At 49.8% G+C, this 253,596-nt stretch overlaps 8 protein-coding genes and 3 pseudogenes across 21 annotated transcripts; 6 read left to right on the forward strand and 5 right to left on the reverse strand.

The window, feature by feature from the left end:
* Positions 1-1,256: 1,256 nt before the first annotated feature.
* Positions 1,257-21,110, reverse strand: TP53 (tumor protein p53). The gene is made up of 11 exons (XM_075560867.1): positions 20,959-21,110; positions 6,763-6,864; positions 6,553-6,574; positions 6,229-6,462; positions 5,648-5,834; positions 5,455-5,567; positions 5,130-5,239; positions 4,735-4,871; positions 4,562-4,635; positions 2,632-2,738; positions 1,257-2,218 (listed from the first exon to the last, which is right to left on the reverse strand). Exons 2-11 carry the CDS (start codon positions 6,834-6,836, stop codon positions 2,137-2,139), a joined length of 1,140 nt encoding a protein of 379 aa, XP_075416982.1. The 5' UTR covers positions 6,837-6,864; positions 20,959-21,110; the 3' UTR covers positions 1,257-2,136.
* Positions 21,111-23,011: 1,901 nt separating this feature from the next.
* On the forward strand, positions 23,012-40,110 carry WRAP53 (WD repeat containing antisense to TP53). The gene is made up of 11 exons (XM_075560868.1): positions 23,012-23,124; positions 23,247-23,621; positions 23,755-23,853; positions 24,086-24,197; positions 37,841-37,929; positions 38,114-38,204; positions 38,338-38,470; positions 38,975-39,183; positions 39,368-39,471; positions 39,624-39,761; positions 39,860-40,110. Exons 2-11 carry the CDS (start codon positions 23,248-23,250, stop codon positions 40,101-40,103), a joined length of 1,593 nt encoding a protein of 530 aa, XP_075416983.1. The 5' UTR covers positions 23,012-23,124; position 23,247; the 3' UTR covers positions 40,104-40,110.
* LOC142459372 (sorcin pseudogene) lies at positions 29,792-30,457 on the reverse strand (annotated as a pseudogene).
* Positions 40,111-42,246: 2,136 nt separating the features above from the next.
* EFNB3 (ephrin B3) lies at positions 42,247-46,165 on the forward strand. Its single transcript, XM_075559117.1, has 5 exons — positions 42,247-42,368; positions 44,555-44,847; positions 45,049-45,141; positions 45,242-45,346; positions 45,756-46,165. The coding sequence occupies exons 1-5, from the start codon at positions 42,247-42,249 to the stop codon at positions 46,163-46,165; spliced, it is 1,023 nt and encodes a 340-aa protein (XP_075415232.1).
* Positions 46,166-63,733: 17,568 nt separating this feature from the next.
* On the forward strand, positions 63,734-204,066 carry DNAH2 (dynein axonemal heavy chain 2). Its single transcript, XM_075559566.1, has 84 exons — positions 63,734-63,745; positions 68,284-68,454; positions 82,025-82,253; positions 84,375-84,485; positions 84,636-84,874; positions 88,822-89,013; positions 90,810-91,015; positions 92,601-92,730; positions 92,994-93,176; positions 97,350-97,564; positions 122,706-122,852; positions 123,899-124,055; positions 124,260-124,499; positions 124,756-124,944; positions 125,136-125,283; positions 125,746-125,938; positions 127,415-127,615; positions 127,719-127,875; positions 128,214-128,388; positions 129,853-130,016; positions 131,062-131,223; positions 131,327-131,430; positions 132,594-132,750; positions 133,143-133,225; positions 133,337-133,517; positions 134,470-134,608; positions 141,542-141,759; positions 142,021-142,122; positions 142,427-142,552; positions 142,820-142,930; positions 143,584-143,772; positions 144,143-144,246; positions 144,343-144,532; positions 145,278-145,458; positions 146,632-146,759; positions 148,915-149,067; positions 149,325-149,450; positions 155,079-155,297; positions 155,650-155,767; positions 155,969-156,105; positions 156,644-156,781; positions 156,873-157,031; positions 159,533-159,685; positions 159,891-159,982; positions 160,274-160,472; positions 160,623-160,847; positions 162,098-162,202; positions 166,703-166,891; positions 167,428-167,513; positions 167,726-167,856; positions 168,011-168,160; positions 168,451-168,618; positions 169,067-169,227; positions 170,045-170,184; positions 170,775-170,907; positions 171,008-171,147; positions 174,307-174,517; positions 174,956-175,072; positions 175,244-175,385; positions 177,343-177,512; positions 177,674-177,790; positions 182,113-182,277; positions 182,871-182,996; positions 183,090-183,238; positions 183,311-183,377; positions 183,600-183,750; positions 183,957-184,105; positions 184,274-184,407; positions 184,499-184,643; positions 184,754-184,953; positions 186,989-187,115; positions 189,115-189,301; positions 189,508-189,656; positions 189,775-189,958; positions 190,142-190,332; positions 200,869-201,060; positions 201,196-201,380; positions 201,618-201,846; positions 201,917-202,068; positions 202,186-202,300; positions 202,990-203,166; positions 203,264-203,338; positions 203,432-203,582; positions 203,723-204,066. The coding sequence occupies exons 1-84, from the start codon at positions 63,734-63,736 to the stop codon at positions 203,875-203,877; spliced, it is 13,068 nt and encodes a 4,355-aa protein (XP_075415681.1). The 3' UTR covers positions 203,878-204,066.
* LOC142459373 (small ribosomal subunit protein uS2 pseudogene) lies at positions 146,985-148,011 on the reverse strand (annotated as a pseudogene).
* On the reverse strand, positions 149,913-150,002 carry LOC142460347 (small nucleolar RNA U3; annotated as a pseudogene).
* Positions 204,067-204,845: 779 nt separating the features above from the next.
* KDM6B (lysine demethylase 6B) lies at positions 204,846-225,680 on the forward strand. 13 transcript variants are annotated; one of them, XM_075560871.1, is made up of 24 exons: positions 204,846-204,967; positions 207,683-207,837; positions 211,396-211,511; positions 216,170-216,289; positions 216,490-216,632; positions 216,723-216,864; positions 217,054-217,152; positions 217,247-217,466; positions 217,553-217,645; positions 217,732-217,893; positions 217,999-218,172; positions 218,264-218,605; positions 218,694-220,849; positions 220,949-221,075; positions 221,199-221,304; positions 222,048-222,253; positions 222,362-222,426; positions 222,509-222,580; positions 222,674-222,822; positions 222,974-223,088; positions 223,173-223,360; positions 223,533-223,674; positions 224,026-224,152; positions 224,236-224,466. In XM_075560871.1, the coding sequence occupies exons 6-24, from the start codon at positions 216,728-216,730 to the stop codon at positions 224,464-224,466; spliced, it is 4,911 nt and encodes a 1,636-aa protein (XP_075416986.1). In that variant the 5' UTR covers positions 204,846-204,967; positions 207,683-207,837; positions 211,396-211,511; positions 216,170-216,289; positions 216,490-216,632; positions 216,723-216,727. The 13 variants fall into 13 exon arrangements, with proteins under 13 accessions (XP_075416986.1, XP_075416988.1, XP_075416998.1 ...); XM_075560883.1 differs by lacking the exons at positions 204,846-204,967; positions 207,683-207,837 and adding exons at positions 208,784-208,950; positions 224,492-225,680 and having other exon boundaries at positions 222,512-222,580; positions 224,236-224,406; XM_075560872.1 differs by lacking the exons at positions 204,846-204,967; positions 207,683-207,837 and adding exons at positions 208,784-208,950; positions 209,339-209,396.
* A 242-nt stretch (positions 225,681-225,922) lies between these two features.
* Positions 225,923-226,924, forward strand: TMEM88 (transmembrane protein 88). Its single transcript, XM_075559118.1, has 2 exons — positions 225,923-226,168; positions 226,309-226,924. The coding sequence occupies exons 1-2, from the start codon at positions 225,962-225,964 to the stop codon at positions 226,576-226,578; spliced, it is 477 nt and encodes a 158-aa protein (XP_075415233.1). The 5' UTR covers positions 225,923-225,961; the 3' UTR covers positions 226,579-226,924.
* A 685-nt stretch (positions 226,925-227,609) lies between these two features.
* NAA38 (N-alpha-acetyltransferase 38, NatC auxiliary subunit) lies at positions 227,610-228,773 on the reverse strand. The gene is made up of 3 exons (XM_075560885.1): positions 228,278-228,773; positions 227,890-228,073; positions 227,610-227,760 (listed from the first exon to the last, which is right to left on the reverse strand). Exons 1-3 carry the CDS (start codon positions 228,356-228,358, stop codon positions 227,648-227,650), a joined length of 378 nt encoding a protein of 125 aa, XP_075417000.1. The 5' UTR covers positions 228,359-228,773; the 3' UTR covers positions 227,610-227,647.
* CYB5D1 (cytochrome b5 domain containing 1) lies at positions 228,207-232,681 on the forward strand. Of its 2 annotated transcripts, none has more exons than XR_012786464.1 (4): positions 228,207-229,180; positions 229,266-229,342; positions 229,465-229,961; positions 230,140-230,271. XR_012786464.1 is itself a non-coding variant. In XM_075560884.1 (4 exons), exons 1-4 carry the CDS (start codon positions 229,021-229,023, stop codon positions 230,368-230,370), a joined length of 687 nt encoding a protein of 228 aa, XP_075416999.1. In that variant the 5' UTR covers positions 228,216-229,020; the 3' UTR covers positions 230,371-232,681. The 2 variants fall into 2 exon arrangements, 1 of the variants encoding a protein (XP_075416999.1); XM_075560884.1 differs by having other exon boundaries at positions 228,216-229,180; positions 229,465-229,683; positions 230,140-232,681.
* The last annotated feature ends 20,915 nt before the right edge of the window (positions 232,682-253,596 follow it).

Genomic DNA, 253,596 nt, shown 5'->3' on the forward strand with positions numbered 1-253,596 from the left:
AGGCTGAGTGCACTCTGAAGATGACACCGCTCACAGCAGAGCTGGGACTAAACCTAGCTTTGTCATTTTCAGTCCACAAAGAAGTACACCAGAATGCATCCTTCTGGGGTACAGTAGGAATGAAGAGCATGGGGCTCGATCTAGGGCAATGTGAGGGTGGGTACCAGCCAGGAAGGGAACTCCAAGGGGGTCCATCCCCAAAAGCCCCAGGGAGGGACTATTGGAAGAGCTTTGGTTGGCGGAGATGTTGGGTGTGTAGGGAGATGGCTTAATTAACGGTCCCTGAAGGAAGCGATGCTAGGTCTCTCGGGGCAGAATGTACAAGAGACCAAAAAGGTAGTGCTGAGGCCAGGGAGGATGGTGGCTTCCCAGTCCTCTGAGATCGCTAGGCCGGACAGGGAGCTTTCACTGGTGTTTCATCTTGGCGGATGGACTGATGGACAGGACAGTGACCTCAGAATCCCCACCTGGACCTTCACCTTCCCTCCTCCCATCTAGGGGAGGAGGCAGGACAGGCCTTGTCCCCACTGTCGGGCCATTCCACCAAGCACTGGCTGGCTCAGACAGCTGCGGGTGATGGGGAGAACTTGCCCCAGCCCCCCTCCCTGGGAGCTGGCAGCTCTGAAGAGGAAGATTGGGTGGGGGTGTGCTTTGGTCCCCAACTCCAACTCTCCTCCCTACCCTAAGAAGCCCTTTGAAAGGTTTTTCTGGCAGTGTTTAAAGCTTCAATTCATTCAACCACCTGGCACAAGGCCCAGGATGAGAGGGTGCTGGGAAGGCCCCAGTCCCACCTCCCAACCCTCACCTTAGCTGCCCCCACGTCCCTGGAGCCCTCCCTCCCTGGCAAGCCTCCCTTTCACCCAATAGCACCCACCCCCTTTCCTTTTGGGAACCCAGGTACCCTGGCCCTCTCCTATGGAGCAGATGGCCACCCCAGAAGCTCAGGCTTGCTAAATCACTTAAATCCCATAATCCGTGGAGGGAGGGGGCAGCAGGGGCGGGGGAGAACCTCATGCCAGCCCTGGCAAGGGGGAGACACTTGGTTCCTGAGTTATGAATGGAGTCACCCCCCTCCCTGGTTGTCACGCAGCCCGAAAACTGTCCCGCTCTCCAGCCTTTGTTCCCCTCCCGGAACCCCAGCGTTGGGCCCCCCAGCCCACACTCCCTGGGGGGGAGGCTCAGGGGCGGCCTCCCAACTTCATCTCCTCACTCACTCCTGTACCTGCGGGCCACCCTTGGTTCCCATCCCTCAGGCATGCAAGTAGCAAAGGTTTTATTGTAAAATAAGAATTGGATATAAAAATGGGGTATACAAAGGGGGTGAGGGGACGGGGGCACAGGGGAAGAACAGGCAGATGTGCCCTTGCACAGTGCGGAGACCCTGAGTGTCAGGGGGCAGTGACACAGATGGTGTTGGACACAGATCCAGTGTTGGAGTTGGATTCCTCCAGGGCATGGGAAGGGGTGAGATGGGTTTCCTGCTGGTGCCGAGCTTACCAAGAGTCCAGACAGGGCTTGGTTAGGCTAGCAGAAAAGGGGCACAACAAGGCCCTTCCCTTAACCAGCTGCCCAATCGGCCTGTCCACCAGCGGGGATAAGGGTCCAGCACCCCTAAAGAAAAGACCCAGATGCCACGTAACCATAACCCACGAGGATTTGAAGGCCAGGCAGCTGGGGCCCTTTCGGTTATTCGTTCAGCCTTCTGTTCCCGTCGAACACGGGCAAGCCCAGGAGGTAGGGATCGGTGTGAGGTAGGGATCAGCATTCACAGAGAAAGCGCATGCCACATCCCTCACGAGTCTGCTGGTGATGTGGGTCTTCCGATGAAGGGAAAGCTGGTTGGAAATTGTAACTCTCCCAAGTACGACCGTATTCCTATCTCCCAAGGGTTCTTTAGAAGAGCTGAACTCAGGAGTGTGCCAGCGGCCCTCCCCCTCAAAATGCAAGCAAGCAAACAAAAACCCCGCCCGTGCAGTCCCACTTCTTAGGAGAGGGTACAGAGAGTTCCTGGGTGTTTGGGAGGCACACTGGTGCCAAGCAGGGTTCAAGCACCCCAGTTTCAAAAGTCTAGGAGGAGGAGGGCAGGGGTATGGGGGGCGGGGGTTGTATACGTGGGGGACCGACATGGAGGCGGCGTCAGTCTGAGTCAGGCCCCTCTTTCTTGAAGGTGGTCTTTTTATGGCGGGCGGTAGATTGCCCCTTCTTAGCCTTCAGGGGGCTGCAGAGGAGACACAAAGGGAAGAGGGGTGGGCATCACACATGCGGGAGGGTCCCAGGCCTGAGCCTGGGGCAAGAGGAACTTTGGCTGAAGTTGTAACCGCACCCACAAGCCAGGTTGACTGAGAACCTGAGGGTACTTGTGCCTACTAAACTCTTAATCTTCATTCAGCTCATTTTACCAATGAGAGGCCTAGGAATCTGGCACAGATAGGACTCCCCCATCGTCCTTGTGCTTGGGGCAGGGAGGCGACTGTACAAGGCGAAGTGGTGGGAGATAATAAAGGACGTGTCTGAGGACGGCGTGTGGACCCCCTGGAGAGGATCCGTTGCTTTAACCATAGAAGTAGAATTGGAAATAGAATTCCGTGGCTTTCTATGTGTCCGGGAGGGAGCCCAGCCCAGGCCACTCACCTGGAATGAGCCCGGCTCCCCTCTGGCTCCTTCCCAGCCTGGGCATCTTTCAGCTCCAACGCCTCATTCAGCTCCCAGAACATCTTGAAGCGTTCACGACCACGAATCTGCAGTGGGCGGGGGGAAAGAGAAACACTGGCCGTGGGATAAAGAACCCAAATTTGGCCTTTTGTCTCTGGTTTCTGAAAATAGACCCTGGAATTCCCCGTCAATTGAGGTACCTTTTGTTTTCTAAAATCACCAGGCAACACTTTATAAAAAAATGTGCACATAACTGGGGAGTCCCCAACCCTACCCTGGCAACAGGCCTCAGAAAAGGGTGCAGAGTCAGTCATGCATATTCATAGCATCATGCATATGCATTAGGCCCCAGTGAGGAAGGGATTCTGAACCTGGGGGCTTCCAGAAACTGCAAAGGACTTTTCAGCACAGGAGAGCCTGGCACGTTCCTAGGGACAGATGGGAGTCTTGTGCAGGGAATTCTTCCTTTATCCCTTCTGGTTACCAACTATGGGTAACTGTGAGTTGAGGCAATAACCAAGCCCAAGCCCGCTGCCAGGGAGCCGATTCCAAGGCCAGGGAGACAGTATAGGAGTGCTGGGATTGTAAGTTCTTACAGGGACAGCGGCCTCACCTCTCTTTTCAGAGTGACTGGTGGTTTTGAACCAGGGACCTCAAGGCGAGCAGCCTAACCCACAAGGCCACCAGGGCTCCCTGACTGAGCTCAGAGGGGCCCGATTCAGAGCAAGGCTATGAAGGCAAACGATGAAGGACAAAGGTCCGTTAGCGTCTCAAGTTTGAAGGGCTAGGAATTGTACAGACTCCTGAATTTAGAGTGCCTAACGCCCAGATGCCTGGGTGGCTGCTGCTGAAGTCTAACTGAACTTCAGGTGGTTGAGGTCAGGGAGGAAGTGCTTCAAGGAAGTGATCAGTGGGGCGGAGGGTGCTGCAGTCGGAATCACCTACTGCTCTCTCTTAAACCATCTGTACTACGGTCTAAAGTCGTGGCACACGTCATGGCCTCTGAGCCACTCCTGCCTGGACGCTGAGTGTCCTGATTTCTAGCAAAACAGCCAACAAGGAAAGGCTCGAAGCTTCAATCTTTTCAACCTGATATACGAGGGCAAGTTAAACGCATTGCTAAAAAGTCGTGGAAGCCTTTATTACACAAAACCAAAAATCCCAAGCTGTTTCTGGATGCACCTTCTATCTAGTGTATAGACTTCTAAAGGAGGTGTTTCCAGCTCTTTCTCCAAAGAACTATCTGCTGTGACTTACCTACATCCTCGAGGGGCTAAAATCGCGTTCCTTCCCACTGTTCTTTGACAAAGGGATGAGGTCAGGGCTGGAGGGCAGATAGAGGAAAGTCCCTAACAAAATTCTCAGGGACAGCTTTTGCTCCCCTCGAAAACGAGAGGGTGAGTAGCTGTGATGGGAAAAAACAAAACAAAACACCATCCTTTGGTGTAGACTTCCTGGCCTTTCCAATACGGTTTTCCATTTTCTCCAACTTCTCCATGAGAAGCCCTCGGGATGGCCTCACGTCCTTCAGGAAAACCTCTCAAGATCTCCTTTTGCAGCCTTTCCAACCCCCGAGGACAGCTACCTGAGCTGACCTCTCTATACCTTTGGACCGGACATCTTTATTTCAGAGGTACTGCGTTGAGCCTAAGACAAGTGAACTCCGGAGAGAATTGATGGACAGCCGTCCACCGTTGCACGGTCTGGGGGACGCACATTTTGTCTGGAATAAGCCTATGCACGGGTTGACTTGAACCACAGTCAATAGAAGAAAGGGAGAGAAATCGGGTCTTAAGAAGAAAAGAAAAAGGCAAACCTCACAGCCCCTGTGCCTACACCTGGCCTTGGCTTATCCAATCCCACTGAGAGCGGGGAAGAGACGCGTATCCACCTCCCCTGAACGTGGTACCTGGAGGGTGTAATATTCTTCATCCAGTGGCTTCTTCTTCGGTTGGGTGGAGGAGCCGGTGCTGGTGGGCAGGGCTGTGGAGAGGCAGGGGCAGGTGAGGAGGGGACTGGGCAGACTGTGGGCAGAACTCCACCCTCTGTGCCTCTGCCACGCACTCCTGTCTGGCTGCTTACCGTGCTTAGTGCTCCCCCGAGGTGGCTTGGGGCAAGGCTCCTCATTCTTGTGGAAGTTTTCTTCCTCAGTGCGCCTGTCTCTCCCAGGACACGCACAAACCCGCACCTCAAAGCTGTTACGGCCCAGCAGATTACCACTATCCAGGGAGAGAGGAGGGAAGGAGGAGGCAGTGTGGAAGCCAGACTCCATCGGCCCTGCTCTTTCCTGTCCCAGACATTCTGAGACCCCAGGGAAAAGACACGTGGGGGGCGCTGTAGTGGCGTTCCCTGGGATGGGATGGGCGGCAGGGAGCAGTTGGGGCGGGAGCAGTGAGGGACGGGCTTAGGGGACAGAACCAGGCAGGTGAAAGGTGGGAAGCGTGTGCCAGTGGGAAGGCTGGCCTGTGGGTCCCTACCTGGAGTCTTCCAGGGAGATGATGGTGAGGATGGGCCGCCGGTTCATGCCCCCCATGCAGGAGCTGTTACACATGAAGTTGTAGTGGATGGTGGTGCAGTCGGCGCCAACCTGGAAGGGAGGCAGGTTCAAGGTGAGGCTACCCCAGCCCCGGGGAGCTCTTTCGCTTCTGTAAGCCTCCGTGCCCTCAACTGCAGAATGGGGACAACCCGCCTCGTCGGTGTACCTCTTAAGGTGGTGGGGGCGGGACACCTAACAGGCAGGAGAACGCCCCCCCCCATGGCCAGTGACGCCCCCTTCCCCGAGAGCCCCCCACCACAGCAGACCTCGGGTGGATCGTAGGGCACCACGACGCTGTGCCGCAGGGTCACGTTGTCTTCCAGGTACTCAGCGCGCTGGTTTCCTTCCACGCGGATGAGGTGCTGAGGAGGGGCCAGGGCTAAGGAGCAAAGGGGAGACATTAGGGGCTTAGGGACCCGGGGCAGCCGCCCCGTCCCGTCTCCAGCCCTGGCCCCTCACCATCGACATAGTCAGGGCAGCGCTCGTGGTGGGGACAGCGCTTCACAACCTCCGTCATGTGCTCGGACTTCTTGTAGATGGCCATGGTGCGCACACGGGTGCCAGGCGGGGGCGGGGTGGCGACCCACAGCTGCACCGGGCAGGTCTTTGCCAGCTGGCAGAACAGCTTGTTCAGGTCGGGGGAGTACTGCGGGGAAGGGAGGGGCTGCAGGTTAGGGGCACCGTCCAGGGCCCAAATGGACCAGCACCCTGCAGAAACGCCTTCTGAAAACCAGGCACCGAGTTGGGCGGATGGCTCCTGACAGGGTGAGGGGTCTACATCCTGGCAGCTGCTAGTCCCGAGGGAAGAAAAAGGGGGTCTCATGTCCCCCTGAGACCAACCCACAGACATTGAGAGTAGGCAGAGCAGGAGCAAGGTGGGGTGGAGAAGCTCAACTTGGGGAGAAGTCAGGGGGTCACAGACTAAATGGGTGAAATCTAGACCAACTGGCAGGAAGTGAGGGCTGCAGAGGAGCCAAGCCCAGGGGACCCCAGCCGGTCGTCAACAGGCCAGGCCAAGGTAGGTCCTCAGAGCCACTCACCGTGCAGGTGACAGACTTGGCTGTCCCAGAATGCAGGAAGCCCAGAGTGAAACCATAGACACCTGGGTAGGTCTTCTGAGACGGCACGGAAGATGACAGGGCCCAGGAGGTGGCTGGGGTGGGGGGCGCCGACGTCCCTTGAGTGCCTCCTTGGTTTTCTAACCAGTCTGAAGAGACGTCCGGCAGTGGCAGATTGTCCACCACCTCCGTTTCGGGAAGCATCGAGGCAGACTGCTGTTGGCAGAAAGGAGGGCTGGTTTGCAGTGGGGCCAGGCTGCCTGTCCCCCACCCCTGAGGCCCCAGTGCCCCCTGCCCTGTCCTTACCAGCACGGGGTCCCCGGGAAGGCTGTAAGACAAAAGCAGAAAGTGACTCCTGGTTTCTGACCCATGATGACGCCTTGCCCGTCCACAGCCCTCTGCTAGCACGCAGGGAAGCAGGGAAGGAGGGGAGGGGGCGGGAATGGAGTTAGGGGAAGGGGGCAGCACTTGGAGACTGGGCAGTGAATCCAGTCTGCCCACCAGGCCTTTACTTACAGTTCCCACAGGTATGAAAATGTCTCTTGACTCAACGGGAGGTCGGTGCTGAGATCTGACTGGGGCTCCTCCATGGCTCCTCCCAGGAGAACAGTCTGGCCACTGTGTGGGGGAAGGGAAGCCGGCATCACACGCCAAATTCAAGTCCCCTTGCAGGGCAGGACCCCCCTCCACCCCAACAATGTCCAGGTTTGATGCACAGCTCGAGAATCTGCCATGACTGGGTCCCCTCCCAACTTCCTGGGAGCAAGACTGCGCACTCAAAACACCTCCTGTCCTCAAATCCTCAACTCAGGCTGCTCCTGCCCACCCAACTCCCCAACCCGTGCCGCCAGCACCCTGCTTTGCGGGAAACCAAGAGGGACTGCCAATCTCCCGACTGCCAAACTCATTAGCCTTCCAGAATGCATCCTCTTTCCAGCCGCCTTCCTGTGAAAAGATGAGGTAGCTGCTGCCCAGGAGTGCCTGGGTGGTCTAGACGGTTCAGGAAGGTTATAGTTCTGAGCCCACCAGGGGGACCGCAGAAGAAAGGCCTGGTTATCTACTTCTATAAAAGAAAACACCCCACCACCCCAGCCAGGATGAACAGTTCTACTCTGACACAACTGAAATCTATTCAGTGGCCACTGGGGACAGTGGCATGTTGGCCTGCAGCTTTCTCTTATGTACTGAAAGGAGCTTGTAAAATCCTCTCCCAAAGATTAGCTTATTTGTCCCGATAACCACACTTGTCACCAGGTGAAAAGCTAAGTCTTTGGAGAGGATTAAGTAACTTACCAAAGGTAGACTGGGGAGGGGACGGAATGACTTGTTTGCTTGTGTTTGTTTTTGGTTTTAAGGAAAAGCAGGATCTGTCAAACATCTCAGTAAGGTGTTCATGGCTTCTGTCTACTCTTTGGGGTTCTCTCTTCTGTAATCTATTAAGGCCTGAGGTTTGGGCCTTAGAAAGGTTTTCCGGAAAGGGCCACCTGTCATAGCCCTCCAACTGCTGCTGAGAAGGGCAGGGAGGGGGAATGGACCTGACACGTGCACGGAGGGGGAGCTGGGAGAAGCAAGAAGAGCAACCTCAAACATTGATCTTGGTAAGAACATCCAGGGTCCCTCTAGATCAGAGTTTCCCAAAGTGGATGACATTGCCCCTGAACAGTGGGGTGGAGTGGCTGGAATGACCCAGGGGTGGGTGTGCAAAAGCTGATACCTCTACTTTATCCTGGATTGTATTTTTAATTGCCAGGGGGCGCTGAGTAGTTCCACCCCTCTGAAAAGGGGGTGGTAGGTCAAATAAGTTTGGGAGCCTGTGCTCTTGATGGATGACACCCCTCACCGAAAAGGGCAGCCTTCCTGGGAGGGAGCATGTGAGAGCGGAGGGAGAGACGGAAGGCCAGAGACCTTTTGCCCTTGTGCCATCATTTCAATTTGTGGTAATGGCCTTGGATGATCCACTTTCTATCTCTGTAAATGGGAACAAACACAATAGCCTCATAGAGGAATAACTTTCTTGCTTCCTCATGCACAGAACTTCAATTTGTCCCGGTGGCGTACTGAGCCGCTAACGACAAGATGAGCAGTTTGAAACCTCTAGCTGCTCCTTGGGAGAAAGATGAGGCTTTCTGCTCCCATAAAGACTTACCAAGGGGCCTTACACCATCTGTAGATTATCTAATCAGAATAAGCTATTGGCAGATCCCCACTGGCCACAGGCAAGGGTCTCACTATCAGATAGGGACCATTGTCACTGTGATTATACTGGATCAAACTTGATCCTTGGTCAGTTGATCTCCCTCTTGACCCAACCTGAAATTCTTCTAGGTGCAAATATTTCTTGTTAGTTCCATGGCAAAATTCTTCCCCGGCCTTTAAAATATCCACAGCGGTCGTTTCTCTCTCCCTCTCTCTCTATATGGATAGGTTTATACAGCCAGAAAGAGTACAATAGCTAATTAGTTCACACAGCAGTATAGAGGGCTTAGTCCAACTCACTTTTTAAATTTGTTTTTTCTTTCTTACTATTTGTACTTAATTTTTTTACTATTTGTATTTTTATCTTTGTGTTATTATTATTATTCCACCCGTACCTTTATCTTGTTGCCGTGGGTTTTCCAGCTTGTGAAGCACAGGAGTAGACACATGGGCTGATGACTGATGCGAGCATTTATAGGGGAGATTGGGGAGTGGGGAGCAGCAAACAATGTATCTGGGAGGAGGCACCCGAACTAAAGGTGATCACACAACTCATGTCAAAAGGGATTTAATCACGGGGGAAAACTTGCTCTGAAATTGGTTGTGGTAATGATTGTACAACTCTTCTTGATACGACTGAGCTATTGAATTGTATATGTGGATTGTGTGTCAATAACAGTTAAAAAACAAAACCCCACAGAGCAGCTCTGCCTTGTCCTATGGGGCTGTTACGCGGCGGAATCAACTTGAAGGCAGCGAGTTTTAGTGGAAACACCAGGACCAGGTGCACAGGCAGCCCCGGTACATGGGCTCTGAGGCCGGCAACTTTAGGAGGTTCTCTAGCCTCTCTGTGCACCAGTGTTCTCTGAGGATAAGCCCGACTTCATCTGCTTATCCTGAGAACCTGAGGAATTGAGAAAGTGTCTGGCACCAAGTTAGAGATCAGTCGCTGTTTCATCACCATCGAATACCACCGGGTTGACTCATAATGACATCTGTCATAGTAGACCTGTGCTCTGTAGGGGTTTCTTCCCCCTCCCTAACAGTTTCACTGGCATCGAATTCACATACCATTCAACAGTTCAACCACACCAAGAAGAGTTGTACAGTCAAAAGTTTTACAATCCACAGGGTTTCCAATGGCTCATTTTGGGGGAAGCGGATTGACAGGCTTTCTTCCAACGTGCGTTAAGTGGCTCTCAACCTTCCTAATGCCGTGACCCTTTCACACAGCTCCTCATGTTGTGGTGACACCCCCCCAACCATAAAATTATTTTTGTTGCTACTTCATCACTGTCATTTTGCTACAGTTATGAATCAGGTGACCCCTGTGAAAGGCTTGACCCACAAAGGGGTCTCGACCCACAGATTGAGAACCGCTGGTAACATGATATTAATAATTATTTCTTTAGAGTGAGGTTTGTGATTATGGGCCAGCGGCTTGTGGCTCCTAACTGCAAGGCTAGAAGTTTGAAACCCGCTAGCTACTTCTTAGGAGGAAAATGAGACTTTCTAGATCTGTGAAGATTTACATCCTTAGAAATTCAAAGGGGGCAGTTCTACTCCATCCTGCAGACCTGCTGACTGGAGGGCAGTGAGTTTGGTTTTTGTCTGTTTGCTCCCAGCGCCCTCCTGCATGCAAATTCACCTCTTTCAAGGGGCTGTTCAGCAAACCTCTGGTCTCAGTGCCACTCAGGCCATCCCACTCACTCATAATTCACCACCACTGAGTGGATTCTGACTACAGAGGGTTTCTGAGATGGTACATCCCTGTAAGAGCGGACGGCCCCATCTTGTTCTCAGGAATCGGCCGAGGGACTTTGAACTGCCTGACTCACAGGACTCCTTACGCACAGGTCTAGACTCACTACTCTCATGCCAATTCTGACTCACAGCGATCCCAGAGCAAAGAATGGTCCATGTGGGTTTCTGAGGCTATACATCCCCCGCCCCCCATCATTTCAATGGGCCTCGTATAGCTCTTATCGCAATCCATACGTACGTACATTCTGCCATGTGAGAAGCACATTTGTACATATGCTGCCATCATCATTTTCAAAGCATTTTCTTTCTACTTGAGCCCTTGATATCGGCTCCTCATGTCCTCTTCTCCCGCTGTCTCACTTCACCCACTTTTCTGTTGTTCATGCCCCTGGGGAGGGGTTCTATGTAAATCATTGTGACCAGTTCCCTTTTCTTCCTCCACCTTCCCCTTCTGGTTTCGCTACTCTCATTATTGGTCCTGAGGGGTTTATCTGTTAAGAACTTGAAGTTATTATCTGTACCAGTGTACATGCTCTGGTCTAGCCGGTTTGTATGGTAGAATTGGGGTCATGATAGCGAGCAATAAAGACCTAGAAGATGTATGTTTTGCTGGTCCTGTACTGTACCCTGACTGGCTCGTCTCTTCCCTGTGACTCTTCCGTAAGGGGATGTCCAATTGTCTACAGATGGGCTTTGGGTCTCCACTCCGCGCTCCCCCTCACTCACGTTGTTCATTGTTTGGAGGTGGGGGGTGCTGTCAGTCTTTATGCTAGCAGAAAGCCTCCTCTTTCTCTCACAGAGTGGCTGGTGGATTCCCACCAGGGCTCTTCCTCAGAGGTGCACAACCCCATCACCCTAGGGGCACTCTCTGTCACTTTAGTCCTCACAACCGGACAAGGTTGAAGTTGCCAGGGATTTTGTATTGCTGGGATCCACAACCAGCGCTCACGGAAGCAGCACGAGATCTTTTTAGCGTGCCGAAGAGCAAGGCTGTCACTATGTGGACTAGGTGCGCCTGACCCAGGTCATGGTGTTTTCCAATCACCGCCTGTGCATGTGGAAGCTGGGCACGGAATATGGGTGCCTGACGAAGAACTCATGCCTTTGGATTACGGCGCTAGCACTGTCGGTGCCGTGGTGGCGGCCCGTGTGTTGCCACGAGGCTGGAAGCTGCATCACTGGTGTTTTTATATTTTATTATTATTTTTATCATTTTATTAGGGGCTCATACACCTCTTTTCACAATCCGTACATACATCATTTGTGTCCAGCACATTCATACCTATGACGCCATCATCATTCTCAAAACACCTACTTTCTACTTGAGCCCTTGGTATCAGCTCATTTTCCCCCTCCCTCCCCGCTCCCCTGAACCCTTGATAATTTATAGTTATTATTTTATCATATCTTACACCTTCCGACGTCTCCCACACTCAGTTCTCCGCTGTCCGTCCTCCAGGGAGGAGGTTACATGTAGACCTTGTCATCTGTTCCCCCTTTCTCCCTCACCCTCCCTCCACCTTCCTGATATTGCCGCTCTCACCACTGTTCCCGAGGGGCTCATCTGTCCTGGAGTCCCTGTATTTCAAGTTCCCATCCGTGCCAATGAACATCTTCTGGTTCAGCCGATTATGTAAGGTAGAATTGGGATCATGATAGTGGCGGGGAGGAAGCATTCAAGAACTAGAGGAAAATTGTATGTTTCATCGTTGCTACACTGCACCCTGACTGGTTTGTTACCTCCCCATGGCTCTTCTGCAAGGCGATGTCCAATTTCCCCCAGATGGGCCCTGGGTCCCCACTCCGCACTCCCCCTCATTCACAATGCTATGGTGTTTTTTATTGTCTTTGATGTCTGATACCGGATCCCTTCGACACCTTGTCATCTCACAGGCTGGTGTGCTTCTTCCATGTGGGTTTTGTTATCTCTCAGCTAGATGGCTGTTTATTTATCTTCATTTTTTTTTCCAAGAAAGAAAAGTTTGTAGTTAGTTCAAGGATCATTTGTTGGCCTTTAGGAGTGTTTTCCAGTCCAATCTGTTGGGGTACCACGCCCTGGCCCCAAAGTCCACTTTCAGCATTCCCTGGGAACCTTGCCGTTCCATTCCCTTGCTGTTCCACTGCACTCCCCCAGTGCTTTGCCTTGGTGTTATCTTCAGGTCTTTAAGACTTCAGATGCTATATCTTTTGGTAGCTGGACACCATCAGCTTTCTTCAGCGCATTTGCTTGTGCACCCATTGTCGTCAGCGATCGTGCCAAGCAGGTGAGCATCTCAGACTGTCACTGGTGTTTTTAAATACCAACAGGGTCACTCAAGATGAACAGGTTTCAAAGCCTCTAAGCAAAGAACAGACTATGAAGAAGGAAAAAGAAGAGGCCGTCCACTTCTGAGGAATCGGCCACACCAAGCCTGAGGAATGGCAGAGATGTCGGCAGGTACTGAAGCATCACGACTAGTGGTGGCGCCCTGCCAGACAGGTGAGCCCCTCTGGTTGGCAAGCACTCAAACTATGACTCAAAATGAAAACAAACAGTTCTAAATGTCTAGACACGGTGGCTTTGAAAGTACAAAATATGAATCTAGGAAAAGTTGGAAATGGTCAAGAAATGAAATGGTCTGTAAAAATATCGATATCTTAGCCATCAGTGAGCTTCAGTGGACTGGTCCTGATCATTGAGAATCAAACAATCCTATAGTTTACTATGCTGGGAATGAAAAATTCAACGGGAATGGTTGTATTCTTCATCAACAAGGACATTACAAGATACATTGCCGCCTGTGATGGGAAACTCTCCATCCCTATACCATGAAATCCAGTCAGTACAACTATTCTTCAAACTTACACACCAACCACTAAAGCTAGTGATGAAGAAATCAGAGACTATGACCAACTGCACTGATCAGTAACGGCAATCAGAATGCAAAGGTTGGAAGCAAAGAGGAAGGAACAGCAGTTGGAAAATATGACCTTGGTGACAGAAGTTAGAGAGCCAATGATAGAGTTCTTGTCAGATCAACAATTTCTTCATTGTCAATATCTTTTTCAGTAGAATGACTACAGACATCGACTTCTCCCGATCAAATATACAGAAATCACATTGACTGGATTTGTGGGAAGACATGATAGAGCAGCTCAATATCAGCAGCCAGAACAAGACTGTGGAATAGACCACCAATTGCTCATCTGCAATCTGAAGCTAAAGAAAATTAAATCAAGTTCACGAGAGCCTAAATATGACCTTGAGTATATTCTACCTGAAACTTGAGAACAACTCCAGCATAGACTTGATTTGCTGAAACCAATAACTGAAAACGTGTCAAGCTGTGGGATGACGTCAAGATCATGCAAACACGAAAACATCAAATAAAAGGTCATTAAAAGACAGGAAAGATAGATCAACGTGCATGTCAGAAGAGACTGTAAAACTTGCTCTTGACTGTAGAGTAAAAGGAAAAGCAAATGCAACCAAGCCAAACCAACGCATTGCCATTCGGTTGGTGCTAATTCAAGATGGAAGGAATACAGAGTCACTATACCCAAAAGAACTAGTCGAATGTAATAATAAAAAAGTAGTGTAGGATCAAGACTCAATGGTACTGAAGGAAGAAACCCAAGCTATGCTGCAGGCATTAGCCAAAAAACAAAGCCTGTGACTTAATGGAAAATCAGCGGAAGTGTTTCAACATGTCGAGGAAGCACTGGAAGCCTGCGTTTGTCTTTGCCAAGAAATTGGGAAGACCTGGCCGACCGATCAGAAGAGATCCGTCTTTGTACTCATCCCAAAGGTGACGCCATACAATGCAGAAGTGATCGAGCAAGATCATCAAGATCATAAGCAAGTCACATTTTGCAGATTATTGAACAGGTGCAGCTGCCAGAAATTCAAGCCAGATTCGGAGGATGTGCAACAAGGGGTTTCACGACTGATGGCAGCTAGGTCTTGGCTCATGTGAATACCACGCCCGCCTCCCTCCGAAAAAAGGTTGTGTCTTATCGACTTTGCAAAGGCATTTGACTGCGTGGCTCATGGCTGGGGACTCCAGAACGCTTCACTGGGCTCCCGTGGACCGTGTACACAGAGCTGGGGGCTTTTGTTCAAATTGAACACAGAAATACTGTGTGCTTCAAAATCAGGAAAGGTCGGGGGAACTGATTACAAGTATCTACATATCACCTCCTCCCTGGGGGACGAACAACAGAAAAGTGAGTGAAAAGAAGATATGACAAAATAATAATTGATAAATTATCAAGGGTTCATGAGGAAGGTGGGAGCGGGGAGGGGGAGGAAAAATGAGGAGCTGATGCCAGGGGCTTAAGTGGAGAGCAGATATTTTGAGACTGATGAGGGCAATGAATGTTCAAATGTGCTTTACACAATTGATGTATGTATGGATTATGATAATAAAACGATTTTTTTAATCAGGAAAGGTGTACTCTGAGGTTGTATCCTTCCACCCTTAGTCATTCAATCTGCACGAGGAGCAAAGGAAGAAAAATGTGACATCAAGCCTGGAGGAAGGCTTATCAATAGCCCGTGACGTGATATGCAGATGACACAACCTTGCCTGCTGCAGGACTGCAGTCAGTCTTCACTATGGACTGCAACTCAATATCAAGAAAAACAAAACCTTCACAACTGGTCCAGTAGGTAAGTAACATCATGATAGAGAAAAAGATTGAGGTTGATAAGGATTTATTATCTTGCTGGGATTCACAATCAATGCTCGTGGACACAGCAGTCAAGAGCTCAAAGGATGCATTGTATTAAAGTGCAGAAGAGCGAAGATGTTACCTTGAGGACTAAGGTGCACCTGACTCAAGCCATGAACCCAAGCCATGGTATTTTCCATGGCCTCATATGCATGTGAAAGTTGAGCACTGACTAACGACTGAGGAAGAATCCATGCATTTGAATGATGGTGTTGGCCAATATAAATCTGTCTTGGAAAAAGTACAAGTATAAGCCCACACGGAAAAAGCACACCAGCCTATGTGATAACGAGGTGCCGATGGGATCAGGTAGCAGGCATCAAAGACCCAAAACAAAACAAACAAGAAGCATAGCAATGGGAATGAGAGAGAAGAGTGGAGCCCCAAAGCCCATCAGTAGTGAACTGGACACCCTCCGTCAGAGCAGCCTCAAGGAAGAGAAGAGCCAGGCAGGGTGCAGCATAGCACCGACGAAACACACAAGCGTCCTCTAGTTCAGCGGTTCTCAACCTGTGGGTCGCGGCCCCTTTGGGAGTTGAACAACCCTTTCACAGGGGTCGCCCGATTCATAACAGTAGCAAAATTACAATGATGAAGTAGCAACGAAGATAATTTTATGGTTGGGGGGTCACCACCATGAGGAACTGTATTAAAGGGTCACAGTATTAGGAAGGCCGAGAACCACTGCTCTAGTTCTCTAATGCAACCCCCACTCCACTACCATGACCCCAATTCTATCTTACCAATCTGACTAGACCAGAACATGTATACTGGTACAGATAAGAGCCCAAAACATAGGGAATCCAGAGCATATAAACCCCTAAGGACCAATAAGGGGAACAGTGATACTAGGAGGGGAAAGGGGGGTGTGGGAGTAGTAAGGGGGAACCTATCATAATGATCGACTTATGGCCCCCATCCCAGGGAGATGGACAGCAGAAAAGTGGGTGAAATGAGACAGCCGTCGATCTAAAACTTGGAGAAAAAAAAAAGAGAATTTATAAATTATCAAGGGGGTAGGGGAGGGAGGGAGGAAAATGAGGAGCTGATGCCAGGGGCTCAAGTAGAAAGAAAATGTTTTGAAAAAGATGATGACAGCATATGTAAGGATGTGTTTGACACAATGGATATATGTATGAATTATGATAAGAGCCGTAAGAGCCCCAAATAAAAACAGAAGTGTCTCATGTAACTTTGGACAATGACTGAGATCAGTGCCTGGAATAGGCTATAGTGCTTGAAACAGCAGGAAGAGTGAAAACGAGGAAGGCCCTCCATGAGACGGCCAAGAGTGGCTGCAACAATGGGGTCAAACGAACAACTGAGGACGGAGCAGAGCTGGGAGGTGTTTCATTCAATGAGTCTGAACTCGATGGCGCCTAACAAGTGCTAAAATCTCAATGTTTCTAAGAGTAGGCTATCACTAGCAATATATGTATTTTTTTTTTTCAGAGAAGGTACCAGCCAGCCAAGTAGCCAAGGTACAATAATTGCCAGAGGTTCACCCCAGGATCTTCCAAAGGGCCTTCCACCAGGAGGAGTCAACAATGCTGGGACTCAGAACAGGGCAGGCCCTGCTGAGAACACACTGGAGATTGTTGATGGGTGTGTCCCAGGGCTCAATGCTTTCACTGGTTTGGCTCCTTTAATCCTCTCTGAAAGCCAGGAAGGTCAGTATTATCTCCAGATGAGGGGCCTGGGGCTTGTTAAAGGAACAGTCACTTCCCCAGATTCATAAAGGAGCAAGGAGCAGGTGCAAGGATTTGAACCTGGGCTCTCTGAAGTCATATCCAAGATCAAATAATTATGTTCCTAAGGTCCCAAAGGTTTATGGACCCACCCAGAAACTGACACAAAATTGTTGTTGAAAAACTATTTGATTATATGTATGGATTGTGATAAGAGTTGTATGAGTCCCTAATAAAATGTAAAAGAAAAGAGGAGAAAAAAAATGATTAGGGCAAAGAATGTACAGATGTGCTTTATACAATTGATGTATGTATATGTATGGACTGTGATAAGAGTTAAAAAAAACAAAAACTATTTGATTAGCAAAACAAAGAGGGATTCTGGGAAGTGGCTGATAAGATGTAAGATAACCACATTAAGGAACTGTCAATGCATCACATCAATACTGACACCTAGTGACCCTATAGGACGGCGGTCCTCAACCTGTGGGTCGCGACCCCTTGGGGGGGAGGGGTCAAACGACCCTTTCACAAGGATCGCCTAGGACCATGGGAAAACACATTTCTGATGGTCTTAAGAACCGAGATCTCTATCCAGTCTCCAGGCTGGTCTGCCCAAACACTAGTACCCCGGCGTGAAGACTGTTACCCAGGACACACCATGCTTCAAGACAAAATTTCATTGATTTGTCATTAGAAATAAGTATTTCACAATCTATAATTACATATTGTTTTTAGGATGAATCACTAATGCTTTAATGATGTTCAATTTGTAACAATGAAGATACACTGGATATTTACACGATGATTCATCACAGTAGCAAAATGACAGTGATGAAGTAGCAATGAAGAGAATATTGTGGTTGGTGGGGGGGGGTGTCACCACCATATGAGGAACTGCACGAAGGGTTGTGGCGTGAGGAAGGTGGAGAACCACTGCAGTAGGACAAGGAGAACTGCCCGTGCAGGTTTTTGAGATTGTGACTCTACGGGAGTAGAAAGTCTGCCTCACCTTTCCAGAAAGGCAGCTGTTTTCAACGGCTGACCTTGTGATCTGCAGCCCAATGCACAACCTACTTAGACATACCTTACAACGCAGCAAAACCAATTCTAGGCCTCCCTGCCATCGAGTTGATTCCCACTCATGAACCTACAGGAAAGAGACCTGTAACCCTCTACCCCGCCAGGGCTCCAGAACGCTAGGCAGATGCAGGCAGCAGTTCACGTCACTGTTGTTCTGAATGGCAAGGGGTGGGGGATGGTGTAACCATCAGTCCAGGGATGGCTCAACAGTGGCATAGTCACAAGAAATGTTTACTAAAGTAGTTTAAAAACACAGATGAGCCCTGGTGGCGAAGTGGGTTCTGTTGGGCTCCTAAGTGTTAAGTCAGCAGCAGTTCAAGACGACCAGCTGCTCTTTAGGAGAAAGAAGAGGCTTTCTACTGTCCTAAAGACTTACTGTCTCGGAAACCCACAGGGCAACCCTACCTGTTTTATAAGGGCCCCATGAGTTGGAATTGATTTGATGGCAGTGAGTTTGGTCTGGGTTCATTTGTAAACAAAACAAGTTGGGTGAAAAAGAAAATCTGTAGAAAAAATAAAACACAGGAGTGTCAGAATCCACGTGTGCAAGAGCAGGTGTGTGGTCCATAAGGGTTCAGTGGTGGATTTTGGGGAAGGCGATTGCCAGGCTTTTCTTCTTAGGTGCCTCTGATAGGTCTGAACTTCCAACATATTGGTTAGCAGCTGAACTTTTAGCCACCTAGGGATGCCATGTGTACAAACTGCTCTGTGAAATATCTGTAGTTCCTGATCGTACAAGAAAAAAAAAAAAGCTAGTTGTCCACTAAGATGTTATTGACGGCAAACTGACCGTGAATGCATTTACCAGATTCGAGTACCTGGTTTTTGTGTGACATTTTTCTTGTGGCACATAACATAAACTCTTTCATTTTGACCATTACACTGATCAATTTAAAAACAAACAAACATGCCTCGAATTTTGAATGTTAAACCAATATTGCAACCCATCTGGTCAAGGTGTGAGTGTACAATTATCCCTTCCATGCTACCACTGTTGGATTTGGGGGCAAAAGATGTTGACAGAAGCTTTGGTCTGACATTTTCTTTTCTTGTAATATTTTTAACTGGTTTGGGTCCCAGGTTTATGCTGGCCTCATCAAGTGTGTTGGGGAAAGGTCCTTTCTTCTATTTTCTGAGAGTCTACATAAGATTGGTATCGATTCTTCATCAAATGTTTGAAGAGAAGATTAAAGAGCACTGGAGATAAACAGAAAACAGCACTAAGATGATAGAATCAAACCCAAACAATATATATTTTTCATTTAAATACAAATAAACTACACCCCCCAGTCTAAAACAACACAGTAGGAAAAAGAGTTATTTCAACAAATGAAGTCATACAGGGAGGAAACAAAAGAACCTTGACTCCCCCATATCATATGCAAATTGTCTTTTAAAAAATTAATAGCACATTAGCTTAAATGTAAAACATGAAACTATAGCGGTCTTAGAAGAGAATAAACATGGGGTTAGCAAAAATTTCCTAAAGAGGATACTGCAAATACTTAATACAAATAATCAAATATGATAAAATGAGGTTTTATTAAAATCAGTCTTTTGCTCTTCACAAACACTAGTATACATACAAATAGGCAAAAACAAACAAAAAACCACCAGGTCATGAGATAATATGTACCTGACCCAGGATATATCCAGAATTTGTAAAGAACCTTTATAATTTGACAAAAAGTCAAACCATTTTTTTCTTAAATCAAGACTTGAAGAGACACTTCACATATGACTTAATGGCCAAAGAGCACACAAAAACAGAGAAATGCAAATCACCACTAAGAAGAAACACCACTACAATGAGACTGAGGGCATTACGGGTTGGGAAGGATACTGATCAAGTAGACCCTTGGAAAACGTTGTCTCTTTGCTGATGTAGCAGTTCTAAGTACCTCTCTACGAAACAGGAAAACTTGAGTAATAAAGAAAACTGTACAAGACTGTTTCATTGCAGCTTTATTAATAAAAATAAGGTGCTTCCAATAGCAAAGGCCATCAGAAAGACAATGGATAAACAATCGCCGGCGAGTCTAAACAGTGCAACAGAATTCACTAGAAGTGTTATGTGTGATGGAAGAATTTCAAATACTGGGAAGAAGCCGAATACAAAGGGAAAAAAGGACACATCTGTAGGATTCAATTTATGTGGAGTCCTTGAACAGGCACGATTTATTTGATGCGGCAGAAACAGAAGCCTAAGGTCCGGGGCTGAAGAGGAAGAGGCACGCGAAAACTTTGCTAGGGCAATGAAAGTACTTTGATTTCTGTAGGTGTGTGGCCAGCTGAGTGGGGTCCAGGTGCCCACGGTGCACGGCCGCCCTCAGAGCAACGAGCCGGCGGGGGAGGCACTGTCCGCGGCCTGGCCCCTGCCTCCCCGCCACGAACCGTGCTGCGCCCCGGGCTGGACCGGGACCCCCGGGCGGCCCTCCTCCCGGGCCGCCCCTTCCGCTTCCCGACGTTCAGGCTGCGTCCGAATCGGGGAGCCGGATGTAACCCTGCTCCTAAGCCGCGCGCCGGCCGCGCCGTCGCCCCATCCAGCCCGGCCGACGCTCCGGCGTCCCGCTGCGCTTTCACCTCTCACCTCTCGCGCGGCCTCGCACCTTGCCCCCAGCAGGGCGCCCGGGGGTGGGGCGCACCCTTAAAGGGGGAGGGGCTGCAGGCTTTGCATCAAAACAAAACACCCTTAATTTTCCAAAGGGAATCCCAAGACGTCCTGGGAAGTCACGAAAGGGCGCGGGACAGAAGTTCCCCTCCGCAAGGAATGGGGGGAAGAGCGATTTCTGAGCGCCCCCTCCTTCGGGTGAACAGTGGGCCGCCCCGGGCGGAGGAAGCCGGAAATGCTCGTGCGAGCGGGCAGGCGAACAATAACAGCGCCCGCACGCGCGCCCGCGCCGCACCGGGGGTCGGGCTCCCCGCCAGCAGCGCGGGGAGCCGGCGGCGGAGCCCGCGCAGGAAGCGCGACTGCCCGCACAGCTGCGGCTGGCCCGGTCCCCTCGCCCGGTCCTTTCGGGGTCCGCCCGGGACCCCTGGCAAGCTCGAGCCGAGAGCCCCCGCATTCCCAAGTTCGCAACGTGCCCGACCCCGGCCCCGGAGTGTCCGTGTCTGAGCCTGGCCGCTCCCGCATTCTGACCATCTGTGTCAGATCCTCCAAATCCCGATGCCACCCGCCCCCCCAAACCCCCACGATCCCCGGGCTCCAAACGCCCGGTGCACAAAACCCAGGACGCAAAGCGGACTCTTCAGGCTGTGAAAAGCTTACCTGAACCTCAGGGGGGGTGGAGCCGTCCTGGGAGCACAGACCCTAGGTCCCCGTCCCCAGAGCCCTGCAGCCAGGTATGCCCAGGACGGTGGCTTTGGGCTTTTGAAGAGCAGAGAACTTTTAGCGCCAATGTGAGCACGTGGGCAGGGAAACTCCCCGTCCCATCAGCCACCGCGAGGCTCCTGGCAAAAGGCTCGCAGGCACCATGACAAGTAAGGGCAAGCCAGTGCCCGCAGGCTGGGGGGGGGAGCAGGGGGGGGAGGAGAACAGGATTTGGTCGCGCGTGCAGCAGGCAGAAGTTACAGAAGAGGCCTCCACCCATATTCCATATCATTAAAACGCAGGAATAAAGGGCCCAGCAGTAAAGAACAAAACACCCGAACGGCGCAAGCAGAATGGGTGGAAACCATTTAGGAAGATACCTGCCATTGTGAGAAATCCAAAAACAAGAAAGCCTTTGCATTTGCTTTTCCCTCTGCCTGGAACATTTCTTCCTCAACGTGGCTTGAAGGCGTTCCTTCTCATAACTAACTTGGCACCTGTTAGGGAGGCTGTCTGACATACCGACCTACTGTATCCTCCCGGATAACCTTCACCGCCTTATTATTACCTGAAAAGGTTCCCTCGTTCATCAGCTTCAGTACACAGCAACATAAGCCTTTCAATGACAGCAAGAGACCTTGTCTATTATTTTATTCATTGTGGTGCTCCTCGATGTCTAGTACCATTTGGAGTAAACTAAAAACACAAAGAAACACTGCCACTCTGATTCACAGGGATCTTATAGAAGATGTAGAACTGTCCCTGTGGCTTCTCGAGACTGTAAATCTTCATGAGAGTAAAAAGCCTCATCTTTCTCCCTGGGGGCAGTCAGTGGTTTGGAACTGCTTGTCTCCTGGTTAGCATTCCAATGCGGAACTCACCAGCCACCAGGGGGTTCTTTTTTTTTTGGGAGGTGGGGGGCAACAAGTGAAAAAGGAACAAGAGTTAAAACCAACCAACCACTCAAACCTGCGGCTGTCAAGTCAGTTATGACTCAGGGCCACCATGTGTTGTGGAGGAGAATTGTAATCTGTGTCCAGGTCTTCCTGGTGGCACGGTAGTTGAAACGTTGGGTAGCTAACTGCCAAGTTGGCGATTCAAACCCACCATCTGCTCCCTGAGGATGCAGCAGTCTGCTTCCTGGAGAGGAAATGTTTTGAGACCGATGAGGGCAATGAATGTGCAAATGTGCTTTACACAATTGATGTGTGTATGGTGACAACAGTTGTATGAACCCATAATAAAATGATTTAAAAAAAGGTTTGTCTCGAAAACCCCAGGGAGTAAGTTCTACTCTGCCCTAGGGGGTCACTATGCAGTTGAAATGGACCGGGGGCTGTGAATGCATCCGCAGCTGCTGGGTAGATTTCAACTGCCCGGGAATGCACATTTGCACCACCAGGGGCCTGCGAAGCAAGCTGTGCAACACTCTCAGAGCCAAAGACAGGATAGGACAGAGCAGGTCTGTTCTTTAGGGTTTCTGAGGCCGTACAAACTTTACGGGAGCAGAGTCCCTGGTGGGTTCGACATTGCATAACTCACTACGCCCCAGGCCTCTAGGAGTTCAATAACAAATGTTTATTGAATTAATTACAGAGAAAGAACAGAGGAATCTAACCAATGAGAGGCAAAAGTCCAAGGACTATAAAATCAAGCGCAGTCCTGGCGCCCACTGCAGGTGAGGTGGGGTAGGTGCTTTAGGCTTGCAGACGAACGCCGGAGGCGGCCCGGGGAGCGCGGGCGCTCAGGCCCAGGACGAGGGGTTTAGACTACAACTCCCAGCAGCCATTGAGGCCAGCGTTCAATGGCTTTAGACTACAACTCCCAGCAGCCATTGAGGGCCCGAGTTGCCGGGAACTGTACGCCAGACCTGTGGTCTCCTGTTCTCGCCCCACCCCTCCAGCGTAGCTCCCGCGAAATCTGAGCTGGGCGGCCGAGGCCCAATCGAATGGTGGGTCTCTGCTGGACGCCCAATAGGAAGCCGAGTCTAACCCCCGCGAGAGCAAGTGGTGTGTAGAGCCCGGCGGAGCTGAGCGGCGCGGTGCTTTCTACTCGGTAGGTCGCGTCGGCTGGCTCCCCGGCTGGAGTCGTCTGCCCCCTCCCGGAAGAGGAAGGCAAGCACAGGTGGGTGTCTCCAGTCGCAGCCTGGCTCCCTGCGGGTCCCGAGGCTGCCCAGGTCGCAGCCTGTAGCCGAGCGAACAAGGTTGTCGGCTGGAGGGCCCATGTCTGCCGCGCTTTCTCTGCAGCATGAAGACCCTGGAGGCGCAGCCGTTAACCCCGGACTGCCTACCTGCAGTTCAGGCCCCAGCTTCCCCGGAGGACAGGAATGCGGACCCTGAACTACTGCCACCGGGACCCGACGGGGACAATCCCCTCAGGACATCCCCGGACCCCATAACTATCTCATCTGGGGCCCTGGAACCGGGTGAGGAAGTGTCTCCCGCCACTCTCTTGGAAACGGGGGTTACTGGCACTCCTAGTGAGTTGAGCCCCCGAACCGAGCAGCAAGACCCGGAAAATGCCAGCCTTCCTGTGGAAGAAACGAACGGGTCAGAGTTGGAGCCTGGAGAAGCCATGGAAGGTGTGTCTGAGGAACCAGCAGTAGAGGATGAGGGAAGCATGTAAGTAAGCGAGCGTCGAGTTGTCCCTAGAGTCTAGGCTGCGAGTGAGAGAGAAGCGCTATGCTCGTCTCACCCAAGGCCCCAGGCCCACTTCCTCTTTGCTCTGGCGACCCTGTGTGGTTGTCTCTTGCAGCTCTTGGACCTACAGCTTCTCAAAGCCACCTCGATTTCTCAGTGGTTCCTGGTCAGAGTTTAGCACCCAACCAGAGAACTTTTTGAAAGGCTGTAAGTGGTAAGTGAGGGTATTGGGATAGGGAGGTAATCACCCCAGGATTGTCACCTGGAGACACCCCCAGCTCTCTGGGTGAAGGACCTGGTTAAGGTAGGTGAGGGGCAGACGAAGAATCCCCTTCCAGACTGGGCTGCAATTTCATAGAGACTTTGTGCCATCCACCTCCCTCAAGAGCTGGGGGGGGGGTTCTAATGATGTGCTACCCAGTCTCCTGACCCCCTTCTCCTTCTAGGGCCCCCGATGGTTCTTGCATCCTGACCAATAGTGCTGATAACATCTTACGAATTTATAACCTGCCTTCCCAGCTCTATAGTGAGGATGAGCAGCCGGACTGTACAGAAATGGTAAGGGCCCTGGCTCACTTGGCCTCTTCGTCAGATACCTTGTCTTCTTCAGAAACCTTGACATTGAATGATTTCCATTTAGGTGGACAGGTCTCCTGTTCACAAATGGAATTCTTCTGTACTGTGAACTTTATGTTGCATGTTCTGCCCTCAATTCTGAAGTATTTAAAGAGATGTATACATCTATACATATACACACATACGTACTTATCACAAGCCCTGGGGGTGCATTAGTTACACATAGGGCTGCCACCCGTATAGTTGGCAGTTCAAGACCACCAGGAACTCCCAGGGAGAAAGATGGGGCTTTCTACTCCCAGAAACACTTCACAGTTTTGGAAACCCACTGGGTTTCATATCGAATTCCCTGTGAGTTTCTAAGACTGGTAACAGTTTTGGGGTTTTTTAGCCACAAAAAATGAGTGGATTTCTCATGGCTGTCTTTAATTTATGCACAGATATTTATTGAATATCTGTAATGGTTGCTATGCGTCAGAATCCACTTGACGGCAGTGAAGCCAGTGTGCCCATCAACGTGTTTGGTACTGGGAGGAAGTGAACAAGGCAGATGAAGAACTGGTTTGCCTTCTTGGGTGGGAGATTGACCCAAACCAATCCGTAATCGGGATCTCTACGGGTTATATACATGCTATGAAGGAAGTCAATAGATCGAAGAGCGATTCACTGGAGGTGGCAGTTGAATTAATGTTGTTGGAGAGAGGCCTGTGGGGACACCTGAGCCAGGGCTGAGACTAAACCAAACTCACTGCCACTGAATCCGTTCTGACTCATAGCAACCCTATCAAATTCCAAAAAACTCACTGCTGATTCCAGTTCATGGCGAGCCTGTAGGACAGGGTTGAACGACCTCTGTGAGCTTCTGAGACAGTAACTGTGTAGGAGAGCAGAAAACCTCCTTTTTGTCTGGCAAGCCCAGACCAGTAGGATGATAGGGACCAGCTTGGTGAAGAGCGATGAAAGTGCCTTCTCAAAGGATCGTGATAGACTTAGCACGGGAACGAGTTTGGGGTGCTTAACAGAAAAAAGCTGGGTGGCTGGACTGGGCCAGTGGAGGAGGAAAGTAGTGTAGGATAAGTGAGGACAGGTTAGAAGCCATGAAATGTAGGGTTTTAACTGTCTTTTAGAAAGATGCCACTCATAAGTGAATTAGGACCCACCCCTCTCATGCTAACGGATACCAATAGGGTCTTCTAAATTTTATTGGCATATAATTCACACATACAATTCAATATAGTTGAGTCATATCAAGAAGAGTTGTACAGTCATCACACAATCAGTTTTAGAACATCGTCATCATTCTTGTACTCCCTATTTCCCCCCAGCCTTACCTGCCATACCCCCAAGGAACCATCAATCCCGTTACTGACTCAAGAGATTTGTGAAAGACCCTATTTTCAAGCAAAGTCAAAAGCACTTAGGGGGTAGGGTTTCAGCCTTTTTTGGGATGGGCTTGGGGAGGTGGGCGGGGCTGGGACTCAATTTGGGCTGTAACACCATCCGGTTCAAGTGAGGCCAGTTAGCTTGGTTGCACACTTTGCCTAGCAGTTTGGTTTCTCTATGTGTAGAAGAATAGCACCTGACTCTCAGACAGCTGTTGTGAGAATTGAAAAGAGTTGATGTATAGGACTTGAAACAGTCCTGGGCATATAGTGTCTTGAGTTATTGTGTGTGTTTTTTGCATAAGGTTCAGTACTCAGTAAGCACTAGTGTAAAGGAGCCCTGGTGGCATCGTGGGTTACTAGATAGACTACTAACTGCAAGGTTGACAGTTCGAAATCACCTGCCACAGTGAGGCTTTCTACTCCCATAGGAAACCCCCAGGGAAAGGTTGACTCTGCCCTTTAGGTCTGCTGGGAGTTGGAATTGATTCAATGGCAGTGAGAGGTCTCTGTGTTAGTTGAATAAGGGCAGGAAAAAGAAAGAATAGTTGGAGTTTGTTGAGAAAAATACAAGGTTGCTTATACATGCTCATATTGACGAGCCAGAATCCAAATGGCACAAGGATATGAATTGTAAATGTAGTGTGTTTGGTTAGTTTGTGCGTGTGTCTTGTGAAAATATACACCACAAAATGTCCATCAATTCGACAGTCTCCACATATACAATTCAATGGCACCAGTGGCATTTTTTCATGTTATGTAACCATTGATGCTACACTTTTCAAATTGTTCTACCATCATCAACAAACTCAGTCCGTCTAAATAATAGCCCCTCCCCCTTCCTCTCTTGGTAACCACTTCTAATCTTTGGTTTCTGTGTATTTGCTTCTTCGTCAGTATGTTTTCAATGGAGCTGAGTATTTATAGGGAATGACTGAGCCCGGGAACTAGCTGGGTCAGAGATAATGGTGTGAAATTGAAGTTGAAATGTACCATGGCTGGTGATGCCTCAGCCCAGGACGTGACCCTGGCAGTGGTGACTGAGGGAGTGTGAGGGCCCTGAGAGGGGCCAGGGTACTGGATGACTCCGTTTTTTTAAAAATCATATTATTGGGGGCTCATACAACTCATCATAATCCATCCATCCATTGTGTCGAGCACATTTGTACATTTGTTGCCCTCATCATTCTCAAAACAGGTTCCTTTGTTCTTTCGTTATGTCATTCATTCCACAGAATTCTGTCAAGCACATTCTTACCCAGTAGGCACTGTTTTGAGATCCTGGGAATTAGTTGAGGAAGGAAATGTACAGTAGTCCCTGTCCTCAAGAAGCTTCTATGGGAGCAGACGATAGAGAAAGAGCCAAGTATATATATCTAATATCTCCAAATATATATCTGCCAAATGCCTTGGAGAATAACAGCAGAGAAGAGAATGGGGGCAGGGAGAACTGCAGGTTTAAAAAGGCTGACCAGGGATTGACCTCAATATTGAGATGACCTCTGAACAGAGACCTGAAGACACCGGGGGAAGGAGCGATGTAAATGTCTGAGGAAGAACGCGAGGGGCTGCAGAGCAGCCTGTGCAAAGGCTCCGTGGGGGTGGGCGACAGGTGGTGAAAGGAAGCAGGACTTTAGCCAGCAGTCTGTGGGGAGAGAGGTGGAACCAGGGGCAGCGTCTCAGTGAATGAGGGAGGATGACAAAAAGAGGACAGACAGGCAGTCCGAGGGACAGAGCTTCAGGAAACTGTAGCTTGGGGAGGTGAAAGGTTTGAAAATAACCTTGGAGAACAAGGTTGGTACTTACCCACCTCCTGACCTTGGGGTCTACTGAGGAAGGAGGGTGAGAAGTAGGCGTGAGAGACTGCCAGGAGACAGTCAGTGTCAGGCCCACGTGGGTGAATGGACAGAAGGGGATGAGAACCAAGGAAGTTGATGGAACCCAGAGGAGGAATCATTCAGGGAGGTGGAGGGCAAAGGGGTATGTGTAGGATTAGGGCAGATGAAGGGGAGTATAGAATGACACAAGACATGATCAGGGATGACCCAGAAGACTAGGTCTTCTCTAGTGTTTGAGGTCAATGGCGACGAGTCTTGGTGGCTTCCAAAGAATAAGGGTGTCCAGTTCCCAGGGTTGCCCTGTCCATGGACCAGACCCGTAGTTCCATTTGATCAGAAGCCTGGCGAGCTGCAGATATGAGTTCTCTGCAAGAAATGTCTGGGTCCTGGGTCCTGGAACCAGACATCAGTGGGCATCAGGACCGGGTGGGCATGGTGCAACCATTTTGAAAGCATTCGGGAGCAGAGAAATGGCTTCAGGCCCGGGCACTGTGGGAGACTTGCTATCTATCGCATCAATGGCGGGGAAGAGACCTGGGAATGTTAAAAGAGGAAAAACCAGTCCCTGCTGCCAACTGCGTTTGAAAAATCAGCCTTTTGAGTTTTTCTCAACTTCTTACCACCTCTGGCCCAGTTCCGGCAGCTTTTTGGGTGGTTGTAATCATGTACACAGAGCCCTGCTCACACTGTCAGGCATACACGTTGGACTGCTGAGCTCCACGTTGGCGGTTCAAGTGCACCAGCTGCCCTTTGGGAGCAAGGTGAGCGAGTCTCCCGCTCCCTATGAATGGGAATTGACTTGACGGCCGTGGGTCTGGGTCTTTGGGGCTGAATCATGGACTAGGCAGCTTTGTACATTGCGTTATTCCCTGGAGTTGTACTCTAAATGGTTTGGGTTTTGGGGGATGCTCAGTCTTCGTCGTCACCATTTCATGGTGTCTGATCATTGCACTGTGCGCCGATGGTACTTCTCTTAACTACATCCCTGATTTGGACATTTTGCTTGTTTCCAGGAGTTTTACATTGTGAGTTAATCTTCAGCAAGCGCTTTCATGTGTTTATTTTGCAGGGTTGGGCCTTTTTTTTTGACTGACAACCAGTTGATCATTTATTTCATTGATAATGCTCATATATTTTTACTTTTAAAATACATTGGATACACTCTGGGCAAGGAGACTGTATGTAGACCAACTTCATTTTCATCTGTTCAACTTTCTTGGAAAAGAAAGCTGCCCAATCAGTTTTAGTTAAACAGATATTGTTGGCACGTGTTCATGCCAACGCTGTGTTACAGTTCACAGCTACCCTGTTCACAGTGGAGAAGACCGGGACCCAAGACCACCTGCCACGAGCAGGGAATACCCTTAACGGGAGGCACAGCCTGGACAGGAATCCAGGTCCAACTCCAAAGTCTGTGGTTAAAGTTCCTTTTTCCTTCTATTATGAAAGTAATACCTCTTATCAGAGAAAAGTTGGAAACATAGTAAGAGGAAAGAAAAAAAACAAACCATGATCCTAACTCCCAGCAATAACCACCTCAAATTTTGGGTACACTCTTTCCAGTCCTCCTGCATTGTATTTTTAAGAGATAAGTGTGAGCAAAGTGCACATTACAAATGGATGTACTGATATTTTAAAAATTAGTTATCTTCTGATTTTAAAAGGAAATCATTGTAGAGAAGTAAGAAATATTGAAATGGACAAAGTCAAGTCACTTAAATTCCAGTTAACCACAAAACAGGTTTCAAATATTCCTTTAGTCTTTTTCTATCAATTTTCTAAGTAGGTAAACTCATACTGTACTGAGAATTCAAAGTATATTAAAAATCTACCTGGAAGATGCCCAAGAGGGACTCATTGACAGGCAGTATTTACCATTCAAGTTATTCAATAGGCTTTAAAGAGGCAGAAAATAATCACTCTGGTTCCTTGTCCACTCACTCACCTGTGAAGACACCTGTACGCCTTCCGACTTAACTCAGCGTCCACTCAAGTACACGCTCCGGTGACCCCCGAGGAACGGGAGTGAGCACAGACAGGGATTCTCCACACAGCATGACTTGCAAAAGCCCCTCTGGGAGCTGACAACAGCAGTCATCTAGGTTTTTAAAATATTACAGTAAAAATATATATAATACTCCTTAAACATCTGCATACTTAGGTCTACAAGAAAGTGCATTAGCAAGAAAATAAGGCGTGGCTGGCTGACATGACTGACGGTGGCTCCAGGAAGTTCAAAATGGTATGATAGTCATGGTTGTGGATTACTTAAATTCCAAAGAATTTATTATCAAAACTACACACAAAACTGAAGCAGTACATAAACTTTTACAAGCTGTTGCTGATACATGGCGACCTAAGTGTACACACGGCTGAGGAGGACGACAGGAGAGCCCAGGAGGAATGTCGAGTGGCCACGCAGCTCCTCTTGATTTAGACACTCATGACACACTGAATGAAGTCATCGTATGGGAAGTTCACAACACCTTGCTGGCCTTGTCCCGTCTTCGAGAGCTGTCTGTGAGCGCCCTGAGTTTGACACAGCAGGCGATGCAGTCATCAAAGGTGATCTTCCCATTGGTGCTGTACCTTTTTGCAATTGAGTTCACAGCCTAGGGACTCAACCGGAATCCCATCATCGTCAGAGCCTTCTGCAATTCCTGAGGTGCCACTTCGATCGCTGTCGAAGCTGATGAAGTGCTGTCTCCAGCCGTTCAGTACAGCCCAGAGTTCTTTAAATTCAGTGAAACCCATTGTGCCAGACATGTCTCTATGCAGCATAGAAACCATCAGCTGACATGTCTCCAGGTTAAAAGGTTTGTAGCCACCGGCAATGGGTGAGACATCTCTGCAACTCGTCTGCATCGATTTGCCCATCCTGTCCGGCGACGGAAGCAAAGTAGCCATAGAGCGGGTCCTGAGTTTGTCCGGGAAACGCAGGCCCTCTGGGCGCCCCTCCGTACTCGCCTGGGTAGAAGCTGCCGCCTGCTCCTCCGCCGCCTGGGTGTCCGGGGTACGACATGGTGCCTATGCTCAGGGTTGGGCCTTTTTTTAGGAGCGATTTTACAAGAAGTACCCCGGGGTATTGTATGAGCCGGCCTGTGTGAAATAGGCAAACTTAACAGAGAGCAACGCTGATTAATGATTAGCAAGGGCGAGCAGGAGGGGTTGGGGGGAGTCGTTGCTTTGGGGACATTTAGGTCCTATTCAAGGTTGTAGGACCATTTGGAGAGGAATAGGGGTGATGGTTGTATAACATGATGAATATCAAGTCACTTGATTGACCGGGTAGAAATTGCTGAGTTGGCAGGGGTTTTGCCACATATATTTTTACCCCAATAAAAAAGATTAGTATCTTGGGTCAGACATTATTTCTCAGTCGTTCTTATATCTGGCGACTTTGAACCGGCGACTTTGTAATTTGCAGCCCAACCTATAGCCCACCGCTCGACCAGGGCATCTTAACATTTATAGAGGTGGGGACATGACATGGGGGAGTTAGTTTTGAAATATACTTTTGTTCTTCCCATTATAATTTCTCAGCTTCTGTTTTCCTTCTTTCCAGAGCTTTCTGGAACCTGTTTCTTATTGTCAAAACAAACATTTTAATAAACATAGTGGTTAAAACAAACTTAAAAAGGGGGTGGAGGCGATTACAAGGATCTACATGTGACCTCCTCCCTGGGGGACGGACAACAGAAAAGTGGGTGAAGGCAGACATCAGACGTGGAAAGATATGACAAAATATTTATAAATTATCCAAGGTTCATGAGGGAGGGGGGAGCAAGGAGGGTAGGGAAAAAATGAGAACCTGATGCCAGGGGCTTAAGTGGAGAGCAACTGTTTTGAGAATGATGAGGGCAATGAATGTACAAATGTGCTTTACACCATTGATGCATGTATGGATTGTGATAAGAGTTGTAGGAGCCCCTAATAAAATGATTAAAAAAAAAAAGATGTGGTGAAGTGCCATCAAGTGAGTCGACTCTGAATCCGCAACCCTGTGACGAGCAGAGGGAAGCCCTGCCCGGCTGTGCCATCCTCACAAGCAGTGGGACGCTTGGGCCTGTTGCTGCCACTGTGTGCCAACCCATGCCATCGAGGATCTCCTACCTTGCCAAGCGTGATGTCCTTTTCCAGGGACTCATCAAAGTCCGAGAGACCAAGTCCGCCATCCTCGCCTCTGAGGAGCATCCTGGCTGTGCTTCTCCCAGACAGACAGACAGACAGACGTGTCCCCCTTGTGGCTGTCCACAGTCCTTGCAGTCATCTTCACCGGGGGCTGAAGTCAGGTGCATCGGTCCCTCTCTGGTCTTTCTTCTCGCCCATTGTGCGAATCGTATCTTTTTGATTATATACCGTGAGCATTTACCCATTCAGCTTCTTTCACTTGCACGATTCAGTGACGTTGCTTCTGTTTGTGATGCCGTACAGCTATCACCCCTCTGTCTTCCCGAGTGATGCCATCACCCTTAAGGAATGCTTGGTGCCCTCCAGGCTGAGGCACTCTGGCTCTCCCTCCCTCCCACCTCTGGGAACCATGAGTAAGCCTCGATCCTGTGTGTGAGAACTCCTCCTTCCAGCTCCTTAGCTCCTTCCCCGACCCTCTGGCCACTGAGGGCTTTTCTTCCCTCTGTTCCTTGGCTGTGGAGGTGGAGCCCTTGTCCTCTGTGGGCTCTTCCGGTCTCATGCTGGGAGGGAGGGTTGTCCCCCTAATGAAATGCTAAGTCCGACCATTGTCCTTTCAGGTGTGTGAAACCGCTCCCCGGTGAGTCCATGCCATCGGTTCCCTTCACTCAAACACTTTGGCCCCTGGTAGCCAGCCTCCCTCTGGACCCCAGTCCTTCCCTATTGGTAACCTCATCATTTAATCTTTTCCCTGACCCTCCACACCCAATTAACCTCTTTATCCCAGCCGGAGCCTCCAAATCTTTCTAATCGCCCACGCTTCTCTGTTCCACTCTCTCTACTTCAGTGGAAGGTACTCTATTTGGGGCCTTATGCACCTTAAACAGTCTCCTATCGCCATTTCTTCATTAAAACACATAGTCATTGGCTGTGCAGTAAACACTGGGTGGTGAGTGGAATGGAGGGCGGCAGGAGGACCCGGCAGGGCACCTTGCTCAAGAGGTCTGGAAGGCTTCGCTGGTGCAGAGGCATGTCAGAGACCTGCGGGATGGTTAGGATGTAACCAGGAGTTGCTGGGGGAACCAAAGGAAAGGTATTCCCGATTTGGGGACTAGTGCATGTGAGAAGCTGTGGTTGAGTTGGCATGGGGCGTGGGGTGGTGAGAGTAGGGGTTTCCAGGAAGCGAGTGAGCCTCAGGAGGTTGGTAGAGAGTGGGGACTGAGAGTTCTGAGGAGTCACTGGGCTGACGTCAGCAGGAGAGCCCGCCACACAGACTTCCCCATCAACCAGGTCTCTAGGGCCTTCCTGTGGGGAACACGGGCAGATTGGAGCGTTGAGGAGCAGGGAAGCCCCCACATGTGTGGACTTGTAGAAATGTGTACAGGAAGGCAATGGCCCGTAACAGGATCTTAATCTGAGCAGTGGGAAAGAAGGGGCACAAGCAGAGTCCTAAGACACTTGTAAGGTGGAGTTGCGAGACTTGGCATTGAGTCGGACCCGGGAGGTGAAGAGCATTAAGTCCAAGCAGGGACTCGGGTCCCAGGTTGGAACACTGGACCTGAAGCCCGAGAGTAGCAGCGTGTTGGAGTTGTCAAAGGACAGGCAGAGGTTGAGTGGCTTGGGGGACACCCAAGTGGAGCCACCCCAGGCCAGGGGGAGAAGGTAAGGAACACAGACGCCACCTTTGGGCTCCCAGGCATAACTGAACAAGCACCGATATCCAGATTACTTTAACATCTTTGTGAGCAAAAGACCAACAATCCAGTGGAGAACCAGGCGGAGATTATAAAAAGGTGTACCTGAGTGGCTCGGAACTCAGCTCAGCAGCCCCCGTGCGTGTCCCACACTGTCCTTGTTTACGGGAGGAGACCACCCAGTCTTTCTCCCTGGGAGCTGGTCATGGTTTCTAATGGCCAACCCCAAGGAACGGCCTGACGTGTCACCACGCCACCCCCTCCCCCACCAAGGCTCCTACAGAGACATCCAGAAAAATGTTTACTCTCACTAGTAATGTGGGAAAAACAAATGATATCCTAATGAAATACCATTGTAGACCCTTCAGTTTGAGACAGATGAAAAAATCCAGCGACGCCCAGAGTGGACAGAGCAGCCAGCACACTCAACCCCCTGCTGGTGGAAGGTCACCTTGAGTTAAGGACTTTTGAGAAAGGTCTGGCATTATCTAGTAAAGTGTGTACTGTGCACAAAGCCCGGGCATTTGACTCTAGCAGAAACTAGGGGTTCATCTGGTCTCCGTGGTTCCAGGTCTGGATTCTAAGAGAATTTGAAAATCTGTTCCGCATTTTCTCACTTTTGACTAGGATTCTTCTATAGACACTTTGGTCTTAATCAGTGGTTCTCAACCTTCCTGATACCGCGACCCTTTCATACAGGTCCTCACGTTGTGGTGACCCCCAACCATTACATTATTTTCGTTGGTACTTCATAACTGTCATTTTGCTACTGTTATGAATCGTCATGTAAATATCTGATATGCAGGATGTCTTTTCATCGTTACCAATTGAACATAATTGAAGCATAGTGATTAATCACAAAGCAATATGTAATTATATATTGTGAAATATTTATTTCTAATGACAAATCAATGTTTTGTCGTGTAGCATGGGTAAGTGTTCGTGCCATGTGGGCATATCTGTATGTGGGCAGACCTGCCTGGAGACGGATAGAGGAGCCGTGTCTCAGTTCCTAAGACCATCTCGGAAATATGTGTTTTCTGATGGTCTTAAGCGACCCCTGTGAAAGGGTTGTTTGGGGTTCATGACCCCAGGTTGAGAACGGCTGATGTAAATGTTAGGTAACTAGGCCGGCCAGGCTTCCAGTTCTAGTCTTCAGACAAAGGAGTTGTTCCCAGAGGCAATTAGCCACACCTTCACATCCCTGACTCCTCCTCTTCCTCTCTTCAGGCAAATTCATCGAAACCAATTGGTAGGCTTGGAATGGCCACGGCAAGCTTTAAAACCCCAGGCACTGCACTGAACCAGAGGTAGAAAGTAGGGCCAAACACAGATTCACCAGGTGACTAGGGTGTTCTGTACAACTCTGTGGTTCCTTTTTAAATTTTTTTCATACTGTGGTTCTTATTCTCCAAACCAAGAAACCGAATCCCACGAGCAGCTGCTCAGCTTTTGTTGCTATTGTTGTAACTCTATCCGTCACAACTTTTGGTTACTTCGTATTTTTACAGGTGTATAACCTTTTGACAGCAGTTAGGTCAACTGCCTGGACTTCACAGGGTTTCCAGGGCTATGACCTTTGAGAAGCAGATCCCCAGCCGTGTCTCCCAGGGACTCCTGGGGGCCTGTTAGGACTTCCAGTCTTTCATCTAGAAATTGCTTTTCTCACAATTCTGGGAACTGAATGTCCAAATCACAGTCTCAGGCACAGCAGTCCCTTCCTCCTTGGTGACCCTGGGCATTCCTTGGAGTTTGGGCTTTGTTTTTTTTTTCTTTCTTCTTTTTTATAAAAGTTTATTATTCTTAAATGTACAGCAGCCTCCAAGACAACACTTCATTCTAACTATAAGTGGCAACAAAAGTTCTAGCAGGGAATCCAGATGTTTACACAGGAACAGAATCGAGGGCCATCATTGCCTCAGCCACCAAGAACAGCTCACTTTTTGCCTGATTTCTTAATTCTACCTGTGGCCAGGGGCCCCTTTCCCGAGGCCTTCGCCTTTAGCTCCTCCAGTTTCTTTTGTTCTTCCTTCTGTTTCTGCCTGAAAGCCTTCTCTTCCTTGTCCATCGCCTTGTTCTGCTTCTGGGGTTGTTTCGGGGGCTGCTTCTTGCCACCTTTGAGGCCCGACATGGCGCCTGCAGCCCCTTCCCCAGACCTGCCACCAAAAGCCTGGGCTTTTGTTTTCCGCTATCTATTTGTCCCCATGTCTGTTTTGGTCTTTTTATCTCTCAAAAGTGATTGGGTTTAGGACCCAGAGTGATGGATTACACAGTAGATTGCATATCTGGAGGCAGTTACAGTATGTTACATTCTCGAGGGCAATTTCATCACACATAGTTCATGTGACATAATGGAAGGTAGTCTGCGCTGCTCAAGGCCAGGAGATTTAATCATCTGTAACTGCCCCATGAGACAATGACACAAGTGTTTGATCAAAAAATCTTCCTAAAGCCATAACCCCATCAAGGGGACACTGAAGAGCAACCCTCGCAGATGGTGGGGAGAAGAAGGGGAATCAGTCTCTCCAGTAGTGAAGTGCATGGGTGAGAGGCAAACGCATCAGCAAAAGAGAGCGGAGCCCCGGGAACAACTGTTGAGGAGGACATCAAGTGTGATGCGATTCGAGAGAGTTTGAGGACCTGCAGCATAAGAAGTACACTTCTTCCCTCCAAAGATACTCTTAAGGAGATGCAATGTTCATCTCTGATGGGAGATTTCTATAGGAAAAGAGAGTCTCATGATTGAAATTAATACTTTAAGGATCCCTGGTAGTTTAAACAGTTAATCGACCAACCGCCAATCCTTTGGAGCCAAGGACAGATCTAGTGTCAGACTTCTATTAAGATTAAAAAAAAACAACCCAGAAATCTAAACTCTGCCATGAGTTGATGCTGACTGATAGCAACCCTATAGGACAGGTTAGAACTGGCCCTGTGAGTTTCCAATAGTGTAAACCTTTACGGGAGTAGAAAGCCCACCTTTCTCCTAAGGAGCTCCTGGTGGGTTTGAACTTTGTAGTTTGCAGCTCAACTTATAACCAGCTATTACCACCAAGGCTCTACAGCAGGGGTCCTCAAACTACGGCCCACATGCCACATGTGGCCCACCGAGGACATTTATCTGGCCTGCCGGGTGTTTTTGCCCCGTTTTGGTTTTTTACTGCAAAATAAGATATGTGCTGTGTGCATAGGAATTTGTTCATAGTTTTTTTTAAAGCGGGTCTGAGGGACAGTGAACTGGCTCCCTGTTTAAGAAGTTTGAGGGTCCCTGCTCTACAGGGCAGTTCTAGTCTGCACTGTGGATTTGCTGTACAACAAAACCAACTTAATGGCACTTAACAGCAACAACAATAAAATAGGAAGGGGAACCCTCCAAAAAAGGAATTGTGCTGGACGAAGCGGAGCTTTCTTAGTGTGCATTTTTCCTGCTAGGCGAGCATCCAACAACTCCCTCTGAGTTAGTGCACTCAGTGGCATCCCCTGAGAAGGTTCTTTCTGGTCACAGTGAATTTTTTAGTAAAAGCAATTTTGCTCAAACCTCGTTTTAGTGATGGCCAGTTTAAGAGAACAGCGTGTGGCTTGAGAAATTGTTTCCTGTTTGGAAAAAATGCCACAGAAACTGTTGTGACGTTGAACACAGCTTACAAGGACAGCACTATGGGAAAAACTCAAGTGTATGAGTGGTTTTCTCCTTTCAAAGAAGGTGAAATGTCGACTGATGACAAACCTCGTTCTGGATGTCTATCAACTTCCCCAAGGGACGAAATGTCATCTCTGACTTAGTGCACCTTGGAGTTCATTCCACCAGGTCAGACTATTAATCAAGCTTTCTATTTAGAGGTTCTGAGGAGATTGCATAACAGTGTGCCACAAAAAAAGCCTGCTTTGTGGCAGGCAGAGGACTGGTTTTACCACGTTCACAATGCGTCTGCTCACGCAGTCATCTCAGTGTGCCAAATTTTGCCAAAGAACAGCACGCCTCTTGCCCCACGCACCTTACTCAGCTGACCTTGATCTGTGTGACTTTTCCATGAAGGAAGAGGGACATGAAAGGACAGCGATTCAGTGACATAGAAGAGGTGAAGAAAAAACCCAACAGATGAGTTTGAAAAATGTTTCCAAGAATGGAAATCACGATTTGACAAATGTATGAAGTGTCACGGAGAGTACTTTGAAGGTGATAGGGTTGTTTTACCAAACAAACTTAAATGCATAGCTTTGGAAAAAATTCTGATTTTTTTTGGTACCCCCTTGTATTTTATTTCCCAAGCTATATGGAAGGGTTGTGGGTGTGTTTGTTTAAAAAAAAAAACTCCATTTGTTTTAACTGTTGAATGAGGATTAAGTAGTACCTACTTAGGTGCTTGGTGACTAATGGTGAATCTGTGTGGCTTTTGATGGCCTACCTGTGAGTTGGCGTGTCAACAATTCAATACAGTTTCTGTTCTTTGTACTTACCCCACCTGCCGTCTCCTTACTGGTTAGATGCCTGTGGTGCCCCCTCTGTCATAACACCTCTGGGGACTGCAGCTCTCAATCCTTTTCCCTCGGAGTGACGTAAGCATCCCCCCATCGTTGTCTAGGCTCCCGTCCTTCGAATGGAGGAAGGCGACACCATCTATGATTACTGCTGGTATTCTCTCATGTCTTCAGCCCAGCCAGACACCTCCTAGTAAGTGGTGCCCTTTGGGCACCTTGTAGTTCCAAAGGGATAGTCAGGACCAGCCAGGGGATGCACATGAGGGGAGGGAGGCTGGTGTACCCTTCGGATGGAAGCTGAGAGGGCTGGTCAGTTGGCTTCCTCCCCTCCCCTTCCTTTAACAGCACTGAGGCCTCAGTATCCGTGTCTCCCTCAGCGTAGCCAGCAGCAGCCGAGAGAACCCAGTTCACATCTGGGATGCCTTCACTGGAGAACTCCGGGCTTCTTTTCGAGCCTACAACCACTTGGTAGGGACCTGCCAGCCTGTTGTGCACGGACCCAGCTCCCCTACTGGCCCAGTTTTCCTTCCTTGAGCACAGGGTGGGGGGAAGGAGTGAGGGGGCTGGAGTTTTCAACCCTTTCCTGCCCCTCCCCTCCTAGGATGAACTGACAGCAGCTCATTCACTCTGCTTCTCCCTGGATGGCTCCCAGCTCTTCTGTGGCTTCAACCGGACTGTGCGTGTCTTCTGTACCACCCGGCCCGGCCGAGACTGCGAGGTTCGACCAACGTTCGGTAATCATCTGTGCTTCCAAGGGAGGGAAGGGAACCGCCACCGGCCGAGGGGTCTTCTGGGCACTGGGTGGCAATTTGATGTACAGCGGGCAGAGCAGAAAACCATCGCAGAGAAGGGAAGACACTGAACCTGGGCCCACCAACTGGGAGCAGAGCTGGGCCACTGCTTCCGCTGTGCCCTTATGGCCTCCAACATCTTAGCATCTCTGGAAACCCTGCAGGGAAGTGGGATTCATTTTCCAGTAGTCCTCAGCTTCCCGCCAGTGCTTAGAGGGAAAACTGGGATTAGAAAGGGAGTAAGCGGGGTGTGGGCATTGGGGTCTCCAAAGGGGACAGGGTGGGGGATCTGGGGATTATCAGCGGTCTCTGTCCTACTGGTGGTGACTGGGGTAAGGGGACTTTGAGACTGGTCTCATTGTCTCAGGGGACAAGACAGAGGCACCTCTCACTGGCCTGGGTAACGCCCCTGCCTTCTCTGTGTCCCTCTTGTTCCCGCCCTTGCAGTGAAGAAGCAGGGCCAGAGTGGCATCATCTCTTGCATTGCCTTCAGCCCCGCACAGCCCCTCTACGCCTGTGGCTCCTACGGCCGCACCCTGGGTCTGTACGCTTGGGATGACGGCTCCCCTCTCGCCTTGCTTGGGGGACACCAGGGGGGCATCACCCACCTCTGCTTTCACCCTGATGGCAACTTGCTCTTCTCAGGAGCTCGGAAGGTAGGAGGGATCGTCCTGAGATCTGTGGGCAGTTTGTCAAGAGTGGAGCTGTAGTTGGCGAGATGCTGGGGGACCAGGGCTGGGGGAAGTCGACCTCAACCACCAAAGTGGCTATCAGCCAGGAAGGGAAGCAAGGCTGTCTGGCAGAAGGGGAGGACTCCAGGCCCTCATTCTGTGTCGTCAGAGTGCTGAGCTCCTGACCTGGGATCTCCGGCAGCCAAGTCACCCACTGTGGTCTCTGAGACGGGAGGTGGCCACCAATCAGCGCATCTACTTTGACCTGGACCCGTGAGTGGCTTTGATTCAACCCTACCCAGGGCCAGTGCCCGGAAGGAATGCCCGAGCCCAGCTGTAGGGTCCCAGGCACAGGGGTGCAGGGTTCCTGCCCCACCAGTGATGCCTCCAGGCCCAAGCCCTGGACCAGGTCTCGTCTCTCCCAGGACCGGGCAGTACCTCGTGAGTGGCACTACCAGCGGGGCTGTCTCCGTGTGGGACCTCCCTGCGGCTGCAGAGGACGATGGGTCGCTGGAGCCAGTACTGAGCTTTCTGCCGCAAAGGGACTGCACCAATGGCGTGAGGTCCTGAGCTTCCTTCTGCAGATCTGAGGGTGTGGGTTGAGAAGGGAGTGAGCCGGGCCCTCCAGGTGCTGACACGCCCCACCTGCCTTTCTCTTCAGCCTGCACCCCAGCCTGCCTCTGCTGGCCACTGCCTCCGGTCAGCGTGTGTTTCCAGAACCCACGGAGAGCGGAGATGAAGGGGAGCAAGAGGTGGACCGTCCCCTGCTCTCCCTGCGCCATGCCCACCTGGAAAGCCAACTTCAGCTCTGGTGGTGTGGCGAGAACCCAGAAGCCGGCACTCCTGAGGGTCACCAGGACAAGGGACAGGGAGGGCCTGAGGGAAGTGGGGTTGAGTTTATATAAAACAGATTTGCTATGATACTAGACTCTGTGTATCTCTGGGGGGTGGGGCGGATGATGGAAGTGGGGCCAGGGAGGGGGTGGCTAGTGGGTTCCCTTGCCCAGCAGCAGTGGGCATTGGCATATTGTGTCTGAACAGGGTTGGAGAGGTAGGGCTGTGGGGAAGTCAGTGGGGGAAACCAATAGGGCCGCTCAGCTTGGTGTGAAGTCAAGTGAGTGGGGGTGGGGCTTCATGCCATTGACTGGCTGGTTGCTAGGCAACTTGGTAAACTGAAGGGGAAACCTGTTTGAAGTCTCGCTCCCTAGGTGGGGGCGGCAGGGGTCAGGGTGAGCAGGGCTGAACCTGAGCGGAGGGGCAGGAGCGCCGTGTCAGACTGTTGGGTGTGACTGTGCGAGACTGCAGACAGCGATAGACAAGACACCCGCTCCCTCCTCGCTCAACACTGTTTACCATCACCCAGAGGCAGAGGGACCATTACTCAGCTCGGGGAGGGGGGTGCGCCACTGGACCTCCTCCTCCCTGGACGGACTCCCCCAGGGGACAGGCGGCCCAGCGGTCGCCCGAGTCAAGGACACATGAAAGTAAAGGTGCGGAGAACCACACGTCACAGTCAGCGTCCCCGTGGGGCGGTGCAGGCCAGGGGCGAGGGCCCTACTCAATTCAGCAGCTGTCGCGCGTTTTCTGGTTTCTCCATTTCTGTTCTTTGTGGAGGGTGGGGGCCGAGTGTGTTGTTCAGAACAATGATTCCTTCCCCCAGCACCTTGCCAAACACAGAAGGGGGGGTTGAAGAGAGACAGCCTTGAAGTTGGGGGGGGCATAGTTTGGCCCCTCACAGAGGGAGGGATGGAAGGGCTGTGGAGGCACGGGAGCAAAGGGGAGGAATGTCACCTCTGCCCAGAGGTGCTGAAAGCCGGGGTTCTTACACCCAAGGAGGCAAGTCCTCCCTTCCCCCAGGATAATTGGAAACAGCCCTTCCGGCCGACGAGTGAGCACTGGGACTTCGCTCTCCCAGTCCTGCATCTCCCCGCAGCCATCCGAGAGCGCCTGCGTGTACCCCCAGTCTGGTCTCCACTGGACCCGCAGAGATCAGAGAGGGCGGGGCTGTGACCAAAGAGGCGGGGAGGGGAGGGGGCGTCCAGCCCCCTGGGGTTGACTGCAGGTCTGGTCCCGTGCAGGACCCTGCGTGACCTTGGGCAAGTCACTGGGCCTCCCTGGCACTTAGTCTGCACCCCCGCCCTGGGGATCTGGGCCTCGGCCTCTGACCTCTCACAGGTAGTGGGACCCGTCAACTCTTTGCAAAGTGCCCAGCTTCCAAGGGGTATGGACGTTCTCCCCAGGCCTCCCGGGAGCAGCCCTGTTGTTTGGGGGGGAAGGAGCAGCAGGAGGAGGTAGCTGCAGGAGGGAAAGGGGCTTGGTTCCGCCGGGCGGGCCGGGCGAGCGAGCGAGCGCCCTTCGAGATCTGCCAGCAAGATCGCAGCCGCCCGGGCGATCCCAGGGCCGCAGGGGGACGGGTGGACGCGGGGCCGAGCGGCGACTGGGGAGACAAAGGGGCGTGAGAGCCGGCGCGGCAGGGCTGCGGGCAGGCGCGGCGGGCGGAGGTGCGGAGGTGAGGGAGGTGTGGGGGGCGTGGGCTGGGGACGCAGCCGCCCGCTCCCGCTCGGCTCCAGCTCCGGCTTTTCCCTCCACCAGCCTCCCCCTCCCCGCCTCTCCTTTAACTCCCCCTCCCCGGGTTGGGGACTGGTTTCCTCCCGGAGCCCGCTGCCCTCAATCCCGGCGAGGCTGGGGCTCCGGCGCGGCGCCCCCTTCCTCCTCCCCTGGTCCCGCGCCCCATGCCGCCCCCGCCCGGCCCCCGGCTTCTCCATTCCCTCACCTAGGCCCCCTCCCAAATCCCGGGGTGCTGGAGCGTGGGCCGGAGGTGCAGGGCGCCTGCCGGCAGCCCCTGCAAGGGCTCTTCAGGGGCTGAGCACCTCTCCAAAAGCGGGGCGCAGGCAGAGCAGGAAGGGATCCGCGTGGGAGCGGGGGTTGGGGGCGTCAGCCGCTGGGTGATTGGGGGGAATAACCAGAGAGGCCAAGGCAGTCAGTCCCCCCCGGGGGTGAGAGACTTTGGGGGAGTTGGTGCCCCGCCCCCTAGGCCTTGGCGGGGTCATGGGGGCCCCCCATTCTGGGCTGGGGGACGTGCGAGTCGGGGCCCTGCTGCTGCTCGGCTTTTTGGAGCTGGTGTGTGGGCTCAGCCTGGAGCCCGTCTACTGGAACTCGGCGAATAAGAGGTGAGTGGCCTTGGGTAGACCCCACGCCCCAGGGAAGCTTTGGGGGCTTAGGGCTAGGTTCTCTGGGCGGGGAGGAGGCGGGAGGGAGAGCGCTGGCTCCCCGCTGAAGGGAGTTAAGGATTGCCAGACTGAGGTGGTTGGGGACTGGGTCGTCCGGCTCCTGGGTCCCACACACGTGGGTGGTGATATTGAGATGTCAGGAGTTTGAGAAGACCCTACCACCCCCCACCAACCCCCCCGCAAAGGGACAAGGGTAAGAAAGTTCACGGGTAGCTCAGGAGGACGTTGGCGTGGCTATCTGGCTTTGCGGGAGATTTGTATGGGGGCTGGGCTTGGAGGGAGCCTGGTTAATGTCAGCCCTCAGGAGAGCCTTTGAGTAGGTGCTGCTGAGGCGCTGAGGGGCAGGCTAGGTGCCTCCCTCCTGAGAAAGGACTCTGTGTTGGAGATGGGAGAGAAGGGGGCTCCGCTTGGGGGCCCTGAGGCTGCTGGGTCCCCCTTACAGTCTCCTCTCTCAACTCTTGCCCACATCCAGAGGGGCAAAGCACCCTTGGCTGAACCATTCATTGCCTTCCCCAGAAAATAGAGAGATACTCCTCGCTTCCTGTCTCCCTGGCTGGGGACTTCTTTGGGGGGAGGGAACCTTGAACCCCACCTAAGCCTCCCACCCTCCTTACATCTGGAATCCTGAGAACCCTTGCTCCCCACCCCATCCCCTTTGCTGCCAGCTTGCCCCCTGGGTTCTCTGTTCCATACTATGCTTGCTTCGCTCTGAAAAGAGGCCAGAGGTCAGATGAAACTTCAAGCCATATAGGGTAGGCCAGATCCTTTGAGAAGTCACCTGGGTCCCTTGGCACCACCTAGATCCCTCACAATACACACACACACACACACACACTCTCCACCTAGATCCCTCACAATACACACACACACACACACACACCACCTAGATCCCTCACAATACACACACACACCACCACCCCTCCCCTCCCCCAGCAAAAGAGTTCTGTGATTTGAAAACTTCCTATGTCCTGGGAGGCATGGGAAGAGGGTGGGTTTGGGACCTCATCACATTCAAAATCTAATCCCAGCCCTGCTTCTTTCTGCTGTGTGTGGTCTTGGGCCAGTCACTTAACCTTTCTGAGCTGGCAGCCACAATCCTCTGCCTTCCGGGGAGGGGATTAGCCGTAAGGTGCCTGGCCTGGCTGTATCATATGCTCTTCAGGGAGAGCTAGGAGGGTGATTCTTCCTTGCAACTTCACAGCTGCCATTCCTTCCTCGTTGGGCATCGTCTCAGTGTGTTCTCTAGACTCATCCACCAGTGCCCAGTGGCTGTTTGAGTTTCCAGTGTAGTGGGAGTATGTAAGCTAGGCTAATTCTGATCGAGTGGAGAACATCGAGTCACGGTGTTCTGGGGGCTTTTTGCATGCTGCCTGAGAGGGTCTGGACGTCTGAGGAGACACCAAGCAGCAGTATCCTGGGGTCCAGTTCAGAGACTGTCTTAGCCATCAATGCAGAGGAAGGGACTGCAAAGTGTGGGGTGAGGGAGATGGGGGTAGTCCTTATGGTCATAAAAGTCAACACCTTTTACAGGAAGTGTGAGGAATGGCCTGGACCTGTGGCATGAAAACCCTGGTCCCCAGTAGCCCCATTTGAGGACATGTCTAGGACTGTCAGAGGGTTTGGGTAACATCAGACACTGGCCTGCATCACCCTTCACCTGTACCCCCTGCTATGCCTGGCTTGGGGCACTCCCTCTCAACCCAAACCTCAGTGGTGGCTTCGGAGGGGGGTGGATTGGGTCCCATGGTCGGCTGCCATGAAACAGTGAAATCACCTGGGAGGGGTGGGCTGTGTGGTTCCAGAGAGGCCAGCTCCTTGGTAACTGGCATCCTGTCGCCATGACAACAGGGCTGGTGATGGAGCCAGAGATGGCAGTGTGCATGTGGTGAGGGCGGGCTGAGGAGTGCATTTGGGCACACCAAGGGGCAAGAGACCTCTGAGCCTGGCTTCCCGCTGTTTCTGATGTGAGCTCACGGAGTCCTTGGTGCCAGACTCTCCAGACAAAGGCGGGCACCGGGAGCTGAGCATTCTTATCTTGGAGGGAGGTGAGGGCGAGGGAGGGAAAGCTCGGGGATCAGAACTCTGACACCAGCTCCTCCCTGTCCACCTTACTCTCCTCCCCATAGGTTCCAGGCAGAGGGTGGTTACGTCTTATACCCTCAGATTGGAGACCGGCTAGACCTGCTTTGTCCCCGGGCCCGGCCACCTGGTCCCCACTCCTCTCCCAATTATGAGTTCTACAAGCTGTACCTGGTAGGCGGGGCCCAGGGCCGGCGCTGTGAGGCACCCCCAGCTCCAAACCTTCTGCTCACTTGTGACCGGCCAGACCTGGACCTCCGATTCACCATTAAGTTCCAGGAGTACAGCCCTAACCTCTGGGGTCATGAGTTCCGCTCCCACCACGATTACTACATCATTGGTACTACATCGTTGGCAGAGGGCAGGGAGGGCAGAGTCGGGAGGTGCTCCTGGATAGAGGGAGGGCAGATGGAAGAGGGAACATGGGGGGGCGGGCAGAGGGAGACCTTTCTGCTCTCAGGTAGAGGTCATCAGGCCTGGGGATAGGACCAGGGCAGGGGTACACTGAAGTGCTGACATTCCCCTCTGGCTTGTCTCCCAGCCACATCGGATGGGACCCGGGAAGGCCTGGAGAGCTTGCAGGGAGGTGTGTGCCTAACCAGAGGCATGAAGGTGCTTCTCCGAGTGGGACAGAGTGAGTGGGGCTGGGGGACACACCTCCAGGTTGGGGCAGTACCATCATGATCAGTGAATCAGTTGTCTCAGCCTCTCTTGTGGGTCACCCCCATCAACAGGTCCCCGAGGAGGGGCTGCTCCCCGAAAACCTGTCTCCGAAATGCCTGTGGAAAGAGATGGAGGCGCCGCTCACAGCCTGGAGCCTGGGAAGGAGAACACACCAGGTAGGTGCAGCCTGCCAACACCTTCAGCCTCCTCTGCTCTAGGACCTCAGCTGCCCTACCCTCTCCCTCTCTCCTCCCTCTTGAGTTTTGGGGGCAGCCAAACAGGAAAGAGAAGAAGAGTGGATGGGAGGGTGGGAGGGGAATGGAAGCCAGATGAGGAAAAGCCTCAATTAGAACTAATTAGCCAAGTCAGTGCTTCGATCAGCACTGTCAGAGAAGTGGGCGGACTCTGTGGCAGGAAGCTGGCAGGCTGGACACCTGGATTAGGCATGGGGCTTGGTGGGAAAGGGAGGTAGGGTCCCCAGAGGACCTGGGCATTGGTGGGGAGACCCCACGGCTGGGTGTCCGGATGCCCAGGTGGCTCCTTCAGCCCCTCCCCTTCTTTCCTCCTTCACCCCTTCCCTGCCAGGTGACCCCACCAGCAATGCAACCTCCCGGGGTGCTGAAGGCCCCCTGCCCCCTCCCAGCATGCCCGCAGTGGCTGGGGCAGCAGGGGGGCTGGCGCTGCTCTTGCTGGGCGTGGCAGGGGCTGGGGGTGCCATGTGTTGGCGGAGACGGCGGGCCAAACCTTCGGAGAGTCGCCACCCTGGTCCTGGCTCCTTTGGGAGGGGAGGGCCTCTGGGCCTGGGGGGTGGGGGAGGGATGGGGCCTCGGGAGGCTGAGCCTGGGGAGCTAGGGATAGCTCTTCGGGGCAGTGGGGCCGCAGACCCCCCCTTCTGTCCCCACTATGAGAAGGTGAGTGGCGACTATGGGCATCCTGTGTACATCGTGCAGGATGGGCCCCCCCAGAGTCCTCCAAACATCTACTACAAGGTATGAGGGCTCCTCTCACCGACTCTCCTGGCTTCAGCCCTTCATGGGGGTGCTCCCTCCAGTTTAATCCTTGGCTTGAGGGCTACCATGAGCATCTCCTTGGCCCCCTTTGCCCCGCCACCTCCATCGTCCCTCCTGGTTATACCTGTTCTCCACTTTTAGGATTTCTAAAAATCCCACTGAACCACTGCCTACCCTATTTGGCCATGTGTGCCCTCTCTGTCTCTGTATCCGTGGGTCCTGTTCCCTGGGGTTGGGGCTGAGCAGGGGCTCGGCCTCTACTGTTGACCGTGACCCAGATGTCCTGGTCCTTCTCACCCACTGAGTATCGGGGCGGGGCCAAGTCTGTCTGTTGGTTGGCATCTCTTTCTGCCTCTCACTATTTTTCTCTTCTCTTTTCTCTCTCTCTTTCTCTCTTTCTCTGTCTCTTCTGTCTAGGTCTGTCCTCTTCCCTAGCAGTCTCCTTCCTCCATCTCCTTTTACCCTTTCGGCTTCTTATCCTGTGTCTCTCCCATTTCTGGGGTGGGGGCATCAAGGCATGTCTCCCCCCAACTCTTCTGACCTCTTTCACCAACCACTCCCCGCAGTCCACCAAAACATGGAGGACCTTACAGGGAAGGCTCTGGCTTCTTCCCAGTGCAGGCAGGGCATGGGCAGCAGGGCCTGTCTCTTTGCTCTGCCCCTCCGCTTCCCCTCCTCCACCCCCAGGCCTCTACATACTTGCTTCATCCATTTGGGGTGGTTGGGCCACAATGGCTACCATGAGAAGTGTCCCGTTTTGTCCAGGAGTTGCCAGTGACAAGATATGAACGGTCAGGACGTGTATGGACTTGGTTTGATCCTGAATGGACCACTTGGGACAGGAAGTGACTTGATCCAGACAGGAAGTGATCGGGCCAGGACAGAAATGGCCCGGGAAGTGGCAGCAGCTGAGCAGCAGGAACTGGAAGTGCCTTCATCCAGGACAGGAAGTAGCACTTCTGAAATAGGAGTGGTCTGGCTGGAACTCTGAAGTGGCTTAGTCTGGGTGGGTGGGTGGGTTGGGTGGGAGGTGGATGGTTCTGACTGTGGAGAAGGGGGCAGGAAGAACTTCCTGTTTCAGGAGGAAGCTGGGACTTGACTCACTGGACGAAGACGGGGCGGGCCCAGGAGGGTTTTCCTAGTTTCTCAGTGGCACGTCCTAAGCGCTCCCTTTCCTTGTGCTTTTGTGCCGCTTTTAGAACAGGTACGATGACGGACATCTACTGTGGCAGGCCCATTTGTCTTGTGTTTCTTCCCTTCCCATATCCCAGTATAATCTCTGTGAATCAACCGGACGACCCAAGAACCCATGCGTTCTTCCCCAGGAGCCTAGATGGCTGGCTTGTTCGTCGCCTCCTCCATTCCCTGCTCCCTTCAAACTCAACACAAGTCCCTTCTTAGTGACCAAAATGGTGGCCTACTGACTGGTCCAGTCGACAGTGGTACTTACCAGCTCCCACTGCTTCCACAGCGACCAGCTTATACCTCTCTTCCTACCCTCTAGTGCACACTTGGGTGTCCCTCAGTTCCAGCTCAGTGTCATTAAATCAGAGCTGCCCTCGGGCACCAAGGTGGCCACTTGATCACCAGCCAAGATGGTTGTTTGGTCCACCAGAGGCTAAATCTTCTCTCCGGTGATGTAGTTCCCAGCTCCTTCCTGAGTTTTTAAAAGCCGTCTCTCAAGGGTACAGGAAGCTGATATTGCCATGGGGAAGATGGCGGGGTATGGCCGTCACCTCAATAGTTTTACTGTAAAAGGGAAATTTGAACAACAAAAACAAAAAAGAATAAAAAACTTCAAAAGTTGTCAAGAAGGTTGGAGATTGAATGGGTGTGAACCGGGAGAGGATGAAGTCAATGGAGGGTTGGCTGGGCTGATGAAACCACGGGGGAATGGGAAGGGAAGGGTTGGCTTGGAATGAGGAGGGGATGAGGGGCTGGCTGGGCAGGAAGTTGCTGAAGGTGCAAGTCTCACCAGGGTGCCCCGAGGGGAAGAAACCCCAGGCAGAACTGGAGGATATCTGCTAATACATTCAAGTGAAGAGAACACAGGAGGAAAGTTGGAAAGAGGAGGCTCATAGAAGTCAGAAATGAAGTGGTGAGAACAGGTGTGTGAGCAGTTTATTTATTCCCTGGCACTGGTACCTGTTTGGAGACTCAAGTGGGGTAAGGGGACGAGACTGACCAGAAGGACTGAGGGACCCAGGTATCAGGCTCCCCCTGCACCTGCTCCCTATAAAGCCACAACCCGGGCTTGTCTCCCCTCAAAAGCTCAGGTGCCCAGCCCCAGCCCAGCCCCCTTCTCCATCCAAAAAGGCAGCTGGCAGGAGCATCACTGGAGCGAGTCAGCAGGGGTCACAACCTCTGCCCTGCCTGCCCCTCCCCTGACTTTAGGTCCCCTCCTGCTGTCTCCCATCTGCCTAGAGGTCAAGGGGTCCCCCCCTTTTGCAGCCTCTGTCCATTGGAACCCCTCCCCCAGCCTAAGCAAGATTCCCGAATCCTGAGAGAGCAAGATTCTTGAATCCTGAGAGGTGCAGGCTTTGTAGGAGTGGGGCTGAACATTGGAAAGCCAGGTGCTGGGCTGTCATCTCTCTTGGAATTTGCTGGTGCCTTCTGAACAGGCACCGCAGCTGCCCAAGGGGGGGTTGGGGGTGGTGGAAGGGCTGGTCCTTGCCCCTTAGTGGGGGTTGGTTGACATGGTAACATCCCCTTCTCCACACAATAGGAAGCCCCCCTCAGCCTCCCGCGTGGATGGAGCCGACAGCCCCAGCGCTGGCTATCAGCCTCAGGGACTTGGCAACCGTCACTATGGTAACTCAGAGCCCAGCAACAGGGCCCACCGAGAAAGGGAGGGGTCCAAGAGGAGGGCAGGGCTGTCTGCATGAAGGGGGCAAAGGAGCGGAGGGAGACTCCCCACCGCCACACACATCTAGAGGCACAGGTGGGAAGACAAGAGGGAAAAGAAGTGGGGATAAATACCGTGTGACAGACAAACACCTCGCCAAAGCTGCCAAGACGTTCCATGCTGAGAGACAGGAAGACACCTGGGGACAGATGCACAGCTGGGGAGGCAAACTGCGCACCCTGCACAGAACCCGGGGACACACCCCCTCGGAGCACTGACATCTCCAGACGCCCACCAACCTCCAGTAGGAACAGCAAGCCCTGCAGCCTTCCTCAAGTGTCTTAGAGGTTTGTGTGTCTATTCGGAAGCACCCATGACTTTCCCACACAACGCATGCCGTTTGGTACACTCCCAGGGTAACAACTGCAACAGAACTTGCAGAGGGGCAAGAAGATATCTATTTGTATGTTCGTTTAGTCACTTAACTTTGTACCGGGCACCACTGCAGGCACGTTATTAGGGGCATATGGTAAAATCAGACCAAGTCCTTTCTCGTGAAATCTATAACATCCTAACGTTTCAGGTAGTGACCCGTGACAAGCACCAAACAGAAGGTGGAAAAGAACAGGGCGAGGCCAGAAGGCCCCTCGGGAGAGACATTTGAGTAGAACCTTGAATGACAAGGCGTCACCTGCATAAGGTGGGGAAGGGCATGCCGGATGGAGGAAACAGTGCAAAGGTTTACAGGTGAAGACTGGTCATGTTTAGAACTAGCGGGAAGCTTCACAGCCACACATACGTTCCAGCTGTGTCCTGGCTGTCCCCAGCCAGTAGGAGGACAAGCACTTAGGGCCTGTGATTGTTGTTACCCTGTTTCCCTGAAAATAAGACAGTGTCTTATATTAATTTTTGCTCCCAAAGATGTGCTAGGTCTTATTTTCAGGGGATGTCTCATTTTTTCCATGAAGAATACGGTACACCTTTATTTATTGTTTTATTAAAAGAGACCTCGCACATCCTGCCTGCTCTGGCTGCAGTGTGGCCAACAGTGAACTGCTCAGTAATGCCCACCGCTGCGGTCCAGAGTCCAGACTTACGGTAGCTCTGAGGGGCTCTATTTTGGGAGAAGTCTTATTTTCAGGGAAATGCCTTATATTTCAGCGAGAGGCAAAACTGTAAGCAGGTCTTATTTTCTGGGGATGTCTTACTTTCAGGGAAACAGGGTAGATGCCATCAAGTCAGTTCCGACCCAGAGGGACCCTGTGCACAGCGTAAGGAAACATGGCCCTGCGCCCTCATCAATCATTCCCTCGCCGGAGCCCATTGTGGTACTCACTGTGCCAACCCATCCTGTCCAGATGCACATTTGGGAAGGTGATCGAGTGCTTGGCCCCTGTCTGCATTTCCTGTGTGTATGGACGCATGTGTCTCCCACTACATTTTAAGCTCTGGGGAAATGAGGGTGAGGCTGGGAGTTCTTTGGGGCTGTAGCACAGCTGCCAGCTGAGCGGAAGTAAATGGTTTCAGAGGACTGGGGACCACAGACGTGAGTGAAGCGGCCTCCGATGTTGCGCAGCAAAGGACTGAGGCTGCCTTGGGCCTGTGCTGCAGCCAGAAGTTCAGACATTCTTATCCAGAAGCAGCTGAGTGTGTGTGTGCGCGCGCGCGCGCACGTGTGTGTGTGCATGATTGTTTTGTGTGTGTGTGTGTGTGGGGGGATTTCTGAGGAAAGGGGGGAAGTGGGGCAAGGGTTCGAAGTGGGGATCTCGGATAGGGAAATGGTGGATGTCACAGCTGGAATTTCAGTTGGAAAAAAAGCTGGAGTTGCCAAGGGGGCAACAGGAGGAGCCACAGAGATGGGGTCCCACTATTCCGGGGGAGAGTTTCCAGATCTCTAGGTAGGCTGGGAGGAATGTTACCATATGGTTTGGAGGCAGGGGACTGGCTGGAATGAATGGCTTCGTGACTTGGGTGAGGGTAGGAAACAGGATGCAGGATAAATAGGAGTGGCAATTAGAGAGCAGGAGAGAGGCTGGAAAGATAACAGAGGAGATGGAGTCCTGAGGGGAGTTCTGTTGAGCCAGAGGTACCCCTAAGGAACACATGTGTTGGGCTGTTAACTATGAGGTCAACAGTTCAAACCCACAGAGGCAGTCCTACTGTGTCCTAGATGGATGATATGCATCAAAATCAACTCTATGGCGGTGAGGTTTTTTGTTTGTCATTTTATTAGGGCCTCATACAACTCTTATCACAATCTATACATACATCGATTGTGTAAAGCACATTTGTACATTCATTGCCCTCATCATTCTCAAAACATCTGCTCTCTATTTTAGCCCCTGGCATCAGCTCCTTATTTTCTCCCCTCCCTCCCTGCTCCCCCTTCCCTCATGAACCCTTGATAATTTATAAATTATTATTTTGTCATATCTTGCCCGGTCCAAACATCACCCCCCTCACCCACTCTTCTGTTGTCCGTCTCCCCCAGGAAGGAGGTCACATGTAGATTCTTGTGATCGGTTCCCGCTATCCAGCCCACCCACCCTCCCAGTATCGCCACTGGTTCCTGAAGGGATCATCAGTCCTGGATTCCCTGTGTTTCCAGTGCCTATCTTACCAGTGTACATCCTCTAGTCTAGCCAGATTTGTAAGGTAACACTGGGATCATGATGGGGGAGGAGGAAGCATTTAGGAACCAGAGGAATGATACATTTCATCATTGTTACTTTGCACCCTGACTGGCTCCTCTCCTCGCCGAGACCCTTCTGTAAGGGGATGTCCAGTGTGGCCTACAAATGGCCTTTGGGTCTCTACTCAGCACTCCCTGCCTCATTTACTATAAGACCTTTGGTTCTGATGATGCCTGATACCTATCCCCTTGAGACCTCGTGATTGTACCGGCTGGTGTGCTTCTTCCATGTGGACTTTGTTGCTTCTAAGCTAGATGGCAGCTTGTTTACCTTCAAGCCTTTAAGCCCCCAGATGCTATATCTTTTGTTAGCTGGGCACCATCAGTTTTCTTCACATTTACCTATTCACCCACTTTTTCTTCAGCGGTTGGGTCAGGAAGGTAAGCATCATAGAATGCCAATTTAATAGAAGAAAGTATTCTTGCATTGAGGGAGTACTTGAGTGGAGGCCCAATGTCCTTCTGCTACCTTAATACTAAACCTATAAATATATGCACATAGATCTATTTCCCCATCCTCATATATAAATATATTTACATATGTACATGTCTTTATCTAGACCTTTATAAACGCCCTTTGCCTCCCAGCTCTTTCCTCTATTTCCTTTGACTTCCCTCCTGTCCCACTATCATGCTCAGTCCCCACCAGGGTTTCAGCAATTCCTCTTGGTTACATTACCCTTGATCATGCCCTACCAGGCCTCCCACACCCTCCTCACCACTGATTTGGATCACTTGTTGCTCCCTTGTCCCTGGGTTTGTTAACACCACTACCTTTACCCCCACCTCTCCCTCGCCCATGTCCCCCCGGAATTGTCGATCCTCTTGTTTTCTCCTCCAGATTGTTCATCCAGCCTATCTTATTTAGACAGACCTGCGGAGAAAATAACATGCAAAAAAACCAGACAGAGCAAAACCAAGCAACAATATACAACAAAACAATAACAAACTAATGACAAAAAAAAAACCCCAAAACACAACAAGAAAGGAAAGCTTGTAGTCAGTTCAAGGACTGTTTGTTGGCCTTTAGGAGTATTTTCCAGTCCAGTCTGTTGGGGCACCATGCCCTGGCCCCAAGGTCCACCTTCAGCATTCCCTGGGGACCTCGCCACTCCATTCCCTTGCTGTTCTGTTGCACCCCTGAGTGCCTTGCCTCAGTGTGGCGGGGTCAGACCGGGCGAAATTCACACACCGTGTCTCTGGTGGTGAGGTTTTTGAGTTTATGGGATACCCTCTAATTCCACAGCAGGTTGAAGCATTTGGCTCCCTATTGGTCCCTCCTCTCTGTTACTATCAGAAGCCCAGGCATCAGCTTCCCCACCTCAGAGGCTTGGGGGGGGGGGATAGGAAGCCTCAGGGGGCAGCAGCTGGTGAGTGGGGAGGAATCTGTGTGCTCAGCAAACAGCAGCCTCAGTGCCCAGTGGCTGCCTCCTCCCTCATCAATCAGCCCCAGCCAAATGTCCTTGCATTCCCACCACCCCAAGGGGACTGGGGCTGGGCCAGGGTCCCCAGCAGAGTGAGATGCGGATGGATGGGGGGGAGGGGAATGGTACTTGGCTCCCCATCCCTTGGCCTCTGTTCACTCCCTTCCTGGCTTTCAGCTCTTGGAGTCATGGGATGACTCTATCGTGGCCCCTGCTATCACTGGGCAGTGGCTACAAATCACCTGTGGGGGTCTGTGGGAGGATAAGGGGGAAGAGGGATGAGTCAGGGCTAGTTCTCATGGATCTCTCCCAGGCCATGGCCAGCAGGGTGCCAGGCTGCTGGCACAAAGGACCACCTCTCCTGTCCCTGATGGATGCTCTGGGCAACAGACTGACCTTGAACCCCCTAAATGTCTCTTTCTATCTTCCCCTGGGCCCTCACTAGCTTCAACTCTGCTTCCTGTCATCACCCTAAGAGGTCTGGTTCCCAGATCACCCCAAATCTGCTCCCCATTGGGGACCGAGGCCTCTAGCCCTTAGCCACTGGCTCACTCCCCCCCTCCTCAGCCCCTGCTCCCCTCAGGGACCCAGGCGTCCTGCCCACTCCTTTCACCATAACAACCATTCTTTCTGAGTCACTTAAGACTTTAATATCATTTCATTAAGTGAGCAAGTTCAGAGAAGGTTGGGGGCACAAAAGAAACTGAGGGTGGGCAAAGGAGGACCAAGGTGGGGGGCGAGAAGCAAGGGAAGAGCCCCCTGCCCTCTCTCCGTGGAGATGGCTCTGAGAAATCAAACATTGACAGTGAGAAAGCAGAACTTATTAAAATCCAGGACAGGGGTGTGTGTGGGGGGAGCTGTGGGAATGTCCCGGTGCCTGGGTTCTGTGGATAAAGACGGTTCTGGGGGAGGATCCAGTAAGGCTCCAGGGTAGAACTCCTCTTCCTTCCTTTGAGATGTGCTGAGCCTCCTCACTACCCTGGCTGTTTCTCAGCTGTCCCCTAGAGCCCCTGGGGACAAGACCTCCCATCACAGCTGTGCTTGCCCCCCTCTCTCATCCCTTCCCCCTTACCACCACCTCTGTTGATGAGCTTCAGCATCTTTTAATCGGATTGAGCAGTAATTAGCAAAGCGAGAGAGTTTTGATTACCTATTTAGCATAATGTGTGTGGGGGTGGGGGGGTGGCAGGGGGCGCTGGGATCCCCAGGCACAGTCAAGGTGTGTGTGTGTGTGTGTGTGTGTGTGTGTGTGTGTGTGTGTGTGTATAAAAAGAATCCTAGGAATCCTTCCTGTCCCGGAGGGGTGCTAGGAGCACTGCCTATGAGGCTCCCAGGCTTGCCTTCAATTTTTTACTGCTTGCTGTTTTGCCCTGGGGGTTCTGACCAATCACATCACCTCTCTTTGCCACCCACCAGTTTCTTTGATTAACAAGAATTACCCACTTGTTCCACCTTAGCCCTCCCTGAGAGACAGCTAGTTTTGGGGTGTGCCAGGACTCCCTTTCTTTCAGTCCCTGCCCTTTGCATGGGAGAGGGGCGACTGGGCCCGGGGAGCAGGCTCTATGGGTCGGAGCCCAGAAACCCAGTTTAAGGATTACACACACAGGAGGAGGGAAAGGTGGGGTGGTAAGGGCCAGGTTGTGTGGTGAGGGTGTGGATGAATTCACAGTTCTTCCGGGTGCCAGGGACCGCACAGTGCCAGGGACTCCTCACAGAGCCAGACTGGCATAAAATGAGACCTGCCAGGTGTGAACATCAACTGGAAAGGGGAGAACTGAGGGGCCAGCTTCGCCCCTCCCATCCAGCAAAGAAAATGTCATCAATTTAGCTCCTCATGGAAATGCAATCAGTTGGCTCACTGCTGGCTTTGTCTTAATTAGGCACTATTGATGAAAGCAGGGGAGGGCGTCTCCCCATCCCCCTTCTAGCTGCGTCCTAGCATTTCCTAGGCACCCCAAAGCCTCTCCGTGTTGGTCCCCTCTTCCAGGCCCCCTGTCCGGGCCGCCCCGCCGGTGGCACCCCCAGGCACCCTCTCCTGCCAGAACACAATCTTTGTTTCTTTGGAGAACGACGCCCCTCCCTGCCCGGTCACCTTCCCCAGGGAGTCCCCGTGTTAGCCCCCTTTCCCCCCCCCCCAAATAAAACAAAAACCCCGCGCGACCCTCTCTCAAGCCAATCCCCAGATTCCCCCCAAATCCAGTTCCGTTCTTCCCTCCCTTCCCCCGCCCCGCGCGGCCGGCCGTCCCGGACCCCAGTCCGAACTGGCGAAGGGGAAGGCGCGGGAGGGCAGGGGTGCTCCAGCCCCGGTTTTCCCCCGCCCCAGCCGCAGCCCGGCTGCCTCGAAATCCTGGAGCGCCTCTGACGTCGCCGAGCCGCGCGCGCGGGACGCCGGGCGCCCCCTGCCGGGCCCGCTCGGGATGACCCCGGCCGGGGAGCGGGGTCCTTTTCGGGGTCCCGGGGCCTTTTCCTCACGACTACGGACGTTGGAGCGAATTGTTTCCCGCGCCCACCCCGGCCGCCCCGGCCGCCCGCTTCGAGCCCGGACCCCGCACCCGCCTTCCGCTCGCGAGCCTCGCCAGCTCTCGCCGGCCCCCCGCCCCGTCGCGCCCCGGCCCTGCTGAGGTGAAGGCGCAGGAGGGGCGGCCGAGCTGGGAGCCCGCGCCGGGCAGGTGCACCGGTCGGCGGGCTCGCGCCGCGGCCCGCGCGGCCCCCGAGTCCCTGCCCGGGTTGCCAGGGCGACGCGCGCGGCGTGGGCCGCTCTGGCAACTTCTTCCCTGGAGTGGCCGGTCGGCCGGCCGGCGGGGGAGGAGAGGGTCGGCGTGTGTGAGGTGGGTGCCCGGCTGAGGAAGGGGCAGCGGGGACGTGGAGGGGGCGCGGGGAGCGGGACGGGGGTTGTGGGAGACGGCCGGGCGGGGGGGGGGGCGCCGTGGGGGGAGGGGTCAGTCAGGGCCGTTGCTGCGGGGGGAGGGGCACCGTCAGGGTGGGCGCGGGAAGGGAGCGGACGGGGCAGTTGCGGGTGAGACGGAGAAGAGGGAACAGGGGAAAACAAAGTAAGGAGAGGGACCGGTCACAGGGCAAGGCGGTGGGCAGGGGAACCTTGCCCCCACCCCCGCCCCGTTTGAAGAGCGAGCGGCCCCTCCGCTGTTTCCCGAGTCCAAGAGCCGGCAGAAGTTGGTTCTATGGACGCGTTGGTCTGCCAGAATGCTTTTCCTTGGACTAAAGTACAAACCCCTCGCGTTGGAAACCCATAACCTATGATCAATGCCTGTGGCAGCCCCTGGGAATGAGGAAGGAGAGGCACCCGCCGGTGCCAGGCGGTGGCCGGCCCGCTGCCTCCCTTCACATGGCTTTTCTGGGAAAGGCACCACCCCGACTTAGGATCGCCCTCATTTTCTTCTCTCCAAACTCAGCTATGGGATCACTTTTGTCCTTCCTGCTTTGGGACCCTCTCAGGCCACGTGGAGTAGAGTGGGGCCGACCTTCGCCATCGCTTGGCTGAGAGTCCAATGAAAAGCTGGAGAATCAAGGCACAGCGAAGTCACAAATGCAGTGTTTCTTCCCTTTGTTTAAGACAGTTTCAGAATTTAATATGGGTAGGAGAATGATTCCCCACCCCATAACTCCTCTTTCAGGGAGCAAGTTGCGAAGTAAAGAGGACTATAGACTGTCAGCAACTTGACAGTGACAAAGGGTGGGGTACCTGGGAACAGTCATCCTTGAGCAGAGTCTTCCCTCCCATGTGCAGTAGAGTGATTTAGGGTTTGGGCAGCCCCTCATGACTTTAGGTTCGAATACCCATGGACAGAAATGGGGAAACAAAACAAAGCAAAATAACAAACAGTTGCCATCGAGTCAAATCCCAACTCAATCAGATCCCACGTTTGTGTGCAGAACTGTGTTCTATGGTCTCAGACTTCAACTGGTCTTCGGAGGCACCTCCAACCTTGGAGGATCCATTAGCAGCCAAGCAAGTTTGCCCCACCCAGGGCAGAGATAAAAGCAAAACCCCACCCACTGCCTTCAAGTCGATTCTGAGCCTTGACTAAGGTATCTCGGGGACATTAAGGCCTTCAAGGCCCCTACTGGCCCCTGGTTCCTCCCAATTGCTGGAGCAGGCTGTGGGTACTCCCAGATAAGTTTGTGGTATCTGGGGTCTTGGACAATTTGTGAATTTCAGAGTTCACATGTATCAGGAAGCTGGGCTGGGCATGTGATCTTGTGGTGGACTCTCGACTTCCAGTGTCTCTTCAGGATTTACCTGCACCATGTCCAGCAAACCTGAGAAGAAGCGGAGATTGGGCGCCCGGCAAGGCCCTCGGGGAGGCAAGGCTGGTCGAGCTGCTCAGGCTGCTCAGGCCAGGGTGGTGCCACCGACTCCTGTGGAGAGCATCCTTCCGCCCTTGGAGCAGGAGCCTGAACCGGAGCCTCTGAAGGAGCAGCCTGGTGGGTACACACAGCCAGGATGGGATGCTTAGAAATGGAGAGTGGGATATTTGCAGTTCAGGAGGGAGGGTTTCTGGCCTGAGGAGCAGGCTCTGTTGGACGTGGGTAGGAAGCAGGCATTAAGTCCAGCCTTTCTCTTGATCAGCCTCATTGCTCATTCTTTCTGTCTTAAAATTTCCCACCAATGCACCCAGGGTTCATCAGCCAATCTTTCGCTAGCCTCTTTCTCCCTATTTCAAGTGTTCTGGTTGCTTCTCTCCCACTGAAGAGGGTCTGATCTCTTCCTTTTTCCTGTTTTCACCCTGGGTGGCAAAACAAATAGTTCCCCCCCCCCTTCTATTAAGCCCATCACCATGGAGACCCAGCCTGCTTTGCCACTATGAATCCTAAGCTCAACTGATGCTTTCTACCATCTGTGTAAGGTTCTTGTATCTCCGCCCTCGTTTGGCAGAGACTTGGTAGACTAAGGAGGTTCAGGTTCAGGGTGACAGGAAAAGAAGCCTGCCATCTTAGATTAAGGAGAAAAGAGTCTAAGGAGGCTGCCTCGTGTGGCTTTGTTCTGAGGGATTCCTTTCATGGGGGTGAGTGGGAGCCAAGAGGACTGGGAGGTTTTTGGTCCTGGGTTCTGTCACAGGGGCAGGGGGCAATGCAGCAGTTCTCAACCTGTGTGTTGCAACTCCTTTGTTGCAACTCCTTTCACAGGGGTCGCCCGATTCATAGCAGTAGCAAAATTACAGTTATGAAGTAGCAATGAAAATAATTTTATGGTTGGGGGGTCACCACACATGAGGAAGGGTATTAAAGGGTGGCGGCATTAGGAAGGTGGAGAACCACTGCCTTAGACCATAGACCAAGGACGGACAGCACTGAATTAAAGGTAGAGTGCTTCTTTTATCTGGAGCTTCATTGTGAGCACTCAAGATGGAGGGAAATAAAATCTTCTTTTAATATGAACAGCAGCTTTGATGGCACAGCGGTTAAGTGCTTGGCTGCTAGCCAGAAGGTCGGTGGTTCGAACCTTGCAGGAGAAAGATGTGACAGTGTGCTTCCGTAAAGATGACGTCCCGGGAAACCCCATGGGGCAGTCCTACACTGCCCTTTAGGGTTGGCTGTGAATTGAAATGGATTCATGGGTAATAGGCTTGAGTGTTTGTTTTTTTTAAATAAGGTTGGAAGATTAAGTATAGCTATGGGAGAAAGATCCAAGGTACTAAGGATCGAGGACGTAAGCCATGTGCAAAATATTTTTCTATTAAAGGGATTAACTCATTGCTTAGGAGACACTGAGATACCTTCTGTTACCTGTTACAGGCGATGGAAAGATTTGGAAACAGATAATGGGGAATGTTGTCGAACCCGATGAACACAATTTTATTAAATTGTACATGTGAAAACTAAATGGCAATAAGCGCATGTTAAACGTCCCCCACCTCAGTTCAAAAATGCACAGTTGGAAGCATTTTAAAATGGGACTGGTTCCTAGAAGTTGGAAGAAGGGAAGGAGAGGGGAGCCTCGAAGTATGGCTTACAGAAGCCTCTGGGAAGAAAGGGAGAGGGCTTCAAAAGGAACTCATTGGCCTCCACATCCCAGGTATCTCTGATTCCCCCAGCTTGATGCCTTGTTGTTTGACAAGGCATCCTCCAGTTGACCTGTAGCTTATGTAGAGGCTCTGCAAGCATCTGGGCCTCCAGCACAGCCCGCAAACTAGTAATCGCTGTAATCTTTGGAATTGGGCAAGGACTGTCCCATTGAAGCAAACACAAACAAATAAACCCATTGCCATAGAGCTGATGCCAATTCAGGAAAAAAAAATCAAACCCATTGTCATAGAGTTGACAATTCATAGTGACCCTAGTCAGGTTTCTGGGGGAAGCAGATAGCCTCAACTTTTCCAGAGTGGTTAGTCGGTTTGAACCACTGACCTTGCAGTTAGCAGTTCAATGTTTGCCTAATATTATTACCAGGGCTCTTAAAATCAGAGGAGCCTAAAACACCTGTTGTGAAGGATGGTAGGTTAGAGAGAAAACCCGCTTTGAGTTCCTGTATTGACATCTCAATTTTCATTAACAAGAACAAAAAAGAAAAGAAAAGGGTAGTACTTGTTCGCCTTATCTGTAATTTTAAAAACCTCTAACAACTATAAGTTTTCCCCCGAGTTTGGCATCCAGGCTTATTTGGTGGTAAAACCTAACCTAAATTGATATAAAGGTATTTATAGGCCATTAAAGCCACTTACTATAAATATCCATATGCATTATTGCAGAAATGCTAAAAATATCAAGCGTTTGATGTGGAATATGTTCTAGAGCCCACAGGATGTGGGTGGGGGTAGGGATGAGGGAGGAACAGAGCAAGGGAAGGTACTACATTCCCTGTGCATCAGTTGCTAGCAATAATTCTGACTCATGGCAACCTCGTATGATTTTAGAGTAGACTTGTGCTCCACAGGATCTTTTTGTTCATTGGTTTATTTTAAAATTTTATTGTGAATTGAGTGGAGATTTACAGAGTAGATCAGTTTTCCATCCACCAATCCATACCCAATTTGTTTCATATCATTGATTGCAATCCCCACAATATAACTCCCTGTGTTTACTGTTTCAATTTCTCCATCTTTCCTAACTCTTCTGAACATTGTCATCAAGTAAATGCTGCCATTTTGATTTCAAATTCTTGATTCATTTAAGATATGCATATCACCTTAGTGTTAATTGTTTCCTTTGTAGCTCACTGTGGAGTCAATTCCACCTTACTGAGACCCTATCTAGGATCTTTTGGACTGTGAATCTTTACAGGAGCAGACAGCCACATCCTTTCCCCTGGAGCAGCTGGAGGGTTTACACCACCGGCTTGTGGTTAGCAGCCTCCTGTCTGATCCGCAGTGCCACCAGGGCTCCTTTTGTCTGACTTAAAATTGAGCCATGGGGACGGTTTATTTTCAGGCCTGAAGGGTGACTAGAGGCCATATTCTGGAGGGTCTTACCGGTCATTATGGGGCCAATAAAAAAATAAAACAAAGCCCACTACCATTCAGTTTATTCCAACTCCCAGTGACCCCAAATAGGGTTTTTGAGACTGTAAATCTTTATGGGAGCAGATAGCCTCAACTGTCGCCCATGGAGGGGCTGTGGGGCTTGAACCTTGGGTAACAGTCCAACAACACCAGCAGGGTTCCTTATCTGACTCTGGTCTCTTTGATGGCTTTGAGTGTGTTTCACATAGTGGTTGCCAGGCACCATCAAGTTCTGGTCTCAGGATTGTGTTGACCGATGTTTAGGTGGGTTGTTACTTTGTTGGACTTAATGTTTCCAATTTTCATTCCTGTGGATAGTGAGAGACTAATATTTATCCCTTAGCTGGCCACCTGTGAGCTTTGAAGACCCCAGCCAATATTCATCACAGTAGGATGTAGAACACAGTTGTTGCTAATTACCCTATGCCAATTGACCTTGGTGTCCTTGAGGCCAGGGTCCTGAGTCGCCAGGCTCAGTAGCTCAAGGTGTTTGGTTATGTTCAAGTTTTCCTGATTTTGCCTCCTGTGTGTCCCATCATATTCATGGATATATTTGCAGAAAAGGCAAACATACATGTACATGCACCTTCTGTCAAGCTGATGTATATTCATAGCTTCCACTCTCCCTCCCACACCTTTCAGCCTGAGTGTCTAGCCATGCATCACTTGTAGCTCACTCTTACTGCAGGATTGTGGATTTAACAACATTGACCTCTGTTGCTTTTAACTTTTACACTGCCACTACCTTTTTTTTTGGCTGACCTTCATCTCATATTGTGTATTGCCTTCCCCTTAACCAAAGTAAACACAAGTCTACACCTGCCCAGTGGTTTCTCCTTCTCCCCCCTCTCACCCTGGGTAACCATCAACTAATGTTTCTCTTAGTGTGAAAACCTTTTCTAGACCTTCTCATTCCAGATTTGTCCTCTCACGATTGACTAATTTCACTTAGCAGAATGCTTTTAAAAAAATCATTTTATTGGGGGCTTATAGAACTCTTATTACAGTCCATACATACATCAATTATGTAGAGCACATTTGTACATTTGTTAGCCTCATCATTCTCAAAACATTTGCTCTCCACGTAAGCCCCTGGCATCAGGTCCTCATTTTTCCTCTCCCTCTCTGCTCCCCCTCCCTCATGAACCCTTGAGAATTTATAAATTCTTATTTTGTCATATCTTGCCCTGTCCGACATCTCCCTTCACCCCCTTTTCTGTTGTCCAAGCAGAATGTTCTTCAAGCCACCACTTATCTGTTAGTTTGTCATACTGTGGTGGCTTGTGTGTTTGTATAACATTTAATGATGTCAAGGAGTCCGTGCCGAGAAAGAATGGAAACTGATTGTGGTAGCAAATGTACAATTCTGCTTGACTTTACTGAGCTGTGGAATGATAAAATATATGTATTTAATCCCATTTAATAATAAAAATAAGATAATATAGATATAATAATGAAATGTACACAGCCTTAGAGTTAGAAAACCAAAAAGGAAGAACATACTCAGCATATCTTAAACTGAAAGAACTAAAAAAATTCATAGCTTGAGTTGCAATATTGAAAGATTCTAAGGATAAAATATTGAACGATGCAGGAAGCATCAAAAGAAGATGGAACAGATACACAGAGTCATTGTACCAAAGAGAACTAGTCAACATTCAACTATTTCAGAAGGTAGCATATGAGCAAGAAACAATGACACTGAAGGAAGACGTTCAAGCTACACTGAAAGCCTTAGCCAAAAACAAGGCTCCAGGAATGGATGGACTACCCATTGAAATGTTTCAACAAGCTGATGTAGCACTGGAAGCACTTACTAGACTGTGTTAATCTGGGTAGACTAGAGAAGCACATTAATGAACACTCATATATGTGTAAGAACTTCATATCAAAGAGCAATTGTACATTAAGAAGACATCCCAGCCCACTTCAGATCAAGTCCATAAGTCCAATATTAGCCCATATGTCAATACTAGTCCATAAATTCTTCTTTAGACTCACGCAGCTATGCAATGATGCTGAATGCAGGACCATCACAGGCCAGTGGGTGGAAAGTCTGGTGGATCCAGTGATGGTAGAAGCCTCTCAGTGCTAGTGTGGGTCTCCACATGGCTCTTCCAGCTCCAGGGCTTCACAAGTTGACAGGAGATTATGAAACTGTCACATAGTCTATGACAGGAAATTTGGAAGACAGTTTTTTGCTAAAGATCATCTGCAATGATTGCAGCAGTACTTTGACAGGACGCTGCTAGGGGTTCAGGCTGGGTTCAGAAAAGGGCTTGGAGAAAGGGATTTTTGCCGATGTTAGATGGATTTTGGCTGAAAGCAGAGAATAACAGAAAATAACAGAAAGATGTTTATGTGTGTTTTATTGATGATGCCAAGGTATTCTGTGTGTGGCCCACACAAACTATGTATATCCTTGAGAAGAATGGGAATTCTAGAACACTTAATTTTAAGGGTTCATGCATAACTTGTACATGGATCTGTGTGAAAAGAACAAGGGAATACTGCATGATTTAAAATCAGGAAAAGTGTGTGTCAGGATGGTATCCACTCACCATGATTATTTAATCTGTATGCTGAGAAAAAAACAAGCTGGAGTATATAAAGAAGAATTTGGCATTAGGATCAGAGGAAGGCTTCTTAGCAAATGGAGATATGTAGATGACACAACCTTGCTAACTGAAAGTGAGGGGAACATGAAACGCTTGCTGATGAAGATCAAGGATTGCAGCCTTCAGCATGGATTGTGAAAACCTCAATGTAAAGAAGACCAAAGAGAAAACCTCATGGGCAAGCAGACGAAGTCTGGGCTACTACTTAACTCTAGCCCCCAATTCAAGAACAATTGATTCTGATAACATGGCCCTGCTCGATACCTTTATGAAATGGTCACTGAAGATAAGGGTGCTACAGCAAAGTGTGGTGAAGAAAGTAGATGGTGCCCAGCAAGCAATCAGAATAGTGTCTTGTGGGGGACCAATCTCCACAACTGAATGGGTCTAAGGTGGGCGGTTGTATAATTCAGGGGTAAACTGAAGAGACATGAATCAAGGCATGCAAGGACTCACCTCTTCAAGATCCATGCAGAGAGAGAGTAATTTATTCTCAGGAGGTTATATATTTTCAGGCATGCAAGCCATGGTAAGCACATAAACATAATGGGAAAGGGTTGTATTAGAGATATACATGTAACAGGAGGATGAGCTAGGGGTATACATGCAATAGGGTGTGGGGGTGACACTAGAGGCATACCTGTGACAGGAAGGTACATACATAAACAAGATGGGCAGGCTCGAGTCAAGATGGCAGCCTAACCTTGGTCATCCCTGAGTTGGCTTGACTTTAGGTGTCCTTGAACTCTTCTCCAGGGGAATGATCAATGATCCTTATCAGAAGGCTGTACTTAGATGATGTGAGTACTTTTGATGGTAGATAGCTTTCCAGGAGTTGATCTTTGAGAATAAGCGACCATGCATTTGCAACCAGCACCTTAACTTTGGCATTATCATGGGGGACCTTGAAGGGGAATGACTTTTACTTAGAGGAGAATGTGACTGGAACACATCTCCAACTTACGATCGTGAAGGTTTCCTCCCATAGGAGCCTTGGCTTTCCAGACTCCTTAATGCATTAGCGTTGAGTTTGTCTGCATACACTCTCTTCCCAGTTCTGTTTCCCACAGTGTCTGGGGTCTTAAAGGCTGGTATTCAAACAAGCAGCCATCTAAGCAAGGAGCCAACTAAGTCCACACAGAAGTACACCAGCTCGTGTGATCCAAAGATGATGATAATAAAATTTGAATGTGGTGAAGAGGAAAGTATGAGAGCTAAAATTATGAACATCCAATTTTTAGAAGGCTATGGAAGACAGTGGGAGCCCAAAACCCATCTGCAGAGCCTAGTCAGACTGAGCCACTGGCAGATCCCCTCTAGCCACCGGCAAGAGTCTCAAACAGCCTTAATATCCGGCAGAGACCATTGTAATCTTGATTGTGCTGGATCAAACTGGATATTTGGCCAGTTGACTTCCCTATAGACCCAGCCTGAATTTGTTCTGGGTACAAGTATCTCTTACTTATTCCACGACAGAAATATCTCCCTGACTTTTTGAAGACTGATTGGGGGTCTTTTCTTTCATACTAATTATTTGAATTTTTGTCTTTGTGTTATTATCTTATCCTTCCCATCTTATTTTGATTTTGTTATTGTTTCTGTTTAGTTTCCCGTTTTGTGAAGCACAGGAGGATTGGAAGCATAGTGATAATAACTGATACAAGGCTTTATAGGGGATGTAGAGGCATGGGATGGGTGATAGGGAGGGAAAGGAGATTTAGGGAGTAAATAATGAAGGCAGGAGGGGAGGAAGGTACACTAGCATGGATTGCGATTATACAACTCATCGTAAAGGCAATTTAACCATGTGTGTGGGGAGATGTTCTAAAATTGATGTGGTAATGATTGTAAAATTCTTGATAAAATGGAATGATCGAACTATTGAATTGTATGATATGTAAATTGTGCCAATAAAACTGTTGGGGGGTTATGCAAAAAAAGACCAAGGAGGAGCCTTGGTGGCACAGTGGGTAGGAGTTGGGCTACTAACCTCAAGGTCAACAGTTTAAAACCACCAGTCATTCCTCGGGAGAAAGAGGAGCCTTTATACTCATGTAAGAGTTACAGACTTGGAAACCCACGGGAGCAGTTCTACCCTGTCCTTTAGGGTTGCTATGAGTCAGGACTGACTTGATAGAAGTGAGTTTGGTTTTTGGAAAGAAGGCTCAAATCCTCACACTAGACCAATAGGTAAGATCATGATGAATGGAGAAAAGCGTTCTTCTTTTCAAGGATGTTGTTTTGGATCTACAATCACTACTCATGGAAGCAGCAGTCGAGAGAGCACATGATAAAACCATGAAGGATCTCTGAGTGGTGCAAAAAAAAAAAGAAATCACATGACGTGTTGCATTGGGTCAATCTGCTGCACAAGACATCTTCAGAGTGTTGAAAAGCAGGGAAGTTCCTTTGAGGACTAAGGTGTGCCTGCCCCAAGCCTTGGTATTTTCAATTGCCTCCTATGTATTTGAAAATTGGACACTGAATAAGGAAGCCTGAAGAAGAATCGATGCAGCTGAATTTTGGTTCTGGTGAAGAATATTGAAAGCACCATGAACTGTCAAAAGAACAAGCAAATCTGTCTTGGAAGAAGTCCAACCAGCGTGCTGCTTGGAGGCTAGAGTGGTGAGGCTTCGAGTCTCTAGAGAAGGTTGCCATGCGTAGTAGAGGAGCAGCGAGAAAGAGGGAGGCCCTCCACGAGTTGGACGGACACCGTGGCTGCAGCGTGGGCTCAAGCGTAGGACCAATTGTGAGGATGGACTCACACCAGGCCGGGGCGGTGTTTTGTTCATTGTGCACAGGGATGTTACGGGTTGGGACCTACGCCATGGGCACTCCGCAGCAATCAGGGGTCACAGCCTTCGCCAGCTATTAGGATGCAACACCATCAATTACACCACAGTGTAATTGTAAGAGGAGTGTTCCTGGGATGTGGTCTGTGGCACCTTTTATCTTACAAGAGAGAAAAGGAGAAAGAAAACAGCAGCCAGAGAGGGACCTACTTACCACCAAGAAAAAACAGCTGGAAGCCACAGGGATGCTGCTCAGCGTGGCTCAACGAGAGCCCTGTGCTTTGGGGCAGGAGACTTCTTGGCAGAGTTGGGTGCCTACTGCAGGCACCTGTCTGCAAAGGTAAAGAGCTTTTGAACACCTGCCCAAGAAGGGCAGAGGCTGGCTAGGCCTAAGAGGTCTGAAGAGCTGAGAGCTCAAGGAACTAGGAAGCAGAGCAGTGGAAGAGGCAAGGTGCACGGGAAACAGAGCCGACCTGGAGTTTCTCAAAGGGGGAGGGCCACAGCCTGCTAGGTTTCAAAAAGTCAGATTTTATTTTTTTTATCATTTCCTTCCGTGACCTTTGTGCTCCACTCTCCTTTTATTCTTCTAGCTGTTCCACTTGGTCTCTTAATTCTATCTTGTTTGTTCATTCCTCTCTGCAGGTCATGGGGAATAGAAAACCTAGTAGTTTTACTCCAGTTTCTCATGTGAGCAATAGATCAGGAAGGAAAAAAACAGACCCTCTGGGTTTTAGAGTCCATATTGGGGGTAGCAGAAATGAACTCCCAGCAGCCTGCTTCTTCAGAGAAGGACCATTTCCTGTGTGCCCCAGCGTCTCCATGTGCTAAGAAGATTGGAGGAAGAATAAACCAATCTTAATGTTCAGAATAATCTTAATACTAACTGCCTTCGGTTTTCCCCTGTAATCTTCTTTGCTCCCTTGAGATGCAATTCACTTAAAAGTTTCAACTCTTTAAAAGTGAGCAATTCCATATTTTCCAATATATTCACAATTTGTAAATCCATCAGCACTCCTAGGACATTTTCTTAGAAAACAAGCTACATGTGCATTAGCAATTACTCCCTTTCCCTACATCTTATCTCTGTCTCCATGGATTTGCTTATTCTGGATATTTCATATACATGGAATCATACACTATATGGCCTTTTGTAAATAGTAAGGTTGGAAGTTCAAACCACTCAGTTCCTCCTTGGTAGAAAGATAAGACTGTCTCTTCCTGAAACATTCACAGTGTTGGAAGCCCTACACTGTTCGAAAGGTTCTACTCAGTTCTAAAAGGTCACTATCAGTCAGAACCAACACAATGGCAGTGGAGGAGTCTTTTATTTAGTAAACTGTTTTAAAGGTTCATCAATGTGGTAGCATTTATCAGTATTCACTCTTTTTTATGACTGACTAATATTCCATTGGATGGGTATTTGTATGGCTTTTTGTTTATCCGTCCATCAGTTGATGGGTATGTGGGTTGCTTCTACTTTGGGGCTATTATGAACAATGTTATGAACATTCATATATACATTTTTCTATTTTTCTTTGAACACCTATTGTTAATTCTCTTGGGTGTATACCTAAGAGTGGAATTGCTGGGTTATATGGTAACTCTGTTTAATTTTATAAGGAACGCTTTCAATTTTGTTTCTGAATTCTCCCCAGAATTATTACCCAAGGAAGTTGAAGAACCAATACCAGTGGAGGCTGTTGAAGGGGATGTGGTAGGTCTGGCTACTCACTGAGAAATATTACTTCTCCATAGTTTCCCTTTAGGATCCATTCTTTTAGTGTCAGGAGAATCTTACTATGTTGTTCCTTTAAAACGTTTTTACAAATTATTTATTGGGGGTGCCTCTTACAGCTCTTACAACAACTTATACATCAATTGTATCAAGCACATTTGTACATATGTTGCCATCATTTTCAAGACATTTTCTTTCTACTTAAGCCCTTGGTATCAGCTCCTCTCTTTTCCCTCCCTCCCCTACCTTCCACCTTTCATCAATGATAAAATATTATTTTCATATCTGACACCACCATCCTCTGTCTCGCTTCACCCATGCTTCTGTTGTTTGTCCCCCTGGGTGGCAGGGGGCCTGATTTATTTGGTCCTTCAAAAGCTTTCAGCCTCTCAGTCAGTTCATCTTCAACTTTCTTTTCACCATCCTGAACTTGTCTGGCTCCTCTTTCTGTTTGCCATGTTCTCACATGCAATTGTGGGTGGGGCAGTGACTCATTCCAACCGCCCTAACTGCTTTGGCTCTGTCTGTTCTCCTCTGTAGAAGCCCCTTTTCATCTCTCGAGCTGCACTGACAGGACTGGCGGATGCCACGTGGACAGAAGAGCATGATGCCATTCTGGAGCGCTTTGCCCAGGACCCTTCCGAGCCCATGCTCACCATCTATATTGACCCTTACGCGGGGCTGAAGTTAGATATGGGCATGCCTATACAGGTGGGTACTCCACTTTCCCAGACGCAAAGGTGCTCTCTCAGGGAACTGAAGGTTGCCTGTATTTTCGTCATTCTCAAGACTTGTTATCTCTTGCTCCCAACGCCTGGTAAATGTGTCATGCACCCTACTTGGCAGTAAAGATACAGAAAGTGATGCGATAGGGTTTTGTTTTGGATGATCTCATGGTCTGCTAGTGACTAGACATATAAACAAATATAATATACTGTGATGCATGGGCAGAGCTTTATGGGAGCAACTAATTTAGCAGCAGAATTCTGGGAAGGTTTGGTAGTGGAATTCTGGGAAGGTTTGGTTAGCCCAGATAAAGGGGAAGTAGTATTTAACCAAGTCTGGGTAAGAATTCTTCAGGTAATGAATACTTAGACACAAAGAAAAGAGGAATAATGAGAAACAGTGGTGAAAAGACAAGCTGTGGTAAGCTTGTAAAGGGCCTTAGAGGTTACAGTAAAGCACTTGGCCTCTGTCCCAGACATGTCTATTGCAGAGTTTCATGGTTTAGATGTGTGCATATTTCAACAACATGGAGGACCCCTTGCTGCTACCACCGTTGCCATTGAGTTGATTGCAGCTCACAGTGAACTCCACGTGTGAGACCAGGCCTCCTTCTGAGGGGCCTCTGCGTGGGCTCCTACTGAGCTTCTTACCTCTTGCCCCCCACCCCCTCCAGGAGTCAGGAGGACACATCTGAGACGGGTATAAGCCAAGGGTCGGGAGAGCGTGTACTGCCCAATCTGGATGATGGGTTTACCTGTGGTGACTGCGAACCTCTTAACTTCTCCGTTTGAACCTTTTGAAATAAAATGTTCGAAAAGAAAGGCTATTGCTTTGCTCTCGTTGGCAGCACAGCTACTGACATGGGAATATTAAGGAAGGTTCATGTGACCCTGTGCAAAAGTGTTTGTGAGGCATCCCATATGAAGCAAAAGTGAAAACAGAGATATTGGCCATAAGCATCTATCAAGCATAGCAAAAGATTTTGTACATAAAAGAAACCAAAAGTTGCACACAGCAATTGTGTCAGATTTATATGAAGGGAAACAAATTTCAGATCATGAGAAAAGATGTGAATAAATAATGAACCAATTTCCTGGCAGGAATCTGAACATTTATAAAGATAAGTTCTCCTGGGGGTGGGGGTGGGGTGGTGGTGAGGGCGGGGGTGGGGGAAGCAGCATTGTTTTAATGAAACTTGAATCAAAGTGACAAGATGTCACAGACCCTTAAATCCTTTTTGTAAAGAATTAAAAATATATCCAGGAAAATGCCTGGAAAAGGCAAAGATGACAACGAGAAAGGAAAATAATAGAGGAGATTTGTCGATCTGAAAATAATTTTACTACCCTACAGATTAGAACAATGGCATTGGGACAGGAATATACATTATAAGGAACCAAATAGAAAGTATAAAAACATACATGTAAGCATTTTCTTTAAAAAATGACATTAAAAATCTGTGGGGAACAATTATTATTCAATGAGTAGAATTAAGAAGCATATGGAAAACAAAATTTCCCTTAGAGAAAAACCTAGTTAGCATGCTGGAATACATTCTGAACAGATTACAGACTTAATTACATCCCTCCATGCTAAGATGGCCAGTTGAATCTTTCTAAAAGTATTATTACCCTTGAATACCTTGATAAAGTGCGCAAAACAAATAAATAGTAAAACAAGGAAAGAAGCGTAATTTAATTTAATAAACTTTCAGTGTGGATGATCAATGAAAGGAAATCATCCCCCCCACCCAACATACACACACACACACCCATCAAAGGACTAGTGAACCCTCTGCTAGATGAAGTGAATTTTTTTTTTACATTTTATTAGGGGCTCATACAACTCTTATCACAATCTATACATATACATACATCAATTTTATAAAGCACATCTGTACATTCTTTGCCTTAATCACTTTCAAAGCATTTGCTCTCCACTTAAGCCCTTTGCATCAGGTCCTCTTTTTTTTCCCCTCACTCCCCTCTCCCTCATAAGCCCTTGATAATTTATAGATTTTTATTTTGTTTGTCATATTTTGCCCTATCCGGTGTCTCCCTTCACCCCCTTCTCTGTTGTCCATTCCCCAGGGAGGAGGTCACATGTGGATCCTTGTAATCGGTTCCCCCTTTCCAACCCACTCACGATGAAGTGAATCTTATAGAGAGCATTTAACACAATCTCAGATGAGATGACAGCCTGGGGACTGTTACAAAGGTTTTATACTGCTTCAATGTCGTCTTGCCTATCCCTCATTCTTCTCTTAGCCTAGAGAAAAGTGAATAAAACATAAAATACTCAATCTTTTCACTTTGACTTTGAGGGGAAAATAAACTGGTCTCTCTCAGTGGGATGTCGAGGAGTCCCCCACACTGCATTGGAGCAAAAAGAATGAATTCACAAAGCCACAAAGCAAGAACAAAAAAGAAATTGCAGAACTGCAAGCATATTACATCAAGAAAAAAGGAACAAAGCATACAAAAGAGAAAACCATAGCTGAACCCAAAGGAATTTCTCACAAGAGCATCATGCATCTGGGCGGCTGGCCCCAATCCCAACTACTAAGTGGACACCTGCCCCTCCCCGCAGAAGAATTTATTTCAAAGGACGGCATTGAATCTGCAGCTCCCTGAGAGGGACATATCTGATCGGAGCACATGGGAGCAGATAAAGAGGGAGGAGGACAGAGTGAAGCACATCCTGACCCACCAGGCCATGAGGATGATTTTCCCAATTAGAGGAGCCAGTTGACAGGACCACATGGCCGGTCCCACTAGGAAACATGACGTCTCTCACTGATCCATAGCCCTAAAGGGGACAACACCAGAGACATTGTGGGAATTGCACCCGATCTGATCCCGCTATACTGAGGCAAAGCACTAAGGCGGTGCAACAACAGCAAGGGCCAGGTCCCCAGGGAATGCTGAAGGTGGATTTTGGGACCAGGGCTTAGTGCCCCAACAGACTGGACTGGAAAACACTCCCAAAGGCCAACAGTGCTTGAACTAAAAGCTTTTCTTTCTTGTGTTTTGTTTTGTCATTGGTATGTTGTTATTTTGTTTTATATTGTTGCTTGATTTTGCTCTGTCTTGTTTTTGTGCATGTTATTATATCCACAGTTCTGTCTAAATAAGATAGGCTGGATGAACAATCTGGAGAAAAAACAACAGGACCAACAGTTTCAGCGGGACATGGGAGAGGGGGATGTGGGGGTAAAGGTAGTGGTGTTAACAAACCCAGGGACAAGGGAACAACAAGTGACCCAAATCAGTGGTGAGGAGGGTGTGGGAGGCCTGGTAGGGCATAATCAAGGGTAATGTAACCAAGAGGAATTGCTGAAACCCTGGTGGGGACTGAGCATGATAGTGGGACAGGAGGAAAGTCAAAGGAAATAGAGGAAAGAGCTGGGAGGCAAAGGGCATTTATAGAGGTCTCGGTAAGACATATACATATGTAAATATATTTATATATGAGGATGGGGAAATAGATCTATGTGCCGATATTTATAGGTTTAGTATTAAGGTAGCAGAAGGACATTGGGCCTCCACTCAAGTACTCCCTCAATGCAAGAATACTTCTATTAAATTGGCATTCTATGATGCTTACCTTACCCAACCGCTGAAAATAAAGCAGGTGCATAGCAAATGTGAAGAAAGCTGATGGTGCCCAGCTATCAAAAGATAACAGCGTCTGAGGTCTTAAAGGCTTGAAGGTAAACAAGTGGCCATCTAGCTCAGAAGCAACAAAGCCCACATGGAAGAAGCACACTAACCTGTGTAATCACGAGGTGTCGAAGGGATCAGGTATCAGGCCTCATCAGAACAAAAAATCTTATAGTGAATGAGAGGGGAAGTGCGTAGTGGAGACCCAAAGCCCATTTGTGGGCCATTGGACACCCTCTTACAGAAGGGTCTCAGGGAGGAGATGAGCCAGTCAGGGTGCAATGTAACAACGATGAAAAATACAACTTTCCTCTAGTTCCTAAATGCTTTCTCCCCCCCTGCCCCATCATGATCCCACTTTTGCCTTGCAAGTCTGGCTAGACCAGAGGATGTACACTGGTACGGATAGGAAGTGGAAACAGGGAATCCAGAATCTAGGGCGGATAATCCCTTCAGGACCAGTGGTGTGAGTGACGATACTCGGAGGGTGGACGGAGGGTGGGATGGAAAGGGGAAACCGATTACAAGATCTACATGTGGCCTCCTCCTTAGGGGATGGACAACAGAAAATTGGGTGAAGGGAGACGTTGGACAGGGCAAGATATGACTAAATAATAATTTATAAATTATCAAGTGTTCATGAGGGAGAGGGGAGTGGGGAGAGAGGGAAAAAAATGAGGACCTGATGCCAGGGGCTTAAGTGGAGAGCAAATGTTTTGAGAATGAGGGAAATGAATATACAAATGTGCTTTATACAACTGATGTATGTATGGACTGTGATAAGAGTTGGATGAGTCCTTAATTAAAAAAAAGCATCATGCAATGGTAAAACTTAATAAAACAAATTTAATTTTTACAAAAAATTGAATGATGAAATAAGATTTGAGAATGAGATAAAAGAGAGATTGCTGACTTAAGGACACAAAGCAGCATGTTTCAAAACTAGTAGATCTGAAATCACAAGGAACCCAATAATTATCATTGAAAATCTGGTCATCAACATAGAGGAAAAACTTTAGATAGTCACAATACATGCAGAAGGAAATATAAAGGATATTAACACGATTAGAAGCTAATGCATAGGAAAGACACATATGTAAATTTTATGTTTTAAAATAACACAGATTTCCCTGAAATGTAGAAGAAACTGAATTTGGGAATGGAAGGGCATACCATATTCCAGCAAAATTTGTTATACCATGTTTAACATTCAATCGCATTTTAAACTGAAATTTAAGGAAATTATTTTAAAACATTGTAAGAATATTTACTCGAATCTAATAATGAAACAACAAATTCAAAACTGAAGCATAGTTTGGAAAATAGCTGTCCTAGATTATGTAGGAATATCAATGCTGTGTGTGAGAGAGAGAACGCTAGAGATCTCCCTACACTAAAGGAGACCAAGGGGACACTCCCATGTGTGATCTTGAATTGACTTCTGGCTGGGAGAAAAAGCTCTAAAGGACATTGTGAATAAAGTCTTGTGTCAGCTGAGCTGGGCCAGCATTCTCAGTGGTTTGGCAGTTATAAAAAAACTCACTGCCATCTAGTCAACTCATAGTAACCCCGTAGGACAGGATAGAACAGCCTCTGTGCATTTCCAGCTCCTTCTGGGAGTAGAAACCCTCATCTTTCTCCTGAAGACTGGCTGATGGTTTTGAACTGCTGACTGTATGGTGAGCAAACCCAATGCATAACCCATACTCCACCAGGGGTCCTGGTTTGGCAGTGAAGACCTAGTAATCCCACCCCCCTTGTAATCTCCCAGTCTGAGCTATCCTTGAGAGTGTGGCCTGTTTCCCACTATAGAAAAGTTTGCTTTTTGCTGGATCTGGTTCCTGGATCTCCCGAGTTTGGGACTTGAGTTAACAGCCTGCTACATTGTCTGCAGGTCTTAGACAGAGTTAGTGGCCTGCCATTTTCCCCATGGACCCTAGACTCGATCACTTTTGTAGCCACAATTTTGCCCTACTGGACATGAACTCATTTATCTCTGCAGCCAGAAGCTTGTCATCTTCCTACTGATGATCAGTGTATCAGTCCCTGTATTTTAATGAATCAAGAGAAGCCTGTACCCTAGCATCTTGCCTACTTCTACAACTGTGAAAAGATTGAAGTTATCAAAGATTTTGTTTTACTTAGATCCACAATCAATACTCATGGAAACAACAGAAAAGAAATCAGATGGTGTACTGAATTAGGCGAATCTACTATTCAAGACCTCTTTAACATATTAAAGATCAAGTATGTCACTTTGAAGATTAAGGTGCACTTGACCCAAACCATGGAATTTTCGATTGCCTCAAATGCATGTGAAAGTTGGCCAATGTATAAAAAAGACTGCAGAAGAACTTAAGCACTTGAATTATGGTGTTGGTGAAGAATATTGGAAGTACTATAGACTGCCAGAAGAATAAATTTGTCTTGGAATAAGTACTGCCAAAATATTCCTTGGAAGCAAGAATGACGAGACTTCATCTCACATTACTTTAGACATGTTACCAGTAGAGACTAATCCTTGGAAAAGGACATCATGCTTAGTAAAGTAGGTCAATGAAAAAGAGGAGATAGGTTGACAGGGTGGCTGCAACAATGGGGTTAAACATAACAATGGTGAGGATGGTGTAGGAATGAGCAGTGTTTGCTTCTAGTGCATGTAAAGTACTATGTTATGAAAATCATCTCCCCCCCCCCCCATGACTTGCTGGCATCTAACAACAATATAATGCCTGCAGCAAAGTCTCCAAGAGCTCAGCCTGTGAATAGATACAGATTAAAGTAAATAGGACAAAATGTTAACAATTAGTGAGTCTAGATAAAAGGTATGTAATTTTCATCATGCTTTTATTGCAATTATCTATGGATTTGAATTTTTCCCCCAAAATAAAAAATTGGGAAAAAATACATTAGTCCTGTCATCAGAAAAAGCTGGTCTCATACTTCTCTGGCCTCTCAGTGAAGCTATACTTCTATTGGAAACCATACTAGCAGGAATGACAGTGTAACCATGGGAATTATCCCCAGCCCTGATGTTCAAGTATAAAAACAACAAACAAGCAGTCATTTACATGTTAGAAGAACCCTACTTTGAAAACACAAAACCAAAAATAAAAACATCAACTGAAACCCACCAATTAAACTAATCAGACTCCAAGGTATAATTCATCTGTATTTGCCTATAGCAACAGAAGAGGCAAAATCAGGGCGAGGAGGCAATGTGTAGCTAATTGCCTCCAAGAACAATCTCTCCCTTTGCCCTGGGGTCCAAACTACTGGCCTGAACTGGCTACTAAGCATTTTGCTCAGAGTCTATTGAAAAATCCTGATCAAAATGAGCAAACTACAGAGCATAAATTTAAAATTCTCATGGACTCTACACTTTCTGGAACCATGAAGGGTGGATAAACCCCTGAAAGGATTCCCTGAGGTAAACCCAAAAATATCTCCGGAAGACTTCTTAAATCAAACAACAGTTTAACTTAATTAGTCAAGAATATTTGCCTTAAGCATCGTGTTCTAAGATCAATCTATATAGTATCATATTTTCATATATAACATATACTTTTCCCTTCAGCAATTAATCACTAACTGGACTGTAGCTACATATTATTTTGGATGAAGGGAAACAGTACACAGGAGAGGGTAGAACAACATGATCAGGTACAAAGGAAATCACTGGGAGGTGGACAAGAGTAAAAGACAAAGGTAAATACACAGCCCTGCAATAATAGTATTAACAAATCACATGCATGAATCGGTAGGTACATAGGTAGGCATGCAAGCTGAACATGTGGGAAGGTGAATGCGAGTATACTTATGAGTAATATAAGTTTGGCAAAGGATATTATTTCTACACTTGAATATTTGCTGAAAAAATATATAAGGATATAGTAGAGCAGACTGAGGCGAAATTCTGACAACTTCCTAGCTATCACCTAACACTTTGAGGCCATGAGTCACTGGGCTTGGGGACTTAGGCTACAGTCTCAGAGTACATCTGGGTCAATCGGTACAATATAGTCTACAAAGAAACGTTCTATATTCTACTCTGGGGAGTAGCAACTGGGGTCTTAATGATTACAAATCACCATCTAGGAAGCAACTATTGATCCTGGATCAGAGCAAAGGAGAGTGAAGAAAATCAAAGACTCAAGGAAGCAATTAGGCCAAAGGGCTAATGGCCTGTGTCACCAGTCACCATTCTGAGACCAGAATTAGATAGTGCCCGGCTGCCACTACAGACTGCTCTGCTCAGGATCATGAGAAGGCCCTGGATAGTGGTAGTGGAGGAAACAAACTTATGAACCGTAAAGCTAAGACTTGGTGGTCTGCTAGGAACTATTGGCAATCGAAAGACTGGTTCTTATACCCACTTCAAGCCTGGAACTGAACCCACGTCCAGGGATCAACTCTTAGACAAGCAATAGGCCTATAATATGACGAACACCAAAGAGGAGTGTACGTGTCAACCACAGAAGAACAAACGAGCAGTTTTCTCTCTAAAATCAGCTCAGAAGGTAAGAAGGGGCTGGAAAGAAGGAAGCCTGGAAACGGAGAACCAAGGGAAGAAGGGAGAAGAGTGTTATGCCCTTGCAAACAATGATACGAAATAAGATGTATGGAAACTGCTGAACGGAAAACTAATTTGTTCTGTAAATTTCCACCACACTATTGTTTGAAGTGCCATCTTGTTATTAAGTGCTGTTGAGATGGCCAGACTCAATGCAAACTTACCTACAGCAGAATGAACCACCCCGTTTTGTGTCACCTCTAGCAATCCTTAAGTTGGAGTCTTTTATTGCAGCCATTGTGTTAGTCCATCTTGTCGAGGATCTTTTTTTTTTGCTGCCCCTCAACTTTACCAAGCATGGTGTCCTGTTCCAGGGACTGGTATTGCCTGGTAGCGTGTCCAGAATATGTGAGATGAAGTCTGGCTATGTCTAAGGAGCATTCTGACTTTACTTCCTCCAAGACAGGTTTATTTGTTCTTTTATTTCTTTCACCCAAACTACAATGAAAAAAAAATCTTTCAATATGATAGCATGTTATATGTTATCTATATGTTATGGATCATAACGATGGATAGCCTTGAGAAGAATAGGAGTTCCAGAACACTTCATTATTCTCATGCAGACGTTGTACATGTATCAAGAGGCAATTGTGCGACTGGAACAAGGGAATACTGCATGGTTTAAAATCAGGGAAGTGTGTCAGGGTTGTAGCCTCTCGCCATACAAATGCTGAGAAAATAACCAAGAAGATGACTTATATGGAGAAGAATGTGGTATCAGGATTGGAGGAAGACTTTTGAACAACCTGGATATGTAGATGACACATATGAAAGTAAGGAGGACCTGAAGCATTTGCTGATGAAGATCAAGGATTACAGTCTTCAGTGTGGATTACAACTCAGTGTAAAGAAAACCAAAGTACAACTGGACCAATAGGTAATAATAGCATGATAAGTGAAGAAGAGGGTCGACAATCAGTAGTGATGAAAGCAGCAGTCGAGAGATCAATCGAAGAGTTGCATTAGGTAAATCTGCACAAGACCTCTTTAAAGTATTGAAAAGCAAGGAAGTCGCTTTGAGGACTAAGGTGTGCCTGATCCAAGCCATGTTCTTTTCAATGACCTCATAAGCATGTGGAAGTGGAACATTGACTGAAGAAGAGGGAAGAACAGAAACATGGGGATAGTGGTGCTGGAGAAAAATGTTGAAAGTGTCATGGACTGTCAAAAGGACAAACTTCCATTTGTCTTGGAAGAAGTATGGCAGAGTGCTTGCTCCTTAGAATCAAGGATGGCGAAACTTCATTTTACATCCTTTGGACATGTTGTCCCTGGAGAAGGGCATCATGGTTGGTCAGTGAAAAAGAGGAAGGAAAAAAATAAAAATTAAAAAATTAAAAAAAAAAAGAAAAAGAGGAAGGAGATAGATTGACACTTAGGCTGTAACGATGGGCTCAGGCCTAGGAACAGCTGTGAGGATGGCGCACGACATGCCCCCATGCTTCCTTCTGTTGCGTATGGGGTTGCTGTGGGTCAGAACTGACTCAGTGGCACCTAACAACAACAACAACAACAGTATGATCTCAGTGACAACATTAGACAGGAACCTGAGGGCACATTGAGTTCCTTTACATGAATGGAAGAACAATTTGGAAACAGAGGGTGAGACTGTACATCTGACAGAAGGTAACCAAGGTCACTGAATCGTACATAAAGAAATTGTGCAATCAGTGTCTTTCTACTGTGTCTATTCCCAACGCCCAGCTGAAAATATAAATTTTTATATATTTAAAAATGAAACTGATATAACAGCAATAAGACACAGGGAAAGAAGGTCGTGAAAGCAAGCGCTGGTGTCGCATAACCTCCAGCAGCACCATGTTTAGAGCATCGAGAAGCTCACCACAGCTGTGGAAGAATTTGTCATTTTCATTATTTATTTATTAATCATGCTTTTGGGGGACTCGTACAAATCTTATGACAATCCATCATTCAATTGTATTATGCACACGTACATATGTTACCATCGGCATTTCTAAAATGTTTTCTACTTAAGCTCTTGATATCAGCTCCTCTTTTCACCCTCCCTCACCCTCACACCCTCGTGATGAATTCTTGATCAATGAAATGTTATTTCGTGTCTTACGCTGTCTGTGAATTTGTCATTTTTAGTGGAAAACAAGTGGTGGTTAGTCACTGTTGACTGCACTTTGGATCTGAATTTGGGGCACCTTTCTTTGTAAGACATCAACTGCTTAAAAAATAAGTTGTTGAAGTGTGGGGAAACAGCCTCCCACAACTGATCGTGGGTTCGGTAGGCGCAATTGTATGGTTAAAAAAAAAATATATATATATATATATATATATAAAGATTGTAGTAAAGTCATAGGGAACAATAGAGATAGGAGAGAGGGTAAAATAAAGAAGTCAGACACATTTCATGGTAGTATGCGCACCTCAGCCTTTCTTGGTGATCCACATGTGATGCGGGAGGACAGGAGAGAGCGATTTATTTCTAACCAAGGTTTATATATCTTTGGGGGTGTGCAAGCCCCTTAATTGTAGGTAAAGACATACATCACAGGAAGGGGTTGTACTATAGGTAATACAGTAATGGGAAGGGGATGATCTAGGGGTGTACCTGCTACAGGAAGGAGGGATTAGGGGTAAACGTGACAAGATGGGCAAGACCCTAGATCCATGATGGCAGCCTAACCTTGGTTGCCCTTGGAGTTAGCTTGACCTTCCTGGGCTCTCCTTCAGGGAAACAATCTACTACTTACTATCCTTATCAGAAGGGAGTGGGCCAGACCATACAGTCTGATCAGTCTGATAGCGCCAAATGGCTGTTAACCCCCAGGGTGAATAACATCTGACTTACTTTTGTTGACCTCCCAAGTGTTTACCATATGTAGCAAGCAGCTAACTTTGGCATATACTTGAGGGAGACAACTTGGGAGCACTCTTTCTGTATCCCATAATTCCCTCTTTTGTTTTATGTATTAAATTCAAAAGAGCTACCAGGGCTACATGGTTATTTTCTATGCATTAAAATTGGTGCCAATATTAAATTAGCCATGCCAAAAATTCAGGCTTATGGCAAGCATTTTGAATCCAGGCATAGGGGATAAGCCCCTCTATGCCCAACTACTACTGGAGGAAGGTGTGAGAGGGATTGGATATTGCAGCGGAAAGAAATAGAGCCCATAGGAAGGTCTGGCTCTATAGGAAGACAGAATCAACCATGTGCTCACTTTAAGGCAGCACAGCTTTAAGGACGGTTTGTGGAAAAGATAGCTAATGCAGGAAAATGTACTTGGACTATATCTCTAACTTTCCAAAGTGGCGCCTTTTCTACCGTGGAATTCTAGCTTTCCAGATTCCCTCGGACCAGTCAGGGAATAAGTCCCAGTCATAGTTCCCTCAGAGTTAGTTCCCATGTTGAAGTTCGTCCATGAGGCAGATAAGTGTTTTCTTTTTTTTAATTAAAAATTTTTTTATTAAGGGTTCATACAACTCTGATCATAGTCCATACATACATCAATTGTGTAAAGCACAATTGTACATTCATTGCCCTCATCATTCTCAAAACATTTGCTCTCCACTTAAGTCCCTGGCATCAGGTCCTCATTTTTCCCCATCCCTCCTCACTACCCCCTCCTTCATGAACCCTTGATGATTTATAAATTATTATTTTGTCATATCTTGCACTGTCCGACGACGTCTCCCTTCACCCACTTTTCTGTTGTCCGTCCCCCAGGGAGGAGGTCACATGCAGATCCTTGTAATTGGTTCCCCCTTTCCAACCCACCCTCAGTCCACCCTCCCAGTATTGTCACTCTCACCACTGCTCCTGAAGGGATCATCCACCCTGGATTCCCTGTGTTTCCAGTTCCTATCTGTACCAGTGTACATCCTCTGGTCTAGCCAGACTTGCAAGGCAGAATTGGGATCATGATAGTGTGTGTGTATGAGCATTTAGGAACTAGAGGAAAGTTGCATTTTTCATTGTTGCTACATCACACCCCGACTGGCTCATCTCCTCTTTGAGACCCTTCTGTAAGGGGGTGTCCAGTGGTCCACAAATGGGTTTTGGGCCTCTACTCTGCACTCTCCCCTCTCATTCACTATGGTAAGATTTTTTGTTCTGATGATACCTGATACTTGATCCCTTTGACACCTTGTGATCACACAAGCTGGTGTGCTTCTTCCATGTGTGCTTTGTTGCTTATGAGCTAGAGGGCCGCTTATTTATCTTCAAGCCTTTAAGGCCCCCATGCTATATCTTTTGATAGCCGGGCATGAGGCAGATAAGATTTTTTAAAGTTTTAAGAAATTAAACCTGAAAAAATGGATAAAACGCTGTTGAATTAGTACAGCATACTGGATATCTTTATAAATAAACTTATTACATGTACCCCCCACCTCCCAAACAAACAACTCAGGAATAGAAAACTTATAAACATTTAACTAATTTAAATAGACAACCCTGAGAATTATAGTTGTGAGCCAGAATGTGAATGTTGTAAACCTGAACAATGGGAAAACACTAGACATTGGACAGTGTAAGATATGAAATAATAATAATTTATAAATTATCAAGGGTTCATGAGGGAGGGGGAAGGGGGGAGGGAGGAGAAAAATGAGGAACGGATACCAAGGGCTCAAGTAGAAAGCAAATGTTGATGGCAACAAATGTACAAATGTGCTTGGCACAATGGATGGATGTATGGATTGTGATAACAGTTGTACAAGCCCCCAATAAAGTGATTAAATTAAAAAAATAAAAATAAACTTTTAAGGGTAGTTATACCAGTGCTATAGGTGAAAAAACAATGGAATTTTCCATCTGAGATTGGGAATGGCCTTTCTAAGCATGTAGGAGTCAGAAACAAATTTTAAAATATTTTAGATTTAACTACTGGAAGTTACAGGTTTCTGAATGTAAACACCAACCAAAATCTCCCCAGCAAACGAATGAGAATGTGCAACTCCAATGAGGAGCCGTGAACAACTGAGCACGACTGCCTGCCAGAACGAGAGGGGTCCGTCCATCTAGTCCACACATGCGTCCTATCTATCGTGCGCCAGGCGCTCTGCTAGACTGCGCAAAGTTGAACAAAATACACAGGCCCTACCCTCGAGGTGTACTTTCTGCATTTCCTCCTCACCTCTCTACATATGGAATCTATTTATGTTCCTGAAAGCAACAGGAAGAACCTTATGGCACTTAGCTTTGTAGACCGATCAGGATCAGGTAAGGGGATATGGCAAAGAACTCAGCTCCCACTTAAGCCGGTCTTTGGTATTGGTGACTTCTCTGGGTCTCATGACGGGCTGGAGACCGAATTCCCGGGCTCATCTACTGTTTTTCCTGCAGACCCAGAACCAGATTGTCTACTTCATCCGCCATGCCCCAGTCCCCATCACGCCGGAGAACTTCCAGACCACTGTACAGTTTGGGACGGTGCGAGGGGCCTACATCCCAGCCCTACTTCGCCTGCTCAGTGGTGTCTTTGCGCCTCAGATCTTTTCAAACACCGCTTGGCCTGAGAGCATTCGAAACCACTTTGCTTCCCATCTGCACCGGTTCTTGGCATGTCTGACAGGTGAGTGGGAAGTCTCAGGGCCTCTTTTCCCTTCTGTGCTCCACCCACACTAGTGGGGCAGTGGGGGGTTCTCCTCCGTGCCCGCCTTGCCCAATCCTTAGTAGGCACCAGGGTTATCACTCGGTCTGGTGTTGCCTAGTGCTGTCAATCACGTTGTCCATTCAGCTCCCTCATGGGACTGCTTCTATAGCAGACCGTTCAGGATCCTTAGTAATGTTTATCATCGCATTTGATCAAGGAATAATATTCGGGTGGAAAAAAATCCCATTATCATTTTAATTCCATTTTCCCATGAACTTTTGGAAGCCCCCTCAGATATGATGAATAGAGCCATATGTTTTTTAAATGTAATATTTCTTAGATTAGAGGAATACTAGCAATAAAACTGTTTTTACAAAATGTTTCTATGCTAAATTATAACTTGATTAGTGCCAGGGGTTTAGGAGGAGAGCAAATGTTTTGAGTATGATGAGGGCAATGGATGTACAAATGTGCTTTACACAATTGATGTATGTATGGATTGTGATGAAAGTTGTATGAGTCCCTAATAAAATGATTTTTAAAAAAAGAAAAAAATAACTTCATTAGGTAGAACATTATTAGCAACTGTAGGGAATTTAAAAAATTTGTTCTCTATCTTTTCCTTTAATTACTACTTCTCACAAAGAAGTAACGGATATAGGTTCACAAATACTGATCATCACAGTATTGTAGCTCAAACACCAAAAACTTTGACAAAACCAGCGGCTCTTTAAAAGCACAGCAGCATGTTGCCAGCCCTGGCAGGGGAAGTCCCGCACTTCGCAGCATCATTGTCATTGGGTGATGAGGGCAGCTTCCACTGGAGCGCGTTAGGAGGCTCAAAACATAAACTAGCTCAGAGTTTCAGTCACGTAGGTGTATTGATACATGTAAGCTGGGCTTATGACAAATGCTTTTGTTGTTTAAACAAACTACAGACATATTTTTAATAAAAATGTACCAACACTGCACACACACACACAATTTTAGTTAGTTGGTTTGAAACTAGCTTCTGTGTCACAAAAGAACTTCAGATAGTTTCAATTTTATTTTTCCTCTTTTTATAACCACTCAGACCAGTGTTTAGATCAGCACAATACTTTTTTCCCCCAATCATTTTATTGAGAGCTCATACAACTCTTATCACAATCCATACATAAATCCATTGTGTCAAGCACATTGGTGCATTTGTTGCCATCATCATTCTTAAAATATTTGCTTTCTACTTGAGCCCTTGGTATCAGCTCCTCATTTTTTCCCATCCCTTCCTGCTCCCCTCTCCGTTATGAACCCTTGATAATTTATAAATTATTATTATTATTTTGTCATATCTTACACTGTCTGATGCCTCCCTTCACCTGCTTTTCTGTTGTCTACCCCCCAGGGAGGAGGTTATATGTATTACAAGGTTAGATCCTTGTAATTGGTTCCCCCTTTCTACTCGACCTTCTGTCCACCCTCCAGGCATCGCCACTCTCACCACTAGTCCTGAAGGAGTCATCTGTCCTGTATACCCCGTGTTTCCAGTTCCTATCTCTACCCGTGTACATCCTCTGAACACAACACTTTTATAGACAGTCATTTTGGGTTCACCCCCTCTGGCAGCATCACCAGTGTGGTCCACACTCCCCCTGTGGTACCCAACCCACCTTGTAATGTCACTGGTCGGTACTCACTATGTGTTTGCTGACTGAGAGGAACAAGAAACAGAATCTGCTTTCCAAGGTAGATACAGTTCTCTGCTGTAGAATTGATTGGGCCGACATGATCAAGGTACAGGTTTCTAAGATTACAGGTAGCCTAAGGAGATGTATAAGTGACTGGAGGCCCCTAGAAGGATTTGCATGCATTGTGGTAGAGAGCGTCTGGTGGAGAGCATGGTACAGATCATTGTTCTTATTCTATGTCAAAGAATTTCTCGTTCTACCTCCATGCAGTTTCTCTTGCCTTGTTTTCCCTCTTGACAACAGCAAAAAGAATTGGAGTCATATCTTCTCCCTCCGGAAGCGCCGGCACTTCCGGAGCCCTGACACTGTTGGGACTGGGCTGGCAAACAATTCACCCCACTTCTGTGAACTTTCTGACTTTTCTTTTCCTTAGATACACGGTACAAACTGGAAGGTCACACGGTTCTCTACATCCCCTCGGAAGCCGTGAATATGAAACCGGAGGTGGTGGTGAAGGACAAGGAGCTGGTGCAGCGCCTAGAGAGTGAGGGCTTGGCACTACTGGCATCTAGCGAGTCAAGGGGCGCCCTGGAGGCTGAGAAAGGAGTGGGGTAGGGGGGCTGTGTGGAGCAGGGAAGGGCAGAGCGGGGAGCAGTGTAAAGACATGGAAGATGTGTTGCACTCTTCCCTGCAGCCTCCATGATCCACTGGACCCGGCAGATAAAGGAGGTGCTCAGTGCCCAGGAGACGGTGGAGACGGGAGAAAGCTTGGGTCCTCTGGAGGAGATTGAGTTCTGGCGCAACCGCTGTATGGACCTGTCTGGCATCAGTAAGCAGCTGGTGAAGCAAGGAGTGAAACACATTGAGGACATTCTGCACCTTGCCAAGTCGTCCTACTTGACACCTTTCATGAAGTTGGCTCAGCAAATCCAGGTCTGGGAGTGGAGCCGCGGATGGAGGGGTAGCAGAAAGTGGGCGATGACCGGGATGCTGGACGGGGCTAGGAAGAAAGAATGTCACCACCCACAGCGCAGATGGGGCCACTGTCATATATGGATTTGGGTTGATGGGAAAAGGTGAAAAAATTTATAGGAGAAAAGAGATTTCCCAAGGGACTCATGAGCCCCGAGTGTGAAGCGGGTTCCTTCAAACATCAGTCAGCTATTTGAACAGACCAGTCCCTAGGGAGGAAGAGGAGGCTGCCTCTTCCTACAAAGATTCAGCCTCAGAAACTCTAGAGCAGCGGTTCTCAACCCTGTGGTTCGCGACCCCTGTGGGGGTCAAACGACCCTTTCACAGGGGCCGGCCGATTCGTCACAGTGGAAAAATGACAGCGATGAAGTAGCAAAGACAATAATGTTATGGTTGGGGGGTCACCACAACATGAGGCATTGTATTAAAGGGTTGCAACATTAGGAAGGTTGAGAACCACTGCTCTAGAGGGTAGCTCTAGTCTGCCTATAGGATCACTGTGATTCAGAATGTATTTGATAGCAATTGGTTGGGTTTTTTGGTAAGGAGCTTGTAATTTGATTAGGAAGAAATATATCCAATTAGTCAATAAATGTATGTTAAACACCCTGTTTGACCCCAACTCCTATCATCCAGCTGAGAAAGCAAGACTTTACACGGAATGGAAATACTGGGTAGCAAGAGATGAAACAGAAACTCAATGTAGTTCAGGCAAGAAAATGACAAAATGAACATGTATATGTATATATATATATATAAATTTAAGGTAGTATGGCATGCTGATTAGGTTAGTTCCTGGACACAAAGAAGCTAAGAGAGTAGGACAGAGAAACGGGAGACTTCTCTTCCTGAAGAAGGTGACCACTGAAGCTCCATCACTCAGGGCCTGGAGCACAGTGGAGAAGTCTTAAAAAGCTGGGTGAAATGGGGCCATGAAGAGGATTGGATGGAAGCTAGGGGCATGAGAGTGAGTAATGTCTAGTCCTGTGATCCACAACTTATTTATGTATTTTTTAATTGTTTTATTAGGGGCTCATATAACTCTTCTCACAATCCATACATACATCAATTGTGTAAAGCACATTTGTACATTCATTGCCCTCATCATTCTCAAAACATTTGCTCTCCACTTAAGCCCCTGGCATCAGCTCCTCATTTTGTCCCCTCTCTTCCCTGCTGCCCCTTCCCTCATGAACCCTTGATAATTTATAAATTATTATTTTGTCATATCTTGCCCTGTCAGACATCTCCCTTGACCCACTTTTCTGTTGTCAGTCCCCCAGGGAGGAGGTCACACGTAGATCCTTGTAATCGGTTCCCCCTTTCCAACCCACCCTCCGTCCACCCTCCCAGTATCGCCACTCTCACCACTGGTCCTGAAGGGATCATCTGCCCTGGATTCCCTGTGTACCAGTGTACATCCTCTGGTCTAGCCAGACTTGCAAGGTAGAATTGGGATCATGATAGTGGGGGGAGAGGGGAGAAGAAGCATTTAGGAACTAGAGAAAAGTTGTATTTTTCATTGTTGCTACATTGCACCCTGACTGCCTTGTTTCCTCCCCAAGACCCTTCTGTAAGGGGATGTCCTGTGTCCTACAAATGGGCTTTGGGTCTCCACTCCGCACTGCCCCCCCCCATTCACTATGATAAGATTTTTTGTTCCAGTGATGCCTGATCCCTGATTCCTTCGGCACCTCGTGATTGCACAGGCTGGTGTGCTTCTTCCATGTGGGGTTTGTTACTTCTGAGCTAGATGACAGCTTGTTTACCTTCAAGCCTTTAAGACCCCAGATGCTATATCTTTTGATAGTCAGGCACCATCAGCTTTCTTTGCCACATTTACTTATGCACCCATTTGTCTTCAGCAATTGTATCATGGAGGTGGGCACATAATAATATGATTTTTTGTTCTTTGATGCCTGATATCTGATCCCATCAACACCTCGTGATCACACGGGCTGGTGTGCTTCTTCCATGTGGGCTTTGTTGCTTCTGAGCTAGATGGCCGCTTGTTCACCTTCAAGCCTTTAAGACCCCAGATGCTATATCTTTTGATAGCCATCTGCTTTCTTCACCACATTTGCTTATTCACTTGCTTTTTCTTCAGCAGTTGTGTCGGGAAGGTGAGCATCATAGAATGCCAATTTATTTCATTTTTTTCCCTCCCTCCCTCCCTTTTTTTTTTTCATAGAATGCCAATTTAATAGAATAAAAAGTATTCTTGAATTGAGGGAGTACTTGAGTGGAGGCCCAATGTCCTTCTGCTACCTTAATACTAAACCTATAAATATATGCACATAGATCTAGTTCCCCATCCTCATATATAAATATGTTTGCATATGTACATACCTTTATTTAGACCTTTATAAATGCCCTTTGCCTCCCAGCTCTTTCCTGTATTTCCTTTGACTTTCCTCCTGTCCCATTATCATGCTCAGTCCCCACCAGGGTTTCAGCAATTCCTCTTGGTTACATTACCCTTGATCATGCCCTAGCAGGCCTCCCACACCCTCCTCACCACTGATTTGGATCACTTGTTGTCCTTGTCCCTGGGTTTGTTAACATTACTTCCTTTCCCCCCACCTCCCCCTCTCCCATGTCCCCCCAGAACTGTTAGTCCTGTTGTTTTCTCCTCCAGATTGTTCATCCATCCTATTGTATTTAGACAGACCTGCAGAGATAATAACATGCACAAAAACAAGACAGAGCAAAACCAAGCAACAATATACAACAGAACAACAACAATAACAAACCAATGACAACAAAACAAAACACACAAGAAAGAAAAGCTTGTAGTTCAAGCACTGTTTGTTGGCCTTTAGGAGTGTTTTCCAGTCCAGTCTGTTGGGGCACCACACCCTGACCCCAAAGTCCACCTTCAGCATTCCCTGGGGACCTCACCACTCCATTCCCTTGCTGTTCCATTGTACCCCCTTAATGTTTTGCCTCGGTGTGGCGGGATCCGATCAGGTGCAATTCCCACACTGTGTCTCTGGGGTTGTCCCCTATAGGGCTATGGCTCAGTGAGGGATGTCATGTGTCATAGTGGGGCCTGCCATGTGGTCCTTTCTGTCAACTCACTGCTCTAATTGGGAGCATCGTCCTCACGGCCTGGTGGACCTGGATGGGCTCCACTCTTTCCTCCTCCCCCTTCATCTGCTCCCGTGTGCTCTGATCAGATATGTCCCTCTCCCGGTACTGCAGATTCAATGCTGACCTTTGAAATAAATTCTTCTGGGGTTATTTATTTGTTCAAGCAAGAACTTTCTATTGTGAAGTGTCTAAGGTCACAGAGCAGATGGTCAGCTTTCCATTCCACAGTTCATACACCTGCTGTCCCATTCCATTCAGTGCAATCCCATCCCTGCAACAGCGCGCATCCCGCTTCCTCCCTGTGTTCTCTGTGTCCCTCCCTCCTCCTTTCCTAACCCTGCTGAACTTTGTCCTGGGGTGAATGCTGGCCTCTTGACCTCATGTGGTTGATGGTTCTGAGGCGTGGGTGCCTGACTGGTGCAATCGCGCCCCTTACAGATCGGTCTCTTGTTTGGTTGAAAACTGAGCCATGGGGTGCGTTTAGTTCCAGACTGGAATTGTGACTAAGGGACATGGCCTCGGAGGCTTCCCAGTCTTCATCAATCAGCACTCTGTGCAGAGAGGTCAAGTGTCTCATGAGGGAGATGCAACTCACGCATGAGAAGCTGTACAAACACTTCCATCGAACCTAGTAAAGGAACACAGCTGCGAAGCACACTCAGTCTGAGATCTGCAAGAACCGGAAGGAAATGAGTTGCATTGGGGCAGCTTCTCAGTGGAGAGATACTGGATTCAGGCTGTAGATAAAAAGCCCTCGCTGTGAATCAGCTCTTTCCAGTGGATTAAAGTCTATTCCGGGCTCCCTCTCTTGCCAGGACGGCTCTCGTCAAGCACAGTCCAATCTGACCTTTTTGTCAATCCTGAAAGAACCTTACCAGGAATTGGCTTTCATGCGGCCTAAAGACATCTCCAGTAAGCTCCCTAAATTGATCAGTCTCATCCGCATCATCTGGGTCAACTCTCCCCATTACAACACGCGGGAGCGACTGACCTCCCTCTTCCGCAAGGTGCGTGTGGGCAGAGGGTTGGAGAGGATGGCCAATTTGACCTCAGATTTCTTTCTTTCTTTTTATAGCAGAGGTTAGAATTTGTTTAGCAGAATATCTGTAAGAAGGGAGAGAGGCCCCTGCCTCACAGGAGGCGGGGCGGGGCTGGGCTTTGTTTCCAGAGGGCAAGAGCTCAGGTGGGAAGACAGATTTTGAGAAGGGTTGATAAGAGTATCAAGAGGGAGGCAGGGAGATGGACACCCAGTCTGAACTGTCCAGAGGAGGACACTTTTTCTCATTTCTAAAAATGAATGTTGAAATGAGGCAGTGAGTGTGGAGAGGGAGAGGTTGATTTAGGCAGGGAAACTGGATCTTGTGGGTCGAGGGCTGGTGCATTTTATCTGGGGTCTCCAGGGCAGAGGGGGAGAGGGCAGAGCTGAACTGTTGCATGCAGAATCAAGGGCTACCTCATTGTCCAAATCGTTGGAGACCTGGTGGAGGGTGGGCTATTACATTGGGCTGCTAACCGCAAGTTTGGCAGGCCAAGCCCCCAGCCACTCTGTGGGACGGGAAAGTGAGGCTTTCTAATCCCGTGCATATTTAAAGCCTCAGACACACATGGCAGGGGAGGTGGGTGGGGTGGGGGGGAGTACTGTTCTGGGCTGTAGGGTCCCTGTGGGTCAGAATCATAGCAGTGAGTTTGGTTTTGAATAGGACGAGGAGGTCAGAGTTAATGGAGATGGTGACAGGAGTCGAGCAGCGTCCCAGCAGGCAGAGTACTGGCTGTTTCACGGAGATTCTGAGACTGGGCTGGGTAGAAATAACACATGGTTTGCATCCACAGATGAGCAATGAGATCATCCGCTTATGCTGCCATGCCATCTCCCTGGACCGAATCTTTGAGGGCTACGTCACTTCCAGCAAGGAGGATCTCCTAGGCTGCATTTCCTGTTGTCATGCCTGGAAAGATCACTACCTGCGGGCGGTGCAGATGCATACTCAGTAAGCCATGGGGCCAGAGAGCCTTCCCATTCCTGACGGGGGAGAGGCTTCTTGACGCCTTTCTTTTTTCCCTTTTACACTTGCAGATGATACTTTCCTAGCTCTAGACATCCCCACATTGGGCCCAGTCCTCTCTCTGGACGCATGGTCTAACTCTAGAACCTTCTACTGATACCAGGAGCCCGTCCTGCTCTTTGCCTCCTACTTGGCCCCAAGTGCAAAGTTGTATTACGTTCAAACCTAGAACTTAAATGTTGATGCCTCCTCCCTGGCTCTCCTCCCCTTGTGTGTCTTTCCCCAGCGCTCAGGGAAACCTCCTCGGGCTTCATTTTCTAAGACCCCTAAACCCTGGGCGCCCAGATCTGCTTTGCACAATCAGCGGATACCCAGTGTTCCGTGTTCTGATTGAGTTCATCTTGCTCATCATGCAGGTTCTCCAGCCGGGGCTGGGTCCTAGACCAGTCCAGCATATTCGCTCAAGTGGACGCCTTTGTGCAGCGCTGCAAGGACCTCATTGAGGTGGGAAGACTGGCAGGGACAGGGAAGAAAAGCCAACAGCAGGCCTCCCCTGCCTCGAGTCCCCATCTAGGAACTAAACATAGACCTTACCCCTTTGCCACTCGGGGTTTTTTCCTTTTAGATTTTTGCCTGTTGTCACTGCCCTCCTATCTCATTTGTCACCCAAGTTCATCCCAGTAACCTCCCGCATCTGGTTGGCCCTCTCTAGGTTTTAGACATCTTAGGCTAAACCAGTGAGCTCAGGACTTTCAAGTTCCGAAGGGCAAGCGAGAGTCCTCATGCAGAGTTCTTTTTAGGTATGTGACTGTCAGTACCACTTTGCCCGATGGGAGGATGGCAAGCAAGGCCCCCTCCCTTGCTTCTTCGGTGCCCAGGGCCCACAGATAACACGGAACTTGCTGGAGATCGAGGACATCTTTCACAGAAATCTGCACATGCTTCGAGCAGTTCGAGGGGGCATCCTGGATGTCAAGAACACGTCTTGGCATGAAGATTACAACAAGTAAGAGAAGTGGCGGGGGGAAGGAGGGAGGACCGGGGAGGGAGGAGGAAAATGAGGAGCTGATGCCAGGGGCTTACGTGGAGACCAAATGTTTTGAGAATGGTGCGGGTAACAAATGTGCAAATGTGCTTTATACAATTAATGTATGTATGGATTGTAGTAAGAGTTGTATGAGCCCCCAGTAAAATGATTTTTAAAAATTGCAAGAGAAGCAGGGGGTCGGGTGGGAGGCAGAAAGGCACAGGGTGGAGTGCCATGGACACTATCAGGTATGGGATGGGGCAGGGGCAGGGGAGAGTGAAAGACAGGGAAGTGGCTGGTCTTATGAAGACTTACTACGGCAGATTCTCAACGTTCAAATTCTCGTCACATACCAGCCTGTGCCTCAGTTTTTCCTCCTTTATAAAATGAGGCGAGGAGATTGGCTCCTTAACACTTGTATCTCCGAAGATGCCAATGGAGTAATAGAATGCCTAAAAGAAAACAAAAAGAGACGCGATTTTGAATTAGTAATGCATGTTAGTTTAAAAAGATAACCCAAACCTCCATAAATAAAGTGAGGTTCGTAATAGAATCCACCACATTGCATTGCTCTGAGGATTACATGAACCAACACGTGGGAAACCCTCCAAGTGTCTGTCTCCTGGGAAGCCCGTGGAGAAGAGCGGCACAATCTGTGAAGAAATAACTTGTGATTTGATCGGGGTTTACTTATCAGATCATCATTTTTGCTTTAGACAACTTAATCTATCAAACCTCCCAAGACGTGCCTGGTTTCCTCCCCTCCCTTTTATTCCCGCATCTCTCTTCCCTTCCCCTTCCTCCAAAGTAAGACTTGTGTGCCTTTGAGCTTGTCTCTTCCCTTTCCCAGCCTTCCCACCCCACCCTTTGTAGCCTTCACATTCTGTTTCTTTCGGCATGGAAACCTCTTCCTGATTTTTTAGAACAGTGGTCTCATGCAAGATTTGTCCTTTTGTATTGGACCCACCTCGTCAGCATAACTGAAAAACTCACTGCCATGCAGCCAATTCTGACTCATTGCAGCCCGGCAGGACAGAGTTAGAACTGTCCCCGTGAGTTTCCAAGACCGTCACTTATTACAGGAGTAGAGAGCTGCGTCTTTCTCCCCTGGAGGAACTGGTGGTTTCTGACCGCTGACCTTGCACTTAGCATAAGGTGACCAGACATCCCGCTTTTGGTGGGACAGTCCTGATTTTTAGCAATGTGTCCCGCGGCCTGCGGCGTTTTAACAAAGCCCCGATTTTTGCAAAGAATGCACAACAAGCTAGGGTATGCGGTTTTTGGCTGCCATGTGGCTATTTCGCCAGGATGAGTTTTATCAATGGTGTCCCGTGTTACCAATGTTAAAATGTGGTCACCTTAATTAGCAGCCGGCCCTGTGACCCACCACACCGTCATCTTTCACTCGCTGTCATGTCCTCCCCATGCATCGGTGTCATGGAATGTTTCAGTTTTGTCATGATCCTTTAGTGAGGAGGAGTGTCCCCCTGAACACACATGTATCTTATGTTCTCAGGGGGTGGTGAAGGCACTCCCACTTTAATAGACTTCTCTATTGGCACAGATTCCGCTCTGGGATCAAGGACCTGGAGGTGATGACCCAGAATTTGATCACGTCAGCCTTCGAGCTAGTGCGAGACGTGGAGCACGGACTGCTGCTGCTGGACACTTTCCACAGACTGGCAACCCGGGAGGTGCCACTTGCCCAGCTGCTCCTTCACCCCTTGGGTCTCTTATGTTCCCTTTATTCCACCCCCGGCCCCCCAGTGCTTCCAGACACCATCTGACCTCCACCTATGCTTCTGCAGATGGTCTCTGTCGCCAAGGCCTCTTCTCTTCCTGTTTCCCCAGTCTCGTGACCCCTCTTGGATGTTGGTTCCCATAGCTTTCTTCTGGGACGAGGTAGTGCAGGGAATTGGCGGGAGCAGCATCCTCAGGCCTTGCGCCTCTCCCACAGGCTATAAATCGAACGTATGACAAGAAGGCGGTGGACCTCTACATGCTGTTCAACAGTGAGCTGGCTCTTGTGAACCGCGAGGTGAACAAGAAGTGGCCCTTTGTGGAGTCCTACATGGCCCAGTACTCGGGGCAAGCATACTGGCTCCGGATCCTTCGCCGTCGCCTCGACAGGGTCATGAATGTAAGTGTCCAGGCACTACCAGAGCGAGTCCTCCCTGGTTTGCAGGCTGCGCCCTGTGCTGGGGCGATGACAAGCCACCGAGGACTCCCCTACAAGTGTGGCCAACACACAGTTTGGCGCCTCAGATGTTAAACTTGTGTCTGGCTCTAATCGACTTGCTGATTCCAAAAAGGGCTCTGGTGTTCTCCTATCAGCCCTGGTGTTCTCCTATCAGCCCTGCTGTTTTCCTATCAGCCCTGGTGTTCTCCTATCAGCCCTGCTGTTCTCCTATCAGCCCTGCTGTTCTCCTATCAACCCTGCTGTTCTCCTATCAGCCCTGCTGTTCTCCTATCAGCCCTGCTGTTCTCCTATCAGCCCTGCTGTTCTCCTATCAGCCCTGGTGTTCTCCTATCAGCCCTGGTGTTCTCCTATCAGCCCTGGTGTTTCTCCTATCAGCCCTGGTGTTCTCCTATCAGCCCTGGTGTTCTCCTATCAGCCCTGCTGTTCTCCTATCAGCCCTGCTGTTCTCCTATCAGCCCTGCTGTTCTCCTATCAGCCCTGCTGTTCTATCAACCCTGCTGTTCTCCTATCAGCCCTGGTGTTCTCCTATCAGCCCTGGTGTTCTCCTATCAGCCCTGCTGTTCTCCTATCAGCCCTGGTGTTCTCCTATCAGCCCTGCTGTTCTCCTATCAGCCCTGCTGTTCTCCTATCAACCCTGCTGTTCTCCTTTCAGCCCTGCTCTTCTCCTATCAGCCCTGGTGTTCTCCTATCAGCCCTGCTGTTCTCCTATCAACCCTGGTGTTCTCCTACCAGCCCTGCTGTTCTCCTATCAACCCTGCTGTTCTCCTATCAGCCCTGCTGTTCTCCTATCAGCCTTGGTGTTCTCCTATCAGCCCTGGTGTTCTCCTATCAGCCCTGCTGTTCTCCTATCAGCCCTGGTGTTCTCCTATCAGCCCTGCTGTTCTCCTATCAGCCCTGCTGTTCTCCTATCAACCCTGCTGTTCTCCTTTCAGCCCTGCTCTTCTCCTATCAACCCTGCTGTTCTCCTATCAGCCCTGGTGTTCTCCTATCAGCCCTGCTGTTCTCCTATCAGCCCTGCTGTTCTCCTATCAGCCCTGGTGTTCTCTTATCAGCCCTGCTGTTCTCCTATCAACCCTGGTGTTCTCCTATCAGCCCTGCTGTTCTCCTATCAACCCTGGTGTTCTCCTACCAGCCCTGCTGTTCTCCTATCAACCCTGCTGTTCTCCTATCAGCCCTGCTGTTCTCCTATCAGCCTTGGTGTTCTCCTATCAGCCCTGGTGTTCTCCTATCAGCCCTGCTGTTCTCCTATCAGCCCTGGTGTTCTCCTATCAGCCCTGCTGTTCTCCTATCAGCCCTGCTGTTCTCCTATCAACCCTGCTGTTCTCCTTTCAGCCCTGCTCTTCTCCTATCAACCCTGCTGTTCTCCTATCAGCCCTGGTGTTCTCCTATCAGCCCTGCTGTTCTCCTATCAGCCCTGCTGTTCTCCTATCAGCCCTGGTGTTCTCTTATCAGCCCTGCTGTTCTCCTATCAACCCTGGTGTTCTCCTATCAGCCCTGCTGTTCTCCTATCAGCCCTGCTGTTCTCCTATCAACTCTGCTGTTCTCCTATCAGCCCTGCTGTTCTCCTATCAGCCCTGGTGTTCTCTTATCAGCCCTGCTGTTCTCCTATCAACCCTGGTGTTCTCCTATCAGCCCTGCTGTTCTCCTATCAACCCTGGTGTTCTCCTACCAGCCCTGCTGTTCTCCTATCAACCCTGCTGTTCTCCTATCAGCCCTGCTGTTCTCCTATCAGCCTTGGTGTTCTCCTATCAGCCCTGGTGTTCTCCTATCAGCCCTGCTGTTCTCCTATCAGCCCTGGTGTTCTCCTATCAGCCCTGCTGTTCTCCTATCAGCCCTGCTGTTCTCCTATCAACCCTGCTGTTCTCCTTTCAGCCCTGCTCTTCTCCTATCAACCCTGCTGTTCTCCTATCAGCCCTGGTGTTCTCCTATCAGCCCTGCTGTTCTCCTATCAGCCCTGCTGTTCTCCTATCAGCCCTGGTGTTCTCTTATCAGCCCTGCTGTTCTCCTATCAACCCTGGTGTTCTCCTATCAGCCCTGCTGTTCTCCTATCAGCCCTGCTGTTCTCCTATCAACTCTGCTGTTCTCCTATCAGCCCTGCTGTTCTCCTATCAACCCTGCTGTTCTCCTATCAGCCCTGCTGTTCTCCTATCAGCCCTGGTGTTCTCCTATCAACCCTGCTGTTCTCCTATCAGCCCTGCTGTTCTCCTATCAGCCCTGCTGTTCTCCTATCAGCCCTGCTGTTCTCCTATCAACTCTGCTGTTCTCCTATCAGCCCTGCTGTTCTCCTATCAACCCTGCTGTTCTCCTATCAGCCCTGCTGTTCTCCTATCAGCCCTGGTGTTCTCCTATCAACCCTGCTGTTCTCCTATCAGCCCTGGTGTTCTCCTATCAGCCCTGCTGTTCTCCTATCAGCCCTGCTGTTCTCCTATCAACCCTGGTGTTCTCCTATCAGCCCTGCTGTTCTCCTATCCACCCTGCTGTTCTCCTATCAGCCCTGCTGTTCTCCTATCAGCCCTGGTGTTCTCCTATCAGCCCTGCTGTTCTCCTATCCACCCTGGTGTTCTCCTATCAACCCTGCTGTTCTCCTATCAGCCCTGCTGTTCTCCTATCAGCCCTGGTGTTCTCCTATCAGCCCTGCTGTTCTCCTATCCACCCTGGTGTTCTCCTATCAGCCCTGCTGTTCTCCTATCAGCCCTGCTGTTCTCCTATCAGCCCTGGTGTTCTCCTATCAGCCCTGCTGTTCTCCTATCAGCCCTGCTGTTCTCCTATCAGCCCTGGTGTTCTCCTATCAGCCCTGGTGTTTCTCCTATCAGCCCTGGTGTTCTCCTATCAGCCCTGCTGTTCTCCTATCAGCCCTGCTGTTCTCCTATCAGCCCTGCTGTTCTCCTATCAGCCCTGCTGTTCTCCTATCAGCCCTGCTGTTCTCCTATCAGCCCTGGTGTTCTCCTATCAGCCCTGCTGTTCTCCTATCAACCCTGGTGTTCTCCTATCAGCCCTGCTGTTCTCCTATCAGCCCTGCTGTTCTCCTATCAGCCCTGGTGTTCTCCTATCAGCCCTGGTGTTCTCCTATCAGCCCTGCTGTTCTCCTATCAGCCCTGGTGTTTTAGATGCAGAACATATGTCTTACACCACTCTGCTCCCTCATAAAAAATCAGGCTATTGCGATGCACTATTAGCTGGCCTGAGACAGAGGAAGTGCACACTGGCTTTATTTAGTTTGTGTTGTACTAAATGTCTAGGTCAAGTTATACTCCATATCAATGATCGCTCCTAATCCAAAGACAGATCTGACCAGTGCAAAGTACACGAACTTGGAATTTCCCCCAATATCACTTTGCCTTTATGAGGACCCCACTATCAGACAGTTCCCTTTGCTAGCTCACAAAAGGGCCTCTATGGGGGACAAGGACCAAGATGGAATCTTGCTTTTAATAGTGACCCTCTTGCACCCGTCACCTCCTGTTACTTACTTTGCACGGCAATCCTCTGACCCCATCTTGAGCTGAATTTTTGTGCTTCTCTCTCTTCTTCTTTTTCTTTCTTTCTTTAAAAAAAATCATTTTATTGGGGGCTCCTACAGATCTCATCGCAACTCATACACCATCCATTTTGCCTTTGTACATGCGTTGCCGTCATCGTTTTCAAAATATTTTCTTTCTTTTTTTTAAAGATCATTTTATTGGGACCCTTACAACTCTCTTTTTTAATTAAATACTTTTATTGGGGGTTCTTACATCTCTTATCACAATCCATACATTCATCCAGGGTGTCAAGCACATTTGCACATATGCCGCCATCATCATTTTCAAAGCATTCTGTTCCCACTTGAGCCCCTGATGTCAGCTCCTCATTTCTTTCCTCTCCCTCCCTCCCTCACGAACCCTTGATACCTTATATATTATTGTTTCCATATTTCACATCGTCCTCCGTCAGCCCTCACGTTCTTTTCTGTTGTTCGTCCCCCTGGGAGGGGGTTCTAGTGACTTGTTCCTCAGTGTGCCTGTGTGTGTGTGTGTGTGTGTGTGTGTGTGTGTGTGTGTGTGTTTCCAGGAGAGGGCAGCTGGAGGGGATGTGGCAAGCAAGCTCTGCCCATCTTCGGTTCTTTCCCCCCAGTGTCTCTCTAGTGCTCACTTCCTGCCCCATATTGGCACCGGAGAGGAGAGCATACACACCTATCAGCAGCTGGTTCAGGCCATTGATGAACTGGTTAGAAAAACCTTCCAAGACTGGACATCAACGCTGGACAAGGACAGCATTCACCGACTGGATACTCCGTTGTTACGCATCAGCCAGGAGAAGCCCGGCATGCTGGATGTCAACTTTGACAAGTACAAGCCCTAACCCTGCTCCTGTCTCCTTCCTTGTGCTGCCTCTCGTCCACAGTGCTCCCAGGAGCCTGATTCCCATATCTTGGTCCCTCTCTCCATTCTTTTCCCTGATTCATTCTTTCTCATTCACTCTTTTTTTTTTTACAAAACAAAACAAAAAGAACATCATTTTAATCCAATCTAATTCATTATGTATTTGAAAATGTTTTCATATTTAAATTTGTTTCCAGGAATTCACCAAAAATGGAAATCAGGTACCTAAGGAGGTTTGCTTTTGTTTTAAAACCGTTTTATTGGTACCCCCTTATTCTTCCTTATGCTTTAATATATTTGCGATCACTCCTCAATTTGAATGACACGAGAGAAAGTGAGAACAATTGCTGCTAAAGTCCCAGTTCGTGCACAGATTCATTCTGAGCAAAATGTGGTCAAACCTGTCCCCACAGTCAGCGATGGCTGCAGACAAGTTTTGTTAGTAACACACTGATGTTAGATGTCTTCCCAGAAAAGCCCAACTCGAGTGGCTTCCAAGGAGCTCTTGTGGGCCAGTTCAGTTCAAGGCAGAGCCGTCAGCTCAGAGTATAGCAGCTGTCTGCTGGGATTCCAACAGGGCAGTCTTCGTAGATTCTCTTGAAAGACACAGGGTGATCTGGGGCATATCTTAAGAAGAAGGTTTTAGAAAAGTGAAAGCTGCATTGGTGAGAAAAAGGCCACAGAAGTTGTTCAGAAGAATGCTTTGTGTTTCCCATCACGACAGTGTACCTACTCATTCTGTGGGGGTGGCCAGGGCTGGCCTGCGAGAAGCTCAATGGGAAACGGTCCTCCATTCACCCTGTGACCCTGATCTTGCTCCTGCAGATTTCTCTTTGTTTCCAAAGCTCCAAGAATATTTTGAAGGAACACAGTTTAAGTCTCTCAAAGATGTCAAGCTGCCGCTTTGATGTGATATAAATTGAGGAGTGCAGAATTCTTTGTGTGTGGGCGTGGATGGGTCAGAGAGACAGAAACACCACCTTCAGAAGTGTATAGATCTAGAGGGAGGAGATGGTGAGCGATGTAGCACTACGGTTTTGATAGTTTAATAAAGGTTTCCATGATATTTGGTAGCAATACTTTTTGACTAAGCCTAAACAAACAAACGAAAAATTGATGAAAAGACCCTGCTAACTAACTGGGATCTCCTGGATGGTGCTGCTGATGGAAAGGCTTGAGTCCACCCAGAGGTGCCTTGGAAGAAAGGTCTGGTGACCTACTTCTAACACATCAGCAACGGACACCTCTGTGGAGTACAATTACACTCCTGCACACTTGACATTGCTTGGATGGTGTGTTAGTTCGGGTAGACTAGAGAAACAAATTCATAGACACTCATATGTGTGTAAGAGAGAACTTTATATCAAAGAGCAAGTGTACATTAAGAAAACATTCCGTGGGTGGTTGGGCGGGGTGTGGGTGTGTGTGTGTGTGCAAATGAGCTGACACCAAAGGCTCAAGTAGAAAGAAAAGTTTTGAAAATGATTTTGGTAACATATGTACAAGTGTGCTGACACAATGGAAGTATGTGTGGGTTGTGATAAGAGCTCCCAGATTTAATGATTAAATAAATAAAGATAAAATTAGTTAAAAAAATAAAATAAAAGACAACATCCCAGCCTAGTCCAGATCAAGCCCCTAAGTTGGATATTACCCCATATGTTGCTACTAGTCCATAAATTCCTCTTTAGACTCATGCAGCCATGGAATGACGCCGAGTAGAGCAGATCACAGGCCAATGGGTAGAAAGTCTTGTGGATCTAGTGGCGGTGGAAGCATTTCAGCACTGGCAGGGGTCTCCATGTGGATCCTGCAACTCCAGGGCTCTGGCTGCCCTCAGCATAGCTCCGTGTGGCTTGTCAACAGGAACGTTTCATAGGTAGTGAGTGTATCTGGCCTCTAATGAGCTATTTACCTCCTTAGCACCTCCAAATGAGGTCATCAAGCTGTGACTTGATTGACAGGCAAGACTCTACCCCTTCATAAGTTGACAGGTGATTGTGTGACTACCACAGATGGCAACTGGTGCTGGTGATAGCCCACGAAACCAATGACGGTTAGGCATTCTGCCACTAATGCCATGAAACTGCCATCTGGTCAGTCCGACTCAGTGACCCTTTAGGACAGGCTGGAACTGCCCTGTGAGTTTCTGAGCTTGTAACTGCTTACAGAATAGAAAGCCTCGTCTTTCTACCATGGAGCAGCGGGTTTTGAACTGCCAACCCTGTGGTTAACAGCCCAATGTATAACCACTGCACCACCAGGGCTCCTTAGATAGCTATGGTCCACGGCGGGAGTCTTCTTGAGATTTGATGAGGCTGTGAGTCACACCCTCCCCTACAGCTTTTTAATGGTGACGTTCCCATATCGAATGAGCTGAAATATAACGAATTCTTAATTCACTTATTCCGCAAATGTACAGTGAGCACCTCCCATCCAAGGAACCGAGACAGGCACAGGGGATGATGGAATGGCGAGGCTGTCCTTTGTCAGGATCGGCTGCTTCTGGAGCAGCCCCTCCTTTCTCCTTGGGATGTGGAAGAGGAAACACAAAGCCTCAACTACTTAAAGGGCTCTGTTTGCAGAGACAGTTTTCTCCTAACCAGAAGGAAATCACTTCCATTTGGTTGGGTTTGATTCCTGATTTCAGCTAGGCCCTGCCACGAGAGTTACTCCCCAAACTCCGAGACTATGACTGCTAGTGATGGCTGCAACTCGTCAAAAGTGGACGGGCTGGGCCACAAAAGACCTATGTGGCCACTGGTTTATCTTCAGGCCTGAGAAACAACAAAATCCACATGGAAGAAGCACACCAGCTTGTCCCGACTCGATCACTGAAGACAAAGCGGGTGCATAAGCAAATGTGGTGAAGAAAGCTGATGGTGCCCGGCTATCAAAAGATACAGCATCTGGGGTCTTAAAGACTTGAAGATAAACAAGCAGCCTCCTAGCTGAGAAATAACAAAGCCCACATAGAAAAAGCACACCAGCCTTTAAGATCACAAGGCATCAAAGGGATCAGGTATCAGGCATCAAAGACAAAAAAAAAAAAATACAGCATTGTGAATGAGAGGGAGAGCGAAGTGAATGAGGAGACCCAGGGCCCACCTGTGGGAAATTGGACATCCCTTGCAGATATTAGCTCCTCATTTCTTTCCTCCCCCCTACTATCATGATCCCAATTCTACCTTACAAATCCAGCTGCACTGGAGGATGCACATTGGTACAGAGAGGAACTGGAAACACAGGTAATCCAGGGCAGATGACCCCTTCAGGACCAGTGGTGAGAGTGGCCATACCGGGAGGGTGGAGGGAAGGTGAGGTAGAAGGGGGAACAGATTACAAGGATCTACATATAACCTACTCCCTGCGGGATGGACCATAGGAAAGTGGGTGAAGGAAGACGTCGGACAGTGTAAGATAAGACAAAATAATAATAATTTATAAGTTATCAAGGGTTCATGGGGGAGGTTGGGAGCTGGGAGGGAGGGGGAAAATGAGCTGATACCAAGGGTTCGAGTAGAAAGCAAATGTTTTGAGAATGATGATGGCAACAAATACACCAATGTGCTTGACACAATGGATGGATGTATGGAATGTGATAAGAGTTGTACGAGCCCCCAATAAAATGATTTAAAAAAAGAAAAAGAAAAGACCTATGTGAAGGCGTGGGGCTTCGAGGACAGAAGAGACTGCGTGTGCCCTGGGCAGCTGAAGGTGACCTCATTAAGGGAGGTGACAAATTATGGTTGAGGAAGGAAACAAAAGAGCCCAGGGGTGAAGGCATGAGTGAGAGGACAGGCATGTTAGAAACCACACAGATCAGGAAGCAGTGGAGGAGCCATGTCCAGATAGTGAGGGAAGAGGCTGAAAGTAAGGCTTTAGTCATTAGAGGTGCTGGTGACCAGTTTTTGTAGGCCTCATGGTTTTGTGACGTTTTGCTTAAAGGAGCCAAGCAGGACCATTCTAAAGTGTCCTCATGTAGCTTGGTGAACCCAGGATTTTATTTTAATTTTTAAAATAAATAATCTTATTGGGGCTTGTACAACTCTTACCACAATCCATGCATCCATCCATTGTGTCAAGCACACTTGTGCATTTGTTACCATCATCATTCTCAAAACATTTGCTTTCTACTTGAGCCCTTGGTATCAGCTCATTTTCCCCCTCCCTCCTTGTTTCCCCCTCCCTCGTGAACCCTTGATAATTTATAAATTATTTTGTCCTATCTTACATTGTCCGACGTCTTCCTTCACCCATTTTTCTGTTGTCCATCCTCCAGGGATGAGGTTATATGTAGATCCTTGTAATCGTTTCCCCTTTCCACCCACCCTCCCGGTATCACCACTCTCAGAACTGGTCCTGAAGGGATCATCCATCCTGGATTCTCTGTGTTTGCAGTTTCTATCTGTCCCAGTGTACATCCTGTGGTCTAGCCACATTTGTAAGGTAGAATTGGGATCATGATAGTGTGTGTGTGTGTGTGTGTGTGTGTGTGTGTAAGTATTTGGAAAATTGTAAGTTTCATCGTTACTACACTACACCCTGACTGACTAATTTCCTCCCTGCGACCCTTCTGTAAGGGGATGTAAGGGGATAGGTTTGGGTCCCCAATCTGCACCCCCTCTCATTCACAATGATTTGATTATTTGTTCTTTGATGCCTGATACCTGATTCCCTTGACACCTTGTGATCACACAGGCTGGTGTGCTTCTTCCATGTGGGCTTTGTTGCTTCAGAGTTATATGGCCGCTTATTTACTGATTTGAAATATTTTTTGTAAACTTTTTCCCCCCTGTTCCATTGAGTTGGTGAGTTATTTATTTATTTAATAAAAGATCATTTTATTGGGGCCTCTTATAACAACAATGCATACATCAATTGTATCAAGCATATTTTGTTCATATGTTGTCATCATTTTCTAAACATTTACTTTCTGTTTGAACCCTTGGTATCAGCTCCTCTTTTTCCCTCCCTTCCCCCTCCCACCCTTATGACCCCTCGATAAATTATAAATTATTATTTTCATATCTTACACCGACCGCTATTTCCCTTCCCCCAGGGTTTCTGTTGTTTGTCCCCCTGGGAAGGTATGTAGTTATATGTCAATCATTGCCATTGGTTGGTTCCCCCTTCCTTCTTTCCTCTCCCCTCCTTCCTTTTCCCCTCCTGGTATTTGGTATCACTATTCCCATTCCTGTTCCTGGATTCGTGTTTTGTGAGCTCTTATCTCTTCTCTGTACCTGTGTACATGCTCTGGTCTAGGCGCAGTGAAAGGCAGGACTAAGATCATGATAGTGGGAGGTGGTGATGAGGAATCCTCAAGGAACCAGAGGAATATGGTGTGTTTCATCAGTGCTGTACTGTGCCCGGGTGACTCATCCTTTTCTTGTGACCCTCCTGTGAGGGATTGTCCCATTGTCTACAGATGGGTTTGGGGTCTCTGCTCCAACACCCCTCGTTCTCAACAATATGAGTCTTCTCAGGTCTGTTACCTGATCCTGTGGACACCTCATGATCATACAGGCTGGCGTGCTTCTTCCATGTGGGCTTATTGCTTCTTTGCTAGATGGCTGCTCATTTAATTTCAAGCCCTTAAGACCCCAGATCCTATATCTTTTGATAGCTGGACACCATCAGCTTTCTTTATCACATTTGCTTATGCACTATATTGTCTTCAGCGATTGTGTCAGAGGGTGAGCATCACAGAATGCCAAGTTGTTTGAACAAAGTGTTCTTGTGTTGATAGTGGAATTCTGTCGACTATCAGTGTATTGCCATATAAATATATGTACATAGGACATACCTCTTTTTATGAATTAATATAGTTACATAAGTGCATACTTATGTTTATACCTCTATCCATGACTTTGCTTCCTAGATCTTTCCTCTGTTTCCTTTTACCTTCCTGCCCCATCATCATGGTCGCCCTTCCAGTTCTGCTTGCCTTTTAAATGCCACTTTAATCTTTACTGAGTATTTTTAAATCACAAAAGTAGTGAATGCTTATTTTTTAAAGGATACAGAATTCCATAAAGCAAAAAATGAAGATCCCACTGTAGCTCAGTTCCTTAGAGATAACCATGATTATCAGGTAATCAAAACTATACCATGGACACATAAAACTGTAAATGGTGTTTTGTAACTTCCTTTTTTAAAGGTTAACAACGTGTGTGGGCGATTTCCCACTCTGTACAGAATTAATTATTTTTTAGCGCTCATACTATTCCATTGTATAGCTGTCCTATGGTTAAATTAAACCGGTATCCACCGGTATTCACGTTTCTGAATACTGCATTCTGGAGAATTTACACTAGACTTCGTGCATCTTGCTCCTTTCCTTCTCCTGGTTGACCAGTTGCCTCTAAGTTGGCTCTGCCGCTTAGAGACCCAGTGTGGGTCCAAGGAGCTGTGGCTCCGTCTGGTTTTCAATAGCTGATTGTTCACAAGTCCACCTCCCAGGCTTCCTCCGGAGGCAAATTGGAGCCTCCAGTCATTTGGTTCACAGCCAAGTGGGTTAATCGTTTGGAGCGCCCAAGGATTCCCCTCTCACTACCCCAGGTGCGCAGGGCAGAACTGCGCGGGCCGCAGAGTTGTCAAGGCTGTGACCTTTGGGATCTAGGTTGCCCTCCATCCCGCTGCTGAGGCTGCTCCGTCGTTTGGCGCCCCCTCGCGGCCAGGAGGCGCCCGCGTCTCGAGAGGCGGCGAGGTTGCGCGCGTCCCCGTGGCTCAGTGCTTACGCACGGGGCGTGGCCCAAAGTTTTCCAGTGGTACGGCCTCGTTCCAGCTGCTCTGTGAGCGGCAGGCTTGATGCTTGTTAAGGTCACTTTGAGCCAAATATTTGTGGCCCGAGTTTATCAGAACCGCAAATACCTATGAAAATCGGTTTCCTTTTGTGGTTTGTGATAAAACGTCCTCCATGAAGTCAATAATTATTTATTGACTTACTAATGGATTACTTAATAATAGACGGGGGTGGGGAAAACACGGTCCCAGTGAAGGGTTTTGAAGTTTGGGCTCATCAAGTCACTAAAGCTTCAGCTGCTCCAGAATTTGTAAACACCCTCAGCAGGGGCCTGGTTAGTATTGTGAAGAAGCATCCCTGTGGAATGTCCTGATTGTCCTTGGAATTGCCGGCCTCTCTGAGTTCTGAGAGCCTTCCAGCGCCTAATAGCATCCCACATGGGGCTTTGGTGTCCGTATCCACCCTGTCCCCCAGATATTTGAACTCTGAAATCCAAATGGACTTTTATCACGTTTACCCCCAGACCAGCTTCACAGAGAACACTTAACTGCCAACACATTCCAGATGTTGTCTGCACCTTGGCTGACCGGTTGCGTTATCAGTCTGGTTAGAGTAAATTCTTCTGTGTAGTGAAATTTCCCCGGAGCAGAATGGGGACGCTGATGAGTGTTTGTTTTCTTAGCTTCTAGGGCTTTCTCTGCCCTCCTTACTCCCCAGCAGTCATATAGCACTCTCTCCACTGGATTCTTTCTCATGGGACTTTTAGCACTTGCCTACTTTCACTGTCCTACCTCTCCGGCTGGACCGCTTGTTTGAGGCAAACCCACTGCCCTCAAGTCTGTTCCAGCTCCTGACCCTTCAGGACTGCTCCATAGGGAACCCAACGCTGCAGATCTTTCCGGAAGCAGATGTGCCCCGATGGTGATCCAACTGCTGAGCAGCCCAATGTTTCAACCGCGGCAGCACCAGGATCTATAAACCTTTGTGAGATACCGGTTTTTTTTTTTTGAGATACCGTTTTTTAAATAGTGTTATTGACATATAATTCATGTATCACACAATTCAGCAGTTCCATCATTGAGCTGTGCTTTTAAATTTTTACAAAACTAATTTGTTTTATAAAAATCCTGTTTGTCAATACAGTAAAATTTGCATTCTAAAAATGTATTGGTAAACTTCTGGCCAAAACATTGTTCCTCAGAGGATTTTTTTTTTTAAGCTCACTATGAGGAAAGTATTATCTGAGCAACAATTTAAATTTGATCTTTTGCCTACACATTATTTTGAAAATCTTGTCAGGCTGAGAAAATGAAATCTTTTGATGCAATGTGGGGATACCGAGTGGGCTGGCTGGCCCCCAGTGTTTTTATAAGCAGGGACAAAGTGGAGGCCTCCAGTCTGAAGAACATGTGTGTTTATCCTACTAGAAATGTCGCCATCTTCGCACTCTTCCACCCTCCCAGGATATCTCAAACACAGTTTTGATTAGAACAATATCCAGTGTTTATCTTATTACAATTCTGGTAGTATTGTTTACTGCTTATGTGAGGTTTTGTTCTTTTGGGAATCAATTGTCTGGCGGTTTTTGTTAGCACACTGTTCACTGTCATGAATTCTTCCCAACCAGCCAACCCCACTTCCCTCACTATCGGACACACCAGATATATTCTCAGTTTTATGTCTTTCTTTATTAAAAAATGTTTTATTGGCATATAATTTATAAGTCATGCAATTCAGTAGCTCAACCATCTTAAGAGGAGCTGTGCGATCATCAGCCCAATCAATGTTAGAGTTTCGTGTTTTCTGAGAAGCTCTTCCAGGAGCTCCTGTTTGGTCAGGGAGAGGACCTCCCACACAGATGTGCTTTACAGAATTGATGTATGTAATACTAAAGTTCACACTAAAAACAGAAAGAAAATGTACCCCACGGGAGAGGGAGAGGCGGGGGTAAGGAGGTGATGCTGACCAACCCAGGGACAGGGGAGCAATAAGTGATCCTAAATCAGTGGCAAGGAGGGTGTGAGAGGCCTGGTAGGGTTTCAGCAAGGGCAGTGTAACCAAGAGAAATTACTGAAACCCAAATGAAGGCTGAGCATGATACTGGGACAAGAGGAAAGTAAACGGAAATAGAGGAGCGAACTAGGTGACAAAGGATATTTTGTTTTAATCATTTTATTAGGGGCTCATACAACTTATCACAATCCATACATACATCAATTGTGTAAATCTCATTTGTACATTCATTGCCCTCATCATTCTCAAAACATTTGCGCTCCACCTAAGCCCCTGGTATCAGCTCATTTTTTCCCCTCCCTTTCCGCTCCCCCTTCCCTCATGAACCCTTGATAATTTATAAATTATTACTTAGTCATATCTTGCCCTGTCTGACATCTCCCTTCACCCACTTTTCTGTTGTCAGTCCCCCATGGAGGAGGTCACAGGTAGATCCTTGTAATCGGTTCCCCCTTTCCAACACACCCTCCCTCTACCCTCCCAGTATCGCCACTCTCACCACTGGTCCTGAAGGGATCATCCGCTCTGGATTCCTTGTGTTTCTGGTTCCTATCTGTACCAGTGTACATCCTCTGATCTAGCCAGACTTGCAAGGTAGAATTGGGATCATGATAGTGGGGGGTGGGGGGGAGAGCATTTAGGAAGTAGAGGAAAGTTGCATTTTTCATTGTTGATACATCGCACCCTGACCGGCTCATCTCTTCCCCAAGACACCTCTGCAAGGGGATCTCCTACAAATGGGCTTTGAGTCTCCACTCTGTACTCCCTTCCTTCATTCACTATGGTAAGAGTTTTTGTTCTGATGATGCCTGATACCCGATCCCTTCAACACCTCGTGATCGCACAGACTGATGTGCTTCTTCCATGTGGGGTTTGTTGCTTCTGAGCTAGATGGCCTCTTGTTTATCTTCAAGCCTTTATGATCCCAGACACTGTTATTTTTTGATAGCCGGGCACCATCAGCATTCGTTGCTACATTTTGCTTATGTACTCATTTGTCTTCAGCGATCGTATCAGGGAGGTAAGCACACAGTGATATGATTTATTGTTTTTTGATGCCTGATAACTGATCCCTTCAGCATCTCATGATCACACAGGCTGATTTGCTTCTTCCATGTGGGCTTTGTTGCTTTTGAGCTAGATGGCCGCTTGTTTACCTTCAAGCCTTTAAGACCCCAGGCGCTATGTCTTTTGATAGTCGGGGCACCATCAGCTTTCTTCACCACATTTGCTTATTCACCTGCTTTGTCTTCAGTGGTTGGGTCAGGAAGGTGAGCATCATAGAAAGCCAATTTAATAGAAGAAAGTATTCTTGCATTGAGGGAGTACTTGAGTGGAGGCCCAATGTCCTTCTGCTACCTTAATACTAAACCTATAAATGTATGCACATAGATCTATTTCCCCATCCTCAGATATAAATATATTTGCATATGTAAATGTATTTATCTAGACCTCTGTAAATGCCTTTTGCTTCCCAGCTCTTTCCTCTATCTCCCTTGACTTTCCTCCTGTCCCACTATCATGCTCAGTCCCCACCAGGGTTTCAGCAATTCCTCTTGGTTACATTACCCTTGATCATGCCCTACTGGGCCTCCCACACCCTTCTCACCACCGATTTGGATCACTTGTTGTTTCCTTGTCCCTGGGGTTGTTAACACCACTTCCTTTCCCACCACCTCTCCCTATCCTAAGTCCCCCCGAAATTGTTGGTCCTGTTGTTTTCTCCTCCAGATTGTTCATCCAGCCTATCTTACTTAGACGGACCTGCAGAGATAATAACATGCACAAAAACAAGACGGAGTGAAACCAAGCAACAATATGCAACAAAACGACAACAACAAACCAATGGAAAAGCAACAAAACAAAACACAACAAGAAAGAAAAGCTTGTAGTTAGCTCAAGGATCGTTTGTTGGCCTTTAGGAGTGTTTTCCAGTCCAGTCTGTTAGAGCACCACGCCCTGGCCCCAAAGTCCACCTTCAGCATTCCCTGTGACAAAGGGTATTTTTAGAGCTCTAAATACTGGCATGTACATATGTAAATACTTTTATATAGGAGGGTGGGGAAATAGATCTATGTGCATATATTTAAAGGTTTAGTATTAAGGTAGCAGTGGACATTGGGCCTCCAAGTACTTACATACAAGAACATGTTGTTCTATTAAATTGGCATTTCATGATGCACACCTTCCCGACACAATTGCTTAAGAAAAATGTGTGCATAAGTAAATGTGAAGAAAGCTGATGGTGCCCGGCTATCAAAAGATATAGCATCTGGGGTCTTAAAGACTTGGAGATAAACAAGTGGCCATGTAGCTGAGAAGCCTTAAAGCCCACATGGAAGAAGCACACCAGCCTGTCTTACCACAATGTGAAGAAGGGACCAGTTATCAGACATCAAAGAACTAAAAATCATATCACTTGGTGCCCACCTTCCTGATATGATCACTGAAGACAAACATGTGCATAAGCAAATGTGGTGAAGAAAGCTGATGGTGCCCGGCTATCAAAAGATATAGCGTCTGGGGTCTTAAAGGCTTGAAGATAAACAAGCAGCCATCTAGCTCAAAAGCAACAAAGCCCACATGGAAGAAGCACACCAGCCTGTGTGACCACGAGCTGTTGAAGGGATCAGATATCAAGTATCAAAGAACAAAAAAAATCATATCATTGTGAATGTGGGTGAGTGCAGAGTGGAGAGTCAAAGTCCATCTGTAGGTAACTGGACACCCCCTTCCTGAAGGGTTGTGGGGAGTTGGTAAGCCAGGCAGGGTGCAGGGTAGCAGTGGTGAAACATATAACTTTCCTCTAGTTCTTACCTGCTTCCGCCCTACCCCCCACTATCATGATCCCAATTCTACCTTACAAATCTGGCTAGACCAGAGGATGTACACTGGTACAGATAGGAACTGGAAACACAGGGAATCCAGGACAGATGACGCCTTCAGGACCAGTGGTGAGAGTGGCGATGCCTGGAGGGTGGAGGGAATGTCGGGTGGAAAGGGGGAACAGATTACAGGAATCTATGGATGGCCTCCTCCCTGGGGGATGGACAACAGAGAAGAGGGCGGGGTGGGGGGAGACATCTGACAGTGTAACATATGACAAAATAATAATAATTTATGAATTATGAAGGGTTCATGAAGGAGGGGTGAGTGGGGAGGGAGGGGGGGGGAAATGAGGGGCCGATATTAAGGGCTCAAGTAAAAGGCAAATGTTTTGAGAATGATGATGGCAACAAATATTCATGTGTGCTTGACATAATGGATGTATGTATGGATTGTCAATAAAATGATTTTTAAAAAAGAAAATGTACCCCAAATACACACGAATACATGTATAATTCAGTGATGTTGATTACAGTCAAGTCATGCAACCTTTTCCAAATTGTTACACCACCATTAACGTGAACTCAATGCACTTTAAGCAATAATTTCCTCTCCCTCCGTCCCCTAGTAACCACTAATAATTATTGGTGTCTGTATAGTTTATTTCATGCAAATGAGATCATAGATTATTTGACCTATTGTGAGTGACTTCTTTGCTCAGCATAATGTTGTATAGGTTCATCCTTGTTATGGGACTTTCATTCTTTCAGATTAAAGACTATAGTTTCATAAAAACTATCTTATCTTTTAGTTCTTAAGAACCATTTATTGGCAAATTACCCACATATTATACAATTCTGTAGTCCAGTCATATCAAGAAGGGCTGTGCAAGTCTCTTACAGTTTTGTTAATATGTTGTAGCTTCATTCCATTTCATGTTGTGCAGAAAATCACGCTTTCCTGGAAGGGAAGAGCCAAAACCCAATAAATAACCCAGAAAAGTCACAGATGAAAAAAAAGGAGTTGAAAGATTTTTTTTAAAGTTTTTTTTAAAATAATTTTATTGGGAGCTCGTACAATTCTTATCACAATCCATACATACATCCAGAGTTTGGGAGACAGGGAAATACAACTTGAATTTTTTCCCAGATGGTTAGTCGGTTGACCTGATGCTATCTTTATCATCTAACAAACTCCCAAGTGTGTGTGCGTCTATTTTGGATACAGTGTTCCCTTCTGGTGTGTCTGCGCCTTCATGTACAGGAACCATGCTGTTTCATTATTGTCCTCCTTACTTTCCTGTTTTAAGAATTTTCCTGGCTATTCTTAACATTTATTTCCCATAAGAACTTTAGAATCAATTCGTTCAGTTCCAAAAATAGTCCTGATCTTATTTTTATAGGAATAAGGACGGACGGAGTAACATTTATAGGCTAATTTAAGAAGAACGAACATCTGTGTGATTTAGAGTCTTTCCTCCCAAGAATAATGTTTTTCTTTAAGTTTATTTAAATCTTGTTCTGTGTCCATGTAAAAATGGCGTGACTTCACAAGGAGGGCGGGAGGGAAGCTCTATCAGCCTCAGCACTGGGTTGGTCAGACAGCTATCCCACCAGGGTGCTTTCTCCTTTGCTGCTGGGTTCAGAAATTCATGGCCACGGCCCGTGGGACTCACGGGCAATACTTACCATTAATTGTGGGCGTTATGAGGAAAGTAACTGGTTACAATTCAGTGCAGGAGCATTCAGGACAGCTTTTCCCAGGGGTGTCTTTAGGCACACCTCTCTCTGGCCCTCAGCCTGTCAGCCATGTGCTCCCCTGGCCTCTGCCCTGCTTGGCCAAGGCTCACAAAGCTCTATGAGCTTTCTTTTTTTTTTTTCTTTCAGTTTTTAAAAATCATTTTATTGGGGGCTCCTACAGCTCTTATCACAATCCATACATCCATCCATTGTGTCAAGCACATTTGTACATTTGTTGCCATCATCATTCTCAAAACATTTTCTTTCTACTTGAGCCCTTGGTATCAGCTCATTTCCCCCTCTCCCCTACCCTCCATCCCTCATGAACCCTTGATAATTTATGTATATATTTTCATATCTTACACTGATCTTTGTCTCCCTTCACCTATTTATCTGTTCTCCATCTCCCTGAGAGGGGGTTATTTGTAGATCATTGTGATCAGTTTTCCCTTTCTCCCCCCCAGTTTCCCCTTGCCCTCTTGGTCTCACTACTCTCATTATTGGTCTTGAGGGGTTCTATGAGCTTTCTTGATACAGATGGATAAGGCACTCCACTCTACCAGTGAACTTCTGCTGACAGGGGGTTAGCACTAGCTCCCTGGGTCGGCCATTCTAGCTGCCCATACAAATGCCCGGGAGGTAACCCACTCCTCCTGCAAACTCAAGGGCACTCAGCGTTCTCTCTCCAGGTGCCAGGAAGCCCGCCATGCCATCGCATGCCTGTTCTGCTGCCTCTGCGGTTGCCACTTTGCCTCGGCATCTCGCCAGACCTCTGTCTCCTGGACTAGGAGGGTCTGCCCAGGACATGCTCTGCTCCTGGACTGTCTGTCTTTCACAAGGGTACCAAGGCCTGCCTTTCCGCCATGGTGGCTTATTATAAACCTAATGGGATGATAAAACGGGCCAATCCTCTTGTTAGTTTCCATACATTTTATTTACTTAGTCCCACCCCATAAAGATGCTTTTTTACTCTTTATTTACCTTATTAGCAAACTATCCAACCTCTTGGTATGCCCACAGCACCTTACGTTTACGTAGTCCGAGCCACGCACTTAGTGGACTCACAAAGACTGTAGGCAGAAGAACCATAGGAAATAATTCATAGCAACGGAGTCCGTAAGTCGTTTCCCCCTAAGTGTGCGTGTTGTGTACACGTAAAGATATATGTACGCATAGGCTTTTTGTTACTGTTGGTATTTTATTTGTATTGTTTTAATTTTCACTGAGCCCTTCCACTACAATGTCTACTGGTTTCAGATTTTCTATTGGAAAGTTTCATTTTTTGTTAGCTAATCTTGTACACAGCTATTTTGACAAAATTTTAATTGTCTAAAATAGTCTTTCCTTTAAAAAGTTTTTATTGTGAAACATATCTACAGAGAAATACACTTACAGCTTATATGTTCAGTTTAACAAGTTGTTATACAATAAACATCTTTTAAATTACTGCATAGGTCAAGAAATAGAACATTGTCAGCAATCCAGAAACCCTTTTATAATTATTTTTCACTTAAATTAGCTTCCAATATTTAAAATTCAGGAGATCTATTAAAAATCCACTTTCTGGATTTTCTGGAAAAAGAAACACTTTGGGTGACATTGAGCCTCCTTGCCTCATGACAGTATTATCTGGAGTCTGTAACAGTTGCCCTTCGCTATGGGCCATGCACTCTGTAGGACAATTGTCAGCTGCCATCTACCACCACACTTGAACTACACTTGTCTTGGAGAAACGTCTGAATTTATTGACTTTGATTTTGAATATAAAAGCACAGGAGTTGGGGGTTGGTTAGATTTGAGAAAGTGAGACCAAGGTAGAATAAACAGTCTGGTTTAGGAAATCAAAACCAAAGATTCCGACTCATTGCCATGGAGTCAATTCCGACTGATAATTGACTCTGTTGGACAGGGGAGAACTGCCCCTGTGGATGTCCAAGACTGTACTTCTTTATAGGAGTAGAAAGCTTTGTCTTTCTCCTGCTGAATGACTGGTAGTTTTGAGCTACTGACCTTGTATTTAGCACCCCAACACGTACCTATGACACCACCAGTGTTCCTGGTTTAGGTTAGGAGATGGTACTTTTAACTGAGGTAGGACTCCCAAGTTTGTAGAGAAGATGAGGACTCTGTTTTGGACCAATTCTTTGTGTTTGAGGAACGGTGGGACAAGCAAGTTGGCAGTGGAGCATACACATCGAGAGCTCAGGTTAGTAAAGTAGATTTTGGAGGTATCAGCATCTAGAGCAGTGGTTCTCAACCTTCCTAATGCTGCCACCCTCTAATATAGGTCCTCATGTGGTGGTGACCCCCAACCATGACATTATTGTCATTGGTTCTTCATCACTGTCCTTTTGCTACTGCTATGGATCCGGCGACCCCTTTGAAAAGGTCATTTGACCCCCAAAGGGGTCACGACCCACAGGTTGAGAATGAACCGCTGCTCTAGAAGCTAACTGAAGGAAGCCAGGGGAGTGAGTGGGACCACTAAGTAGCGTGGTCCTGGGTGAGAAGGACTGGAGGACCCCGCCTTTGAAAGAACCAAGGAGCAAGCTGGCCGTTCACTGTGCCTTCCCGAGACAATGGAGAGAGATGGGAAGGGCAGAGAGGAGAACCGTGGCTCAGAATCCAGGGGACAGAGCATGTTGTAAGGTTGGGAGGGGGGAGAGTAGCCCACCATGTCGAACTCTAGAGAGAGCAAGGAGGAGGCCAGAGCAGAGTCTCTTGCATTTACTGTTTTTGAGCTGGGCGGTGCTGGGTGAGAACTGGCCTTCAGGGGATGAGGAATGAAGAGGAAGAGAGAAAGTGATGGGAATGTCCTTGAAAGAGGATAGATAGTCTGAAAGGAGGAGGGGTGGGACTACTGTAGCTATGCCTTCATGAGCTGGAACCGAAAAAGGTCTCCCAAATTGTCTCCCCCAAATAGATGTTACACTTAGGACACTGCTTGCAGCTAATGGTAAATGATTGTCAAGTTATTTCCCTGTAGGCAGTCAGCTGCCAGACTACTGTCTAGTCCCACTGGGGTTCGGCCTGCTCCCTGCTGCTAAGAACAATGGGCTACTTCACCCTAAAGGCTTGCCTTCCTGGTGGTTTGGTTCCTGTAGGTGGAGTTCACACCCTACTGATAAGGGTCTCTATAGTTGAGCCAGAGAACAGGTCAAAGGGGCTCTGTGACATCCAAAGTCAGGCTGCCATCCTGAATCTAGGATCCGCCCATCTTGTCAAATGTGTACCCCCAAACCCTCCTCTTCCTATTGCATGGATCCCCCTAGATCACCCCTCCCATTTCTGTATTCCCTATAGCACAACTGTTTCCAGTGACTGATGTCTTTACCTGTAATTAGGGGGCTTGCATGTCCCCAGAGAATATAAAAGCCTTGGTGAGCATTAAATATCTCTCTCTTCACGTGGACCACCAAGTGAGGCTGAGGTGAGCATGCTACTATGAAATGTGTCTGACTCCATTATTTCAATCTCTTCTATCTCTCATGCTGTCTATGACTACTATAATCTTCACTTATTATCACTGTACAATTGCGCCTACCAGACCCGTGATGGTATGTTAGGGGCTGGATTACCCTGACAACTTCCTTTCTTTTAAACTGTCGAGACCGGGCCATATTTATATGTCAATGAGATGGCACCAGCTTCAGGTACAGGCAAGCATGAGAGATGTTATCTGAGACAGCAGGAGAAAACAGTCCCAGAACACAGCCTGGGAAGGAGGTAGACTGTACTATCATCAACGAAAAGAAGCACAGGCGTGGTGACAGATAAAGTGTCTAGGTTTTGTAGCAGGACAGAGGGAACGTTATCTGATGGCCTTTTCATTTTTGTGATGTGAGAGGGGAGACTTCATGCTGAGATCAGGGAGACCACCTTGGAGAAGAGTAGAGAAGATGGACAGGAGTCCTGGTGGTGTAGTGCGACAAAGACTGGGCTTTCTACTCCCGTCAGCAAGTACAGTCTTGGAAACCTACAGTGGGTGGTGATGGGTCAGCATGGACTCAATGGCAGTGAGTCTGGCTTGTTTGGGAGTCACTGCGGACAGGATCAAGGAGAGAGCAGCGAACCCCTAGGAGTCTGGCAGCGGGCCCTTTGGCTTTCTAGCAGTGCCAACTTGAGTGGTCGGTGATTGTCTCCAGTGCGGCTCCGCTGCTTTCCCATGGGCTCCACCAGGAGGGGAGCTAGACTTAGCCAGGGCTGGGGCTTGCCAGGTGCCTTAGACAAAGGAAGGAGAGAGTGGTTGAAGTGATCCGCAGGGATTGTTAGGCCAGAATAAAGACCAGGGATCAGGGCCTGCATGTCATCCTGAAGGCCAAGAACAGCCCTGTCGGGAGAAGATAACCTGAGGATAGTGCTGGAATAGTGGGGAGGACGCTGGACGCTGGGGGTGGACTGTCTGAAGGTGTTGCTCAGATGTGGAGGGTTGGGTTGGCCACAGGTTCCAGAGCCTGCGTGGCAGCAGCTGTTGAAATGGGAAGAGATCACTGGCACACTTAACATGAGAGTAAGATAAGTAACTTTAAAAATTTCGGGTTGCCACATTTTTTAAAAAAAGAAAAAGAAACAAATGGAAGTAATCTTAGCATTTTACCCAATATCCCCCAAATATCATTTCCACTTCATCAGTATGGACTAATTAACGAGATTATTTTCTATTCCTTTTTTTCATACAAAATTCTCTCCACCTTCCATCTTCGCTTTCTGAGAGATTTCCTTCAACTTTATCTCATATATTTCTTTTGATTTATCTTCTGCTGTAATTTTAACTTCCAAGAGCTCTTTAGTGTTCCTCAGTGAAGCATCTTGTGCTTGATTCGTGGATACTCCCCTGCCCACCCCGAGTTAACATCCTTTAACGTCATCTGCTATAAAAGTGGATGTGGACTTTTGTGTGTGGTGCCTTTGGCTTTACAGATGGCAGTGGCCAATTACTGCTCAGGTTCTGGGTTGGACAGCTCAGCTTTCACAACACGGGTTCATACCAACATGAGAATCATGACACTTCTACTCAGCACCTACAATCCACAGCAACCGTAAATACTAACCTCCCTGATCTAATGGGTCAGTCGGATCATGGGTATTCTTTGGCCTCTCTCCTATTTCAGGGGATATTTATGAGCAATTGGCTTGCTCATTATTTTTATTTATTTTTAAGATTTCAGTTTATTGGGGGCTCTTACAGCTCTTATAACAATCCATACAGTAATTGTATCAAGCATATTTGTACAGATGTTGCCATCATTATTTTCTAAACATTTACATTTTATTTGAGCCCTTGGTATCAGCTCTTTTTACCCTCCCTCCCCCCTTCCACAGTTGTGACCTCTTGGTAAATTATAAATTATTATTTTCATACACTGACCACTGCCTCCCTTTCTCTGTGGTTTCTTCCCCCTTCCTCACCCCCCTCTTCCCCTTCCCCTCCTGGTATTGCTACTCCCATTTCTGTTCCTGATGGGTTTATCTAACCTGGATTTCATGTGTCCTGAGCTTTTATCTGTACCTGTGCACATGCTCTGGCCTAGCCTGCAGTGAAAGGTAGGACTGGGGGTCATGAAAGTGGGGGGTGAAGAAGCCTCAAGGAACCATCAGAATAGTATGTGTTTCATCAGTGCTATACTGCGCTTTGGTTGACTCATCCCTTCCGTGTAACCCCTCTGTGAGGGGATGTCCTATTGTCTACAGATGGACTTGGGGTTTCTACTCTGACACTACTCGTTCTTAACAATATGTTTTGCTTGTTTGTTTTGGGTCTTCTGATGCCTGTTACCTGATCCCGTCGACACCTCATGATCGCACAGGCTGGTGTGCTTCTTCCATGTGGGTTTGTTGCTTCTCAGCTAGATGGCCACCTGTTTACCTTGAAGCCTTTCAGACCCACCCCGGACATTGTATCTTTTGGAAGTGTTCTTGCATTAAGGGAGGGCTTGAGCAGAGGCCGAAAGTCTGTCCACTGCCTCAATATATTGCCATATAAATATATTTACATAGGCAATTCCTCTATTTTTATGAATTAAAATATTTATATAAACACACACCTATGCTTCTACCTCTATTCATAGCTTTGCTTCCTAGCTCATTCCTGTTTCCTTTTACCTTCCTCCTTTCCCACCATCACACTCGCCCTCCTTCTGCCTCAGTAATTCCTCTCAGCCAGATTACTGTTGCTCCAACACCCTCAGGTTCTCTACATCCTCTTCGTTATTGTTCATACCGGTGGGCAATCTTCCTGTTTTTTCTGCATGGCACGGTTGCCCTTGTTCCTGTGGAGTTGCTTTCTTCTCTTTGCGTTGGGTTGCTGTCTTCTGCGTTAGGAAAGAGAGAGACCAATGTCGTGTGCTCATTGGATTTCTCTTTGGAGGGAAGAGAAGGAACCTGGAAAAAGGACTGAAAGCTGTGGTGAGCAGGGTGATGGGTCGAACCATGGCGAGCCTCACTGTAGGATGATGATCTGGTGGGCAGGTTTTTTGGGGGGAGAATGCCTGATGTCATTATCATTAGGAGGACTCAGGCTAGTCAGAGCCCACAGAACAGAATCTTTCAAATTTCCGCTTGGTGCAAGTCCAGTGCCTGGGGTTCTGGTTTTTGGGTGAGACACGCAGACTGAGGTCTTAACATCCATTCTGTAGTTGGCCACTTCATCCACTGGTTTTTGGTACATTGCTGTCTCCTGCAACTGGGCCAGAGAGCCCCTGTTTAAATACCCTGTTCATATCACATTCTCCAGACAATCATCCTGAAGGAAGGGGTCTTAGTTACCTCCAAACCCCCAATCAAATTCACTGCCATCCAGTCAATTCTGACTCCTAGTGATGCCATAGGCCAGGGTAGAACTACCCTGTGGGTTTCTGGGACTGCTTCTACTCCCAGAGGTAGTAAACCTCATCTTCAGCTGTGTGGATGGTGATTTTGAACTGCTGACCTTGCGGTTAGCAGTCAAATGTGTAACCTGCTATGCCACCAAAGTTCCTCCTTAGTTACCTAGGAGTACCACAGTACAAACGCCACCAAGCAGGGAGGGGGGGGGGCGCTTTCAAGAATAAGAATTTATTTTCTCATGTTTCAGGAGGTTAGAAGTCCCAATTCAGGGAGGTCCTTTCTTATCTCTTTAGGCTTCTAGCAGTTGCCAGCAGGCCTGGCAGATGCATCTGTCTCCATTGTCTGTGCCCTTTTGTACCCTGTGTGTGTCTCTGTGCTCCTGCTGTTCTTTTTTGTACTTAGGTATGACCTAATTAACACAGAAAGCCAGTCATCAGTTGAGTCAGTTCTCACTCAGGGAGACCCCTTTGTGTCACAGGGAGGGGAACTATGTTCAGTTTTGAGGCCTTTCAAGAACCTTCCATCTTTCCCTCAGTAGCTGAGTGTATTAACCATTCGCACCACCCAGGGACAACATAGCAAATAAAATCTTATTTCCAAATGGGATCACATTTCCAGGTACATATAGGGGCCAGGACTTCAACACAGGTTGGGGGACACAATTTAATCTGTAATACAAGGGTACTTATTTAATTATGCAAATTAGGAGAGGGGATAAGAGGAGCCCGTTGCCATTGAGTCAGCTTCAGCTCATGACACCCCTGGGGGTTCGAAGGAGAATGGCTCCCTGGGCCTTCTGAGGCTGTCAAGCTTTGTGGAAGTAGGACTGCCTCTTCTTTCTCCCATAGACTTGCTAGTGAGTTTGAACCACTGACCTTTGGGGAGCAACCCAACTCTTCATCCTCTGTGTCACCAGGCTCCTTGGGATATGAGATACCTGCTTCTTGAACTTTCAGCCCATAATCCTGGTTTAGTCCACCTTCACTCTGACTTCCAGACACTTCATGCCGGCTCTGGGCCTTCCACTTAGGCTCTATCTCGGCTTCTCATTCACCATTGTTTCAGCTTCTCAAATTGTTTTGTTGTCTTCTCAAACTTAAGGGTTTATGCCTTAAACAAGAAAAATTCTTTACTATTATGTTAGTGGTCTAGGGGGGGCACAAAAGTGACTGTTTTGACAATGTCATGGAAGTGTACGTGTAAAAAATGTCGAACTGGCAAATGTTTTGTCACACACACACACACACACATACACACATTTTATCACCATGAAGAACTTTTATCAATTCTTGAACTCCTTTGTTATGGTCTGAATTGTGTCCCCTCCAAAATATGTGCTGTAAAGTTTAGCCTCTGCCTGTGGTTATTGCACCCTGTGAGAGTGGGTTGTCTTTGTTACATAAGCAAGACAGGGTTAATGTAGGCTTTTTCTGGAATCAGTATCTTTTGAGCTAGAACAGAGATTAAACAGACCTGGGAGGGGAGCCGGGGAGCAGAAAGCGAGGTGCCAAGGAAGCCTGCCCAGGAGCAGCCGCTCAGAGAGACAAGGACCTTCCTGCAGCAGCAACAGAGAGAAAGCTTCCTTCAGAGCCGGCCTGGAGTCTTTGATCTCCCAGCCTCCTGACCCGCCAGAAAACAAATAAAAACCATAGAAAGTTGCCAAGTCATTTATTCCATGGGTACTTCTGGCAGGAGGGTCATGTTAAATCTTACTTTAATAAACTGAGCTCTCTTCTCTCAGATGCCTCCATTGAAGCCAGGAACCGTAAAAGCCACTTATATCTGTAATCCTTTGTGGCTTCACATTGTTGATTTCAGGTGTCATTATGGAGAGAGTAACTGCTTGACAGATAGTAACTGGTTGACTGGGGCTGGTCAAATGCCACATTGCTATGAACGAGAGGGAGGGGTCGTGGGTCAAACCCAGTGTTTCTTTTGTGCTGCTTGATAGTTATTGCCTCGTGGGACTTCAATCTTAGCTTTTTTTGGTGAGAAAGATTTTTAGAGAGGTCATTAGTATGGTACCAGAGGTTATTTGCATAAACTAATGGAATTGTAGGAGCCCTGGTGGCTTAGTGGTTACACATTAGGCTGCAGGGCACCAGGTCAGCAGTTCAAAGCCACCAGCCCCTCTGTAGGAGGAAGACAGGACTCTCTTCTCCCATCAAGAGTCCCAGTCTCAGGAACTCACAGGGACAGGCCTGTCCTATACTTCGGCATGGACGCGATGGCCGTGGAAGAGAGAGAGAGGAATTACATACGGTTTCATTTGTATACACTGGAAGGACTTGAGAAATTCAAGTAGGCGAGACTTCTTTACTCTTCTGTCTGTGCTTTGTCACGCCCACCTAGAAATGGGGCGGGAACACATTAAATAAGATGCGGCTGGACAGAGGATGCACACTGGTACAGATAGGAACCGGAAACAAACACAGAGGATCCAGCACAGATGAACCCCTCAGGACCAGTGCTGACAGTGGCGATACCGGGAGGGTGGAGGGAGGGTTGAGTAGAAAGGAGGGAACCAATCACAGGGGACGGACAACAGAAAAGTGGGTGAAGAGAGACGTCAGACAGTGTAAGACACGATAAAATAATAATTTATGAATTATCAAGGGTTTGTGAGGGAGGGGTGTCAGGGTACCTGCCCTAACACATCATCATGGGTCTGGTATGTGCAAATATACAGCGATAATAAGTAAAGATTATACAGTAAAGTCATAAAGAGCATGAGAGATAGGAGAGAGAGTGAAATAATGGAGTCAGATGCACTTCATGGTAGCATGCTCATCTCAGCCCCACTTGGTGGTCCACGTGGAGAGAGAGAGGCTGGAGGACAGGAGAGAGGGGGAGGGGAAGGAGGACAAGGGGAAAGGGAACAAGGGAGCAAGGACGGGAGAGGCCAAGGGGGGAGCCCGAGAGAGCTCTTTATTGCTAACCCAAGCCCATATACCTTTTTTGAGGAGTGTGCAAGCCCCCTAATTACAGGTAAAGACATACATCACAGGAAGGGGTTGCACTATAGGTTATACAGCAAATGAGAGGGGGACAATCTAGGGACATACATGCAATAGGTAGAGGAGGGATTGGGGGCACACATGTGACAAGAAAGGCGGATCCTAGATTCAGGATGGCAGCCTAACTTTGGTTGTCACAGAGCAGGTTTGACCTGTTCTCTGGCCCACCATAGAAACCAAATGGTCGCAAGCCTTTAGGGAGAAGCAGACCATTGTCCTTAACAGCAGGGAGTGGAGCCTACCTGTGGTGGGACCAGACAGTAGCCTGGCAACTGACTGCCTTCAGGGAGGATGTCTCTAAGCAGTTGACCTCCCACCATTGCTGGCAAACAGCCTCTAATGTTTGTCTTATCTTGGTGGGGAGACAAAGCTGGGGAAAAGTTTCTTTATAATCCCACAGAGGGGAGGTGGGGAGGGAGGGGAAAATGAGGAGCTGATACCAAGGACTCAAGCAGAAAGCAAATGTTTTGAGAATGATGATGGCAACAAATGTACAAATGTGCTTGACATAATGGATGGATGGATGTGTGGATTGTGATAAGAGTTGTACGATCCCCCAATAAAATAATTTTTTTTTAAAAGATGGAGAGGACTTTAACCTGGAGGCTGTTTTTGCCATTCTGCTGGGTCTAAGTGTGAGTCATCTCAGAAACAAGAAGAGAGGATCCGTGACCATCACAACACAAGAGCCCCCAGAGTGAGATCCCTATCCGAGGTGGTGGGAGGAGCAAAGGCACCAGAGGCTGCAGCTCGTGATAATGAGGCAGAGCCGAGGAGCTGCATCACGGCTTAGAGTCTGAAAGAGAGAGAGAGAGAGAGAGAGAGAGAGAGAGAGAGAGAGAGAGAGAGAGAGCTGCCCACCAGCACAGTTCAGCTGAAAGAAGCATTCCAGACAGAAGAATGTTATCCTTAACCTTTTGTAGCTCTCTAGGTCCCCTGCTAAGCCCATATACTTGTGAGCACTGCCTGTGCGCTCTGTGTGGGCGCTGTAGCACAAACCCAACCAGGAAGCCTAGCGCCATGGGAGGGGTGGTTCCGGAGGCTAGAGGCCTGTGGGATCGCTGCCTTGTGGCAATGGGCTGTGCGCTGGTGTGGAACTAGTTGTATAGGCAGAGGACGCCAGCCTCGACACCCCCCCCATGCCATTTCCTCACCGTGAAACGGTAAGAAAGGCATTTCTGAACTGTAGTAAGGTTGTAAAGGCCCTGCAGCTTAAATTGGTACCTCGCCCCCTGCCCTGTCTGTGTTGCCATTTGATGCGCACACAGTATGAACACGGCAGCGTGGCATCATCAGAACGCCTCATCTAACGTCACCAGGTGCGAGGGAGAAGTAAGCTCAGTCCTATGCGGTGGAGGGGCAGAAACACCTCCTTTCTCCAACCTTTTTTTTTTTTTTAATCAATTCCAAGCCTCCCATAGCATTCTGTACTTCTTTGCTGGGCTCCTGAAATTGTTGCGATGGCCACATGGAACTCAAGACAGTTGTCACAGTGATGAGGTTTATTAGAGAAGTAACAGGTTACAACTCAGCATCAGGACCGTCAGGCTGCAGTTTGGGATCAGGAGGCGGAAGCAGGCAGGCAATCTCCGTCAGTTCAGGACAGCTCTTTCTTTTGGGGTCCCCTCAGCAGCTGCTCCCTGAGGACAGCTCCCCAACACCCTTCGGCCTGACCTCTGCCCTGCTAGGGCAAGTATCCCAAAGGGCCTAACACATGTACTTTTGTTGAAAATAATGTCCTGGTAGGATGGAGTCATAAAGCTATCATTTGTTTTCAACACCACCACCAGCAAGCTGGTCTGTCTCCCTTCTTTGGCTGGAAGTCTCCATGTCCTGTCTCCACTTTCTTCTTGCTTTCCCGCATCTCACCTCTTCCCGTTTGGGGTTTTAGCTTATCCCCCTGAGCAGTCTCTCTAACTGCTTCAATCTTCTTGTTTCCCAAGATCCCTGCTGATTCTCTTTGTGGAGATCGACTACTGGGAGCGGCTGCTGTTTGAGATACCCCATTATGTGGTGAACGTGGCCGAACGGGCCGAGGACCTGCGCATTCTGCGGGAAAACCTGCTCCTGGTTGCTCGAGACTACAATAGGTAGGGACTGTGTCCGCCCGGCAGCCCTGCCACATGTGGTGTCCTTCCCCTGCTTTGCCTCCTCTGCCCCAAGGCATTGTCCATTTCTACACTCTTCTTATACGCGAGTCGTCCGCAGCAGCGGTTTTACAGTGGTTCCTCGTGGACTCAATGGCAGAGAGTTGTTGTCTGAGCCTGCGCTTGAACGTCGAGAGCAAGAACAGCCCAACCTCTGGACTCCATAGGACACCTGCACCGTATGGGTTACAGCGCTGGCCTCTGGGCTGGGAACGACACTGGGTGGGGCTCAGGTTCTGAGCATTGAACCAGAACCACGGTGGCCTCCTGTTCTGAGCGCTCTTAGAACTCTTCTCTGGAGGAAAACTTGATGCTGTTTCTCAGCCCAGTTAAAGTCCCTGGAGGGTACAGCCAGCAGTCTCATGTGGGTGGGCGGAACTGTACCGTGAAATGCAGCAGCTACTAGCTACGTCCACTTGTAGAAAGCATCCGCAGCCACGGGAGGGCGGGAGCTCCCCCTGGAGAGTGGTGTTGGGTTAGAAGAGCCTGAGGAACTCTGGCAGCAAAGGGACAGCAGAAAGGCAGATTCTTTCTCACATCTCTGATGCCTCCTTGAATGAGGCTTCCAAGAAGCCAATGGAGAGGAGCTACTTCTACTAACAGGGAGGGTCGAGAGGAGGAGACTATGGTCCAGCATCTAGGGACAGAGCCTGTCCTAAGGAGGGGGCGTCCACCCTGACTGCATCTGCAGTCAGCAAGGTGGGGAAGGCCTGAGACGCGTTCATTGTGTTTGGCTCAAGGCAGGACTGGCTGAGAGCAGTTTTTGAGGTGATCCACTATAGCTGCCTGCGGGATTTCGTTTAAAGGATGTAAAATTAAGCCAGTTGCTCTGTAGCCACAGGTGTCTGGTGAGTGCATGTTGGACAACACAAATGGTAGGGCATTTCCATCACGGCGGGAAATTGGACTGGTCAGCACTAGTTTTTTTGGTGGGGAGGAAAGGTCTTCGGAGCTTGTGCCACCAGTGGCCCGTCCTTTCTCACCCACAGGATTATTGCCATGCTGTCCCCAGACGAGCAGGCTCTCTTTAAAGAGCGCATCCGGTTCTTAGATAAGAAGATCCACCCTGGGCTCAAGAAGCTGCACTGGGCCCTGAAGGGTGCCAGTGCCTTCTTCATCACGGAGTGCCGCATCCATGCCAGCAAGGTGGGTTGCAGACCCACCCGAGACGCAGAAGGCCAACCAACAAGCTGATGTGTGGCAATTAATATCCGAGTCTTGGTGTGTATGGAAGGGCTTCCTTTATGGTGGAACAGTCGCTGGAAAGACAAGGTGGGAGGGTAGAATTAGGCCCAGGGGATTTCTTCCTAAACTGAAACTTTCCAATGGGGGGGCGGGGCCTGACCCCAGGTGCAGACGATCGTGAATGAGTTCAAGGCGTCCACTCTGACCATTGGCTGGCGCGCTCAAGCCATGTCAGAGACCCTGCTGGTACGAATTAGCGGCAAGCGGGTCTACCAGGACCTGGAATTTGAGGACGATCAAACGGAGCATCGAGCAACCGTGCAGCAGAAATTGATGAGTCTGTACCAAGATGTGATTGGCATCATGACCAACTCTTATGAGGTCTTCAAGAATGATGGTTCTGAGGTAGGGGGTCCTGGGCCCGGAGCTCTGCGACTAGATTAGCCCCCAGCCCCTGGTAGATGCCGTCAGATTATTCATTTCCCCTTTTCTCCAGCGTGTGCATCCCAGATAGCCTTCCTCCTCTCCAGAGCAGTCTTCCTCCGGCCTTTCAGACCACCCACAGGACCCAAGCCCTGCCTCCCCGGGGAACCGCGCTGCTCCTGTCCCTGTCGGCTGGTTTTCCATTCCCAGGACCTGTTGGTCTCCCCCTTCTCGCCAGATTCAGCAGCAGTGGATGCTGTACACCATCAGGTTGGATCACATGATAGAGGATGCCCTGCGCCTGAACGTGAAGTGGTCGCTGTTGGAGCTGTCCAAGGCCATCAACGGAGATGGGAAAACGACCCCAAACCCGCTCTTCCGAGTGCTCGTCATTTTACAGAACGACCTGCGGGGAGGGGTGGCCCAGGTCAGGACCGCTTTGTGCCCAACATTCTAATTTGTCAGTTTCCCTCTATCCCTGACCTTGACTTCATCATCAGGCCTCTAGGGCTTGTCTCAGAGCTCTGATCCTATTCTAAAGCGTCCTGCCTGGCCCATTTCTGAGGCGCAGCTCCTTCCGGGCCTGCTCGAAGGCCTGCCCCGCTGTGTTCTCCGCAGGTGGAATTCTCACCCACTCTGAAGACTTTGGCGGGTGTAGTCAATGATATTGGCAGCCATTTGATCTCCACCATCTCTGTCTTCCGGCATCTCCCTGAAATTCTCATCAAGCGCAAATATAATCGCGATCCCATCCATACGCTTGTGGGTGAGTGGACGTTATTAGAGGAGACCATGCTAGCAGGAGAGACTGGAATGTGCTGAGCTCTTCTCGGCCAATCATCTCCCTGACGGGTGGAAACACAAGCTCAGGGCCAGCTTGAAGGACAAGGCAGGGCCCAAGTGGACGGTTTGAAATCAGGTGACTGTGGCTGAAGGGATTGGGGCCTCAGAGCGGAGCGGGAGTCTAAGGTTAGGAAAGGAATGTGGGACTGGGGCTCTGGTTTATCAAAGGGCGTCGGTAACAGAAGGCGAGATGTCGGAGTCGATGGAAGAGGCCTGGAGTGTTCTGCTCTTACCTCCTGCCGCCTTTATTTTGAAACTCCGTGTCTGAGCTGCATTCTTGGGGGACCTGGTGTTTTGTTGGAGGGCTCGGAGCGACACCCCAGGGCTAGAGTGAGGTTGGGTGGGTCTGGGAGTAAACGGGTCTCATCTTGCTGTGTCCTTGCAGAGCGAGATGAGGACATCCGGAAAATCCAGGCTCAGATCAGCAGTGGTATGACCGCCAATGCCAGCCTGCTGCAGAATTACCTCAAGACCTGGGATATGTACCGGGAGATCTGGGAGATCAACAAGGACTCTTTTATTCGCCGCTACCAGCGCCTCAATCCTCCCGTCTCTTCCTTTGACGCCGACATTGCCCGGTAAGTGGTGAAAGCGCAGGCTACTCGACTGACTCGCTCTCTCCAAGAGGCGGAGCAGTGAGGAGATGTGGGGCTAGGGAATTGGCAAGGAGGAGGGGTGCACAGAATGGAGGTCCTAGGCTCAAAGGAAAGGATGGGAGCTGCGTAGGGAGCCTTTGTTTGGGATAAAAAGCGACACTGGGTATCGGGAAGATGTAAGAAATGAATGCTTTAGTTTTAAGAAGGCAGCTTCGTGTTAAATTATCAAATACTCCTAAATCCAAATCCTAACGTCTATCTTTTTGTCCTTTGTTCACTCTTCCACGCATCCATTCACCATCGGGCATTGAGCATTAGTTCTATGGGCCACGGGGAATAGGACGTAGCCATGGACAAGTTCTTTCTTGTAGAGAGTGGTCAGAGAGATTCAAGTGTCACTGGATAAGTAGTGACCTTGATGCCTAGAGAAAGGCTGGGATCCTAGCTCTCTCACCGACTAGTTGTGTGACCTATATTCTCTGGGCCTCTGTTTCCTGGGAGATTGAAATTATAACACACAAGGTTGTGATGTTATGAAATGTATGTGAAACAACTATGCAAAGCATGGCAGTACGGAGCTAATGAGCGCACTTGCTATACAAACGTCGATGTGCTAAGTACTATGATCAAGCTATACAAGATGCCAGGGGAGGTCAGAGGGAGAGGGACTGTCTAGCTAAGGACATTAGGAATGGCTTCATGAAGTCACTTGGGGCAGGACTTTACAGAACGGGTAGACATTCAACAGCTGAGATGAGGAGTTGGGAAGGCGATCAGTCCACATGGAGAGAACAGCATGGCAAAGGCTTGGAGAGGCGAGAACACAGCCACGTTCCCTAGGTGGAGAGGAGTCTAGAACGTGAGTCCCGGAAAGGAAGTGTGCAGGCAAGTTTAGTTCTCGCAACAACCTGCCAAGGTAAGTTCCATTATTGTTATTATGCTACAGGTGAGGAGGCTGAGGCTCAGGACATTTAAGTAATTTGCTCAAGGTCACAGGGCTAGTAAGTAACCAGGCTGATGTTGACTCTAAATCCTAAGAGGTTTGACTGACACCTTGTGCACAGGTAGTGGCTGGCACAATGATACAGTCCACGCTGTAGTGCTTGTGATGGGCAGAAATGAAAGGTACCTGAGACTAGAAGACGCACTGAGAGCTGCTGCTCAGGAATGGGCCGAGGAAACGAGGACTTGGAACTGAGTTGCTGGGTAGATGTGGGCATGTCTAAGGGAAAAAATATCTATCCTGTGTGTGGATGTGAAGTGCCTGCTTGGTGACAAGGTTTAATGCTCTTGACTGCTAATCTAAGGGTTGGAGGTCCAAGTCTCCCCACAGGCCTGTGGGAGAAAGACCAAGGGAGCTACTTCCCCAAACCCAGCTTTGAGAATAATTGTACTCTGACTACAGTAGGGTCACCATGAATCAGAACCCACTCAATAGCAGATGTGGGTCCCTTACAGCTACACGGAGGTCGCCAATAATGTGCAGAAGGAGGAGACAGTCCTCAACATCCAGTTTGTGCTGCTCGACTGCACGCACCTCAAATTCGCACTGGTGCAGCACTGCAGCGAGTGGCAGAACAAGTTCACCACACTGCTCAGGGAGATGGCGGCTGGGCGCCTGCTGGAGCTGCACACCTATCTGAAGGAGAACGCAGAGAAGTACGGGGCATCTGGTGGCCGGGATAGTAGGGGCGGCCAGGACACCTGGGGAGGGGGGTGTGTGCGTCCTTTTCGCTGACTCAGCATCTCTACCCATCTTCAGTATCAGCCATCCACCCCAGACGCTGGAGGAACTCGGAGTCAGTTTGCAACTCATGGACACTCTGCAACATGACCTGCCCAATCTGGAGACCCAGATCCCCCCCATTCACGAACAATTCACCATCCTGGAAAAGTATGAGGTCCCAGTTCAAGAAAGTGTGAGTCCCAGGGTGTCGGACACACCTAAATCGAGCCAGTGGTAGCATCCGATTCTGGGGGAAGCTGATTTTCCACGTGGTACATCCTTAAGCAGTTTGGGAGAGAGATGGGGAAAGGGCTTAAGACTCAAAAGACCCCACTTTCTAGGTCCCTCTGGGAGCCAGAGCTAATTTAGATGATATTTCAAGCTAGCTCATGGATGTGCATTTCTTAACCCACTGTTTGGCTTCCTTGGGTCTCATTGCATGTAAAACTCTCCAGTGGACTCACCTGAAGGACCAGAAAGAGGCATTGAAACTCCTGCTCATGGTGGTTCGTCTGGCTTTTCTGTCCCCAGGTACTAGAGATGCTCGACAGTTTAAACGGGGAGTGGGTCATTTTCCAACAAGTCCTGGCAGACAGTGAACAAATGCTGAAGAGACACAAGGAGAAATTCAAGACAGGGCTTATTCATTCAGCTGATGATTTCAAGAAGAAAGCACATAATCTTCTGGAAGACTTTGAATCCAAAGGTACCCTGTTCTTAATCTCTTTTTCCCTTATTCCATTTTGTGTGGGTGGTAAAAATAACGAATATATATATAATAAAATTTACCATTCTAATAATTTTAAGTATGCAATTTAGCGGTATTTATTATATTCCATTTTTGGCAACTTTCAACACTATTTGTTTCCAAAAACCTTTCATTACCCCAAACAGAAACCCTACCCATCAAGCACTGTGTTAGTCTGGGTACTTTAGAGAAACAAATCCACAGAAACTCATATGCATAAGAGAGAATTTTATATAAAGGGTAAGTACACATCAAGAAAACACCCCAACCCAGTGCTGCCCAAGCCCACAAGTCCAACATTAACCCATATGTCCAACACTAATCTATAAAGTCCTCCTCCATCTCACAAAACACACACTATGATGCCAACTGCAGGCGGAAAGCTAAATCGGTGAAAGGGTAAACATCTCAGTGCTCGAAGTGGTTTCCACACAGCTGCTCCAGCACCCAGGGCTGCATCGGGGTGGGTCCATGTGGCTTCTTCTCAGGGATGTCTTGCAGGAAGTGAACCTTGCCAGCTGAATCAGGGAACTGGCTAAGGCAGTTGCACCCTGGTCCGACCATCACAAAGCAAGAGACCTGAGAATTAGAAAGGCGAGGCTCACCGAGCCATTTATCTCCCCGCCCTTCAATTAACCCCACATGTGTTTGTTAGCCAGGTTGGCACAATCAACTAACTACCTCAAGCATTAACTCCCCAATACCTCCTCCCTCTCGCCCCAAGTAACCACTAATTTTTCTGATTAGCATTTGCCTATTCTAGGTATTTCATGTAAGTGAGGTTATATAATATTTGCCCTTTTGTGCCTATTTCACTTAGCATAATGTTTTAAGATTCAGCCCTGGCATAGCACGTAGTAGAACCCCATTTTTCTTTCTGTCTCAACAACACTCCAGTGTTTGGCTAGACCACATTTAGTTCACGCACTCCTCCATTGGTGGACACGATGTTTTCCCATGTGACTGCTGCGAACAATGCTCCAGCACACACTAGTGTGTTTCTTTTAACCTAGCCCTTCCCGCACTGGAGCAAGCTCCAAAGGTATGGGTTCTGGGAAGGTGAGGACAAGGACGGACAGCGGAAGGATGGGGAGTGGGGAGGGAGCAAGCTGTGGCAACTTGGGGTTTCTGTCAGAAGCAGGAGAAGATGAGCATACAGTGATAGCCTATTTCCAGAGGAGAGGCAGCAACCCTGATTGCCATTCCCATTTTTTTCCTATCAACTTCCCATATCCCAGCTATTTCTGATCCTTGAGCCACATTTGCTAAAATTAAACATTTCTTCCAGGGGATCCCATGTGAGGGGAGAAGTGACATTTACCCACAGAGAAGTCGGGGCGCCATCATAGTCCTTTCTGCAGCCACTGGCCATGGCTGGGAATCTGAGCTTTGCTTCGTCTTGAATTCCCCCTTCCCTCCCAGGTCCCTTTACTAGCCAAGTGGGGCACATGTCTGCCCTCGAACAGATCACACAAGTGCGGGCCCTGCTGACGACCATGCGGGATGAAGAAAGCTCCCTCCGAAACAACTTGGGCATCTTCAAGATTGAGCAGCCAACCTCCAAAGACCTCCAGAATTTGGAGAAGGTGATCTACTGAACCAAGCTCCCCTGGTAGCCAAGGCTAAGGGGTCAGGAGACAGGAGCGCGGGTTCGGAGGGTGGGAAAATAATGGGGGCCAGGGAGATGGACTCTTGTGAGTAAGAGCAATTCCTCTTCTTTTTTAACTGAGGTAAAATTCACCTAAGATGAACCATTTTTGAAATGTCCCACTTAATGCCCTTATTCAAAATATTGTGCAGCTGTTACCACAGTCTATTTCCAGAAGACCCCCATGCTCATTAAATTCTGCCCTCCGCTCAGCCTTGGCACCACCAGTCTACTTTCCGTCGCTATGGACTTGCCTCTTGTGGACATTTCAGATACGTGAGATCCTTTCCTGTCAGTGGTCTCCTGTGTCCGACGCTTATTTCTCACTCAGCATGGTTTTCAAGGTTCATCCATGCTATAGCACGTAGCCGGACTTCATTTTTAGGCTTGAATAATGTTCCCAGTATAAGGGTGTGTACCACAGTTAGCTGATCCATTCTCAACCTATGGACATTTGGGTTGTTTCCACCTGTTGGCTATTTTGAATGGTGCTTCTAAGAATATTCCTGTGTGATTACCTGTTTGAATCCTTGCTGTCAAGTCTTTTGGGTGTATACCCAGAAGCACAATCTCTGGGCCACATAGTAGTTCCGTATTTTACTTTCGGAGAACTGCCCAACTCTTTTCTATTCTCACACTCATTGTCCATGTGTGTAGCTTGCTTCACCTACTTGCCAACGCTTGTTACCTTTTGTTTTTATATGTATTGCGGCCATCCTACCGAATATAAAATGGTATCTCATTATGATTCTGATTGACGTTTCCCGAATGGCTACTGATGTCGGCTATTTTTCAGACTGCTTTGGCTTCAGGAGTTTTTAAGGGAAAGGAGTAGAGAAACTTAAGAACAAAGGAGATAGCTTTGTTAGCTGGAGGAGAAAACTTCTCCAAATGAGAGGGACCAAGAGCCAGAGCCTTCATCAGGGAGGAAGAGGGGACAAGCCCAGAACTCGTGCCTCCCCCTTTCCCTCCTGGCCATACAGGAGCTCGATGCTCTCCAGCAAGTCTGGGAAATCACACGGGACTGGGAGGAGAGCTGGAACCAGTGGAAGACAGGCCGGTTCCTGACCCTGCAGACGGAGACCATGGAGGCCACGGCCCATGGGCTGTTCCGCAGGCTCACAAGACTCGCTAAAGAGTACAAGGTACATGGGGAGAGGAGAGGATCAGCAGGAGGTAACCCTCTCGAGGGAGGGACGCGATAGGCAGAGATTGTTGGGTCTTCTGATGCTGCCCATGTTCTCTCAGGACCGGAACTGGGAAATTATTGAGACCACTCGATCGAAGATAGAGCAGTTTAAGAGGACGATGCCCCTCATAGCAGACCTGCGGAATCCCGCCCTCCGGGAGAGGTGAGGCTGTGCCGGGCTCCCTGAAGGCCACGGCGAGGCTGTTCACAGCTCTCTCTTCTCCTCTGCCCACAGCTGGGCTGCAAGAAGCCTCCTCGGATCGGCTGCTGTCCGGTTCCTCTTTCACACTGTCATAGGCTAACCTGCTGTTCTCCATGCCCTCCACCGCCCCCCAGCCCCCTCTGCTCTACTTTCCTCTTGTCTGTGATTAAGAAGGTATCCTTATGCTCAACCACTAACCCAGTGGGGAGTAGTTCATACTCACCTAATGGTGGCACTGAGGAAAGTCCGGGCCAAGAAAAGCCGATAGGGCTCAGTTCTCCTCTGTCATGTGTGGGGTCACCGTGGGTCAGAACTGGCTTTACAAGCTTATATGCTTTTGGTTGTCTAGAAATTTTTATCTCGATAGAGTCAACAATATAACTTTCCTCTCTCATGAGTTTTGCTTTTATCCCTTGTTTAAGAAGGCTCTCCCTATTCCAAAGCTATCATATTCTCTCAATACCCTCTTCTAGTCCTTTATAATTTTCTTGTTAAAGTTTAATTCTTTCAATGCACCTGAAATTTATTACTTGATGGAAGAGGCATTCCCAACCACCGGGAAATATCAAATAGAATTAACTTTTGTATCAGTGGCGTGTTAATCATTCATTATCTACCATTTAGGATAAAACAGTGATTTTTCTTGCATTACATCTGATATGTTTTTCAGAATGCTTTTAATGTTTTACTTATAACTATCACATAATTAAGTATACTACTTTGCATAAGTTACTTAACCTCTCTAAGCCTCAGTTACCTCATCTGTAAATGGAAGAATAATTGCTAATTTATAGTTGTCCTAAGGATTCAATTAGCTATTTCATGTAGAGCACCCAGCTGAGGGCATGATATATAGGAACCTGCAGTTCATTTAACTACTATGCGCCTTTTGGCCTTAACGCCATCCCCAGAGAATCGCCTCAAGTCAACTCAATTTTTGTATTCCCCGTCGTGTCTAAAATTGCATCTTAGAGCCTACTTAGCGACAGTCTGTTGAATCATGAATTAATAAGTACATGACATTAGAGTAACCCAGTGGGAGGAAGCTTGGGGAGTGATGTGACTATCTCCAAGTAGACCGTAGTGTCTGGCCTCCCGCACCGACATTCTGTTCCTGACTGCAGGCACTGGGATCAGATCAGGGATGAGATCCAACGGGAGTTTGATCAGGAATCTGAAAGCTTCACCTTGGAGAAGATCGTGGAGCTGGGGATGGATCAGCATGTGGAGAAAATTGGAGAGATATCTGCTGCAGCAACCAAAGAGCTGGCTATAGAATTGGTATGACAGGATGCACTCCCACTTCCTTCCTTCCCAAGCCTTCGGAACAAAGGCTTCCAGTGTTCCTTGTCTATGAGCCCCTCCATAGGAGCCCTGGTGGTGTAGTGGTTACATGTTGGGCTGCAATCCACTAGGTCAGCAGTTTGAAACCACCAGCCGCTCCTTGAAAGAAAGACAGGGCTTTCTACTCTTTTTTTGCTTTCTACTCTTGTAAAGAGTCACATGCTTAGAAACCCACAGTTTTACCTGGTCCTACAGGGTCGCTATGAGTTAGCAACAATTCAATGGCAGTGTGAGGGTTTTTTTGTTTTTTTTTTAATGAGCCTCTCTGGGCCCCTATTCACCACAGGCCTCAATACTTAATTGCTCTTTCTACCAATTTCTCCCCACAGGCATTAGAGAACATTGCCAAGACCTGGGACGCGATCCAGCTAGACATTGTGCCCTACAAGGACAAGGGCCATCACCGACTCAGGTAGAGCGTAGCTCAGGGCTGCAGGAGAGGGAGCAATTAACCTGGGCTGTAGTGTGGGGCCCATACTATGTAACTGGGGGTGGACTGTGATTTCTACTCTTCCCGCTTCAGAGGTACTGAGGAAGTGTTCCAGGCGCTGGAGGATAACCAAGTGTCTCTGTCCACCATGAAGGCATCTCGTTTCGTCAAGGCCTTTGAGAAGGATGTGGATCACTGGGAGCGCTGCCTCTCCCTTATTTTGGAAGTCATTGAGATGGTGCTTACAGTGCAGCGTCAGTGGATGTACCTGGAGGTCAGGGTGCTGGGTCGAGCTCTTCCCACGTCCTGTTCTCAGCCCTTTATTCGCTCAGGATCTAGGTTTCTGCCCTGCTTTCCACTACCATGTCTCCCCTCTGAAATCATGCTTTTGGGACCCAGGCATCCTACTCTCACTTATGAGCTCTAACCTTAACTGCCCTCCTTAGCAAGCCTTTGTTGTTCTTTTTTATAAAAAAATTTAAAAAATCATTTTATTAGGGGCTCATACAATTCTTACCACAATCAATACATACATCAATTGTGTCAAGCACATTTGTACATTCATTGCCCATATCATTCTCAAAATATTTTCTCTCCACCTAAGCTCCTCATTTTTCCTCTCCTTCCCTGCTACCCTCTCCCTCATGAATCCTTGATAATTTATAATTATTATTTTGTCATATCTTGCCCTGTCTGACATTTCCCTTCACCCACTTTTCTGTTGTCCGTCCCCCAGGGAGGAGGTTATATGTAGATCCTATAATCGATTCCCCCTTCCCAACCCACCCTCCCTCCACCCTCTTGGTATCATCACTCTCACCACTGGTCTTGAAGGGATCATCCACCCTGGATTCCCTGTGTTTCCAGTTCCTATGTGTACCAGTGTCCATCCTCTGGTCTAGTCAGATTTGTAAAGTAGAATTGGGATCATGATAGTGGGGGGGTGGAAGGAAGCATTTAGGAACGAGAGGAAAGTTGTATGTTTCATCGTTGCTGTGCTGCACCCTGACTGGCTCGTCTCCACCCTCGACCTTTCTGTCTTCTCAGATTTTCATTCCACTCTTCTTGGACCCAGATACAGGGCTGGCCTCTCATGCTCAGCTTTCCTCCCAGTGCTTCTAGTTCTCAGCATGTTTTAATGAACTGTTAGCCTCAGTCTGGGACCAGGGAGCAGAGAATGGAGAATGTGTGAAATTAAGCTTGTGCTCCAATTCTTGTCCCCTCAGAATATCTTCATGGGAGAGGACATCCGCAAGCAGCTGCCAAATGAATCAGCCTTATTTGATGAGGTCAATGCCACCTGGAAATCTATCATGGACCGGATGAGCAAGGACAACAATGCTCTCCGGAGTACCCACCATCCAGGTCTGGGCTCCACGGCCTCTTGTCCTAACATAACCTCATTTGGTATTAGGGATGGGGGATGGTATCGCCACATGTTTCACTTATTGAAAGCATGGCTATTATACCTGGCTCTCGTGACAGCTCCCATCACCATTACCACCTATAAGCATTAAGTAATACTAATGCAGCAGATTGATTTAGCCAATCTATTTGAGTGAGGTATATGACACAGCGGCTAAGAGCCTGGGATAAGGAATCAGATAGACGTGAGTTCAAAATTTAACTCATGGCTCACTGCTTGTATGGTCTTGGACATTTTGATAAAATATGAGTGTTAGGATATGCAAACTTGAGTGACAACATGTATTTGATCAAATTTGCTTCCACTAAGCGATAGTTTCCTTATCTGTAGTAGGGGGAACAATGATGATTATTTCATAGGGTTTTTTATACGAAGAGTAAAGGAGTACGCGGCACTTACAGTACAATGCCAAGCAACACTTACATGCGCAACTGATAGAACTATTCCCTAGCAAGCCCTGTTTGAGAAATCACTCTTCTGCCCCAGTTGTTATCACTACATTAAATGAGAAAGTGCCAGTAAATGAAATAATGCAGATTAAGGACTTATCACATTAGCTAGCATCTATGGAATATTCATCTACTCTTAATTACTGTCAATATTACATTGGCCTTAACTGTTTATTAGACTAACTAGCTTTGTTGTAGATGGTTTGGAGACACAGGAATGGGGTGGAGAGAGGCACACAGAGCAAGGCTTCACTGACTGCAGTGGGGAGCAAGGAGTCAGGTTCGGCAATGGGTAGCTAGAAGACGTATCCTGGGGAGAAAGTTCTGGCAGCAGGTATGGGGGGAGGATTTTTAAATCTTGCTTAGGCACAGCCTAACAATTCTTAGTTTCTAAGAACCTTGAGTATATACATTAACAAGAAAACCGTTTATCTTTAAGCCTTTTGATAAAATATAAGTGTTAGGATATGCAAAATTGAGTGACAACATGTATTTGATCAAATTTGGGATAACTGAAAAAAATACATGACTTAAGCAAAGCCATAAAAAATCTATCTCTTGTTAACCGTGCAAAATAAATACATCCCTTTCACTGCTACTGAGCCTCCTGGTGGTCTCCAAGGTCACTCAGGTGGACACTCAAAGGCCTGGTGACTCTACTTGAAGGCATGAGTCACCTCAGAGTGCAGAATCAAGGGCAGCCAGACTTTCTTCAGAATGCTAGAAACTGTGAGGACCAGGGAATGGACAGGGCAAAATTTAGGTATGGGAGGAAACTCAGATTATCGGGAATTGAAAAAGAAACATTGTATTTTGTATCTTGAATTGTTCTTTGAGGTGGATGCTCTCGCCATGTAAAGACAGAGAGATAAAAGCTCAAGGAGGTTCAGGGTAGGCTAGCAAATGACAGAAGTGCAGTCGGAATGGTCTTTTAGCTCCTGGGCTAGCATTCTTTGCTAGGTCATGTGGGATGTTGGATGCGTATCTCCATCTGTGATTTAGCTTGGCTTGTGATAGAACAATTCCTAATTTTCAGAAGCTCTTGCATGACCATCACAGCACCAAGTTCTTATATGTCACATATCATATGATTTAATCGCTCAGTCATATTAAGATGAATGTGCAGTTGTCACCACAATCAATTTCAGGACATTTTCTCCTCAAACTCATTGTTGTTAGCACTCTGTTTCCTCCCAGCCTCCCCTGTCCTGCCCCTAGGTAATTATTAATCCAGTTACTGTCTCTGTAGGGTACCCATCCTGGATTGCGTACACAGAAAATCATACAAAGCATCGACTAGTAGCAAGCAAACAAATGAAAAGACCCAACAACAATGACAAAACAAAACAAGTTTCCCAATAGAAAAGAAGGCAGAAAACATTAAAAACGGAAACGACTTTAAAATGGGTCAAAGGGAGATCCGATGATAAGACATGATATCTTAACCGCATTACATCTGCCATCGTCGACTTTACAGTGCTCTCTGTCTGACAGCATGGCCACTAGCACCCATGCGAGATGGTCATCCATGTGGGGGCCCTGCAAATGGATTTTGGCCTTCCATGGTCAGCCGCAGCCTTCTGCAAACGAGCTCAGAACTCAGACTCTGATAGCATTACCTCCTTTGCATTTGGATCCTGTCATTTATAACCACAGCTGGGTGTGCTTCTTCCATGTGAACTTAGTCAACATCTCACGTAGATAACTGTTTGTTTAAAGACAAGCCTTTAGGAACAGAGGAAAGAGCTAGGTGGCAAAGGACATTGACAGAGGTCTAAATACAGGCATGTACATATGTAAATATATTTCTATATAATGATAGGGAAATAGATCTATGTACATATATTTATATGTCAAGCATTAAGGTAGCAGGTGGACACTGGGCCTCCACTCAAGTACTCTCTTAATGCAAGAACACTTTGTTGTAATATTCTGGTAGTCTGTGATGCCCACCTGCTCAACATGATCACCGAAGACAAAATGGGTTCAGAAGCAAATGTGAAGAAAGCAGATCATGCCTGGCTATCAAAAGATAAAGCGTCTGGGGTCTTAAAGGCTTGAAAGTAAACAAGCAGCTATCTAGCTCAAATGCAACAAAGTCCACTTGGAAGAAGCACTCCAGCCTGTGTGATCATGAGGTGTTGATGGGAACAGTTATCAGGCATCAAAGACCCAGAACAACAAATCATATTGATGTGACTGAGGGGGGCGGGGGAGAGCCAGAATGCAGACCCAAAGCCCATCTGTAGACAATTGGACATCTCCTTACAGAAGGGTCACAAGGAAGAGATGAATTGTCAGGGTGCATGGTATAGCACCAATGAAACACACAACTTTCCTCTAGTTCCTTAATGCTTCCTCCTCTCCCACTATCATGACCCCAATTCTACCTTACAAATCCAGCGCTTGTACACTGATACAGATAGGAGCTGGAAACACAGGGAATCCAGGACAGATAAACCCTTCAGGACCAACAATGAGAGTAGCCATACCAGAAAGGTAAGGGGAAGGTGGGTGGAGAAAGGGGAATTGCTCACAATGATTAACCTATAACCCCCTCCCAGGGGGATGAACAACAGAAAAGTGGATAAAAGGAGACAGTGGTTGGTGTAAGACATGAAAAAAGTAATAATTTATAAATTATCAAGGATACATGAGGGAGGGTGGGGGGAAATGTGCTGATACCAAGGGCTCGAATAGAAAGAAAATGTTTTGAAAATGATGATGGCAACCTATGTACAAATGTGCTTGACACCATGGGTGGGTGGTTAGTGATAAGAGCCGTAAGAGCCCCCAGTAAAATGCTTTTTAAAAAAGAAAAAAATTCAATGTAATAGATAAATGTATAAATAAAACAAAGGAAAAGATTACGAAAAAAGACAAGCCTTTAAGATCCCAGACATTATTTTTTCTGGTAACCATCTGATCTCTTCATCAAACTTTGCTATAGCACCTATATCTTATTTTTAAATAGTTTTATTAGGGGCTCATACAACTCATCACAATCCATGCATACATCAGTTGTGTAAAGCACATTTGTACATTCATTGCCCTCATTCCTTCTCAAAACATTTGCTCTCTACCTCAGCCCCTGGTATCAGCAACTCATTTTTCCCCTCCATCCCCGCTCCCCCTCCCTCATGAACCCTTGATAATTTATAAATTATTTTTTGTCATATCTTGCCCTGTCCTATGTCTCCCTTCACCCATTTTTCTGTTGTCCGTCCCCAGGGAGGAGGTCACATGTAGATCCTCGTAATTGGTTCCTCTTTTCCAACCCACCCTCCCTCCGCCCTCCCAGCACTATATCTTTAGTGATCTTGTCATGAATGTGAGTATCAAGTAGTGCCATGTCATAAGAACTAATTATTTCTAGATTGGGGCTAGAATTAAGTGCAAGCCCAAAATCCATTCATATATCTATGGTTTAAATCTATCTCTGGATCAATTTAGAGACATCATTAGAATTTCATGATAGAGAACATTATAAATCATCTCCCTGAAATATATGGTAATTCCATTGATTGTGTCATCAATTTAGTCAATGGTATAGAATTTAAAACACGGTTGGGAAAAGGAAAAGACACATGTATAGGATGGCTTTTCAGACCGAAGTGCACTAATTGTTGACTTGTGCAGATTAAACACTTAAGTGACGGGGCACTGTTTACGCGAAGAATGGGGGTTGGTGAAAGGGCGAAGCTGACAATGATACACATTCACAAAGGCAGAACTATGTCTGCCAGACTAATACTTGTCATAAGAAAGCAAGGAGAGATCCCAAGGAGAGTGCCATGACCACCAACTCCATCATCTCAGGATAGCAGTTGTCTGCTGCTTCTCACACTAGGGTGTTTCAGCCTTAAGGGCGTGTGTCAGTTCCTTAAATCTGAGGTAGAGCCCAGTTTCTTAGCGGGGTTTCCGCATGGAATCCTTCTGGTGTGGTCTGTGGAGGATGCTGTGTGCCTTTACACAGAGTCTAAAGTCCCAGTTGTCTGTAGCACATGGCCTGGGTCACTGTATTAGTCTGGGTATTTCAGAGAAACAAATCCACAGAAACTCATGTAGAGAGAGAGAGAGTTTTATATAAAGGCTAACTGTGCATCAAGAAAATACCCCGCCTTCCGCCGTGGCACCCATTGAAGTGTCGCAGCCATGGCTGTGCGCGGTGACCAAGAAACGTGAGCAAGCCGAGGCACAGCCGCCGCGGGCGCCTCACCAAGCACACCAAGTTCGTGCGGGACATGATCCGGGAGGTGTGCGGCTTCGCACCCTACGAGCGGAAGGCCATGGAGCTGCTCAAGGTCTCCAAGGACAAGCGGGCACTGAAGTTCATCAAGAAGCGGGTGGGCACACATCTCCGGGCCAAGAGGAAGAGAGAGGAGCTGAGCAACGTGCTGGCCGCCATGAGGAAGGCTGCTGCCAAGAAGGACTGAGTGCCGTGCCCCCATCTCCCCACCCACAAAATAAAGTCTTTCCAGAAACTGAAAAAAAAAAAAAAGAAAATATCCCAACCCAGTGCTGCCCAAGCCCACAAGTCCAACATTAACCCATTGGCCCATATGTCCAACACTAGTCCACAAAGTCCTCCTCCATCTCACAAAACAGATGCAGTGATACTGACTGCGGGAGGAAAGCTGAGTCAGGGGTCTCCACATGGGTGCTCCAGCACCCAGGGCTGCATCGAGGTAGGTCCATGTGGCTTCTGCTTGGGGATGTCTTGCAGGAAGTCAGCCTTGCCAGCTGAAGCAGGGAACTGCTAAGGGAGCTGTACCCTGGTGCGACCAGCACAAAACAAGAGACCCGAGAACTCGAAAGGCGAGGCTCACCGAGCCATTTAGCCTTCCGCCCTTCAATTAATCCCACCTGTGTTTACCGGCCAGGTTGGCACAATCAACTAACTCAGTCACCAAGGACTGGATAGAAGCTAGGTCAAAAGTGTAATTAGGCATATAATACCAGAGTATTCTCCTTGGGTTCTCTATAAGTTTGGTTACGTGGCCATCCCCCCACCCCCCAGGAGATTTCTCCAACCAGTTTCCCCACCAACAGAAATGGCATTGCCTTCCCCGAGGCCGGCAGGTCCGCGCCCCCATCTTGACTTGAACGTCCAGTAAGGCTTGCTTTTTGCTCTTAAAGGAACGTCTGTGGTTTTGCGGCAAGCTTAGCACGATGTTATATGGCAGCAACAGAGGATGGTGTTCTCTTTCTCCCCACATCTTGAGAAACTGACCCCAGCTGAGAGGTCCGTGTCAAGGGGTGATCTAGGGTCCCCTAGCCCATTGTTTGGGAGATCACATTAAAAGAGTACCCGACCTGAGAGCGGAAGCCACCTTTGTCTTGGTGTTGCTCCTGATAGGAGTGCACTGACACAATATTTGTCCTTTTGTGATTGACTCACTTCACTGGGCATAAAGATTTCCAGGTCCCTCCATGTCTTGAGGGGTTTCATGATGTCACCTTTTTAAGGGATGTATAGTATTCCATTGTGTGTATGTACCATTATTGCTTTATCCATTCTTCTACTGATGGGTATTTGGGCTGTTTCCAGTTTCTTCCTATTGTGAATTGTGCTGCACTGAACATAGGAGAACATGCATGCGTCTGTTCATGTTCCGTTCTGCCTCTTAATTCTTTGAGGTATATGCCCTGCAAAAGTATTACTGGGTCATATGGTATTTCAATTCCCAGTTGTTTTAGGTAATATATTGGTGTCCATAGTGGCTGTACAGCACCAAGTTCTTTGGCAGAATGATACCATTGTTCCAAAGACTGATGGAAAGTGTAAAGTAAAAGAAACCATGAGTATTGTATAATGATATATGAAATATGTAATTAGTGATTAACTAAAGAAGAGAGTGGTATATACATGATGAAATATGGGGGTACTTCTCTGATTCCACAAAAAAATTTTAAACAATTTTATTGGGGGCTCTTACAGCTCTTATAACAATCCAACAATCCATGGTATCAAGCACATTTGTACATATGTTGCCATCATCATTTTTGAAATATTTTCTTTCTATTTGAGCCCTTGGTATCAGCTCCTCATTTTTTCCTCCCTCCCTCCTGAACCCTTGATAGTTTATCCTTTTTTTCATGTCTACCTTCACCCACTTTTCGGTTGTTTGTCTCCCCGGGAGGGTGGTGGCTATACGTCTACCCTCCTGGTATGAGGGGTTTCTCTGTCCGGCTTCCCTGTGTTTCAAGCTCTTATCTGTACCCGTGTACATGCTGTGGTCTAGCTGGACTTGTGAGGTAGAATTGGGGCCATGATAGTGGAGGGGTGCTTCCATAAACTTTGATGGCATCCCTACCCCCAAATTCAAGAGCAGGAAAAGTAGATCTAGTGGAAAATTCTAGTTGTACCCAGAGCAAAGGTGACAAGAGTCACCAAATGCCGTTCAATGCTGCTTTTCCCAGGCCTCCTGGAAAGACTGATAGAAATGAACACAATCCTGGAAGATATGCAGAAGTCTCTGGACATGTTTTTGGAGACCAAGCGCCATATTTTCCCTCGCTTTTATTTCTTGTCCAATGACGACCTCTTGGAGATCTTGGGCCAGTCACGTAACCCAGAAGCGGTGCAGCCACACCTCAAGAAGTGCTTTGACAACATCAAGTTGCTCAGGATTCAGAAGGTCAGCGGGGGGGGGGGGGGCATAATGGGTGGAGCACAGGGTAGGGTAGTGGTGTGCCAGCATTCAAGACTTTGGAGGCGACCATGCCCTCCCCAAAGGAAGGGACTGTTAATTAGTGCTTCTGGGTTTTCATGGGGTAGGAGTTCTTGGAATCAGCAGTACTGAGGGGAGGCCACGATGTTTTGTTTTGAAAAGGCCACGAGGTTCTTCAGAGTCAGAAACATAGGCCATCTGGACCATTCTGACCTCTCTTTCCTGCAGGTTGGGGGGCCCAGCAGCAAGTGGGAAGCTGTAGGAATGTTCTCTGGCGATGGCGAGTATATTGATTTCCTCCACCCAGTAATTTTGGAAGGGCCCGTGGAGGTGAGTTTGGACAAGGGTATAAGAACCAAGCTGTCTTCTTTTCCTATTGGAAAGTTCACTGGGCTGTATGTGCAGAAAATACCTGTGTAGGGACCTTAGAAGCACTCCCCCCTCCCCCCACCCAATTCTTGGAATCTACAGCCTTTGCCTTGAATCTAAGTTTCCTTCTGAAAATCAATCTCTCGCCGAGCCTCTGTCTCCCTCAGACTCAAACTACCCGCTGCTCGGTTCATGCTTTCCTAAGTACTTTCCCTCTTGGAAGTCTCAGGGCTTGACACGCCTGTCGGTTTCTTCCTTCCCCCAGACCTGGCTTGGTGAAGTGGAAAAGAGCATGCGCATGACCCTGCGAGACCTTCTCCGGAACTGCCGTGTAGCCCTGAAGAAGTTCCTCAACAAGAGAGACAAATGGGTGAAGGACTGGGCTGGACAGGTGAACGTCCACCCACAGAAACAGGGCACAAGAAACCTAGCGCTTACAGGGGAGCAGTAGATGCACCACTGAACCTTCTTTCTCCTGTTCTGAATGCCTTACCTCCGGGACCCCGAGCTACTGGCCTTAGTTACGTGCCCCTCCTTCATAGCAGATTAGCCATAATGAGAGCGGGCTGGAAGGAGCCAGAGTTGGGAGAGGGGCTTGTGACGACGGCCAAGGGCAGGGAGATGGAATACCGCCATTACTCGTCCTCACCTACCCCAGGTGTTGATCACGGCCAGTCAGATTCAGTGGACGGCTGATGTCACCAAATGCCTGCAGACAGCTAAGGAGCGGGGAGACAAGAAAATCCTCAAGGTCATGAAGAAGAAGCAGGTGAGGAGCCCCACAAGTCCAGGACTAGCCTAGAGCTGGTGTTGGAGGGCAGAAGGTGATAAAATCAGAAATGACGCCTGGACAAGGATCCAATGAGTGTACTTGACCACCAACGTCTAGCAAGCGGCTGTTGGGGGTGTTTCATAACCATGTGGTATTAGGCGGGATGATCGGTTCTTTTGATGGTGGGACCCAACACAAAGATACCCGTAGGACCACACTGGGTGTCAAACCCAGGGTTATGGCAACAGCGAGCTGGAGTTGTAGAGATGCGTTCTCTATGACTAGCAAGGTGGGGGTGGCTAGGTTTCAGAGGCTGTCGATTGACTCAGTTGAATAGTCATGCAGGTTCTGGGGCCTGGGGGATGCCCTTGGTGGTTTGACCCCAGAGCAATTAGGGCAGGTGCGTGGTGGCCCTGGGATCTGCGCATCTGATAAGGGAAATGGTTGGAGTGTGGATTTAATCAGCTGTTGAATAAGGGAGACTGAGTGGCCTCCAGCCAGGAGCTCAGCACTCTGTCAAGACAGCATTTGTGGAATGCACTACAACTGGGTGTCAAGAGTTAAAATGGAGTTGAAGTCAATGTACGGTTGGAATGAGGCTTCCAGTATGTCATTCCGTCTTGACCAATTCCCCACTCCTTATTCCGCAGGTGTCGATACTAAATAAATATTCGGAAGCTATCAGGGGAAACTTGGCCAAGATTATGCGGCTTAAAGTTGTGGCTCTGGTGACCATAGAAATCCATGCCCGGGATGTGTTGGAGAAGCTCTATAAGAGTGGTCTCATGGATGTCAGCTCCTTTGACTGGCTCAGCCAGCTTCGGTTCTACTGGGAGAAGGTACAGACGGTCCAACTCCTCAAACTTTGAACTCGTGACCTCTAGAAACAGAATCTTAGTCCCACCCTGAGCCCTATCAGTACTCATCCCAGCTCCTAGATCTATCCCACGCCTCCTGAATCAGGAACTGTAAGCCATTTTTCCTGTTGGCCCTCACTCTGGGCGTCCCTTGATGAAGACTCAGAAAGACACCCAGTAGCTGCCGCAGGCCATGGATTGGCGTGGGCATGCGGTGTGGAGCCCGTTCTCCATCTTTGCCTCGGTGTTTCACTGTAATCACCCTGCCATCTCCAAGTGCCAGGCTCTGCCAGTCCCCCGGCTCTAACTCTTCCTCTGTGCCCACCCCTGTCTCGCCCACCCTGTGACTCAGGAACTCGATGACTGCGTGGTCCGCCAGACCAACACACAGTTCCAGTACGGCTATGAGTACTTGGGGAACTCCGGCCGCCTTGTCATCACCCCTCTGACAGACAGGTACGCTGTGTGGGATGAGTGGGTGGTTGGGACAGGGCAGCAAGTGCGGAGAGGAGGCTTCCCGGAGTGACTTAATTTCCTGCCGTCCATCCCCAGATGCTACATGACACTGACCACGGCATTACACCTGCACCGAGGGGGCTCCCCCAAGGGCCCCGCAGGCACAGGGAAGACGGAGACCGTGAAGGACCTGGGCAAGGCTCTCGCCTTGTACGTCATTGTGGTGAACTGTTCAGAGGGCCTGGACTACAAGTCCATGGGCCGAATGTACTCGGGCCTGGCCCAGGTCAGTATCCTTCCACTCTGTCCCAGAAGCCCCTTACCTACCGGCCCGTCTCAGAAAAGCAGCTGAAACCTACACCTGGTTCCCGGCTCTGTGGCTTAGGGCAATCCATGCCTCATTTCATTGTTACCACTTCACTATTTGAAAAACCAGTAAGTTATGTGGAGATTCACTAAAATAATGTATGTAAACTGCCCGACAAATTGTAGTCACCCCGTGTATACAAACTCCCTCCCCCAGCTTCCTCCCCACCCAGACTGTGACCAGAAAGAACAGACTGCCTTGCCATTCTGGCACAGCCCCATCGCCACCCCCAGTCACTGCTCACTTTGGAGGCAGCTGCGTGTCGGAACATTTTAAAGGAGGCTGCTGGAGCAGAAATGTCTTTCAAGAAGAGCATTTTGTTTCCTCACAGTTTGGGGGGCTCAAAATCCACACCAGGGTCCTTCCGTGTCGGTCCTTTGGCCATTCCTTAGTTCCTTGGTTCCGTAGCAATCCTGTCTGCGTCTTTGGCCACCTGTGGACAGTGTGCACGTGATTAGGTTAGGCTGCATCCTAAACTGGCAAGGTCTCATCCACCTAAAAATGAAAACCTTGCTCCCAAACAAGATGACGCGCACAGCTGGAGGCGTGAAGCCTCCAACGCGTATTTTGAGGGCACACAAATCAGTCCGTAGCAGAGGGGTATGCATGCACCTCCCACTTGCCGTTTCCCCCTCTCCTGAGGTTCCTGTCTCCCACTCCGCAGACGGGAGCCTGGGGCTGCTTCGACGAGTTCAACCGCATCAATATCGAGGTCCTGTCAGTGGTGGCCCAGCAGATCCTGTCTATCCTCTCAGCCTTGGCTGCCAGTTTAACTCGTTTCCATTTTGAGGGTTTTGAGATCAATCTGGTATGGTCCTGTGGGATCTTCATTACCATGAATCCTGGTAAGGGGCAGGAGCTTCCAGGGGGAGAACCAGCTGGGTGTCCAGAGCAAAGAACACAACCTTCTCCCCGCCCACCCCCCTTCCCTAATGTATTTAGCTATGTGCAATCTGGCTGAAAGCCAGGGTGAGAGGGGATTAGATGCAAAGCCTTCTGGGAGGAGAGAGGACATCTTGTGGTTCTGACTTAATAGTGGTAAAGGGGTTAAAACCTGCTTATGTGTCATCACAAGGGCTCCCGGCAGGAGGGTGGTTCAAGCGCTTGATGGCAAAGCAGAAGGTCAGTGGGTGGAGCCTACTGGCGGCTCCAGGGGAGAACGGTGTGGCAGTCTGCTTCCACGGAGATGGACAGTCTTGGGGACCCACGTAGCGGTTCGAATGTCCCAAACGGTCACTAAGAATCGGAACCCGCTCTCTCCAGCAGAAGGTTTAGTGTTGGTTATGCCTGTATAGGTAGCCCCAGGGCTACGGTGCCCAAAGAATTAGTTGCCCAACTACTAGCCAAAGGGTTAGCCATTTGAACCCGTCCAGAGCTGGTGCCACAGTGCACACTCTCGACAACCACAAAGTGTCTCCCAGAGCAGTTCTACTCTGCACACCCAAGGTCCCAAGACTCAGTCAGCGAGCTCCTCCCACTGGGCCTCGGCCCCGGTTCTGACCCGTCTCCATGCCTTCTGCAGAGTGAGTGGGAGAACCTCCCCAAAGTACAGGACTTGGGGCCTCGCTAATGTTCCCCAGGAGCAGCTCTAGGGAAGAAGAGGCTTAGGAAAGTGTTTAAGTATTGGAAGGATTGGAGAAGCAGCCAGAATTTCTAATAGGTCTGCTGTAGGTTTAGGCAGAGGACTAGGAGAGGTGCAAGACAGACAGTTTTATGACTTGAGTCTCAAACTGGGTTATGGAGAGCGCAGAGATCAGAAAGCAGATCAAAGAATGGGAGGAGCCAGGACTGAGAAGAGAGAGGACACTGCCTTGGAGTTGGAATTAGAGAGAGATCAAAGATTTTGACTTAGTTTCGACTAAAATTTGGAGAAATCTAAGATTTGGACTTAGGTTTGGGTTAACTCGGAACTAGGGCTGGGGAAAATGGGATTGATTGGGAAAAGGGTCTTTGGGAAGCAAGTCAAAAAGAGGAACTACATGGGCTCTCAATAAATGGTGCTTTTATTTCCCCTTCAGGCTATGCTGGTCGCACAGAGCTTCCTGAAAATCTTAAATCCATGTTCCGTCCCATTGCCATGGTGGTGCCTGATTCTACACTTATTGCTGAAATCATCCTCTTTGGGGAGGGCTTTGGCAACTGTAAGGTATGCCGATAATCCTTTCCTCTGCTTTCTTCCCTTCCACTCTGATTTCCCTGGACAGAGGGACTACCTGAAGGCCTCACTATGAACTCATCCTACCAGGAACTTACACTGTTGTCAGTAGGTCTGGGAAATAGAGGAATTCAAAGGAGAGTGGTCTCCTCTCTAACGACATCACTAATCAATCATGACAGGAGAAGATTCACAAGAGCATTTCTTTTTTTTTCTTTTTTTTTTTTTTTTTTTTGTAGAAACTTGTCTTTATTTCCCATCAACCTAATTTCCATGGAAGAACAGTTTAGGACCACTCAGTGGTTGTTCCTACCCACTCGGTGGCCTGAGCGGTGGGAGCTGCGGACCAGTCTTCAGTTGCGGGCTGAGCGCTCCAGTCAGCGGGGAACTGCTGGATGGGCACGGAGGGCACCTGCACGCCTTCAGACCAATCGGCCACCTCGGGCTGAGCCGCAGTGAACTCGGGAGCAGGCGCAGTCCATTCGCCCTGAAACTCTTCCTTGGTCACAGCTTTTTCAGCAGCCGCCTGCTCTTCCTTTTCAATCTCCTCTGGGTCTCTGTAGAAGTAGAGGTCAGGCATGACCTCCCACGGGTGCTCGCGGGAGATGGTGCCCCGCATGCGCAGAACTTCCCGGGCCAGCATCCACCACATCAGGCCCACCGAGTGAGCTCCCTTGTTGTTACACGGGATGGCAATGTCCACGTAGCGCAGAGGAGAATCTGTGTTACACAGAGCAATGGTGGGCAAGTTAACGTAAGAGGCCTCAGTGAGGGGCTGGTGGTCAGCCCTGGGGTCAGTCACCACTAGGAGCCGTGGCTCCCGGAAGGCTGCCTGGATCTGGTTAGTGAAGGTTCCTGGAGTGAAGCGCCCGGCGATTGGAGTAGCTCCAGTGGCGGCAGCAAACTTCAGCACGGCGCGCTGGCCGGTATTCCTGGAAGATATGACGCTGACGTCGGCAGGGTTTTCAATGGCAACGATGGCGCGAGCAGCCAGCAGAAGCTTCTCCCAGGTCCTCTTCAGGTTTATGATGTAGATGCCGTCACTTTTCCTTTTGTAGATGTACTGTTCCATCTGGAAGTCAAGGTTGGTGCCACCTAAATGGGTTCCTGCAGCCAGGAACTTGAGGACATCCTCCTCCTTCAGCTGCAGGACGTCAAGGGCTCCGGACATTGTTAAAAGTTTCCCTTTAAGTTACGACGGGAACCAGGACAACGCCGTATGGACCCTGCTCTGGGTAGCGCGGAAAAGCAAGAGCATTTCTTTAGGATTGCCCATAAAGTATCTCCTAGATGCTTAACGCAGGTTGGAGTGGTACAAAATGTTCCCGTCATTGCTACCATACACAAAGGTCACACATGCATTGCACAGCACCCGGTCTGTCGTGCGTGGTATCTTGATCCACGCAGGACACCGACCGCTGCGTCCACTCAAAGATGGCTGATGATGGCACACTGTCTCCCAGGGCCAATAATACTGCTTTCCAAAAGTCCTGCCACAGTCCTTCCTCCGCAAACATTCAGGAGCCTGTTCAGCAGGTTGGCTTCTTGGTAACTCACCAACGTTTAGGGCTGTCAAGTCAATTTTGACTCACAGCAACGCTACCCGTTAGCAGGCAGTCAAAGCCACTTGGTTGGTCACTGTATTTAAGTGGGGGCACAGCCGTCCACTTCTTGCTGCTGTCAGGTGCACCACAGACTGAAATGTCCCCCAATTGTTCTTAGGCCCGAACCCATTGCTGCTTGCTGCTGAGTTCAAAAGACCCTGGACGGCAGATTTGATTGACAGGCAGCATGCACAAACCCTAGCTACCTTTAGTGAAGCGCTGGCTTAAAGCAATCCCTAGATGGTGCAACAGTTAACGCTCTCAGCAGTCATCCAAAAGGTTGTCAGTTCAAGCCTGCCCAGAGAGTCTTTGAAAGAAATCCCTGGCAGTCTACTTCCGAAATATCAGCCGTTGAAACCCCGAGGGGGCACCAGGTCCCTGTGGCACCCAGCAGGTCCCGAGGGATTGGAGTTGACTCTCGAGGGCAGCTGGTTTGGTTTTAGCGATTTAAAATCCCAGACCCTAACTCCTGGCATTCCCAACCGCCCCGGGATGAAGCAGAGGGAGTTGTCAGGGTTGTTTCTTCTGTTTCGGTTTCCTAGATCCTGGCCAAGAAGGTATACACGCTTTACTCACTGGCCATGCAGCAGCTGTCCAGACAGGACCACTATGACTTTGGGCTCCGTGCCCTCACCTCCCTTCTGCGCTATGCTGGCAAGAAGCGCCGCCTGCAGCCCGATCTGACTGACGAGGAGGTGAAGCAAGGACACAGCCTGGGGCCCACAGCCTCTGCCACCCTAGTCTCATGTGCCTTCATGAAGTTCTTGATTGGGTTCCTACTGTCCCCCATAGGGATTCCCATCCTCCTCTCTTGTCTCCGAGGTGGCCTTCCTTCCATCTCCTGTGTTACTAAAGACAAACTCTGGCATTTCCGTGACTCTTAGATCTTCCCCTAGTCCCTTTGGGTAAGAAAGGTCAACCTGGCTCCTCAAGCCTGACTTTTCCCATCTAGGTTTTGCTGCTCTCAATGAGAGATATGAATATTGCCAAGCTGACTTCAGTTGATGTTCCACTGTTCAATGCCATTGTGCAAGATCTCTTCCCCAGCATTGAACTGCCGGTCATTGACTATGGAAAGGTATTTGTTCCGTCATATCTTCCCTGATCTCCTAGGTGAGGGTGAGTTTGGGAGGGGGAAACTTGTCTTCCGGGTTATGTTCTACCATCCACTGGCTGTGATCTTGAACAAGACAGAAACCTCTCTAACTTCCAAACGTCCCTATAACATGATGCATTGTGGGTAATTTCCACCATTACGAGTCGGTTCCAACTCACAATGGCTCTGCATGTGCAAAGTAGAACTGCCCCATGGGGCTCTCAAGGTTGTGACCTTTCCAGAAGCGGATTGCTAGATCTTCCTCCTGATAGGACACTGCCAAGGGCAAACCACCAACTCCTTGGTTAGTAGTCGAGAGCGTAACTGTTTGTACAGCAGCCAAGTGACTATAAGATGATTCCATTCTAGTCACATCGTCTTACTCTCTGACCACAACTTCCTACCCTCCCTGGCTCAGCTGCTCAAGTAGTCCCACTCAACAGTTCTTTGCCTTTAAGATTTCTAATCCTCTACACGATCAGAGAAACTTCTCTAGTAGCCAACTATAGAAATGATCCCTGAGAGTATAATCTTAAGATTTCTAATCCTTTGGTTTTCCACTTTTTCTATGTGTGTTCATTTGGGTAGACTAGAGGAACAAATTCAGACACTTGTGTGTGTATAAGAGAGAGTTTTATATAAAAGAGTAATTGTATATTGAGAAGACATCCCAGCCCACTGCAGATCAAGACCATAAGTCTGATATTACCCCATAAGTTGAGTCTAGTCCATAAATTCCTCTTCAGACTCATAAAACACATGCAATGACACTGAATGCAGGAGGATCACCGGACAGTGGGTGGAAAGTCTTGTGGATCCAGAGGTGGTGGAAGCATCTCAGCACTGGCGTGCTTTGCCATGTGGCTCCTCCAACTCCAGGGCTCTAGCGTAGCTCCATGCATCTTCTCCACAGGAATTTCTCATCAGTGTCCCACCTCCAGTGAACTATGTATCTCTTTAGCGCTTCCAAATGAGGTCATCAAGCTGCATGCTGATTGACAGGCCGCAACTACCACACTATTCCCTTCAGCCCTCTCCTGCCTCTGCTTACCTTCCTCGTTCGGGGAGCTGTCTGAAACGTGACAGCAGTGGCATATGAGGTTTTTAAACGGAGGGTTTTTAGGATAGGAAGTCTCTTATCTGGCAGTATGGTAGTCTAGATACTGTGGATGAGCCTTTCAATAGAAACCACTGAAAATATAAAAATCAATATTTAAAAATGCATTGCTAAGCTGTCAGGAATTCTGGAGCAGGGAGAGGGAGTAAAAAAAACAGGAACTCTGGGTGGTGAGTGAATGCTAAATCTGTTTTTGCTCCTTGAATTTTTTTGTTGAACTTGAGGCACTGGGCATAGGGGAGCCCCAGTTTGGAAGGATAGCAGGAACCTTCTCTGAGGACTTCAATCTGCAAGGGAAAAGCTCCCTCAGCTAATGGGAAAATGGCACAACCTCCTCTCCCCATTTAGAAGAGTATGTATAATAAAGAACCTTGACCTTTCCTGATGGGGTCGCAGCGCCTTTGCGATTCCCTGGCCATGAGCCAACCCTCACAGGTCTTATGGTCATAATTTCTCTCCTAACATAATTCTCAAAAACCTTCAAGCATAGAGTTTCTACTGTATAATCAAAAAGCAGAACTGCAAAAAGTCAAGCGTGGGATATCAATAGAAATCTGGTTCAGGTGGGAGTGCCCCCAGGTGATTGGTAGAGAATGCAAACAATGTGAAGCCAATGCCAGCGGCAGGCACCAAAAAACTTCCTACGACAAAGGTTCACGACAAAGGAGCAGCTCGTGGTCCAAAATCACAAGAGCACAAAGAAGCATGAGCCCGGGACTGGAAACCAGAGCAGCGGAGACAGGTGCACAGACAAGGAAGGTGTCGCAGAACCTTAAAAATCACTGCTTTTTAATATATCTTTAAAGAAATAAAAGAGAGATCGGAAACTCCGAGCCAGGAGAAAGAGGTTTCTAAACACACAGTAGCTTGGCCAAGAGGACCAGGGACTTTCTAAAAATGAAAAATAATACAATTGAAAGTAAATACTCACCAGAGAGCTCCTGTAGGTAAGGAAGATGGATTAAAAATGTTGTTTCCAGCCGCCCAACCGCTGCCTGAAGGTCTGCCACAGCTCTACAAAGGAGGGTTGCTTGCAAGGAGTACTTTGGAAATGGAAAAGGAGGTAACTATCAGCTTTGGGTCCTAAAAAGCAAATGAAGAAGTTGTGATTTACTTAGCAAACCTTCGAAGATCAGAAGTAGGGAAAGTGGAGAAGCAATCTCAGAAGGCTAAGAATGTGTTGTATTTGATGTGACTGGACTCTGGAGTGATGTGATATCTGTATTAGCTCCTAATAAAAAACGTGCGCGCGCGTGTGTGTGTGTGTGTGTGTGTGTGTGTGTGTGTGTGAAGAACTTTAGAATTAGGTACCTCCACGAATGAAGTAGGAGCCCCAGTGGGGTAGTGGGATGCACATTCGGCTGCTAGGCACAAGGTTGGTGGTTCAAATCCACCAGGGATTAATTTGATGGCAGCAAGGTTGTTTTGAGTTGGCCAGTGAAGGGGGTGGGTGGTGTCAAGGAGTTGTGGCTGAAACAAAGAGCAGAAGTAAACTGTTCAGTTCTCCCATCTACTCATCTTTGTGACATTGCATGACCGTGCCTCCCCGACTCTGACAGAGGAGCAGAGAGCAAACCAGTGCAGGTGTCTGGACTAGGGACCCCAGGGCTTGAGGGCGGAGCAAAACCTGTGGACTGTGGGGATGGAGTGAATATTTATACTTTGGTTCCTGAGACTCAGCTTTCTTCCATCTCTCAGCTTCCAGAATGCTGGTCACCAGACAGGAAATTGGGAAATCTGTTTGGCCCAAGAGGAATGACCATGACATTGACAATGGAAGCTTCCCAATGAAATGCCCAGATAAATAATCTATGTGGGCATTCACAGTCTACAAGCCCTTCACACCCAGAGCTTCCATTCAGCCTTTCAGTTTTTCATCTTTATGTGTCGACAGCTAAGGCGAACCATCTAAAGAAAGTCTATCACATAAAAAAGTGGGAAACAAATAGGACAAGAAAATTGGAGAAATTTGATAATGCAGGAATAAGGGGAAAAATTAACTGCCATTAATAGTCTCAGAGATAAGATTAATATCTTGTACCCATAAAATACACACGAAATTGTATTTTTAGAAAAGATCAAAAAAGAGCAGAAAGGGGATGAACCAAACCCAGTGCCATCAAGTTGATTCCAACTCAGGAGAGAGTAAAACAAAGGGTGACTTTGGAAACCCGGCAGGGCCTGACCCAAGAGATGGCATTCTCCACGGCGGCCTCGCAGGTGAGAGCTGGACGCGGGCTAAGGAAGACTGGCGAAGAGTCCATGCATTTGAATTACGGTGCTAGCAAGGAATATTGAAAGAACAGACTGCAAAAGCCCAAACAAATCTGTCTTGGAAGAAGTAGCGTTAGAATGCTCCTTAGAAGTAAAGATGGTGACACTTGCCTCCCAGACTTTGGACATGTTGTCAGGAGCAACTGGTCCCCGGAAAATGACACCCTGTTTAGTAGAGGGGCAGCAAAGAAGAGGAAGACTCTCCGCAAGAGGGATTGGCTCGGTGGCTGTCCCCGTGGACTCATGCAGCAGGACGGCAGGGAGGACGGTGCGGGACTGGGCCGTGTTTCCTTCTGTTGTGCCCCGGTGGTTGTGTGTTGGGACCGACAACCATCACTGTACATTTTGTTATCAGACACTAAGTCCTGTTTATAAGAGGCACCCCTACAACATAAAACCAGACAATTGAGAGTCAAAGGTAGAAAAGATGTAAAAGGCAACAAGGTAGCAATATTAGCAAAATAATTCTAAGGCAAAGAGCATGAGTAGAAATAAGGAGCGTGACTTCATAATAATAAAATGGTCAATTTACTCGGAAAATGTAATAAATCTAAACTTGGAGGCACCCAATGCTGTACCTTCAAAAGAAACACAGCAGAATTCCAGGAGAAAAGGACAACCCCTACCCCCATAGTAAAAATCCTAACAGATTTCCCTCAGGAACTGAGAGCTCAAGCCAACTGAAATTCGGGTAGACTTTAGAAGGCTATGTACAACACAATTGTTGATCTTGATTTAATAATATATCAACAATTGAAGACAGTCCTTCTTTTCAAGCGCTGTCTTGAGCACGGACGGACCAGTCACCTCCACCTGCCTCCATATGGAGAGGGCTGCAGGAAGAGAATGCCAGCTACGGACTGTGGTCTACGAGTCCATTCAGGACTTACATTCCCGGTGACCCCTGGGTGGCTACAGGGAAGACTCACACGCCATGCCCACCCCAGTGGGAATCATGGGCTGGTATAACTGATGAACAAAGGTGGCTTGGCGCCAGAGTCCTGGACTCCCAAGGCCACTTCAGTAGGTGTTACGCAAGAGTGACTTAGCAACCGGAAGTGAGCTGGTCAAAGTGTAGCTCGATTGGGCCTCACAAAAGCCTGTCCCCCTCTAAGTGAATAGAGGATAGGTAAGAAACCAGAGCATGTAGAGACCATAAATCTGCATTGAAAAATCTCAAAGGAGCTTTTCAGAGCACATTTCTGATCATAATATTGTAAGTATATGGCTATCAAGGAGCTCTGGTGACATAATGGATTATTCGTTGGGCTACAAGGTAGGTGGTTCAAACCCACCAATCCCTTCATGAGAGAAAGATGAGGCTTTCTGCTCTTGTAAAGACTTTCAGCTTCACACACCCACAAGAAGCAGTCCTACCCTGTCCTATGTGGTCCACGTGAGTCAGCATCAACTCCGTGACTGTGAGTTATCTTGAGATCAGGCAAAGAAGACTATGGGATGAAAGGTAATGTTAACGGTCAAGGGTGTCATGGGCCAATCCACAGAAAATGATATCGATTCTAAATGTATATGGAAGTAATGATACAATCACAAAACACACACAACAAAATTGACAGAGAACTAAGTGAAGAAATAGATCAATCTAAGATCCTATGGGAGATTTGCACAGATTTCTGGCAGGCAAAAATTTGTAAATTCATTTGAATACTTTAAAAAGATGGTCAACACGCGTGGGAACCTACATCCACATCCAACTATTGTAGGTACATATTATTTTCACGTATGCGTGGAGCGCTTACCAAAATTGACTGTGTGCTGTGTTATTAAGTATAAGCCAAGCCACACCAAACTCACCGCCTTCTAGTCAATTTGGGCTCTTATAAATTTCAAATGATTAAAATTATATAGAGGAGGTCTCTGACCACAATAGAATTAAACTAGGAATCAAAATGTCATTGGAAAAGGCCCAAATACTTGAAAAATTAAGTAACACAATTCTAAATAGCAAGAGTCAATCACCCTCTGAAGAAGTATGAGTATTTCCATGTAACAGATGCGGAAATTGAGGTTCAGAGAAGTCACCTTCTGGGTAGCTGAGGACCTAGGCACCCATCCCCTCCACTCTGCAGTTGACAGGCTTTCAGTGAATGAACAATGGCCAGCGGTGTCATGTGATCAACAATTTGAACTGCATCCTTCGAGGCGTGCATGACATTTTGACCCGCTGTCTCCACTCCCCTTCGTTTCCCTTTCCTCAGCTTCTGGAAACCATCGAGCAGGAGGTCCGAGGTATGGGCCTGCAGCCCACGGCATTCACCCTGACCAAAGTGATCCAGCTCTATGAAACCAAGAACTCACGGCACTCCACAATGATTGTGGGCTGCACTGGCAGCGGCAAGACGGCCTCGTGGCGGATTCTGCAGTTGACCCTGTCTTCCCTAAGCCGTACTGGAGACCCCAACTTCAACATTGTTAGAGTACGGAGTGGGACAGTGGCAGAACCTTAAGTGACAGGAGGCTGGGGGAGGAACGCCCAGGTGTGGAGGGAGGGGTGTGAGAAAGGGGGACTAGAAATAGGAGACGTGGGGGACTGTGCCTGCCAGCAGCTAGAACCCACCACAACAAAACCTTTTTGCGTGGTTTGTTTGTTTCTTTTTAAAACAAAACAAACCACCTTTTCCTTGTGAAGTGGCTGAAGGTTTACAGAGCAGCTCAGTTTCCCCTTCAAGAATCCGTGTAGTTTGTTTCCCTCATTGATTGCAATCCCCTCTGTGTTACCACCACTTGTCCCCTTTCCCCTTCCATTCCTTCTCCTTGTGCCATTTTTAGGAGTTCCCCTTGAACCCCAAGGCCTTGTCCCTGGGGGAGTTGTACGGAGAATACGATCTCAACACTAATGAGTGGACAGACGGCGTCCTGTCCAGTGTCATGCGGATAGCATGTGCAGGTACCCAAAGACCCATGGGGTGTGGAGGGAAGATGCTGGACTCTTCTGAGGAGGTGGGAGGTTTGGGGAGCATAGCTCCCTCAGATTTGGGCAAAGAAAGCCCAGGAATGCAGAGTCATGAGGAATCCTGTGCTTGCCTCCTTCCTGGGGCGGGGGTGGGCTAGGTGAGGAGGCTCTGGGATTTTGTCTCACCGCCCCTAGATGAGAAACCGGATGAGAAGTGGATCCTTTTCGATGGCCCTGTGGACACCCTGTGGATTGAGAGCATGAACTCTGTTATGGACGATAACAAAGTGTTGACCCTCATCAACGGAGAGCGCATTTCAATGCCTGAGCAGGTGCAGAGTGCAGTCAGCCACCCAGGGCCCCCTCCCAAGAGGGAGCAGGTGTTGGGGGATGGGGGCGCAGAGGGCAGGAGCCCCAGAACTCTGAGAGGGAAGTAAGTGCTGTAGGGGTGAGCTGCGGAGGAAGAAGCCTGCCTGGATTCAGCAAAACCTGGGCCTGGAGGAAAAATGCTTTGTCTGTGGTGGACGCTGAGAACAATCATGTAGAAAAGTCCCTTGTGTACCAAGACGCTGCAGGGTATGTAGACTGAGGCAGCCCTCCGCATTGCTCTGCTGCTGACTGACGTGTGGACCAGGGTTCTGAGTCTGCTGCTTGTCCACCTGACTCTTGTCGTCCGTCTAACAGTACAAGTAAGGGAGTGGTGTCCTCAGAGAGGTACCTTTGAATGTGCTGTAATTTTCCCTAACCTCAGGTGGCCATGTGTCACGCCAGGCTTCGTATGCAGGAGAGACTCCAGAGGGCGTCAGAGCGGTGTGGTGGGCCTCGTGGTGGCTGGTGGGGTGACGGTGACCTGACAAAGTGTGTCCCCAGGTGTCGCTCCTGTTTGAAGTGGAGAACTTGTCAGTGGCCTCTCCGGCCACCGTATCACGCTGTGGGATGGTCTACACCGACTATGTTGACCTGGGCTGGAAGCCCTATGTTCAGTCGTGGCTGGAGAAGAGGCCCAAGGTAGGATGGGGACTGAGGGGAGAGGAGGTGACCAAGGTGGCCGACGGAGCACAAGAGAATACACCAGGAGCTCCTTCTTCCTTCCCACCAGGGAGAAGTGGAGCCCCTTCAGCACATGTTTGAGAAGTTCATCAACAAGATGCTGGCCTTTAAGAAGGACAACTGCAATGAGCTGGTGCAGCTGCCCGAGTACAGCGGCATCATCTCCCTCTGCAAGCTGTACTCGGCCCTGGCCACTCCGGAGAATGGAGTAAGCACAGCCCACGGCACAAAGGGATCATGGGATACCCAGGGAAAGCGTGGGTCTGAGACCCAGACTGAACACCGGGCTTGTGTAGGACAAAGACTCTGAGGGGAGCACACAGTGGGCTCGGAGGCCAGAAGGTGGGTCAGTGGGGTGGGGGTGTCTGTGTGTGTGTGTGTGTGTGCGTGTGCGTGCATGCATCTGGAAGGCCGGCGTATGGATTTGAAATGGAATGTCGTACACAGTGGGGACATACTACAATCTCCCACCCATATTTTGTGATCTAGGGATAGTTCATTTGATTCCTCATGTCTCCTCTGGTTCTAAAAGCAAATAGTATGTCTTTGACTATGTAGAGGCTTGGATATGGCTTTCTGCGGAAGGGACTTAACAGATTAATCTGATGGAGGCCTTTAGGAAAATTCAGATTCATTTCTATTTCAGACCCCACATCTCTTCAGCTTAGAATTATGCACTGAAGATCAAGAATTCATGTTTTCTACTGAGATTAAATTCCTCCGTAGAAATCGTTTGTGTTGTTTTATAATGCATTGCCAAATAAATAAAAATATTCTATATCATTAACAACTAAGGTAATCAATAGCAATCTGTGTTGTTCCTGGTACAAACAAAACCTCCTGCTGCTGTCCAGTCCCTTCTGATCCATAGCAGTCCTAGGAGACAGGCTAGAACTGTTCCCCGGGGTTTCCAAGGCGACCAGCCTCCACAGAAGCAAGCTGGCTGCCTCACCGGTCTCTCATAGAGGGACCAGTGGATTTGAACCAGTGACCTTTTGGTTAGCAGCTTAGTGCTGAATATAAATGAAAACCATGGAGATGAATTTGCAAGGTAACATGTTGGAAAAGGACATGCATATGTTACTGACAGGCGGGCGGGGTGGGGGAAGGCTTCCTAAATGAACAGCATCTCGAGCAGTATTTTTAAGAAATGAGAAGAACGTGGATGAACAGAAGAGGAAAAGGAAGGCATTCCTGGTAAAGGGAGTGGCCTTTATAGAAACACAGCAGTGCACTCCGTAGTCCGGGGCAAGGAGGCTCAGGGTGGTGTTCACATGTAGCCGAAGCTCCGAGGAGAGGACTCGACTGGAAAGGTGGTGGACTGGGTTGTGTATTGGGCTAATCCGGGAGGACCGCTGAAGGAGTCTTCATGGAACATGGTAGACACTGGGGTTTCCACGTTATTTCATGCCGGGGTTTTGAGGATGGACAGCATCCTGGGAAGCATGCTATCAGCCATTCTCGGTGTCTGGAGTCCACCTTCAGGAGCTCTCCACTCATGGGTCCCTGGCTGTCTCCCACAGTAGGTTAGAGATGGTACATGTGTTGCTCAGTTGCTTGTCTGTCCATCCCTTTCCCTCGGAGGCCTGATGGAGACTACATGGCTCCACAGGAACCTATGCACCCCTCAGAAAGACGACCTCTTTCTGGGTGCGCCTAGTCAGAGGTGGGGAACATGAACTCTAAATATGCTGTTTCTGCCACTAAGCTGGCATGTTTGCAATTATACACGTAATAGTTGGCCCTACGTTCCTTTCTAAAAATTGGAATATATTTTATAAATCAAAAGTCCCTTTGGATTACTCCTTCTCTCCTTCCTGGCCTAGCATGTTTGCACTGTCTTCGCAGACCATTCCTAATACACAGCCCATAGGTGTCCACAGAACATTGGTATTTTAAAAAATGCACCATGCTATCTATTGCATTCGCAAAATGCTTTTAAAGTCAACGGCACGTTTTTTTGAGCATGTCTTGCTTATTATTGTTGCTAGCTGCCATCGCCCAGACAGCCCACGACCAGATCACGACCCTGTCTGCTCCAGCACCGTTCATGATCGGTTGCAGCCCTGATGGTTTTCACTGGCTGATTTTGGGAAGGACACCACCAGGCCTATCTTCCTAGTCTGCTTTAGTCTGGCCGTGCCCTTGAAACTTGTTCAGCATCATAGTAACACACAAGCCTGCAGTGATTGGGGCGGGGGGGGGGGTCGCCTGTGCATGGATCAGGAATCGAATGCTAGCCTTCTTCAAGAGAGGCAGCGTTTTCCCACTGACCCATCACCACCCTCTTTGTCTTCCTACTAGATTATGTTCATGTTTGTAATCGCTGTATTCAATCCCACAGCAGAACATCACATTTTTATTTTCCATTTCTCTGCTGATGGGCATTTATGTTGTCTCCATTTTTGTTGTTGTTGCAATTACAAGCAAGTTTACCACAAATGTGTCTTGCCCTGTCTTCTTGATGCCTACGGGATGCTTCCCCATGGTGAAGATGGTGTGGCTGGACCTGGGCGGTATCTGTATCATTTTACAGAGAGGAAAGTCAGGGCGACTGCTGAACTACAAGGAGTTTCAAGTGTGTTTAAATCTTTTAGATTTAGGTTTATCTACAATCCTATGATTTTCCAAATCGAACCAGGGAGGGAGGAAAAACTGAGAGCCTTTGTGATGTTCTGCCCATCTTTTCTCTTCTCTTCTTCCCCATAGTTGAACCCAAGTGATGGAGAAAACTACGTCAGCATGGTGGAGATGACATTCGTGTTCAGCATGATCTGGTCTGTGTGCGCCTCTGTGGATGAGGAAGGCCGCAAGAAGATTGATAGTTACCTCCGAGAAATTGAGGGCTCCTTTCCCAATAAGGTCAGGGAAGTTAGAGACCCATTGTCCTTTTTTTTTTTTTTTTCCCCAGAACTCAAAGGCTTCCCTGATCCTCGGCCTTTGTCTTGAGTTCCAGCCTGCCCACCCAGCTCCCTCTCTTCCAGCCATGGTCTGGGAGTCCTTGACCTGGACTGAGGGCAGCTAAAGAAAGGCTGTGGTAACCTAACACACCCAAACCTCTTCTCAGGATACGGTGTACGAGTATTTTGTGGACCCCAAGATACGGAGTTGGACATCTTTTGAGGAAAAACTACCCAAGAGTTGGCGCTACCCACAAAAGTACGAAAGGGGTCCTGGCTATGAGTAGGATGTAGGGCCGTGATTGAGGGAGGGGAAGTAGCAAAGTGAATGGGCTGAGAAGCCAAGGTGAGCTGTAGAAAGCAGTGGCTGGATTCCAAAGACAAGGGGATTCTTGAGAACAGGAGGCCCTGGAGGAGCAGGCCTGATCCTCGGGCCTCATGGGAGGCAGGGTGGGTGGGTAGAGACCCGAAGAACCCGAGATAAAAACGAAGGTGAACTCTGAGAGGTCGCGGGAAGCAGGCATTAGAAGGGAGTTTCTTCCCTCCCCAGTGCCCCCTTCTATAAGATCATGGTGCCCACCGTGGACACTGTCCGCTACAACTACCTGGTGAGCGCCTTGGTGTCCAGCCAGAATCCTATCCTGCTGGTGGGTCCCGTGGGGACTGGAAAGACGTCCATTGCCCAGAGCGTTCTGCAGTCTCTGCCCTCCAGCCAGTGGTCAGTGCTCACTGTCAACATGTCTGCTCAGGTGTGTTGCAGGACCCAGAGAGCCAGAGCACCGGCTCCTGGTCTCCCCTTGCCTCTGCTCACCCCTGGGGCTCAACTTCCTGGTTGACCTGCCTCCACAGCCGCGGATTCCTCTTGGGTTTTCACTGTGTGCTTTCCCCCCCCCCACCAGACTACGTCCAATAACGTGCAGAGCATCATCGAGAGTAGGGTGGAGAAGCGAACCAAGGGTGTCTACGTGCCCATGGGGGGCAAGAGCATGATCACCTTCATGGATGACCTGAATATGCCAGCTAAGGACTTGTTTGGGTCCCAGCCACCTCTGGAACTGATTCGCCTCTGGATTGACTATGGCTTCTGGTATGACCGTTCGAAACAGATCATCAAGTACATCCGAGTAAGCATCCGACAGTCTGCTCGTCAGACCTCTGTTCTCCCTCAGGCCTCTGGCTCCCAAGTGATCAACTCCTTTAGTTGACCCTCCTCGCTGGCCTTGCCCTCAATTTAGTGCCCAAAGGATCCTCTTCTCTAACTTGCACCCCTTTCCCAGGTCTCTTACACCACCCCAACCCGATTTCCACCCCCGAACCTCTAGGAGCCCCGTTCCTCTAGCTGTCCATTGAAGTGCCTGCCTTTCTGTGCCCCGTTACCGGAGCGGCCACCTCCATGGTGTCGGTTCTTTGCTCCCACTCTGGACCTAGGAAGCTCCCTTCAGACCTGGCTCTCCTAAACATCTTGTCTCTTTCTCTGTCCTTAACCCAGGGACAGTGCCATTCCTTCCTGATGTCTGTGGTACCCCTTATCCGGCCTCGGGTAAATGCGCCTTCAACAGGATTCATTTGTTTCTAAGAAAGCATGCGCACACACACACAAGACAAAACAAACGGTTAGAAACCATCGGCAAGTTTGAGGGTCTCTGCTCATCAGAATTTTCTGATTTGGGGTACATGGATTATAATGTTAAAAATAAAGACAAATGCATTACAAGTGGTCCCCACCTGAGGACTGAGCTCCATCCTGGTTAGTCTGTCATAAGACAGTTCTGACATAAATCGAATACCTAATTTTTTTAAAAGGTTTCATTGTTATGACCATAGCCTTCTCTACGGCAGTGCTTTGACCAGTAAGTGACAATATTGAACATCTTAGAACGATGACATCAGCATCATATTGCATGTAGTCCATATGAGGACAAACCACACTCACTGCCTTGAGTCAATACTGGCTCATCGCAGCCCTGCCAAACAGGGTAGAGCTGCCCCTGTGAGTTTCTAAGACTGGAGCTGTTGACCGGGGTAGAAAGCCCTGTCTTTCTCCCAAGCTCTGGCTGGTGGTTTCCAACTGCTGACCTTGGGGATCGAAGTCCAAAGAGTAACCACTACGGTACCAGGCTCCTTGTATGTCTGGGGGAAAAAGCGGTCACAAGTGTGTTCATCATAACTTGGATGCATCCTAAGCCAAGGACTACCTGGTTTCCTCATTCCTGCCCACCCCGTTATTTTTCCTGTCTTGTCCCTCTTCCCATTTGTCCATTTATTTACTGTCTTCCTCCTGGTTCCTTTCACATCCCGCTTGTCACAGGCCTCATCTCATTCCTCTTCCCGTCTCTCTCTCCCCCACCCTGTCCCATCCCTGCTGGCTGCATAGGACATGTTCCTGATGGCCGCCATGGGCCCTCCAGGCGGTGGACGGACTGTTATCTCGCCAAGGCTACAGAGTCGCTTCAACATCATCAACATGACCTTTCCCACGGTGAGGGTGGCATGCTCCCCGGTGGGCCTGACGCGGGGGCGGGGAGGGGGGGAGAAGCAGGGTGGACCTGGAGGGCAGAGACAGAGGGGGCAGGTCAAGGGTAGTGAGTGCTGAGTGGTTCCCCCTGAAAGCTGCACCCTGTGTGGAGGTGAGGGTGATCTCCATAGGAGAGTTTCCTGTCTCCTGAGCCGGGCAGTTGCAAGATCCAAGCCTAGATGGAAGCTTCCTCTGGCGAGGCGGAGGAGAGGACGCCGTGGGGGCCCCAGGGACCAAGGGATGAGACCTACAAAGAGGGGAGCTGAGAGCAGTGCTAGGAGCAGACTTAAGGCTGAGGAACAAGAAGAAATCTTCTAGTGCGACATTTTCAGAAATCAAAACGAGTGCAAGCAATTGATGAGCAGAATACCAAATTTTAAAATAAATTCAACGTGCATGCAGTGCTGAGCCATCAGCCTGAGGCAAAAGGAAATACAAAAAAATAATACTGATACCTCTTCATTTTAAAATGCTGTTTTATTCATAAGGTGGTTTTTAAAATTTTGTTGTTGAGAATCTACACAGAAAAACACACACCAATTCAACAGTTTCTACACGTACAATTTAGTGTTATTAATTACGTTTGAGTTGTGTAACTATACTCCTCCTTTAAACGTTTTTCCCTCCCTCTTTAACATCAACTCACTGCTCTCTAAGTTGCCGCCTAATAGTTCAGGCCGCTCCTGTCAGTTTGATCCCTATAAGTGGTCCTTTCTGGAAGATATTTTAGTGAAGCTAAACTGTTGTTCAGTTTTAAGAAGTCGGCAGGGAATATTTTGGGTTGAGAAGCAAAGATTACCTCGGGGCGGTCGTTTTAGAAGCATCCAGGAGAATCTGGAATTCTCTTGTGTATTTCCCCCCTTTGATCAGGATTTCCTATGGAATCTCTGATTAGAATGTTCCGCTGGGTATCTTCCAGATGACTGGCCTCATGGTCAAAGGAAATCAGGGACACATTCTGGCTCTCCTTCTGCCTCTGCTGTTCCAGGAGACTAGAGACCAATTGCCAGACCCTTGATGGCCACGCGCAGCTTTTAGGACCTCCACACACCACACACTAGGAGGTGGCACAGGAACACGAAATACGTGACTTGGCCAGTTCGCTGGGTATCCCATAAAAGGTGATCCACGCTGCCAAAGCCAGGAGCCAAACCACCTCAATTGCTTAGTTGTCATTGTTGTTAATAAGTCTCTCGTGCACTTTCGTCGATTCAACTTTTTTCAGGTGTGTACGACTCACCGCCAATTGCAAGCCTCAGTTGTGCAATCCTACCTTCCATCAGTGCGCTTTCCCACCATCATTACCCCCACTCACCCTCACCCACATCCCGGTAACCAGTAATAACGTTGGCGCCTATACGCTCTCCTCGTCTGGTCTTTTGATGGGAGGTCATACACTCCTACCCCTGTGTGACTGACTTCTTTTGTTCAGCATATTGTCCTCCAGGTCCCTCCACACGCGAGTAACTCTCACACTTCATTTCTCCTCCTGGCTGAGTAGCACCCCATGGTATGTGTCTGCACCACGCTGTGTTTGTCCACCCAGCTGCTGATGGGCATGGAGGTTGTTTCTTCCTTTTGAATGGTGTGAACATTGGTGGACGAGTCGCTGTTTTTTAGTCTCTTTTGCGTCCTTTGGACATGTGCACAGGAGTGGAATTGTTGGGTCATATCATAGTTGTACTCGTTATTTGGGCAGTCGTATTGTTTTCCACAATAAACATTCTCACCAGACACAGGAAAGGGAGACGGTTTCCCCATTTCTTTGCCAACATTTAAAAAAAATCATAGTCCTTGTAGTAGAAGTGTAATAATATCTCATTGTGGCTTTTAATTTTATCTCTCTGATGGCTAACGTTGCAGAGAATCTTTGCATATGTTTCTGGTGGTCACTTGAATGTACTTTCTGGTGAAATGTCTATTCAAGTCCTTTGCCCATGTTATGATTGGAATTATTTGTCTTTTTATTATAAAGTTGCTGACGTATATATAACTTTATTATTATATACAACTGGTTTCCAAAGATAGTCTCCCAATTGGTAGCGTATCTTTTCACTTTTCTTGTAAAATCTTTTGTGGAACAAAAGTTGTTAATTTGTATGAGGTCCCATTTATTGGTCTCTTGCTGTATGTGCCTTTACTACTGGAGTACATACTCCACTGTTGAGGACTAGGTGCCTTTGCTACTGGAGTACGTAGTCCACTGTTGAGGACTGGGTGCCTTTGCTATTGTGGTACGTAGTCCACTGTTGAGGACTAGGTGCCTTTGCTATTGGAGTACGTAGTCCACTGTTGAGGACTGGATACCTTTGCTACTGGAGTACGTAGTCCACTGTTGAGGACTGGGTGCCTTTGCTACTGGGGTACGTAGTCCACTGTTGAGGACTAGGTGCCTTTGCTACTGGAGTACGTAGTCCACTGTTGAGGTCTAGGTGCCTTTGCTATTGTGGTACGTACTCCACTGTTGAGGACTAGGTGCCTTTGCTATTGGAGTACGTAGTCCACTGTTGAGGACTAGGTGCCTTTGCTATTGTGGTACGTAGTCCACTGTTGAGGACTGGGTGCCTTTGCTACTGGAGTACGTAGTCCACTGTTGAGGACTAGGTGCCTTTGCTATTGTGGTACGTAGTCCACTGTTGAGGACTGGGTGCCTTTGCTACTGGAGTACGTAGTCCACTGTTGAGGACTGGGTGCCTTTGCTACTGGAGTACGTAGTCCACTGTTGAGGACTGGGTGCCTTTGCTATTGTGGTACGTACTCCACTGTTGAGGACTAGGTGCCTTTGCTATTGTGGTATGTAGTCCACTGTTGAGGACTGGGTGCCTTTGCTACTGGAGTACGTAGTCCACTGTTGAGGACTAGGTGCCTTTGCTATTGTGGTACGTACTCCACTGTTGAGGACTAGGTGCCTTTGCTATTGGAGTACGTAGTCCACTGTTGAGGACTGGGTGCCTTTGCTACTGGAGTACGTAGTCCACTGTTGAGGACTAGGTGCCTTTGCTATTGTGGTACGTAGTCCACTGTTGAGGACTAGGTGCCTTTGCTATTGTGGTACGTACTCCACTGTTGAGGACTAGGTGCCTTTGCTATTGGAGTACGTAGTCCACTGTTGAGGACTGGTTCTGGCAGTGCTGCCTCTGATTACGCCTCGAAGACTTTCCTGGTTTTAGTTTACGCAGGTACGCCCTCGATCCATTTTGAATTTGTTTTGTGTGGGTGGGTATTTTGTGAAGCAAGCATCCCGTTTCCTTTTTCTATGTGGGAATCTAATTTTCCCAACACCATTTATTGAAGAGGCTCTTCTTCCCCCATTGAATGGACTCTGAAAACCCGGTTTACCATAGATGTGTGAGTTTATTACTGAACATTCAGTTTGCTGCTACTGTGTGCCAGCACACGGCTGTTCTGATGACATAGCCATGCAACCAAAAGCAAACTCACCGCCTTCAGGTTAATTCTGACCCATAGTGACCCTGTAGGGCAGGGCAGAGCTGCCTCTTGGGGTTCCTGAGACTGGAACTCTTTATGAGAGTAGAAAGTCTCATCTTTCTCCCACAGAGTGACTGGTGGCTTTGAACTGCCGACCTCTCAGTTGGCAGCCCAATGCTTAACCACTCCACTACCATGGCCCCACTGTAGCTACATATTAAATCAAACCAAACTCACTACCAAACTCATAGCGACTCTCCTAGCCATCCAGAAGGCAGAGTAGAACTGCCCTTGAGAGTTTCCAGGACTGTATTTTGTTTGGGATTAGAAAGCCCCATCTTTCCCTGAGGAGTGGTTTTGAACTGCTGACCATTCGGATCCCAGTGGAACATGTAACCCTTATGCCACCAGGACTCCTACGGTAGATACATAGTATATTTTAAAATCAGGATGCGTGTACCTTCTTACTTATTCTTCTGTTTCTGCATTGTGTTAGCTATTCAGGGCTTCTTGCCTCTCTACATAAAGTTGAAGTTTTTTTTCTATTTCTGTAAAGAAACTGTTGAAATTTTTATTGGGACTGCATTGAATTTAGAGAGTGCTTTGGATAGTATTTGACAGCATTAAGTCCTCCAATCCATGAGCATGGAGAGTCTTTCCATTGATTTAAGTCTTCTTTCATCTCTTTCAGCAGTGGTAAAGGAATCGAACTTAAAAAAACCCAAAATAATTGATAAATAAATCCAACTGATTTTTGTTGGCTGAACTTGTGTCCCTACAACTTAGCTAAATTCCTCTATTACTTCTAGAAGTTTCCTGGGGACTCTTTGGGATTTTCTGTATATGCATGGATTATTTTAGGCATTATTTTTTTTTCTCTTATTGCATTAAAATAGTACTGACTTTGATTTCTGGGGTTTTGTTGTTTTTTTGTTTTTTTTTTTAGTTTCTTGACCTTTTATTCCTGACCTAACAATTCCCTTGCTGGGTCTCACCATAGCGAACGTTGGAGATTGACTGTGGGCCTGTTTCTAGGAGTCCCAGATTATCCGAATATTTGGCACCATGATCAATCAGAAGCTTCAGGATTTTGAGGAAGAAGTGAAGCCCATTGGGAATGTGGTGACTGGAGCAACCCTGGACATGTACAATACTGTGGTGCAGCGTTTCCTGCCCACGCCCGCCAAGATCCATTATCTCTTCAATCTCCGAGACATCTCCAAGGTGAAACTGAGTCCCGCCGTGCCCCCTTGGCCCTGGACCAGCCTCCTGGGAGGCGTTCTCTTTTCAAAATAAGCATATCGAGTTTACCACCCACTGCCATTCAGTTGACTCATAGTGATCACCCGTTGACCAGAGGAGGGGTTCAGTGCTGGTTTTTCAGAAGTAGATCCTGAGGATTGTCTGGTAAGATGCCTCCAGGTAGATTCCCGCTGCTAGCTGAACATGTGAACCATTCGCACCTTCAGCGGACTGCCCAAAGCATACCATACCACCAGAAGCACGCCCGTCCTAGAATGCCACTTTCTCTGGCTTTGGTGTGAAAACTGGGAGGGCCTGGTCGTGTAGTTGTTACACATTGGGTTTTGATCCTCATGGGCGCCAGTTCTAAACCACCATCAGCAGCTCTGAGGAAAACGACTGTTACAGTCTCTGAAACTCACAGGGGGTCACTATGAGTCAGCACTGACTCGATGGCGATGAGTTTGGTTTTTGGTTTTCTATCTCAATGGTCATGTGTCTCTCCCCTCCTTCCCCAGGTATTCCAGGGCATGCTGAGAGCCAACAAGGACTTCCATGATACCAAGGCCAGCATTACGCGCCTGTGGATTCATGAATGTTTCCGGTATCACTGACTTATTTCACTCAATATAAAGTTTTCCAAGTTCCTGCAGGGGTATCGCGCATCAGGTTCTCATTTCTCTTGATGGCTGAGTGACAGTCCAGTGTATGGATACACTGCTTTGCTTAGCCCTCTGTCACTTGGTGGACATTTCGGTTGTTTACACAGAGTTGTTCCATGTATTCCAACATCAAATCCCAGCTCCCTCTCAACAGAGTCTTCTCTGACCGGCTGGTTGATGCGACAGATATGGAAGCCTTCCTGGGCATCATGAGTGACAAACTTGGCTCCTTTTTTGACCTCACATTTCATAATCTGTGTCCCAACAAACGTCCACCCATCTTCGGTGAGTGAGGAGCTGGAGCCACTAGATGCTGAGATTCTTAAAAGATTGGTGTTAAAAGGGGGGGTTGGGCAGAGTCTTGATTCCTAAGGTCTTGAGGAGAGGTCTGGGGAGGACCAGCTATGTGAGTCACTGAACCCCTCTTCTTATGGCCCAGGGGACTTCCTGAAAGAGCCCAAGGTATATGAAGACCTGAATGACCTGACAGTATTGAAGACTGCCATGGAGACAGCCCTGAATGAGTACAACCTATCACCTGCTGTCGTGCCAATGCAGCTGGTGCTCTTTCGAGATGCAATTGAACACAGTGAGCACTTTCCGTCCCCATCTCTGCCTCGTCCCCCCACTTGGGGGGCATTTCTAAGGGATGGGGACTGGGTAGCTCTGGAGTTTAAATCTTGGGAATTGTTCTCCTCCCTGCTGCTATAGTCTCCGGTGGCAACAGGTAAGGCCTTTCCTTGACAGCCCTGTTTCGTAGATGAGATGGAGTTTAGCTGTTAGGGGTTCCACTACTTCAGTTCCATGCCTCGCTGGCCCTCGGCTGGGGTCCCCTGAGATTACTCAGCCAATTCGTGTCCTTATCGTCCCTCCGCACAGTCACTCGGATAGTGCGGGTGATTGGACAGCCTCGAGGCAACATGCTCTTGGTGGGCATCGGGGGCAGTGGGCGCCAGAGTCTAGCCCGCCTGGCTTCGTCTATCTGCGAGTACATCACCTTCCAGATCGAGGTCACCAAACATTACCGCAAGCAGGAGTTCAGAGAAGGTACGGCCGGAAGACCCCATCTCCCTGCCCCTGAGCACATGCTCAAGCCTAGTGATCCCTGAGCGTTCCAGGGACTAACTGTCCAACGGGAGTAGACAGTCTTTCTCCCTCGGAGCTGCGGGGGTTTTGAACTGCTGACCTTGTGGGTCGCAGCCCAATTCTTAACCACTATACCACAAGGGTCTCTGAAATGGTACAGCCTGGTCTCAACAATGGAGGGGGCCTGGGGCATAAAGGACCAAATCCCTAACTTCCTGTGAGCTAGAAGCCAGCGAATGAGGTGTGCCAGGCCCGTGCTGAGTGGAGGACAAGGTGGGGGTGGGGTGTGCTTGGTGGTTTAGGAGGTGTCCAAAATCTGAGGCAAAGTAAGGGATGGCGTGTAGGGGTGAGGCCTCTGGAGAGAGTCTGTTCTACTTTGGTCCCTCCCCCCCACCCTCCTGTGGTCCAGATATCAAGCGTCTGTATCGCCAGGCTGGGGTAGAGCTCAAGGCCACGTCCTTCCTCTTTGTGGATACCCAAATTGCTGATGAGTCATTCCTAGAGGACATCAATAACATTCTCAGCTCGGGAGAGGTCCCCAATCTCTACAAGAGCGATGAATTTGAGGAGGTATGGTCCCTTCCATACCCAATGCCTGTTGGCTCTTTTGACCCATTCTCAGATGAACCCCTGAAGAACCACAGACCACCATGCAGAAGCTCCCCTTAAACAGAGTTGTTTTCAAGTCAGTGCTGACTCCAGGACCACAGCCTACCCCCACCCCCCACGCCCCGCCCGCCTGTGTGTCAGAATAGAACTGTGGTCCTAAGGGTCTTCGATGGCTGAGTCTTTCAGATGTAGGGCACCAGAACTTGTTTCCCAGGTGCCTCTGGGTGAACCCCCAGCTCTGACCTTTCAGTTAACGGGTGAGCACCTGAGCCATTTACACTACCCAGCACCCACACCCCTCCCACTGAGCGGAAGAACTGCTGCTCTTGCGTCATCTGCCTTGAACGCAGGAGGGCCCACTGGGAAGAGCTGCTTGTGTAAGCCCCGAATAAAATGATTTAAAAAAAGAAGCATTAAAAAAAGATAAAAGGATTTATAATCAAACGAGAAAAGAAAAGTGACTTTGATTTGACTTACCTCTCTATGGTGATGGGTGAAGGTTTGCCGAGCAGGTGATCAGTTTTACATTCAACAATGTATACATATTTTATTCCAACTTGTTCGTTTCAACCTCCTATCATGCCTTATCCCACTTCCGCCCTGCACAGCCTGTTTCCACCCCTCCTCCTCCACACAGAACCCGCTGTCCTTGGATAAATGCCGTCCCTTTGATCTTGTCACGTGGGTGTGCGTTTTAGTTCCAGGCCTGGCCAATTAAGGGCCATCGTCTTATCTGCCCTGGGCACTCCATCCCCCATGCTCTGTGGCTTCTGTGCAGATCCAAACACAGATCATAGAGCAGGCCCGGGCAGAACAGGTCCCCGAGACACCCGACAGCCTCTTCACCTACCTCATCGAACGCGTGAGGAACAACCTGCACATCGTGCTCTGCCTCAGCCCTGTGGGGGACCCCTTCAGGCGAGTGCTGCCACCACCCCTCCCTAGGTGCCCAGTTGGTCTTCCTCTGTCCTTGGCCGCCTGCATCTTCTCCATGTGCGGCTCATGAGTAACGATGGACACTCCTGTCTAACCAACCCCCTTTCTTCAAAGTGCTTCCGTGGCTGCACAGGAGTCACCTCTTGTTTCTGGTCTGACTAGAAGCCAGGGAGGGCAAAGAATTGTTGGGAGAGCCAACATGGGTCACGACTTTATTTTTAAAATATGATTGGCACTGACCATGTATTTATTCCATGCCAGTTGCTGGGCTGGCCTTTAGCATGTGTCCCTCCTTCACTCCTCTCACCTTCCTCGGTAGGATGGGTTGTCCAGCTGAGGAAGCTGAGATTCAGAGAGATTAGCTCATTGGCCAAAGATTCAGCCCTAGCAGGTGTACCTGCTTCACCATCCTCTATTGGAGTAGATCAGAGGACAGTGGGATCTAGACAGAGAGCCTGAGAGGCCAAATGAGGGGCATGGAGGTCCCTGGAAAGAGGGGGGGTGGAGCGAGCTGAGGAAACACTGAGTCCATCTGTGAGTAGACCTCATTCCTTCTCCAAACCTCTTCCCAGGAACTGGATCCGCCAGTACCCAGCCCTGGTGAACTGCACGACCATCAACTGGTTCTCCGAGTGGCCCCGTGAGGCCCTGCTGGAGGTGGCGGAGAAGTACCTCCTGGGAGAAGACCTGGGGACCCAGGAGAATGTGAGGCCCCCTCCCCACCACTATTCCACAGCCCTGGCCCCTTCCCTTTCACCACGCCAGCTCCCCTGTTTCCTGTTGGCTCTTTTGTTCATTGGCTCAGATCCACAAGAAGGTAGCCCAGATCTTTGTCACTATGCACTGGTCAGTGGCTCAGTACTCCCAGAAGATGTTGTTGGAGCTAAGAAGATTCAACTACGTCACACCCACCAACTACCTGGAGCTCGTGTCTGGATATAAGAAGTAGGTAGCCCGACAGAAAGCACAGAAGGCTGGGAGCTTGCTGCCATGATCGGTCCGTAGTGAAATGACATCATGGAAACTATCCCCTAGCTGGCCCAAGGGTCCAGTTCCACGCACTTGGAATGCCCTTGTAGAATGGCAGAGGTGTGGGCAATCTAGCAGAGGGAGTAAAAGAGAGGTGGGGTTTCCGTTTGGGAAGGGCCCTTTCTATAGTCCTTTGGCTCCAGTCCCTCGGCCACCCTCTGTGTCCTAATTTCCTGGGATGATGTTTCTCCTTCTGTCCCTCTTCCTAACCACAAGACACTGGGACGTTGCTATGACACCTTGCCTTTCCCTCTCCCATTAGTGCCTGGTAGACTCTGCACTATTCCCAAGCATTCTGGATTCATTCACTCGGTGATTATATCTTCTCATGTGTATAACATACATAAAATTTTTTAATTAGCTCTAAAGATTCATTTTGTGAAGAAAAGTGAAGAAAAGGCATTTGCAGTAATAATGGCAATCAACACATTCATTTAACACACTTTCTTTTGAGCACCTACTATGTGCTCGGCACTATGCTAAATACCCACAGCATACTAAAGGATAAAATTCAGTTCCTGGCTTCTTGGGGCTGCATAGGCTTGTGTCCTATTCACGGCTTGCCCATCACTGTTCCACATAGTCTTCGACATAGGAAATAATACATAGCTACTCGAGTGCCAGTTTATACTTTCACGAGTTTGTTTATTCTTCCTTTCATTCTGCCCAACAGCTTTCTTGGTGCATAGTTTACATATCATGCTATTCAAGAGTTCAATCCTTCAGTCATCTCTAGGAGAATTGTACAATCATCACCACATCAGGTTTTGACACCCCCCTGCCCCCAGGGTTAAGTGGAGTTTAAAATGACTGGTGCAGTCACAAGCCCTGCTAGTGTTTCCCGCCCCCCCACACACCTTCACCACTCACTCCCTCCATTCCCTTTCCCTCCCTGCCACCCACCCCTTCTCTACACCCCTACACCTGTGTATCAGTTATTATCCTATGCGTCCACTCCGCCGGTGCTTCTCAGCTGGGAGACCCCACAGAATAGTTGTTTATTTTTTAAGGCACGTTTAAATATGGCTTTGCCATCAGTGGATATCTGTTGATGTGTTTTCCTAGTAATGCACTGGCTTTGTCTCACTAGCGCACCTCCAAATAAAGGGATACTTTTTGTGCCATGGGGAGGGGGGCGGAGAGGGGTCAAGGCTAATATCAAATTTTCCACAAAACTCACATTTTCCCAAATCGAAGCTTTACAGCAAGTTTACAGGAATGCCGCTTCACATAAAACTCCAACTTTTAGATGGACTGAGAATTTTAAAGGTCAGGATGACCTCAAAGAGTAACTAAGGCAGAGACATTAGCTCAGAAGATTACGACAACTGTTTTGTTTTGTTTTTTTTTTGGGGGGGGGGAATCCCCAAGGGGCCATCTGGACAGATTCTCTCAGGGAACACAGGATGGTCGTAGGGGATTACGAGGGAGAAGTTTTAAGAAAATGGAAGATGCACTGATGGAAAAAAAAAGTCAGGAAGGCTGTACTGAGGGATTGCTTCCCATCACATCAACACACCTGCTCAGCCGTCTGGTCGCCAGGCCTGTCCTGGGAGAACTTCACCGGGAAAGCTTACCCCACCCATCCTACAGCCCTTCTCTTGCCCCTTCAGACTTTTTGTTTTCATGACCAAGCTCAAAGAACATTTAAAAGGCATGGTATTTGAGTTCTAAGGAATGCCCCAAACTGCCACTTGGATGTGGTGTGTCTAGAAGTGCCCAGGAAGGCATAGAGGCGGGACCCTGCCCTGAGAGCGTACAGCTCGACGGAGGATGTGTCGAGAAGCAGTTGCTGGGTATTTTAAACTGTGTTTAGTAAAGGCGTCAGTGATTTTGTAGCGATGGTTTTTCAGTTACCTTTGTATTTTCTCATGTAAGCCAAACAGTCATTCTCTGTAGACATTTTTTTGTTTTGTTTTGCTTGTCCCACATTGAACTTTTCTTTTAAATGTGTTGCCAACACTTCAAACGTGGGAGCCTTATAGAAACCTGGATTACTAATTTCTCTTAAAAAAAAAATCATAGGCCACTGGAGATCCCCTTGCAGAGGTGTCTCGGGGAAGAGATGAGCCAGTCAGGGTGCGACGTAGCAACGATGAAAAATACATCTTTCCTCTAGTTTCTAAATGCTTCCTCCCCCTTTCCCTACCACTATCATGATCCCAATCCTACCTTGCAAGTCTGGCTAGACCAGAGGATGTACACTGGTACAGATAGGAACCGGAAACACAGGGAATCCAGGGTGGATGATCCCTTCAGGACCAGTGGTGAGAATGGTGATACTGGGAGGATGGAGGGAGGGTGGGTTGGAAATGGGGAACTGATTACAAGGATCTACATGTGACCTCCTCCCTGGGGGACGGACAACAGAAAAGTGGGTGAAGGGAGACGTCAGACAGAGCAATATATGACAAAATAATAATTTATAAATTATCAAGGGTTCATGCGGGAGGGGGGAGTCGGGAAGGAGGGGAAAAATGAGGAGCTGATGCCAGGGGCTTAAGTGGAAAGCAAATGTTTTGAGAATGATGAGGGCAATGAATGTACAAATGTGATTTGCACAATTGATGTATGTATGGATTGTGATAAGAGTTGTATGAGCCCCTAATAAAAAGATTAAAAAAGAAAAAAATGATTAATTGTGGCAATGCCTGGCCACTCTCACACACGGGGGAAGCCGTCTGTGCTGGGGGGCCCCACGCCCTTTATGCGGACACCTCTGTCCTCGTTCACTGCCGTCCCCATCTGACTTGCACGGTGGGGACCAACCAAAGACTGTCAAGTCAGGAAAGCAGTGTGAGAAAAACCCGACTTAGCAAGCTGATTGTTCAGTGATGTCCAGTCACGGGAGAGAGGAGCACGGGAGACAGGTGGGGCGGGGTGGGGGGTGGGGGGCGAGAGGGGGCAAGCAATTAGCAAGGAGCCAGGCAGGAGGTGGTAAAGATCTGAGTGGGTGGTAGAGGTGGCCGCAGCCAGGAAGGCAGGACTCAGAAGATATTGGGAAAGGAGCCTTAGTCCACTCCCTTTGCTGTGACCCCAGCCTCTCAGGCCACCTCGCTCTGCACTGTCGTCCAGGTTGCTGCGAGAGAAGCGGCAGGAGCTGCTGGACCAAGCCAATAAGCTGCGGACGGGGCTGTTCAAGATCGACGAGACCAGGGAGAAGGTGGAGGTGATGTCCCTGGAGCTGGAGGAAGCCAAGAAGAAGGTGGCCGAGTTCCAGAAGCAGTGTGAGGAGTACCTGGTCATCATCGTGCAGCAGAAGCGCGAGGCGGACGAGCAGCAGAAGGTCAGGGCTGGCGCTGGGCCCTCTCCCCCACACACACCACCACTTCCAGTGCCCGTGGGGAGAGCCTCCTGGGTGGCCGCCAGTTGCTGCTCCTTTCACGTCAGCTTCCATCTTCCCTGACGGAGCTGGCTAGAGCGCGCGCCTTGGCCCACAGCGAAGACAAAGCCCTGGCCCTCTTTCAAGGCTGTATGTTTTCTGTTTTTTAAGTGAAGCAAATATTTTATTTAAACCATTTTTCAAATTACAAGCTACCCAAATGAGCATAATGTGACATTGCTCTGAAGGGCTCTACTTTTTTCTTTTTTTTAAAGCAGCCTGCCATCTACTTCTCTTAGGGAGCGGCTGGTGGGTTTGACCTGCCCCCCTCCACCCCCCCACTGGTTATGAACCGAGCGCTAAGCACACTGTTCCAGCAGGCACCTTGCTTGTCACCCCTAGGCAGTAACAGCCAACAGTGAGAAGATCGCAGTGGAGGAAATCAAGTGTCAGGCCCTGGCTGACAATGCCCAGAAAGATCTAGAAGAGGCCCTGCCAGCCCTGGAAGAGGCCATGAGGGTAAGAGGGGCAGGTGGAAGGATGTGTGCCAGGAGGTCCAGGGAAGGGAACAGGGCTTCTTACCCTCAGCATCTCTGAGGGACTGGGGAAAGAGGTGGCACCTGTCTCCATTAAAGGTCCGCCTTCACACCTGAGTTGACTCTGACTCTGATAGTGAATTCCGCTTCCTAGGCTCTGGAGTCTCTGAACAAGAAGGATATAGGAGAGATCAAGTCCTACGGACGCCCACCCGCTCAAGTGGAGATGGTGCTTCAGGCAGTCATGATTCTCCGAGGCAATGATCCCACTTGGCCAGAGGCCAAGAGGCAGCTAGGTAAGCCAGAGAACCAAGAGATCATGGACTTTAATTCACCAACATTGATTAATCATCTGCTGGGTATCAGAACCTGGGAGAGACAAGTAAACAGCCTACCCTCAAGAGGCAGAATCAAGGAAGAAAGAGGAGACTCACCTATGAGAAGCTATCCCCAAACAACCAGAATTTTTTCCCCAAAGCTATATAAAATTTTTTAACAAAACAACCTTATCGCCTTCAAAGTACTTTCCAGTACACTTAATATATTTGTCAAGTCTACAATTCCATCCTTGAAAATGTTTCATCATTTTTACTTCACCTCTTCTACATCTTCAAATTGCTGTCCTTTCATGCCCCTCTTCATTCAAGGAAACAAAAAGAAGTCTCACGGAGCGAGGTCAGGTGGGTCAGGTGTGTGGAGCAAGAGACGCATGCTGTTTTTTTGCCAAAAACTGGCGCACTGAGAAGACTGCATTGTCGTGGTGGCAAAACCAGTCCCCCATCTACCACAAATCAGGCCTCTTTTTGTCACACGCTGTTATGCAGTCTTTTCAGAACCTCTAAATAGAAAGCTTGATGAACTGATGGAACATCTGACCTGGTTGAACAAACTCCAAGTACACTATGAGTTGACATTTTCGTTCATTGGACAGATGTCCAGGACGAGGCTTGTCATCAATCGACATTTCGTCTTTTTTTGAAATGAGAAAACCACTGTACACTTGAGTTTTTCCCATAGCGATGTCCTTGTAAACTGTGTTCAACGTCACAACAGTTTTGCCACCTCCCCCCCCCCCCGCCCCCAAGCAGGAAACAAAATTTCACAGCCAAGTGCTGTTCTCTTAAATCAACCATCAGGAAAAAAAATGAGGTTTGAGCAAAACTGCTTTTATGAAAAAACTCACTAAGACCAGAGAGAACCTATCCCAGGCGATGGCAGTGGATGCTCTAACTCAGAGCCAGTTGCTAGATGCTCGGCCTAGCAGGAAAAATGCATGGTATGACAGCTTGGCTCCCCCCCAGCACAATTCCGTTTTTTTCGGGGTATCCCCTCATACATCAGTTAAGACTCTTGGGTTGTAAGTGAAGGAAACAACTCATCCTAATTTAAGACAAAAACAAGAAAAGTGGGTGGGGGCATTTCTATAAAAATACAGAATGTCTCACAGAGTCATCCTGCAGGCAAGGAATCAGGAAACGGAACACAGGCCTCTCTGTGTTTCCCTCTTGGAGGTTCTCAGGGTGTAGGACATAGCCTGCGGGCCCTTGGAACAAGTCCAAGACAGTGTGAGATGTGGCAAAATAATAATAATTTATAAATTACCAAGGGCTCATTAGGGGGCGGGGCAGGCGGGAGGAAGGGGTGAAAATGAGGACTGATAGCAAGAGCTCAAGTAGAAAGCAAATGTTTTGAGAATGATGATGGCAACAACTGTACCAATGTGCTTGACACCATGGATGGATGTGATAAGAGTTGTGCGAGAACCACTGATCTAAGGCATGAGGTCAAGTATTTTGACCTTGAGAAGTAAACCCAGGAAAACATGGCTATGCCACCCCCATTGTGACTTGCTGTCGCTTCAGGCTGGCTCACGGTGACACTGTGGCCGGTCCTGTGCGCTCCTCACTCTCACTACCAGGTGGAGTCCAGGCTGTGTAAGTTGAGAGCTGCCCACCTGGGGGGGGGGGGAGACTCATCTTCCCGCACTCTACAGGGTCCTCATGCCATCCAAAGGGTTTCAGAAGTACGTTCTGCCTAACCGGCACAGCCCCCACTGAAACCTGTGTGCCCCGGTGGCCTGCTGGTATTTGCAAGACCAGTGGCAATGCTTCTTGCGTGAGAACCACCACGTACGCCACACCACCGCAGCATGAGAACCTGAAAGATGGGTGGTTAATAGGGCGCAGGGGAACAGCCGGTGGGGTTAGTCGTCTGGCTGAGGTACCCTCTTCCATCTCCATTTTCCTCCAACAGGGGAACAGAACTTCATCAAGTCCCTGATCAACTTTGATAAAGACAACATCTCAGACAAGGTGCTGAAGAAGATTGGGGCCTATTGTGCCCAGCCCGACTTCCAACCTGATATCATTGGCCGTGTCTCCCTCGCTGCCAAGTCTCTCTGCATGTGGGTGAGGGCCATGGAGGTAAGGATAGGGTGGGGGGGGTGAGGAGGACTGGGGGGGTGGGAGCTTCGGAAGCCTGGGGAGAAAAAGCTGGGTGAGGCAGAGATCACATGGGTGAGTGGGCTGGTGGGCTTGTGGATTGGTGGGTAGCTCCCGAAGCCTGACTGACTGTCTTCCTCCAGCTCTACGGGCGCCTTTATCGGGTGGTGGAGCCCAAGCGGGCCCGATTGAATGCCGCCTTGTCCCAGCTTCAGGAGAAGCAGGCAGCACTTGCCGAAGCCCAAGAGAAGCTTCGAGAGGTTAGCCACACCCACCGCCGTTCCTTCGCTGACCCCCTTTCTGACTCTAAGGATCCTTCATCACCACTTGGGCCCCTCTCTTCTAGTTCCCCCCTCTCTCCCACCCCACATCCCGTTTAGATCAGGCTGCCTCGGACTCAAAAGGTTGAGACCATCGCACAGAGCTTCACAGGCATTCAAGGGTACCGTCACTGATGAGCCCTGCCAGAGACGGGTAGGGAGCTGACACTGTTCTGACCCTGGCCGTGGGCCCTGAGATGTGGCCCATAAGGTCTGTGTGGCACGCTGGTCTTTGCCAGGGAACTGGGGTGGGCGTATGAGCACGGCGGCTGTGGGCAAGCAGAATGTGACTTTGTGCATAGGTCAAAGCTAGAGAGAGCCTGGGGGTGGGGGGGGGCGGCTGAGGGTGACTCTGCTGCGGGGTAGCTATTCAGAGGGTGACTGAGGCAAGGAACTCTCACCCAAAGCAGAAAGTCAGTGGGCCGCTGTAGCAGCAGCAGAACACTCTTCCCCTCTGCATTCCGTTTGCAATTTTAGCACTGATTTAATGGATTAATAGAGTAATTCACATGGTTTGAAATTCAAAAGATACAAAGGGACATTCAAGAAGACATCTCCCCAATGCCTTGTGTCCTCCAGCCACGCAGTGCTCCTCTCTGTAAGCGACCCCTCCTGCCCGTTTCTTAGTCAGCCATCCAAAGGGCTTCATGATTATATCAGTAAATGCATATGTTGTCACACGTTGACGCCGTGCATGCTGCTCTGCCCTTTCCTTTTCTGCCACTTTTGCCCCATGAAAACACTCAGGTGACTGACCGTGCATAAAACGCTCTGCGTAGCTAGCTGGCCTCAGCTCTGCTCGTGAGAATTCTAGTGAGTTGTATTTTGGTTTTCTCTGCTCACTTGCTACCACTATTGATGTCCATTTTCTTTTAAGAGCAAGGTGGATGCTTTCACAGAAAAATCTTAATTTTTCATTGCTTCCTTGGCCATGAATTTCTGGGTTTTCAGCATTGTGTGGCTCCGTCTACAGTGAAAATCCGCCCTCTAAAGGCCCAAGAAGCCTTCCTACTCCAACATTACATGGTTCTACACACTCAAGGTCAACCACAATAGGTCCTGATGACCCATATCACATAGAAGCCTGTGTACAGAGAATTTTTTTTATCAAAAACTCATAGGTCCTCATAGGACTTCCCTGTCCTGGGCTCGTCAGGCTCTGGCTCAGTGGCCGTGGAGACTAGGGGGCACTGGAATCTCTGCGCCCCCAGTGGCTTAACAAGCTAGATGTTTGTAACTATATGGAGCTTTTTGAATTTTATATCATCAAAACTGGTCATACAATTCCAAAACGCTTTAACTGAAACCATCTCTGAAGCACACCTGAGGGTTCACCCTTCTCCGATCAGATGAAGGGTGCTAGACTGTGAGGTCAGGGGTTCCCCAAAGGCTACCTGGCTTGTTCTGGAGCTGGGACTGGGCTCAGTTCCCTGACTCACCTACCATATAGAGTTCATCCCTGCCCTGCCTTGCCCTGCTGCAGGCATCTTTGCTGCCACAACGAAGCTGCCCTTGAGGTCTTTTCTAATCCTGGCTGCACAGAGAGTTGAGTTAGGCTGGGTGGCTGGGCTTCTGTCCACACACGCTGATCCATTGCTATAGCCCTGTGGCTATGACCCCTCCCAGCCATGCGTCAGGCCTTTGCCTTTTTTCAGAGTGAATAATCAGACTTGTGGCAACCCATTTGCTCACCCTGGTTGAGTCATATCCTGGGCCAAGAAATTAGGGATTGTTCCCTTTACATATGAAAAGCATGGAATCCATAGGATCAGCTGCCAAGTTAATATCGTCCTTGGACAAACATTTACAAAACACCCGATGTCAGGGCCCTGGAGGGTAAACCCAACTCCTACTGGAGAGTCCCTGATTGAGAGCCGAGATCAAGATGGAACAAGCAGAGAGTGTGCATTTAAACCTGATAGCAACTCAGCCTGGAAATTCAAACAAAAGGGCTGAATATAAAAAGCGCTGGGTTTAAAAAAAGTAAGCCAATTAGGGAACCAAAATTTCTCCTTTGCTTGGCAGGTTGCGTCTGAGTGCAGTCAATGAACCTGACCAACAGACCAACAGAACCTCAGAACTTGGAAGCTTCCCCACCTAGTTGCAGATAGCTCTCTACTCAGGCCAATTAAATAAGACTTGTGGTAGAGCCTGGGACTTAGCGTTTTAAAAGCTTTTGTTTATCAGCGCCAACCAGTGATGAGAAGACCAGTTTGAATATGTAATTTTGGGGCCCAGAAGTCTGGAAAGAGCCCCAGAGCCCAACAATATTTCACATCAATATAAAACTATCAATACTTTTAACCCTGAAAATATATTTTTGGGAACCCCGAAAAAGCATTTTTCCCAGACCCAATTCTGATGTGCAGCAAAGGTTAAGAACCGCTACCCAGAAGGCTCTGAAATGGGCGGGAACAGAGATCCCAAATGTCTTCCAGGTAATTTCATCCAAGATTGAGAATTCATTTTCTTCTCTATTTCCATTCCAAATGAAGTCTAATTACATGGACTTCCAGGGCCACCAGAGAGAAAGCCTTCCCCTAGAGCTGTCACACTGACTTTGGACTTCTCTGTCCCCCACACTGTGAGGAAACAAGTTTCTGTTTTTCAGAAAACCACCCTCTTGTCATTCTAGCTGCACCAGATAACTAAGACAGAATCTCGGAAGTTACGCAACTACACAATCAGAAAAGAACAGTGCATTCAGTGATGTTCCACAAATGTACACATTCCCCACATTGGGCAATACCCAAGGACCCCTGGCGGTAAAGTGGGCAACTTGTTGGGTCAGGAGTTCAAACCCACCAGCAACTCTTAGGTACAGAGATGAGGCTGTCTGCTCCCATAAGGACTTAGCGTCTCAGAAACCCAAAGAGGCAGGTCGACCCTGTCCCACAGACTCTCTGTGCTGTGGGGCAGAACCGACTTGACAGCAGTGGGTTCAGGTCTCGTCTGGGATGCGAATTCCAGGGTCCTGGAGGAACGCCGACAGCTTGTGTCAGGCTGCTAACTGCTCAGCGCACTTCCACACATGTGCTTCCACAGAGCGCTGCCAGAGAGAGCTCCTGGGTGGAGCAGTACGCCTGCGGCACAGACCCAACCGCAGTGCGTTTGTTTGAGTCCCTGGGTGATGCAAACAGCCTGTGCCGTAGCTGATAGCTGACAGGCTAGACAGTCGAGTCTAACCAGAGGCACCTTGGGGAAAGCTGCTCACAATCGACTTCTGAAAAGTCAGCCACCAGCAACCCTATGGAGCACAGGTCTCCTCTGGCCCACGAGGGGTCGCCGTGCCCCAGAGTCAACGCACCAGCTACTGGTTAGGCAGAGCCGGCAGGGTAGCACTGATGTGTCCAGTCCATCCAGCTCTTTCCGTCTTCCCATCTCTGATGTCCGATTGGTCCAAGACTATCAGCTCAGAGAGCCCCTGGTTGCCGAGCATCTCTCCTGGGTCCTCCTTTTGGAATGCACCCCCTCCTCCTCTCTCCAACAGCTCCCTGCTCATTTTCTGTCTTTCTTCCTCTCTCCAGGTGCCACCTTAGAGGTGATGTCTGGTGCAGCATGTCACTTACTTTTGGACTGAGACTCACCAACACAGCTTGTGGGTCACAGCATTACTGTGCTGTAAGAGCTCCGTCTCTCACCCAGTCTTGGAGTTCATTGCCAACAGTGATCGGCTCTAGGAAAGGGCTGTAGGGCGAAGGCAAAGGAAACCTATTTACAGTACATGTCTTTTATCTCGCTCCTTATGGCGGCGGACCCCTGGTGGTGGAGTGGCTGTGAGTTGGGCCGCTAACTGCAAAGTCAGCAGTTTGAAACCACCAGCCGCTCTGAGGGAGAAAGATTAACAGTCTTGGCATAGGGGGTGGGGGGGAGCACTAGAACTGATTTGATTACAGAGCTCATTTTAACAGCAATTTAACCATGAAAAAGAAAGTGCCCTAAAATGGATTATGGTTCTTGATATGAGTGAATTATTGAATTGCTTGACATGTGGAGTATGTGCCAATGAAACTGCAAAAAAAAAAAAAATTACTCAACACTCCCCTGGCAAAAAAAAAATAAAAGAAGAGTCACAGGGCAGTGCTTGACAGCCCTGAGGTTTTTGTGTTATTGTGATATGGTTTTATTATGTGATTATTATAAACATGAGATTGAGTTTACCCAAGGCCACTCAACTACAAAAGGACAGCCTTTCGGTTTGGCCCTGGCACCATGTGGCCTCCAGCCTTGAGTTTGATCCCTTGCACTCTGGCCGCTCCCAGGTAGCTGAGAAACTGGAGATGTTGAAGAAACAGTATGATGAGAAACTGGCACAGAAAGAGGAGCTTCGCAAGAAGTCTGAGGAGATGGAGCTGAAGCTGGAGCGGGCTGGGATGTTGGTGTCTGGGTTAGCCGGGGAGAAGGCCCGATGGGAAGAGACAGTCAAGGTGAGCTAGCTGCACCACTTGGCTCTCCTTCCTCTCGGCCCACTGGTACGTGATCTTTCAGTGGAGGCGCATCCAGGGAAGCTGGAGAGATCTGGGTTTAGCGAAATTTAAGGCTGGTGGGCGCGTGTTCTCCTCTTTTCCTCATTCAGAGTTCTCACCAGCCAGGAGTGAGGGTGAGGGGTTGGCTTAGACTACTTTCCTAGGCCATGTCTCTTCCTGAGACTGTCTCTGTAGGCTGCTCCCCGAGCCTCTCCCGCTCCGCGTGGAACAGTTCTGTTGGTTCTCAGGGGGTGGAATCCACTCCGAAGCCACAGAGTGGGGGAAGGCCAGGCTTCTTGTGCCAGATCAGCTGCGGTGCTTAGGCAGAGCTGATAAGCACCAAGCATGCAGAGGACTCTTTAAAGGGCTCTTTAGACAACAGACAGATGTGGGACATCTAACATCTAAAGAGCCCCTGGCCAGAGGAGGCCTTATCACCAGAATGTAAACATGACTGAGAACCATCAGAGTCCTCCAGGGTGGGAAGGCTTAAGAGAGGCCAAGAATCTCTTTGATCTGGTGACCAAAGGAGAGTGTGTCTTGCTGCTCCCCAGGGCCTGGAGGAAGACCTGGGTTACCTGGTAGGTGACTGTCTCCTGGCTGCTGCCTTCTTGTCCTACCTGGGACCCTTCCTGACTAACTACAGGGATGAGATTGTCAGGCAAATCTGGATCAAGAAGGTGAGCTGTGGCTCGGGCAGGCCCTTAGGAACAGAAGGGGGCAGAGGCTACTGGGCCCAGACTGACACCAGGGGTTTGCGCTCCCTTTCCCAGATCTGGGAGCTGCAGGTTTCTTGCTCACCTCGCTTCACCTTCAATAGCTTCCTGTCCAACCCGACCAAAGTTCGAGACTGGAACATCCAGGGGTTGCCCTCGGATGCCTTCTCCACAGAGAATGGCATTATAGTCACCCGTGGCAACAGGTGAGCATGCTGCCAGGGCTGAGCTCAGCGAGAGAACAGAGCCTGACTTCTGACGGGTGCTTCCCCCTCCAGGTGGGCACTGATGATTGATCCTCAGGCTCAGGCCCAGAAGTGGATTAAGAACATGGAAGGAAACCAGGTGTGAGGTTGAGGGGTTGGCTCGAATATTTGCCCAACCCATGTCTCTTCCTGAGACCTTCTCCTTAGGCCCTCCCCCTGCCCCCTTCGGTATGGAACCGCACTATTCTGTAACGCCCAGGGTTCTCGGGTTGGCATGGACTCCGGAGCCAAGGTTTGTTTTTGGTTGTCATGGCCATGGATTTCTCTGGGTTTGTGCCATCTTTTCCCCTCGCTTCCTCAGGGCCTCAAGATCATTGACCTGCAGATGAGTGATTACCTTCAAATCCTCGAAAAGGCCATCCAGTTTGGACAGCCAGTACTACTACAGAATGTGCAGGAATACCTAGACCCCACCCTCAATCCCGTGCTCAACAAATCTGTCTCTCGAATTGGTCAGGGCCCAGGCTTCTTATCCTGGGGTTGGATTGGGGGGCAGGGGGGCGAGTTCTAGAAGCCAGTGTGGGTAGGGCACCAGAGAGGGAAGGGCTAGCCCTTTGGCTCACCTGGAATGGGGCCATCGGGGCAATCTGAGATGCTGCCATTGGGTGCTGGTTTGGCCACAGGTTAGCCTATAGCTGATTACATGGGGTCCTTGCAGGGGGGCGGCTGCTGATGCGGCTTGGAGATAAGGAGGTGGAGTACAATCCCAGTTTCCGTTTCTACATCACCACGAAGCTCTCCAACCCCCACTATAGCCCAGAGACCTCCGCCAAGACCACCATCGTCAACTTTGCTGTTAAAGAACAGGTGGGGGAAGCAGGCAGGGGGGCTGTGGAGAGCTGGGAAGGACCAAGGGAAAGGCTAAGCATGGGCTGAGTCGTTGGGAGGGAGGGGGACCGGGCAGGTGGAAAGGGGTGGAGAAGGTGAAGGTCACAGGGCCAGGGCTCTCGCCATGAGTCTGGCCGCTCGCTCTAGGGTCTGGAGGCACAACTATTGGGCATCGTGGTCCGGAAGGAGAGGCCGGAGCTGGAGGAGCAGAAGGACACACTGGTCATCAACATCGCCGCGGGCAAGAGGAAGCTCAAGGAGCTAGAGGATGAGATCCTCCGGTGAGACCCAGCGCCTCCACGGCCCCTCCCGCCCCCCCCCCCCCCAGCGAGGCGGAACCTTTGACTCACGTGCCTCTGGACTTCGCTCCAGGCTGCTGAACGAGGCCACAGGCTCCCTGCTGGACGACGTCCAACTGGTGAACACCCTGCAGACGTCCAAGGTCACTGCCACGGAGGTGACAGAGCAGCTGGAGACCAGCGAAACCACGGAGATCAACATCGACTTGGCCCGTGAGGTGAGCCCCGGTGCCCAGCCAGCCATCGAGAAGCCGCTGGAATCCCGCCCTGGGCCTTTGCTCCCTGCCATGCCCCTCTGTACCCCTGACTCCCTCGGCTCCGCCTGCAGGCTTACCGCCCGTGTGCCCAGCGGGCGTCGGTGCTGTTCTTCGTGCTCAATGACATGGGCCGCATCGATCCCATGTACCAGTTCTCGCTGGACGCCTACATCAGCCTCTTCATCCTCAGCATCGACAAGAGCCATCGCAGCAACAAGCTGGAGGACCGCATCGACTACCTGAACGAGTACCACACCTACGCTGTCTACAGGTCTCAGGGCTCCTTCCCGGTCCCGCAGGCAGGAGACCACTGACTTCGCTCTGCTCCAGCCTCTGCTGCCTCTTCCTGTCTTGCTGCTTCCCCGCACTGTTTTTGGCCTATTTCTCTCCCCTCCACACACCTTCCCTGAGTAGCTTGCCCACTGTCATGGTCCAACTATCAAGTATGGTGCCAGGGTTTAGAGCTAGGCTGCGAACCAGGAGCTGGCAGCTAAAACCCACTGTTTGTTGCAAGGGAGAAAGATGAGGCTCTAAAGATTTACCGTCTGGGAAACCGCAGGCAGCAGTTTGACACTGTCCCGTAGGGGTCGCTGTGCGTCGGAATCAACCAGTAGCAGTGGGATAGACTGGCTATCCCCTCGGCTTTCTTGTGAGCCACGGACTTGCACATACTTGGGGGCTAGCAAGGACTAGCCCTGCACCCTTCAAGCTTTCGTGTGCCCCCAAGCACGGGCCATCATGTTCAGATGCAGGTTAGGACGTGCCGGGTCTGCAGAGGGGCCTGAGATCCTACGTTTCTAACAAGCTCCCAGCTACTGAGGAGTCCTTGGATGACACAAAAGATGAGGAGGGCAATTGAACTGAAAGGTTGATGAGTCAAAGCCACCTCGAGGCGGCTCAGAAGAAAGGCCTGGTGGTATCCTCCCCGAAGGCCATGTGAGGTACATCAGGTTGTCCTGACTCAGGATGACTCAGCGACAAGTTTGGGCTTGTTTTTCCAGGCGTCCGTCTGTGTATCACAGTTGAGTAACAGGACCCTTTGGGGCCCCTCTTGCCTAGAACCCACAGATTGGCGAGCTCGTGCCACGTCTTCACTACCTCGCAAGCCGCTCCTTCCCCGTCCACCTCGTCTCTCTGTGTGGAATCGTAGGCCCCTCATTCACTTTGCTTCAGAGCAAACTTCTTTTCTTTCTCTTCACTCGGGGTCCTCGTCCTTGACGGCCACCAAGCCCCTGACGCTGATTTCCCAGTCACCCAAGCCCGGGACAAGGAGCTGAGTTATCTTTGACTCCTCCTCCCTCTCCCTTGCGCACAGACCAGTCACCACATTCGCCCCCAGTATTTCTTTAAACTGTTCCCTCCCACTTCCCCCACTGCAGCGACTGACCTGGAATTGGGGCCTTCCTGGTCTCTTTCTCTGAACTAGGCAGTGATCTAACAGGCCACCCTGCTGTCCCTCGCTAGCTGATCGATCGTCCTGCAATTGCCAACATGAGTCATGAAAGCCCCCCCTCAAAAAAACCCAAAAAGCCAAACCTCCTGCCACTCATAGCAGCCATGTGGAACGGAGTAGAACTACCCCAGAGGGAAGCAGGCTGCTCCCCTCCCCCGACTCCCCATCTTTCTCCCAGGGAGCGGCTGGTGAATTCAAACCACCGACCTTTCCACTAGCAGACCAAGGCTGAATCCAGTACACCAAGCCCACCCGTCTGATTGGCTCCTTCCCTGCCATGACCTCCTCACTGCCTTGTCTCCCACAAAGCCCTTGGTGACCTGGCCCCTGCCCACCTATCCAGCCTCACCTTCCCTCCCTCCTCCACTGGCTGCCTGAGCAGTACTGACCGCCCCTCGCTGTGCACCCTCCCTGCTTCCGCGTGCCGAGGCCAATCCCAGATGCCCCCTTTCCTCTTCTGTCCCACTTGGGGATGCCTCTGCCCCTTGGGAGTCAGTTCCTCCCAGAAACTTCCCCGGGTCCCCTGACCCTTTGCTATCTCCTGATAGGACTCACTTCTGCTCTCTCATTAGGTGATGGCTTCTCTGTGCCATGTCCCGCGGGGTCCTCTCTGCTTGTGCAAGGACTGAGACGGGCTTCTTCGTCCATGTGGGTCCAGACCCTCCAGAGTGCCTGGTTCACAGTGGGGGTCCAATCAAGGCATATCCATTGAATCTGGGAAAACCATCTCTTTACTCTCCTCTCGCCTCTGGAAGGCTCTGTGATGATCTGCTCTTCACACGGGAAGCATTCCGAGGAGCATCCTGCCCTGCTTCTGCCTGCCTCCTTCATTCCCCTGTCTTTTTCCTCCCAGGTATACCTGCCGGACCCTTTTTGAGCGCCACAAGCTATTATTCAGTTTTCAGATGTGTGCCAAAATACTAGAAACGTCTGGCAAGCTGAACATGGATGAATACAACTTCTTTCTACGTGGGGGTGTGGTGAGTGGGGCAGCGAGCAATCCAGGTGTGGGGTGGTGGCTAGGTTGGGGGATGGAATATGAGCACTGCAGACCCAGTGGTTACAGCCAAGGCCCTAAAGAGGGAGCTGAGAAAAACACAAACGAGGGCAGGAGCCAAGTGCATGACGGGCTCCTCGGGGCTGTCGGGGGTGACTGGCCTTGTGGCCCTTGCCTGTGTTACAGGCTGGGCTTTGGGACCTGTGACCCCTGGATTGGCGTGCTCTTGCTTACTGTTTCAATGTCTCTGAAGCCAGGCCTTCCTCCACTTAAACGCCTGGGTCTCCATGGCAGCCGCTCCCTAGCCGGCGCCCTTAACCCTGCAACCCAAGCTAGCTCCACGCTGAGATCCGGCTCGTCTTCCCTGCTGCCCCTGTGTGGCCCTCGCAGCTGACCATGGCTGGAGGGAAACCCACAATCGCACCCACTGGGCTCGCTCTGGATTCATAGTCTCGAATGAACCTCCAACCCCAACCCCAGGGCTGTGGCATCTGTTCTCCCTGTGTAGGGTTTCTGAGACTATAGACCTCTAAGGGAGCAGACAGCCTCATCTGTCTCTGTGGAGCAGCTGCAAGACTTGACCTGCCTGCCTGCAGGCCACCTAACCCAACCTAGCACCTCCCGCACAGCCATAAGGTACCAGGGCTCCTCCTGGAACCTCAAGGGGAACCTGAAAACTGCCAGACCCCTCAGGGCCAACAAGGAGAGCAGAGATACCAGGACAATTAAGAGAGGATGGGGGGAGAAGGGGGAATCAATCACAAGGATCAATCTATACCCTCCTCCCAGGGGCACGGATAACGGTAAAGTGGGGGAGGGGTGATGGAGGACGATGTAAGATATGGAAAAAATAATCTATAACTTTTCAAGGGTTTGTGAGGGTGGGCGGGGAGGGAGGGGGAAGAGATGGGGAGCTGATATCAGGAGCTCAAGTGGGAAGAGAGTGCTTTGAAAACACGATGATGGCGGCATATGTGCAAATGTGCTTGACACACTGGATGAATGTCTAGATTGTGATGACATGTAAGAGCCCCTAATAAATAAAAGTATTTAAAAAAAACTACCAGACAATCAACCATACTACATTTTCTTGGGCCAGTTTTCTCCAAGTCTCTTGGATGTCGATTTTATTCTTTCTACCACTTTCAATTCTTCTCTTCATCAGGATTGTGGTAACAGCCTCCCAAGATCTCCCTCCCCAACCCTCAACAACACAACCCCAGAGAGAGCCTTTCAAAGGGATGTCCTGTGGACTGGTGCCCTGTCCCTGCTGGTCCCGCCCCCACTGCCCTCCTCACTCCACTCCAGCTGCACAGGCCGCACGCTCCCAGCCGGAATAGCCCATCTTAGGGTCTTCGATGGGCTGGTCCAGCTTCTGGAAAATTGTTCCCCACATGTCCACTTGGACCTCGCTCACCTCCTTCATGTCTTGACTCAGATCTCAATATGACCTCGACCTCCTCTTAGGATCATTACCTTACTCAGTATGACTCATTACCCTGCTCATTTTTGCCCCCAAACACTGTCATCTTCGAATCTATTACATTAGTATTCATCAGAAAATAAACTCCTAGTGGGCAGAGCAATTTGATTGTTTTGTTCAGTGATGCCTCACAAGAGTTTAAAATACAGGCTAGCATATATATATATATATATATTTTTAAGAATTAGTAAATGCAGGAATACACAGTTTTTGCTTCTCTGAAGGGCAGGCTGCCAGTAAAAGGCACTGGGGCCTGAGATGCGAGGAGACGGTTTACCAGATAGCCCGCAGAGGGCGCCAGCTCCCCACAGGTTAAGGTGCTGGTTTTCCTGCGTGTCTGCCCCAGGCGCCCCTCCAGTGCCCACCCATTCCAAACTGCTGGATTCATCTTTTTTCCTCAATTTTATGCAAGATTTGAATTTCCCACTCTGGCAGGTTTGGGGCAAGATAACCCTTCTGAGACAGATCCAGCCCGTTCCCTTCTCCATCTGTCCCCCAGGTCCTGGATAGGGAGGGACAAATGGACAACCCGTGTACCAGTTGGCTAGCAGATGCCTACTGGGACAACATCACCGAGCTGGACAAGCTGACCAACTTTCACGGACTCATGAACTCCTTTGAGCAGTACCCTCGGGACTGGCACCTGTGGTACACCAATGCTGCCCCTGAGAAGGCTATGCTGCCAGGTACCCAGGAGGCGGGACCCCAGGCCTCTGCCCTGCTCCTCTCCTTCCAGCCAATGGCTCCCTTTGCGGCCCCTGAAGCCGCTGTCCCAAGTTCCCCTCCTGGGAGTCAGCCTTGGTCCAACCCTCAGCATTCCTGCCAGGGACACCTCCCCACCCCCTACCCGCCCCACCCCACCATTAGGTTCTAGAGCCTGAGCCCTCCCCAGGTGAGTGGGAGAACGCCTGCAACGAGATGCAGCGTATGCTCATCGTGCGCTCGCTGCGCCAGGACCGCGTCTCCTTCTGTGTGACCTCCTTCATTGTCTCCAACCTTGGCTCCCGCTTCATCGAGCCACCTGTGCTGAACATGAAGTCGGTCAGTGGCTCAGCTCCGCGGCCCACCCCAGTCTGGGTCCTCCCGGCACCCCCATGCTGGTCTACTTCCCCACTGAGTTATGTGATGACTCCTAAGGCCTTCCTCTGTGCTCTGGCAGGTGATGGAGGATTCAACACCAAGAACTCCCCTGGTATTCATCCTGTCTCCTGGGGTAGACCCCACCAGTGCCCTGCTCCAGTTGGCCGAGCACACAGGCATGGCTCAGCGCTTCCACGCCCTGTCCCTGGGCCAGGGCCAGGCCCCCATCGCTGCCCGGCTCCTCCGAGAGGGTGTGACCCAGGGTCAGTGTCCATCCTGTTCTTCGACCCCTGCTCCGGCCTGGTCCTGCATCTGCATCCCTGATCACACCCCTGTGACAGAGGCCACCCACTTGCCCAGGCAGGGGCAGGCCTGAGCATTTGGGAAGTGGGGAGGCAGGTGGAGCTCCAGGGGTGATCCCCACTGAGGCCAGCATCTCCCTGCAGGGCACTGGGTGTTCCTGGCTAACTGCCACCTATCACTGTCTTGGATGCCCAACCTGGATAAACTGGTGGAACAGCTGCAGGTGGAGGATCCTCACCCTTCCTTTCGACTCTGGCTCAGCTCCAGCCCGCACCCAGACTTCCCTATCTCCATCTTGCAGGCCAGCATCAAGATGACCACAGAGCCACCAAAGGTGAGGGGGGTGGTACAGGAGGTAGCGGTGGCCGGGTCATGTGGTTGGCCTTCCTGCCTGCGAGCGTCAGTCAGCGAGGACTCTCTTCTCTGCCATGACGACCACACAGCTCTGTGTGACTCTGTTAGCCAACAAGCCCACAGTTCCCAGGTCCTTTCTATCCTCTTTGTGCCCAAACTCCTAGAACTTAATGATCATAATAGCGAGTGTTTCTTGATTCGGTCATTATGTGGCAGGCACTGATCTAAGTACTCTGTAGCTAACAATGGATTTCTCCACATGCATGCGCCCTGTCAGGTAAGTACCACTGCCACCACCCTCATTCTGTGCATAAGGAAACGGAGACATAAAAGAGTAAATAAGTAGTCGGTTTTGGTAGTTGTTTCCAAATTCATTCTCTTAACTACTGAAGCTAAGAGCGTTTTCTTTTATTCCCTGCCTCCACTCCCCCACCCCCCATCTCTAAGAGATGGGTGTGCCTTGGTAACTAGAGAGTCTGTGATGGGTAGAGGTATATCACTTTGCATTTGGGAGGCAGGTGCTATGGCGCTCTGAATAGGACAAGCAGAGGCCATGCTACATCTAAGGGGAGACGGGAAGGAGGAAGAGGGAGGATGGTTCTGTGGTGGGGAGGGAGGGTCTGGAGAGGAGACAGAGGGGCCTAGGGAGGCCCAGCCCAGCCCAAGTGTCTATGACATTTTGTTGGAAGAGCCCTGGTAGCAAGTGCAAGGCCCGCAGTTTGAAGCCAGCAGGCCCTCTGAGGGCGAGCAGTCCTTGGAGAAGGACATCCTGTTTGGTAAACCAGAGGGGCGGTGAAAAAGAGGGAGACCCTCCATGTGATGGATTGCAACGTTGGGCCTGAGAACAGGAAAGCTTGTGAGGATGTGGCTTGGACCCAGGGCATTCTGCCAGGTGGGGGCTGGAACAGACCGGATGGCACTCATGCCAGCAACTGCCTCAGAGACCTACAGGGGCAGCTCCACTCCGTCCTAGAGGGGGCTGTGAGTTGGAATCCAGTAGGCAGCAGTGAGTTTATCAACAGTCCAAGGAGTTGTGCTTCATTTCCCTTTGAAGGGTCGTCGCTCTGCCACAGACCTAGCAAGCTAGGCTGGGCTGTAAGCGCAAGGTCCCCGATTTGACCTCACCAGCTGCTCCCCGGGAGCACGCTGTGGCCGCTCCTGGAGACTTCGACGGGCTCTGAAGCCCGCAGAGGCAGCTCGGCTCAGTCCTGCACAGTGGCCATGAGTTGGGCTGGACCCGGAGCAGTGCGGTTGGGGTTCTGGCAGGTGCATTGGCTGCTGACCTAAGGCAGTGAACTGGCTTGGGGTTCTGCAGCGACTCCCCGAGAGTCCATCCCAGGTGATCTATGTGCAATCAGGTTTCTTTTGAAAGTTGACAAAGAGGTCTATATTCATTTTTCTTTAAAAAGAAAAAAAAAGTATTGCGAAAAGAGATTTTTTAAACATTGTTCAACTTTCCTCCCCAGTACCATTTAGTCACACGAATTATGTGAATCATGTAGTGCCACCAATACTAATCCTTGTTGCCAACTTTTCCACCCTCATAAATGGAAACTCAGTTCTCCTCCCTTCCCACCTTCCTCCCGCTCCTGGAAACCATGAGGACTGTTTGGTCTCTGTACATTTGCCTGTGTGGGAACCCACCCACCAGTCGCTCAGCGGGAGGAAGGTGAGACTGTCTGCTCGTGGGACGATTTCGTCTCCAAAGTCTGACAAGTCTGACGTAGGGTCCCTAAGACATGGAATCGACTCCGTGGCTGGAGATTTGGTTTTCTGTATACATTTGCCTCTTGTTGATTGATCATTCCCACACCTGAGGTCCTGCACTTGTCCTTTTTGGCGGACTTAATTTGCTGCGCATAATGTTTGTTTGGAAGGAGTTGCTTGAATTCCAGGTGGTACAGCATCCTACAGAGCAGCTCTGGGAGGACTCTGGACCGGGTTCACTCTGACTTCCCAGCTCACACAGGGATGGCTGAGTGAGGCACTACAGAGATGAACCATTATATGATTGCTTTTTATTTTTTTTACATCTTCAATGTAACAGGTTCCAAAATTACGGTTTATTCTAACTGTAGGTGACAACAGATGCTACAGCCGCGAGTCCAGATGTTTACGCAGGAATGGAATCAAGGGTCATCCTCTGTGGAATACACAAAGGCTTTTCCCCAGGCTGTGCCCCCATACTAGATGCCAGACCTAAGATGCTTCTTGCAACACATGGTCTGTACACTTGGAGTTTAGCTGCTTCCAGGTTATCTCCCTGAGGGTATCAGCAATCTAGAGCAATCAGACCCTATAGTCTGCCCCACCCTAGGTGGTGCCCACTCCCTGCTGATAAAGATAGTGGATTTCTCCCCTGCAGGAGAGCCCAGAGACAAGGTCAAGCCCACTCAAGGAGGACCAAGGTTAGGCTGCCATCTTGAATTTAGGGTCCGCCCATCTTGTCACCTATATACCCCTCCTATCTCCCCTTCCTATTGCGTGTACACCCCTAGGTCCCCTTCCTATTGCGTGTACTCCCCTTCCTGTCGCGCATATGCCTATTGTACAGCCCCTTCCTGTTGCGTATGTGGTTACCTTTGGGGGATAGATCTCGGGGGCTTGCACGTCCCCTACATGTAGATAAGCCTTGATTGGTAACATGTTCTCTCTCTCTGCGCGGACCTGACGGCTGAGATCATGGGGGTCCTGGAGGCGAGCGCTCACACGCTTTATCTTCATTCCACCTGTGCGGGGGAGTGTGTTGGGGGGCGAGCGTCAAGGGGGCCCTTCCCTGTGGCCTTTGCTTTTAGTTCCTCAAGTTTCTTCCGCTCTTCTTCCTGGTTCTGCTTGAAGCTTCTCTTTTTTTGTCCATGTTTCCTCCGTTGGCTTCTTGGGTTGTTTCAGGGACTTCTTGCCACCTTCACAACCCGACATGGCGCCTGCGGCCCCTTCCCCAGACCTGCACCGAAAACCTCAGCATAATGTTTTCAAGGTTCCACCAGGTGGTAGCATGCATCAGGTCATCCTTTCTCTCCACAGAGGACAACATAAGATTTTTTCTGAAAATGACTTTTTTTGCTTAAAGAATGAGAATGGTGTAAAGCACGCTGATGTATGAAGGCAGGTAAAACATACATATATACACCAGCGTTTCAGTTCATACATGCATGGGTTATTCCAAACCAAAAACATATTTAAAACGCCCTTCTGCAATCAGGTCGATTCTCAGTAATACAAGGCTCACTGGGGTCTGGAGGGGGTTGGCTTTTAATAATTCATACAAAGATGGGATTAAAGGGTAGTGTCATTTTCCCACGAGCTTGTTGAAGCCTCTTAGGATCCAATCAAATGAGCGGCTTCCAAGGTGATCTGCTGGGTCACTTACATGCAAGGCAGACAAGTCTGCTCAGAAGGCCACGTGACCGTTTTTTGAGGATTCCCAAGGTGTAATCTTGATAGAGGTTGTCAGAAGGCACAGGACGACTCCGAGGATTTGTAAAGGAAATGAAAAACTGCATCTGTGAGGAAAAGACCAGGAGAGTCCTGCTAAGGAAATCTTACTTCCGCCTTCACCATGAATATCCCTGGGAAACTGGACCTTGCCAGTCACATTCCTGTCATTCCCAAGCATCAAAGAACATTCCAAAGGAGTACCTTTGAGTCCCTTGAAGATGCCCAAAGCACTGTTTGACACAGTTACCAATTGATGAGCACAGAATCCTTTGGGGAATAGACCTAGCATTCAGGTATCATCAGGTGGAATCTGACTCATACAACCCTCTAGAACAAGATAGAACTGCCCTGTGGAAGGTTTCCAAGGTTGTAACTTTCTCTCTCTCCCTTTAAATCACATTGTTAAAATACTTAATGACAAAATTAAGGTTTATGGTAATAATGAGTCAACAGAGTAGGTGTTACTTGTCCCTGAATGAAACAAAAAGTAATTTGACACCTTAAAGAACTTGTGAAGAATTAATAACTGTATACCAGTAGTACATCAGTAATGTTACACTTTTGAAAATTAAGTGAAATTTATTTCTAATAACCCTTATTATTTGCATTCTGTAAAATCTTTTTAACATTTTATTAGGGGCTCATACAACTCTTTTCACAATCCATACATATACATACATCAATTGTATAAAGCACATCTGTACATTCTTTGCCCTAATCACTCTCAAAGCATTTGCTCTCCACTTAAGCCCTCTGCATCAGGTCCTCTTTTTTTTTCCCTCCCTCCCCGCTCCCTCCTTCCTCTCTGTAAATGTTTTTTACATAAATATACAAACTCTGCTAATCGCAAAAGTAGTATTGAGACCAGCGGTTCTCAACCTGTGGGTTGTGACCCCCTTTGGGGGTCAAACGACCCTTTCACATGGGTCACCCGATTCATAACAGTAGCAAAATTACAGGTATGAAGTAGCAACAAAAATAATTTTATGGTTGGGGGGGGTCACCACAACATGAGGACCTGTATTAAGGGGTTGCAGCATTAGGAAGGTTGAAAACCACTGATTTAGATAAATTTCACTATAATTTTAAGTCTAACACATCTCCCCGCCCCCCCCCCCCAGGTTAAAAAAGCTAACTACTGATCATGTTACATTTTACAAATACATTCTTTACCAGGAAACACCCTGGCTACTGTATTCTTCCTGTCCTTTCTGTCCATGGATATCTAATGATACTAGTGAAGAATATTACCAGTATGCCCCAGGAATATTACCAGTATGCTCTGAGGGGTTAATACACTTTCAGAGAGACTGTAAGTCTCAGTGAGAGTAGAAAGCCTCATCTTTCTCCTGAGGAGTGGCTGGTAGTTTCAAAGTGCTGACCTTGCAGTTAGCAACCCAATGCTTAACCACTGTGCTACCAGGACTTCTATGACCTTGATGGAGGAGAAGTCTGAGTAACGTATACAAGGTGTGTTAGTCTGGGTAGACTACAGAAACAAATTCATAGACACTCATGTATAGGGAAGAGCTTTACATTAAGAGTAATTATAAAAATAAATAGAGTGTACATTAAGAGAACATCCCAGCCCAGTCCATATCAAGTCCATATGGCCGATATTAGCCCATATGTCCAGTACCAGTCTGTAAATTCCTCTTCAGACTCACACAAACCCATGCAATGATGCCGAGTGCAGGAAGATCACAGGCCAGTGGGTGGAAAATCTTGTGGATCCAGTGGTGGTTTGTAGCATCTTAGCACTGGCGTGGGTCTCCATGTGGCTCCTCCAGCTCCAGGGCTGTGGCTGCTATCAGCATAGCCCCATGTGACTTGTCAACAGGAATGTCTTGCAGGGAGTAAGCGTGTGTCCTGCCTCCAGCAAGCTATTTATCTGCTTTGAGCCTCCAAATGAAGTCATCAAACTGGGACCTGATTGGTACCCCTTCACTCTTAGTCTCAAATCGGCAAGAGATTATGTAACTACCACAAAGGGCAAATAACAGTTATTGCTATAAAATCATAGAAATGTCTATTAAAGAAAAATGATCAAAATGTGACCTGTTTCTAGACATATTAGACCTCAATGGAGCATATATCCAGAAACTGTTTTTAAAATCATACAATTGAACAGTTCCATCATATCAAGAAGTTATACGATCATCACCACAGTCAGTTTTAGAACATGTTCTTTGTTGTGCTCACAGCCCCCTGCCACACCCCAAGAAACCAGCACTGTAGTCACTGTCTCCATAGATGTACCTATCCTGGATTTCAGAGACAGAAAAATGTTTTAAACAAAACAACCAACCAAGAACAACAAATTAAAATAGAGAAAAACCTCAGTCAAAAAGAAAGTAGAAATATTTTTAAATTAGAACAGTTTAAAATGAGTCAGAACACACCTAAACTCTCACTGCCACCAAGTCCATTCTGACTCAGCAACCCTGCAGGACAGGGTAGAGCTGCCCTTGTGGGTTTCCTAGACTGTAGCTCTTGACAGGAGTCGAGCAAGCCTAGCTTCTCTCCTGTAAAGGGCTGGTGGATTTGGACTTCTGACCTCTGGCTATCAGGCCAACTCATAACCACTATGCCCCCAGGGTCCAAAGAGAGCGCAAATGACAAGGTGTTTAAGTTTAACCATAATCCACTCTACATTGTAGATGTAATGCTATTTACATCCCTGGACTACAGTCAGAGGGGATTTATCAGTGGCTTAATCTATGTGTGGACCCTGAACATGGACCTGGGGCTTCTGTTCTCATCCACATCCTTCTACAAACCAGGTGTCACAATTTAAGTAGCTTCACATTTTGATATTTTGCTTCTTATTTTTTAATCATTTTATTGGGGCTCTGACGCTTATTACAATCCACATGCATCCATTGTGCGAAGCACATTTGTTGCCATCATCACTCTCAAAGTACTTGCCTTCTACTTAGCCCTCGGTATCAGCTCATTTTCACCTTCCCTCCCTGCTCCCCCTTCCTCATGAACCCTTGATAATTAATAAATTATTATTGTTTGTCATATCTTACACTGTCTGACATCTCCCTTTACCCACTTCTCTGTTGTCCGTTCCCAAGAGAGGAAGTTATATATGGATCCTTGTAATCATTCCCCCTTTCTACCCCACCATCCCTCTACCCTCCCGGTATCACCACTCTCACCATTGGTACTGAGGGATCATCTGTCCTGGATTCCCTGTGCTTCCAGTTCCCATGTGTACCAGTGTATAACCTCTTTTCTAGCCAGATTTTTAAGGTAGAGTTGGGATCATGATAGTCGGGGGAGGAAGCATTTAAGAACTAAAGGAAAGTTGTATGTTTCATCATTGCTACATTGCACCCTGACTGGCTGGACTCTTCCCCAAGACCCTTCTGTAAGGGAATGGCCAGTTGTCTATAGATGGGCTTTGGGTCCCCAATCTGCACTCCCCCTCATTCACGATATTTTTTGTTCTTTGATGCCTAATCCCTGATCCCTTCGACACCTCGTGATCACACAGGCTGGTGTGCTTCTTTCATGTGGGACTTGTTGCATCTGAGTTAGATGGCTGCTTGTTTACCCATAATTAATTTTCTTTCATTTGTACTTTTTACTGTGGACTCGATGAAGATGAACATAGCATCAGTTTTACATTCAGTAATTCATACACACATTGTTTCATCTCAGTCATTGCAATTCCCACAATGCAATGTTGTTTATCCAGCTTCCTCTCTGTTTCCTCTTTTCCCTTCTTTCTCGTCTCCCTTCTGAACCTTGTCTCTGAGTAAACCCTTCTGATCTCACATTGGTTGACTACTTAAAGGCATGCATATCTATCTCCTCTGGACGATTGTACCTGTTAGAAACCTGGCTGAATACTGAGCCATGGGGACATGAGGGGTAAACTGAGTTTCCAAGCTGAGGATGACTAAGGGCCATTGTCTCGGAGATTCTGACCAGTTTGACCAGTCAGCTGGTCTTTTCTTCCACTTTTTCCAGGACCTTTAGATGACCAGACGTCCCGCTTTTGGTGGGACAGTCCAGATATTTAACAATTTTTTCCCGCATCCTGCAGCATTTTTAAAAAGTCCTGATTTTTGGAAAGAATGCACGACAAGCTAGGGTATATGGTTTTTGGCTGCCATGTGCCTATTTCTCCAGGATATGAGTTTTATCAATGGTGTCCCGCTTTACCAATGTTAAAAATTTTGTGATTTCCAAGCAGTTGGTAATGATAGCCAGGTACCACCTAGTTCTGGTCTCAGAGTCACGGAGACTGATGCTTGTGTGGTCCTGTTCTCGCTGGATCACACGGTTCTTTGAGCCCTCCAGGTTCAGCAGCAGTGTGCTTTACCTTGATGAGGACAGACCAATAGTTTGCTCCTTAAAGGCTGGTCCCTGAGCTTTTAAGACCCCCAGCTGCTATTCCCCAAAGTAGGATGTAGACCATCGTCTTTGCCTCTCTCTCATTCTCTTGTCCCTCTCCATTCACAAGCCAGTATTCTGAATACTGTGTTTGTTTACCGTGAATGGAATCATACTGTGTGCATTCTTCAACTTTTTTTCATTCAACCTTATGTGCTTGATATTAATTTACATGGTTCTTCATATTTTGTACTTCTTTATATATTCCAGTTCCTAATCTTTTGTCAGTTACTTGTATTTTGTGACTTGTCATAAATTCTTATAAGGCCACATCTAGCAACTTTTTTTTTATGTTCTTGCTCTTTATGTCTTGTTCAAGAAATCTTTACCTACACCAAGGTCACAGGGAATTCCCCTTTATTTGTCTTCTTCTTCTTTTTTAAAAAATAATTTGACATTCACATTTATGCTTACATACATGGAATTGTGTTCTATAAAGACATTATGATCAGAAACCCATTTTAATTTTTCAAAAATTAAAAAATTCCCACACAGGTAGTCAATGTTGCGAGTACCATTTGTTCAAGAATCCAAAATATTCCACCGATCAACCTGAAGCCATGTTTCCATCTGTGTGTGGGTTTCCCAGATGTTCATTCTGGTCATTGCTTCAGAAGCTCCTCCTGCGTTTAATACTAGACTGTCTTTTCTCTAAAGCAAAACAAAAACGTTTTATTGGCATATCATTCACCTATCATACAATGCAGTAGTTCAATCACATCAAGAAGAGTTGTACAGTCATCACCACAATCTGTTTCAGAACATGTTCTTCATCCTCGTCCTCCTCTTTGTTAGCTCTCCAGATCCCCCCAGCCCTTCCGCCCGCCATGCCCCAAGGAACCATTTGTCTAGTCCCTGTCCTGATAGCTGGGTCATTAGTGATCTCATTATGAGGGCAAGCATCATGTAGGGCCATGTCATCATAACTAATTGTTCTTAGTTAGACTGGGGTTAGAATTAAATGCAAGCTCCAAATATAGTCATACATCTATGGTTTATATAAGTCTCTGGTTCATGTTAGAGACACCATTGTCACTTTGTGTTAGAGAACATCATCAGTAATAACCCCGGGGCATCCCTTCCATGCCATATAGCCAATGCTGACTCACATTGACTCTACAGGATAGGGCAGAAAACTTCCCTGAGTTCCTGGGACCGTAACTCTTCACAGGAGTAGAAAGCTCATCTTTCTCCCGCAGAGCTGGCTGGCGGTTTCAAACGGACTACCTTGTGATTAGCAGCCCAAAGTCTAACTATTATACATTGATAGTGTACTAGTTTAGTCGATGGTATGTAATTCAAAACACTGTGGAGAGAAGGAAATGGCAGGAGTATAGGCCAGCAATAAACTGCAATATATGAACTGTTGGCATGCACAGATTAAACTTCAATGACTGGGCACTATTTACCAAACCATGGGGCAAAACTTTCAGTAATAGTATTCATTCACAACACTAGAGCCACACCTACCAGATTCATGCCTGGAATAAGGAAGCAAGAAGGGCCTTAGGATAGTACGTACACGTAGCTCTGGACCACCATTCTTTGGGCACCCTCAAGGCAAGAGCTCCAACCCAACCTCCAGCCTCCTGGTCAGGTCTGTGCCCTTGGGCTAGCAGCCATCTGCTTCTTCTCCCCGGAGGGTGTTTCAGCCTGAAGTCCAAGGGCTAAAGGGCAGCTTGAGATCCTTGACGGCGTTTCCACACGGAGGCCTTCAGGTGTGGCCTCTGAAGGATGCTGTGCGCCTCAAAAGAACAGAGTCTGAAACCCAGGAGTCCACAGCACACCACCTGGGTCGCCAAGGGCCGGAAAGGAACTAGGTAAAAAGTGTCCAATTAGGAACTTGGTGCGAGACTCAGTCTCCCCTTGGATTCCATGTAAGTTTTATTAGGAGTTTTTCACAATGGGAGGTTGCTCCTGCCTTTTTGCCCACCAACAGAAATGCAATCACCTTCTCTAAGACATACATGCTCCCTCCCCACATCTTGACTTGAGTTTCCAGGAAGGCGTCCTTTCGCTCTGGTGGGAGGGGCTGCTGGAGAGAGGTGATTTGAGCACAATTTTGTATGGAAGCAATGGGATGACCTTCTTCCTCTTTCCACATCTTGAAAAACTGGCCCGGCGGAGAGGAGGGTCTCCTCTGTGGAAGGGGTCTTGAAACTGTCTGTGAAAGAGGTGGGTGATGGTAGGTGTCATGGATGCTAGGCAGACTGTCCACCTGGATGCTTCGGACACCAGACTGGAAGGTCCCAAGCCCCGGGAGCAGAAGCCTGCCTTCATCATGGTGTTTGTTTTACGGGAGTGTAATCATACAATGTTTGTCCTTTGTGATTGACTCACTTCACTCAGGAGAATAATACCACACAGCTGACTCAACGGCAGCTGGTTTCCTGGATTTGCCCACAAATGGGACTATCATGGTTAAAGGGAACAAAAGTCGGGTGTGGGGCGTGGGAGGGCTGGGGGCGAGGGCTCCCACGAGCTCATCCCGTACCTGTGTGGGAATTACATAGAGACAGTACTCAGCCCTGTGAAGGAAGCCCCATTTTGGTACACAGATCAAGGGTTGTATTTGAGCACAATGCACAGCCGCTACAACTGGACGTAATGGTGTTGCTGCCAGGATGGAGTATGAAGCTCCGTATCCCGCTTCTGCCCTTGTCCCCAGGGGCTAAAGGCCAACATGACCCGTCTTTACCAGTTGATGACGGAGCCACAATTTTCTCGCTGTTCCAAGCCAGCTAAGTACAAGAAGCTGCTGTTTGCGCTCTGCTTCTTCCACTCGGTGTTACTGGAACGCAAAAAGTTCCTGCAGCTCGGCTGGAACATCATCTACGGCTTCAACGACTCCGACTTTGAGGTTCGTGCCCACTGGGGAGTTCTCCTCCCAGCCCTCCCCTGTGGGCAGATCCTGCTGACCTGACGCCGGCAGGAAGTCTAGGTGACAGATGGCCTGCCCTGACTATGTGTGGGGCTGGGGCCGGGCCACTCACAGGTGTCCGAGAACTTGCTGAGCCTCTATCTGGATGAGTACGAGGAGACTCCCTGGGATGCACTCAAGTACCTCATTGCTGGCGTGAACTACGGAGGACACGTCACGGACGACTGGGACAGGCGCCTGCTCACCACCTACATCAATGACTATTTCTGTGACCAGACACTCTCAACCCCCTCCTACCGGTGAGGGGGAGGAGGAGGCATTCAGCGGGGGTGGGGTAGGGTGGGATAAGAGGACCCACATAGACTAGGCAGCTGGGTTGGGGCTGGGGGAAATGTCTGAGGATGAAACCCAAGGTGGGGCGAAGGCAGAGGTTGTCAAACAGGGACAGGAGAGTTGGGGGGATGGGACTGGAGGGTTGGCCTGCCTGGAAGCCCCACTGTGCCCACCATCTGGTGAAGTCTGCTGTGTCTTCCCAGGTTGTCCGTACTGGAGACCTACTTTGTGCCGAAAGATGGGGGTCTGGCCTCTTACAAGGAGTACATCAGCATGCTGCCTGGCATGGACCCCCCCGAGGCCTTCGGCCAGCACCCCAATGCCGACGTGGCCTCTCAGATCACTGAAGCCCGGACTCTGTTTGAGACGCTGCTTTCCCTGCAGCCCCAGATCACACCCACCAGAGCGGGCGGTCAGAGCCGGGAAGAGAAGGTAAAGAGGGGTCACACCTGGGGGTGAGGAAGAGGGGCCGGCACTCCAGACAGAGCTCCTGCTTCCCCAGGTGCTGGAGTTGGCCATGGACGTGAAGCAGAAGATTCCCGAAATGATTGATTATGAGGGAACCCGAAAACTGCTGGCTCTGGACCCTTCCCCGCTCAATGTAGTCCTTCTGCAAGAGATTCAGAGATACAACAAGCTGATGGAGACCATCCTGTAAGGCCGAGGGGGATGCTGGGGAATGTTGGGAGGGAGCAAGGGAAAGGCCCCACCGTAGTCCCAGGACTCTCCCAGGTATAGCTCAGCCCTCCCCCTCCCCGTCCTCCCCCTCAGGTTATCACTGACGGACCTAGAGAAAGGCATCCAGGGTCTCATCGTCATGTCTACAAGCCTGGAGGAGATTTTCAACTGCATTTTTGATGCCCATGTTCCTCCACTCTGGGGAAAGGCAAGATGACACCACCTTCCCACCGTGGCTCCTCCTCCAGGAGCGCTTCTCCCTCTCCCCCTGCCCCTGCCCGCCTAGTTCTTGGAGGGGGAGTGGGAGGCACAGGACTAATGACAAGGAGACTGAGCTTCAGAGATGGAACTGGAGCTTGGCCATTCACTCTCTGGCTTTACTCAGCTTCTTAACTTACAAATTGACTCCCGGCGGTTGCTAACTTCTCTGAGGTGGCCTCAAGAAGCCCCAGCACTGAGCATAACACCAACATTAGCGTAACACGAAGACAAACCAACCAGCTGCCTTTGAGTGGATTCTGACTCACAGCAACCATACAGGGCAGGGCAGGCCTCCCCCAGGGTTTCTCAGACTTGAACTCTGAAAGGGAGGTGACAGCCTCATCTTTTTCCCCCTCAGAGCAACTGGTGGGTCCAACTGCTAACCTGGCAGTTAGCAGCCCAGCCCCTCACCCAGGACACCACCAGGTGGCCGCTGGGTAACAGACTGCTGCTATTGGTATGAGTAAACAGGCGGCAGCCTTTTAGGCTTCTTTCCTGGGAGCTGGCTTTTAGAGAGCTCTGTGGTGACAAAGGCTGACACCCCAGTTTTCTTTTCACTTATGCCCCAGGAGCTTAAAATATGGGGTGCAATGAGTACACAAAGGAATGAGCAATTCACTCTGCCTCCGCCCCCAGGCCTACCCCTCACAAAAACCACTGGCTGCCTGGACCCGAGACTTGGCCTCACGGGTGGAGCAGTTCGAGCTGTGGGCCAGCCGGGCACGGCCGCCGGTCATCTTCTGGCTGTCCGGCTTCACCTTTCCCACAGGCTTCCTCACTGCCGTGCTGCAGGCTTCGGCCCGGCAAAATAATGTGAGCATGTGGGCAGTGTCACCGGGGTGAGTTCTGGGGATATATGTTTGCCCTCCTTTGGGGAGTTCGCCCTCATTCCCCATCTTCCACCCCCTAGATTTCAGTGGACAGCCTCTCCTGGGAGTTTATCGTGTCCACCGTGGATGACAGCAACCTGGTCTATCCGCCCAAGGTGTGAGCCCGCAGTGCTTCGGGCACTGAGCCAACGGAGAGCTGGTGGGGAAGGGTGTGGGCAGGAGTTCAACCTGCCCCCATTTCTCCCCAGGATGGTGTCTGGGTCCGAGGTCTGTACCTGGAGGGGGCTGGCTGGGATCGGAAGAACTCCTGCTTGGTGGAGGCAGATCCCATGCAGCTTGTCTGTCTCATGCCCACCATCCATTTCCGGCCTGCAGAGAGTCGAAAGAAGACTGCCAAGGGTGGGACATCTGCCAGATTGCCTGACCCACCCCCAATGGGGAGCCTAACCCATCTTCTGCTTTTCTCTCTCTGCTCCCCGCTCTGCCCTGCTTTCTCAGGAGGCCTCAGGCCCTGACTGTCCCTCTCTCCTCTCCGCCAGGCATGTACTCCTGCCCTTGCTACTATTATCCCAACCGAGCAGGCAGCACAGACCGGACCTCCTTCGTCATTGGCATTGACCTCCGGTCTGGGGCCATGACGGCTGACCACTGGATCAAGAGGGGGACGGCTTTGCTCATGAGCCTGGACAGTTGAGGAGGCCCTCCTCTTCCACCTTGCTGGAGAGAGGGTGGAGACTCTCGGGGAGTCACGGCTGATAATGCAACTTTGTCTGGGGCCCACAGCCTTGACCTTGGCTGAATTTGGAATAATAGTGCCCTGGAGAAACCTTGTGTGCTAGCCAAACAGGTGGAAAAGTTGTCCTGGAGTTTGATTCAGTAAACACCCTTGACCACAACCCCTAAGTCTCTCTGGTGCACTGGCTGGGCTTGGCAAGGAAGTAGAGCCACCTAGAGCAGCGGTTCTCAACCTGTGGGCCAAACGACCCTTTTACAAGGGTGACCTCAGACCATAAGAAAACACATAAATGTCACAATCTATAATTACATATTGCTTTGTGATTAATCACTATGATTTCATTATGCTCAGTTTATAACAATGAAAGTACATCCTGCATATCAGATATTTACAGGACAATTCATAACAGTAGCAACATTGCAGTTATGACATAGCAATGAAATATTTTTATGTTTGGGGGTCACCACATGAGGAACTGTATGAAAGGGCCGCGGCATGAGGAAGGTTGAGAACCGCTGGGCTAGAGGTACTGTGGCTGCTACTGGTAGAGGGATTTAGGAAGTGGAGCGGTCTAAATTGGAAAGAAGGCATGGCCTTGAACAAACGAGCAGGGCGGGTGGGATCTAAGTGGGTGGGGCTAGATCCTGGGGCGGGACTTCAGGGAGTGGGGCGGGGCTTACTTAGGGCGTGTGATCCGAATGGAAACGGGGTCTGGTCAGAATGCAAAGGTCCGGACCCTTGGCACTGCGCCCCAAACCTGGTACCCTGCACCCGGTATCCTACCCAGCATCTTAGGCTGCACTGACGCTGAAGTCGGGGGGAGGGGGCGCCTGACACAGGCAGAGCGGAGCTGAGGACGACTTCGGAGGGGCGTGGCCATGAGAAGGGGGCGGGGCTGGGGACGGAGGGGGGCGGGTGTTTGTGTAGGAAAATCCAACTGCGCCACGGGGCGGAGCGGCCCCCCCAGCCCGGCCTGGGAGAGGGGGGGCCTGCTCGACCCCTGGGGAACCTTGGGGAGCATGAACACCTGGGGACCCCCCCCAACCAGGTAACGGGGAGTTGCGTATGACCGCGTCTGAAAAGAGGGAAACCGTGTCCAGGGAGGAGGCGGGACGCCTGAGTCGCCCTGCAGAGCCGGGGATGGGTGTTTGGGTGTCAGGAAATCCCAAGACGACGGGTCTGGGAAGACGAAGGAGGCTCAGGACATCGCATCCCCTGCGGAGGGGGGGGGGGACCGAGGCAGTGGGCAAAGCTGAGAGACGAGGTATCTTGAGTTCCAGATGTCAACAGGGACTTAAGAGGGCGCTCAGGTCCCCTTGAGCTACGATTGCGCTGACCGGACAGGTGGGCAGGACTCAAGGTCAGGGTTTACAGCTAGGCCGGTGCGATGGCCTATTGTGGCCAGACCCCTGGGTGCTCTGGGAGCCACTTCAAGGCTCCCTCCAGTTCTTCCTGTGGGCCACATAACGTCGGCCCTCACACCAGAAAGCCCGCTGGCCTCCTAGCAGCCGCCTTCCCGTGTCCACAGCCCACCTCACCTCATTTCACCTCCCCCCCCCCGTTTCCTCATCGCTGGTCCCGCCCCCACTCCGCAGCCCCGTTAGCGCCCTTTCCGATGTCGCCGCGAGATGGCAAGGGCGAGAAGCTCGCTCGCAGCTGAGTGGGGGTGGTGGTGGGGGTGGAGGAGGATGTTGGCCTTGAAAGCAACTGAAGCCCCCCCATCCCTTTCTCGGGGAAGGTGGCTGAGGCCCTCATTGGCGTTCCCGTCATCCTGGCCCCCCACAGGAAGCTGTAGGAGGAGGGCCAAGGGCTACCGTGGGGAGGGGGCTGGAAGCCCAAGCTCAGCCTTTCTGGCCCGGAGAAAGAGTAGGGAGGGGGCACGCGGGTTGGTTGCTAGGCAACGCACTTGCTTCCTGTCTGCTGCTGCTATGGCAGTGACCGAGGTGGGGGTTGGCCAGCGCTGGGGGCTGGGAGACTAAATAAAGACGCCAGGGTCTCAGGATCGGAGAGAGCCCCGAGAGGAAGCCGGGTGGCTCCTAGCCTGAGGAAGGCGGGGACCCCAGCGCCCGGCTCCCCTCCCCGGGGCTGCTTGCCCTGTTGCCAGAGTAACCGGAGAGCCCGACTCCAGAGCCGGATTCCCAAACTCCGGGGTCCGCCCAATCCGCTCCAGCGGTCCGGCCCTACCTCAGGGCCCCGGCAGCCAATGGGGAAGAGGCATTATAGGTGGACAGGAAGCGAGAAAGGGGCGGCCGGAGGTGCAGGAAAGGAAGGAGTAGCTGCCGGGGGCCGCACGTGCACTCCCACACGCTCGCGCCCACCACCCTAGCTTGCACCGCACGCGCCCGAGCAGCACCCACCCCCGCCGCGCCTGCGCACCTAGTCGCCCTCCCCGCCCCTTTCTGCTCCCCCTGCAAACGAATCCTGAGCCAGTCCCCCCAGCCCCTTGCGAATCGGATGCCTGGTCTACCAGCGCCCTCTCCGAGGTCTCCAACGTTAGTGGCCGGCCTGGCGTGCGAGGGACTAGTTTACCTGCTCCCCGCCTGCCCCGCCCCCCAGCCGGCGCCCCACGCTCCCAGGTGGGCTGGGCGGAGCTGTGGTTTCCGGCTCCCCATCTACGCCCGTGCGTCCCGGGCTCTGGCTTAGGTGGCCTCCCATAGGGGAACGGAGTGGGTACCAGCGCCTTTTCCGAGACTTAGTCGCCAACACGCGGCGGCTGTCGATGGCGGGAGAGGGGCGCTGTGCGCAGTGACTCCTCCTGGGCCATCAAGTCCCACCTTCAAGTGGGTTTCTCCTCTTTGATATGCACCCGAACCCTCCCCGTCTCCAACGCGCCTCCCCATTCGTCCGAGCGTTCTTGGCGCCTCCCTTGGCTCCTTTCGGGCTCTGTGTCCCCGTCTCCACTCGTCCTTCTCTGCCTCTCCCGGTTATATAACTCTTCCTCTCGTCGTGTCCTGGTTTCAACTCCACAGACTCCGCCCTGGAACAGCGCGGGGAGGGGCGGGAGAGTGGGGGACCCAGACAGATTCGGGCCGGCGGCCGGCTGGGGCACAGGGGACCCCGTAGTCTTCTGACTGAGCCCAAAGGGCCCCAAAGTCCCAGCCCCGCGCCCGCGTTCTCACCCAGAGGGAGACACTATCTCTAAAGGCGTTCAGTTAAACACATGGGCGGAAAGGACGGGGCGAGAGGACTGAGCCCCTGGAACTGGCGCTGTATTGGGAGGAAAGATGATAAAGGCAGGACGCCTAGGTTCCTTCCTTCCTTTTTCTGTTGGGCTCCCAGAATTCCTAAGGCTATTTCCCAGGAAGCTTAGCCAGCAGTCCTTCTAGCCCCCAAGGGGTCAAAGGTCTGTGTGAGAGGTGGCCTGGGATGATGTCACCAGTGCACGTGCCCCGGGACGGTTGCCAGGCAATGACGCCTGCCCTCTACATCCACCTCCTTTCATTCTGCCCCTCTCCCCTTATAGGCTCCCCCCCCACCCCTCTCCCAGAGTCCAGTTCTTATCCCGCGCCATCTCTTGCCCCTGTCCCTTCCCTGGCCTTACCATTCTGCAGGTGGGAAACCCCGGCCTGGAATTTTTGAGGGGGAGGGGCACTGAAAGACTGCTTCCCTGCTAGGCTGAGGGATTCCTCGGTCACTTCTTAGATAGGCCTGGAAGAGCTACCCCCTCCAAAGACAGCCCCCACTGCATGCGTTCCCAAGAGCCTCCCAGAAATCGAACTTTCCCACCTGCTGCTTCGTCAAGTCTATTGCTCTCCTATCCCAGGTTGAGCTGCAGAAGAGCAGTGTGTGCTGTGGGTGATTGGCCAGACTCACCTCTGATCGCCCCTGCATGGATGGCAACACCCTGACGCCGCCCCTCCTCTCACACACCTTCCACCGTGAGGAAGGGGCGGTGAAGCAGCAGCATTACACTGAAAAGTAAGGGTACTTATTCTGTGTAGGTGGGTGGGACACTTAGCACATCTCACTTGTGGCCAGAGGATGACCCAGTGCCCTTCCCTATCCAGTCCTGCAGCGGCTGGATAAAGAGTGGGTTTTGCTTTTAGGTACCTTAGCACACGGGCTGTCAGATCAGACCAGTATGTCTTTCCTAGCCCTACCTCGTAGTGGATGCTGGGACTTGAGGGGGGCGGGGAGGGGGATGTCACCGCCTCATATTCCTAATCTGGAAAATTAAAATGTCAATACCTACATTACAGGCAGTTTGAAGGAAAGAAAAATGAGATAGTTTATGGAAAGCACTTAGCACAATCCCTGGCACAGATCGAATGGTTGTCTTTATAAAATATTTATTTTGAAATTATTTTTATTATCAAACTGGTTCAGGGCCTTTGGAGTTCATCAGGAAGGAGTTTGTATTAATTTGGTAGTGGTGGTAGTGAAGGGGTGGAGGGGGTGGCTGGGAATTAGCTTGTACTTCTCCGTCCGTCCGTTTTATTTAATGAGGCCTTTAGTCAGATTTTTATTGCCATCTTTAGGAGAAGAAACAGCTAAAGTCTATTCCATTAACTGTGAAAATAAAATAATTGCATTGTGCTTCTTGATTTTGAAGCACGGCCCCTGTCCCCTCCCATGTTCTTTCGGGAGCCTTTTAATTTTGCAAAGGGCCTCCATAGTTTCCCTAGCGGGGACGGGACTGGGCCGAGGGGTGTGTAAAAAGGTTGGGGGTGGATGCGTGGAGAGAGACTAGTGCTGGGGGTTGGAGGGGGGGGGTGCGGGTAGTTAAAGGAAGAGACCGGAAGGGAGGAGGAGGGAGCCTGCTGGTGGGGAGGGAGGGAGGGGAGGAGGAGGTGGAGGAGGAGGAGGAGGGAGGGGGTTGGGGAGAGCCTGCTACAGTTCTTTGTTTGACTCCGGGACTCAGGGACGGGGAGGAGGAGGGAGGGAGGCAGAGGCTGCAGGCGCCGGGGCAGGCCCAGGAGGCAGAGGAGGGACCGTCTCCCCGCCCCCCCAGCCCCCACTCCCCCCCCTGCTGCTCCCCCCCCTCCCTACCCGGACTCCGGGGGGCACCGCCGGGGGACAGACACCCAGCAGGTAACCCCGGCCCGGCTCTCCCTCCCCCTCTGATTTCTCCCCCTCCCTTCCCGGATGACCCCTTTCCCTGGTTCCGTCTCCCCGTTTTCCCTCGGCTTTGCCTCTTCCCTGGCTCTCCTTGTTCCATCTCCTCCACTTGGACTTGTAGCCCGCTTGGCCGCGCCGCCGCCGTCTCTTGCAGCCCGACTGCGCTCCCCTCGCCCGACAGCCTGTGCGCCCCAGGTCTGCCCGCGGCACCTTTCGGGGCTCCGCCGCGTCTCTCCCTTCCAGGGCCCTGACTTCCCTTCCGATCTATCCCCTGGGGCTCCGGGGAAGGAGGGAGTCCCCCGTCTTTGCCTGTCTTCCCCAGTTCCCCGCTTCCCAACTCTGGCCCCCTTTCTCCTTCTAGCAGTCTCTATGGGTGGGGAGAAGACCGGAATTTGAGGGCGACTACTGCAGGGGCTAGGGTCAGTATGCCGCTGGGGAAAGGGGCTGTGTGAGCGAGGTGGGGGTGAGGGGCGGCTTGAGAGCCAGCGGTCTCTCCGTTGTCCCTTTAAATGGCCCTCACATTTCTGGGGCAAGCCGCCTGCCTGCCTGGGGGACAGGGCCCTGGGTTTGTGCACACCATCAGGGGTGGAAATGATTTAAAGGGACAGCCTCGGTGTGGCCACTGCCACCCTGTGCAGGCGGGAGGGGGAGCCGGCAGGCCGAGGCTGGCAGAGCCCTGGAAGCGGAATCTGTTGCCGAGCCTGCCAGCTGTGGGACGGTGTGGGGTGGGGAGCCTTGACAGCCTGTCTGGGGGGCACTATGCCTGGGCTTTCTCCAGGGCCCACCTTTGCCTTCACTGGCTTCTTGTCTGAGAATCGCTGAGCATAAACTACTGAGTGTGCCTGTCTCCAACCTTGGGCATGTCTGCTGGTCAGCGCCTTGGCCTGGGCCCTTAGGAGCTGGCCCTTCAGCTTCCCCTTTTGTTGTTTGGCTCTGTGCACGAGAAAGCCCCAGCCCCTCCCCCATCTCATCCACATACCCCCCCCCCCACCCCAACAATCCACACACCCACCCCAGCTGTTGGGCAGATGAATTACAGCCTCAGGCTCAGGGCCAGGGCTGGTGAGGGATTAAAGCTCTGGGGCTGGTTCTTTAAATGGCTACTAGCCCCTCCCCCACTCTGCTGTCCAGACACCCCACACCCCTCTGGTCCTCCGTGGCTCCCCTCTATTCCTCCTCTTGGTTGTCCTGAGGCCTGCCTACGCCCTTTTTTCTGGGCCAGACCCTCCCTTGCACACCCCTACCCCCACACACATCACACACACACTCACAGAGCTACATACACATGCTAAAGACTATACACACACACTGCATGGTCCCACATTCTGAGTGTCCCTGACGATTCAGCTCCTTTCTGCAGCAGAAGGCCTTGTCGGTGTGTCCTCCCAAGTGTGCCACTGACCACTGCCTCTGGCCTGGTGAGGGGCCTTACGTGGGTCAGAAATAGCAGCTCCCTAGGGGCAGTGTCATCAGCAGCCAGGAAGCTTGCAGCACATTGCATCATGGAGGCTGGGGGCCAGAAGCCTGAGCCTTTGGGACTTGGAGAGGGATGGGGGCTGACGGCCAGACACTAGCCTAGGAATCCAAGGGTCTGGGTCTCTCAAGGCAGAGAAGCGTGTGGTTAGGGAGCAGCAAACTTAGGTCCCTAAGGAGTGAGTCTGCGGAAGGGCAGACTTGGATCTGACCCCTAGATGGACAGCTGGTTCTTGGCCCTGGACTTGGCTTTAAAGACCTTCCAATACCTGATTGGTCAAAGGGGATAGGGGGAAAGCCTTAGTCACCTTTTGGAGCCACAAAGAGGAAGAAGGTGATGGGGTAACAGGATATTGCTTTGGGGGATGAGATAGAGGGGAGGCTTGTTAGAGGCCACCTCCAGGTCCAAGCCCAGAGCCAGAATCCTTGCTGAGGAAGAAGGCTCCTCCTTGCTGGGCCCGTTCATCTTGCCTGGTCACCTCCGCTGGAGACTTGGGTGCTCCCGCCTCGGGGGAGAGGAGAGGGCAGAGTCCAGAGGGTGGACTGGTTAATGTCTTGATAAGGCTGGGAGGAGGCACAGCTGAAGGAAGAAGTATCTGCTTGCCTAGAGCCAGGAATAAGGCTTACTTGGGTACGGATGTCGGGGGCAGCTGAGGCTACTTTGGGCCTGGGAAAGTCTCAGCAGGAGAGCCTCGTCGAAGAGGGTTCTGGGCTGTGTGTCCACACTGGGCTTGGGCAGCTGCCATTGCACGCCCTTCCCCCTTACCACCTGGCCCAGGCTCCTTCCTAAAGGGGATGGTTGGAGGGCCACTTAGGGCACCATGGAAACAGGTGCTCCCTGCCTGTCTGACCAGGAGCCAGGTTTCTCCTCAATGAGGGGGCAGGGGGCCTAGGAAAATACTCAAACCTGGAAGACCTCATCTCTTTCTGCTCTTTTTCTTCTAGGTTCCCCCAGGCACCATGCCAGCCCCGTAGCACAGCCGACTCACCCCACCCGAGAGCTGCACCCCATCCCTGGGGCACTGGTTCCAATGAGACAGGGCTGCATCAGACCCCAGTTGGTAAGTCCAGCCCTGAGTGATCCCCACCCCAAACAGTCCAAGTCAGCACCCTGTGCCTGAAGAGTGTCATTTTCTGGACTGTGCCCACTCCTTACAATGGTCCAGTCCAACTCTTGAGTATCCCCTGAAGGACTTTAGTTCCGCCTTCTGGTCTACGGTGCTCCCCTCTGCCTCCTATGAACTGAATGGTACACCTTCACCAGCCTCTCCACTGCCACCCAAAAAACCTCCTCCTTCAGTGCTACAACCAAGTTGCATACAGCATTATGCCAGGCTTTGTAAACACGTAGACATGAGATCCGTGGAGTAGGCCGAGGACTTCGCTCCCTCCTGTAAGAACTGTTAGCAACCTGGTTTATGGGGAGTGACTACAAGTGGAGCTGGGCATAATGGAGACCTTTGCTATAAGAACTTGTTGCCATGGCAGTCTTGGCTGATCACCTTTCTTTCCAGTTCCTTCTGTCCCATCCTCTCTGTATTGCACTGTAGCATTTGTCCCCCATACCTTAAGTCTCATCCCCCATCCCCCCCTTTCCTTCCTTGTAATGTCTGAGGCCCTGCACCACCCTTTCCCATTCCTCTGCCGGAGAAAGCAAGCGAATGCTTACGAGGGACTTCAGTCTGAGTGTCTGTGCCCCTGGCCCACTACGGACTGAGGTGCTTCAGATTAGGGATCGTTCTATGTGCTTCTCTCTCTTGGGCATGATGGTTTGCATCTTGGGGGCCTCAGTGGATTTGTGTTGGATCAATGTGTTGACCGAATGAGCTTTGTCCCAAACCCCACAGCTTCTTTAAGCCACATAGTTCTTGCAGGGATGAAGCACAGCCTCCCACCCTTACTTTCTCTAGAGGGCAAGGGGTCCTTGGGGGCGGGGCAGAAAGATGGGACAGAGCTGAGTGACAGGCTGACCCAGAAAATAGTCTGTGGATAAAGTCAAGTGAGAGAGAATGTCACAGAGGCAGTAGAAAAGTGTGGTAAGAATGTGGTTCTGGAAGGAAGCCCCTTTCTTTCACTCGCAGAATGACCTTGGCCAAGTTAACCTAACCTCTCTGAGCCCCAAATTCCTCATTTGTAAAACGGGAGGGATAAAAGTACCACCTTCATCAGGGTTTAAGGAGGCCCTCGCCCCAGAAAAATAAGACGGTGACACAGTGTGTAACACAGTGCCTGACAAGTAATAAGTACTCAAGAAATGCTAGCAGTGATTGTCATGAGTAGCTGGGAGGCTAAGCCAAGATGTGGAATGGAACAGAACTTGACTGAAGGCAGACAGCAGCCCCACCCCCACCGAATATTTGACTCACACTGAAGGAACAGTGACCCAGCCAGAAGGCCGTTGAGTTTCAGGGTCAGCCTGCTCTCGGTTCTCCCGACTCTCTTCAGGTTCATGAAGGCATACAGAAGGGGATGTGCGGAGACACACGTGATCATGCAAGTAATGCAGAGGCAGAGCTAGACAAAAGAGCGAGGCAGAAGCCAGGCAGACACACGGCCCCCCGACTCCAGTAGACAGGGGTAATGACAGGAACGTGTCAGACACGGGCACCGGGCAGACGAGATGAGCAGATACGTGGGTGAAGACGGAGACAGACACCGAGACCCACACACAGCCGACCTTGTCAGACAGAAGGGTGAACACAGCGCCCAGTCAGAGGCAGGCACAAGGCCCGCAGTGACACACCGCGGACCACGGCCGGCACTGTCACTCCTCGGTGGGGGCAGGGAGGGGCCGGTGACGGGGAAAGGCTGGGGAAAGGGAATCCCGGGCGGGCGGTCTGCCCGGGTGGCTGAGTCACCGCGGCGCTCCAGACGGGGCCTCCCCATCGCCTGCCCCCTCTGCCCCCCACCCCCAGGTAAGAAGTTGGCCTCCGTGGGGCAGAAGGCAGCCCGGCGGGTGGGGGCGGGGTGCGTCTAGATCGGCCCCACCTCCCCGCACGTGTAGCCTGCTCGCGGACGGCTCGCCGAAACCCGCTTCTGCGGGCTCCAGTCTCCGGCCGACCCGCGGCTCTGCGCGCGCGCGCGTGACCCCCCAACCTGCGCCCCCCGCGGCTAGAGCCGGGAACCCGCCGACCACCGGCCCAGGGAGCGTTAGAGTCCTGTGATTGATGGAGAGAGTCCCTCTCGGGGCTCTAGAGGGGATGGGGGGCGGGCGGGTTAAAGTCCCATAATCTAGAACCCGGATGGAGAGGGCGGAGCTGAGCTCGGCCGGGAGAGCCCGGATGGAGAGGGCGTGGCCTCCGCGGGAGCAGAATTAACCCCTTGGGGAGCGGCTGGCGCTGGTGATTTGGGGTCGGGTCGGCCCGGAGAGGCTGGCATGCCTGCCAGAGGAGCGCACCACTGCTCGCGCGGCCTGCCTGTGGTTTCGGGGGCCCGCCTTCGAGGAGTCTGCGGGTGTCTGTCTGTGTGCTTGTCTGGCGACCGTGTGTGTCCCCTTCCCTTGGATATTCCGGACCCCGGGAGTCGGGGCGTGCTACTGCTGCCCCAGAGCGAGAGGGAAGGTGAGAGTGGTCCGCGAGCCGGCGGCGGCTGGGGAACAGGTGCGCGCGCGCCGCGGCTCAGCTGCCCGCGCGGGGAGGGGCCGCGGTGGGGGGCGGCCGGGGGAAATTCCGAGGGCTCGGTGGTGAGCGGTGTGTGGGCTGAGGAGTTGTGTCTGCCTGACTGTGTCTGTGTGTACTCGGGCGGGGGCTGAGTCAGTGAGAATAGGGGAAGGCTCTCTGGTGACTCACGCTCCCCCACCCCGAGCCTGAATCAGACCCGGGGGAAGGCTTAGGACGGGGGAGTCGGGCGCTGCGGACCCGGGTGGGACCAGGATCCCCCGCGAGGGTTGGCGAGAGTGAATGAGTGTGCCGTGTACAGGAAGTTTTTGTTCTCAATGAGGGCTGGTGCCCGCCTGGGTCCTGGCGCGTGCGTGCGGGTGGATGTGGAGGACGGGGGAGACGGGACTGGAGAAAGCTGAGTCAGTTCCCCGTGGGAAAGGGGAAGTGTCATCATCACGGTAGGGGAAGCGGCATTTCCTGGTAACTGGCAGCGGCCTGGGCACCACTTCCTGAGCGGGGATCTGCTCCCTGGCCTCTCGGTTCCTCCATGCCCTCGTCTCGGGCATGGTGGAGAGGTTCTCCTTCAGCCTGCCAGGTTCTCTTAACTTGCTCCTAGTTGGGCGCGATTCTTGGTAACTGGTAGATGGGCAGTTCGGGAGAGTGAGTTCTGACCGGAATCCCCAGTGAAGGCGGCGACGCGAACACTAGGACGCAGCGGGAAGCTGCATACCGGGAGTTGTGGGGTCCCAGGCGCTTCCGCCCAAACAAACGACCTTGGACTTGGGGCCGAAGGGCTGTTTCCGCCAGAAACCCGCCTGCCTTTATGGGAAGGGTGGAAATTTCCCCGTCGCGCCGACTTCTCTCGAAGAAGGTGAACTTTCCAGCCGCCCCCAGCCGCTGGCCGCGCGCTCTCCCCCGGCTTCCTGCTCGGCCGGCCGGCCGGCGCTCGCTCCAGCTGGAGCGCAGCCCCGCCCCGGCGCTTTGTACTCGACACCCGCCTCTCTTTGTACTCTAGACTTTCCGCGGGCCGATCCCGGGAGCCGGGCCGCCGGCGCCCTGCCTGCGGGGACGCGGGGTAGGCACGGAGCCGGCGGGGCCGCAGCTCCTGGGCTCCAGAGGCGAGCAGGACAAGGGGGGCAAAGAGGGCAGGTGCTCGGGGAGGAGAGCCCGGAGCCCCAGCCCGGCTGGGGTCTGGCCCGCGCCGTCCGTCGGGACGAGGTGGGGGTGGAGGAGGAAGTGAAACGGGCTCTGGGTTCATTACTGGAGTGGGCGGTGAAGCGCAGTGGGACAAGGGTGATGTTACCGCCTGTCGGGCCCCGCCCTCCCCCTCTCTCGTAGGACAACCCCCCCCCCCCGCTTAACACTTACACACACCGCTTCCGCTGCGCAAGAAGCCACGTCACGGGCAACCCCCGAAATCCCCCCTCCCTTGGGGGGCGGGGGACACGTGGGCCGTGGGGGGAACCGCGTGGCCCCGGCGGGGAAGGACAGAGAGGATACCGGAGCCCCGCGAGAAGGGCCACTCGGGACCGCGGTGTGCGACTTCTCAGAAGTTGGGGAGTTCCGAGGGATTTGAGTTTGGGGGTGGGAAAGTCGGTGGATATTGAAGATCGCGACTACCGCGGGAGGTGACAGCGCTGAAGGAGCGGAGTGTGAGGCTGGGCTTGGAGATGGGTTGGGGTACGGGGGCACTCAGGTAGCATCGAGGGCGGGTTAGTGCCATGGAAGTCCCTGGCTGGTGAGGGGAAGTGGGGAAGAGGGGGGCGCTTTTGTCTGGCTCCATTCATCTGTCAGCCTATCGGTTTGCCCGGCGGCGGCGGCGGCGCCGTTTCGGGGGTCTGGCGGGGCCACCGGAGGCTCCGTGGGGATCTGGGGATCGTGGCGAGCGCCGACTCTTTAACCGGCCCGAACGTTGTGACTCGCCCGCCTCACCCACAGAGGGCTTTCTGTGCCGCTGGCCCCACCGACTAGGTGTCAGGTCCGATTTGGGGACCCTGGGTGGGAGTCGCGGGGTCACGTCGGGGTCACCGGGGGCCGAGCCCGTCAGACCGGCTCCTCCGCCCCCTCCTCCCGTGGTCGCTGCCTGCCGGGCTCACCTCGCTCCCATTGGTCCTGGGCAGGCTGTTACTGAGGCGGAGACACGGGTGGTGATTGGCTTCCCGGGGAGCGAGAAAGCCCTGTGATTGGCCGGATCCCTGGAGCTCGCAGCCGCCGTGAAAGGACGCTCCCACCCAGGCCGGGTAAGCACGGGGCTGTGCTGCTCGCCCCGCATAGCCCTCCACTGGAAGCTGGGCAGCGCAGCCACGCTGCTCCCCGCCCTCCCAGTCGTCTCCCGGGCGGGCCTCTGGGTGGCCTTCCATCTGGCGAAAGCCAAGACCTAGTTCCCAGGGCAGATGACGGAGTGTGGGCTCCGCACTCATCCTCCCCGCTCTCTCTGTAGAATTGGCTGTGAAAGAGCCTGGACATTCATCTGGGAACGGTGGCACTCTTCAGAGCGAGCGGCTGGAGCCGGACCATCGCCCCAGCTCTCTGGGGCAGGGGCCGCGCCCGATCTCCAGGGCTCCTGGGGCCACTGCTGACCTGGTGAGATGGGCAGGCTGGGCAGGCAGGGCAGACATCTGCCACTCTGGCCAATGCCCCACTCAGATCACAGTCTCTTTTGCCCCAAATCAGGCTGGATGCATCGGGCAGTGGACTCTCCAGGGGCCCGCGCTGCACGGGAAGCCTTTGCCCTTGGGGGTCTGAGCTGTGCTGGGGCCTGGAGCTCCTGCCCGCCCCATCCCCCTCCTCGGAGCACATGGCTGCCTGGAGGCAGGTGAGGACCTGGGCCCCCTCTCCCTTGGTCTCTAGGCCTTCCTCTTCCCAACACCTGGTTTGCCTGGAGGTGCCACTCGTGGGTATCTCCCACTGGGGCCCTCAGTGGTCTTCCCTTCCCCACAGTCCCTTTTCCTAGGGCGTGAGACGACGCATCATGCTGTACATAACAGATCTATTGTTCCTTCAGGTGTTCGGCCAGCATAGGGCAGCCTCCCCTCTCTGCTCCCTTGCCCCCTTCACATGGCAGTAGCTCTGGGCATCCCAGCAAGTCGTATTATGCCCCAGGGTGAGTGGGGAGCAAAGGTACTGAGGGTAGGAGGGAAGGCTGGGGCCTTGGGAGGCTCCCTTCTCCCTCAAGCCTGACCCCTTGTAATCTGTAGGACCCCCACCCCAAGACCCCTCCACGGGAAGCTGGAATCTCTGCATGGCTGTGTGCAGGCACTTCTGCGGGAGCCCGGCCAGCCAGGGCTCTGGGAACAGCTTGGGCAGTTGTATGAGTCGGAGCATGACAGTGAGGAGGCCATACATTGCTACCACAGTGCCCTCCGATATGGAGGAAGCATTGCCGAGCTGGGGCCCCGCCTCAACCGACTGCAGCAGGTATGGTGAGGTGGTGGCTGTCTTGAGGCTGGGGGCGTGCCTCCTGGCTCAGCCCCTTTCTCAGACCTGCCTCTGCCCTGACCCAGGCCCAGCTCTGGAGCTTTCATGCAGGCGCCTGCCAACACCGAGCCAAAATCTTGCCCCCCTTGGAGCAAGTGTGGAACTTGCTGCACCTTGAGGTGAGGCTCAGGCTGCCTGCTGGGGAGGACCAGGGTGGAGGAACGGCCAGGCCTGCATCTGTGCCTTCTCCTGTTTTTGCCCTCAGCACAAGCGGAATTACGGGGCCAAGCGAGGGGGTCCTCCGGTGAAGCGAGCTGCCGAACCTCCAATGGTGCAGCCTGTTCCACCCATAGCACTCGCAGGCCCTTCGGGGGAGGAGGGCCTTAGCCCTGGAGGCAAGCGCAGGAGAGGCTGCAACTCTGAGCAGGTAGGGTGGGTGGGTCTTAGGTGGGCAGGTAGGGTGTGCTGGTGGGTAGACTTGGACGGCAGGCCCAGGGCAGGAAGTGCGATCCTTACCCCCCATCTCTCCTAGGCTGGCCTTCCCCCAGGGCTGCCACTGCCGCCACCACCATTGCCGCCGCCACCGCCCCTGCCTGGCCTGGCCACCAGTCCCCCATTTCAGCTGCCCAAGCCAGGGCTGTGGAGTAACCTGCATGGAGATGCCTGGGGCACCGAGCGCAAGGGTTCAGTACCCCCAGAGCGCCAAGTGAGTCTGGGTCTAGTGCTGCTCATCTCTCCCATAGGAGTCCCTACGCCCTCACCCTCACCCCTCACCTGGCCTATTCTCTCTTGTGTAGGAACAACGGCACTCACTGCCTCATCCGTATCCATACCCAGCTCCGGCCTACCCCGCGCACCCCCCTAGCCACCGGCTGGTCCCGGCTGCACCCCCAGGCCCGGGTCCCCGCCCCACAGGAGCAGAGAGCCATGGCTGCCCGCCTGCCACCCGTTCCCCCGGAAGTGACCTTAGAGAGAGCAGAGTTCAGAGGTCGCGGATGGACTCCAGCGTTTCACCAGCAGCAACCACCGCCTGCGTGCCTTACGCCCCTTCCCGGCCCCCCGGCCTCCCCGGCACCGCCACCAGCAGCAGTAGCAGCAGCAACACTGGTCTCCGGGGCGTGGAGCCCAGCCCAGGCATTGTGAGGGCCCACTGGTCGTGGTGGGTGGTGCGCCCGGGCCCGCTGAGGTGGGCTTAGCAGCTGTCTGACCATTCTCCTGTGCTTGCAGCCCGGCAGTGACCATTACCAAACTCCAGCGCTGGAGGTCGCCTCTCACCAGGGTCGATCAGGGCCCTCGGCACACAGCAGTCGGAAACCCTTCCTGGCAGCCCCTGCTGCCGCTCCCCACCTGCCCCTGCCCCCTAGGCCCCCCTCACCCCCTCCACCCCCCTGCCCCCGCCTCTTACGACCCCCACCGCCTCCTGCCTGGTTGAAGGGCCCGGCTTGCCGGGCAGCCCGAGATGATGGCGAGATCTTAGAGGAGCTCTTTTTTGGGGCTGAAGGACCCCCTCGCCCTCCACCCCCATCCCACCCCCACCGTGAGGGCTTCTTGGGGCCTCCGGCTTCCCGCTTTTCTGTGGGCACTCAGGATTCGCACACCCCTCCCACTCCCCCAACCACCAGCAGCAGCAGTGGCAGCCACAGCAGTAGCCCCACAGGGCCTGTGTCCTTCCCACCCCCCTATCTGGCCAGAAGTATGGACACCCTCCCCCGACCCCGGAGCCCATCACTGAGCCCCCAAGACCCCTCCCTTGCCCCGCTGACTCTTGCCCTGCCTCCAGCCCCGCCCTCCTCCTGCCACCAAAATACCTCAGGAAGCTTCAGGCGCCCGGAGAGCCCCCGGCCCAGGGTCTCCTTCCCAAAGACCCCCGAGGTGGGGCCGGGGCCACCCCCAGGCCCCCTGAGTAAAGCCCCTCAGCCTGTGCCACCCAGGGTCAGAGAGCTGCCGGCCCAAGGCCCTCGGCTCTTTGACTTCCCCCCTACCCCCCTGGAGGACCAGTTTGAGGAGCCCGCTGAGTTCAAGATCCTACCCGATGGGCTGGCCAACATCATGAAGATGCTCGACGAATCCATCCGCAAAGAGGAGGAGCAGCAGCAGGAGGCAGGTGCCGCCCCTCCACCCCCTATGAAGGAGTCCTTTACATCTCTGCAGCCTCCACTTCCCACTGAGGCAACCCCGGCCACCGCCGCCACAGCTGCCAGCACCACCACTACCACCACCGCCACCACCGCCCAGGAAGAGGAGAAGAAGCCACCGCCAGCCCTACCACCACCACCGCCTCTAGCCAAGTTCCCTGCGCCCCCCCAGCCACAGCCGCCCCCGCCCCCCAGCCCAGCTAGCCTGCTCAAATCCTTGGCCTCCGTGCTGGAGGGACAGAAGTACTGTTACCGCGGGACTGGAGCAGGTGTTCCCACCAGGCCTGGGCCCTTGCCTGCCACTCAGTATTCCCCCAGTCCCCCATCAGGTGCTACCGCTCTGCCGCCCACCTCAGCGGCCCCTAGCGCCCAGGGCTCCCCACAGCCCTCCGCTTCCTCGGCATCTCCATTCTCTACCTCAGGCGGGCCCTGGGCCCGGGAGCGAAGGGCAGGTGAAGAGCCAGCCCCAGGCCCCACGACCCCTACCCCCCCACCCCCACCTCTGCCGCTGCCCCCTGCCCGCTCTGAGTCCGAGGTGCTGGAAGAGATCAGCCGGGCATGTGAGACGCTTGTGGAGCGGGTGGGCCGGGGTGCTGCAGACCCAGTGGACACAGCTGTGCAGGCCGACAGTGGGACAGAGCGGCCACCACCTCCCTTCCAGGCCAAGGAAGAGAGTGGCGGAGTGGCAGCGGTTGCCGTGGCCCCAGGGCCTGGCAGCAGCAAGTGGAGACAGAAGGAGCATCAGAAAGAGCACCACCGGTGGCACCGGCGGGCTTGTAAGGACAGCACAGGCCGGCGGCCCCGCGAGGGCAGGGCCAAGGCCAAGGCCAAGGCCCCCAAAGAAAAGAGTCGCCGGGTGCTGGGGAACCTGGACTTGCAGAGCGAGGAGATCCAGGGTCGAGAGAAGGTCCGGCCTGAGCTGGGTGGGGCCTCTAAGGCCAAGCCACCCACAGCTCCCGCCCCCCCACTGGCTCCTGCCCCCTCTGCCCAGCCCATGCTGCCATCAGCCCCTGTCCCGGGGAAGAAGGCCCGAGAGGAAGCGCCTGGGCCACCAGGCGTCAGCCGGGCTGACATGTTGAAGCTACGTTCCCTTAGTGAGGGGCCCCCCAAGGAGCTGAAGATCCGCCTCATCAAGGTAGAGAGTGGCGACAAGGAGACTTTTATCGCCTCTGAGGTGGAGGAACGGCGGCTGCGCATGGCGGACCTCACCATCAGCCACTGCGCCGCCGATGTCGTGCGTGCCAGCAAGTGAGTCAGCAGCCAGCATCGTAGGGTGGCCCCAGCTTGGCCCAGAGGGTTGCACCCCTGCCCGGATGTTTTGGTCCTTACTTGACTGCCCTCCCACAGGAATGCCAAGGTCAAAGGGAAGTTTCGAGAGTCTTACCTTTCCGCTGCCCAGTCTGTGAAACCGAAGATCAACACCGAGGAGAAGCTACCCCGGGAAAAACTCAATCCGCCCACCCCTAGCATCTATGTGCGTGCGCTACCGGGGCTCAGGCCGGCCCTGGCAGAGGGTTCTGAAAGTGTTGAGGGCCGTTGGGTGGGGAGGCTCTCAGCCTGGGACAGGCCTCTGACCCCTGCCCGCCCTCTCCTGCAGCTGGAGAGCAAACGGGACGCCTTCTCTCCCGTGCTGCTGCAGTTCTGTACGGACCCGCGCAATCCCATCACTGTGATCCGGGGCCTGGCAGGCTCCCTGCGGCTCAGTGAGTGTGTGTGTGTGTGTGTGTGTGTGTGTGTGTGTGTGTGTGGTGAGGGAGGGCAGGTGAAGAACCCTCAGTGGGCTCCCACTGGAGAAGCTCCAGGCCATGGCTTTCCCTGATACCCCACCCCCACCCCCGCAGTCACACACAGGCCACTTCTGAGGGGTGTTTGGGGTGCTATGCCAACTGGCCCTTTGTCTCCTATCTGTCCAGGGCCAAAAGTGAAAGAGTAGAAGAGCATGTCTGTTTGTTAGCCAATTAGAGTCCATTCTGATTTTGGGGGTACAATTGAGCCAAAGCATGCGGACTATGGAAAGCCCATAATTGGGAGCATTTTCTTTTTCAGTAATTTAAAAATATATGCAATGCACATAACAGTAGAAAAACCTAGTATGAACACAAAGTGGGTCCTCTAGCCCCACAGCCTTGTGTGCCATGGCAGTGCCTCTCCCCGACTGAATGGTGTGGGAAGTACATTGTGGGCTCTCACTTGACTCGATCTTCAGCGGAGTCACTTCCACCAGCGCCATTCACGGAGCTTCCCCAGTGCCCATGCGGTGTCCTGCACCCTTGAGGAGGGATGGAGGGACTAGGCTTGGAGCAGATGCAGGGGGCTGGGGGACTGAGGACCCAGGTAGAGTTCTGGCTTGTGGCCATTCTGCTAGGGGCTGCTGGGAGTTGGAAGGGAAAGGGTGGGTGGGGGCCTTGCCCCCTGCCCCGACGCCCTGCACGGCCCTCCTTTGCAGACTTGGGCCTCTTCTCCACCAAGACGCTGGTGGAGGCGAGTGGCGAGCACACGGTGGAGGTGCGCACCCAGGTGCAGCAGCCCTCGGATGAGAACTGGGACCTGACGGGCACACGACAGATCTGGCCCTGCGAGAGTTCCCGTTCCCACACCACCATTGCCAAGTATGCGCAGTATCAGGCCTCCTCCTTCCAGGAGTCCCTGCAGGTGAGCGCAATGAGGTGCTGCTGCAGGGGTGCTGGGCTAGAGGGGAGCTGGGGCGGAGATGGAGGCTGGGCAGGCCACCCACCTCGGCCTGGCTACTCCCCTGAGCAGGAAGAGAAGGAGAGTGAGGACGAGGAATCGGAGGAGCCGGACAGCACCACGGGAACCCCTCCGAGGTACGACTCTGCCCACTGCATGTGTGGCCCCTGCCCTCCCCTCTCTGGCTTCTCCACCAACCTGTGCGCCTCCTCCCCGCAGCAGTGCGCCAGACCCGAAGAACCATCACATCATCAAGTTTGGCACCAACATCGACCTGTCTGATGCCAAGCGGTCAGTGGGGCAAGGCCGAGGCCAGCCGGGTGGGGGCGGAGTGTTGCTGGACTGTCTGGCCCCCTCATCCTTGTTGGCCCCTCCCCACTGCAGGTGGAAGCCCCAGCTGCAGGAACTTCTGAAGCTGCCCGCCTTTATGCGAGTCACATCCACAGGCAACATGCTGAGCCATGTGGGCCACACCATCCTGGGCATGAACACAGTCCAGCTGTACATGAAGGTCCCGGGCAGCCGGACGCCAGGTACACACTGCGCCAGAAGCATGCTCATTAGTGGTGGGGCGGGCATCCTGCACAGAGGTGTCTCTTTCCTCAGCCTATGAGGCACAAGGGGTGGGGTAGTCGGGGAGCCCTGTCTCTGGTCAGCCATGTCGCTCTCTGTTGCCCCCCTCAGGCCACCAGGAAAACAACAACTTCTGCTCTGTCAACATCAACATTGGCCCAGGCGACTGCGAGTGGTTCGCAGTGCACGAGCACTACTGGGAGACCATCAGCGCCTTTTGTGACCGGTGTGTGCCACCCTCTCACCAGTCTCCTTGCGGCACGGCGTCCCTGAGCCCTCAGGGCCCCCCTGACCCTGTTGCCACCCGCAGGCACGGCGTGGACTACCTGACGGGCTCCTGGTGGCCAATTCTAGAGGACCTCTATGCCTCCAATATCCCTGTGTACCGCTTCGTGCAGCGCCCTGGGGACCTCGTGTGGATCAACGCGGGGACCGTGCACTGGGTGCAGGCCACCGGCTGGTGCAACAACATCGCCTGGAATGTGGGTCCCCTCACTGGTGAGCAGATGGGTGGTGCAGAGCCACTCAGCCACTGTGAGGGGCAGGCCCATGGGAACCCCTGGGGGCTGGGGCTGGGTCTTGGCTGTCCCCAGCTCTGAGGGAGGAGCCCGGCTTGTGACTGGGGACTGCTCAGGAAGCCTATAGCGATTGCTCCTTCCGGCCCATACAGCCTATCAATACCAGCTGGCCCTGGAAAGATATGAGTGGAATGAAGTGAAGAATGTCAAGTCCATCGTGCCCATGGTTCATGTGTCCTGGAACGTGGCTCGCACCGTCAAGATCAGCGACCCTGACTTGTTTAAGATGATCAAGTGAGGACCCTACTGGGGTGGGAATCCCTCCATCCCTGCCTGTCCCGTCCTTGTGTCCTTCCTGCCTGCACCCGTTCCCGGGGTGTCCGGCAGTGTGTGCTGAAGATGTTGCAGCGGAGGCGGCGGCTAAGGTTCCTGGTCTCTTGGTAATTTTCCAGAGGCAAACAGAAAAAAACAAACCCGTGGAAAGTGTGCTGAGATGCTATGAGGGTCAGGGTCTGGGGTCTGGGCCGGAGCGTGTAGTCTGCGAGGCCTTTGAAGGCGGGCTCCAGAGCTGGCCCCCACCCCAACTGTACCCCCCGCGGACCCCTCTTGCTGGCAGCCCTGCCTCACCACGGCCTCTGCCCCTAGGTTCTGCCTTCTGCAGTCCATGAAGCACTGCCAGGTGCAGCGTGAGAGCCTCGTGCGGGCAGGGAAGAAAATTGCCTACCAGGGCCGGGTCAAAGACGAGCCCGCCTACTACTGCAACGAGTGCGACGTGAGTGAGGGCCCTCCGATGCCTCCAGCCCGCCCCGCCCCCGGCGGCCCGCCCGCGCTCACGGCCGCCTCCTGCCTCCCCAGGTGGAGGTGTTCAACATCCTGTTCGTGACGAGTGAGAACGGCAGCCGCAACACGTACCTGGTGCACTGCGAGGGCTGCGCGCGGCGCCGCAGCGCGTGCCTGCAGGGCGTGGTGGTCCTGGAGCAGTACCGCACCGAGGAGCTGGCGCAGGCCTACGACGCCTTCACCCTGGTGAGCCCCGAGGAGGGCGCGCCGCGCCGCGGCCGGGGGGCGCCCGGCGCCCGCCCCTGAGCCCCCCCTTGCCTCTGCTCCGCAGGCGCCCGCCGGCACGACGCGATGAGCCCGGACGCCCCGCCCAGCGGCGCAGCGGGGCCACCAGCACACGCCTGGGCTGGACCTAGGTCCCGCCTCGGCCCGGGAAGGGGGTCGGGCCCAGCCCGCCCTCCCTATTGGCAGCTCCCCTCACTTAATTTATTTAAAAAGAAAAAAACGGTTTTTTTTAACAAATAGGAAAAAAGGAAAAAAAAAATAAAGGGAGGCGGGAGGGGGCTGGCAGCCCCTGGCCCGCCCGCCAGCGCCTCCCCTCACCGACTTTGGCCTTTCTAGCAGCAGACAGACAGACACAGGACCAGGCTCCGGCCGCCGGCCTGCGCGCTCGCCGACTGCGTCCGTGGGCTTCACCCTCCCCAGCTTCTTTTTTACGGCCGCTAGCTGCGACCCTGTACATGTCTGTTCACTCGGTTATGATTTGTGTTTTCTGGATGTTTCTTTTCCGGTTTTTAATTTATAACAGTCCCACTCACCTCTATTTATTCATTTTTTGGAAAACCCGAATTCCCGCGCCCCCACGCCCGCCCGTGTCCGCCCGCCCGCCCGCCCGCCGCCGGGCTCCTTGTGCCCCTGTGTGTCCGGGCCCAGTCTGTCCGTCTCCGCCCGCCCGCCCGCCGGCGGCTCCAGCCGGGTTCTCATGGTGCTCAAACCCGCTCCCCTCCCCTGCGTCCTGCACTTTCTCGGACCAGTCCCCCCCACGCCAGACCTGACCCCAACCCCGCCCGAGGGTGAGCGACTCCTGTACTGTAGGGGAAGAAGTGGGAACTGAAATGGTATTTTGTAAAAAAATAAAGTAAAATAAAATAAAAAGTTTTAAAAAGTTTTAAAGACAGAACTATGAGGAAAACCAACCCCCACCTCCCCAGCCCCAGCCAATTTTAAACACGGACTTAGTTTTTAAGAGTGAGACAGCCCAGGGCTATGTCCCCCTTCGGGGACAGGGACCCTCCGGGTGAGTTTCTCTGGGGCTTTATTTTTCGTTTGGTGTCTTTTTCCCCAATTCTCTACACGCTGGGGCTGCGGAGGGCTGGGGGGTTTACAGGCCCGCCCCTCGCACTGCACTGTCTCTCTGCCCCAGGGGCAGAGGGGTCTTCCCACCCTACCCCTATTTTTGGTGATTTTTGTGTGAGAATATTATAAAAAATAAAAGGAGAAAAAAAAATGCTGTTTCGAGAATGTGCTGGTGGTCGCAGGGCAGGCACGGGGAGGAGGGCGGCAGGGCCGTGATGGATGGGGAGGGCCTGAGCAGACCCTGCTGGGCCCGCAAGCCCTCCCAGGAGGCGCCTGTGGAATGTCCAGAGCTCTGGATGGGGGGTGCCTAATCCTAGAGCTGCATTCCAGGATAAGGGGGGTGGGGTGGGGTGGGATGAGGTGGGTGGGGAGAGGCTCTGCCGGGGGAGGGGCAGGAAAGGGCTATAAGGGCCGCGGCCCCGGGAGGGTAGGAGCCAGGAGGGCCATGGCGGATATCCCCGGGACGCAGCGTTCGGTGCCCGGCGGCCCAGAGCCCCGGGACCCCCTGGATTGCTGGGCCTGCGCTGTACTGGTAACAGCGCAGAACCTGTTGGTGGCTGCCTTCAACCTGCTTCTGCTGGCACTGGTGCTGGGGACCATCCTGCTACCCGCTGTCACCATGCTGGGCTTCGGCTTCCTCTGCCACTCCCAGGTGAGCGTGCGGGCCTTGTGTGTGCGTGCGCACGTGTGTGTGTGTGTGTGTGTGTGTGTGTGTGCTGATGATGGGCGGTTATTTGGTGCCTTTGGTGCTTCAGGTCCGCTAGGGCCTTATGCCGCCTCCTCCTCCCACAGTTCCTGCGCTCCCAGGCACCCCCTTGCACGTCGCACCTGAGGGATCCTGGCTTCACGGCCCTGTTGGTCACCGGGTTCCTCCTCCTCGTGCCGCTGTTCGTACTTGCCCTGGCCAGCTACCGCCGCCTCTGCCTTCGCCTCCGCCTGGCCGACTGCCTAGTGCCCTACAGCCGAGCCCTCTACAGACGCAGGCGTATCCCACAGCCGCGACAAAACCGAGCCTCATCGGGACCCCAGACCCTGTCCACGACCGGAAAGGTCTGGGTCTGAAGACCTCACGAGTCGAGAACTATTCGACCATTCTTCCTCCCAGCCCGAAAACTTGAAGCAGGGGCTCCTGACCAAGCCCTGCCAGAGCCGGCCGGCCAGAAAGAGCTGGCGACCGGACCCAATGCTGGTGAAACCCAGGCACAACTCAGAAAACCCGTTTTTTTCTCTCCCGAAATGTCCACACCTGAATCCCAACCATCTGGGCTGGACCCTGCACACCTTACCATGTGCTGTGACTAGGTCAACGAAACTCCTGTACTGAAGTGGCCCCTCTGGCATTTAAGAGGCTGGGGAGGGGGAAGGGCTAGAGCGATTACACTGTCAATAAAGAATTAGTCAACTGTTATTCTACTCCCATAGAGAGTTACAGACTCCTCCGAAACCCACAGCTCCACTCTGTCCTAGAGGGTGGCCGATAGGAACTCCTGGATGGTAGGGAGTTCCGTGAGTTGTTTTTTAAACGGTGGTGGGGTCCTGGAGCCAAAAGGGCAGCAGAAATAACATGCGTGCCTGGTGCCCAGAAGCAGGAAATGTGTGCTGGACTAGACACGTGCATCCTCCAGTCGCCTATCCTTCCCTTATCGCATCTGCAGGTTCTTCCTGGCCAGACCCCAGAGGTCTGCCCCTGACCCCAGGCAGAGTCACCTCCCCATCAACTGAGTGGACAGGCTCAGCCTCAGCCTCCTGTCCTGTTCCCCTTGGGGACCTGAGTCCGTTCTCTGACCTCGGCTCAGAGGAACTCAGTGTTGCCAGGCCGGGGAGGAAAACAATGGGTCTTCCGGAGCAGGATGACGCCCCTCCTGCCACAATTCTGGAGTGGGAGGAATGAGCGGGAGGACCACCCTAGGGACTATTTGTCCCCCGCACCAAACCCCATTCAAACCGGGGGGGGGGGGGGTCGGGAGGGGGTGTGTAACGCCATCCCTGAACGTTCACCTTGGCCGTCTGCACCTCAGGTAAACCTTCTCGATGTGGTGTGCAACCCTTGTCCTGGCTACACACGCGCTCGCACACATACACACGCACGCTGCTTCCGATACAAGTTTAATGAAGTCTGAGAAGCTTGCAGTCAGAGATAGGGTGGCCCCGCCAGGCTCTCCCTCTGCACCTCGATAGAAACGATGTGGTGTCCGGGTACCATTGCCAGACCCAGCACACGGGGTTCCCCAGCAGAAAAGGAATCTGTAAAGAAGGGTCAGGGCATCAGGGAGGCAGGCCAGGGTCAGCCCTGTCCCTTCTGAACCACGACAAGCATCGCAAAACAAAGGGTATCAAGTGGCCCTAGGCCAGCGTGCATTCCGGGGCACTGACCCGACGGCTTAAGGAACTCCTGCGCTGAGCCTAGGATGACATTGCAGTCGCGATCGGTGCAGAGGAAGCAGCCGACCAGAGTCCGCCCGTCTGTCATGCGAATGCGCATAGTCTTGTTAAGCAGCGCCTCCAGCTGCTGCCGGGCCCGCGCGGCCGGCGAGTCCTCAGGCTCTCCATCTGAGTCCTGCACCGGGCGGGACAAAAGCTCTCACCGCGCAGCCCTTAGCAACCTGCCCGCCCCCAAACCACAGCTCCCGGCAGCCCGCGGGACAGTCACGTGAAGCCCGGAGGCTGCCGGGAGCTGTAGTTCTCCGCTCACCACCCACCTCGCCCTCCCATCTTGCTGTCCGCCTGCCCCGCGCTCCCAGAACCCCAAGCCCGCGCGAACCCCAGCGCTGGAGCTGCTTTGACGCCGGCTACAACAGCCATTCTCCTCTCGTAGCAGCATCGTGGGCCCAGCTCCGGCCATTTACTCTGAGGCCTCCGCCCGGCCCCACAACTTCCTGAAAACCTTTCGGGTCGCTGGCCTGAGATCTCGCGAGCGCTCCCAACCTCCTTCCCTTTCGCGAGATCACTTCTCCTTTTCTCCGGCTCGGCGCCTCGGCAACTGCAGCGATCTCGCGATCTTCTACTTTTCCGGAGCTGGAGCCGAAGCCCGTCACATTGGGCGTCTTAAGATATCGCGAGAAAGCATGGCTTTCGTTTCTAAGACGTCTTTTCGAAAGCCAGGCATTTTTAGCGAGACGGTTTTCTTTCATAACCTTCTGCCACGTTTTTCTGGCTCGCGAGGTAATCTGTACTAAATATTCCGGTGGCTCTGACCCGAAATCGACACGACGGCAGAGAGTGTGGGAGTCTTGGGTGGTGGGTGGGCGGGGCGGGGGGGGGCGTCGGATGTGCCCGAGCCCGGAACCTGGAGCGACACTGCATTTCCCGTGAGCTCTGGCAGCCCAGCCCGCCCCTTCGCGACGCAATGGTTGATCTCAGAGGACGGTGGCCGGAAGAGGACAATGGTTTCCATGCCAGCGGCTAAACGCGCTGCCCTCAGCGCCTGGCTTTGGAGGCAGATGTCGTAGTGAGAATTTTCTGGGGAGCCAAGAAGCAGTTGGGGTGACTCGTGGAGCCAGAGTCATGCGGCGCCGGGGCTTAGTAGCCGGGCCAGACTTTGAATACTTCCGCCGGCGCTATTTCACGCCAGGGGAGGTGGCCCAGCACAACCGGCCCGAGGACCTCTGGGTGTCTTACCTGGGCTTCGTGTACGATCTGACGCCGCTGGCACAGGAGTACAAGGGTAAGAGCCCTACGCGGGGCCGGGGGCTGTGGGGTGGGCGCCCGGCTCCTGGTAGTCGGCAGTGACGGCGGCTGCTCCTTCTCAGGGGACTTACTGCTGAAACCCATCGTGGAGGCTGCAGGCCAGGACATCAGCCACTGGTTTGACCCAAAGACCAGAGACGTGAGTGGTGCTTGAACCTGGGGCGGGGGCGAAGGGTGCTGGAGAGCCAGCCGGCGTGGGAGGGACGGCTGGAGCCTCAGACAGTGACTGCCTGTCGTCCGCGCCCCTGCCCTGCTTTAAAGATTCGCAAGCACATAGATCCCCTGACCGGCGCCCTGAAGTACCGCACCCCGCGGGGGCGCTTCTTGCACATCCCGCCTCCGCTACCCCGTTCGGACTGGGTCAATGATTTCGGGAAGCCCTGGTGGCAAGGGTCGCGGTACGAGGTCGGGCGACTGTCCCAGAAGACCCGCCACATCCGCATCATTAACACTCTCACTTCGCAGGAGCACACGCTGGAGGTGAGAACTGGAAGCCGGGGTGGGGGCACTGGAGAGAGGAGCTGGGAATCCTAGCCGACCTCCAGGTGGGAGGGAACTTTTAATTTTGATTTCTCCTCCTGCCTCCCCCAACAATGCCCACCCTACTGGGGCCTGAGGAACACACCGTCAGGTACCAGGGTTGGAAATTCCACGAGCGAGCATCTGGGTCTTCCTAAGCCTGGCAGGGGTTATGAATGTTGGTGATGATGGCCCCAGCCGGCAGGTGGACTCTCCTATTAGCCTGTTGTGAGAACCAGGTGAGTGTTCGGCAGCTTTGACTAAGCTGACTTCAGTTCCCCGGCTGCAGAGCGCCCAAAGGAGCTATGGGCCGATCCCTGCTCCATCCTCTACTGGCCTGCCTCTTGGCTTTAGCTTGACTGTCGGGTCTGTGTTCCATTCAGATTTCTGGGGGCTCGGTGCTTCTGTGTTCTCTAGGTGGGGGCCCCGGAATCAATGTGGGAAATCCTACACCGCTATCTTCCCTATAATGCACATGCCGCCAGCTACACATGGAAATACGAAGGGAAGGAACTGAAAATGGACAGCACTCTGGAGGAGAACGGAATCGGGGATGAAGATGAAGAATTTGACTTGCTCAACATGGACAGTGAGCTCTATACACCTGCATTACTGCTCTACTTCAACGATGACCTCACGGAGCTCTAAGGAAGGGTTCCTATGCTTCCATACACTTGAGACCTATTTTGAGTTTGGCTGTTTCTAGGCCCCGAAGGAAAAGAGGGGGTGGGGAGTGTCTGTATCCAGACCTCCACTCTTCTCACAAAACTGGCCTATTTGACTCAGAAAAGGTCCTCTACCCCACACCCATTACAATGGGGGAGCATCAGAGAAGTGAATTCATTGGTTTTTAATGATACAAGGAAATGAAGATTATTAGGAAGATGTAGAAAAGCATGTCAGAGAGAAATTTCGGGAGAACTTTTAAAAATAGAAATGGAAGTCCTACACAGGGATGAGGTAGCGTGCAAACATACATAAATACACATATGGCAATAATGAGATAGCTGCACAAAGATAGCAATAGGAAATCTCTAAGTTGACCATACAAAACAGGAGTCTCTCCCTTGTAAAATCATACTTGGCAACTGAAGCCCAAGGAAGCAAGGAAGTGAATTACCTGGTAGCCAGGTATTAAGCTAGGTACTTTATATACCCTTTTGGATACATCTACTCACTAAGGTGGCAAAACTACCATTTATTTTAGAGATGTCTTCTGAGACTTAGAAAAAGCACACCCCGTTAGTGACCAGCAGAGCCAGATTGGAAAGCTGTGTCAACACGGCCCCACAGCTCTTGCTCTTCTCCATGGGAAGGCACTGTAGCCTCAAGGCTGACGCACACCAACATTTGTACCCACTGCTCGCATCAGGAGGCCAGTTGCACAGTGGGGCCCTGTTCCACAGCGGGCCACTCATGGGAGTGAGCTGTGTTCTTCGGTGGCAGAGTCAGGAGGGGAGTGTCCTCTAAGCAGTTGAGGCTAATTTCAGAGCAGCATTTCTCCCCTGCTGTTTGGAGACTGGGAGACAGAGGTGGATTCTTACTCTGGGAAGCAGTGGGGGAAGGGCCTGCGGAGTGGGATACTCTGGATGGAGGGGCAGATTAGGGCAAGTACTATACCAAATTCTAGAGGAGCCTGCACTACCTAGAGAAGGTGAGTTGGACAGGGCTGAGTTTGCAGAAGGGATTTGAGAGAAGGAGAGGAGCCAATAAGCCTGAAAACGCACAGTGACTAAAAGAGAACTATGGGGCAGCAGCCAGATCTGATAGCTTTAAACGTAAACTTGGGAGTGTTCGCAGGGGCTAAGGAGGAGCCCTGGTGGCACAGTGGGTCTTGTCAGTTTGAAACCACCAGCCACTCTGTGGGAGAAAGAGAAGGCTTTCTACTCCTGTAAAGTTAGTCGGAAACCCAGCGTGGCAGCTGTACCCTGGCCTGTAGGGTCGTTGTGAGTCGGGATTGACTCGGAGACAGATGAAAGCAAGTCTTTGGGGGGATGAGAGGTCTGAACAAAGGTGGAGATACCCTTATTGCCTTCAGCAGCATCTGAGCTTACGGAGACCAAGTGCTTCGCTTCACTCCCATCTAACGCAGAACTCCTTGAGTTACCTGCACCAACCATTCTGATGTTTAGTTAACCCAGCAGTTGTTTCAGGTGTATCTCGTTTGCTTGGTTAAACCCTAAACACGTTAAGAACTGACGGAGAGTGTTCTCTGTGCCAGCCCAGGTGGTGTGCTCTTCATTCTGCCCGCACCTGTCCCTCCTCCATTCTTCTGCTTCAGTTTCTCTCGCCAGAAACACACCCCTCTCTCCATACGCCCAGTAAAGATCTCTGCAGTCCATCTCCTTTCCTCTAAGCCACCATACCTCTTGCCTGAGCTGCTCTAGAAGCTTCCTAACCTGTCCCTCCACACACCACAGAGTGAGCTTTGAAAACCAAGTATAATCACTGAACCTCTGCCCCAAAGTCTTCTGTGACTCCCAGGTGTTTTTGGAATAAAGACCTAAAGGCAGAACCTTGCGTAACTGAAGCCTCATCAACCTTGCATGCCCCCTTCCTTAACAGTCTTCTTTGTTCCCTGTGTGTGGCTTTCACAGAGCCTTCACACAGACTTTGCATCTGCTTGACACCCCCCCCCCCCCCCAGCATCCCAGACGCTTCTTTCTCAAGGAGGCCTCAGATGTTTTGGTCTTGGTCAGGGACCAAAATAACCAGTTGCCATTGAATTGCTTCGGACTCATGGCGACTTTTAAGAGTTCCAGTTAAAGAAAGCTTTTCTTAGAGCCGTGAAGTAAGCATTCGGAGTACATGCTACCTGTCGCGTTAAAGCGAAGGGTGTAATTAGCTGGTGAACACTGGGTTGGGAGACCTAAGGGCAGAGACCATGTCCCTCTTGTTCCCTGCAGCTTCTTGGGGCTGGACACCCAAATTGCTGGTCAATAAAATTTGTTTGAAAGAACGGAAATGTCTAAGTGAATTTTTCTGTTTAGTAGGTAATCAACAGGGTGTTGTGCCCTGGGGGGCAAGGTGGGGCCACGAATAGGTCATGTGGCAGGAGACAGACCAAAAGTTGCTTGGGACAGACTTCCTCTCATCAGATTTTTTTTTTCTCTTAAGCAACCCACCTGTTATTTCCCTGTATGGCCACCAGGTGGCTGTAATCGCCTACGAAGTCAGAAGGGCCCAAAGGAGGAAAACCTCTTCGGAGGTCCTTGGAGATTTATGGTAGGAGGTCAACACGCACTCCCTGCCTTTGAAACCACTTCAACTCACAGCCACCCTCGGATAAACCACCTGACACAGTTCTACTAGAATCAGATTTATTCCAGCTTTTGAGAATTTTATTTTTTACAAGTACAGTAAAAGTGCAATTTGAAAAGTAAAACTCATTGGGATGTGACCAGTAGGAGGTCGTAATTTCAGGTGTGGTGTGTATAGGCTGACACACAGAACTGAAAAAAGCGTAGCCATCAAGGGGAAAAATAGACCACACAATTTTAGAAGAATAGTAGTAATTACACAGCTCAGTTTGAAAGTAATTTGTGTGTGAGGCGGGGAGGGGGGCTCTAAGATAGATGTGGTGGTGATTGTACAACTCCCCTTGATAGGATTGAACGATCAGACTGTTCAATTGTGTGATAACGTGAATTATATGCTAGTCAAACTTGAAAAAAGGTTTTTTAAAGAATATATCCCAAAAAAAGTTAGTATACAAAGGAGCTGATAGGAAGGGCTCAAGTAGAAAGCAAGTGTTTTGAGAATGATGAGGGCAACAAATGTACAAATGTGTGTATGTATGGATTGTGATAAGAGTTGTACGTGCCCCCATAAAATGATTTCATAAAAAATAATATATTCATTTATTAATATTTCATGGCTAGCTTTTCTACCCTCCCTCCTTTTTTGTATAAAGGGTTCCAGTAGGCCTCTAAGATTAGGTTCCACTAAGATTGCACATTTGCATGAGGTATGTAAGAAATACCTTGACCTAAAACCCAGAATGTAAATAGAACATGAGTATGGGGTCTAAGTCCTCTTGGGGCCGTGTCGTAGTTTGGAGGCGGTTAGTATTACCAGGAAAGCTGCCTGCCCATAGCAGCTTCATGAGCCTCAGCCAGTAAATATTTCCCACACTCTGGGGTTCCTCCATCTACATATCACTGCAGGGAATACAGAAGCCTAACGGGCCTTAGTACCTTATAGGGGGGCTTCCCACTCACTGGGATCTCACACACACACACACACACACATAACTGAAGACAGTTCATAGTAAAGGACCAAATGAACTGTTTGGATTAAAAGACATTTTCTCCTCAAATGGAGATAAAATATTCATATTGTAAATATCATTCTTCCCTAATGAGAGTCATATTTGTTGTCAATGGAGTTGTACTGGAGATGAAGTTGGGCATATCCTATCTTCCCAACAAACTTAAAGGACTTTATCTTCAGAGTTGGGTTCAAGAAAGCAAGACTCTGCTTGTCTGGCCTAGAGGTGGCCTCCGAATGGTGTGGGCTGGTTGCTTGACCAGAGGCCGACCAATATCTAGGCTGACTACCTTCATGGGAAGGCACAGGTAGATTCTTAATTTGGACCTCTTGAGACAGTTCCCAAATGTGTGTGTGTGTGCGTGTGTGTGGTACACACGTACATGCCACCAGATGCGTTATTTTAGAGAATGGTGCTAAAACTTCATCAAAGTCTCAAAATGGCCCAAATGCTGCCCCTTGAAATAGCGCGCACACACCACACACACACACTCACACACACTAAAAGCCTTCAGAAGTAAAATATGAAAATGGACAATATCATAATTTGGCCTTAGGATTCCTGGCACCTGACTCAGGGTTCTGTCTCTGCCTGGCTTAAACCCAAGGGATTCTTATGACAGAACTTCATGGCTATACTGACACACTTTGCAAAAATGTATCCCAAATTTTGATATGGATGTACCATGGAACTGAGTGAAGGGACCCATCGTTTGAGCTTGGGACTCTAACACACAGCCATGGCATCGGGGTCACACTGGTGCACCCAGCCCCCACTCTCAGTTTAGGGAGACCACATCCACGTGATACTGGTAGAACAGCCTTTCAGTGACTGACCAGCCAGCGCACATGAAGACTGTGTTGGAGAGAAAGCACACAGAATCTGACTCTTTATCTGGGAAATGGAAGAGCAGGCATTTAAACTCTAAACAGGTAGCACAAGGACTGCATGTTGTAGACACCAGGAAGCACTCAAGAAAGAAAAGACTAAAAACAAGTGAAGCCACGTTGTGAAGAAGGTTGAGATGAGGAACAAGACGGTAGGCGGTGCTAGAACCTAACTGAACCATGGTTAGAGTCCCGATCGGAGGGGCCCTGACTGCCTTAGCCTCACCAACCCACTGGGGCTCTCCCCTGTCCCATAGGATTGCCAGCGCTGGAATGGCCTCAGTAGCAGAGTGCGGGGTTGTTTGTTTGCAAGAAGGAGCCTGGGGAGAGGGGACAGCAATGGTTAAGCACTTGACTGCTGACCTCAACGACCTCAAAGACCTCAACATTGGCAGCTCCAGCCCACCCAGCCGCTGCTCGTAGACCGACCTGGCAGGCTCCTGTCTAAAGATCAGTCTTGGAAACCCTCTGAGGCGGGTTTCCTATGTGCTTACTCTATGGGCACGGTGAGTCGGAATCCCAGGACCCACACAGCGTATGGCAGAGATTTCAGGAATATGTAGGACAGGTAACTCACACTGTTTGAGGTCTCAGCAGGAGCCACAAGTCCTCACCGCGGTGACCACGGTCACCACTGCAGGGATTGACCAGACACAGTTCAACGCGCACAGCTGAAGGGATTGAAAAGATCTGGACAGCGAGTGATGTTGGTCCTGCCGGATTCTTCTGAAGTCACACTACCATCTAGGAAGATGAAGTTTGTGGTTTGCTCCTTCTGGGGCCCTAGATACGTAGGAGTTCGGTGGCATTTGGCTGTATATCACAGAAATATGGCTGCTGTCACTTAACTTCTCTCGCAGAACAGAGAGGCCTGGAGGGAGTGGTCTAGAGACTCCACTAGATCAGCAAGGCCTCAGGCTTCTCCGAGTCCTCCTGTTCATCCTCCGCCTTAGCACCTGCTGATGGCTCGACTTCCAGTCGCCGCTACAGGCAGGAAAACCAGAAGGAAGCAGAAAGGGCAGTGTCGACACCACGACGGCATTTTCTTCCCCAGATAATTCTCAGCAGAGCTTTGATTCTGTCTCACTGGCCAGAAATAAGTTACCTAACCACCTACAGGGAGGCTGGGATACTGACGTTCAAAACGAAAACAATGGCGACGGCTGTCCACGTCGTGGAAGGAGAGCGTGGCGACTGGGTAAGAGCGAGCCATGTCTTCCCCGAGCAGTGCAGCAAGTACTGCTCATCAAGAAGAAAGTTACTCAGCACTTTGTGTCTGGCACGGATGTAGGTACCAGGGGGAAGACAGGCAAGGCTGCTGCTGTACTGGGGCTTACATCTGGTGGGAGAAAACAGACATCAACAATTTCAGGTAGGACTGAAAGCTATATGGACCAAAGCCACATCCCCTGAATGACTGGCCTATTGGACAGAGCCTGTCCGAGGACGGGATCTGTAGTAGCTGTAGATTTGCAGCTACCTGCATTAAATCACCGTATCTTGCCGAGTAATTGAAGTACTGGGTGCTATTTTTATCTACACTATAAAAATAAGCGAACTGGGCCACAGAGCGGTTAAGTAACGTGTCAGAACATATGCATCCAGTCGGCAGTAGAGTTGGGCTTTGAACCAAGACACCTGTATTCTCTAGCCTACGCGCTTAAGCACTGAGTTCTACCACCTCTGTATGACTGACAGGCTGCTGTTCCAGTCATTTGTTGCCACAACACAAACCATCCCCAAATATAGTGGCTTAAAATAATGACTAAACACTTACTTTGCTACTGACTGCAATTTGGGCAGGGTTCAGTGGGGACAGCTAAGTCCTGCTTCAGAGTGTCCTGTCTGTTGGGGTGGAGCGGCTGCCACTGGGGAGGAGGATTCACTTCCCATCACTCACTCGACGCTGACCAATGGGTGCTGGCTATGACTCTTTCCAGTTGGCGAACACACACCTTGCATACCCAAACCGAAGCTGAATGGTCTCTGACCCAGCCTCAAGTCCTGGGGGAGGGATCCAGAGCTCACCTTCCAGTAGGAAGACTGTCAGAGACACGCTGTCCGAAGACTCTGGGGTGTGAGAAATTGTGGCTGTTTTTGGAAAGAAGGAATATCAAGTCTAGTCAAGGCTGGAGTTCGAGAAGTAGTCTTTGAAAGCTGGTTAGTAGTAGGGAGTGGAAGGAGAAGGGTGTTGATATCTGAGCTGATATTTTCTTAGAATTCAATTAAGAAAAAACAAAAAACATTCTGAGCACTTGCTATGAATCAGGTGCAATGCTGGGCTCTGTGCATACGATGCCTAACAAGGCAGTTTCTGCCGTCAAGGAGCACAGAGATTAGTGAATTGAGTGAGCCTCTTGTCATCCCTGCTCCTACTTCTTTTTTCTTTAATCATTTTATTGGGGCTCGTACAACTCTTATCACAATCCATACATACATCAATTGTGTAAAGCTCCTTTGTACATTTGTTGCCATCATCATTCTCAAAACATTTGATTTCTGCTTGAGCCCTTGGTATCAGCTTCTCATTTTACCCCTCCCTTCCTGCTCCCCCTCCCTCCTGAACCCTTGATAATTTATCAATTATTATCTTACACTGTCTGATGTCTCCCTTCACCCACTTTTCTGTTGTCCATCCCCCAGGGAGGAGGTTATATGTAGATCCTTGTCATCGGTTCCCCCTTTCCACCCTACCCTCCTTCTACCCTTGTGGTATCACCACTCTCATCATTGGTCCTGAAGGGATCATCCATCCTGGACTCCCTGTGTTTCCAGTTCCTATCTGTACCAGTGCACATCCTCTGGTCTAGCCAGATTTGTAAGGTAGAATTGGGATCATGATAGTGGGGTGGTAGGGAGGAAGTATTTAGGAACTAGAGGAAAGTTGTATGCTTCATCATTGCTATACTATACCCTGACTGGCTCATCTTCTCCCCACGGCCCTTCTGTAAGGGGATGTCCAGTTGCCTACAGATGGGCTTTGGGTCCCATCATTCCCCCTCATTGACAATGATATGATTTTTTGTTCTTTGATGCCTAATAACTGATCTCTTCAACACCTCGTGATCACACAGGCTGATGTGCTTCTTCCATGTGGGCTTTGTTGCTTCTGAGCTAGATGACCGCTTGTTTACCTTCAAGTCTTTAAGACCCCAGATGCTATATCTTTCTTCATTACTTTTGCTTATGCACCCATTTTATCTTCAGCAATTGTGTCAGTTAGGTGAGCATCATAGAATGCCAGTTTAATAGGACAAAGTATTCTTACATTGAGGGAGTACTTGAGTGGAGGCCCAATGAATGTCCATCTGCTACCTTAATACTAAAATTATAAATATATGCACATAGATCTATTTCCCCATCCTCATATATAAATATATTTACATATGTACATCCCTTTATTTAGACCTCTATAAATGCCCTTTGCCTCCTAGTGCTTTCCTCTATTTCCTTTTACTTTCCTCTTGTCCCACTATCATGCTCAGCCTTCATTTGGGTTTCAGTGATTCCCGGTAACATTTTCCTTGATCACGCCCTACCAGGCCTCCTACACCCTCCTCACCACCAATTTGGATCACTTGTTCCCTTGTCCCTGGGTTTGTTAACACCACTTCCTTTCCCCCCCACCTCCCCCTCTCCCATGTCCCCCTGAAACTATTGGTCCTGTTGTTTTCTCCTCCAGATTATTCATCCAGCCTATCTTATTTAGACAGACCAGTGGAGATAATAACATGCACAAAAACAAGACAGAGAAAAACAAAGCAACAAAAGAAAACAACAACCAGAAGCCAATGACAAAAAAAGAGAAAAGCTTGTAGTTAGTTCAAGGACTGTTTGTTGGCCTTTAGGAGTGTTTTCCCCTTGAGTTTTATGGGGTGCCAAGTCCTGGCCCCAAAGTCTATTTTTGGTATTCCCTGGGGACTTCATTGGTCTGTTCCCCTTGCTGTTTTGCCTCGGTGTGGTGGGATCAGATCGGGAGCAATTCCCACACTGTGTCTCCAGTGTTGTCCCCTGTATGGCTATGGGTCAGTGAGGGATGTCGTGCCTCATAGTGGGGCCGGTTGTATGGTCTTCTCTGTGGATTGGCTGCTCTGAGCAGGAATGTCATCCTCAAGGCTTGGTGGGCCAGGATGTGCTCCTCTTCATTTACTCCCATGTGCTCTGATCAGACATGTCCCTCTCCCCAAGCTGCAGCGTCAGTGCTGTCCTCTGAAGTGAATGCTTCTGGGACCTACTTCTACTTTTACAGAGAGGCAGAGAGGCCAAGAGGAGCTTTAAAAATATACATTTGATGATGAAAGCCAGGATTCCCAATCCGCTTAAGACAAAGTAGTAAGAAGTGTGTTGGATGCAGGCTCTGAAGAGGGCAGAGTCCAGGATGACACCCTGGTTTCCTGGTCCACAAGACCCTGTGGGATTTAGTCTCTGCTGACTTCACCAGGTTTGTCCTGTGTGGGGAACAGAAGGATTTCTCCCACGTTGTGTCCCCTCAGTATATGCCAAACTTAGCTGCTTGCGAATGACTGTACACTTGGAGGTCATCAGAAGTAGATCAGGGTTATTCTCCCTAAGGGATATCAGCCATCTAGAGCAAGCAGACACCACTGTTTATCCACAACAAATACGGCCTACTCCCTTCTGTTAAGGATAGTAGTTGTCTGTTTCCTTGTAGGAGACCCCAGAGAGGTTAAGCCTGCCCAAGGATGACCACATGTATACTCCTAGACCTCCCCATTCCTATGGGCACACCCCTAGCTCATCCCCTTCCTGTCACGCTTATGCCTCTCACACATCCCCTTCCTACGATGTGTATGCCTATTGTACTGCCCCTTCCTGTGACGTGTGGTTCCCTGTAATCATGCCCCGCTAAGGAGATGTAACCCTTGGTTAGCAATAAAGTGGAGGCTCTCTCCTGCTCTCTCGGCCAGGCTCCTCCCACGAGGACCACCAAGCGGGGCTGAGGTGAACATTGCTACCATGAATTGTGTCTGACTCCATTATTCCAATCTCTCCTCTATCTCTCATGTTCTCTAGGACTTTACTATAATCTTTACTTATTATTGCTGTACAATTGCGCCTACCAGACCTGTGATGATTTGTGGGGGACCCTCCTCACCCCACAGTCCTGTCTTCCCCAAGCTTCTCTCTGCCAGGCCCTTCGTATGAGCCATTCCTCTGCCTCAAACGCTCCACCCTCCACTCTTCATTTGACTGATTCCTGCTCCTGAGTCTCTGCTTCAATGTCACCTTCTCAAAGGAGTCTTCCGGATCCTTCTAGTGCGTCAAGCCTCGTATCGTGTCCTCCCAGAGTGCCCAGAGAGCGCGCAATTGCAGTCAAAATACGATACAGATAGCTAGTTGTTTAATGTCCATCACCGTCCCTTCTTATAAACAATTATCCACAAGAGTGTGCCTCTTATGTCTCACTGGCTATCCAGCACGTTGAACCATTCAGAGAGTAACTCTATAAATGGTCACAGAATGAACAAATGTGATAAATGCTACGAAAACACTAAGCACAAAATGTCGCAGGAACACCTAACCGGTCGTGTGAGATGAGGGAAGGCTTTCCAGAGGAGCATCATGCCGAGCTGAGTCTCGAAGGACAAGGAATTATTTATCCACGTGAAGGGGAAGGGGAGGGGCTCGAGGGAGGGGGGGAATGGGTCCTACAAAACGTACATAGCCTGTAGAAAGGGCAGCAGGAGAAGTTGAGGGGTGACAGGTTAGATGGGGTTGTGAACCAATAGAGTTCATATGCCATAAAACTCACCCTTTCAAGTGTGCAGTTCAAGCTCAAGGGACTTATCGGGAGAAGATGAGATCGAGTCTGCGTTTGAAAGGGTAACTTAACTGCCCTGTGCAGAGCGATTGCAGGGAAAGAAGCAGAGTCGGGGAGGCTGCTTAGCGCTGCTGCAGCAGTCCAAGGGAAATGTAGTTCTTGAACAAAGCAGACCGACTAAAGGTAGGCGAGAAGTGCAGGGCATGGTCATTTATTGGCCGGTGGGGGTGGCTCTCAGGAAGAAGGAGTCAAGATGGCACTCAGGTTTCTGGCCTGGGTATCTGGGAAGATGGGGAAGTTCCTGGCTGGGAGGAGGAATGCCGGGAATGGAATTTGGTGGGGAGGGCAATGCTGAATCTCTTTGTTGGATGTATGAGATAACTTGGGGACATGCATATGGACATGTTCTGTGCTTGAGATCCCTGGGGCAAGATCCTTTAAAGAGCTCTGAGTCCAAAGGCAAGGATGGTGTCACCTTGGGAAGAAAGTAGAGGGCCCAAGAGGAGCAGTATTGGACGGAGGAGGAGGACATTCAGAAGGACACCAGTGAGGTGGGAGCCGAAGAAACACTGCCCACGAGGAGAGCGTGCTTAGCTGAGTGTGAGGTTCAGTAAGGCGAGAACGGGAGCGTCTGTGGATCTCATGAACACAGGTCAGAGAGGGCTCCGCTAGCGCGTCCAGCTTGTGGTCGGATGGAATTTTGTGGTGGTTGTGGCAGTAAGTGGGTTGTCTGAGAAATTCAGCTGTGGAGGCAAGGCAGAGCAGGAAGTAAGCGGCTACGTGTCGTTGAGTGTATTCTGTAGGGAAGAGTGGAACTGTCATCGGTTTCCCCAGACTGGAATCGTTCTGGGAGAGGCGCCCCGGCGGCCTAGTGGTAATGTCTTTGGTTGCTAACCTCGAGGCCGGCAGGTGGAAACCAGCTACTCTGTGGGAGAAAGAGGGGGCTTTCTACTCCTGCAAAGTCACAGTCTCAGAAAGCCCTGGGGGCAGTTCTGCCCTGTCCTACATGGTCCCCATGACTCGGCATCAACCTGACAGCAGTGAGTTTACGTTGGTTTTGTTTTTGAATCTGAGCGCTGACTGCCAGAGCTTCCTCCTGTGGGTCGCTGATAGGGCCAAGCTATGAATTAGCAGGTAGCAGCTGAGTGCTTATCCACTGTGCTATCTATCACAGCTCCTGAGAAACAAGGCCGGGGACAGTAAGAGCAAACGTGCATGCGGTAAGACCCGTCCCCTAAACAGAAGCTACATTCTGGGTTTACCTGGCTTTTCAAACAGCAAGCTGTAATGAAAAATAAGGGTGAGGTGGAAGGCAAATAATAAAGTATGGGTGGTCAGGCGATTTTTCACAAGTGGGGAAATGAAGTTTTATGGCCTATGCAAAAAAAAATACTTGCGGGGGGGAAAAACTTGCCCGGCAAAGGAGCCCTCTGAAGGGGCAGTGCTCCTGCTCAGCCTTGATGATAAAAGCTCCCTTATCACTGTAAAGTTCTTGCCCCTGTTATAACTTCTCTCATCCAGCCCCTGGACCAGCAAGTCATTGCTAGGTTCAGAACACTGTGTGCCTCCCCCCAACTCCCATGATCCGAATTCTACCTTGCAGGACTGGATAGGGCAGAGGTTGCACACTGGTGCATATGGGGGCTGGAGGCACAGGGAATCCAGGGTGGATGATACCTTCAGGACCAGGGGTGTGAGGGGCGATACTGGGAGAGTGGAGGGTGAGTGGGTTGGAAAGAGGGAACCGATAACAAGGATCCACATGTGACCTCCTCCCTGGGGGACGGACAACAAAAAAGGGGGTGAAGGGAGACATCGACAGGGCAAGATATGACAAAATAATAATTTATAAATTACCAAGGGCACATGAGGGAGTGGGGAGCGGGGAGGGAAGGGGAAAAAAAAAGAGGACCTGATGCAAAGGGCTGAAGTGTAGAGCAAATGCTTTGAGAATGATTGGGGCAAGGAATGTGCGGATATGCTTTATACAATTGATGTATGTATATGTATGGATGGTGATAAGAGTTATATGAGCCCCTAATAAAATGTAAAAAAAGAAAAGAGGAGGAAAAAAAATGATTAGGGCAAAGAATGTATAGATGTGCTTTATACAATTGATGTATGTATATGTGTGGATTGTGATAAGAGTTGTATGAGCCCCTAATAAAATGTTTAAAAGAAAAAAGAGGAAAAAAAAGAACACTGTGCCAGGGCACCATTCCAGAGGGGCTCTGAAGTAACCTCAGCCCCTTCAAGAGCACTGAGAGTCATGTCCACATCCTCCACTGCATCTCCCTGGTCTACACAGCCTGCAGGGAAGTCTCTTATGGACCACGAACTCTGCATGGCAAGAGCGGTGGCCAAAACCTGACTTGGCAGAGAGAGACGAGGCAGGCTTTGAGGGCTCTGAGGAGCAGCCTATGGTGGAGGACATAGGGTCTGTCGGCCTCTCAGGGGGTCTAGAGGTTGACGAAGAGGATGCGGAGGAGCTGGTTATGGGAGCAGAGTGCGGAGAGCTCCTCACCGAAGACTCTTCAGAAGGACCAGCTGCTGGGGAAATGTCCTTGAGGGAGACGTGGGAAGGGAGACAGTCCCTAGTTCATTAATAAAGGAGAGGAATGCTAAACGGAGGGAAGTGGCCACACTCTGGACAGAGCATCACCCAGATAAGGCCATGAAAGACAGTGTGAGCCTGACCAATGAAAATGTTGCCCATCACTCTACGAACATTTTTAAAATAATGCAGAAGCAGGTGTCAGTAGACAAAATTTTGGTGAGCAAAGCCAAAAAAGACCAAGAGAAAAAGACCCCAGAGAGTATGCTGTCAGCAATCATTCTGGAAGGAGATCCTCCCTTCAAAACACCATATTTCTCAGCCCTATCTATTCCTTCCCAGCTCCCAGGGTGCCAGGGAGCCTCCAAAAGTCAAGGTCAAGTACCTGTACATTAAAAAATATATTATTTACTGTATTGTTTTGATATTTAATGTGCTGCATTTCTTATATTTAAATATAACATATTTCAATATATTTAGGGGGAACTGCCATAAGTAGGGCTTTTAACTTTGTGGTAAAGTCCTAGAAAATGACTTTATAAGTCTAATTTGAGGGCCTCAGACCAATTATTTGGTTTTCTATTATTTCTTTTTTTTCCTATTTAAAAAAATTGTTTTATTAGGGGCTCATACAACTTTTTTTTAAAAAACATTTTATTAGGGGCTCATACAACTCTTATCACAATCCATACATACATCAATTGTATAAAGCACATCTGTACATTCTTTGCCCTCATCATTTTCTTTCTTTTTTTCTTTTCTTACATTTTATTAGGGGCTCATACAACTCTTTTTTTTTTTTTGGCTCATACAACTCTTATCACAATCCATACATATACATACATCAATTGTATAAAGCACATCTGCACATTCCCTGCTCCAATCATTCTCAAAGCATTTGCTCTCCACTTCAGCCCTTTGCATCAGGTCCTCTTTTTTTTTTCCCCTCCCTCCCCGCTCCCCACTCCCTCATGTGCCCTTGGTAATTTATACATTATTTTGTCATATCTTGCCCTATCCGGAGTCTCCCTTCCCCCCCTTCTCTGCCGTCCATCTCCCAGGGAGGAGGTCACATGTGGATCCTTGTAATCAGTTCCCCCTTTCCAACCCACTCACCCTCCACTCTCCCAGTATCACCCCTCACACCCCTGGTCCTGAAGGTATCATCCACCCTGAATTCCCTGTGCCTCCAGCCCCCATATGCACCAGTGTACAACCTCTGCCCTATCCAGTCCTGCAAGGTAGAATTTGGATCATGGTAGTTGGGGGGAGGAAGCATCCAGGATCTGGGGGAAAGTTGTGTTCTTCATCGGTGATACATCGTACCCTGACTGACCCATCTCCTCGCCTAAACCCCTCTATGAGGGGATCTCCAGTGGTCGACACTTGGGCCTTGGGTCTCCACTCTGCTCTTCCCCCTTCATTCAATATACATATATATATATACACACACACACACACACATATATATATACATATATATATATTTTTTGCCTGATGCCTTATACCTGGTCCCTTTGGCACCTCGTGATCGCACTGGCTGGTGTGCTTCTTCCATGTGGGCTCTTTTGCTTCTGAGCTAGATGGCCGCTTGTTCACCCATACAACTCTTATCACAATCCATACATACATCAATTGCGTTAAGCACATTTGTACATTCATTGCCTTCATTCCCAAAACATCTGCTCTCCACCTAAGCCCCTGGCATCAGCTTCTCATTTTTCCCCTCCCTCATGAACCCTTGATAACTTATACTTATTTTTTCATATCTTGCCCTGTCTGACGTCTCCCTTCACCCACTTCTCTTTTGTCCGTCCCTCAGAAAGGTTTTATGTAGATCCTTATAATCAGTCCCCCCTTTCCAACCCACCCTCCCTCCACCCTGCCAGTATTGCCACTCACACCACTGGTCCTGAAGGGATCATCCATCCTGGATTCCCTGTGTTTCCAGTTCCTATCTGTACCAGTGTACATCCTCTGGTCTAGCCAGATTTGTAAGGCAGATTTGGGATCATGATAGTTGGAGAGTAGGAAGCATTTAGGAACTAGAGGAAAGTTGTATGTTTTTCATCATTGTTACATCGCCCCCTGACTAGCTCGTCTCCTCCCCGAGACCCTTCTGTAAGGGGATGTGCAGTGGCTGACAAATGGGCTTTGGGTCTCCACTCTGCACTTTCCCCCTCATTCACAATGGTATGATTTTTTTGTTCTGATGATGACTGATACCTGATCCCTTCGACACCTTGTAATCACACAGGCTGGTGTGTGTTTCTTCCATGTGTGCTTTGTTGCTTCTGAGCTAGATGGCCACTGGTTTACCTTCAAGCCTTTGAGACCCCAGACGCTATCTCTTTTGAGAGCCAGGCACCATCAGCTTTCTTCACCACATTTGCTTATTCATTTGCTTTGTCTTCAGCGGTTGGGTCAGGAGGGTGAGCATCATAGAATGCCAATTTAATAGAAGAAAGTATTCTTGCATTGAGGGAGTACTTGAGTGGAGACCCAATGTCCTTCTGCTACCTTAATACTAAACCTATACATATATGCACAATGATCTATTTCCCCTCCTCATATATATTTACATATGCTCATGCCTTTATTTGGCCCTCTATAAATTCCCTTTGTCTCCTAGCTCTTTCCTCTATTTCCTTTGCCTTTCCTCTTGTTCCACTATCATGTTCAGTCTTCATTTGGGTTTCAGTAATGCCTCTTGGTTACATTACCCTGGATGACCCCCTACCAGGCCTCCTATAACTTCCTCACCCCAGATTTGGATTACTTGTTGTTCCCTTGTCCCTGGGTTTGTTAGACATTTAGTTTTACTGAGTCAAATTAATCAACATTTCCCTTTATGATTGTTGTGTGTTTGTTAGGGCCTTTTTAAGGCCTTTTCTCAGATTACTATTGGTTTATATTTAATTCTAGTTTTTTTTAAGTTTTGTTTTTTAATTTAGCTCTGTAATTCATCTAAAATTATTTTGGTAAATGGTTTGAAGGACACAATTTTTATATTTTCCTAAATAGTTTTATATTTATCAATGATATATATTTGCCCCACTGATTTTAAATGTTACCTTTTCCATGTATTAAATGTTTAAATCAGACAACAAATATCTTCATAGTGTGTGCCTGGTACTGTGTACACTGAAACACTATTGAGCAAGGTAAACAAGGTAATCCAGGACTGATAAAAGGTAATCCAGGACTCTGTCCTGAGCCACAGAGGTGATTGGCTGCTTCATATGAAACTGAACAGCTCCTTCACAGCCACTGGCTCCAGAAACTCATTGCAGCAGATGATGAATGCAAACTTGATACATTTTATGAGAACTGTATGGCTACCTAAGTTGCTGTCAAGGCTCTGGGTGATGAATGGAAGGGTCATGTCATGTGCATCGGTGGCGGGCATGACAGGCAAGGTTTCCCATGAACCAAGGTGTCTTAACCCAAGGTCCCATCTGCCTGCTGCACTCCTGTTAAAGACCAAGGAGAACATGGTGGGGGTGGGGCATGATACACAAATCTGTCTGGGGCTGTGTGTAGATGCCAATCTGAGAGTTCTCAATCAAGTTATTGTAAAAAAACAAAACAAAAACACCACCACCAAAAAAGTGGGGAGGGGTGATCTCACTGGACTGACTGATAACAACTGTGCCCGGGGCCCAAAAGAGCAAGCTGAATCCACACATTTTTCAGTCTCTCTGAAGATGTCGGCCAGTGTGTTGTGAGAGAGCCTGGGCCAAGAAGGCAAGAAACCCAGCACCGAAGCACCCAAGCTGCAGCTTCTTGTGACTCCGCAAATCCTGCAGCACCAGCACCAGCGCATCGCCCTGGAGAAACCGCATGCCAAGAGAAAACCAGGAGGTGGTCTTGCATATGCCGGGCTTCTGGCTTAGAGAATGAAGGAGGCCAAAGACAAACGTCAGGAACAGACTGCCAAGAGACAAGGCTCACCTCTCTGAGGGCTTCTTCCTCTAAGTCTCCGTCCAGTCAGCAATGAAGTACGAGTTCTAAGAGCGACAGATAAATAAGCTCACCTACTTCTTTTTTAAAAATCATTTCATTGGGGGCTCATACAACTCTTATTTTAATCCATACATACATCAATTGTGTAAAGCATATTTGTACATTTGTTACCCTCATCATTCTCAGATCATTTGCTCTCCATGTAAGTTCCTGGCATCAGCTCGTTTTCCATTTCCCCCCTCCCTCCCTGCTCCCCTCATGAACCCTTGATAATTTATAAATTATTTTGTCATATCTTGCACTGTCCGACATCTCCCTTCACCCACTTTTCTGTTGCCCATCCCCCAGGGAGAGGGTTATATGTAGATCCTTGTCATCAGTTCCCCCTTTCCACACTACCCTCCCTCATGAACCCTTCATGCTATATCTTTTGATAGCCAGGCACCATCAGCTTCTTCACCACATTTACTTAAGCACCCATTTGTCTTCAGCGATCATATCGGGGAGGTGAAACTCACCTACTTTTAAAAAATATATAAACACAAAAGTAATCGGGTAGCACATGGGAAGGGCAATTATTGTGCTTCGGCTTGGAGATTCAGGAAAGTTCTGTATTTACTTAGTAATATGTCAAACAGGTGCTAAAGACTTTGAATACATAATCCTACTGACTTTCAAATATAAGACTTCTTAAAAATAAGGCTTCCCTATAATCACTGTAGTGAAGGAGACTGAAACCCAGATAGGTTAAAGGCAGGATATGAACCCAGGGTATGCTGGCTCCCGAGTCCAAGCTATTGACATAGGGTCTGACCACTAAGGCAAGTAAGTGGTTCTGCCTTCCTGAAGGGGTATCGTGGGGGAGCCGGAGACGGAGGGGAAGCAACAGTGACGTGAAAGCACAGAAGCCAAGCCAAGGTTATTTCAAGAAGGGAGTGGGCAAGCTGAGAATCAGGAAATAGCCTCGAAAGTTAGCAACCAGGAGATGTTGGTCATGTTAGTGAGAGGGTTGGAAAGTGAGTGGGCACGCAAATTAGACAGTGAGTGTGGATAAAGTTTTCAAGAAGCTTGGCTGTGAATGGGCATAGACAGGGAGGACATCGGCGAAGTGGGTCCTTGTTCCTCGTGCAGACAGGGAGATCTGAGTGCATTCAAATGTGACTGGGAGACAGCAAGCAGCTGGGAGATAAAGGAAAGCTACAGGATCACCAGCAAACCCCTGAGAAGGGAAAAGGGATGGGAGCACCAGGAGGAGGAGGAAGGAAAGGACAAAGAGGGGTATAGTTTAATATGGAGGTTGGTTGTCAGTGATTAAAGGGAGTCCTCATCTGATCATTATCTGGGTAATCGATTGCCTGGAAATCACTGAGGTTGTCTGAGCGCGTGGGGCGCTGAGGACTGGCTGGAGAGGGTTGTGAAGAACTCAGTGGAAGCGGGCTCAGAGAAAGGGTGCCAGGGTAATAGACATTTGCAGGAGTCCCAGGGGCGCAATGGTTAAGTGCTCGCATGCGAACTGAAAGGTCAACAGTTTAAACCCATCCGCCTCTTCCTTCTAAGAAATGACTGTCGGCTTCCATAAAGATTAGAGCCTTGGAAAGCACATCTCTCTCTCTGTTCGCTCCCTTGGAGACTCTCTACTGACGAGGCTGACTCCCTGCGAGGCAGCCCTGAGGAGATGCCACATGGACCTACCCTGATGCAGCCCTGGGAACTGGAATGGCCATGTGGAGAGACCCTGCCAGTGCTGAGATGCTTCTACCACCAAAGACTTTCTACCCACTGGCCTGTAATCTTCTACATTCGGCATCATTGCAGGTTTCATCAGTCTGAAGAGGATTTTTGTGTTTCATCTTTGCTACACTGCACCCTGATTGGCTCGTCTCTTCCGTGTGATCCTTCTGTAAGGGGATGTCCGGTTGCCTACAGATGGGCTTTGGGTCCCCAATCTGTACACCACTCATTCACAATGATATGATTTTTTGTTCTTTGATGCCTGATACCTGATCCTTTTGACACCTCGTGGTCACACAGGCTGGTGTGCTTCTTCCATGTGGGCTTTGTTGCTTCTGAGCTAGATGGCTGCTTGTTTATCTTCAAGCTTTTAAGATCCCAGACACTTATCTTTTGATAGCCGGGCACCATCAGCTTTCTTCACCACATTTGCTTATGTACCTATTTGTCTTCAGTGATCATATTGGGAAGGTGGACACCCACTGATATATTTTGTTCTTTGATGTCTGATACTTGGTCCTTTTGATACCTCATGGTCACACAGGCTGGTGCGCTTCTTTCATGTGGGCTTTGATGCTTTTGAGCTAGATGGCTGCTTGTTTATCTGTACACCCTATTCTTAAACACCATGAAGTTGATCAAATGCTAGCACTGATGACCCTATCTTCCTTCTAAAAGCTGTCTTCTTGCTCTACCATAACACCACCTTGAGAGCCTACCAAGGAGCTCTGGACTGCTCCCCCCAGGGGGGTGATTCAAACCCACCACTCTACAGGAACAAGGTGAGGCCTCGGAGGCCCTATGTAGGGCCACTGTGAGTTAGAATCAACTTGATGGCAGTGGGTTTGGTATTTTGATACACCTACCAAGAAGACTTAGTGGTGTGTGAATAACTACCTGGCTGCTAACTGAAAAGTCAGAGGTTCAAACCCACCAACTACTCCATGGAAGAAAGATGTGGCACTCTGCTTCCATGAAGCTTACATTTGGGAAACCTTCTGCTTTGTCCCATGAGTAGGAATCAACTTGTCATCGATGGCTCCATGGCTTTTTTCCCATTTCATTTTCATAATAAAAACTATTGACACAAGTCATATACCACACATTGAAGGTAAAAAAGTTGTGCAATCACTATCACAATCGATTTTAAAACATTTTCTTCATTCTTGTACTCATTGTTATTATTAGCTGAGTGGCTGAGGACCAGAGAGAGACTTGGCTGCTGGCTGAGAAAACCTACTGTGGACCAGTGACTGTATCCTGAGTGATCCTGACTTGCTGTAACTTCCTTAAAACGACAACATCACTGTGACTTTTGCCTGGAAGTTCTGTGTGGTCACTGCTAACAAACTATGGAACCTAGTAGACAAATAGCGGTCATGTCCGAAGAGGGCAAACAAGGGTAGAGGGTGGAGGCAGGTCGGACCTCTGCCTCGTGGGGCAGGGATGCCAGACACGGCCTCTGCGCATTGCCCTCCCACCCTCCCCAGCACCACAGCCCCGGGCGAGCCCTAACAATAGGACAAACGGATGGGCAGTGGTGGGAGGGGAGTAGGCTTCCTGCTAAATACTGTATTTGACCTAAATTGCCTTTCTTCTTCCTCTCTGCTATAAATCTTATCTTTAGAGATCACTGTCTCATATTATTACATATGAAAGGTTTTCACAGACTCAAGGTCTCTCTTCTCTGAACCCAGAGATTTGACAGTCCATAGCATTCATCGCTGTCACATATTCTTAATTAGTTTTCACGTTACTTTAAATAAATGCACAGGGGAAAAATTAAGTTCCCCTTGTCAATAGTCAACTACGGTTGTAGTTTCTGTGTCTCCTTCCAGAAACAGTCTGTGAATTCACATGGTGTTTCCTTCATAAAGAACACCACTTTTCCTACTCTTCTGTAGAAAGGGTCCCTTCCGCTGGACAGGGCAAGATATGACAAAATAATAATTTATTAATTATCAAGGGCTCACGAGGGAGCGGGGAGCAGGGAGGGAGGGGAAAAAAGAGGACTTGATGCAAAGGGCTTAAGTGGAGAGCAAATGCTTTGAAAATGATGAGGGCAAAGAATGTACAGATGTGCTTTATACAATTGATGTATGTATATGTATGGATTGTGATGAGGTGTATGAGCCCTAATAAAATGTTTTAAAAAAAAAAAAGGGTCCCTTCATAATTTTTTATTTTATTTTTTTCCCTTCATAATTTAAAGCAACCTCATTAGCGTTTACCAAGTCCATATACATTTCACCCAGATGGTACTTTGCTTATATCTTTTTCACTTCAAAGAACTAGTTATTAATGAGAAATAATTTCTTCAGAGAAATCACACTACCTTTTGCCTCATTTGGCTCTATTTGCTAATGCGATCAAATTGTTTACAAAGGTAAGAAATGAGTATTTTTCATTATGGAAATTCAGAATTTTCAATAAACCTAAAAGATCCTCCCCAGTGATTTCTCAAGGTAATCGCTGTTAGCAGCCTGGTATGTACATCTCAAGGACTTTTAAAGGCACTTCTAGAAATATAAACATAGACCAAATGATATCACAGCATTGCTACTGTTTTACAACTTGATCTTGCTATCTTATTGTGTTGTTAGAATATTCATAGCACACCTCTACAGATACAATGTAGTGACATTAATGATCATTCTCGGGCTCCTTTTCTGGGTGTTTGTCCCCATTAAGATAGTCCCACTACTCCTTAATAGTTCTCAGCAAATATTTCAAGTTGCTATTGTTTGATCTCATATAGCTGTACTTAAAACAATGCTCAAGGCAGACATTTTTCACTAGCTAAACTAAACTACTGTTTGGCTTTAAGAAGACTTCAGAGATATTTTAGATTTAAGTTTTAATGGTTACCTCAGGTTTTAAGGGTTTATCTAGTCCCTGGTGGCTCCAAAAAGTCTGGAGTCCAGGACAATTAGCAATTCTATTCTGTACTTTCTCCCTTTTCATCAGGACTCTTCTGCAGAATCTTGATCAAAGTGTTCAGCCATGGCAGCCAGGCAGAGACAGTTGCTAGCACATCCCAGGTCCCCTCTTACGACTGGCTCTCCTTCTTCAGTTGCGCCAGGAAAATAGAGGTCAGTTGTCTGGGTTACACAGCCACAGATCGCTATTTTCCATTCAGCCATGTATTACAAGAGCTAGCCATAGTCACATACATACATAAAAGCAACTCCTTTTTAATTGCTGCATCATCTATTTAGCTAGTCTTTATTGTTAGAGACTTAGGGTACTCCAGTTTTTTGCTACTACGAACAACAGTGTCCGGAACACCTTTGTGCAGATGTGTGACGATGGCTTCTCTGATGGTGAAGTGGGACTGTAGCAGGAAACGTGACAGCTTGAAATTGTGATGATGCAATTGGAGCTGCCTTTGCCAGCATAGCATGGCCCACAGTCTGCGTGCTCATTAGGAAGCCCACTAAGGTCTCAACAGCTCATGAGCAACCAGCTGAGATGCAACTATTGTTCTATCCCTGTCCAGAGAAAAGGAGAATGGTGAAAACTGAGGACCAAGGAAACAATTAGGCCAACGGACTACGTGGACATCAGTCTCCACAGCCCTGAGACAGAAAAACTAGACAGTGCCCAGGCACTGCTTTAGAAAGTCCTAGGTAGAGTTCAAAGAAGACATGGAACAAAATTCCTGAAGGAGGGGAAAAGATGACTTGATGCAAAGGGCTTTAGTGGAGAGCAAATGCTTTGAAAAATGATGAGGTCAAAGAATGTACAGATGTGCTTTACACAATCGATGTATGTATATGTATGGATTGTGATGAGTTGTATGAGCCCCTAATAAAATGTTAAAAAAAAAACTTCCTGAAGGAGACCAAGCTTGCTGATTAGATGTTGGTGATGGAACCCCGAGACTATGGTCTTTGATTATCCCTTGTGTCTGGAATTGCACACACCCCGGTAGCTCAATTGTCAGCCAGATAATAATGGGGATGATATTGGTGGGTGCGACTGATGTGTACTCACTGTAGAATACTCGACCACTTGGGATCCCAGGGGCAGCATTTACCCAAAGACAGTTCAGAAAGGAGGAGGGATGGAGACAGGAAAACAGGGAGGTGATAGAATGGGCGGTGGTCCATTGAAGAGACCGCAGTGGATGAGATGAAACAGTGTGTGTCTACATCATCGAACATCTAAATCAAGACCCGTTCAGTAAACCTTCACCCAGTTCATAATAAAAAGTTTAAAACAATATCTTAATTAAAATTTCAGGTGATGAGGGCAATGAATGTATAAGGGTGCTTTACTCAATTGATGTATGTATGTGTGGATTGTGATAAGAGTTGTATGAGCCCCAATAAAATGATTTTTAAAAAAAAATTTCAGGTGAACTCCCAGACCTCTCCATTCACCAGTAAATATTTCTACTTATATTAAAAAAATGATCATTATCTTTTTCTTCCAGGTACTCACATTTGTTATACTTTGAGGTGCCCCCTTTATTGACTCTCTAGAGTAGGTAACAAACAAACTTAGTTTAAAAATGTTTTTCTTGTAAAAGCACCACCAGAGAGGAATGCACTCCTGAGAGACCAAAAGGGCAACATGTGCCTGGGGACAAAGTTCAGATGGCAGGAAGGAACAGTGGCAAAGAAGGACCGATGGGGACGGTAAACACAGGGAAGCAGTGCTGTGAGGACTGCAAACCACG

The sequence above is a fragment of the Tenrec ecaudatus genome, chromosome 10 (genome assembly GCF_050624435.1).
Source record: "Tenrec ecaudatus isolate mTenEca1 chromosome 10, mTenEca1.hap1, whole genome shotgun sequence".
NCBI classification, from domain to species: domain Eukaryota; kingdom Metazoa; phylum Chordata; class Mammalia; order Afrosoricida; family Tenrecidae; genus Tenrec; species Tenrec ecaudatus.

Coding starts and splice junctions, on each gene's coding strand:
- TP53 (XM_075560867.1), bottom strand. CDS start 6,836: ATGGAGGAGCCCCAGTCAGATCTCAGCACCGACCTCCCGTTGAGTCAA. Junction 6,575..6,762: donor TTTTCATACCTGTGGGAACT/GTAAGTAAAGGC, acceptor TTTGTCTTACAG/CCTTCCCGGGGACCCCGTGC. Junction 2,219..2,631: donor GGGAGCCGGGCTCATTCCAG/GTGAGTGGCCTG, acceptor TCTCCTCTGCAG/CCCCCTGAAGGCTAAGAAGG.
- CYB5D1 (XM_075560884.1), top strand. CDS start 229,021: ATGCGGCGCCGGGGCTTAGTAGCCGGGCCAGACTTTGAATACTTCCGC. Junction 229,181..229,265: donor GCTGGCACAGGAGTACAAGG/GTAAGAGCCCTA, acceptor GCTCCTTCTCAG/GGGACTTACTGCTGAAACCC. Junction 229,684..230,139: donor CGCAGGAGCACACGCTGGAG/GTGAGAACTGGA, acceptor TGTGTTCTCTAG/GTGGGGGCCCCGGAATCAAT.
- DNAH2 (XM_075559566.1), top strand. Junction 97,565..122,705: donor CTGGATGTCAACTTTGACAA/GTACAAGCCCTA, acceptor TTGTTTCCCAAG/ATCCCTGCTGATTCTCTTTG. Junction 174,518..174,955: donor AGGCGGACGAGCAGCAGAAG/GTCAGGGCTGGC, acceptor TGTCACCCCTAG/GCAGTAACAGCCAACAGTGA.
- EFNB3 (XM_075559117.1), top strand. CDS start 42,247: ATGGGGGCCCCCCATTCTGGGCTGGGGGACGTGCGAGTCGGGGCCCTG. Junction 44,848..45,048: donor CCACGATTACTACATCATTG/GTACTACATCGT, acceptor CTTGTCTCCCAG/CCACATCGGATGGGACCCGG. Junction 45,347..45,755: donor TGGGAAGGAGAACACACCAG/GTAGGTGCAGCC, acceptor CTTCCCTGCCAG/GTGACCCCACCAGCAATGCA.
- NAA38 (XM_075560885.1), bottom strand. CDS start 228,358: ATGGCCGGAGCTGGGCCCACGATGCTGCTACGAGAGGAGAATGGCTGT. Junction 228,074..228,277: donor AAAGCAGCTCCAGCGCTGGG/GTTCGCGCGGGC, acceptor CGCCCGGTGCAG/GACTCAGATGGAGAGCCTGA. Junction 227,761..227,889: donor GGAGTTCCTTAAGCCGTCGG/GTCAGTGCCCCG, acceptor CCTTCTTTACAG/ATTCCTTTTCTGCTGGGGAA.
- WRAP53 (XM_075560868.1), top strand. CDS start 23,248: ATGAAGACCCTGGAGGCGCAGCCGTTAACCCCGGACTGCCTACCTGCA. Junction 38,471..38,974: donor CGAGGTTCGACCAACGTTCG/GTAATCATCTGT, acceptor CCGCCCTTGCAG/TGAAGAAGCAGGGCCAGAGT. Junction 39,472..39,623: donor ATCTACTTTGACCTGGACCC/GTGAGTGGCTTT, acceptor CGTCTCTCCCAG/GACCGGGCAGTACCTCGTGA.
- KDM6B (XM_075560871.1), top strand. CDS start 216,728: ATGCATCGGGCAGTGGACTCTCCAGGGGCCCGCGCTGCACGGGAAGCC. Junction 217,894..217,998: donor GAGGCTGCAACTCTGAGCAG/GTAGGGTGGGTG, acceptor CATCTCTCCTAG/GCTGGCCTTCCCCCAGGGCT. Junction 221,305..222,047: donor GGCAGGCTCCCTGCGGCTCA/GTGAGTGTGTGT, acceptor CCTCCTTTGCAG/ACTTGGGCCTCTTCTCCACC.
- TMEM88 (XM_075559118.1), top strand. CDS start 225,962: ATGGCGGATATCCCCGGGACGCAGCGTTCGGTGCCCGGCGGCCCAGAG. Junction 226,169..226,308: donor GCTTCCTCTGCCACTCCCAG/GTGAGCGTGCGG, acceptor CTCCTCCCACAG/TTCCTGCGCTCCCAGGCACC.